Below are 213148 nucleotides of genomic sequence, written 5' to 3'. Positions count from 1 at the left end.
TTTTCCAGGGAGGGGGTGGTGCCAGCCCGGGGAAGCAATGCAATTCGGTTTCCCCCCACCCGGGGGGACCTCGTGCCAGGTGAACTTGGATTCCGTCTCGGAGAGGGACAGGGGACAGGGGCCGCCCCCTGCCATCCCCGGTCCCTCACGCGTCGGTCGGGCCATTCCCCCGAGGGGGAAGATGCCCTCCGAAGTCCCGGTGTCAAGGGGCAAGTACCTGAAATTCCAGATTTCCGTAGAGACGCCTGGCTGAAGAGTGACGCTATTTTCCCAACTCCCTTTCACCACTGAACCAGATTTCTCTGTATCCAGAGGCGAGGGGGAAAGGGGAAGTGGATGACAAACAAGAGAGACTGACACACTGGTGACTTCCTTCTTCTTCAGTATATGGTAGTTCACCTGCAAGAGTTAACAAACCATTACTACATTCTCACAACTTCGGAATTTTAGCTAGACTGTACGTTACTCTAAAACCTTAGGGTTACCTGACTGAGTGTATACATAAGCCTCTCTCTGTAATGACTCAACGCTGGATAGACACTAGCTGATTCTCTGGAGAATAATCAAAGAGTCTTTAAAGCTGAGGAAGGGACTGTGATATGGACTAGGAGCAGATACTGCTTGGCTTTAAAATGGTGATTTAGGAATCAACAGTTCTCCGTAGGAATGAAGGTATAACTGATGAGTAGAGTTGGTAAGCAAAAATATATATATATATTTCTATCTACATACAGGAACCTGCTTGTAGAACGATTAACTGCTGTCAAAGTTCCAGAGCCTTGAGATGATTGAACACAGAAGCCTCACTCAGAAGATTTCGCAACCACTAACTCTGAAATTACTGACACTGCAATAAAGTCTTTGGAACATCAAAAAAACAATTGACTCCAACACAGTATTAGTCAGAGACTATACACTCAGGGACTCCTCTCAAAATAATTACGTTGTCTTGAGTCAGATGCTGCAAGAGTTCTCAATTGGTGAAACACATGAAAGTCCAGCCGGTAAATCAAGAAACAATCTTACCGGGCTATTCTGCTGCAGCTCTGAACAGTGTGACTGGATTAGCGCTGTCTGCCCTGGAATGCGCTCTCTGAAGGAAAAAGTCAGTAAAGTCTCTAAGACAGCTGAGGTGAAACAGCGCTGTCAACACTGGAATGCGAGCGCCGACGTCACAGGAATGCGAGCGCTGTCATAGCTGAAATGCGCTCAAAGGGAAAACGCCGTCGGGTCCGCCTTACAGCTGACTGGAAATTTTGAGCGGCTACAAGGAAAAACGCTGCCTCCAAGAAAGTTAACAAAAACGGGGTGAATGAACACCAGAGGTATCGGAAATGACAGGCTGGCAAATACCGCAAGAAGCGGTTCCGAAAGTTCAAAGAGCACGGTGAGGCTACCGTCTCTCAGGGAATTACTGTTGAAGTGCGCAGCGGTTATCTCGCTCGCGCATCAAGTTCCCTGCTCAGCGCGTCATCAAGCAAGACTGGAACGCTGACCAGCAACGAAATCTGAAGCATAGGAAGTAGCTATCTCCATCTTGTGTCGGTATCTTGCCACTAGTTGCGTCCATCTGAACGTGTGACAAAGCAACCTTGTGATTGCAGGAACCAAATGATGAGGGGTTTTAATCGATGTTTGGTTAAAGTCTAGACCATTCCTGACAGTACCCCCCACCAAAACCCCTTCTTTAGGCTTCTGTGGGTAAGTCCTATGAAATTCTCTCACCAATCTAGGGGCATGAATGTTTGAACTGGGTTCCCAAGATCTTTCTTCTGGACCATAGCCTTTCCAATCTACCAAATAAAAGACCTGACCTCTTTTTATTTTAGAGTCTAGAATCCTTTTTACTTCAAATTCTTCCGCAGATTGAACTTGGATTGGGGCAGGCGGAAGGACCTTGCGCAAGTTAGGTGGATGTCTGCGTATTAATGAAACATGAAAAGTTGGGTGAATTTTAAAGGTTTTAGGCAAACCAACCTTGACACACACTGGATTTATCATTCGTACCACTGGATAAGGACCCACAAATTTTGGCTGAAATTTTCGATTACCTCTCAACCGCATATGGCGAGTAGAGATCCAAACTTGATCCCCTGGGGCAAAGACTGGTCCCTCTTTACGACTCTTATCAGCCTGCTTCTTGTAATCTACCTTTGATTTAATCAAATTCGCAGAAGCCAACTGATATGCGTGTTGCAATTTCTGAACTAAATCTCCAGCAGCTGGAACCTCAACTTCCACTTGACCCACCAACATGATGGGATGCCTGCCATAGTTTAAGAAGAAAGGGGAGAATCCGGTAGCAGAGTGTACTGAGTTATTGTACGCAAACTCTGCAGTAACAAGTAAGGACGGCCACTCCCCAGCTTGTTCCATCAAATAAATTCGGAGATATTGTTCAAGGTCTTGATTAACTCTCTCAGTCTGTCCATCCGTTTCCGAGTGGTAACTGGAGGACAAACGAGAGTCTATTCCTAACCCCTTCAAAAAGGATCTCCAGAACCGAGACACAAACTGTGGCCCTCGGTCTGAAATGACCACCCGGGGAATTCCATGCAGTTTTACAACGTGTTGAACAAATAGCGAAGCTAATTGAGTGGCATTTGGAAGGCCTTTCTAAGTTCTAACGCCAAGTAACTAAATCTCTTATTTATTGCAATTTATTGAGGTCATTTTTGTTTTGTCTTGTTGATGAAATATAAAAATAGTATGAATGTAAACAGCTGAATATAAGCTTTCCAACTATCCCGGGTTAACAATCAGTAGCACTTCATCATCTGCTATTTCTTCAATAGTATGCTATATATTTAGTGAGCCTATTAGTTTAGTCTTCAGAGCATAAAGTTAAAAATGCCAAGGACATACTTTCAATCCGTCTCCAAGCCAATACTTGATGCTCCTTTAATGTTGAAAATAGATGTATTTTCTTCTGTATCATGTGTATCTCTATATTTCCTTTGAGGGGAAGCTGATAGAATGATTAAATGAATCAATTGCATATAGGTGATGAATTGTTATTTATTGCTAAAACACATGGAAAAAACATTAATGGTTCTAAGTTCTAACACTAAGTATGAAAATCTCTTTTGTATTGTAATTTTTTTAAAGTCATATAAGTTTCTTCATGTTGATATTATATATTTATAACTTTCATATTCATATGCTGGACTTCCAGGCTTTTGTGCAAAACGGCCTGTTAGCTCAGATGGTTAGAGCGTGGTGCTAATAACGCCAAGGTCACAGGTTCGATCCCTGTACAGGCCAAGTTTAACTGTTTATAAAAAGATACATTTTTCTTGTGTCTAATTTTGACTGTTTATCAGCTTGGATCAAAAGCTACTTGAAGGATTGGATGAATACATTTGATATAGTTGTAGAATTAATTATCATTCTGAAAGCTCCTGGAATATCTATAATTGGTTCTAAGTTCTAACGCCAAGTAACTAAATCTCTTATTTATTGCAATTTATTGAGGTCATTTTTGTTTTGTCTTGTTGATGAAATATAAAGATAGTATGAATGTAAACAGCTGAATATAAGCTTTCCAACTATCCCGGGTTAACAATCAGTAGCACTTCATCATCTGCTATTTCTTCAATAGTATGCTATATATTTAGTGAGCCTATTAGTTTAGTCTTTAGAGCATAAAGTTAAAAATGCCAAGGACATACTTTCAATCAGTCTCCAAGCCAATACTTGATGCTCCTGTAATGTTGAAAATAGATGTATTTTCTTCTGTATCATGTGTATCTCTATATTTCCTTTGAGGGGAAGCTGATAGAATGATTAAATGAATCAATTGCATATAGGTGATGAATTGTTATTTATTGCTAAAACACATGGAAAAAACATTAATGGCTCTAAGTTCTAACACTAAGTATGAAAATCTCTTTTGTATTGTAATTTTTCTAAAGTCATATTAGTTTCTTCATGTTGATATTATATATTTATAACTTCATGGTAAACCTCTGAAATTAAGCTTTCCAAATCTCCCGGGTTAACTATCATTAGCACTTCTTCATATGCTGGACTTCCAGGGATTTGTGCAGACCGGCCTGTTAGCTCAGATGGTTAGAGCGTGGTGCTAATAACGCCAAGGTCACAGGTTCGATAACTGTACAGGCCAAGTTTAATTGTTTGAAAAAAGATTAATTTTTCTTGTGTCTCTTTTTTGACTGTTTATCACCTTGGATCAAACGATGCTTGAAGGATTGGATGAATACATTTGATATAGTTGTAGAATTAATTATTATTCTGAAAGCTCCTGCAATATCTATTAATGGTTCTAAGTTCTAACACCAAGTAACTAAATCTCTTATTTATTGCAATTTATTGAGGTCATTTTTGTTTTGTCTTGTTGATGAAATATAAAAATAGTATGAATGTAAACAGCTGAATATAAGCTTTCCAACTATCCCGGGTTAACAATCAGTAGCACTTCATCATCTGCTATTTCTTCAATAGTATGCTATATATTTAGTGAGCCTATTAGTTTAGTCTTCAGAGCATAAAGTTAAAAATGCCAAGGACATACTTTCAATCCGTCTCCAAGCCAATACTTGATGCTCCTTTAATGTTGAAAATAGATGTATTTTCTTCTGTATCATGTGTATCTCTATATTTCCTTTGAGGGGAAGCTGATAGAATGATTAAATGAATCAATTGCATATAGGTGATGAATTGTTATTTATCGCTAAAACACATGGAAAAAACATTAATGGTTCTAAGTTCTAACACTAAGTATGAAAATCTCTTTTGTATTGTAATTTTTTTAAAGTCATATAAGTTTCTTCATGTTGATATTATATATTTATAACTTTCATATTCATATGCTGGACTTCCAGGATTCTGTGCAAAACGGCCTGTTAGCTCAGATGGGTAGAGCGTGGTGCTAATAACGCCAAGGTCACAGGTTCGATCCCTGTACAGGCCAAGTTTAATTGTTTGTAAAAAGATACATTTTTCTTGTGTCTCATTTTTGACTGTTTATCACCTTGGATCAAAAGCTACTTGAAGGATTGGATGAATACATTTGATATAGTTGTAGAATTAATTATCATTCTGAAAGCTCCTGGAATATCTATAATTGGTTCTAAGTTCTAACGCCAAGTAACTAAATCTCTTATTTATTGCAATTTATTGAGGTCATTTTTGTTTTGTCTTGTTGATGAAATATAAAGATAGTATGAATGTAAACAGCTGAATATAAGCTTTCCAACTATCCCGGGTTAACAATCAGTAGCACTTCATCATCTGCTATTTCTTCAATAGTATGCTATATATTTAGTGAGCCTATTAGTTTAGTCTTTATGTCTTAAATATTTTATTGAGCATAGGCAAAGAAATGCACCTCAGAGACATCTGTAGGGGCCGTCACCTCTCCAGGGAGGCCTAGGTCAGCGACCCCGCTGACACCCCTCACGAGGCCAGCGGGTACATCATCTTGTTAACACAGCAAGCCGCCTACAACCCAGCTGGGCCGGCCGCGTCATAAGAGGTGCTACCACGGTGCAAGCTGATCAGTGCTAGTGCAACTCGAGAAACAAAGAACTGTAAACAACCCCCCTACCCTTCCCACCCCAGCCCTCCCCTCTCCTTGTCCATTTCCGGGATTAAACTATTGGTTGTGGTCTACTACGAACAGTCAGTCGGTGCTGCGCGCGCAGGGCCCGTGCGCTTACGGGCGTGAGTCTTGGGGTCCGGGAGAGGTGTTTCTGCCAGGCGTAGCAGGCGCAGGTAGCGTGGGCAGCTCACCTCCCGAAACTCCCCGGTAAGCAAGGTGAGGAATAGCCGCCAGAGTTCCGCAAAGTCCGCCCCCCTCTCGCTGCCGTCAGTGATAGTTTCTCCATTCCCAGGATCGCCCAGAGCCGGTGAAGCCACCCCAGTTGCTGCGGAGCCTGAATCGCCCTCCAGTGGGCCACAATGTTTTGGACCGCAGCCCCAAGCGCAAGTGCGATCAAGCGGCGTCGCCAGGATTTCAGAGGGTACATGAGTGCGTTTGGGAGGCCTAGTAGAATGTATGCTGGGAAGCGCGGCAGTTGTGTGTCTAGATGTGCATCTATAAGGTCCAGGATAGGGTCCCAATAGGGGCGCAGCGCCTCACAGCTCCACAGCAGGTGTTCCAATGTCCCTAGTTCCCCACACCCCCTCCAGCATCTGTCACTGATTCGGGCATCCCATTGATGTAGTCTCTCAGGGGTGTGGTACCAGTATGTGGCTACCTTAGTCAATGTCTCGGTAAGCCCGGTGTGGTGCGCCGAGTGTCTGGCTCTATGGTACACCCCCTCCCATTCTTTCCTAGTGAGCTGCCTCCCCAGGTCCCTTTCCCACCGGACTTGGCCCGCGTTGTACGTGTGTGCCTGAGTGAGAAGTAGCTGCTGATAAAGGTCTGAAATCAATTTCTTATCCGAGGTGCGCGTCAGCAGCCACCGTTCGTAGGGCGTGAGGTGCCGTTGGGCTCTGGGCTGGATCGAGGGGTGGAGCACCCAGTGGCGCACCTGCAGGTATTGCAAGCGTTCCGATTCGGCCACACCGTAATCTGCCTTGACCTGCTGGAACGGGAGGATCCCCTTGATATCGAACATGTGTCCCGCCGCTCTACAGGGCGTCGTCCGCCACGTCGTGAATGCTCCGGCGTCCAAGCCCGGCGAGAAGTCTGGATTCTCAAAGATGGGAGTCATAGGTGAGGGGAAGGTGGTCAGCCCCTTGGCCACGGCCACTCTGTCCCACACTCGCAGGGCGGTGCTGGTGATTTCAGAAGCGTACAGGTTAGGGGGACGGTGTCGGCGTGGTAGGAAGGGCACGCCCTGGAGGGTACGGCCGGCCACTGCCTGGTCCAGGAAGAGCCAGTGTTTACCGGACTCCAGCTGGAACCATTCCACGAAGGTGCGCAGCTGTGCTGCCTGGAAGTACAGGGTAAGGTCTGGCACGCCGACCCCCCGTTCGCTGGGGGTAGAGTGGCGAGAGTGTGCTTAAACCTAGGTCGCCGGCCGTTCCAAATGAACCGTGATAGTTCCGATTGGGTTTGTTGAAGCCAACCCGTCGGGGGGTTCAAGGGGAGCGTCTGAAACAGGTACAGGATCTGCGGCAGCAGTGTCATTTTGACTGCGGCAATTCTGCCTAGCCATGACAGCGTAAGTGGTTTCCAACGCCGGAGCTGCTCCCGGAGTTTGAGTGTGAGGGCCTCGTAATTGACTCGCGCAGTGCCCCTGACAGTAGGAGCCAGGCGAACGCCTAGGTACGGGACGGTTGCGTCCGACCATTGTATCTTGAATTCCGATTTAATCTCGGCCACCACGTCTGGGCTTAGGGAGATGTTCAGGGCCTCAGATTTGGCTTCGTTGATTTTAAAACCCGAGGCCAGGGCGAAGGTGTGGAGCTCCACAAAGAGAGCACGCAGGGATCGCATCGGGTCAGTAAGGGACAGCAAGACGTCGTCAGCGTACTGGCTGATCTTATGCGTGTCGGCTCCAAACTTGATACCAGAAATGAGAGCATGTTGCCGCACTCTCTGAGCCATCGGCTCCATATACAATGCGAATAGGAGCGGCGACAGAGGGCAGCCTTGGCGCGTGCCTCTGCCAATGTTGAACCTCGGGGAGGTGTGACCGTTCACCCTTACCGTGGCGTTGGGCCGGCGGTAGCAGTTGAAGATGCGATGGCGGAGTTTCTCCCCAAATCCGAAGTGACGGAGGGCCTGGTCGAGGTATGGCCAATGCACTCTGTCGAAGGCTTTCTCCGCATCGATGGTGAGGAGCATGCAGCCGGGTTTAGTGCGCGACCCGGCCTCAATTTGGTGCAGCACCCGCTTGGTGTTGTCGCTGGTCTGCCGTTGAGGGATAAAGCCCGCTTGGTCGGGGTCTATCAGCTGTTGCATATATGGTGCGATGCGGCTCGCTAGTATGCCAGTGTAGAGCTTCAAGTCTACGTTCAGTAGCGAGATGGGCCTGTAGGAACCGCAGGCCGCCGGATCACGGCCCGGTTTGGGAATAACAGAGATAGACGCCTCTAGCAGGTCCGGGTGTATGGCGCCAGGCATGTCAAATGTGTTAAACAGGTCGCGCAAGAGAGGGGCAAGCTGCTGGCAAAAGGTCTTGTAAAATGCCGCGGTATAGCCGTCGGGTCCCGGGGATTTCCCAACCTTGAGGCGGGCAATGGCCGAGATGACCTCTTCCAGGCCTATGGGCCGCTCCAGAAGGTCCGCTTGGGCTTGGGTGAGGGTGGGGAGCTCCGCGCCCTGCAAGTAGGCCGGGCCGGCATTGGGGTCCAGGTGATCCGCGTCGTAGAGCGCCGCATAAAAATTGCCGAAGGCCGCCGCAATCGCCGCGTCCTCTGTAATCTGGTCGCCATTGGCCGACAGGAGAGAGCGTACTTGTTGCCTCTGGGTTTGCGCCCGTAGCCTACTCGCCAGCAGCCTCCCGCAACGGTCGCCACCGGTATAATAGACGTGTTTGAGGCGCATAGCGGCGTATTCCGCCATGTCTTGATCCAAGGCCGCCAGCATTTTCCGTTCGGCGCACAATTGTCGCCATGCCCTGGCCGCCCCCGTGCGCTGGTGCATCTGTTCCAGTTCTGCCACCCGTTGGGTAAGCTCGGCACGCTTCAGCGCCCTTTCCTTGTTGTTGGCCGTGGCGATGGAGATGATTTCCCCGCGTAGGACCGCTTTGAGGGCCGCCCACTGGGTGGCCTTCGTGGTGTCATCATTGGCGTTGTGTTCCAGAAAATGGCCAATTGCGGCTGTGAGCCGGGTCTGGGTGTCAGGCAGCTGCAAGAGACCGTCTCGCAGCCTCCAGTGTCGTTGTGGAGCCGGCATGGCTCCCACACGAAGCGTCGCCACCACCGGGGAGTGGTCCGATAGCGCAGCTGGCAGTATCTCCACGCCCTCAACCTGTAACGCCAGTTGAGAGGAGCCCAGAAAATAGTCCAGTCTCGCATACGTCTTGTGTGCCGCCGAGAAATACGTATAGGCAGTGGTTAGGGGGTGTGTGTGTCGCCATAAATCGGTGAGGCCCAAGTCTGCTAAGTGTGCATGTCCCGCCGCTGTGAGCGCCCCTACCTGCCCGGATCTTTGGCCTGAGCGGTCCGCCGTGTTATGAAATACGATGTTGAGGTCCCCCCCCAGCAGCAAGTGAGTGTGCGTAGTGGATGTAGCGGTCTCTAGAGCTGTATGTAGGAACCTTTCCTGCCCCTCGTTCGGGCCGTAAACAGAGCCCACCAGCAAGGTGTGGCCCGCAATTTGGAAGCTATAGAGTAGAAGCAGCCCTTTAATTTCGGCCTCTTTCTGGAGGACCTTCCCCTCAAAGGATTTAGCCACTAGGATCGCCACCCCCGCAGACTTCTTCAGGGAGGAGGAGAAGAACTGCCATGGAAAAGCGCAGGATTTGAGTCTATGCTGGTCGCTGCGCACAAGGTGTGTTTCTTGAAGAAGGCAGATATCCGCCTTGGAGCGCTCGAGACAGGATAGTATCGCCCTGCATTTGTTCGGTCTGTTGAGACCCCGCACATTAAGCGTGAGCACTGTGAGGTGTCGTGGCATATCTGGGGTCGTAAGAAAGACGCCAAACCCACCCGGAGGCCGTGGCTGTGGGCCAGCGGGTCGTGGAAGACACTGTGTTGGGAGCCTCGTCAGTTCCTCCCGTGGCGTCCGAACCCCCTGGACAAGGAGAGCCCCCCCGCCCCTCCCCCCTCTCCCCCCAACTCCCCCCCAGCCCCGACTGCCCCCCCTGTCCCTGCTCAACCGGAGCAACTTCCCCGCCCGGATCCCCCCCACCCTCGGTGCAAACTCTTCCCGTCCAACTCCCCGTACCCGGATCCCCACCCAACCCTTCTCCCCAACTGGCAAAGAAATGTGGTCCAACATTGTCCCAGGTCCAGGCACGTGGCCGCTGGACCCGTGGTAAGGTAAGTCCGTAGAATGGGAGCAGTGGCGACGTCGCAAGCAGGTCGGCCCACTCGAAGTGCTCCGCCGCAGGTAAAGAGTCAGAGTCACCATCAGGGAAGGCCAAGGAGCGCTCTGCACGCGCCCCCGCCGCCGGACTAGATTAGCCCAAACCAACCATGTCTTGTGGAACTAGTGCGTCGCTCTCCCAGCGGTCAGCCACTGTTCGCAGGCGCTAGGCCCTGCGCCACTGTCTCCACCGCAGCCCTCTGCCCCTCCTCTATCTCTGTGGCCGCGGGGCGTCGCGGCCTGCGTCTGCGCCGCTGCTGCTGCCAGCGACCTGGGGCAGCCTCGTTAGTAGACTTGTCTCCCGGTGACCCGTCGTCGACCACCGGTTCATCCACGCCCAGCACTCGGCAGGCGTCCCGGAGGGTGCGCGGCTGATGGAGGACATTGCCAAGCCGAAACACCAGGCGGAAGGGGTGCCCCCAGCTGTAGGAAATGTTGCACTGTCTCAGTTCCGCCGTCACTGGCCGAAAGGTGCGCCGTTTCTCCAGGGTAAGTGCAGCCAGGTCCTGGTATAACGTCGGGGAATGGTCGCCAAAGGTGATTCTCTCCATGTGGCGTGCCTTGCTTAGGATCTCCTCTTTTGTCCTGAAGTCCTGCACGCACACCAGGATGTCCGGCGGGTGTGTCGCGTCGGCCCTCGGCGGACCCGTCCGGTGGGCCCTGTCAAGTCGCAGGGGGGCGTCCGCCTGACGGCCCAAGATGTGGTTGAAGAGACCCTGTGTAAACCGGAAGAGGTCCTCCGTGTCCGGGGACAATTTCACTCCTCGGATCCTGATGTTATGCCGCCGGGAGCGGTTCTCCAGATCCTCGGCGTGTGTCTGGAGGTCCACCTGTTGGTCGTGGATGCGGGCCAGCTCCTGTCTTAGGGCCTCTATCTCGGCGTTCCGTGTGTCGCTCTTCGTTTCCAGGTCTGCCACTCTCTCCCCTATGGCATCGGTGTCGCGGCGGACCTCTTTGATCTCGTCTTGGAGCTCCTTCTTTAGGGCGTGGATGTCTTCCCTCAGGCCAGAGAACAGGGACTCCAGAAAGGACCGCGTGACTGGAGCCTCGGGGTCCGCTCCCCCAGGGGGCGACGAGGCCACCGTCTTCTTGTCCGTGTCTCCCCGGGGGTTGGATCCCGCGGGGCCATTCCGCTTCCCCATGGCAGGGGGGGTGAAGAGATCCTTAATGGTACGGTCCTTCCTGGGCCTCCCGCCGGACATGTCGCCCCAGAGCCCCCAGCCGCGTCCGCCGGTACCTCCCTCTGCCGGCTGCAGATCGAGCCCTAGGCCTTCTGGGCGCCGCTCCGGGTTTGGGACAACCAGTGCTACGTAAGTGGCGCCTCCGCGTTCCTCCCAGTCTTCTGCCCCCCCGGGTGAGCAATGTGGCGTCGCAGGGCACGGCGGGGGCCGCGTGATGGGCGCAGGGACGCCGGGTCCGACGGCGAGGCGGGAAGCGCTGGCCAGGCCGGGCGGGAAGCCGCCTAAGATGGCGCCCGCGGCACACCGCGCTGCACTGCCCAGAGGGTGGGAGCGCAGCAGGTCCGCAGGGGCCTCCTCACATCAAGGGGGCCCGCTCGCCTCCGTGGGGGCCGCGGTTGGGAGCGCGCGGCTGTCGGTGCAGGTGTCCCCAGCGTCAGCGCCACCACGACTGGCAGGGCAAGAGTTCCAGTGCTTTCCCACCACGTGCGGGGGCCCCAGTGGTTCCTCTCCGTGCCCCTTGGGCCTACAGGCTACCACCTCCCCCGCCGAATGTCGAGGTGCGCAGGTTCAGCCAGGGATTGGGGCAGTGCTGCAGGCGGGGACCGGCGGCGGTGGGGGGCCACGCTGGCAGGCCCAGTGCATGCGGATCGTGGTCTCGGCCGTTCTGGGCCGCCGCCTCGGTGCCCCGCTAGTGGACTTGCCTGTGGGGGTGCCAGCCAGAGTCCGCTGTCTCCCGGTGGTCCCTCGTGAAAGGGAGGTCCGCTGGGCCGGGGGGGGTGGGGGGGCCTCGTCCACCGCCGCTCCTCACCTCCTTGGTCCGGGCTCCCACGCTCGACCCCAGGCCGGGTCTGCCGTTGTTCCCCACCAGCAAGGCGCTCCGTCGAGCCGCAGGTCAGCGCGGCGAGCCTGCAGAAGCCCCCGCCAGATGACTACGGGGGCCTCGCGCACAACAGCACGGGCCGGGCTCGCCGTCGCAGCCGCCGCCGGGCACAGGCACGCTCGGCTTGGCGTATAAGCCCTGCCTCCTGCGGCCTCGTTGTCCCGCTACGTTCCTCTCAGGCCCTCAGCGCCGCCAAGTCTCCGGGCCGGGTCCAGCCGGGGTTCCACGCCGGGAACCGGAAGCACAACCGTCCTGCACCCCCCCGCAGCAATGCCGGCCTCAGGCCCGCCGGGGAAGTGCTCGGTTCAGGGCGTTTGCTGAAAAAATGCTAAAGTTTAACGGCCGGCGGCGGGAGCTCCGACAGAGCACGTCTGCTCACTCCGCCATCTTAGCCACGCCCCCTTAGTTTAGTCTTTAGAGCATAAAGTTAAAAATGCCAAGGACATACTTTCAATCAGTCTCCAAGCCAATACTTGATGCTCCTGTAATGTTGAAAATAGATGTATTTTCTTCTGTATCATGTGTATCTCTATATTTCCTTTGAGGGGAAGCTGATAGAATGATTAAATGAATCAATTGCATATAGGTGATGAATTGTTATTTATTGCTAAAACACATGGAAAAAACATTAATGGTTCTAAGTTCTAACACTAAGTATGAAAATCTCTTTTGTATTGTAATTTTTCTAAAGTCATATTAGTTTCTTCATGTTGATAATTTATATTTATAACTTCATGGTACACCTCTGAACTTAAGCTTTCCAAATCTCCCGGGTTAACTATCATTAGCACTTCTTCATATGCTCGACTTCCAGGTATTTGTGCAAAATGGCCTGTTAGCTCAGATGGTTGTTATTTATTGCTAAAACACATGGAAGAAACATTAATGGTTCTAAGTTCTAACACTAAGTATGAAAATCTCTTTTGTATTGTAATTTTTTAAAGTCATATTAGTTTCTTCATGTTGATATTATATAAGTATAACTTCATGGTAAACCTCTGAAATTAAGCTTTCCAAATCTCCCGGGTTAACTATCATTAGCACTTCTTCATATGCTGGACTTCCAGGAATTTGTGCAAAACGGCCTGTTAGCTCAGATGGTTAGAGCGTGGTGCTAATAACGCCAAGGTCACAGGTTCGATCCCTGTACAGGCCAAGTTTAATTGTTTGTAAAAAGATTAATTTTTCTTGTGTCTCATTTTTGACTGTTTATCACCATGGATCAAAAGCTACTTGTAGGATTGGATGAATACATTTGATATAGTTGTAGAATTAATTATTATTCTGAAAGCTCCTGGAATATCTATAATTGGTTCTAAGTTCTAACGCCAAGTAACTAAATCTCTTATTTATTGCAATTTATTGAGGTAATTTTTGTTTTGTCTTGTTGATGAAATATAAAGATAGTATGAATGTAAACAGCTGAATATAAGCTTTCCAACTATCCCGGGTTAACAATCAGTAGCACTTCATCATCTGCTATTTCTTCAATAGTATGCTATATATTTAGTGAGCCTATTAGTTTAGTCTTTAGAGCATAAAGTTAAAAATGCCAGGGACATACTTTCAATCAGTCTCCAAGCCAATACTTGATGCTCCTTTAATGTTGAAAATAGATGTATTTTCTTCTGTATCATGTGTATCTCTATATTTCCTTTGAGGGGAAGCTGATAGAATGATTAGATGAATCAATTGCATATAGGTGATGAATTGTTATTTATTGCTAAAACACATGGAAAAAACATTAATGGCTCTAAGTTCTAACACTAAGTATGAAAATCTCTTTTGTATTGTAATTTTTCTAAAGACATATTAGTTTCTTCATGTTGATAATATATATTTATAACTTCATGGTAAACCTCCAAAATTAAGCTTTCCCAATCTCCCGGGTTAACTATCATTAGCACTTCTTCATATGCTGGACTTCCAGGAGCTTCTGCAAAATGGCCTGTTAGCTCAGATGGTTAGAGCGTGGTGCTAATAACGCCAAGGTCACAGGTTCGATCCCTGTAAAGGCCAAGTTTAATTGTTTGAAAAAAGATTAATTTTTCTTGTGTCTCATTTTTGACTGTTTATCACCTTGGATCAAACGCTGCTTGAAGGATTGGATGAATGCATTTGATATAGTTGTAGAATTAATTATTATTCTGAAAGCTCCTGGAATATCTATTAATGGTTCTAATTTCTAACGCCAAGTAACTAAATCTCTTATTTATTGAAATTTATTGAGGTCATTTTTGTTTTGTCTTGTTGATGAAATATAAAGATAGTATGAATGTAAACAGCTGAATATAAGCTTTCCAACTATCCCGGGTTAACAATCGGTAGCACTTCATCATCTGCTATTTCTTCAATAGTATGCTATGTATTTATTGAGCCTATTAGTTTAGTCTGTAGAGCATAAACTTAAAAATGCCAAGGACATACTTTCAATCAGTCTCCAAGCCAATACTTGATGCTCCTTTAATGTTGAAAATTGATGTATTTTCTTCTGTATAATGTGTATGTCTATATTTCCTTTGAGGGGAAGCTGATAGAATGTTTAGATGAATCAATTGCATATAGGTGATGAATTGTTATTTATTGCTAAAACACATTGAAAAAACATTAATGGTTCTAAGTTCTAACACTAAGTATGAAAATCTCTTTTGTATTGTAATTTTTCTAAAGTCATATTAGTTTCTTCATGTTGATAATTTATATTTATAACTTCATGGTACACCTCTGAAATTAAGCTTTCCAAATCTCCCGGGTTAACTATCATTAGCACTTCTTCATATGCTGGACTTCCAGGAATTTGTGCAAAATGGCCTGTTAGCTCAGATGGTTAGAGCGTGGTGCTAATAACGCCAAGGTCACAGGTTCGATCCCTGTACAGGCCAAGTTTAATTGTTTGAAAAAAGATTAATTTTTCTTGTGTCTCATTTTTGACTGTTTATCACCTTGGATCAAACGCTGCTTGAAGGATTGGATGAATGCATTTGATATAGTTGTAGAATTAATTATTATTCTGAAAGCTCCTGGAATATCTATTAATGGTTCTAAGTTCTAACGCCAAGTAACTAAATCTCTTATTTATTGCAATTTATTGAGGTCATTTTTGTTTTGTCTTGTTGATGAAATATAAAGATAGTATGAATGTAAACAGCTGAATATAAGCTTTCCAACTATCCCGGGTTAACAATCGGTAGCACTTCATCATCTGCTATTTCTTCAATAGTATGCTATATATTTATTGAGCCTATTAGTTTAGTCTTTAGAGCATAAAGTTAACAATGCCAAGAACATACTTTCAATCAGTCTCTAAGCCAATACTTGATGCTCCTTTAATGTTGAAAATAGATGTATTTTCTTCAGTATCATTTGTATGTCTATATTTCCTTCGAGGGGAAGCTGACACAATGATTAGATGAATCAATTGCATATAGGTGATGAATTGTTATTTATTGCTAAAACACATGGAAAAAACATTAATGGCTCTAAGTTCTAACACTAAGTATGAAAATCTCTTTTGTATTGTAATTTTTCTAAAGTCATATTAGTTTCTTCATGTTGATATTATATATTTATAACTTCATGGTAAACCTCCGAAATTAAGCTTTCCAAATCTCCCGGGTTAACTATCATTAGCACTTCTTCATATGCTGGACTTCCAGGAATATGTGCAGACCGGCCTGTTAGCTCAGATGGTTAGAGCGTGGTGCTAATAATGCCAAGGTCACAGGTTCGATCCCTGTACAGGCCAAGTTTAATAGTTTGAAAAAAGATTAATTTTTCTTGTGTCTCATTTTTGACTGTTTATCACCTTGGATCAAACGACGCTTGAAGGATTGGATGAATACATTTGATATAGTTGTAGAGTTAATTATTATTCTGAAAGCTCCTGGAATATCTATTAATGGTTCTAAGTTCTAACACCAAGTAACTAAATCTCTTATTTATTGCAATTTATTGAGGTCATTTTTGTTTTGTCTTGTTGATGAAATATAAAAATAGTATGAATGTAAACAGCTGAATATAAGCTTTCCAACTATCCCGGGTTAACAATCAGTAGCACTTCATCATCTGCTATTTCTTCAATAGTATGCTATATATTTAGTGAGCCTATTAGTTTAGTCTTCAGAGCATAAAGTTAAAAATGCCAAGGACATACTTTCAATCCGTCTCCAAGCCAATACTTGATGCTCCTTTAATGTTGAAAATTGATGTATTTTCTTGTGTATAATGTGTATGTCTATATTTCCTTTGAGGGGAAGCTGATAGAATGTTTAGATGAATCAATTGCATATAGGTGACGAATTGTTATTTATTGCTAAAACACATTGAAAAAACATTAATGGTTCTAAGTTCTAACACTAAGTATGAAAATCTCTTTTGTATTGTAATTTTTCTAAAGTCATATTAGTTTCTTCTTGTTGATAATTTATATTTATAACTTCATGGTACACCTCTGAAATTAAGCTTTCCAAATCTCCCGGGTTAACTATCATTAGCACTTCTTCATATGCTGGACTTCCAGGAATTTGTGCAAAATGGCCTGTTAGCTCAGATGGTTAGAGCGTGGTGCTAATAACGCCAAGGTCACAGGTTCGATCCCTGTACAGGCCAAGTTTAATTGTTTGAAAAAAGATTAATTTTTCTTGTGTCTCATTTTTGACTGTTTATCACCTTGGATCAAACGCTGCTTGAAGGATTGGATGAATGCATTTGATATAGTTGTAGAATTAATTATTATTCTGAAAGCTCCTGGAATATCTATTAATGGTTCTAAGTTCTAACGCCAAGTAACTAAATCTCTTATTTATTGCAATTTATTGAGGTCATTTTTGTTTTGTCTTGTTGATGAAATATAAAGATAGTATGAATGTAAACAGCTGAATATAAGCTTTCCAACTATCCCGGGTTAACAATCGGTAGCACTTCATCATCTGCTATTTCTTCAATAGTATGCTATATATTTATTGAGCCTATTAGTTTAGTCTTTAGAGCATAAAGTTAACAATGCCAAGAACATACTTTCAATCAGTCTCTAAGCCAATACTTGATGCTCCTTTAATGTTGAAAATAGATGTATTTTCTTCAGTATCATTTGTATGTCTATATTTCCTTCGAGGGGAAGCTGACACAATGATTAGATGAATCAATTGCATATAGGTGATGAATTGTTATTTATTGCTAAAACACATGGAAAAAACATTAATGGCTCTAAGTTCTAACACTAAGTATGAAAATCTCTTTTGTATTGTAATTTTTCTAAAGTCATATTAGTTTCTTCATGTTGATATTATATATTTATAACTTCATGGTAAACCTCCGAAATTAAGCTTTCCAAATCTCCCGGGTTAACTATCATTAGCACTTCTTCATATGCTGGACTTCCAGGAATATGTGCAGACCGGCCTGTTAGCTCAGATGGTTAGAGCGTGGTGCTAATAATGCCAAGGTCACAGGTTCGATCCCTGTACAGGCCAAGTTTAATAGTTTGAAAAAGATTAATTTTTCTTGTGTCTCATTTTTGACTGTTTATCACCTTGGATCAAACGACGCTTGAAGGATTGGATGAATACATTTGATATAGTTGTAGAGTTAATTATTATTCTGAAAGCTCCTGGAATATCTATTAATGGTTCTAAGTTCTAACACCAAGTAACTAAATCTCTTATTTATTGCAATTTATTGAGGTCATTTTTGTTTTGTCTTGTTGATGAAATATAAAAATAGTATGAATGTAAACAGCTGAATATAAGCTTTCCAACTATCCCGGGTTAACAATCAGTAGCACTTCATCATCTGCTATTTCTTCAATAGTATGCTATATATTTAGTGAGCCTATTAGTTTAGTCTTCAGAGCATAAAGTTAAAAATGCCAAGGACATACTTTCAATCCGTCACCAAGCCAATACTTGATGCTCTTTTAATGTTGAAAATAGATGTATTTTCTTCTGTATCATGTGTATCTCTATATTTCCTTTGAGGGGAAGCTGATAGAATGATTAAATGAATCAATTGCATATAGGTGATGAATTGTTATTTATTGCTAAAACACATGGAAAAAACATTAATGGTTCTAAGTTCTAACACTAAGTATGAAAATCTCTTTTGTATTGTAATTTTTTTAAAGTCATATAAGTTTCTTCATGTTGATATTATATATTTATAACTTCATGGTAAACCTCTGAAATTAAGCTTTCCAAATCTCCCGGGTTAACTATCATTAGCACTTCTTCATATGCTGGACTTCCAGTAATTTGTGCAAAATGGCCTGTTAGCTCAGATGGTTAGAGCGTGGTGCTAATAACGCCAAGGTCACAGGTTCGATCCCTGTACAGGCCAAGTTTAATTGTTTGTAAAAAGATAAATGTTTCTTGTGTCTCACTTTTGACTGTTTATCACCTTGGATCAAACGCTGCTTGAAGGATTGGATGAATACATTTGATATAGTTGTAGAATTAATTATTATTCTGAAAGCTCCTGAAATATCTATTAATGGTTCTAAGTTCTAACGCCAAGTAACTAAATCTCTTATTTATTGCAATTTATTGAGGTCATTTTTGTTTTGTCTTGTTGATGAAATATAAATATAGTATGAATGTAAACAGCTGAATATAAGCTTTCCAACTATCCCGGGTTAACAATCGGTAGCACTTCATCATCTGCTATTTCTTCAATAGTATGCTATATATTTATTGAGCCTGTTAGTTTAGTCTTTAGAGCATAAAGTTAACAATGCCAAGAACATACTTTCAATCAGTCTCTAAGCCAATACTTGATGCTCCTTTAATGTTGAAAATAGATGTATTTTCTTCAGTATCATTTGTATGTCTATATTTCCTTCGGGGGGGAAGCTGACACAATGATTAGATGAATCAATTGCATATAGGTGATGAATTGTTATTTATTGCTAAAACACATGGAAAAAACATTAATGGCTCTAAGTTCTAACACTAAGTATGAAAATCTCTTTTGTATTGTAATTTTTCTAAAGTCATATTAGTTTCTTCATGTTGATATTATATATTTATAACTTCATGGTAAACCTCCGAAATTAAGCTTTCCAAATCTCCCAGGTTAACTATCATTAGCACTTCTTCATATGCTGGACTTCCAGGAATTTGTGCAGACCGGCCTGTTAGCTCAGATGGTTAGAGCGTGGTGCTAATAACACCAAGGTCACATGTTCGATCCCTGTACAGGCCAAGTTTAATTGTTTGAAAAAAGATTAATTTTTCTTGTGTCTCATTTTTGACTGTTTATCAACTTGGATCAAACTATGCTTGAAGGATTGGATGAATACATTTGATATAGTTGTAGAATTAATTATTATTCTGAAAGCTCCTGGAATATCTATTAATGGTTCTAAGTTCTGACACCAAGTAACTAAATCTCTTATTTATTGCAATTTATTGAGGTCATTTTTGTTTTGTCTTGTTGATGAAATATAAAAATAGTATGAATGTAAACAGCTGAATATAAGCTTTCCAACTATCCCGGGTTAACAATCAGTAGCACTTCATCATCTGCTATTTCTTCAATAGTATGCTATATATTTATTGAGCCTATTAGTTTAGTCTTTAGAGCATAAAGTTAACAATGCCAAGAACATACTTTCAATCAGTCTCTAAGCCAATACTTGATGCTCCTTTAATGTTGAAAATAGATGTATTTTCTTCAGTATCATTTGTATGTCTATATTTCCTTCGGGGGGAAGCTGACACAATGATTAGATGAATCAATTGCATATAGGTGATGAATTGTTATTTATTGCTAAAACACATGGAAAAAACATTAATGGCTCTAAGTTCTAACACTAAGTATGAAAATCTCTTTTGTATTGTAATTTTTCTAAAGTCATATTAGTTTCTTCATGTTGATATTATATATTTATAACTTCATGGTAAACCTCCGAAATTAAGTTTTCCAAATCTCCCAGGTTAACTATCATTAGCGCTTCTTCATATGCTGGACTTCCAGGAATTTGTGCAGACCGGCCTGTTAGCTCAGATGGTTAGAGCGTGGTGCTAATAACGCCAAGGTCACAGGTTCGATCCCTGTACAGGCCAAGTTTAATTGTTTGAAAAAAGATTAATTTTTCTTGTGTCTCATTTTTGACTGTTTATCACCTTGGATCAAACGATGCTTGAAGGATTGGATGAATACATTTGATATAGTTGTAGAGTTAATTATTATTCTGAAAGCTCCTGGAATATCTATTAATGGTTCTAAGTTCTAACACCAAGTAACTAAATCTCTTATTTATTGCAATTTATTGAGGTCATTTTTGTTTTGTCTTGTTGATGAAATATAAAAATAGTATGAATGTAAACAGCTGAATATAAGCTTTCCAACTATCCCGGGTTAACAATCAGTAGCACTTCATCATCTGCTATTTCTTCAATAGTATGCTATATATTTATTGAGCCTATTAGTTTAGTCTTTAGAGCATAAAGTTAACAATGCCAAGAACATACTTTCAATCAGTCTCTAAGCCAATACTTGATGCTCCTTTAATGTTGAAAATAGATGTATTTTCTTCAGTATCATTTGTATGTCTATATTTCCTTCGGGGGGGAAGCTGACACAATGATTAGATGAATCAATTGCATATAGGTGATGAATTGTTATTTATTGCTAAAACACATGGAAAAAACATTAATGGCTCTAAGTTCTAACACTAAGTATGAAAATCTCTTTTGTATTGTAATTTTTCTAAAGTCATATTAGTTTCTTCATGTTGATATTATATATTTATAACTTCATGGTAAACCTCCAAAATTAAGCTTTCAAATCTCCCGGGTTAACTATCATTAGCACTTCTTCATATGCTGGACTTCCAGGGATTTGTGCAGACCGGCCTGTTAGCTCAGATGGTTAGAGCGTGGTGCTAATAACGCCAAGGTCACAGGTTCGATCCCTGTACAGGCCAAGTTTAATTGTTTGAAAAAAGATTAATTTTTCTTGTGTCTCTTTTTTGACTGTTTATCACCTTGGATCAAACGATGCTTGAAGGATTGGATGAATACATTTGATATAGTTGTAGAGTTAATTATTATTTTGAAAGCTCCTGGAATATCTATTAATGGTTCTAAGTTCTAACACCAAGTTACTAAATCTCTTATTTATTGCAATTTATTGAGGTCATTTTTGTTTTGTCTTGTTGATGAAATATAAAAATAGTATGAATGTAAACAGCTGAATATAAGCTTTCCAACTATCCCGGGTTAACAATCAGTAGCACTTCATCATCTGCTATTTCTTCAATAGTATGCTATATATTTAGTGAGCCTATTAGTTTAGTCTTCAGAGCATAAAGTTAAAAATGCCAAGGACATACTTTCAATCCGTCTCCAAGCCAATACTTGATGCTCCTTTAATGTTGAAAATAGATGTATTTTCTTTTGTATCATGTGTATCTCTATATTTCCTTTGAGGGGAAGCTGATAGAATGATTAAATGAATCAATTGCATATAGGTGATGAATTGTTATTTATTGCTAAAACACATGGAAAAAACATTAATGGTTCTAAGTTCTAAAACTAAGTATGAAAATATCTTTTGTATTGTATTTTTTTTAAAGTCATATAAGTTTCTTCATGTTGATATTATATATTTATAACTTCATGGTAAACCTCTGAAATTAAGCTTTCCAAATCTCCCGGGTTAACTATCATTAGCACTTCTTCATATGCTGGACTTCCAGTAATTTGTGCAAAATGGCCTGTTAGCTCAGATGGTTAGAGCGTGGTGCTAATAACGCCAAGGTCACAGGTTCGATCCCTGTACAGGCCAAGTTAAATTGTTTGAAAAAAGATTAATTTTTCTTGTGTCTCATTTTTGACTGTTTATCACCTTGGATCAAACGATGCTTGAAGGATTGGATGAATACATTTGATATAGTTGTAGAATTAATTATTATTCTGAAAGCTCCTGGAATATCTATTAATGGTTCTAAGTTCTAACACCAAGTAACTAAATCTCTTATTTATTGCAATTTATTGAGGTCATTTTTGTTTTGTCTTGTTGATGAAATATAAAAATAGTATGAATGTAAACAGCTGAATATAAGCTTTCCAACTATCCCGGGTTAACAATCAGTAGCACTTCATCATCTGCTATTTCTTCAATAGTATGCTATATATTTATTGAGCCTATTAGTTTAGTCTTTAGAGCATAAAGTTAACAATGCCAAGAACATACTTTCAATCAGTCTCTAAGCCAATACTTGATGCTTCTTTAATGTTGAAAATAGATGTATTTTCTTCAGTATCATTTGTATGTCTATATTTCCTTCGAGGGGAAGCTGACACAATGATTAGATGAATCAATTGCATATAGGTGATGAATTGTTATTTATTGCTAAAACACATGGAAAAAACATTAATGGCTCTAAGTTCTAACACTAAGTATGAAAATCTCTTTTGTATTGTAATTTTTCTAAAGTCATATTAGTTTCTTCATGTTGATATTATATATTTATAACTTCATGGTAAACCTCCGAAATTAAGCTTTCCAAATCTCCCGGGTTAACTATCATTAGCACTTCTTCATATGCTGGACTTCCAGGAATTTGTGCAGACCGGCCTGTTAGCTCAGATGGTTAGAGCGTGGTGCTAATAACGCCAAGGTCACAGGTTCGATCCCTGTACAGGCCAAGTTTAATTGTTTGAAAAAAGATTAATTTTTCTTGTGTCTCATTTTTGACTGTTTATCACCTTGGATCAAACGATGCTTGAAGGATTGGATGAATACATTTGATATAGTTGTAGAATTAATTATTATTCTGAAAGCTCCTGGAATATCTATTAATGGTTCTAAGTTCTAACACCAAGTAACTAAATCTCTTATTTATTGCAATTTATTGAGGTCATTTTTGTTTTGTCTTGTTGATGAAATATAAAGATAGTATGAATGTAAACAGCTGAATATAAGCTTTCCAACTATCCTGGGTTAACAATCGGTAGAACTTCATCATATGCTATTTCTTCAATAGTATGCTATGTATTTATTGAGCCTATTAGTTTAGTCTCTAGAGCATAAAGTTAAAAATGCCAAGTACATACTTTCAATCAGTCTCCAAGCCAATACTTGATGCTCCTTTAATGTTGAAAATAGATGTATTTTCTTCTGTATAATGTGTATGTCTATATTTCCTTTGAGGGGAAGCTGATAGAATGATTAGATGAATCAATTGCATATAGGTGATGAATTGTTATTTATTGCTAAAACACATGGAAAAAACATTAATGGTTCTAAGTTCTAACACTAAGTATGAAAATCTCTTTTGTATTGTAATTTTTCTAAAGTCATATTAGTTTCTTCATGTTGATAATTTATATTTATAACTTGATTGTACACCTCTGAAATTAAGCTTTCCAAATCTCCCGGGTTAACTATCATTAGCACTTCTCGATATGCTGGACTTCCAGGAGTTTGTGCAAAACGGCCTGTTAGCTCAGATGGTTAGAGCGTGGTGCTAATAACACCAAGGTCACAGGTTCGATCCCTGTACAGGCCAAGTTTAATTGTTTGTAAAAAAGATTAATTTTTCTTGCGTCTCATTTTTGACTGTTTATCACCTTGGATCAAATGCTGCTTGAAGGATTGGATGAATACATTTGATATAGTTGTAGAATTAATTATTATTCTGAAAGCTCCTGGAATATCTATTAATGGTTCTAAGTTCTAACGCCAAGTAACTAAATCTCTTATTTATTGCAATTTATTGAGGTCATTTTTGTTTTGTCTTGTTGATGAAATATAAAGATAGTATGAATGTAAACAGCTGAATATAAGCTTTCCAACTATCCCGGGTTAACAATCGGTAGCACTTCATCATCTGCTATTTCTTCAATAGTATGCTATATATTTATTGAGCCTATTAGTTTAGTCTTTAGAGCATAAAGTTAACAATGCCAAGAACATACTTTTAATCAGTCTCTAAGCCAATACTTGATGCTCCATTAATGTTGAAAATAGATGTATTTTCTTCAGTATCATTTGTATGTCTATATTTCCTTCGAGGGGAAGCTGACACAATGATTAGATGAATCAATTGCATATAGGTGATGAATTGTTATTTATTGCTAAAACACATGGAAAAAACATTAATGGCTCTAAGTTCTAACACTAAGTATGAAAATCTCTTTTGTATTGTAATTTTTCTAAAGTCATATTAGTTTCTTCATGTTGATATTATATATTTATAACTTCATGGTAAACCTCCGAAATTAAGCTTTCCAAATCTCCCAGGTTAAATATCATTAGCACTTCTTCATATGCTGGACTTCCAGGAATTTGTGCAGACCGGCCTGTTAGCTCAGATGGTTAGAGCGTGGTGCTAATAACGCCAAGGTCACAGGTTCGATCCCTGTACAGGCCAAGTTTAATTGTTTGAAAAAAGATTAATTTTTCTTGTGTCTCATTTTTGACTGTTTATCCCCTTGGATCAAACGATGCTTGAAGGATTGGATGAATACATTTGATATAATTGTAGAATTAATTATTATTCTGAAAGCTCCTGGAATATCTATTAATGGTTCTAAGTTCTAACGCCAAGTAACTAAATCTCTTATTTATTGCAATTTATTGAGGTCATTTTTGTTTTGTCTTGTTGATGAAATATAAAGATAGTATGAATGTAAACAGCTGAATATAAGCTTTCCAACTATCCCGGGTTAACAATCGGTAGCACTTCATCATCTGCTATTTCTTCAATAGTATGCTATATATTTATTGAGCCTATTAGTTTAGTCTTTAGAGCATAAAGTTAACAATGCCAAGAACATACTTTCAATCAGTCTCTAAGCCAATACTTGATGCTCCTTTAATGTTGAAAATAGATGTATTTTCTTCAGTATCATTTGTATGTCTATATTTCCTTCGAGGGGAAGCTGACACAATGATTAGATAAATCAATTGCATATAGGTGATGAATTGTTATTTATTGCTAAAACACATGGAAAAAACATTAATGGCTCTAAGTTCTAACACTAAGTATGAAAATCTCTTTTGTATTGTAATTTTTCTAAAGTCATATTAGTTTCTTCATGTTGATATTATATATTTATAACTTCATGGTAAACCTCCGAAATTAAGCTTTCCAAATCTCCCAGGTTAACTATCATTAGCACTTCTTCATATGCTGGACTTCCAGGAATTTGTGCAGACCGGATGTTAGCTCAGATGGTTAGAGCGTGGTGCTAATAACGCCAAGGTCACAGGTTCGATCCCTGGACAGGCCAAGTTTAATTGTTTGAAAAAAGATAAATTTTTCTTGTGTCTCATTTTTGACTGTTCATCACCTTGGATCAAACGATGCTTGAAGGATTGGATGAATACATTTGATATAGTTGTAGAATTAATTATTATTCTGAAAGCTCCTGGAATATCTATTAATGGTTCTAAGTTCTAACACCAAGTAACTAAATCTCTTATTTATTGCAATTTATTGAGGTCATTTTTGTTTTGTCTTGTTGATGAAATATAAAAATAGTATGAATGTAAACAGCTGAATATAAGCTTTCCAACTATCCCGGGTTAACAATCAGTAGCACTTCATCATCTGCTATTTCTTCAATAGTATGCTATATATTTAGTGAGCCTATTAGTTTAGTCTTCAGAGCATAAAGTTAAAAATGCCAAGGACATACTTTCAATCCGTCTCCAAGCCAATACTTGATGCTCCTTTAATGTTGGAAATAGATGTATTTTCTTCTGTATCATGTGTATCTCTATATTTTCTTTGAGGGGAAGCTGATAGAATGATTAAATGAATCAATTGCATATAGGTGATGAATTGTTATTTATTGCTAAAACACATGGAAAAAACATTAATGGTTCTAAGTTCTAACACTAAGTATGAAAATCTCTTTTGTATTGTAATTTTTTTAAAGTCATATAAGTTTCTTCATGTTGATATTATATATTTATAACTTTCATATTCATATGCTGGACTTCCAGGATTTTGTGCAAAACGGCCTGTTAGCTCAGATGGTTAGAGCGTGGTGCTAATAACGCCAAGGTCACAGGTTCGATCCCTGTACAGGCGAAGTTTAATTGTTTGTAAAAAGATACATTTTTCTTGTGTCTCATTTTTGACTGTTTATCACCTTGGATCAAAAGCTACTTGAAGGATTGGATGAATACATTTGATATAGTTGTAGAATTAATTATCATTCTGAAAGCTCCTGGAATATCTATAATTGATTCTAAGTTCTAACGCCAAGTAACTAAATCTCTTATTTATTGCAATTTATTGAGGTCATTTTTGTTTTGTCTTGTTGATGAAATATAAAGATAGTATGAATGTAAACAGCTGAATATAAGCTTTCCAACTATCCCGGGTTAACAATTAGTAGCACTTCATCATCTGCTATTTCTTCAATAGTATGCTATATATTTAGTGAGCCTATTAGTTTAGTCTTTAGAGCATAAAGTTAAAAATGCCAAGGACATACTTTCAATCAGTCTCCAAGCCAATACTTGATGCTCCTGTAATGTTGAAAATAGATGTATTTTCTTCTGTATCATGTGTATCTCTATATTTCCTTTGAGGGGAAGCTGATAGAATGATTAAATGAATCAATTGCATATAGGTGATGAATTGTTATTTATTGCTAAAACACATGGAAAAAACATTAATGGCTCTAAGTTCTAACACTAAGTATGAAAATCTCTTTTGTATTGTAATTTTTCTAAAGTCACATTAGTTTCTTCATGTTGATAATTTATATTTATAACTTCATGGTACACCTCTGAAATTAAGCTTTCCAAATCTCCCGGGTTAACTATCATTAGCACTTCTTCATATGCTCGACTTCCAGGTATTTGTGCAAAATGGCCTGTTAGCTCAGATGGTTGTTATTTATTGCTAAAACACATGGAAGAAACATTAATGGTTCTAAGTTCTAACACTAAGTATGAAAATCTCTTTTGTATTGTAATTTTTTAAAGTCATATTAGTTTCTTCATGTTGATATTATATAAGTATAACTTCATGGTAAACCTCTGAAATTAAGCTTTCCAAATCTCCCGGGTTAACTATCATTAGCACTTCTTCATATGCTGGACTTCCAGGAATTTGTGCAAAACGGCCTGTTAGCTCAGATGGTTAGAGTGTAGTGCTAATAACACCAAGGTCACAGGTTCGATCCCTGTACAGGCTAAGTTTAATTGTTTGTAAAAAGATTAATTTTTCTTGTGTCTCATTTTTGACTGTTTATCACCATGGATCAAAAGCTACTTGAAGGATTGTATGAATACATTTGATATAGTTGTAGAATTAATTATTATTCTGAAAGCTCCTGGATTATCTATAATTGGTTCTAAGTTCTAACGCCAAGTAACTAAATCTCTTATTTATTGCAATTTATTGAGGTCATTTTTGTTTTGTCTTGTTGATGAAATATAAAGATAGTATGAATGTAAACAGCTGAATATAAGCTTTCCAACTATCCCGGGTTAACAATCAGTAACACTTCATCATCTGCTATTTCTTCAATAGTATGCTATATATTTAGTGAGCCTATTAGTTTAGTCTTTAGAGCATAAAGTTAAAAATGCCAGGGACATACTTTCAATCAGTTTCCAAGCCAATACTTGATGCTCCTTTAATGGTGAAAATAGATGTATTTTCTTCTGTATCATGTGTATCTCTATATTTCCTTTGAGGGGAAGCTGATAGAATGATTAGATGAATCAATTGCATATAGGTGATGAATTGTTATTTATTGCTAAAACACATTGAAAAAACATTAATGGCTCTAAGTTCTAACACTAAGTATGAAAATCTCTTTTGTATTGTAATTTTTCTAAAGTCATATTAGTTTCTTCATGTTGATAATTTATATTTATAACTTCATGGTACACCTCTGAAATTAAGCTTTCCAAATCTCCCGGGTTAACTATCATTAGCACTTCTTCATATGCTCGACTTCCAGGTATTTGTGCAAAATGGCCTGTTAGCTCAGATGGTTGTTATTTATTGCTAAAACACATGGAAGAAACATTAATGGTTCTAAGTTCTAACACTAAGTATGAAAATCTCTTTTGTATTGTAATTTTTTAAAGTCATATTAGTTTCTTCATGTTGATATTATATAAGTATAACTTCATGGTAAACCTCTGAAATTAAGCTTTCTAAATCTCCCGGGTTAACTATCATTAGCACTTCTTCATATGCTGGACTTCCAGGAATTTGTGCAAAACGGCCTGTTAGCTCAGATGGTTAGAGTGTAGTGCTAATAACGCCAAGGTCACAGGTTTGATCCCTGTACAGGCCAAGTTTAATTGTTTGTAAAAAGATAAATTTTTCTTGTGTCTCATTTTTGACTGTTTATCACCATGGATCAAAAGCTACTTGAAGGATTGTATGAATACATTTGATATAGTTGTAGAATTAATTATTATTCTGAAAGCTCCTGGAATATCTATAATTGGTTCTAAGTTCTAACGCCAAGTAACTAAATCTCTTATTTATTGCAATTTATTGAGGTCATTTTTGTTTTGTCTTGTTGATGAAATATAAGGATAGTATGAATGTAAACAGCTGAATATAAGCTTTCCAACTATCCCGGGTTAACAATCAGTAACACTTCATCATCTGCTATTTCTTCAATAGTATGCTATATATTTAGTGAGCCTATTAGTTTAGTCTTTAGAGCATAAAGTTAAAAATGCCAGGGACATACTTTCAATCAGTTTCCAAGCCAATACTTGATGCTCCTTTAATGTTGAAAATAGATGTATTTTCTTCTGTATCATGTGTATCTCTATATTTCCTTTGAGGGGAAGCTGATAGAATGATTAGATGAATCAATTGCATATAGGTGATGAATTGTTATTTATTGCTAAAACACATGGAAAAAACATTAATGGCTCTAAGTTCTAACACTAAGTATGAAAATCTCTTTTGTATTGTAATTTTTCTAAAGTCATATTAGTTTCTTCATGTTGATAATATATATTTATAACTTCATGGTAAACCTCCGAAATTAAGCTTTCCAAATCTCCCGGGTTAACTATCATTAGCACTTCTTCATATGCTGGACTTCCAGGAACTTGTGCAAAATGGCCTGTTAGCTCAGATGGTTAGAGCGTGGTGCTAATAACGCCAAGGTCACAGGTTCGATCCCTGTAAAGGCCAAGTTTAATTGTTTGAAAAAAGAATAATTTTTCTTGTGTCTCATTTTTGACTGTTTATCACCTTGGATCAAACGCTGCTTGAAGGATTGGATGAATGCATTTGATATAGTTGTAGAATTAATTATTATTCTGAAAGCTTCTGGAATATCTATTAATGGTTCTAAGTTCTAACGCCAAGTAACTAAATCTCTTATTTATTGAAATTTATTGAGGTCATTTTTGTTTTGTCTTGTTGATGAAATATAAAGATAGTATGAATGTAAACAGCTGAATATAAGCTTTCCAACTATCCCGGGTTAACAATCGGTAGCACTTCATCATCTGCTATTTCTTCAGTAGTATGCTATATATTTATTGAGCCTATTAGATTAGTCTTTAGAGCATAAAGTTAACAATGCCAAGAACATACTTTCAATCAGTCTCTAAGCCAATACTTGATGCTCCTTTAATGTTGAAAATAGATGTATTTTCTTCAGTATCATTTTTATGTCTATATTTCCTTCGAGGGGAAGCTGCCACAATGATTAGATGAATCAATTGCATATAGGTGATGAATTGTTATTTATTGCTAAAACACATGGATAAAACATTAATGGCTCTAAGTTCTAACACTAAGTATGAAGATCTCTTTTGTATTGTAATTTTTCTAAAGTCATATTAGTTTCTTCATGTTGATATTATATATTTATAACTTCATGGTAAACCTCCGAAATTAAGCTTTCCAAATCTCCCGGGTTAACTATCATTAGCACTTCTTCATATGCTGGACTTCCAGTAATTTGTGCAAAATGGCCTGTTAGCTCAGATGGTTAGAGCGTGGTGCTAATAACGCCAAGGTCACAGGTTTGATCCCTGTACAGGCCAAGTTTAATTGTTTGAAAAAAGATTAATTTTTCTTGTGTCTCTTTTTTGACTGTTTATCACCTTGGATCAAACGATGCTTGAAGGATTGGATGAATACATTTGATATAGTTGTAGAATTAATTATTATTTTGAAAGCTCCTGGAATATCTATTAATGGTTCTAAGTTCTAACACCAAGTTACTAAATCTCTTATTTATTGCAATTTATTGAGGTCATTTTTGTTTTGTCTTGTTGATGAAATATAAAAATAGTATGAATGTAAACAGCTGAATATAAGCTTTCCAACTATCCCGGGTTAACAATCAGTAGCACTTCATCATCTGCTATTTCTTCAATAGTATGCTATATATTTAGTGAGCCTATTAGTTTAGTCTTCAGAGCATAAAGTTAAAAATGCCAAGGACATACTTTCAATCCGTCTCCAAGCCAATACTTGATGCTCCTTTAATGTTGAAAATAGATGTATTTTCTTTTGTATCATGTGTATCTCTATATTTCCTTTGAGGGGAAGCTGATAGAATGATTAAATGAATCAATTGCATATAGGTGATGAATTGTTATTTATTGCTAAAACACATGGAAAAAACATTAATGGTTCTAAGTTCTAAAACTAAGTATGAAAATATCTTTTGTATTGTAATTTTTTTAAAGTCATATAAGTTTCTTCATGTTGATATTATATATTTATAACTTCATGGTAAACCTCTGAAATTAAGCTTTCCAAATCTCCCGGGTTAACTATCATTAGCACTTCTTCATATGCTGGACTTCCAGTAATTTGTGCAAAATGGCCTGTTAGCTCAGATGGTTAGAGCGTGGTGCTAATAACGCCAAGGTCACAGGTTCGATCCCTGTACAGGCCAAGTTAAATTGTTTGAAAAAAGATTAATTTTTCTTGTGTCTCATTTTTGACTGTTTATCACCTTGGATCAAACGATGCTTGAAGGATTGGATGAATACATTTGATATAGTTGTAGAATTAATTATTATTCTGAAAGCTCCTGGAATATCTATTAATGGTTCTAAGTTCTAACACCAAGTAACTAAATCTCTTATTTATTGCAATTTATTGAGGTCATTTTTGTTTTGTCTTGTTGATGAAATATAAAAATAGTATGAATGTAAACAGCTGAATATAAGCTTTCCAACTATCCCGGGTTAACAATCAGTAGCACTTCATCATCTGCTATTTCTTCAATAGTATGCTATATATTTATTGAGCCTATTAGTTTAGTCTTTAGAGCATACAGTTAACAATGCCAAGAACATACTTTCAATCAGTCTCTAAGCCAATACTTGATGCTTCTTTAATGTTGAAAATAGATGTATTTTCTTCAGTATCATTTGTATGTCTATATTTCCTTCGAGGGGAAGCTGACACAATGATTAGATGAATCAATTGCATATAGGTGATGAATTGTTATTTATTGCTAAAACACATGGAAAAAACATTAATGGCTCTAAGTTCTAACACTAAGTATGAAAATCTCTTTTGTATTGTAATTTTTCTAAAGTCATATTAGTTTCTTCATGTTGATATTATATATTTATAACTTCATGGTAAACCTCCGAAATTAAGCTTTCCAAATCTCCCGGGTTAACTATCATTAGCACTTCTTCATATGCTGGACTTCCAGGAATTTGTGCAGACCGGCCTGTTAGCTCAGATGGTTAGAGCGTAGTGCTAATAACGCCAAGGTCACAGGTTCGATCCCTGTACAGGCCAAGTTTAATTGTTTGAAAAAAGATTAATTTTTCTTGTGTCTCATTTTTGACTGTTTATCACCTTGGATCAAACGATGCTTGAAGGATTGGATGAATACATTTGATATAGTTGTAGAATTAATTATTATTCTGAAAGCTCCTGGAATATCTATTAATGGTTCTAAGTTCTAACACCAAGTAACTAAATCTCTTATTTATTGCAATTTATTGAGGTCATTTTTGTTTTGTCTTGTTGATGAAATATAAAGATAGTATGAATGTAAACAGCTGAATATAAGCTTTCCAACTATCCTGGGTTAACAATCGGTAGAACTTCATCATATGCTATTTCTTCAATAGTATGCTATGTATTTATTGAGCCTATTAGTTTAGTCTCTAGAGCATAAAGTTAAAAATGCCAAGGACATACTTTCAATCAGTCTCCAAGCCAATACTTGATGCTCCTTTAATGTTGAAAATAGATGTATTTTCTTCTGTATAATGTGTATGTCTATATTTCCTTTGAGGGGAAGCTGATAGAATGATTAGATGAATCAATTGCATATAGGTGATGAATTGTTATTTATTGCTAAAACACATGGAAAAAACATTAATGGTTCTAAGTTCTAACACTAAGTATGAAAATCTCTTTTGTATTGTAATTTTTCTAAAGTCATATTAGTTTCTTCATGTTGATAATTTATATTTATAACTTGATTGTACACCTCTGAAATTAAGCTTTCCAAATCTCCCGGGTTAACTATCATTAGCACTTCTTCATATGCTGGACTTCCAGGAGTTTGTGCAAAACGGCCTGTTAGCTCAGATGGTTAGAGCGTGGTGCTAATAACGCCAAGGTCACAGGTTCGATCCCTGTACAGGCCAAGTTTAATTGTTTGAAAAAAGATTAATTTTTCTTGTGTCTCATTTTTGACTGTTTATCACCTTGGATCAAACGATGCTTGAAGGATTGGATGAATACATTTGATATAATTGTAGAATTAATTATTATTCTGAAAGCTCCTGGAATATCTATTAATGGTTCTAAGTTCTAACGCCAAGTAACTAAATCTCTTATTTATTGCAATTTATTGAGGTCATTTTTGTTTTGTCTTGTTGATGAAATATAAAGATAGTATAAATGTAAACAGCTGAATATAAGCTTTCCAACTATCCCGGGTTAACAATCGGTAGCACTTCATCATCTGCTATTTCTTCAATAGTATGCTATATATTTATTGAGCCTATTAGTTTAGTCTTTAGAGCATAAAGTTAACAATGCCAAGAACATACTTTCAATCAGTCTCTAAGCCAATACTTGATGCTCCTTTAATGTTGAAAATAGATGTATTTTCTTCAGTATCATTTGTATGTCTATATTTCCTTCGAGGGGAAGCTGACACAATGATTAGATAAATCAATTGCATATAGGTGATGAATTGTTATTTATTGCTAAAACACATGGAAAAAACATTAATGGCTCTAAGTTCTAACACTAAGTATGAAAATCTCTTTTGTATTGTAATTTTTCTAAAGTCATATTAGTTTCTTCATGTTGATATTATATATTTATAACTTCATGGTAAACCTCCGAAATTAAGCTTTCCAAATCGCCCAGGTTAACTATCATTAGCACTTCTTCATATGCTGGACTTCCAGGAATTTGCGCAGACAGGATGTTAGCTCAGATGGTTAGAGCGTGGTGCTAATAACGCCAAGGTCACAGGTTCGATCCCTGTACAGGCCAAGTTTAATTGTTTGAAAAAAGATTAATTTTTCTTGTGTCTCATTTTTGACTGTTTATCACCTTGGATCAAACGATGCTTGAAGGATTGGATGAATACATTTGATATAGTTGTAGAATTAATTATTATTCTGAAAGCTCCTGGAATATCTATTAATGGTTCTAAGTTCTAACACCAAGTAACTAAATCTCTTATTTATTGCAATTTATTGAGGTCATTTTTGTTTTGTCTTGTTGATGAAATATAAAAATAGTATGAATGTAAACAGCTGAATGTAAGCTTTCCAACTATCCCGGGTTAACAATCAGTAGCACTTCATCATCTGCTATTTCTTCAATAGTATGCTATATATTTATTGAGCCTATTAGTTTAGTCTTTAGAGCATAAAGTTAACAATGCCAAGAACATACTTTCAATCAGTCTCTAAGCCAATACTTGATGCTCCTTTAATGTTGAAAATAGATGTATTTTCTTCAGTATCATTTGTATGTCTATATTTCCTTCGAGGGGAAGCTGACACAATGATTAGATGAATCAATTGCATATAGGTGATGAATTGTTATTTATTGCTAAAACACATGGAAAAAACATTAATGGCTCTAAGTTCTAACACTAAGTATGAAAATCTCTTTTGTATTGTAATTTTTCTAAAGTCATATTAGTTTCTTCATGTTGATATTATATATTTATAACTTCATGGTAACCCTCCGAAATTAAGCTTTCCAAATCTCCCGGGTTAACTATCATTAGCACTTCTTCATATGCTGGACTTCCAGGAATTTGTGCAGACCGGCCTGTTAGCTCAGATGGTTAGAGCCTGGTGCTAATAACGCCAAGGTCACAGGTTCGATCCCTGTACAGGCCAAGTTTAATTGTTTGAAAAAAGATTAATTTTTCTTGTGTCTCATTTTTGACTGTTTATCACCTTGGATCAAACGATGCTTGAAGGATTGGATGAATACATTTGATATAGTTGTAGAATTAATTATTATTCTGAAAGCTCCTGGAATATCTATTAATGGTTCTAAGTTCTAACACCAAGTAACTAAATCTCTTATTTATTGCAATTTATTGAGGTCATTTTTGTTTTGTCTTGTTGATGAAATATAAAAATAGTATGAATGTAAACAGCTGAATATAAGCTTTCCAACTATCCCGGGTTAACAATCAGTAGCACTTCATCATCTGCTATTTCTTCAATAGTATGCTATATATTTAGTGAGCCTATTAGTTTAGTCTTCAGAGCATAAAGTTAAAAATGCCAAGGACATACTTTCAATCCGTCTCCAAGCCAATACTTGATGCTCCTTTAATGTTGAAAATAGATGTATTTTCTTCTGTATCATGTGTATCTCTATATTTTCTTTGAGGGGAAGCTGATAGAATGATTAAATGAATCAATTGCATATAGGTGTTGAATTGTTATTTATTGCTAAAACACATGGAAAAAACATTAATGGTTCTAAGTTCTAACACTAAGTATGAAAATCTCTTTTGTATTGTAATTTTTTTAAAGTCATATAAGTTTCTTCATGTTGATATTATATATTTATAACTTTCATATTCATATGCTGGACTTCCAGGATTTTGTGCAAAACGGCCTGTTAGCTCAGATGGTTAGAGCGTGGTGCTAATAACGCCAAGGTCACAGGTTCGATCCCTGTAGAGGCCAAGTTTAATTGTTTGTAAAAAGATACATTTTTCTTGTGTCTCATTTTTGACTGTTTATCACCTTGGATCAAAAGCTACTTGAAGGATTGGATGAATACATTTGATATAGTTGTAGAATTAATTATCATTCTGAAAGCTCCTGGAATATCTATAATTGATTCTAAGTTCTAACGCCAAGTAACTAAATCTCTTATTTATTGCAATTTATTGAGGTCATTTTTGTTTTGTCTTGTTGATGAAATATAAAGATAGTATGAATGTAAACAGCTGAATATAAGCTTTCCAACTATCCCGGGTTAACAATTAGTAGCACTTCATCATCTGCTATTTCTTCAATAGTATGCTATATATTTAGTGAGCCTATTAGTTTAGTCTTTAGAGCATAAAGTTAAAAATGCCAAGGACATACTTTCAATCAGTCTCCAAGCCAATACTTGATGCTCCTGTAATGTTGAAAATAGATGTATTTTCTTCTGTATCATGTGTATCTCTATATTTCCTTTGAGGGGAAGCTGATAGAATGATTAAATGAATCAATTGCATATAGGTGATGAATTGTTATTTATTGCTAAAACACATGGAAAAAACATTAATGGCTCTAAGTTTCAACACTAAGTATGAAAATCTCTTTTGTATTGTAATTTTTCTAAAGTCATATTAGTTTCTTCATGTTGATAATTTATATTTATAACTTCATGGTACACCTCTGAAATTAAGCTTTCCAAATCTCCCGGGTTAACTATCATTAGCACTTCTTCATATGCTCGACTTCCAGGTATTTGTGCAAAATGGCCTGTTAGCTCAGATGGTTGTTATTTATTGCTAAAACACATGGAAGAAACATTAATGGTTCTAAGTTCTAACACTAAGTATGAAAATCTCTTTTGTATTGTAATTTTTTAAAGTCATATTAGTTTCTTCATGTTGATATTATATAAGTATAACTTCATGGTAAACCTCTGAAATTAAGCTTTCCAAATCTCCCGGGTTAACTATCATTAGCACTTCTTCATATGCTGGACTTCCAGGAATTTGTGCAAAACGGCCTGTTAGCTCAGATGGTTAGAGTGTAGTGCTAATAACGCCAAGGTCACAGGTTCGATCCCTGTACAGGCCAAGTTTAATTGTTTGTAAAAAGATTAATTTTTCTTGTGTCTCATTTTTGACTGTTTATCACCATGGATCAAAAGCTACTTGAAGGATTGTATGAATACATTTGATATAGTTGTAGAATTAATTATTATTCTGAAAGCTCCTGGAATATCTATAATTGGTTCTAAGTTCTAACACCAAGTAACTAAATCTCTTATTTATTGCAATTTATTGAGGTCATTTTTGTTTTGTCTTGTTGATGAAATATAAAGATAGTATGAATGTAAACAGCTGAATATAAGCTTTCCAACTATCCCGGGTTAACAATCAGTAACACTTCATCATCTGCTATTTCTTCAATAGTATGCTATATATTTAGTGAGCCTATTAGTTTAGTCTTTAGAGCATAAAGTTAAAAATGCCAGGGACATACTTTCAATCAGTTTCCAAGCCAATACTTGATGCTCCTTTAATGTTGAAAATAGATGTATTTTCTTCTGTATCATGTGTATCTCTATATTTCCTTTGAGGGGAAGCTGATAGAATGATTAGATGAATCAATTGCATATAGGTGATGAATTGTTATTTATTGCTAAAACACATTGAAAAAACATTAATGGCTCTAAGTTCTAACACTAAGTATGAAAATCTCTTTTGTATTGTAATTTTTCTAAAGTCATATTAGTTTCTTCATGTTGATAATTTATATTTATAACTTCATGGTACACCTCTGAAATTAAGCTTTCCAAATCTCCCGGGTTAACTATCATTAGCACTTCTTCATATGCTCGACTTCCAGGTATTTGTGCAAAATGGCCTGTTAGCTCAGATGGTTGTTATTTATTGCTAAAACACATGGAAGAAACATTAATGGTTCTAAGTTCTAACACTAAGTATGAACATCTCTTTTGTATTGTAATTTTTTAAAGTCATATTAGTTTCTTCATGTTGATATTATATAAGTATAACTTCATGGTAAACCTCTGAAATTAAGCTTTCCAAATCTCCCGGGTTAACTATCATTAGCACTTCTTCATATGCTGGACTTCCAGGAATTTGTGCAAAACGGCCTGTTAGCTCAGATGGTTAGAGCGTAGTGCTAATAACGCCAAGGTCACAGGTTCGATCCCTGTACAGGCCAAGTTTAATTGTTTGTAAAAAGATTAATTTTTCTTGTGTCTCATTTTTGACTGTTTATCACCATGGATCAAAAGCTACTTGAAGGATTGTATGAATACATTTGATATAGTTGTAGAATTAATTATTATTCTGAAAGCTCCTGGAATATCTATAATTGGTTCTAAGTTCTAACGCCAAGTAACTAAATCTCTTATTTATTGCAATTTATTGAGGTCATTTTTGTTTTGTCTTGTTGATGAAATATAAGGATAGTATGAATGTAAACAGCTGAATATAAGCTTTCCAACTATCTCGGGTTAACAATCAGTAACACTTCATCATCTGCTATTTCTTCAATAGTATGCTATATATTTAGTGAGCCTATTAGTTTAGTCTTTAGAGCATAAAGTTAAAAATGCCAGGGATATACTTTCAATCAGTTTCCAAGCCAATACTTGATGCTCCTTTAATGTTGAAAATAGATGTATTTTCTTCTGTATCATGTGTATCTCTATATTTCCTTTGAGGGGAAGCTGATAGAATGATTAGATGAATCAATTGCATATAGGTGATGAATTGTTATTTATTGCTAAAACACATGGAAAAAACATTAATGGCTCTAAGTTCTAACACTAAGTATGAAAATCTCTTTTGTATTGTAATTTTTCTAAAGTCATATTAGTTTCTTCATGTTGATAATATATATTTATAACTTCATGGTAAACCTCCGAAATTAAGCTTTCCAAATCTCCCGGGTTAACTATCATTAGCACTTCTTCATATGCTGGACTTCCAGGAACTTGTGCAAAATGGCCTGTTAGCTCAGATGGTTAGAGCGTGGTGCTAATAACGCCAAGGTCACAGGTTCGATCCCTGTAAAGGCCAAGTTTAATTGTTTGAAAAAAGAATATTTTTTCTTGTGTCTCATTTTTGACTGTTTATCACCTTGGATCAAACGCTGCTTGAAGGATTGGATGAATGCATTTGATATAGTTGTAGAATTAATTATTATTCTGAAAGCTCCTGGAATATCTATTAATGTTTCTAAGTTCTAACGCCAAGTAACTAAATCTCTTATTTATTGAAATTTTTTGAGGTCATTTTTGTTTTGTCTTGTTGATGAAATATAAAGATAGTATGAATGTAAACAGCTGAATATAAGCTTTCCAACTATCCCGGGTTAACAATCGGTAGCACTTCATCATCTGCTATTTCTTCAATAGTATGCTATATATTTAGTGAGCCTATTAGTTTAGTCTTTAGAGCATAAAGTTAAAAATGCCAGGGACATACTTTCAATCAGTTTCCAAGCCAATACTTGATGCTCCTTTAATGTTGAAAATAGATGTATTTTCTTCTGTATCATGTGTATCTCTATATTTCCTTTGAGGGGAAGCTGATAGAATGATTAGATGAATCAATTGCATATAGGTGATGAATTGTTATTTATTGCTAAAACACATTGAAAAAACATTAATGGCTCTAAGTTCTAACACTAAGTATGAAAATCTCTTTTGTATTGTAATTTTTCTAAAGTCATATTAGTTTCTTCATGTTGATAATTTATATTTATAACTTCATGGTACACCTCTGAAATTAAGCTTTCCAAATCTCCCGGGTTAACTATCATTAGCACTTCTTCATATGCTCGACTTCCAGGTATTTGTGCAAAATGGCCTGTTAGCTCAGATGGTTGTTATTTATTGCTAAAACACATGGAAGAAACATTAATGGTTCTAAGTTCTAACACTAAGTATGAAAATCTCTTTTGTATTGTAATTTTTTAAAGTCATATTAGTTTCTTCATGTTGATATTATATAAGTATAACTTCATGGTAAACCTCTGAAATTAAGCTTTCCAAATCTCCCGGTTTGACTATCATTAGCACTTCTTCATATGCTGGACTTCCAGGAATTTGTGCAAAATGGCCTGTTAGCTCAGATGGTTAGAGCGTAGTGCTAATAACGCCAAGGTCACAGGTTCGATCCCTGTACAGGCCAAGTTTAATTGTTTGTAAAAAGATTAATTTTTCTTGTGTCTCATTTTTGACTGTTCATCACCATGGATCAAAAGCTACTTGAAGGATTGTATGAATACTTTTGATATAGTTGTAGAATTAATTATTATTCTGAAAGCTCCTGGAATATCTATAATTGGTTCTAAGTTCTAACGCCAAGTAACTAAATCTCTTATTTATTGCAATTTATTGAGGTCATTTTTGTTTTGTCTTGTTGATGAAATATAAGGATAGTATGAATGTAAACAGCTGAATATAAGCTTTCCAACTATCCCGGGTTAACAATCAGTAACACTTCATCATCTGCTATTTCTTCAATAGTATGCTATATATTTAGTGAGCCTATTAGTTTAGTCTTTAGAGCATAAAGTTAAAAATGCCAGGGATATACTTTCAATCAGTTTCCAAGCCAATACTTGATGCTCCTTTAATGTTGAAAATAGATGTATTTTCTTCTGTATCATGTGTATCTCTATATTTCCTTTGAGGGGAAGCTGATAGAATGATTAGATGAATCAATTGCATATAGGTGATGAATTGTTATTTATTGCTAAAACACATGGAAAAAACATTAATGGCTCTAAGTTCTAACACTAAGTATGAAAATCTCTTTTGTATTGTAATTTTTCTAAAGTCATATTAGTTTCTTCATGTTGATAATATATATTTATAACTTCATGGTAAACCTCCGAAATTAAGCTTTCCAAATCTCCCGGGTTAACTATCATTAGCACTTCTTCATATGCTGGACTTCCAGGAACTTGTGCAAAATGGCCTGTTAGCTCAGATGGTTAGAGCGTGGTGCTAATAACGCCAAGGTCACAGGTTCGATCCCTGTAAAGGCCAAGTTTAATTGTTTGAAAAAAGAATATTTTTTCTTGTGTCTCATTTTTGACTGTTTATCACCTTGGATCAAACGCTGCTTGAAGGATTGGATGAATGCATTTGATATAGTTGTAGAATTAATTATTATTCTGAAAGCTCCTGGAATATCTATTAATGGTTCTAAGTTCTAACGCCAAGTAACTAAATCTCTTATTTATTGAAATTTTTTGAGGTCATTTTTGTTTTGTATTGTTGATGAAATATAAAGATAGTATGAATGTAAACAGCTGAATATAAGCTTTCCAACTATCCCGGGTTAACAATCGGTAGCACTTCATCATCTGCTATTTCTTCAATAGTATGCTATATATTTATTGAGCCTATTAGTTTAGTCTTTAGAGCATAAAGTTAACAATGCCAAGAACATACTTTCAATCAGTCTCTAAGCCAATACTTGATGCTCCTTTAATGTTGAAAATAGATGTATTTTCTTCAGTATCATTTTTATGTCTATATTTCCTTCGAGGGGAAGCTGACACAATGATTAGATGAATCAATTGCATATAGGTGATGAATTGTTATTTTTTGCTAAAACACATGGATAAAACATTAATGGCTCTAAGTTCTAACACTAAGTATGAAAATCTCTTTTGTATTGTAATTTTTCTAAAGTCATATTAGTTTCTTCATGTTGATATTATATATTTATAACTTCATGGTAAACCTCAGAAATTAAGCTTTCCAAATCTCCCGGGTTAACTATCATTAGCACTTCTTCATATGCTGGACTTCCACGAATTTTTGCAGACCGGCCTGTTAGCTCAGATGGTTAGAGCGTGGTGCTAATAACGCCAAGGTCACAGGTTTGATCCCTGTACAGGCCAAGTTTAATTGTTTGAAAAAAGATTAATTTTTCTTGTGTCTCATTTTTGACTGTTTATCACCTTGGATCAAACGATGCTTGAAGGATTGGATGAATACATTTGATATAGTTGTAGAATTAATTATTATTCTGAAAGCTCCTGGAATATCTATTAATGGTTCTAAGTTCTAACACCAAGTAACTAAATCTCTTATTTATTGCAATTTATTGAGGTCATTTTTGTTTTGTCTTGTTGATGAAATATAAAAATAGTATGAATGTAAACAGCTGAATATAAGCTTTCCAACTATCCCGGGTTAACAATCAGTAGCACTTCATCATCTGCTATTTCTTCAATAGTATGCTATGTATTTATTGAGCCTATTAGTTTAGTCTGTAGAGCATAAAGTTAAAAATGCCAAGGACATACTTTCAATCAGTCTCCAAGCCAATACTTGATGCTCCTTTAATGTTGAAAATAGATGTATTTTCTTCTGTATAATGTGTATGTCTATATTTCCTTTGAGGGGAAGCTGATAGAATGTTTAGATGAATCAATTGCATATAGGTGATGAATTGTTATTTATTGCTAAAACACATGGAAAAAACATTAATGGTTCTAAGTTCTAACACTAAGTATGAAAATCTCTTTTGTATTGTAATTTTTCTAAAGTCATATTAGTTTCTTCATGTTGATAATTTATATTTATAACTTCATGGTACACCTCTGAAATTAAGCTTTCCAAATCTCCCGGGTTAACTATCATTAGCACTTCTTCATATGCTGGACTTCCAGGAATTTGTGCAAAATGGCCTGTTAGCTCAGATGGTTAGAGCGTGGTGCTAATAACGCCAAGGTCACAGGTCCGATCCCTGTACAGGCCAAGTTTAATTGTTTGTAAAAAGATAAATTTTTCTTGTGTCTCATTTTTGACTGTTTATCACCTTGGATCAAAAGCTACTTGAAGGATTGGATGAATACATTTGATATAGTTGTAGAATTAATTATCATTCTGAAAGCTCCTGGAATATCTATAATTGGTTCTAAGTTCTAACGCCAAGTAACTAAATCTCTTATTTATTGCAATTTATTGAGGTCATTTTTGTTTTGTCTTGTTGATGAAATATAAATATAGTATGAATGTAAACAGCTGAATATAAGCTTTCCAACTATCCCGGGTTAACAATCAGTAGCACTTCATCATCTGCTATTTCTTCAATAGTATGCTATATATTTAGTGAGCCTATTAGTTTAGTCTTTAGAGCATAAAGTTAAAAATGCCAAGGACATACTTTCAATCAGTCTCCAAGCCAATAAGTGATGCTCCTTTAATGTTGAAAATAGATGTATTTTCTTCTGTATAATGTGTATGTCTATATTTCCTTTGAGGGGAAGCTGATAGAATGATTAGATGAATCAATTGCATATAGGTGATGAATTGTTATTTATTGCTAAAACACATGGAAAAAACATTAATGGTTCTAAGTTCTAACACTAAGTATGAAAATCTATTTTGTATTGTAATTTTTCTAAAGTCATATTAGTTTCTTCATGTTGATAATTTATATTTATAACTTCATGGTACACCTCCGAAATTAAGCTTTCCAAATCTCCCGGGTTAACTGTCATTAGCACTTCTTCATATGCTGGACTTCCAGGAATTTGTGCAAAATGGCCTGTTAGCTCAGATGGTTAGAGCGTGGTGCTAATAACGCCAAGGTCACAGGTTCGATCCCTGTACAGGCCAAGTTTAATTGTTTGAAAAAAGATTAATTTTTCTTGTGTCTCATTTTTGACTGTTTATCACCTTGGATCAAACGCTGCTTGAAGGATTGAATGAATGCATTTGATATAGTTGTAGAATTAATTATTATTCTGAAAGCTCCTGGAATATCTATTAATGGTTCTAAGTTCTAACGCCAAGTAACTAAATCTCTTATTTATTGCAATTTATTGAGGTCATTTTTGTTTTGTCTTGTTGATGAAATATAAAGATAGTATGAATGTAAACAGCTGAATATAAGCTTTCCAACTATCCCGGGTTAACAATCGGTAGCACTTCATCATCTGCTATTTCTTCAATAGTATGCTATATATTTATTGAGCCTATTAGTTTAGTCTTTAGAGCATAAAGTTAACAATGCCAAGAACATACTTTCAATCAGTCTCTAAGCCAATACTTGATGCTCCTTTAATGTTGAAAATAGATGTATTTTCTTCAGTATCATTTGTATGTCTATATTTCCTTCGAGGGGAAGCTGACACAATGATTAGATGAATCAATTGCATATAGGTGATGAATTGTTATTTATTGCTAAAACACATGGAAAAAACATTATTGGCTCTAAGTTCTAACACTAAGTATGAAAATCTCTTTTGTATTGTAATTTTTCTAAAGTCATATTAGTTTCTTCATGTTGATATTATATATTTATAACGTCATGGTAAACCTCCGAAATTAAGCTTTCCAAATCTCCCGGGTTAACTATCATTAGCACTTCTTCATATGCTGGACTTCCAGGAATTTGTGCAGACCAGCCTGTTAGCTCAGATGGTTAGAGCGTGGTGCTAATAACGCCAAGGTCACAGGGTCGATCCCTGTACAGGCCAAGTTTAATTGTTTGAAAAAAGATTAATTTTTCTTGTGTCTCATTTTTGACTGTTTATCACCTTGGATCAAACGATGCTTGAAGGATTGGATGAATACATTTGATATAGTTGTAGAATTAATTATTATTCTGAAAGCTCCTGGAATATCTATTAATGGTTCTAAGTTCTAACACCAAGTAACTAAATCTCTTATTTATTGCAATTTATTGAGGTCATTTTTGTTTTGTCTTGTTGATGAAATATAAAGATAGTATGAATGTAAACAGCTGAATATAAGCTTTCCAACTATCCCGGGTTAACAATCGGTAGCACTTCATCATCTGCTATTTCTTCAATAGTATGCTATATATTTATTGAGCCTATTAGTTTAGTCTTTAGAGTATAAAGTTAACAATGCCAAGAACATACTTTCAATCAGTCTCTAAGCCAATACTTGATGCTCCTTTAATGTTGAAAATAGATGTATTTTCTTCAGTATCATTTTTATGTCTATATTTCCTTCGAGGGGAAGCTGACACAATGATTAGATGAATCAATTGCATATAGGTGATGAATTGTTATTTATTGCTAAAACACATGGATAAAACATTAATGGCTCTAAGTTCTAACACTAAGTATGAAAATCTCTTTTGTATTGTAATTTTTCTAAAGTCATATTAGTTTCTTCATGTTGATATTATATATTTATAACTTCATGGTAAACCTCAGAAATTAAGCTTTCCAAATCTCCCGGGTTAACTATCATTAGCACTTCTTCATATGCTGGACTTCCACGAATTTTTGCAGACCGGCCTGTTAGCTCAGATGGTTAGAGCGTGGTGCTAATAACGCCAAGGTCACAGGTTTGATCCCTGTACAGGCCAAGTTTAATTGTTTGAAAAAAGATTAATTTTTCTTGTGTCTCATTTTTGACTGTTTATCACCTTGGATCAAACGATGCTTGAAGGATTGGATGAATACATTTGATATAGTTGTAGAATTAATTATTATTCTGAAAGCTCCTGGAATATCTATTAATGGTTCTAAGTTCTAACACCAAGTAACTAAATCTCTTATTTATTGCAATTTATTGAGGTCATTTTTGTTTTGTCTTGTTGATGAAATATAAAAATAGTATGAATGTAAACAGCTGAATATAAGCTTTCCAACTATCCCGGGTTAACAATCAGTAGCACTTCATCATCTGCTATTTCTTCAATAGTATGCTATGTATTTATTGAGCCTATTAGTTTAGTCTGTAGAGCATAAAGTTAAAAATGCCAAGGACATACTTTCAATCAGTCTCCAAGCCAATACTTGATGCTCCTGTAATGTTGAAAATAGATGTATTTTCTTCTGTATAATGTGTATGTCTATATTTCCTTTGAGGGGAAGCTGATAGAATGTTTAGATGAATCAATTGCATATAGGTGATGAATTGTTATTTATTGCTAAAACACATGGAAAAAACATTAATGGTTCTAAGTTCTAACACTAAGTATGAAAATCTCTTTTGTATTGTAATTTTTCTAAAGTCATATTAGTTTCTTCATGTTGATAATTTATATTTATAACTTCATGGTACACCTCTGAAATTAAGCTTTCCAAATCTCCCGGGTTAACTATCATTAGCACTTCTTCATATGCTGGACTTCCAGGAATTTGTGCAAAATGGCCTGTTAGCTCAGATGGTTAGAGCGTGGTGCTAATAACGCCAAGGTCACAGGTCCGATCCCTGTACAGGCCAAGTTTAATTGTTTGTAAAAAGATACATTTTTCTTGTGTCTCATTTTTGACTGTTTATCACCTTGGATCAAAAGCTACTTGAAGGATTGGATGAATACATTTGATATAGTTGTAGAATTAATTATCATTCTGAAAGCTCCTGGAATATCTATAATTGGTTCTAAGTTCTAACGCCAAGTAACTAAATCTCTTATTTATTGCAATTTATTGAGGTCATTTTTGTTTTGTCTTGTTGATGAAATATAAAGATAGTATGAATGTAAACAGCTGAATATAAGCTTTCCAACTATCCCGGGTTAACAATCAGTAGCACTTCATCATCTGCTATTTCTTCAATAGTATGCTATATATTTAGTGAGCCTATTAGTTTAGTCTTTAGAGCATAAAGTTAAAAATGCCAAGGACATACTTTCAATCAGTCTCCAAGCCAATAAGTGATGCTCCTTTAATGTTGAAAATAGATGTATTTTCTTCTGTATAATGTGTATGTCTATATTTCCTTTGAGGGGAAGCTGATAGAATGATTAGATGAATCAATTGCATATAGGTGATGAATTGTTATTTATTGCTAAAACACATGGAAAAAACATTAATGGTTCTAAGTTCTAACACTAAGTATGAAAATCTATTTTGTATTGTAATTTTTCTAAAGTCATATTAGTTTCTTCATGTTGATAATTTATATTTATAACTTCATGGTACACCTCCGAAATTAAGCTTTCCAAATCTCCCGGGTTAACTGTCATTAGCACTTCTTCATATGCTGGACTTCCAGGAATTTGTGCAAAATGGCCTGTTAGCTCAGATGGTTAGAGCGTGGTGCTAATAACGCCAAGGTCACAGGTTCGATCCCTGTACAGGCCAAGTTTAATTGTTTGAAAAAAGATTAATTTTTCTTGTGTCTCATTTTTGACTGTTTATCACCTTGGATCAAACGCTGCTTGAAGGATTGGATGAATGCATTTGATATAGTTGTAGAATTAATTATTATTCTGAAAGCTCCTGGAATATCTATTAATGGTTCTAAGTTCTAACGCCAAGTAACTAAATCTCTTATTTATTGCAATTTATTGAGGTCATTTTTGTTTTGTCTTGTTGATGAAATATAAAGATAGTATGAATGTAAACAGCTGAATATAAGCTTTCCAACTATCCCGGGTTAACAATCGGTAGCACTTCATCATCTGCTATTTCTTCAATAGTATGCTATATATTCATTGAGCCTATTAGTTTAGTCTTTAGAGCATAAAGTTAACAATGCCAAGAACATACTTTCAATCAGTCTCTAAGCCAATACTTGATGCTCCTTTAATGTTGAAAATAGATGTATTTTCTTCAGTATCATTTTTATGTCTATATTTCCTTCGAGGGGAAGCTGACACAATGATTAGATGAATCAATTGCATATAGGTGATGAATTGTTATTTATTGCTAAAACACATGGATAAAACATTAATGGCTCTAAGTTCTAACACCAAGTATGAAAATCTCTTTTGTATTGTAATTTTTCTAAAGTCATATTAGTTTCTTCATGTTGATATTATATATTTATAACTTCATGGTAAACCTCAGAAATTAAGCTTTCCAAATCTCCCGGGTTAACTATCATTAGCACTTCTTCATATGCTGGACTTCCACGAATTTTTGCAGACCGGCCTGTTAGCTCAGATGGTTAGAGCGTGGTGCTAATAACGCCAAGGTCACAGGTTTGATCCCTGTACAGGCCAAGTTTAATTGTTTGAAAAAAGATTAATTTTTCTTGTGTCTCATTTTTGACTGTTTATCACCTTGGATCAAACGATGCTTGAAGGATTGGATGAATACATTTGATATAGTTGTAGAATTAATTATTATTCTGAAAGCTCCTGGAATATCTATTAATGGTTCTAAGTTCTAACACCAAGTAACTAAATCTCTTATTTATTGCAATTTATTGAGGTCATTTTTGTTTTGTCTTGTTGATGAAATATAAAAATAGTATGAATGTAAACAGCTGAATATAAGCTTTCCAACTATCCCGGGTTAACAATCAGTAGCACTTCATCATCTGCTATTTCTTCAATAGTATGCTATGTATTTATTGAGCCTATTAGTTTAGTCTGTAGAGCATAAAGTTAAAAATGCCAAGGACATACTTTCAATCAGTCTCCAAGCCAATACTTGATGCTCCTTTAATGTTGAAAATAGATGTATTTTCTTCTGTATAATGTGTATGTCTATATTTCCTTTGAGGGGAAGCTGATAGAATGTTTAGATGAATCAATTGCATATAGGTGATGAATTGTTATTTATTGCTAAAACACATGGAAAAAACATTAATGGTTCTAAGTTCTAACACTAAGTATGAAAATCTCTTTTGTATTGTAATTTTTCTAAAGTCATATTAGTTTCTTCATGTTGATAATTTATATTTATAACTTCATGGTACACCTCTGAAATTAAGCTTTCCAAATCTCCCGGGTTAACTATCATTAGCACTTCTTCATATGCTGGACTTCCAGGAATTTGTGCAAAATGGCCTGTTAGCTCAGATGGTTAGAGCGTGGTGCTAATAACGCCAAGGTCACAGGTCCGATCCCTGTACAGGCCAAGTTTAATTGTTTGTAAAAAGATACATTTTTCTTTTGTCTCATTTTTGACTGTTTATCACCTTGGATCAAAAGCTACTTGAAGGATTGGATGAATACATTTGATATAGTTGTAGAATTAATTATCATTCTGAAAGCTCCTGGAATATCTATAATTGGTTCTAAGTTCTAACGCCAAGTAACTAAATCTCTTATTTATTGCAATTTATTGAGGTCATTTTTGTTTTGTCTTGTTGATGAAATATAAAGATAGTATGAATGTAAACAGCTGAATATAAGCTTTCCAACTATCCCGGGTTAACAATCAGTAGCACTTCATCATCTGCTATTTCTTCAATAGTATGCTATATATTTAGTGAGCCTATTAGTTTAGTCTTTAGAGCATAAAGTTAAAAATGCCAAGGACATACTTTCAATCAGTCTCCAAGCCAATAAGTGATGCTCCTTTAATGTTGAAAATAGATGTATTTTCTTCTGTATAATGTGTATGTCTATATTTCCTTTGAGGGGAAGCTGATAGAATGATTAGATGAATCAATTGCATATAGGTGATGAATTGTTATTTATTGCTAAAACACATGGAAAAAACATTAATGGTTCTAAGTTCTAACACTAAGTATGAAAATCTATTTTGTATTGTAATTTTTCTAAAGTCATATTAGTTTCTTCATGTTGATAATTTATATTTATAACTTCATGGTACACCTCCGAAATTAAGCTTTCCAAATCTCCCGGGTTAACTGTCATTAGCACTTCTTCATATGCTGGACTTCCAGGAATTTGTGCAAAATGGCCTGTTAGCTCAGATGGTTAGAGCGTGGTGCTAATAACGCCAAGGTCACAGGTTTGATCCCTGTACAGGCCAAGTTTAATTGTTTGAAAAAAGATTAATTTTTCTTGTGTCTCATTTTTGACTGTTTATCACCTTGGATCAAACGCTGCTTGAAGGATTGGATGAATGCATTTGATATAGTTGTAGAATTAATTATTATTCTGAAAGCTCCTGGAATATCTATTAATGGTTCTAAGTTCTAACGCCAAGTAACTAAATCTCTTATTTATTGCAATTTATTGAGGTCATTTTTGTTTTGTCTTGTTGATGAAATATAAAGATAGTATGAATGTAAACAGCTGAATATAAGCTTTCCAACTATCCCGGGTTAACAATCGGTAGCACTTCATCATCTGCTATTTCTTCAATAGTATGCTATATATTTATTGAGCCTATTAGTTTAGTCTTTAGAGCATAAAGTTAACAATGCCAAGAACATACTTTCAATCAGTCTCTAAGCCAATACTTGATGCTCCTTTAATGTTGAAAATAGATGTATTTTCTTCAGTATCATTTGTATGTCTATATTTCCTTCGAGGGGAAGCTGACACAATGATTAGATGAATCAATTGCATATAGGTGATGAATTGTTATTTATTGCTAAAACACATGGAAAAAACATTATTGGCTCTAAGTTCTAACACTAAGTATGAAAATCTCTTTTGTATTGTAATTTTTCTAAAGTCATATTAGTTTCTTCATGTTGATATTATATATTTATAACGTCATGGTAAACCTCCGAAATTAAGCTTTCCAAATCTCCCGGGTTAACTATCATTAGCACTTCTTCATATGCTGGACTTCCAGGAATTTGTGCAGACCAGCCTGTTAGCTCAGATGGTTAGAGCGTGGTGCTAATAATGCCAAGGTCACAGGGTCGATCCCTGTACAGGCCAAGTTTAATTGTTTGAAAAAAGATTAATTTTTCTTGTGTCTCATTTTTGACTGTTTATCACCTTGGATCAAACGATGCTTGAAGGATTGGATGAATACATTTGATATAGTTGTAGAATTAATTATTATTCTGAAAGCTCCTGGAATATCTATTAATGGTTCTAAGTTCTAACACCAAGTAACTAAATCTCTTATTTATTGCAATTTATTGAGGTCATTTTTGTTTTGTCTTGTTGATGAAATATAAAGATAGTATGAATGTAAACAGCTGAATATAAGCTTTCCAACTATCCCGGGTTAACAATCAGTAACACTTCATCATCTGCTATTTCTTCAATAGTATGCTATATATTTAGTGAGCCTATTAGTTTAGTCTTTAGAGCATAATGTTAAAAATGCCAGGGACATACTTTCAATCAGTTTCCAAACCAATACTTGATGCTCCTTTAATGTTGAAAATAGATGTATTTTCTTCTGTATCATGTGTATCTCTATATTTCCTTTGAGGGGAAGCTGATAGAATGATTAGATGAATCAATTGCATATAGGTGATGAATTGTTATTTATTGCTAAAACACATTGAAAAAACATTAATGGCTCTAAGTTCTAACACTAAGTATGAAAATCTCTTTTGTATTGTAATTTTTCTAAAGTCATATTAGTTTCTTCATGTTGATAATTTATATTTATAACTTCATGGTACACCTCTGAAATTAAGCTTTCCAAATCTCCCGGGTTAATTATCATTAGCACTTCTTCATATGCTCGACTTCCAGGTATTTGTGCAAAATGGCCTGTTAGCTCAGATGGTTGTTATTTATTGCTAAAAACACATGGAAGAAACATTAATGGTTCTAAGTTCTAACACTAAGTATGAAAATCTCTTTTGTATTGTAATTTTTTAAAGTCATATTAGTTTCTTCATGTTGATATTATATAAGTATAACTTCATGGTAAACCTCTGAAATTAAGCTTTCCAAATCTCCCGGGTTAACTAACATTAGCACTTCTTCATATGCTGGACTTCCAGGAATTTGTGCAAAACGGCCTGTTAGCTCAGATGGTTAGAGCGTAGTGCTAATAACGCCAAGGTCACAGGTTCGATCCCTGTACAGGCCAAGTTTAATTGTTTGTAAAAAGATTAATTTTTCTTGTGTCTCATTTTTGACTGTTTATCACCATGGATCAAAAGCTACTTGAAGGATTGTATGAATACATTTGATATAGTTGTAGAATTAATTATTATTCTGAAAGCTCCTGGAATATCTATAATTGGTTCTAAGTTCTAACGCCAAGTAACTAAATCTCTTATTTATTGCAATTTATTGAGGTCATTTTTGTTTTGTCTTGTTGATGAAATATAAAAACAGTATGAATGTAAACAGCTGAATATAAGCTTTCCAACTATCCCGGGTTAACAATCAGTAGCACTTCATCATCTGCTATTTCTTCAATAGTATGCTATATATTTAGTGAGCCTATTAGTTTAGTCTTTAGAGCATAAAGGTAAAAATGCCAAGGACATACTTTCAATCCGTCTCCAAGCCAATACTTGATGCTCCTTTAATGTTGAAAATAGATGTATTTTCTTTTGTATCATGTGTATCTCTATATTTCCTTTGAGGGGAAGCTGATAGAATGATTAAATGAATCAATTGCATATAGGTGATGAATTGTTATTTATTGCTAAAACACATGGAAAAAACATTAATGGTTCTAAGTTCTAACACTAAGTATGAACATCTCTTTTGTATTGTAATTTTTTTAAAGTCATATAAGTTTCTTCATGTTGATATTATATATTTATAACTTCATGGTAAACCTCTGAAATTAAGCTTTCCAAATCTCCCGGGTTAACTATCATTAGCACTTCTTCATATGCTGGACTTCCAGTAATTTGTCCAAAATGGCCTGTTAGCTCAGATGGTTAGAGCATGGTGCTAATAACGCCAAGGTCACAGGTTCGATCCCTGTACAGGCCAAGTTTAATTGTTTGTAAAAAGATTAATTTTTCTTGTATCTCATTTTTGACTGTTTATCACCTTGGATCAAATGCTGCTTGAAGGATTGGATGAATACATTTGATATAGTTGTAGAATTCATTATTATTCTGAAAGCTCCTGGAATATCTATTAATGGTTCTAAGTTCTAATGCCAAGTAACTAAATCTCTTATTTATTGCAATTCATTGAGGTCATTTTTGTTTTGTCTTGTTGATGAAATATAAAGATAGTATGAATGTAAACAGCTGAATATAAGCTTTCCAACTATCCCGGGTTAACAATCAGTAACACTTCATCATCTGCTATTTCTTCAATAGTATGCTATATATTTAGTTAGCCTATTAGTTTAGTCTTTAGAGCATAAAGTTAAAAATGCCAGGGACATACTTTCAATCAGTTTCCAAGCCAATACTTGATGCTCCTTTAATGTTGAAAATAGATGTATTTTCTTCTGTATCATGTGTATCTCTATATTTCCTTTGAGGGGAAGCTGATAGAATGATTAGATGAATCAATTGCATATAGGTGATGAATTGTTATTTATTGCTAAAACACATTGAAAAAACATTAATGGCTCTAAGTTCTAACACTAAGTATGAAAATCTCTTTTGTATTGTAATTTTTCTAAAGTCATATTAGTTTCTTCATGTTGATAATTTATATTTATAACTTCATGGTACACCTCTGAAATTAAGCTTTCCAAATCTCCCGGGTTAACTATCATTAGCACTTCTTCATATGCTCGACTTCCAGGTATTTGTGCAAAATGGCCTGTTAGCTCAGATGGTTGTTATTTATTGCTAAAACACATGGAAGAAACATTAATGGTTCTAAGTTCTAACACTAAGTATGAAAATCTCTTTTGTATTGTAATTTTTTAAAGTCATATTAGTTTCTTCATGTTGATATTATATAAGTATAACTTCATGGTAAACCTCTGAAATTAAGCTTTCCAAATCTCCCGGGTTAACTATCATTAGCACTTCTTCATATGCTGGACTTCCAGGAATTTGTGCAAAACGGCCTGTTAGCTCAGATGGTTAGAGCGTAGTGCTAATAACGCCAAGGTCACAGGTTCGATCCCTGTACAGGCCAAGTTTAATTGTTTGTAAAAAGATTAATTTTTCTTGTGTCTCATTTTTGACTGTTTATCACCATGGATCAAAAGCTACTTGAGGGATTGTATGAATACATTTGATATAGTTGTAGAATTAATTATTATTCTGAAAGCTCCTGGAATATCTATAATTGGTTCTAAGTTCTAACGCCAAGTAACTAAATCTCTTATTTATTGCAATTTATTGAGGTCATTTTTGTTTTGTCTTGTTGATGAAATATAAAAATAGTATGAATGTAAACAGCTGAATATAAGCTTTCCAACTATCCCGGGTTAACAATCAGTAGCACTTCATCATCTGCTATTTCTTCAATAGTATGCTATGTATTTATTGAGCCTATTAGTTTAGTCTGTAGAGCATAAAGTTAAAAATGCCAGGGACATACTTTCAATCAGTTTCCAAGCCAATACTTGATGCTCCTTTAATGTTGAAAATAGATGTATTTTCTTCTGTATCATGTGTATCTCTATATTTCCTTTGAGGGGAAGCTGATAGAATGATTAAATGAATCAATTGCATATAGGTGATGAATTGTTATTTATTGCTAAAACACATGGAAAAAACATTAATGGCTCTAAGTTCTAACACTAAGTATGAAAATCTCTTTTGTATTGTAATTTTTCTAAAGTCATATTAGTTTCTTCATGTTGATAATATATATTTATAACTTCATGGTAAACCTCTGAAATTAAGCTTTCCAAATCTCCCGGGTTAACTATCATTAGCACTTCTTCATATGCTGGACTTCCAGGAACTTGTGCAAAATGACCTGTTAGCTCAGATGGTTAGAGCGTGGTGCTAATAACGCCAAGGTCACAGGTTCGATCCCTGAAAAATGCCAAGTTTAATTGTTTGAAAAAAGAATAATTTTTCTTGTGTCTCATTTTTGACTGTTTATCACCTTGGATCAAACGCTGCTTGAAGGATTGGATGAATGCATTTGATATAGTTGTAGAATTAATTATTATTCTGAAAGCTCCTGGAATATCTATTAATGGTTCTAAGTTCTAACGCCAAGTAACTAAATCTCTTATTTATTGAAATTTATTGAGGTCATTTTTGTTTTGTCTTGTTGATGAAATATAAAGATAGTATGAATGTAAACAGCTGAATATAAGCTTTCCAACTATCCCGGGTTAACAATCGGTAGCACTTCATCATCTGCTATTTCTTCAATAGTATGCTATATATTTATTGAGCCTATTAGTTTAGTCTTTAGAGCATAAAGTTAACAATGCCAAGAACATACTTTCAATCAGTCTCTAAGCCAATACTTGATGCTCCTTTAATGTTGAAAATAGATGTATTTTCTTCAGTATCATTTTTATGTCTATATTTCCTTCGAGGGGAAGCTGACACAATGATTAGATGAATCAATTGCATATAGGTGATGAATTGTTATTTATTGCTAAAACACATGGATAAAACATTAATGGCTCTAAGTTCTAACACTAAGTATGAAAATCTCTTTTGTATTGTAATTTTTCTAAAGTCATATTAGTTTCTTCATGTTGATATTATATATTTATAACTTCATGGTAAACCTCCGAAATTAAGCTTTCCAAATCTCCCGGGTTAACTATCATTAGCACTTCTTCATATGCTGGACTTCCACGAATTTTTGCAGACCGGCCTGTTAGCTCAGATGGTTAGAGCGTGGTGCTAATAACGCCAAGGTCACAGGTTTGATCCCTATACAGGCCAAGTTTAATTGTTTGAAAAAAGATTAATTTTTCTTGTGTCTCATTTTTGACTGTTTATCACCTTGGATCAAACGATGCTTGAAGGATTGGATGAATACATTTGATATAGTTGTAGAATTAATTATTATTCTGAAAGCTCCTGGAATATCTATTAATGGTTCTAAGTTCTAACACCAAGTAACTAAATCTCTTATTTATTGCAATTTATTGAGGTCATTTTTGTTTTGTCTTGTTGATGAAATATAAAAATAGTATGAATGTAAACAGCTGAATATAAGCTTTCCAACTATCCCGGGTTAACAATCAGTAGCACTTCATCATCTGCTATTTCTTCAATAGTATGCTATGTATTTATTGAGCCTATTAGTTTAGTCTGTAGAGCATAAAGTTAAAAATACCAAGGACATACTTTCAATCAGTCTCCAAGCCAATACTTGATGCTCCTTTAATGTTGAAAATAGATGTATTTTCTTCTGTATAATGTGTATGTCTATATTTCCTTTGAGGGGAAGCTGATAGAATGTTTAGATGAATCAATTGCATATAGGTGATGAATTGTTATTTATTGCTAAAACACATGGAAAAAACATTAATGGTTCTAAGTTCTAACACTAAGTATGAAAATCTCTTTTGTATTGTAATTTTTCTAAAGTCATATTAGTTTCTTCATGTTGATAATTTATATTTATAACTTCATGGTACACCTCTGAAATTAAGCTTTCCAAATCTCCCGGGTTAACTATCATTAGCACTTCTTCATATGCTGGACTTCCATGAATTTGTGCAAAATGGCCTGTTAGCTCAGATGGTTAGAGCGTGGTGCTAATAACGCCAAGGTCACAGGTCCGATCCCTGTACAGGCCAAGTTTAATTGTTTGTAAAAAGATACATTTTTCTTGTGTCTCATTTTTGACTGTTTATCACCTTGGATCAAAAGCTACTTGAAGGATTGGATGAATACATTTGATATAGTTGTAGAATTAATTATCATTCTGAAAGCTCCTGGAATATCTATAATTGGTTCTAAGTTCTAACGCCAAGTAACTAAATCTCTTATTTATTGCAATTTATTGAGGTCATTTTTGTTTTGTCTTGTTGATGAAATATAAAGATAGTATGAATGTAAACAGCTGAATATAAGCTTTCCAACTATCCCGGGTTAACAATCAGTAGCACTTCATCATCTGCTATTTCTTCAATAGTATGCTATATATTTAGTGAGCCTATTAGTTTAGTCTTTAGAGCATAAAGTTAAAAATGCCAAGGACATACTTTCAATCAGTCTCCAAGCCAATAAGTGATGCTCCTTTAATGTTGAAAATAGATGTATTTTCTTCTGTATAATGTGTATGTCTATATTTCCTTTGAGGGGAAGCTGATAGAATGATTAGATGAATCAATTGCATATAGGTGATGAATTGTTATTTATTGCTAAAACACATGGAAAAAACATTAATGGTTCTAAGTTCTAACACTAAGTATGAAAATCTATTTTGTATTGTAATTTTTCTAAAGTCATATTAGTTTCTTCATGTTGATAATTTATATTTATAACTTCATGGTACACCTCCGAAATTAAGCTTTCCATATCTCCCGGGTTAACTGTCATTAGCACTTCTTCATATGCTGGACTTCCAGGAATTTGTGCAAAATGGCCTGTTAGCTCAGATGGTTAGAGCGTGGTGCTAATAACGCCAAGGTCACAGGTTCGATCCCTGTACAGGCCAAGTTTAATTGTTTGAAAAAAGATTAATTTTTCTTGTGTCTCATTTTTGACTGTTTATCACCTTGGATCAAACGCTGCTTGAAGGATTGGATGAATGCATTTGATATAGTTGTAGAATTAATTATTATTCTGAAAGCTCCTGGAATATCTATTAATGGTTCTAAGTTCTAACGCCAAGTAACTAAATCTCTTATTTATTGCAACTTATTGAGGTCATTTTTGTTTTGTCTTGTTGATGAAATATAAAGATAGTATGAATGTAAACAGCTGAATATAAGCTTTCCAACTATCCCGGGTTAACAATCGGTAGCACTTCATCATCTGCTATTTCTTCAATAGTATGCTATATATTTATTGAGCCTATTAGTTTAGTCTTTAGAGCATAAAGTTAACAATGCCAAGAACATACTTTCAATCAGTCTCTAAGCCAATACTTGATGCTCCTTTAATGTTGAAAATAGATGTATTTTCTTTTGTATCATGTGTATCTCTATATTTCCTTTGAGGGGAAGCTGATAGAATGATTAAATGAATCAATTGCATATAGGTGATGAATTGTTATTTATTGGTGAAACACATGGAAAAAACATTAATGGTTCTAAGTTCTAACACTAAGTATGAAAATCTCTTTTGTATTGTAATTTTTTTAAAGTCATATTAGTTTCTTCATGTTGATAATATATATTTATAACGTCATGGTAAACCTCCGAAATTAAGCTTTCCAAATCTCCCGGGTTAACTATCATTAGCACTTCTTCATATGCTGGACTTCCAGGAATTTGTGCAGACCGGCCTGTTAGCTCAGATGGTTAGAGCCTGGTGCTAATAACTCCAAGGTCACAGGTTCGATCCCTGTACAGGCCAAGTTTAATTGTTTGTAAAAAGATTAATTTTTCTTGTATCTCATTTTTGACTGTTTATCACCTTGGATCAAATGCTGCTTGAAGGATTGGATGAATACATTTGATATAGTTGTAGAATTAATTATTATTCTGAAAGCTCCTGGAATATCTATTAATGGTTCTAAGTTCTAACGCCAAGTAACTAAATCTCTTATTTATTGCAATTCATTGAGGTCATTTTTGTTTTGTCTTGTTGATGAAATATAAAGATAGTATGAATGTAAACAGCTGAATATAAGCTTTCCAACTATCCCGGGTTAACAATCGGTAGAACTTCATCATCTGCTATTTCTTCAATAGTATGCTATATATTTATTGAGCCTATTAGTTTAGTCTTTAGAGCATAATGTTAAAAATGCCAAGGACATACTTTCAATCAGTCTCCAAGCCAATACTTGATGCTCCTTTAATGTTGAAAATAGATGTATTTTCTTCTGTATCATGTGTATGTCTATATTTCCTTTGAGGGGAAGCAGATAGAATGATTAGATGATTCAATTGCATATAGGTGATGAATTGTTATTTATTGCTAAAACACATGGAAAAATATTAATGGTTCTAAGTTCTAACACTAAGTATGAAAATGTCTTTTGTATTGTAATTTTTTTAAAGTCATATTAGTTTCTTCATGTTGATATTGTATATTTATAACTTCATGGTAAACCTCTGAAATTAAGATTTCCAAATCTCCCGGGTTAACTATCATTAGCACTTCTTCATATGCTGGACTTCCAGGATTATGTGCAAAACAGCCTGTTAGCTCAGATGGTTAGAGCGAGGTGCTAATAACGCCAAGGTCACAGGTTCGATCCCTGTACAGGCCAAGTTTAATTGTTTGTAAAAAGATACATTTTTCTTGTGTCTCATTTTTGACTGTTTATCACCTTGGATCAAAAGCTACTTGAAGGATTGGATGAATACATTTGATATAGTTGTAGAATTAATTATTATTCTGAAAGCTCCTGGAATATCTATAATTGGTTCTAAGTTCTAACGCCAAGTAACTAAATCTCTTATTTATTGCAATTTATTGAGGTCATTTTTGTTTTGTCTTGTTGATGAAATATAAAGATAGTATGAATGTAAACAGCTGAATATAAGCTTTCCAACTATCCCGGGTTAACAATCAGTAGCACTTCATCATCTGCTATTTCTTCAATAGTATGCTATATATTTAGTGAGCCTATTAGTTTAGTCTTTAGAGCATAAAGTTAAAAATGCCAAGGACATACTTTCAATCCGTCTCCAAGCCAATACTTGATGCTCCTTTAATGTTGAAAATAGATGTATTTTCATCTGTATCATGTGTATCTCTATATTTCCTTTGAGGGGAAGCTGATAGAATGATTAAATGAATCAATTGCATATAGGTGATGAATTGTTATTTATTGCTAAAACACATGGAAAAACATTAATGGTTCTAAGTTCTAACACTAAGTATGAAAATCTCTTTTGTATTGTAATTTTTTTAAAGTCATATAAGTTTCTTCATGTTGATATTATATATTTATAACTTCATGGTAAACCTCTGAAATTAAGCTTTCCAAATCTCCCGGGTTAACTATCATTAGCACTTCTTCATATGCTGGACTTCCAGTAATTTTTCCAAAATGGCCTGTTAGCTCAGATGGTTAGAGCATGGTGCTAATAACGCCAAGGTCACAGGTTCGATCCATGTACAGGCCAAGTTTAATTGTTTGTAAAAAGATTAATTTTTCTTGTGTCTCATTTTTGACTGTTTATCACCTTGGATCAAACGCTGCTTGAAGGATTGGATGAATACATTTGATATAGTTGTAGAATTAATTATTATTCTGAAAGCTCCTGGAATATCTATTAATGGTTCTAAGTTCTAACGCCAAGTAACTAAATCTCTTATTTATTGCAATTCATTGAGGTCATTTTTGTTTTGTCTTGTTGATGAAATATAAAGATAGTATGAATGTAAACAGCTGAATATAAGCGTTCCAACTATCCCGGGTTAACAATCGGTAGAACTTCATCATCTGCTATTTCTTCAATATTATGCTATATATTTATTGAGCCTATTAGTTTAGTCTTTAGAGCATAATGTTAAAAATGCCAAGGACATACTTTCAATCAGTCTCCAAGCCAATACTTGATGCTCCTTTAATGTTGAAAATAGATGTATTTTCTTCTGTATCATGTGTATGTCTATATTTCCTTTGAGGGGAAGCAGATAGAATGATTAGATGATTCAATTGCATATAGGTGATGAATTGTTATTTATTGCTGAAACCCATGGAAAAACATTAATGGTTCTAAGTTCTAACACTAAGTATGAAAATGTCTTTTGTATTGTAATTTTTTTAAAATCATATTAGTTTCTTCATGTTGATATTGTATATTTATAACTTCATGGTAAACCTCTGAAATTAAGCTTTCCAAATCTCCCGGGTTAACTATCATTAGCACTTCTTCATATGCTGGACTTCCAGGATTATGTGCAAAACGGCCTGTTAGCTCAGATCGTTAGAGCGAGGTGCTAATAACGCCAAGGTCACAGGTTCGATCCCTGTACAGGCCAAGTTTAATTGTTTGTAAAAAGATACATTTTTCTTGTGTCTCATTTTTGACTGTTTATCACCTTGGATCAAAAGCTACTTGAAGGATTCGATTAATACATTTGATATAGTTGTAGAATTAATTATTATTCTGAAAGCTCCTGGAATATCTATAATTGGTTCTAAGTTCTAACGCCAAGTAACTAAATCTCTTATTTATTGCAATTTATTGAGGTCATTTTTGTTTTGTGTTGTTGATGAAATATAAAGATAGTATGAATGTAAACAGCTGAATATAAGCTTTCCAACTATCCCGGGTTAACAATCAGTAGCACTTCATCATCTGCTATTTCTTCAATAGTATGCTATCTATTTAGTGAGCCTATTAGTTTAGTCTTTAGAGCATAAAGTTAAAAATGCCAGGGACATACTTTCAATCAGTCTCCAAGCCAATACTTGATGCTCCTTTAATGTTGAAAATAGATGTATTTTCTTCTGTATCATGTGTATCTCTATATTTCCTTTGAGGGGAAGCTGATAGAATGATTAAATGAATCAATTGCATATTGGTGATGAATTGTTATTTATTGCTAAAACACATAGAAAAAACATTAATGGTTTTAAGTTCTAACACTAAGTATGAAAATCTCTTTTGTATTGTAATTTTTTTAAAGTCATATTAGTTTCTTCATGTTGATATTATATATTTATAACTTCATGGTAAACCACTGAAATTAAGCTTTCCAAATCTCCCGGGTTAACTATCATTAGCACTTCTTCATATGCTGGACTTCCAGGAATTTGTGCAAAATGGCCTGTTAGCTCAGATGGTTAGAGCGTGGTACTAATAACGCCAAGGTCACAGGTTCGATCCCTGTACAGGCCTAGTTTAATTGTTTGAAAAAAGATTAATTTTTCTTGTGTCTCATTTTTGACTGTTTATCACCTTGGATCAAACGCTGCTTGAAGGATTGGATGAATGCATTTGATATAGTTGTAGAATTAATTATTATTCTGAAAGCTCCTGGAATATCTATTAATGGTTCTAAGTTCTAACGCCAAGTAACTAAATCTCTTATTTATTGCAATTTATTGAGGTCATTTTTGTTTTGTCTTGTTGATGAAATATAAAGATAGTATGAATGTAAACAGCTGAATATAAGCTTTCCAACTATCCCGGGTTAACAATCGGTAGCACTTCATCATCTGCTATTTCTTCAATATTATGCTATATATTTATTGAGCCTATTAGTTTAGTCTTTAGAGCATAAAGTTAACAATGCCAAGGACATACTTTCAATCAGTCTCTAAGCCAATACTTGATGCTCCTTTAATGTTGAAAATAGATGTATTTTCTTCAGTATCATTTGTATGTCTATATTTCCTTCGAGGGGAAGCTGACACAATGATTAGATGAATCAATTGCATATAGGTGATGAATTGGTATTTATTGCTAAAACACATGGAAGAAACATTAATGGTTCTAAGTTCTAACACTAAGTATGAAAATCTCTTTTGTATTGTAATTTTTTTAAGTCATATTAGTTTCTTCATGTTGATATTATATAAGTATAACTTCATGGTAAACCTCTGAAATTAAGCTTTCCAAATCTCCCGGGTTAACTATCATTAGCACTTCTTCATATGCTGGACTTCCAGGAATTTGTGCAAAACGGCCTGTTAGCTCAGATGGTTAGAGCGTGGTGCTAATAACGCCAAGGTCACAGGTTCGATCCCTGTACAGGCTAAGTTTAATTGTTTGTAAAAAGATTAATTTTTCTTGTGTCTCATTTTTGACTGTTTATCACCTTGGATCAAAAGCTACTTGAAGGATTGGATGAATACATTTGATATAGTTGTAGAATTAATTATTATTCTGAAAGCTCCTGGAATATCTATGATTGGTTCTAAGTTCTAAAGCCAAGTAACTAAATCTCTTATTTATTGCAATTTATTGAGGTCATTTTTGTTTTGTTTTGTTGATGAAATATAAAGATAGTATGAATGTAAACAGCTGAATATAAGCTTTCCAACTATCCCGGGTTAACAATCAGTAGCACTTCATCATCTGCTATTTCTTCAATAGTATGTTATATATTTAGTGAGCCTATTAGTTTAGTCCTTAGAGCATAAAGTTAAAAATGCCAGGGACATACTTTCAATCAGCCTCCAAGCCAATACTTGATGCTACTTTAATGTTGAAAATAGATGTATTTTCTTCTGTATCATGTGTATCTCTATATTTCCTTTGAGGGGAAGCTGATAGAATGATTAGATGAATCAATTGCATATAGGTGATGAATTGTTATTTATTGCTAAAACACATGGAAAAAACATTAATGGCTCTAAGTTCTAACACTAAGTATGAAAATCTCTTTTGTATTGTAATTTTTCTAAAGTCATATTAGTTTCTTCATGTTGATATTATATATTTATAACTTCATGGTAAACCTCCGAAATTAAGCTTTCCAAATCTCCCAGGTTAACTATCATTAGCACTTCTTCATATGCTGGACTTCCAGAAATTTGTGCAAAATGGCCTGTTAGCTCAGATGGTTAGAGCGTGGTGCTAATAACGCCAAGGTCACAGGTTCGATCCCTGTAAAGGCCAAGTTTAATTGTTTGAAAAAAGATTAATTTTTCTTGTGTCTCATTTTTGACTGTTTATCACCTTGGATCAAACGCTGCTTGAAGGATTGGATGAATGCATTTGATATAGTTGTAGAATTATTTATTATTATGAAAGCTCCTGGAATATCTATTAATGGTTCTAAGTTCTAACGCCAAGTAACTAAAACTCTTATTTATTGCAATTTATTGAGGTCATTTTTGTTTTGTCTTGTTGATGAAATATAAAGATAGTATGAATGTAAACAGCTGAATATAAGCTTTCCAACTATCCCGGGTTAACAATCGGTAGCACTTCATCATCTGCTATTTCTTCAATAGTATGCTATGTATTTATTGAGCCTATTAGTTTAGTCTGTAGAGCATAAAATTAAAAATGCCAAGGACATACTTTCAATCAGTCTCCAAGCCAATACTTGATGGTCCTTTAATGTTGAAAATAGATGTATTTTCTTCTGTATAATGTGTATGTCTATATTTCCTTTGAGGGGAAGCTGATAGAATGATTAGATGAATCAATTGCATATAGGTGATGAATTGTTATTTATTGCTAAAACACATGGAAAAAACATTAATGATTCTAAGTTCTAACACTAAGTATGAAAATCTCTTTTGTATTGTAATTTTTCTAAAGTCATATTAGTTTCTTCATGTTGATAATTTATATTTATAACTTCATGGTACACCTCTGAAATTAAGCTTTCCAAATCTCCCGGGTTAACTATCATTAGCACTTCTTCATATGCTGGACTTCCAGGAAGTTTTGCAAATCGGCCTGTTAGCTCAGATGGTTAGAGCGTGGTGCTAATAACGCCAAGGTCACAGGTTCGATCCCTGTACAGGCCAAGTTTAATTGTTTGAAAAAAGATTAATTTTTCTTGTGTCTCATTTTTGACTGTTTATCACCTTGGATCAAACGCTGCTTGAAGGATTGGATGAATGCATTTGATATAGTTGTAGAATTAATTATTATTCTGAAAGCTCCTGGAATATCTATTAATGGTTCTAAGTTCTAACGCCAAGTAACTAAATCTCTTATTTATTGCAATTTATTGAGGTCATTTTTGTTTTGTCTTGTTGATGAAATATAAATATAGTATGAATGTAAACAGCTGAATATAAGCTTTCCAACTATCCCGGGTTAACAATCGGTAGCACTTCATCATCTGCTATTTCTTCGATAGTATGCTATATATTTATTGAGCCTATTAGTTTAGTCTTTAGAGCATAAAGTTAACAATGCCAAGAACATACTTTCAATCAGTCTCTAAGCCAATACTTGATGCTCCTTTAATGTTGAAAATAGATGTATTTTCTTCAGTATCATTTGTATGTCTATATTTCCTTCGGGGGGAAGCTGACACAATGATTAGATGAATCAATTGCATATAGGTGATGAATTGTTATTTATTGCTAAAACACATGGAAAAAACATTGATGGCTCTAAGTTCTAACACTAAGTATGAAAATCTCTTTTGTATTGTAATTTTTCTAAAGTCATATTAGTTTCTTCATGTTGATATTATATATTTATAACTTCATGGTAAACCTCAGAAATTAAGCTTTCCAAATCTCCCGGGTTAACTATCATTAGCACTTCTTCATATGCTGGACTTCCAGGAATTTGAGCAGACCGGCCTGTTAGCTCAGATGGTTAGAGCGTGGTGCTAATAACGCCAAGGTCACATGTTCGATCCCTGTACAGGCAAAGTTTAATTGTTTGAAAAAAGATTAATTTTTCTTGTTTCTCATTTTTGACTGTTTATCACCTTGGATCAAATGCTGCTTGAAGGATTGGATGAATACATTTGATATAGTTGTAGAATTAATTATTATTCTGAAAGCTCCTGGAATATCTATTAATGGTTCTAAGTTCTAACGCCAAGTAACTAAATCTCTTATTTATTGCAATTTATTGAGGTCATTTTTGTTTTGTCTTGTTGATGAAATATAAAAATAGTATGAATGTAAACAGCTGAATATAAGCTTTCCAACTATCCCGGGTTAACAATCAGTAGCACTTCATCATCTGCTATTTCTTCAATAGTATGCTATATATTTAGTGAGCCTATTAGTTTAGTCTTCAGAGCATAAAGTTAAAAATGCCAAGGACATACTTTCAATCAGTCTCCAAGCCAATACTTGATGCTCCTTTAATGTTGAAAATAGATGTATTTTCTTCTGTATAATGTGTATGTCTATATTTCCTTTGAGGGGAAGCTGATAGAATGATTAGATGAATCAATTGCATATAGGTGATGAATTGTTATTTATTGCTAAAACACATGGAAAAAACATTAATGTTTCTAAGTTCTAACACTAAGTATGAAAATCTCTTTTGTATTGTAATTTTTCTAAAGTCATATTAGTTTCTTCATGTTGATAATTTATATTTATAACTTCATGGTACACCTCTGAAATTAAGCTTTCCAAATCTCCCGGGTTAACTATCATTAGCACTTCTTCATATGCTGGACTTCCAGGAATTTGTGCAAAACGGCCTGTTAGCTCAGATGGTTAGAGCGTGGTGCTAATAACGCCAAGGTCACAGGTTCGATCCCTGTACAGGCCAAGTTTAATTGTTTGAAAAAAGATTAATTTTTCTTGTGTCTCATTTTTGACTGTTTATCACCTTGGATCAAACGCTGCTTGAAGGATTGGATGAATGCATTTGATATAGTTGTAGAATTAATTATTATTCTGAAAGCTCCTGGAATATCTATTAATGGTTCTAAGTTCTAACGCCAAGTAACTAAATCTCTTATTTATTGCAATTTATTGAGGTAATTTTTGTTTTGTCTTGTTGATGAAATATAAAGATAGTATGAATGTAAACAGCTGAATATAAGCTTTCCAACTATCCCGGGTTAATAATCGGTAGCACTTCATCATCTGCTATTTCTTCAATAGTATGCTATATATTTATTGAGCCTATTAGTTTAGTCTTTAGAGCATAAAGTTAACAAAGCCAAGAACATACTTTCAATCAGTCTCTAAGCCAATACTTGATGCTCCTTTAATGTTGAAAATAGATGTATTTTCTTCAGTATCATTTGTATGTCTATATTTCCTTCGAGGGGAAGCTGACACAATGATTAGATGAATCAATTGCATATAGGTGATAAATTGTTATTTATTGCTAAAACACATGGAAAAAACATTAATGGCTCTAAGTTCTAACACTAAGTATGAAAATCTCTTTTGTATTGTAATTTTTCTAAAGTCATATTAGTTTCTTCATGTTGATATTATATATTTATAACTTCATGGTAAACCTCCGAAATTAAGCTTTCCAAATCTCCCGGGTTAACTATCATTAGCACTTCTTCATATGCTGGACTTCCAGGAATTTGTGCAAAACGGCCTGTTAGCTCAGATGGTTAGAGCGTGGTGCTAATAACGCCAAAGTCACAGGTTCGATCCCTGTACAGGCCAAGTTTAATTGTTTGAAAAAAGATTAATTTTTCTTGTGTCTCATTTTTGACTGTTTATCACCTTGGATCAAACGCTGCTTGAAGGATTGGATGAATGCATTTGATATAGTTGTAGAATTAATTATTATTCTGAAAGCTCCTGGAATATCTATTAATGGTTCTAAGTTCTAACGCCAAGTAACTAAATCTCTTATTTATTGCAATTTATTGAGGTCATTTTTGTTTTGTCTTGTTGATGAAATATAAAGATAGTATGAATGTAAACAGCTGAATATAAGCTTTCCAACTATCCCGGGTTAACAATCGGTAGCACTTCATCATCTGCTATTTCTTCAATAGTATGCTATATATTTATTGAGCCTATTAGTTTAGTCTTTAGAGCATAAAGTTAACAATGCCAAGAACACACTTTCAATCAGTCTCTAAGCCAATACTTGATGCTCCTTTAATGTTGAAAATAGATGTATTTTCTTCAGTATCATTTGTATGTCTATATTTCCTTCGAGGGGAAGCTGACACAATGATTAGATGAATCAATTGCATATAGGTGATGAATTGTTATTTATTGCTAAAAAACATGGAAAAAACACTAATGGCTCTAAGTTCTAACACTAAGTTTGAAAATCTCTTTTGTATGGTAATTTTTCTAAAGTCATATTAGTTTCTTCATGTTGATATTATATATTTATAACTTCATGGTAATCCTCCGAAATTAAGCTTTCCAAATCTCCCAGGTTAACTATCATTAGCACTTCTTCATATGCTGGACTTCCAGGAATTTGTGCAGACTGGCCTGTTAGCTCAGATGGTTAGAGCGTGGTGCTAATATCGCCAAGGTCACAGGTTCGATCCCTGTACAGGCCAAGTTTAATTGTTTGAAAAAAGATTAATTTTTCTTGTGTCTCATTTTTGACTGTTTATCACCTTGGATCAAACGATGCTTGAAGGATTGGATGAATACATTTGATATAGTTGTAGAATTAATTATTATTCTGAAAGCTCCTGGAATATCTATTAATGCTTCTAAGTTCTAACACCAAGTAACTAAATCTCTTATTTATTGCAATTTATTGAGGTAATTTTTGTTTTGTCTTGTTGATGAAATATAAAAATAGTATGAATGTAAACAGCTGAATATAAGCTTTCCAACTATCCCAGGTTAACAATCGGTAGCACTTCATCATCTGCTATTTCTTCAATAGTATGCTATATATTTATTGAGCATATTAGTTTAGTCTTTAGAGCATAAAGTTAACAATGCCAGAACATACTTTCAATCAGTCTCTAAGCCAATACTTGATGCTCCTTTAATGTTGAAAATAGATGTATTTTCTTCTGTATCATGTGTATCTCTATATTTCCTTTGAGGGGAAGCTGATAGAATGATTAGATGAATCAATTGCATATAGGTGATGAATTGTTATTTATTGCTAAAACACATGGAAAAAACATTAATGGATCTAAGTTCTAACACTAAGTATGAAAATCTCTTTTGTATTGTAATTTTTCTAAAGTCATATTAGTTTCTTCATGTTGATAATATATATTTATAACTTCATGGTAAACCTCCGAAATTAAGCTTTCCAAATCTCCCGGGTTAACTATCATTAGCACTTCTTCATATGCTGGACTTCCAGGAACTTGTGCAAAATGGCCTGTTAGCTCAGATGGTTTGAGCATGGTGCTAATAACGCCAAGGTCACAGGTTCGATCCCTGTAAAGGCCAAGTTTAATTGTTTGAAAAAAGATTAATTTTTCTTGTGTCTCATTTTTGACTGTTTATCACCTTGGATCAAACGCTGCTTGAAGGATTGGATGAATGCATTTGATATAGTTGTAGAATTAATTATTATTCTGAAAGCTCCTGGAATATCTATTAATGGTTCTAAGTTCTAACGCCAAGTAACTAAATCTCTTATTTATTGCAATTTATTGAGGTCATTTTTGTTTTGTCTTGTGGATGAAATATAAAGATAGTATGAATGTAAACAGCTGAATATAAGCTTTCCAACTATCCCGGGTTAACAATCGGTAGCACTTCATCATCTGCTATTTCTTCAATAGTATGCTATATATTTATTGAGCCTATTAGTTTAGTCTTTAGAGCATAAAGTTAACAATGCCAAGAACATACTTTCAATCAGTCTCTAAGCCAATACTTGATGCTCCTTTAATGTTGAAAATAGATGTATTTTCTTCAGTATCATTTGTATGTCTATATTTCCTTCGAGGGGAAGCTGACACAATGATTAGATGAATCAATTGCATATAGGTGATGAATTGTTATTTATTGCTAAAACACATGGAAAAAACATTAATGGCTCTAAGTTCTAACACTAAGTATGAAAATCTCTTTTGTATTGTAATTTTTCTAAAGTCATATTAGTTTCTTCATGTTGATATTATATATTTATAACTTCATGGTAAACCTCCGAAATTAAGCTTTCCAAATCTCCCAGGTTAACTATCATTAGCACTTCTTCATATGCTGGACTTCCAGGAATTTGTGCAGACCGGCCTGTTAGCTCAGATGGTTAGAGCGTTGTGCTAATAACGCCAAGGTCACAGGTTCGATCCCTGTACAGGCCAAGTTTAATTGTTTGAAAAAAGATTAATTTTTCTTGTGTCTCATTTTTGACTGTTTATCACCTTGGATCAAACGATGCTTGAAGGATTGGATGAATACATTTGATATAGTTGTAGAATTAATTATTATTCTGAAAGCTCCTGGAATATCTATTAATGGTTCTAAGTTCTAATACCAAGTAACTAAATCTCTTATTTATTGCAATTTATTGAGGTCATTTTTGTTTTGTCTTGTTGATGAAATATAAAAATAGTATGAATGTAAACAGCTGAATATAAGCTTTCCAACTATCCCGGGTTAACAATCAGTAGCACTTCATCATCTGCTATTTCTTCAATAGTATGCTATATATTTAGTGAGCCTATTAGTTTAGTCTTCAGAGCATAAAGTTAAAAATGCCAAGGACATACTTTCAATTTGTCTCCAAGCCAATACTTGATGCTCCTTTAATGTTGAAAATAGATGTATTTTCTTCTGTATCATGTGTATCTCTATATTTCCTTTGAGGGGAAGCTGATAGAATGATTAAATAAATCAATTGCATATAGGTGATGAATTGTTATTTATTGCTAAAACACAAGGAAAAAACATTAATAATCCTAAGTTCTAACACTAAGTTTGAAAATCTCTTTTGTATTGTAATTTTTTTAAAGTCATATAAGTTTCTTCATGTTGATATTATATATTTATAACTTCATGGTAAACCTCTGAAGTTAAGCTTTCCAAATCTCCCGGGTTAACTATCATTAGCACTTCTTCATATGCTGGACTTCCAGTAATTTGTGCAAAATGGCCTGTTAGCTCAGATGGTTAGAGCATGGTGCTAATAATGCCAAGGTCACAGGTTCGATCCCTGTACAGGCCAAGTTTAATTGCTTGTAAAAAGATAAATGTTTCTTGTGTCTCATTTTTGACTGTTTATCACCTTGGATCAAATGCTGCTTGAAGGATTGGATGAATACATTTGATATAGTTGTAGAATTAATTATTATTCTGAAAGCTCCTGAAATATCTATTAATGGTTCTAAGTTCTAACGCCAAGTAACTAAATCTCTTATTTATTGCAATTTATTGAGGTCATTTTTGTTTTGTCTTGTTGATGAAATATAAAGATAGTATGAATGTAAACAGCTGAATATAAGCTTTCCAACTATCCCGGGTTAACAATCGGTAGCACTTCATCATCTGCTATTTCTTCAATAGTATGCTATGTATTTATTGAGCCTATTAGTTTAGTCTGTAGAGCATAAAGTTAAAAATGCCAAGGACATACTTTCAATCAGTCTCCAAGCCAATACTTGATGCTCCTTTAATGTTGAAAATAGATGTATTTTCTTCTGTATAATGTGTATGTCTATATTTCCTTTGAGGGGAAGCTGATAGAATGTTTAGATGAATCAATTGCATATAGGTGATGAATTGTTATTTATTGCTAAAACACATGGAAAAAACATTAATGGTTCTAAGTTCTAACACTAAGTATGAAAATCTCTTTTGTATTGTAATTTTTCTAAAGTCATATTAGTTTCTTCATGTTGATAATTTATATTTATAACTTCATGGTACACCTCTGAAATGAAGCTTTCCAAATCTCCCGGGTTAACTATCATTAGCACTTCTTCATATGCTGGACTTCCAGTAATTTGTGCAAAATGGCCTGTTAGCTCAGATGGTTAGAGCGTGGTGCTAATAACGCCAAGGTCACAGGTCCGATCCCTGTACAGGCCAAGTTTAATTGTTTGTAAAAAGATACATTTTTCTTGTGTCTCATTTTTGACTGTTTATCACCTTGGATCAAAAGCTACTTGAAGGATTGGATAAATACATTTGATATAGTTGTAGAATTAATTATCATTCTGAAAGCTCCTGGAATATCTATAATTGGTTCTAAGTTCTAACGCCAAGTAACTAAATCTCTTATTTATTGCAATTTATTGAGGTCATTTTTGTTTTGTCTTGTTGATGAAATATAAAGATAGTATGAATGTAAACAGATGAATATAAGCTTTCCAACTATCCCGGGTTAACAATCAGTAGCACTTCATCATCTGCTATTTCTTCAATAGTATGCTATATATTTAGTGAGCCTATTAGTTTAGTCTTTAGAGCATAAAGTTAAAAATGCCAAGGACATACTTTCAATCAGTCTCCAACCCAATAAGTGATGCTCCTTTAATGTTGAAAATAGATGTATTTTTTTCAGTATCATTTGTATGTCTATATTTCCTTCGAGGGGAAGCTGACACAATGATTAGATGAATCAATTGCATATAGGTGATGAATTGTTATTTATTGCTAAAACACATGCAAAAAACATTAATGGCTCTAAGTTCTAACACTAAGTATGAAAATCTCTTTTGTATTGTAATTTTTCTAAAGTCATATTAGTTTCTTCATGTTGATATTATATATTTATAACTTCATGGTAAACCTCCGAAATTAAGATTTCCAAATCACCCGGGTTAACTATCATTAGCACTTCTTCATATGCTGGACTTCCAGGAATTTGTGCAGACCGGCCTGTTAGCTCAGATGGTTAGAGCGTGGTGCTAATAACGCCAAGGTCACAGCTTCGATCCCTGTACAGGCCAAGTTTAATTGTTTGAAAAAAGATTAATTTTTCTTGTGTCTCATTTTTGACTGTTTATCACCTTGGATCAAACGATGCTTGAAGGATTGGATGAATACATTTGATATAGTTGTAGAATTAATTATTATTCTGAAAGCTCCTGGAATATCTATTAATGGTTCTAAGTTCTAACACCAAGTAACTAAATCTCTTATCTATTGCAATTTATTGAGGTCATTTTTGTTTTGTCTTGTTGATGAAATATAAAAATAGTATGAATGTAAACAGCTGAATATAAGCTTTCCAACTATCCCGGGTTCACAATCAGTAGCACTTCATCATCTGCTATTTCTTCAATAGTATGCTATATATTTAGTGAGCCTATTAGTTTAGTCTTCAGAGCATAAAGTTAAAAATGCCAAGGACATACTTTCAATCCGTCTCCAAGCCAATACTTGATGCTCCTTTAATGTTGAAAATAGATGTATTTTCTTCTGTATCATGTGTATGTCTATATTTCCTTTGAGGGGAAGCTGATAGAATGATTAAATGAATCAATTGCATATAGGTGATGAATTGTTATTTATTGCTAAAACACATGGAAAAAACATTAATGGTTCTAAGTTCTAACACTAAGTATGAAAATCTCTTTTGTATTGTAATTTTTTTAAAGTCATATAAGTTTCTTCATGTTGATATTATATATTTATAACTTCATGGTAAACCTCTGAAGTTAAGCTTTCCAAATCTCCCGGGTTAACTATCATTAGCACTTCTTCATATGCTGGACTTCCAGTAATTTGTGCAAAATGGCCTGTTAGCTCAGATGGTTAGAGCGTGGTGCTAATAACGCCAAGGTCACAGGTTCGATCCCTGTACAGGCCAAGTTTAATTGTTTGTAAAAAGATAAATGATTCTTGTGTCTAATTTTTGACTGTTTATCACCTTGGATCAAATGCTGCTTGAAGGATTGGATGAATACATTTGATATAGTTGTAGAATTAATTATTATTCTGAAAGCTCCTGAAATATCTATTAATGGTTCTAAATTCTAACGCCAAGTAACTAAATCTCTTATTTATTGCAATTTATTGAGGTCATTTTTGTTTTGTCTTGTTGATGAAATATAAAGATAGTATGAATGTAAACAGCTGAATATAAGCTTTCCAACTATCCCGGGTTAACAATCGGTAGCACTTCATCATCTGCTATTTCTTCAATAGTATGCTATGTATTTATTGAGCCTATTAGTTTAGTCTGTAGAGCATAAAGTTAAAAATGCCAAGGACATACTTTCAATCAGTCTCCAAGCCAATACTTGATGCTCCTTTAATGTTGAAAATAGATGTATTTTCTTCTGTATAATGTGTATGTCTATATTTCCTTTGAGGGGAAGCTGATAGAATGTTTAGATGAATCAATTGCATATAGGTGATGAATTGTTATTTATTGCTAAAACACATGGAAAAACATTAATGGTTCTAAGTTCTAACACTAAGTATGAAAATCTCTTTTGTATTGTAATTTTTCTAAAGTCATATTAGTTTCTTCATGTTGATAATTTATATTTATAACTTCATGGTACACCTCTGAAATGAAGCTTTCCAAATCTCCCGGGTTAACTATCATTAGCACTTCTTCATTTGCTGGACTTCCAGGAATTTGTGCAAAATGGCCTGTTAGCTCAGATGGTTAGAGCGTGGTGCTTATAACGCCAAGGTCACAGGTCCGATCCCTGTACAGGCCAAGTTTAATTGTTTGTAAAAAGATACATTTTTCTTGTGTCTCATTTTTGACTGTTTATCACCTTGGATCAAAAGCTACTTGAAGGATTGGATAAATACATTTGATATAGTTGTAGAATTAATTATCATTCTGAAAGCTCCTGGAATATCTATAATTGGTTCTAAGTTCTAACGCCAAGTAACTAAATCTCTTATTTATTGCAATTTATTGAGGTCATTTTTGTTTTGTCTTGTTGATGAAATATAAAGATAGTATGAATGTAAACAGCTGAATATAAGCTTTTCAACTATCCCGGGTTAACAATCAGTAGCACTTCATCATCTGCTATTTCTTCAATAGTATGCTATATATTTAGTGAGCCTATTAGTTTAGTCTTTAGAGCATAAAGTTAAAAATGCCAAGGACATACTTTCAATCAGTCTCCAAGCCAATAAGTGATGCTCCTTTAATGTTGAAAATAGATGTATTTTCTTCTGTATAATGTGTATGTCTATATTTCCTTTGAGGGGAAGCTGATAGAATGATTAGATGAATCAATTGCATATAGGTGATGAATTGTTATTTATTGCTAAAACACATGGAAAAAACATTAATTGTTCTAAGTTCTAACACTAAGTATGAAAATCTCTTTTGTATTGTAATTTTTCTAAAGTCATATTAGTTTCTTCATGTTGATATTATATATTTATAACTTCATGGTAAACCTCCAAAATTAAGCTTTCCAAATCTCCCGGGTTAACTATCATTAGCACTTCTTCATATGCTGGACTTCCAGGAATTTGTGCAGACAGGCCTGTTAGCTCAGATGGTTAGAGCGTGGTGCTAATAACGCAAAGGTCACAGGTTCGATCCCTGTACAGGCCAAGTTTAATTGTTTGAAAAAAGATTAATTTTTCTTGTGTCTCATTTTTGACTGTTTATCACCTTGGATCAAACGATGCTTGAAGGATTGGATGAATACATTTGATATAGTTGTAGAATTAATTATTATTCTGAAAGCTCCTGGAATATCTATTAATGGTTCTAAGTTCTAACACCAAGTAACTAAATCTCTTATTTATTGCAATTTATTGAGGTCATTTTTGTTTTGTCTTGTTGATGAAATATAAAAATAGTATGAATGTAAACAGCTGAATATAAGCTTTCCAACTATCCCGGGTTAACAATCAGTAGCAGTTCATCATCTGCTATTTCTTCAATAGTATGCTATATATTTAGTGAGCCTATTAGTTTAGTCTTCAGAGCATAAAGTTAAAAATGCCAAGGACATACTTTCAATCCGTCTCCAAGCCAATACTTGATGCTCCTTTAATGTTGAAAATAGATGTATTTTCTTCTGTATCATGTGTATCTCTATATTTCCTTTGAGGGGAAGCTAATAGAATGATTAAATGAATCAATTGCATATAGGTGATGAATTGTTATTTATTGCTTAAACACATGGAAAAAACATTAATGGTTCTACGTTCTAACACTAAGTATGAAAATCTCTTTTGTATTGTAATTTTTCTAAAGTCATATTAGTTTCTTCATGTTGATAATTTATATTTATAACTTCATGGTACACCTCTGAAATGAAGCTTTCCAAATCTCCCGGGTTAACTATCATTAGCACTTCTTCATTTGCTGGACTTCCAGGAATTTGTGCAAAATGGCCTGTTAGCTCAGATGGTTAGAGCGTGGTGCTAATAACGCCAAGGTCACAGGTCCGATCCCTGTACAGGCCAAGTCTAATTGTTTGTAAAAAGATACATTTTTCTTGTGTCTCATTTTTGACTGTTTATCACCTTGGATCAAAAGCTACTTGAAGGATTGGATAAATACATTTGATATAGTTGTAGAATTAATTATCATTTTGAAAGCTCCTGGAATATCTATAATTAGTTCTAAGTTCTAACGCCAAGTAACTAAATCTCTTATTTATTGCAATTTATTGAGGTCATTTTTGTTTTGTCTTGTTGATGAAATATAAAGATAGTATGAATGTAAACAGCTGAATATAAGCTTTTCAACTATCCCGGGTTAACAATCAGTAGCACTTCATCATCTGCTATTTCTTCAATAGTATGCTATATATTTAGTGAGCCTATTAGTTTAGTCTTTAGAGCATAAAGTTAAAAATGCCAAGGACATACTTTCAATCAGTCTCCAAGCCAATAAGTGATGCTCCTTTAATGTTGAAAATAGATGTATTTTCTTCTGTATAATGTGTATGTCTATATTTCCTTTGAGGGGAAGCTGATAGAATGATTAGATGAATCAATTGCATATAGGTGATGAATTGTTATTTATTGCTAAAACACATGGAAAAAACATTAATGGTTCTAAGTTCTAACACTAAGTATGAAAATCTCTTTTGTATTGTAATTTTTCTAAAGTCATATTAGTTTCTTCATGTTGATATTATATATTTATAACTTCATGGTAAACCTCCGAAATTAAGCTTTCCAAATCTCCCGGGTTAACTATCATTAGCACTTCTTCATATGCTGGACTTCCAGGAATTTGTGCAGACCGGCCTGTTAGCTCAGATGGTTAGAGCGTGGTGCTAATAACGCAAAGGTCACAGGTTCGATCCCTGTACAGGCCAAGTTTAATTGTGTGAAAAAAGATTAATTTTTCTTGTGTCTCATTTTTGACTGTTTATCACCTTGGATCAAACGATGCTTGAAGGATTGGATGAATACATTTGATATAGTTGTAGAATTAATTATTATTCTGAAAGCTCCTGGAATATCTATTAATGGTTCTAAGTTCTAACACCAAGTAACTAAATCTCTTATTTATTGCAATTTATTGAGGTCATTTTTGTTTTGTCTTGTTGATGAAATATAAAAATAGTATGAATGTAAACAGCTGAATATAAGCTTTCCAACTATCCCGGGTTAACAATCAGTAGCAGTTCATCATCTGCTATTTCTTCAATAGTATGCTATATATTTAGTGAGCCTATTAGTTTAGTCTTCAGAGCATAAAGTTAAAAATGCCAAGGACATACTTTCAATCCGTCTCCAAGCCAATACTTGATGCTCCTTTAATGTTGAAAATAGATGTATTTTCTTCTGTATCATGTGTATCTCTATATTTCCTTTGAGGGGAAGCTAATAGAATGATTAAATGAATCAATTGCATATAGGTGATGAATTGTTATTTATTGCTTAAACACATGGAAAAAACATTAATGGTTCTAAGTTCTAACACTAAGTATGAAAATCTCTTTTGTATTGTAAATTTTTTAAAGTCATATAAGTTTCTTCATGTTGATATTATATATTTATAACTTCATGGTAAACCTCTGAAGTTAAGCTTTCCAAATCTCCCGGGTTAACTATCATTAGCACTTCTTCATATGCTGGACTTCCAGTAATTTGTGCAAAATGTCCTGTTAGCTCAGATGGTTAGAGCGTGGTGCTAATAACGCCAAGGTCACAGGTTCGATCCCTGTACAGGCCAAGTTTAATTGTTTGTAAAAAGATTAATGTTTCTTGTGTCTAATTTTTGACTGTTTATCACCTTGGATCAAATGCTGCTTGAAGGATTGGATGAATACATTTGATATAGTTGTAGAATTAATTATTATTCTGAAAGCTCCTGAAATATCTATTAATGGTTCTAAGTTCTAACGCCAAGTAACTAAATCTCTTATTTATTGCAATTTATTGAGGTCATTTTTGTTTTGTCTTGTTGATGAAATATAAAGATAGTATGAATGTAAACAGCTGAATATAAGCTTTCCAACTATCCCGGGTTAACAATCGGTAGCACTTCATCATCTGCTATTTCTTCAATAGTATGCTATGTATTTATTGAGCCTATTAGTTTAGTCTGTAGAGCATAAAGTTAAAAATGCCAAGGACATACTTTCAATCAGTCTCCAAGCCAATACTTGATGCTCCTTTAATGTTGAAAATAGATGTATTTTCTTCTGTATAATGTGTATGTCTATATTTCCTTTGAGGGGAAGCTGATAGAATGTTTAGATGAATCAAGTGCAAATAGGTGATGAATTGTTATTTATTGCTAAAACACATGGAAAAAACATTAATGGTTCTAAGTTCTAACACTAAGTATGAAAATCTCTTTTGTATTGTAATTTTTCTAAAGTCACATTAGTTTCTTCATGTTGATAATTTATATTTATAACTTCATGGTACACCTCTGAAATGAAGCTTTCCAAATCTCCCGGGTTAACTATCATTAGCACTTCTTCATATGCTGGACTTCCAGGAATTTGTGCAAAATGGCCTGTTAGCTCAGATGGTTAGAGCGCGGTGCTAATAACGCCAAGGTCACAGGTCCGATCCCTGTACAGGCCAAGTTTAATTGTTTGTAAAAAGATACATTTTTCTTGTGTCTCATTTTTGACTGTTTATCACCTTGGAACAAAAGCTACTTGAAGGATTGGATGAATACATTTGATATAGTTGTAGAATTAATTATCATTCTGAAAGCTCCTGGAATATCTGTAATTCGTTCTAAGTTCTAACGCCAAGTAACTAAATCTCTTATTTATTGCAATTTATTGAGGTCATTTTTGTTTTGTCTTGTTGATGAAATATAAAGATAGTATGAATGTAAACAGCTGAATATAAGCTTTCCAACTATCCCGGGTTAACAATCAGTAGCACTTCATCATCTGCTATTTCTTCAATAGTATGCTATATATTTAGTGAGCCTATTAGTTTAGTCTTTAGAGCATAAAGTTAAAAATGCCAAGGACATACTTTCAATCAGTCTCCAAGCCAATAAGTGATGCTCCTTTAATGTTGAAAATAGATGTATTTTCTTCTGTATAATGTGTATGTCTATATTTCCTTTGAGGGGAAGCTGATAGAATGATTAGATGAATCAATTGCATATAGGTGATGAATTGTTATTTATTGCTAAAACACATGGAAAAAACATTAATGGTTCTAAGTTCTAACACTAAGTATGAAAATCTCTTTTGTATTGTAATTTTTCTAAAGTCATATTAGTTTCTTCATGTTGATAATTTATATTTATAACTTCATGGTACACCTCCGAAATTAAGCTTTCCAAATCTCCCGGGTTAACTATCATTAGCACGTCTTCATATGCTGGACTTCCAGGAATTTGTGCAAAATGGCCTGTTAGCTCAGATGGTGCTAATAACGCCAAGGTCACAGGTTCTATCCCTGTACAGGCCAAGTTTAATTGTTTGAAAAAAGATTAATTTTTCTTGTGTCTCATTTTTTACTGTTTATCACCTTGGATCAAACGCTGCTTGAAGGATTGGATGAATGCATTTGATATAGTTGTAGAATTAATTATTATTCTGAAAGCTCCTGGAATATCTATTAATGGTTCTAAGTTCTAACGCCAAGTAACTAAATCTCTTATTTATTGCAATTTATTGAGGTCATTTTTGTTTTGTCTTGTTGATGAAATATAAAGATAGTATGAATGTAAACAGCTGAATATAAGCTTTCCAACAATCCCGGGTTAACAATCGGTAGCACTTCATCATCTGCTATTTCTTCAATAGTATGCTATATATTTAGTGAGCCTATTAGTTTAGTCTTTAGAGCATAAAGTTAACAATGCCAAGAACATACTTTCAATCAGTCTCTAAGCCAATACTTGATGCTCCTTTAATGTTGAAAATAGATGTATTTTCTTCTGTATCATTTGTATGTCTATATTTCCTTCGAGGGGAAGCTGACACAATGATTAGATGAATCAATTGCATATAGGTGATGAATTGTTATTTATTGCTAAAACACATGGAAAAAACATTAATGGCTCTAAGTTCTAACACTAAGTATGAAAATCTCTTTTGTATTGTAATTTTTCTAAAGTCATATTAGTTTCTTCATGTTGATATTATATATTTATAACTTCATGGTAAACCTCCGAAATTAAGCTTTCCAAATCTCCCGGGTTAACTATCATTAGCACTTCTTCATATGCTGGACTTCCAGTAATTTGTGCAAAATGGCCTGTTATCTCAGATGGTTAGAGCGTGGTGCTAATAACGCCAAGGCCACAGGTTCGATCCCTGTACAGGCCAAGTTTAATTGTTTGTAAAAAGATAAATTTTTCATGTGTCTCATTTTTGACTGTTTATCACCTTGGATCAAACGCTGCTTGAAGGATTGGATGAATACATTTGATATAGTTGTAGAATTAATTATTATTCTGAAAGCTCCTGAAATATCTATTAATGGCTCTAAGTTCTAACGCCAAGTAACTAAATCTCTTATTTATTGCAATTTATTGAGGTCATTTTTGTTTTGTCTTGTTGATGAAATATAAAGATAGTATGAATGTAAACAGCTGAATATAAGCTTTCCAACTATCCCGGGTTAACAATCGGTAGCACTTCATCATCTGCTATTTCTTCAATAGTATGCTATGTATTTATTGAGCCTATTAGTTTAGTCTGTAGAGCATAAAGTTAAAAATGCCAAGGACATACTTTCAATCAGTCTCCAAGCCAATACTTGATGCTCCTTTAATGTTGAAAATAGATGTATTTTCTTCTGTATAATGTGTATGTCTATATTTCCTTTGAGGGGAAGCTGATAGAATGATTAGATGAATCAATTGCATATAGGTGATGAATTGTTATTTATTGCTAAAACACATGGAAAAAACATTAATGGTTCTAAGTTCTAACACTAAGTATGAAAATCTCTTTTGTATTGTAATTTTTCTAAAGTCATATTAGTTTCTTCATGTTGATATTATATATTTATAACTTCATGGTACACCTCTGAAATTAAGCTTTCCAAATCTCCCGGGTTAACTATCATTAGCACTTCTTCATATGCTGGACTTCCAGGAATTCGTGCAAAAAGGCCTGTTAGCTCAGATGGTTAGAGCGTGGTGCTAATAACGCCAAGGTCACAGGTTCGATCCCTGTACAGGCCAAGTTTAATTGTTTGAAAAAAGATTAATTTTTCTTGTGTCTCATTTTTGACTGTTTATCACCTTGGATCAAACGCTGCTTGAAGGATTGAATGAATGCATTTGATATAGTTGTAGAATTAATTATTATTCTGAAAGCTCCTGGAATATCTATTAATGGTTCTAAGTTCTAACGCCAAGTAACTAAATCTCTTATTTATTGCAATTTATTGAGGTCATTTTTGTTTTGTCTTGTTGATGAAATATAAAGATAGTATGAATGTAAACAGCTGAATATAAGCTTTCCAACTATCCCGGGTTAACAATCGGTAGCACTTCATCATCTGCTATTTCTTCAATAGTATGCTATATATTTATTGAGCCTATTAGTTTAGTCTTTAGAGCATAAAGTTAACAATGCCAAGAACATACTTTCAATCAGTCTCTAAGCCAATACTTGATGCTCCTTTAATGTTGAAAATAGATGTATTTTCTTCAGTATCATTTGTATGTCTATATTTCCTTCGAGGGGAAGCTGACACAATGATTAGATGAATCAATTGCATATAGGTGATGAATTGTTATTTATTGCTAAAACACATGGAAAAAACATTAATGGCTCTAAGTTCTAACACTAAGTATGAAAATCTCTTTTGTATTGTAATTTTTCTAAAGTCATATTAGTTTCTTCATGTTGATATTATATATTTATAACTTCATGGTAAACCTCCGAAATTAAGCTTTCCAAATCTCCCAGGTTAACTATCATTAGCACTTCTTCATATGCTGGACTTCCAGGAATTTGTGCAGACCGGCCTGTTAGCTCAGATGGTTAGAGCGTTGTGCTAATAACGCCAAGGTCACAGGTTCGATCCCTGTACAGGCCAAGTTTAATTGTTTGAAAAAAGATTAATTTTTCTTGTGTCTCATTTTTGACTGTTTATCACCTTGGATCAAACGATGCTTGAAGGATTAGATGAATACATTTGATATAGTTGTAGAATTAATTATTATTCTGAAAGCTCCTGGAATATCTATTAATGGTTCTAAGTTCTAATACCAAGTAACTAAATCTCTTATTTATTGCAATTTATTGAGGTCATTTTTGTTTTGTCTTGTTGATGAAATATAAAAATAGTATGAATGTAAACAGCTGAATATAAGCTTTCCAACTATCCCGGGTTAACAATCAGTAGCACTTCATCATCTGCTATTTCTTCAATAGTATGCTATATATTTAGTGAGCCTATTAGTTTAGTCTTCAGAGCATAAAGTAAAAAATGCCAAGGACATACTTTCAATCCGTCTCCAAGCCAATACTTGATGCTCCTTTAATGTTGAAAATAGATGTATTTTCTTCTGTATCATGTGTATCTCTATATTTCCTTTGAGGGGAAGCTGATAGAATGATTAAATAAATCAATTGCATATAGGTGATGAATTGTTATTTATTGCTAAAACACATGGAAAAACATTAATAATCCTAAGTTCTAACACTAAGTATGAAAATCTCTTTTGTATTGTAATTTTTTTTAAGTCATATAAGTTTCTTCATGTTGATATTATATATTTATAACTTCATGGTAAACCTCTGAAGTTAAGCTTTCCAAATCTCCCGGGTTAACTATCATTAGCACTTCTTCATATGCTGGACTTCCAGCAATTTGTGCAAAATGGCCTGTTAGCTCAGATGGTTAGAGCGTGGTGCTAATAACGCCAAGGTCACAGGTTCGATCCCTGTACAGGCCAAGTTTAATTGCTTGTAAAAAGATAAATGTTTCTTGTGTCTCATTTTTGACTGTTTATCACCTTGGATCAAATGCTGCTTGAAGGATTGGATGAATACATTTGATATAGTTGTAGAATTGATTATTATTCTGAAAGCTCCTGAAATATCTATTAATGGTTCTAAGTTCTAACGCCAAGTAACTAAATCTCTTATTTATTGCAATTTATTGAGGTCATTTTTGTTTTGTCTTGTTGATGAAATATAAAGATAGTATGAATGTAAACAGCTGAATATAAGCTTTCCAACTATCCCGGGTTAACAATCGGTAGCACTTCATCATCTGCTATTTCTTCAATAGTATGCTATGTATTTATTGAGCCTATTAGTTTAGTCTGTAGAGCATAAAGTTAAAAATGCCAAGGACATACTTTCAATCAGTCTCCAAGCCAATACTTGATGCTCCTTTAATGTTGAAAATAGATGTATTTTCTTCTGTATAATGTGTATGTCTATATTTCCTTTGAGGGGAAGCTGATAGAATGTTTAGATGAATCAATTGCATATAGGTGATGAATTGTTATTTATTGCTAAAACACATGGAAAAAACATTAATGGTTCTAAGTTCTAACACTAAGTATGAAAATCTCTTTTGTATTGTAATTTTTCTAAAGTCATATTAGTTTCTTCATGTTGATAATTTATATTTATAACTTCATGGTACACCTCTGAAATGAAGCTTTCCAAATCTCCCGGGTTAACTATCATTAGCACTTCTTCATATGCTGGACTTCCAGTAATTTGTGCAAAATGGCCTGTTAGCTCAGATGGTTAGAGCGTGGTGCTAATAACGCCAAGGTCACAGGTCCGATCCCTGTACAGGCCAAGTTTAATTGTTTGTAAAAAGATACATTTTTCTTGTGTCTCATTTTTGACTGTTTATCACCTTGGATCAAAAGCTACTTGAAGGATTGGATAAATACATTTGATATAGTTGTAGAATTAATTATCATTCTGAAAGCTCCTGGAATATCTATAATTGGTTCTAAGTTCTAACGCCAAGTAACTAAATCTCTTATTTATTGCAATTTATTGAGGTCATTTTTGTTTTGTCTTGTTGATGAAATATAAAGATAGTATGAATGTAAACAGATGAATATAAGCTTTCCAACTATCCCGGGTTAACAATCAGTAGCACTTCATCATCTGCTATTTCTTCAATAGTATGCTATATATTTAGTGAGCCTATTAGTTTAGTCTTTAGAGCATAAAGTTAAAAATGCCAAGGACATACTTTCAATCAGTCTCCAACCCAATAAGTGATGCTCCTTTAATGTTGAAAATAGATGTATTTTTTTCAGTATCATTTGTATGTCTATATTTCCTTCGAGGGGAAGCTGACACAATGATTAGATGAATCAATTGCATATAGGTGATGAATTGTTATTTATTGCTAAAACACATGCAAAAAACATTAATGGCTCTAAGTTCTAACACTAAGTATGAAAATCTCTTTTGTATTGTAATTTTTCTAAAGTCATATTAGTTTCTTCATGTTGATATTATATATTTATAACTTCATGGTAAACCTCCGAAATTAAGATTTCCAAATCACCCGGGTTAACTATCATTAGCACTTCTTCATATGCTGGACTTCCAGGAATTTGTGCAGACCGGCCTGTTAGCTCAGATGGTTAGAGCGTGGTGCTAATAACGCCAAGGTCACAGCTTCGATCCCTGTACAGGCCAAGTTTAATTGTTTGAAAAAAGATTAATTTTTCTTGTGTCTCATTTTTGACTGTTTATCACCTTGGATCAAACGATGCTTGAAGGATTGGATGAATACATTTGATATAGTTGTAGAATTAATTATTATTCTGAAAGCTCCTGGAATATCTATTAATGGTTCTAAGTTCTAACACCAAGTAACTAAATCTCTTATCTATTGCAATTTATTGAGGTCATTTTTGTTTTGTCTTGTTGATGAAATATAAAAATAGTATGAATGTAAACAGCTGAATATAAGCTTTCCAACTATCCCGGGTTCACAATCAGTAGCACTTCATCATCTGCTATTTCTTCAATAGTATGCTATATATTTAGTGAGCCTATTAGTTTAGTCTTCAGAGCATAAAGTTAAAAATGCCAAGGACATACTTTCAATCCGTCTCCAAGCCAATACTTGATGCTCCTTTAATGTTGAAAATAGATGTATTTTCTTCTGTATCATGTGTATGTCTATATTTCCTTTGAGGGGAAGCTGATAGAATGATTAAATGAATCAATTGCATATAGGTGATGAATTGTTATTTATTGCTAAAACACATGGAAAAAACATTAATGGTTCTAAGTTCTAACACTAAGTATGAAAATCTCTTTTGTATTGTAATTTTTTTAAAGTCATATAAGTTTCTTCATGTTGATATTATATATTTATAACTTCATGGTAAACCTCTGAAGTTAAGCTTTCCAAATCTCCCGGGTTAACTATCATTAGCACTTCTTCATATGCTGGACTTCCAGTAATTTGTGCAAAATGGCCTGTTAGCTCAGATGGTTAGAGCGTGGTGCTAATAACGCCAAGGTCACAGGTTCGATCCCTGTACAGGCCAAGTTTAATTGTTTGTAAAAAGATAAATGATTCTTGTGTCTAATTTTTGACTGTTTATCACCTTGGATCAAATGCTGCTTGAAGGATTGGATGAATACATTTGATATAGTTGTAGAATTAATTATTATTCTGAAAGCTCCTGAAATATCTATTAATGGTTCTAAATTCTAACGCCAAGTAACTAAATCTCTTATTTATTGCAATTTATTGAGGTCATTTTTGTTTTGTCTTGTTGATGAAATATAAAGATAGTATGAATGTAAACAGCTGAATATAAGCTTTCCAACTATCCCGGGTTAACAATCGGTAGCACTTCATCATCTGCTATTTCTTCAATAGTATGCTATGTATTTATTGAGCCTATTAGTTTAGTCTGTAGAGCATAAAGTTAAAAATGCCAAGGACATACTTTCAATCAGTCTCCAAGCCAATACTTGATGCTCCTTTAATGTTGAAAATAGATGTATTTTCTTCTGTATAATGTGTATGTCTATATTTCCTTTGAGGGGAAGCTGATAGAATGTTTAGATGAATCAATTGCATATAGGTGATGAATTGTTATTTATTGCTAAAACACATGGAAAAACATTAATGGTTCTAAGTTCTAACACTAAGTATGAAAATCTCTTTTGTATTGTAATTTTTCTAAAGTCATATTAGTTTCTTCATGTTGATAATTTATATTTATAACTTCATGGTACACCTCTGAAATGAAGCTTTCCAAATCTCCCGGGTTAACTATCATTAGCACTTCTTCATTTGCTGGACTTCCAGGAATTTGTGCAAAATGGCCTGTTAGCTCAGATGGTTAGAGCGTGGTGCTTATAACGCCAAGGTCACAGGTCCGATCCCTGTACAGGCCAAGTTTAATTGTTTGTAAAAAGATACATTTTTCTTGTGTCTCATTTTTGACTGTTTATCACCTTGGATCAAAAGCTACTTGAAGGATTGGATAAATACATTTGATATAGTTGTAGAATTAATTATCATTCTGAAAGCTCCTGGAATATCTATAATTGGTTCTAAGTTCTAACGCCAAGTAACTAAATCTCTTATTTATTGCAATTTATTGAGGTCATTTTTGTTTTGTCTTGTTGATGAAATATAAAGATAGTATGAATGTAAACAGCTGAATATAAGCTTTTCAACTATCCCGGGTTAACAATCAGTAGCACTTCATCATCTGCTATTTCTTCAATAGTATGCTATATATTTAGTGAGCCTATTAGTTTAGTCTTTAGAGCATAAAGTTAAAAATGCCAAGGACATACTTTCAATCAGTCTCCAAGCCAATAAGTGATGCTCCTTTAATGTTGAAAATAGATGTATTTTCTTCTGTATAATGTGTATGTCTATATTTCCTTTGAGGGGAAGCTGATAGAATGATTAGATGAATCAATTGCATATAGGTGATGAATTGTTATTTATTGCTAAAACACATGGAAAAAACATTAATTGTTCTAAGTTCTAACACTAAGTATGAAAATCTCTTTTGTATTGTAATTTTTCTAAAGTCATATTAGTTTCTTCATGTTGATATTATATATTTATAACTTCATGGTAAACCTCCAAAATTAAGCTTTCCAAATCTCCCGGGTTAACTATCATTAGCACTTCTTCATATGCTGGACTTCCAGGAATTTGTGCAGACAGGCCTGTTAGCTCAGATGGTTAGAGCGTGGTGCTAATAACGCAAAGGTCACAGGTTCGATCCCTGTACAGGCCAAGTTTAATTGTTTGAAAAAAGATTAATTTTTCTTGTGTCTCATTTTTGACTGTTTATCACCTTGGATCAAACGATGCTTGAAGGATTGGATGAATACATTTGATATAGTTGTAGAATTAATTATTATTCTGAAAGCTCCTGGAATATCTATTAATGGTTCTAAGTTCTAACACCAAGTAACTAAATCTCTTATTTATTGCAATTTATTGAGGTCATTTTTGTTTTGTCTTGTTGATGAAATATAAAAATAGTATGAATGTAAACAGCTGAATATAAGCTTTCCAACTATCCCGGGTTAACAATCAGTAGCAGTTCATCATCTGCTATTTCTTCAATAGTATGCTATATATTTAGTGAGCCTATTAGTTTAGTCTTCAGAGCATAAAGTTAAAAATGCCAAGGACATACTTTCAATCCGTCTCCAAGCCAATACTTGATGCTCCTTTAATGTTGAAAATAGATGTATTTTCTTCTGTATCATGTGTATCTCTATATTTCCTTTGAGGGGAAGCTAATAGAATGATTAAATGAATCAATTGCATATAGGTGATGAATTGTTATTTATTGCTTAAACACATGGAAAAAACATTAATGGTTCTACGTTCTAACACTAAGTATGAAAATCTCTTTTGTATTGTAATTTTTCTAAAGTCATATTAGTTTCTTCATGTTGATAATTTATATTTATAACTTCATGGTACACCTCTGAAATGAAGCTTTCCAAATCTCCCGGGTTAACTATCATTAGCACTTCTTCATTTGCTGGACTTCCAGGAATTTGTGCAAAATGGCCTGTTAGCTCAGATGGTTAGAGCGTGGTGCTAATAACGCCAAGGTCACAGGTCCGATCCCTGTACAGGCCAAGTCTAATTGTTTGTAAAAAGATACATTTTTCTTGTGTCTCATTTTTGACTGTTTATCACCTTGGATCAAAAGCTACTTGAAGGATTGGATAAATACATTTGATATAGTTGTAGAATTAATTATCATTTTGAAAGCTCCTGGAATATCTATAATTAGTTCTAAGTTCTAACGCCAAGTAACTAAATCTCTTATTTATTGCAATTTATTGAGGTCATTTTTGTTTTGTCTTGTTGATGAAATATAAAGATAGTATGAATGTAAACAGCTGAATATAAGCTTTTCAACTATCCCGGGTTAACAATCAGTAGCACTTCATCATCTGCTATTTCTTCAATAGTATGCTATATATTTAGTGAGCCTATTAGTTTAGTCTTTAGAGCATAAAGTTAAAAATGCCAAGGACATACTTTCAATCAGTCTCCAAGCCAATAAGTGATGCTCCTTTAATGTTGAAAATAGATGTATTTTCTTCTGTATAATGTGTATGTCTATATTTCCTTTGAGGGGAAGCTGATAGAATGATTAGATGAATCAATTGCATATAGGTGATGAATTGTTATTTATTGCTAAAACACATGGAAAAAACATTAATGGTTCTAAGTTCTAACACTAAGTATGAAAATCTCTTTTGTATTGTAATTTTTCTAAAGTCATATTAGTTTCTTCATGTTGATATTATATATTTATAACTTCATGGTAAACCTCCGAAATTAAGCTTTCCAAATCTCCCGGGTTAACTATCATTAGCACTTCTTCATATGCTGGACTTCCAGGAATTTGTGCAGACCGGCCTGTTAGCTCAGATGGTTAGAGCGTGGTGCTAATAACGCAAAGGTCACAGGTTCGATCCCTGTACAGGCCAAGTTTAATTGTGTGAAAAAAGATTAATTTTTCTTGTGTCTCATTTTTGACTGTTTATCACCTTGGATCAAACGATGCTTGAAGGATTGGATGAATACATTTGATATAGTTGTAGAATTAATTATTATTCTGAAAGCTCCTGGAATATCTATTAATGGTTCTAAGTTCTAACACCAAGTAACTAAATCTCTTATTTATTGCAATTTATTGAGGTCATTTTTGTTTTGTCTTGTTGATGAAATATAAAAATAGTATGAATGTAAACAGCTGAATATAAGCTTTCCAACTATCCCGGGTTAACAATCAGTAGCAGTTCATCATCTGCTATTTCTTCAATAGTATGCTATATATTTAGTGAGCCTATTAGTTTAGTCTTCAGAGCATAAAGTTAAAAATGCCAAGGACATACTTTCAATCCGTCTCCAAGCCAATACTTGATGCTCCTTTAATGTTGAAAATAGATGTATTTTCTTCTGTATCATGTGTATCTCTATATTTCCTTTGAGGGGAAGCTAATAGAATGATTAAATGAATCAATTGCATATAGGTGATGAATTGTTATTTATTGCTTAAACACATGGAAAAAACATTAATGGTTCTAAGTTCTAACACTAAGTATGAAAATCTCTTTTGTATTGTAAATTTTTTAAAGTCATATAAGTTTCTTCATGTTGATATTATATATTTATAACTTCATGGTAAACCTCTGAAGTTAAGCTTTCCAAATCTCCCGGGTTAACTATCATTAGCACTTCTTCATATGCTGGACTTCCAGTAATTTGTGCAAAATGTCCTGTTAGCTCAGATGGTTAGAGCGTGGTGCTAATAACGCCAAGGTCACAGGTTCGATCCCTGTACAGGCCAAGTTTAATTGTTTGTAAAAAGATTAATGTTTCTTGTGTCTAATTTTTGACTGTTTATCACCTTGGATCAAATGCTGCTTGAAGGATTGGATGAATACATTTGATATAGTTGTAGAATTAATTATTATTCTGAAAGCTCCTGAAATATCTATTAATGGTTCTAAGTTCTAACGCCAAGTAACTAAATCTCTTATTTATTGCAATTTATTGAGGTCATTTTTGTTTTGTCTTGTTGATGAAATATAAAGATAGTATGAATGTAAACAGCTGAATATAAGCTTTCCAACTATCCCGGGTTAACAATCGGTAGCACTTCATCATCTGCTATTTCTTCAATAGTATGCTATGTATTTATTGAGCCTATTAGTTTAGTCTGTAGAGCATAAAGTTAAAAATGCCAAGGACATACTTTCAATCAGTCTCCAAGCCAATACTTGATGCTCCTTTAATGTTGAAAATAGATGTATTTTCTTCTGTATAATGTGTATGTCTATATTTCCTTTGAGGGGAAGCTGATAGAATGTTTAGATGAATCAAGTGCAAATAGGTGATGAATTGTTATTTATTGCTAAAACACATGGAAAAAACATTAATGGTTCTAAGTTCTAACACTAAGTATGAAAATCTCTTTTGTATTGTAATTTTTCTAAAGTCACATTAGTTTCTTCATGTTGATAATTTATATTTATAACTTCATGGTACACCTCTGAAATGAAGCTTTCCAAATCTCCCGGGTTAACTATCATTAGCACTTCTTCATATGCTGGACTTCCAGGAATTTGTGCAAAATGGCCTGTTAGCTCAGATGGTTAGAGCGCGGTGCTAATAACGCCAAGGTCACAGGTCCGATCCCTGTACAGGCCAAGTTTAATTGTTTGTAAAAAGATACATTTTTCTTGTGTCTCATTTTTGACTGTTTATCACCTTGGAACAAAAGCTACTTGAAGGATTGGATGAATACATTTGATATAGTTGTAGAATTAATTATCATTCTGAAAGCTCCTGGAATATCTGTAATTCGTTCTAAGTTCTAACGCCAAGTAACTAAATCTCTTATTTATTGCAATTTATTGAGGTCATTTTTGTTTTGTCTTGTTGATGAAATATAAAGATAGTATGAATGTAAACAGCTGAATATAAGCTTTCCAACTATCCCGGGTTAACAATCAGTAGCACTTCATCATCTGCTATTTCTTCAATAGTATGCTATATATTTAGTGAGCCTATTAGTTTAGTCTTTAGAGCATAAAGTTAAAAATGCCAAGGACATACTTTCAATCAGTCTCCAAGCCAATAAGTGATGCTCCTTTAATGTTGAAAATAGATGTATTTTCTTCTGTATAATGTGTATGTCTATATTTCCTTTGAGGGGAAGCTGATAGAATGATTAGATGAATCAATTGCATATAGGTGATGAATTGTTATTTATTGCTAAAACACATGGAAAAAACATTAATGGTTCTAAGTTCTAACACTAAGTATGAAAATCTCTTTTGTATTGTAATTTTTCTAAAGTCATATTAGTTTCTTCATGTTGATAATTTATATTTATAACTTCATGGTACACCTCCGAAATTAAGCTTTCCAAATCTCCCGGGTTAACTATCATTAGCACGTCTTCATATGCTGGACTTCCAGGAATTTGTGCAAAATGGCCTGTTAGCTCAGATGGTGCTAATAACGCCAAGGTCACAGGTTCTATCCCTGTACAGGCCAAGTTTAATTGTTTGAAAAAAGATTAATTTTTCTTGTGTCTCATTTTTTACTGTTTATCACCTTGGATCAAACGCTGCTTGAAGGATTGGATGAATGCATTTGATATAGTTGTAGAATTAATTATTATTCTGAAAGCTCCTGGAATATCTATTAATGGTTCTAAGTTCTAACGCCAAGTAACTAAATCTCTTATTTATTGCAATTTATTGAGGTCATTTTTGTTTTGTCTTGTTGATGAAATATAAAGATAGTATGAATGTAAACAGCTGAATATAAGCTTTCCAACAATCCCGGGTTAACAATCGGTAGCACTTCATCATCTGCTATTTCTTCAATAGTATGCTATATATTTAGTGAGCCTATTAGTTTAGTCTTTAGAGCATAAAGTTAACAATGCCAAGAACATACTTTCAATCAGTCTCTAAGCCAATACTTGATGCTCCTTTAATGTTGAAAATAGATGTATTTTCTTCTGTATCATTTGTATGTCTATATTTCCTTCGAGGGGAAGCTGACACAATGATTAGATGAATCAATTGCATATAGGTGATGAATTGTTATTTATTGCTAAAACACATGGAAAAAACATTAATGGCTCTAAGTTCTAACACTAAGTATGAAAATCTCTTTTGTATTGTAATTTTTCTAAAGTCATATTAGTTTCTTCATGTTGATATTATATATTTATAACTTCATGGTAAACCTCCGAAATTAAGCTTTCCAAATCTCCCGGGTTAACTATCATTAGCACTTCTTCATATGCTGGACTTCCAGTAATTTGTGCAAAATGGCCTGTTATCTCAGATGGTTAGAGCGTGGTGCTAATAACGCCAAGGCCACAGGTTCGATCCCTGTACAGGCCAAGTTTAATTGTTTGTAAAAAGATAAATTTTTCATGTGTCTCATTTTTGACTGTTTATCACCTTGGATCAAACGCTGCTTGAAGGATTGGATGAATACATTTGATATAGTTGTAGAATTAATTATTATTCTGAAAGCTCCTGAAATATCTATTAATGGCTCTAAGTTCTAACGCCAAGTAACTAAATCTCTTATTTATTGCAATTTATTGAGGTCATTTTTGTTTTGTCTTGTTGATGAAATATAAAGATAGTATGAATGTAAACAGCTGAATATAAGCTTTCCAACTATCCCGGGTTAACAATCGGTAGCACTTCATCATCTGCTATTTCTTCAATAGTATGCTATGTATTTATTGAGCCTATTAGTTTAGTCTGTAGAGCATAAAGTTAAAAATGCCAAGGACATACTTTCAATCAGTCTCCAAGCCAATACTTGATGCTCCTTTAATGTTGAAAATAGATGTATTTTCTTCTGTATAATGTGTATGTCTATATTTCCTTTGAGGGGAAGCTGATAGAATGATTAGATGAATCAATTGCATATAGGTGATGAATTGTTATTTATTGCTAAAACACATGGAAAAAACATTAATGGTTCTAAGTTCTAACACTAAGTATGAAAATCTCTTTTGTATTGTAATTTTTCTAAAGTCATATTAGTTTCTTCATGTTGATATTATATATTTATAACTTCATGGTACACCTCTGAAATTAAGCTTTCCAAATCTCCCGGGTTAACTATCATTAGCACTTCTTCATATGCTGGACTTCCAGGAATTCGTGCAAAAAGGCCTGTTAGCTCAGATGGTTAGAGCGTGGTGCTAATAACGCCAAGGTCACAGGTTCGATCCCTGTACAGGCCAAGTTTAATTGTTTGAAAAAAGATTAATTTTTCTTGTGTCTCATTTTTGACTGTTTATCACCTTGGATCAAACGCTGCTTGAAGGATTGAATGAATGCATTTGATATAGTTGTAGAATTAATTATTATTCTGAAAGCTCCTGGAATATCTATTAATGGTTCTAAGTTCTAACGCCAAGTAACTAAATCTCTTATTTATTGCAATTTATTGAGGTCATTTTTGTTTTGTCTTGTTGATGAAATATAAAGATAGTATGAATGTAAACAGCTGAATATAAGCTTTCCAACTATCCCGGGTTAACAATCGGTAGCACTTCATCATCTGCTATTTCTTCAATAGTATGCTATATATTTATTGAGCCTATTAGTTTAGTCTTTAGAGCATAAAGTTAACAATGCCAAGAACATACTTTCAATCAGTCTCTAAGCCAATACTTGATGCTCCTTTAATGTTGAAAATAGATGTATTTTCTTCAGTATCATTTGTATGTCTATATTTCCTTCGAGGGGAAGCTGACACAATGATTAGATGAATCAATTGCATATAGGTGATGAATTGTTATTTATTGCTAAAACACATGGAAAAAACATTAATGGCTCTAAGTTCTAACACTAAGTATGAAAATCTCTTTTGTATTGTAATTTTTCTAAAGTCATATTAGTTTCTTCATGTTGATATTATATATTTATAACTTCATGGTAAACCTCCGAAATTAAGCTTTCCAAATCTCCCAGGTTAACTATCATTAGCACTTCTTCATATGCTGGACTTCCAGGAATTTGTGCAGACCGGCCTGTTAGCTCAGATGGTTAGAGCGTTGTGCTAATAACGCCAAGGTCACAGGTTCGATCCCTGTACAGGCCAAGTTTAATTGTTTGAAAAAAGATTAATTTTTCTTGTGTCTCATTTTTGACTGTTTATCACCTTGGATCAAACGATGCTTGAAGGATTAGATGAATACATTTGATATAGTTGTAGAATTAATTATTATTCTGAAAGCTCCTGGAATATCTATTAATGGTTCTAAGTTCTAATACCAAGTAACTAAATCTCTTATTTATTGCAATTTATTGAGGTCATTTTTGTTTTGTCTTGTTGATGAAATATAAAAATAGTATGAATGTAAACAGCTGAATATAAGCTTTCCAACTATCCCGGGTTAACAATCAGTAGCACTTCATCATCTGCTATTTCTTCAATAGTATGCTATATATTTAGTGAGCCTATTAGTTTAGTCTTCAGAGCATAAAGTAAAAAATGCCAAGGACATACTTTCAATCCGTCTCCAAGCCAATACTTGATGCTCCTTTAATGTTGAAAATAGATGTATTTTCTTCTGTATCATGTGTATCTCTATATTTCCTTTGAGGGGAAGCTGATAGAATGATTAAATAAATCAATTGCATATAGGTGATGAATTGTTATTTATTGCTAAAACACATGGAAAAACATTAATAATCCTAAGTTCTAACACTAAGTATGAAAATCTCTTTTGTATTGTAATTTTTTTTAAGTCATATAAGTTTCTTCATGTTGATATTATATATTTATAACTTCATGGTAAACCTCTGAAGTTAAGCTTTCCAAATCTCCCGGGTTAACTATCATTAGCACTTCTTCATATGCTGGACTTCCAGCAATTTGTGCAAAATGGCCTGTTAGCTCAGATGGTTAGAGCGTGGTGCTAATAACGCCAAGGTCACAGGTTCGATCCCTGTACAGGCCAAGTTTAATTGCTTGTAAAAAGATAAATGTTTCTTGTGTCTCATTTTTGACTGTTTATCACCTTGGATCAAATGCTGCTTGAAGGATTGGATGAATACATTTGATATAGTTGTAGAATTGATTATTATTCTGAAAGCTCCTGAAATATCTATTAATGGTTCTAAGTTCTAACGCCAAGTAACTAAATCTCTTATTTATTGCAATTTATTGAGGTCATTTTTGTTTTGTCTTGTTGATGAAATATAAAGATAGTATGAATGTAAACAGCTGAATATAAGCTTTCCAACTATCCCGGGTTAACAATCGGTAGCACTTCATCATCTGCTATTTCTTCAATAGTATGCTATGTATTTATTGAGCCTATTAGTTTAGTCTGTAGAGCATAAAGTTAAAAATGCCAAGGACATACTTTCAATCAGTCTCCAAGCCAATACTTGATGCTCCTTTAATGTTGAAAATAGATGTATTTTCTTCTGTATAATGTGTATGTCTATATTTCCTTTGAGGGGAAGCTGATAGAATGTTTAGATGAATCAATTGCATATAGGTGATGAATTGTTATTTATTGCTAAAACACATGGAAAAAACATTAATGGTTCTAAGTTCTAACACTAAGTATGAAAATCTCTTTTGTATTGTAATTTTTCTAAAGTCATATTAGTTTCTTCATGTTGATAATTTATATTTATAACTTCATGGTACACCTCTGAAATGAAGCTTTCCAAATCTCCCGGGTTAACTATCATTAGCACTTCTTCATATGCTGGACTTCCAGGAATTTGTGCAAAATGGCCTGTTAGCTCAGATGGTTAGAGCGTGGTGCTAATAACGCCAAGGTCACAGGTCCGATCCCTGTACAGGCCAAGTTTAATTGTTTGTAAAAAGATACATTTTTCTTGTGTCTCATTTTTGACTGTTTATCACCTTGGATCAAAAGCTACTTGAAGGATTGGATGAATACATTTGATATAGTTGTAGAATTAATTATCATTCTGAAAGCTCCTGGAATATCTATAATTGGTTCTTAGTTCTAACGCCAAGTAACTAAATCTCTTATTTATTGCAATTTATTGAGGTCATTTTTGTTTTGTCTTGTTGATGAAATATAAAGGTAGTATGAATGTAAACAGCTGAATATAAGCTTTCCAACTATCCCGGGTTAACAATCAGTAGCACTTCATCATCTGCTATTTCTTCAATAGTATGCTATATATTTAGTGAGCCTATTAGTTTAGTCTTTAGAGCATAAAGTTAAAAATGCCAAGGACATACTTTCAATCAGTCTCCAAGCCAATAAGTGATGCTCCTTTAATGTTGAAAATAGATGTATTTTCTTCTGTATAATGTGTATGTCTATATTTCCTTCGAGGGGAAGCTGACACAATGATTAGATGAATCAATTGCATATAGGTGATGAATTGTTATTTATTGCTAAAACACATGGAAAAAACATTAATGGCTCTAAGTTCTAACACTAAGTATGAAAATCTCTTTTGTATTGTAATTTTTCTAAAGTCATATTAGTTTCTTCATGTTGATATTATATATTTATAACTTCATGGTAAACCTCCGAAATTAAGATTTCCAAATCTCCCGGGTTAACTATCATTAGCACTTCTTCATATGCTGGACTTCCAGGATTTTGTGCAGACCTGCCTGTTAGCTCAGATGGTTAGAGCATGGTGCTAATAACGCCAAGGTCACAGGTTCGATCCCTGTACAGGCCAAGTTTAATTGCTTGTAAAAAGATAAATGTTTCTTGTGTCTCATTTTTGACTGTTTATCACCTTGGATCAAATGCTGCTTGAAGGATTGGATGAATACATTTGATATAGTTGTAGAATTAATTATTATTCTGAAAGCTCCTGAAATATCTATTAATGGTTCTAAGTTCTAACGCCAAGTAACTAAATCTCTTATTTATTGCAATTTATTGAGGTCATTTTTGTTTTGTCTTGTTGATGAAATATAAAGATAGTATGAATGTAAACAGCTGAATATAAGCTTTCAAACTATCCCGGGTTAACAATCGGTAGCACTTCATCATCTGCTATTTCTTCAATAGTATGCTATGTATTTATTGAGCCTATTAGTTTAGTCTGTAGAGCATAAAGTTAAAAATGCCAAGGACATACTTTCAATCAGTCTCCAAGCCAATACTTGATGCTCCTTTAATGTTGAAAATAGATGTATTTTCTTCTGTATAATGTGTATGTCTATATTTCCTTTGAGGGGAAGCTGATAGAATGTTTAGATGAATCAATTGCATAAAGGTGATGAATTGTTATTTATTGCTAAAACACATGGAAAAAACATTAATGGTTCTAAGTTCTAACACTAAGTATGAAAATCTCTTTTGTATTGTAATTTTTCTAAAGTCATATTAGTTTCTTCATGTTGATAATTTATATTTATAACTTCATGGTACACCTCTGAAATGAAGCTTTCCAAATCTCCCGGGTTAACTATCATTAGCACTTCTTCATATGCTGGACTTCCAGGAATTTGTGCAAAATGGCCTGTTAGCTCAGATGGTTAGAGCGTGGTGCTAATAACGCCAAGGTCACAGGTCCGATCCCTGTACAGGCCAAGTTTAATTGTTTGTAAAAAGATACATTTTTCTTGTGTCTCATTTTTGACTGTTTATCACCTTGGATCAAAAGCTACTTGAAGGATTGGATGAATACATTTGATATAGTTGTAGAATTAATTATCATTCTGAAAGCTCCTAGAATATCTATAATTGGTTCTAAGTTCTAACGCCAAGTAACTAAATCTCTTATTTATTGCAATTTATTGAGGTCATTTTTGTTTTGTCTTGTTGATGAAATATAAAGGTAGTATGAATGTAAACAGCTGAATATAAGCTTTCCAACTATCCCGGGTTAACAATCAGTAGCACTTCATCATCTGCTATTTCTTCAATAGTATGCTATATATTTAGTGAACCTATTAGTTTAGTCTTTAGAGCATAAAGTTAAAAATGCCAAGGACATACTTTCAATCAGTCTCCAAGCCAATAAGTGATGCTCCTTTAATGTTGAAAATAGATGTATTTTCTTCTGTATAATGTGTATGTCTATATTTCCTTTGAGGGGAAGCTGATAGAATGATTAGATGAATCAATTGCATATAGGTGATGAATTGTTATTTATTGCTAAAACACATGGAAAAAACATTAATGGTTCTAAGTTCTAACACTAAGTATGAAAATCTCTTTTGTATTGTAATTTTTCTAAAGTCATATTAGTTTCTTCATGTTGATAATTTATATTTATAACTTCATGGTACACCTCTGAAATGAAGCTTTCCAAATCTCCCGGGTTAACTATCATTAGCACTTCTTCATATGCTGGACTTCCAGAAATTTGTGCAAAATGGCCTGTTAGCTCAGATGGTTAGAGCGTGGTGCTAATAACGCCAAGGTCACAGGTCCGATCCCTGTACAGGCCAAGTTTAATTGTTTGTAAAAAGATACATTTTTCTTGTGTCTCATTTTTGACTGTTTATCACCTTGGATCAAAAGCTACTTGAAGGATTGGATAAATACATTTGATATAGTTGTAGAATTAATTATCATTCTGAAAGCTCCTGGAATATCTATAATTGGTTCTAAGTTCTAACGCCAAGTAACTAAATCTCTTATTTATTGCAATTTATTGAGGTCATTTTTGTTTTGTCGTGTTGATGAAATATAAAGATAGTATGAATGTAAACAGATGAATATAAGCTTTCCAACTATCCCGGGTTAACAATCAGTAGCACTTCATCATCTGCTATTTCTTCAATAGTATGCTATATATTTAGTGAGCCTATTAGTTTAGTCTTAAGAGCATAAAGTTAAAAATGCCAAGGACATACTTTCAATCAGTCTCCAAGCCAATAAGTGATGCTGCTTTAATGTTGAAAATAGATGTATTTTCTTCAGTATCATTTGTATGTCTATATTTCCTTCGAGGGGAAGCTGACACAATGATTAGATGAATAAATTGCATATAGGTGATGAATTGTTATTTATTGCTAAAACACATGGAAAAAACATTAATGGCTCTAAGTTCTACCACTAAGTATGAAAATCTCTTTTGTATTGTAATTTTTCTAAAGTCATATTAGTTTCTTCATGTTGATATTATATATTTATAACTTCATGGTAAACCTCCGAAATTAAGCTTTCCAAATCTCCCGGGTTAACTATCATTAGCACTTCTTCATATGCTGGACTTCCAGGAATTTGTGCAGACCGGCCTGTTAGCTCAGATGGTTAGAGCATGGTGCTAATAACGCCAAGGTCACAGGTTCGATCCATGTACAGGCCAAGTTTAATTGTTTGAAAAAAGATTAATTTTTCTTGTGTCTCATTTTTGACTGTTTATCACCTTGGATCAAACGATGCTTGAAGGATTGGATGAATACATTTGATATAGTTGTAGAATTAATTATTATTCTGAAAGCTCCTGGAATATCTATTAATGGTTCTAAGTTCTAACGCCAAGTAACTAAATCTCTTATTTATTGCAATTTATTGAGGTAATTTTTGTTTTGTCTTGTTGATGAAATATAAAGATAGTATGAATGTAAACAGCTGAATATAAGCTTTCCAACTATCCCGGGTTAACAATCGGTAGCACTTCATCATCTGCTATTTCTTCAATAGTATGCTATGTATTTATTGAGCCTATTAGTTTAGTCTGTAGAGCATAAAGTTAAAAATGCCAAGGACATACTTTCAATCAGTCTCCAAGCCAATACTTGATGCTCCTTTAATGTTGAAAATAGATGTATTTTCTTCTGTATAATGTGTATGTCTATATTTCCTTTGAGGGGAAGCTGATAGAATGTTTAGATGAATCAATTGCATATAGGTGATGAATTGTTATTTATTGCTAAAACACATGGAAAAAACATTAATGGTTCTAGGTTCTAACACTAAGTATGAAAATCTCTTTTGTATTGTAATTTTTCTAAAGTCATATTAGTTTCTTCATGTTGATAATTTATATTTATAACTTCATGGTACACCTCTGAAATGAAGCTTTCCAAATCTCCCGGGTTAACTATCATTAGCACTTCTTCATATGCTGGACTTCCAGTAATTTGTGCAAAATGGCCTGTTAGCTCAGATGGTTAGAGCGTGGTGCTAATAACGCCAAGGTCACAGGTCCGATCCCTGTACAGGCCAAGTTTAATTGTTTGTAAAAAGATACATTTTTCTTGTGTCTCATTTTTGACTGTTTATCACCTTGGATCAAAAGCTACTTGAAGGATTGGATAAATACATTTGATATAGTTGTAGAATTAATTATCATTCTGAAAGCTCCTGGAATATCTATAATTGGTTCTAAGTTCTAACGCCAAGTAACTAAATCTCTTATTTATTGCAATTTATTGAGGTCATTTTTGTTTTGTCTTGTTGATGAAATATAAAGATAGTATGAATGAAACAGATGAATATAAGCTTTCCAACTATCCCGGGTTAACAATCAGTAGCACTTCATCATCTGCTATTTCTTCAATAGTATGCTATATATTTAGTGAGCCTATTAGTTTAGTCTTTAGAGCATAAAGTTAAAAATGCCAAGGACATACTTTCAATCAGTCTCCAACCCAATAAGTGATGCTCCTTTAATGTTGAAAATAGATGTATTTTTTTCAGTATCATTTGTATGTCTATATTTCCTTCGAGGGGAAGCTGACACAATGATTAGATGAATCAATTGCATATAGGTGATGAATTGTTATTTATTGCTAAAACACATGGAAAAAACATTAATGGCTCTAAGTTCTAACACTAAGTATGAAAATCTCTTTTGTATTGTAATTTTTCTAAAGTCATATTAGTTTCTTCATGTTGATATTATATATTTATAACTTCATGGTAAACCTCCGAAATTAAGATTTCCAAATCACCCGGGTTAACTATCATTGGCACTTCTTCATATGCTGGACTTCCAGGAATTTGTGCAGACCGGCCTGTTAGCTCAGATGGTTAGAGCGTGGTGCTAATAACGCCAAGGTCACAGCTTCGATCCCTGTACAGGCCAAGTTTAATTGTTTGAAAAAAGATTAATTTTTCTTGTGTCTCATTTTTGACTGTTTATCACCTTGGATCAAACGATGCTTGAAGGATTGGATGAATACATTTGATATAGTTGTAGAATTAATTATTATTCTGAAAGCTCCTGGAATATCTATTAATGGTTCTAAGTTCTAACACCAAGTAACTAAATCTCTTATCTATTGCAATTTATTGAGGTCATTTTTGTTTTGTCTTGTTGATGAAATATAAAAATAGTATGTATGTAAACAGCTGAATATAAGCTTTCCAACTATCCCGGGTTCACAATCAGTAGCACTTCATCATCTGCTATTTCTTCAATAGTATGCTATATATTTAGTGAGCCTATTAGTTTAGTCTTCAGAGCATAAAGTTAAAAATGCCAAGGACATACTTTCAATCCGTCTCCAAGCCAATACTTGATGCTCCTTTAATGTTGAAAATAGATGTATTTTCTTCTGTATCATGTGTATCTCTATATTTCCTTTGAGGGGAAGCTGATGGAATGATTAAATGAATCAATTGCATATAGGTGATGAATTGTTATTTATTGCTAAAACACATGGAAAAAACATTAATGGTTCTAAGTTCTAACACTAAGTATGAAAATCTCTTTTGTATTGTAATTTTTTTAAAGTCATATAAGTTTCTTCATGTTTATATTATATATTTATAACTTTCATATTCATATGCTGGACTTCCAGGATTTTGTGCAAAACGGCCTGTTAGCTCAGATGGTTAGAGCGTGGTGCTAATAACTCCAAGGTCACAGGTTCGATCCCTGTAAAGGCCAAGTTTAATTGTTTGAAAAAAGACTAATTTTTCTTGTGTCTCATTTTTGACTGTTTATCACCTTGGATCAAACGCTGCTTGAAGGATTGGATGAATGCATTTGATATAGTTGTAGAATTAATTAATATTCTGAAAGCTCCTGGAATATCTATTAATGGTTCTAAGTTCTAACGCCAAGTAACTAAATCTCTTATTTATTGAAATTTATTGAGGTCATTTTTGTTTTGTCTTGTTGATGAAATATAAAGATAGTATGAATGTAAACAGCTGAATATAAGCTTTCCAACTATCCCGGGTTAACAATCAGTAGCACTTCATCATCTGCTATTTCTTCAATAGTATGCTATATATTTATTAAGCCTATTAGTTTAGTCTTTAGAGCATAAAGTTAAAAATGCCAAGGACATACTTTCAATCAGTCTCCAAGCCAATACTTGATGCTCCTGTAATGTTGAAAATAGATGTATTTTCTTCTGTATCATGTGTATCTCTATATTTCCTTTGAGGGGAAGCTGATAGAATGATTAATTGAATCAATTGCATATAAGTGATGAATTGTTATTTATTGCTAAAACACATGGAAAAAACATTAATGGTTCTAAGTTCTAACACTAAGTATGAAAATCTCTTTTGTATTGTAATTTTTCTAAAGTCATATTAGTTTCTTCATGTTGATAATTTATATTTATAACTTCATGGTACACCTCTGAAATTAAGCTTTCCAAATCTCCCGGGTTAACTATCATTAGCACTTCTTCATATGCTCGACTTCCAGGTATTTGTGCAAAATGGCCTGTTAGCTCAGATGGTTGTTATTTATTGCTAAAACACATGGAAGAAACATTAATGGTTCTAAGTTCTAACACTAAGTATGAAAATCTCTTTTGTATTGTAATTTTTTAAAGTCATATTAGTTTCTTCATGTTGATATTATATAAGTATAACTTCATGGTAAACCTCTGAAATTAAGCTTTCCAAATCTCCCGGGTTAACTATCATTAGCACTTCTTCATATGCTGGACTTCCAGGACTCTGTGCAAAATGGCCTGTTAGCTCAGATGGTTAGAGCGTGGTGCTAATAACGCCAAGGTCACAGGTTCGATCCCTGCACAGGCCAAGTTTAATTGTTTGAAAAAAGATTAATTTTTCTTGTGTCTCATTTTTGACTGTGTATCACCTTGGATCAAACGCTGCTTGAAGGATTGGATGAATGCATTTGATATAGTTGTAGAATTAATTATTATTCTGAAAGCTCCTGGAATATCTATTAATGGTTCTAAGTTCTAACGCCAAGTAACTAAATCTCTTATTTATTGCAATTTATTGAGGTCATTTTTGTTTTGTCTTGTTGATGAAATATAAAGATAGTATGCAACGTAAACAGCTGAATATAAGCTTTCCAACTATCCCGGGTTAACAATCGGTAGCACTTCATCATCTGCTATTTCTTCAATAGTATGCTATATATTTATTGAGCCTATTAGTTTAGTCTTTAGAGCATAAAGTTAACAATGCCAAGAACATACTTTCAATCAGTCTCTAAGCCAATACTTGATGCTCCTTTAATGTTGAAAATAGATGTATTTTCTTCAGTATCATTTGTATGTCTATATTTCCTTCGAGGGGAAGCTGACACAATGATTAGATGAATCAATTGCATATAGGTGATGAATTGTTATTTATTGCTAAAACACATGGAAAAAACATTAATGGCTCTAAGTTCTAACACTAAGTATGAAAATCTCTTTTGTATTGTAATTTTTCTAAAGTCATATTAGTTTCTTCATGTTGATATTATATATTTATAACTTCATGGTAAACCTCCGAAATTAAGCTTTCCAAATCTCCCGGGTTAACTATCATTAGCACTTCTTCATATGCTGGACTTCCAGGAATTTGAGCAGACCGGCCTGTTAGCTCAGATGGTTAGAGCGTGGTGCTAATAACACCAAGGTCACATGTTCGATCCCTGTACAGGCCAAGTTTAATTGTTTGAAAAAAGATTAATTTTTCTTGTTTCTCATTTTTGACTGTTTATCACCTTGGATCAAATGCTGCTTGAAGGATTGGATGAATACATTTGATATAGTTGTAGAATTAATTATTATTCTGAAAGCTCCTGGAATATCTATTAATGGTTCTAAGTTCTAACGCCAAGTAACTAAATCTCTTATTTATTGCAATTTATTGAGGTCATTTCTGTTTTGTCTTGTTGATGAAATATAAAAATAGTATGAATGTAAACAGCTGAATATAAGCTTTCCAACTATCCCGGGTTAACAATCAGTAGCACTTCATCATCTGCTATTTCTTCAATAGTATGCTATATATTTAGTGAGCCTATTAGTTTAGTCTTCAGAGCATAAAGTTAAAAATGCCAAGGACATACTTTCAATCAGTCTCCAAGCCAATACTTGATGCTCCTTTAATGTTGAAAATAGATGTATTTTCTTCTGTATAATGTGTATGTCTATATTTCCTTTGAGGGGAAGCTGATAGAATGATTAGATGAATCAATTGCATATAGGTGATGAATTGTTATTTATTGCTAAAACACATGGAAAAAACATTAATGTTTCTAAGTTCTAACACTAAGTATGAAAATCTCTTTTGTATTGTAATTTTTCTAAAGTCATATTAGTTTCTTCATGTTGATAATTTATATTTATAACTTCATGGTACACCTCTGAAATTAAGCTTTCCAAATCTCCCGGGTTAACTATCATTAGCACTTCTTCATATGCTCGACTTCCAGGAATTTGTGCAAAACGGCCTGTTAGCTCAGATGGTTAGAGCGTGGTGCTAATAACGCCAAGGTTACAGGTTCGATCCCTGTACAGGCCAAGTTTAATTGTTTGAAAAAAGATTAATTTTTCTTGTGTCTCATTTTTGACTGTTTATCACCTTGGATCAAACGCTGCTTGAAGGATTGGATGAATGCATTTGATATAGTTGTAGAATTAATTATTATTCTGAAAGCTCCTGGAATATCTATTAATGGTTCTAAGTTCTAACGCCAAGTAACTAAATCTCTTATTTATTGCAATTTATTGAGGTAATTTTTGTTTTGTCTTGTTGATGAAATATAAAGATAGTATGAATGTAAACAGCTGAATATAAGCTTTCCAACTATCCCGGGTTAATAATCGGTAGCACTTCATCATCTGCTATTTCTTCAATAGTATGCTATATATTTATTGAGCCTATTAGTTTAGTCTTTAGAGCATAAAGTTAACAATGCCAAGAACATACTTTCAATCAGTCTCTAAGCCAATACTTGATGCTCCTTTAATGTTGAAAATAGATGTATTTTCTTCAGTATCATTTTTATGTCTATATTTCCTTCGAGGGGAAGCTGACACAATGATTAGATGAATCAATTGCATATAGGTGATGAATTGTTATTTATTGCTAAAACACATGGAAAAAACATTAATGGCTCTAAGTTCTAACACTAAGTATGAAAATCTCTTTTGTATTGTAATTTTTCTAAAGTCATATTAGTTTCTTCATGTTGATATTATATATTTATAACTTCATGGTAAACCTCCGAAATTAAGCTTTCCAAATCTCCCAGGTTAACTATCATTAGCACTTCTTCATATGCTGGACTTCCAGGAATTTGTGCAGACTGGCCTGTTAGCTCAGATGGTTAGAGTGTGGTGCTAATAACGCCAAGGTCACAGGTTCGATCCCTGTACAGGCCAAGTTTAATTGTTTGAAAAAAGATTAATTTTTCTTGTGTCTCATTTTTGACTGTTTATCACCTTGGATCAAACGATGCTTGAAGGATTGGATGAATACATTTGATATAGTTGTAGAATTAATTATTATTCTGAAAGCTCCTGGAATATCTATTAATGCTTCTAAGTTCTAACACCAAGTAACTAAATCTCTTATTTATTGCAATTTATTGAGGTCATTTTTGTTTTGTCTTGTTGATGAAATATAAAAATAGTATGAATGTAAACAGCTGAATATAAGCTTTCCAACTATCCCGGGTTAACAATCGGTAGCACTTCATCATCTGCTATTTCTTCAATAGTATGCTATATATTTATTGAGCATATTAGTTTAGTCTTTAGAGCATAAAGTTAACAATGCCAGAACATACTTTCAATCAGTCTCTAAGCCAATACTTGATGCTCCTTTAATGTTGAAAATAGATGTATTTTCTTCTGTATCATGTGTATCTCTATATTTCCTTTGAGGGGAAGCTGATAGAATGATTAGATGAATCAATTGCATATAGGTGATGAATTGTTATTTATTGCTAAAACACATGGAAAAAACATTAATGGATCTAAGTTCTAACACTAAGTATGAAAATCTCTTTTGTATTGTAATTTTTCTAAAGTCATATTAGTTTCTTCATGTTGATAATATATATTTATAACTTCATGGTAAACCTCCGAAATTAAGCTTTCCAAATCTCCCGGGTTAACTATCATTAGCACTTCTTCATATGCTGGACTTCCAGGAACTTGTGCAAAATGGCCTGTTAGCTCAGATGGTTAGAGCATGGTGCTAATAACGCCAAGGTCACAGGTTCGATCCCTGTAAAGGCCAAGTTTAATTGTTTGAAAAAAGATTAATTTTTCTTGTGTCTCATTTTTGACTGTTTATCACCTTGGATCAAACGCTGCTTGAAGGATTGGATGAATGCATTTGATATAGTTGTAGAATTAATTATTATTCTGAAAGCTCCTGGAATATCTATTAATGGTTCTAAGTTCTAACGCCAAGTAACTAAATCTCTTATTTATTGCAATTTATTGAGGTCATTTTTGTTTTGTCTTGTGGATGAAATATAAAGATAGTATGAATGTGAACAGCTGAATATAAGCTTTCCAACTATCCCGGGTTAACAATCGGTAGCACTTCATCATCTGCTATTTCTTCAATAGTATGCTATATATTTATTGAGCCTATTAGTTTAGTCTTTAGAGCATAAAGTTAACAATGCCAAGAACATACTTTCAATCAGTCTCTAAGCCAATACTTGATGCTCCTTTAATGTTGAAAATAGATGTATTTTCTTCAGTATCATTTGTATGTCTATATTTCCTTCGAGGGGAAGCTGACACAATGATTAGATGAATCAATTGCATATAGGTGATGAATTGTTATTTATTGCTAAAACACATGGAAAAAACATTAATGGCTCTAAGTTCTAACACTAAGTATGAAAATCTCTTTTGTATTGTAATTTTTCTAAAGTCATATTAGTTTCTTCATGTTGATATTATATATTTATAACTTCATGGTAAACCTCCGAAATTAAGCTTTCCAAATCTCCCAGGTTAACTATCATTAGCACTTCTTCATATGCTGGACTTCCAGGAATTTGTGCAGACCGGCCTGTTAGCTCAGATGGTTAGAGCGTTGTGCTAATAACGCCAAGGTCACAGGTTCGATCCCTGTACAGGCCAAGTTTAATTGTTTGAAAAAAGATTAATTTTTCTTGTGTCTCATTTTTGACTGTTTATCACCTTGGATCAAACGATGCTTGAAGGATTGGATGAATACATTTGATATAGTTGTAGAATTAATTATTATTCTGAAAGCTCCTGGAATATCTATTAATGGTTCTAAGTTCTAATACCAAGTAACTAAATCTCTTATTTATTGCAATTTATTGAGGTCATTTTTGTTTTGTCTTGTTGATGAAATATAAAAATAGTATGAATGTAAACAGCTGAATATAAGCTTTCCAACTATCCCGGGTTAACAATCAGTAGCACTTCATCATCTGCTATTTCTTCAATAGTATGCTATATATTTAGTGAGCCTATTAGTTTAGTCTTCAGAGCATAAAGTTAAAAATGCCAAGGACATACTTTCAATCCGTCTCCAAGCCAATACTTGATGCTCCTTTAATGTTGAAAATAGATGTATTTTCTTCTGTATCATGTGTATCTCTATATTTCCTTTGAGGGGAAGCTGATAGAATGATTAAATAAATCAATTGCATATAGGTGATGAATTGTTATTTATTGCTAAAACACATGGAAAAAACATTAATAATCCTAAGTTCTAACACTAAGTTTGAAAATCTCTTTTGTATTGTAATTTTTTTAAAGTCATATAAGTTTCTTCATGTTGATATTATATATTTATAACTTCATGGTAAACCTCTGAAGTTAAGCTTTCCAAATCTCCCGGGTTAACTATCATTAGCACTTCTTCATATGCTGGACTTCCAGTAATTTGTGCAAAATGGCCTGTTAGCTCAGATGGTTAGAGCATGGTGCTAATAATGCCAAGGTCACAGGTTCGATCCCTGTACAGGCCAAGTTTAATTGCTTGTAAAAAGATAAATGTTTCTTGTGTCTCATTTTTGACTGTTTATCACCTTGGATCAAATGCTGCTTGAAGGATTGGATGAATACATTTGATATAGTTGTAGAATTAATTATTATTCTGAAAGCTCCTGAAATATCTATTAATGGTTCTAAGTTCTAACGCCAAGTAACTAAATCTCTTATTTATTGCAATTTATTGAGGTCATTTTTGTTTTGTCTTGTTGATGAAATATAAAGATAGTATGAATGTAAACAGCTGAATATAAGCTTTCCAACTATCCCGGGTTAACAATCGGTAGCACTTCATCATCTGCTATTTCTTCAATAGTATGCTATATATTTATTGAGCCTATTAGTTTAGTCTTTAGAGCATAAAGTTAACAATGCCAAGAACACACTTTCAATCAGTCTCTAAGCCAATACTTGATGCTCCTTTAATGTTGAAAATAGATGTATTTTCTTCAGTATCATTTGTATGTCTATATTTCCTTCGAGGGGAAGCTGACACAATGATTAGATGAATCAATTGCATATAGGTGATGAATTGTTATTTATTGCTAAAAAACATGGAAAAAACACTAATGGCTCTAAGTTCTAACACTAAGTATGAAAATCTCTTTTGTATTGTAATTTTTCTAAAGTCATATTAGTTTCTTCATGTTGATATTATATATTTATAACTTCATGGTAAACCTCCGAAATTAAGCTTTCCAAATCTCCCAGGTTAACTATCATTAGCACTTCTTCATATGCTGGACTTCCAGGAATTTGTGCAGACTGGCCTGTTAGCTCAGATGGTTAGAGCGTGGTGCTAATAACGCCAAGGTCACAGGTTCGATCCCTGTACAGGCCAAGTTTAATTGTTTGAAAAAAGATTAATTTTTCTTGTGTCTCATTTTTGACTGTTTATCACCTTGGATCAAACGATGCTTGAAGGATTGGATGAATACATTTGATATAGTTGTAGAATTAATTATTATTCTGAAAGCTCCTGGAATATCTATTAATGCTTCTAAGTTCTAACACCAAGTAACTAAATCTCTTATTTATTGCAATTTATTGAGGTCATTTTTGTTTTGTCTTGTTGATGAAATATAAAAATAGTATGAATGTAAACAGCTGAATATAAGCTTTCCAACTATCCCGGGTTAACAATCGGTAGCACTTCATCATCTGCTATTTCTTCAATAGTATGCTATATATTTATTGAGCATATTAGTTTAGTCTTTAGAGCATAAAGTTAACAATGCCAGAACATACTTTCAATCAGTCTCTAAGCCAATACTTGATGCTCCTTTAATGTTGAAAATAGATGTATTTTCTTCTGTATCATGTGTATCTCTATATTTCCTTTGAGGGGAAGCTGATAGAATGATTAGATGAATCAATTGCATATAGGTGATGAATTGTTATTTATTGCTAAAACACATGGAAAAAACATTAATGGATCTAAGTTCTAACACTAAGTATGAAAATCTCTTTTGTATTGTAATTTTTCTAAAGTCATATTAGTTTCTTCATGTTGATAATATATATTTATAACTTCATGGTAAACCTCCGAAATTAAGCTTTCCAAATCTCCCGGGTTAACTATCATTAGCACTTCTTCATATGCTGGACTTCCAGGAACTTGTGCAAAATGGCCTGTTAGCTCAGATGGTTAGAGCATGGTGCTAATAACGCCAAGGTCACAGGTTCGATCCCTGTAAAGGCCAAGTTTAATTGTTTGAAAAAAGATTAATTTTTCTTGTGTCTCATTTTTGACTGTTTATCACCTTGGATCAAACGCTGCTTGAAGGATTGGATGAATGCATTTGATATAGTTGTAGAATTAATTATTATTCTGAAAGCTCCTGGAATATCTATTAATGGTTCTAAGTTCTAACGCCAAGTAACTAAATCTCTTATTTATTGCAATTTATTGAGGTCATTTTTGTTTTGTCTTGTGGATGAAATATAAAGATAGTATGAATGTAAACAGCTGAATATAAGCTTTCCAACTATCCCGGGTTAACAATCGGTAGCACTTCATCATCTGCTATTTCTTCAATAGTATGCTATATATTTATTGAGCCTATTAGTTTAGTCTTTAGAGCATAAAGTTAACAATGCCAAGAACATACTTTCAATCAGTCTCTAAGCCAATACTTGATGCTCCTTTAATGTTGAAAATAGATGTATTTTCTTCAGTATCATTTGTATGTCTATATTTCCTTCGAGGGGAAGCTGACACAATGATTAGATGAATCAATTGCATATAGGTGATTAATTGTTATTTATTGCTAAAACACATGGAAAAAACATTAATGGTTCTAAGTTCTAACACTAAGTATGAAAATCTCTTTTGTATTGTAAATTTTCTAAAGTCATATTAGTTTCTTCATGTTGATAATTTATATTTATAACTTCATGGTACACCTCTGAAATGAAGCTTTCCAAATCTCCCGGGTTAACTATCATTAGCACTTCTTCATATGCTGGACTTCCAGTAATTTGTGCAAAATGGCCTGTTAGCTCAGATGGTTAGAGCGTGGTGCTAATAACGCCAAGGTCACAGGTCCGATCCCTGTACAGGCCAAGTTTAATTGTTTGTAAAAAGATACATTTTTCTTGTGTCTCATTTTTGACTGTTTATCACCTTGGATCAAAAGCTACTTGAAGGATTGGATAAATACATTTGATATAGTTGTAGAATTAATTATCATTCTGAAAGCTCCTGGAATATCTATAATTGGTTCTAAGTTCTAACGCCAAGTAACTAAATCTCTTATTTATTGCAATTTATTGAGGTCATTTTTGTTTTGTCTTGTTGATGAAATATAAAGATAGTATGAATGAAACAGATGAATATAAGCTTTCCAACTATCCCGGGTTAACAAACAGTAGCACTTCATCATCTGCTATTTCTTCAATAGTATGCTATATATTTAGTGAGCCTATTAGTTTAGTCTTTAGAGCATAAAGTTAAAAATGCCAAGGACATACTTTCAATCAGTCTCCAACCCAATAAGTGATGCTCCTTTAATGTTGAAAATAGATGTATTTTTTTCAGTATCATTTGTATGTCTATATTTCCTTCGAGGGGAAGCTGACACAATGATTAGATGAATCAATTGCATATAGGTGATGAATTGTTATTTATTGCTAAAACACATGGAAAAAACATTAATGGCTCTAAGTTCTAACACTAAGTATGAAAATCTCTTTTGTATTGTAATTTTTCTAAAGTCATATTAGTTTCTTCATGTTGATATTATATATTTATAACTTCATGGTAAACCTCCGAAATTAAGATTTCCAAATCACCCGGGTTAACTATCATTGGCACTTCTTCATATGCTGGACTTCCAGGAATTTGTGCAGACCGGCCTGTTAGCTCAGATGGTTAGAGCGTGGTGCTAATAACGCCAAGGTCACAGCTTCGATCCCTGTACAGGCCAAGTTTAATTGTTTGAAAAAAGATTAATTTTTCTTGTGTCTCATTTTTGACTGTTTATCACCTTGGATCAAACGATGCTTGAAGGATTGGATGAATACATTTGATATAGTTGTAGAATTAATTATTATTCTGAAAGCTCCTGGAATATCTATTAATGGTTCTAAGTTCTAACACCAAGTAACTAAATCTCTTATCTATTGCAATTTATTGAGGTCATTTTTGTTTTGTCTTGTTGATGAAATATAAAAATAGTATGAATGTAAACAGCTGAATATAAGCTTTCCAACTATCCCGGGTTCACAATCAGTAGCACTTCATCATCTGCTATTTCTTCAATAGTATGCTATATATTTAGTGAGCCTATTAGTTTAGTCTTCAGAGCATAAAGTTAAAAATGCCAAGGACATACTTTCAATCCGTCTCCAAGCCAATACTTGATGCTCCTTTAATGTTGAAAATAGATGTATTTTCTTCTGTATCATGTGTATCTCTATATTTCCTTTGAGGGGAAGCTGATAGAATGATTAAATGAATCAATTGCATATAGGTGATGAATTGTTATTTATTGCTAAAACACATGGAAAAAACATTAATGGTTCTAAGTTCTAACACTAAGTATGAAAATCTCTTTTGTATTGTAATTTTTTTAAAGTCATATAAGTTTCTTCATGTTGATATTATATATTTATAACTTCATGGTAAACCTCTGAAGTTAAGCTTTCCAAATCTCCCGGGTTAACTATCATTAGCACTTCTTCATATGCTGGACTTCCAGTAATTTGTGCAAAATGGCCTGTTAGCTCAGATGGTTAGAGCGTGGTGCTAATAACGCCAAGGTCACAGGTTCGATCCCTGTACAGGCCAAGTTTAATTGTTTGTAAAAAGATAAATGTTTCTTGTGTCTCATTTTTGACTGTTTATCACCTTGGATCAAATGCTGCTTGAAGGATTGGATGAATACATTTGATATAGTTGTAGAATTAATTAATATTCTGAAAGCTCCTGGAATATCTATTAATGGTTCTAAGTTCTAACGCCAAGTAACTAAATCTCTTATTTATTGCAATTTATTGAGGTCATTTTTGTTTTGTCTTGTTGATGAAATATAAAGATAGTATGAATGTAAACAGCTGAATATAAGCTTTCCAACTATCCCGGGTTAACAATCGGTAGCACTTCATCATCTGCTATTTCTTCAATAGTATGCTATGTATTTATTGAGCCTATTAGTTTAGTCTGTAGAGCATAAAGTTAAAAATGCCAAGGACATACTTTCAATCAGTCTCCAAGCCAATACTTGATGCTCCTTTAATGTTGAAAATAGATGTATTTTCTTCTGTATAATGTGTATGTCTATATTTCCTTTGAGGGGAAGCTGATAGAATGTTTAGATGAATCAATTGCATATAGGTGATGAATTGTTATTTATTGCTAAAACACATGGAAAAAACATTAATGGTTCTAAGTTCTAACACTAAGTATGAAAATCTTTTTTGTATTGTAATTTTTCTAAAGTCATATTAGTTTCTTCATGTTGATAATTTATATTTATAACTTCATGGTACACCTCTGAAATGAAGCTTTCCAAATCTCCCGGGTTAACTATCATTAGCACTTCTTCATATGCTGGACTTCCAGTAATTTGTGCAAAATGGCCTGTTAGCTCAGATGGTTAGAGCGTGGTGCTAATAACGCCAAGGTCACAGGTCCGATCCCTGTACAGGCCAAGTTTAATTGTTTGTAAAAAGATACATTTTTCTTGTGTCTCATTTTTGACTGTTTATCACCTTGGATCAAAAGCTACTTGAAGGATTGGATAAATACATTTGATATAGTTGTAGAATTAATTATCATTCTGAAAGCTCCTGGAATATCTATAATTGGTTCTAAGTTCTAACGCCAAGTAACTAAATCTCTTATTTATTGCAATTTATTGAGGTCGTTTTTGTTTTGTCTTGTTGATGAAATATAAAGATAGTATGAATGAAACAGATGAATATAAGCTTTCCAACTATCCCGGGTTAACAATCAGTAGCACTTCATCATCTGCTATTTCTTCAATAGTATGCTATATATTTAGTGAGCCTATTAGTTTAGTCTTTAGAGCATAAAGTTAAAAATGCCAAGGACATACTTTCAATCAGTCTCCAACCCAATAAGTGATGCTCCTTTAATGTTGAAAATAGATGTATTTTTTTCAGTATCATTTGTATGTCTATATTTCCTTCGAGGGGAAGCTGACACAATGATTAGATGAATCAATTGCATATAGGTGATGAATTGTTATTTATTGCTAAAACACATGGAAAAAACATTAATGGCTCTAAGTTCTAACACTAAGTATGAAAATCTCTTTTGTATTGTAATTTTTCTAAAGTCATATTAGTTTCTTCATGTTGATATTATATATTTATAACTTCATGGTAAACCTCCGAAATTAAGCTTTTCCAAATCTCCCGGGTTAACTATCATTAGCACTTCTTCATATGCTGGACTTCCAGTAATTTGTGCAAAATGGCCTGTTATCTCAGATGGTTAGAGCGTGGTGCTAATAACGCCAAGGTCACAGGTTCGATCCCTGTACAGGCCAAGTTTAATTGTTTGTAAAAAGATAAATTTTTCATGTGTCTCATTTTTGACTGTTTATCACCTTGGATCAAACGCTGCTTGAAGGATTGGATGAATACATTTGATATAGTTGTAGAATTAATTATTATTCTGAAAGCTCCTGAAATATCTATTAATGGCTCTAAGTTCTAACGCCAAGTAACTAAATCTCTTATTTATTGCAATTTATTGAGGTCATTTTTGTTTTGTCTTGTTGATGAAATATAAAGATAGTATGAATGTAAACAGCTGAATATAAGCTTTCCAACTATCCCGGGTTAACAATCGGTAGCACTTCATCATCTGCTATTTCTTCAATAGTATGCTATGTATTTATTGAGCCTATTAGTTTAGTCTGTAGAGCATAAAGTTAAAAATGCCAAGGACATACTTTCAATCAGTCTCCAAGCCAATACTTGATGCTCCTTTAATGTTGAAAATAGATGTATTTTCTTCTGTATAATGTGTATGTCTATATTTCCTTTGAGGGGAAGCTGATAGAATGATTAGATGAATCAATTGCATATAGGTGATGAATTGTTATTTATTGCTAAAACACATGGAAAAAACATTAATGGTTCTAAGTTCTAACACTAAGTATGAAAATCTCTTTTGTATTGTAATTTTTCTAAAGTCATATTAGTTTCTTCATGTTGATAATTTATATTTATAACTTCATGGTACACCTCTGAAATTAAGCTTTCCAAATCTCCCGGGTTAACTATCATTAGCACTTCTTCATATGCTGGACTTCCAGGAATTTGTGCAAAAAGGCCTGTTAGCTCAGATGGTTAGAGCGTGGTGCTAATAACGCCAAGGTCACAGGTTCGATCCCTGTACAGGCCAAGTTTAATTGTTTGAAAAAAGATTAATTTTTCTTGTGTCTCATTTTTGACTGTTTATCACCTTGGATCAAACGCTGCTTGAAGGATTGAATGAATGCATTTGATATAGTTGTAGAATTAATTATTATTCTGAAAGCTCCTGGAATATCTATTAATGGTTCTAAGTTCTAACGCCAAGTAACTAAATCTCTTATTTATTGCAATTTATTGAGGTCATTTTTGTTTTGTCTTGTTGATGAAATATAAAGATAGTATGAATGTAAACAGCTGAATATAAGCTTTCCAACTATCCCGGGTTAACAATCGGTAGCACTTCATCATCTGCTATTTCTTCAATAGTATGCTATATATTTATTGAGCCTATTAGTTTAGTCTTTAGAGCATAAAGTTAACAATGCCAAGAACATACTTTCAATCAGTCTCTAAGCCAATACTTGATGCTCCTTTAATGTTGAAAATAGATGTATTTTCTTCAGTATCATTTGTATGTCTATATTTCCTTCGAGGGGAAGCTGACACAATGATTAGATGAATCAATTGCATATAGGTGATGAATTGTTATTTATTGCTAAAACGCATGGAAAAAACATTAATGGCTCTAAGTTCTAACACTAAGTATGAAAATCTCTTTTGTATTGTAATTTTTCTAAAGTCATATTAGTTTCTTCATGTTGATATTATATATTTATAACTTCATGGTAAACCTCCGAAATTAAGCTTTCCAAATCTCCCAGGTTAACTATCATTAGCACTTCTTCATATGCTGGACTTCCAGGAATTTGTGCAGACCGGCCTGTTAGCTCAGATGGTTAGAGCGTTGTGCTAATAACGCCAAGGTCACAGGTTCGATCCCTGTACAGGCCAAGTTTAATTGTTTGAAAAAAGATTAATTTTTCTTGTGTCTCATTTTTGACTGTTTATCACCTTGGATCAAACGATGCTTGACGGATTGGATGAATACATTTGATATAGTTGTAGAATTAATTATTATTCTGAAAGCTCCTGGAATATCTATTAATGGTTCTAAGTTCTAATACCAAGTAACTAAATCTCTTATTTATTGCAATTTATTGAGGTCATTTTTGTTTTGTCTTGTTGATGAAATATAAAAATAGTATGAATGTAAACAGCTGAATATAAGCTTTCCAACTATCCCGGGTTAACAATCAGTAGCACTTCATCATCTGCTATTTCTTCAATAGTATGCTATATATTTAGTGAGCCTATTAGTTTAGTCTTCAGAGCATAAAGTAAAAAATGCCAAGGACATACTTTCAATCCGTCTCCAAGCCAATACTTGATGCTCCTTTAATGTTGAAAATAGATGTATTTTCTTCTGTATCATGTGTATCTCTATATTTCCTTTGAGGGGAAGCTGATAGAATGATTAAATAAATCAATTGCATATAGGTGATGAATTGTTATTTATTGCTAAAACACATGGAAAAACATTAATAATCCTAAGTTCTAACACTAAGTATGAAAATCTCTTTTGTATTGTAATTTTTTTTAAGTCATATAAGTTTCTTCATGTTGATATTATATATTTATAACTTCATGGTAAACCTCTGAAGTTAAGCTTTCCAAATCTCCCGGGTTAACTATCATTAGCACTTCTTCATATGCTGGACTTCCAGCAATTTGTGCAAAATGGCCTGTTAGCTCAGATGGTTAGAGCGTGGTGCTAATAACGCCAAGGTCACAGGTTCGATCCCTGTACAGGCCAAGTTTAATTGCTTGTAAAAAGATAAATGTTTCTTGTGTCTCATTTTTGACTGTTTATCACCTTGGATCAAATGCTGCTTGAAGGATTGGATGAATACATTTGATATAGTTGTAGAATTATTATTATTCTGAAAGCTCCTGAAATATCTATTAATGGTTCTAAGTTCTAACGCCAAGTAACTAAATCTCTTATTTATTGCAATTTATTGAGGTCATTTTTGTTTTGTCTTGTTGATGAAATATAAAGATAGTATGAATGTAAACAGCTGAATATAAGCTTTCCAACTATCCCGGGTTAACAATCGGTAGCACTTCATCATCTGCTATTTCTTCAATAGTATGCTATGTATTTATTGAGCCTATTAGTTTAGTCTGTAGAGCATAAAGTTAAAAATGCCAAGGACATACTTTCAATCAGTCTCCAAGCCAATACTTGATGCTCCTTTAATGTTGAAAATAGATGTATTTTCTTCTGTATAATGTGTATGTCTATATTTCCTTTGAGGGGAAGCTGATAGAATGTTTAGATGAATCAATTGCATATAGGTGATGAATTGTTATTTATTGCTAAAACACATGGAAAAAACATTAATGGTTCTAAGTTCTAACACTAAGTATGAAAATCTCTTTTGTATTGTAATTTTTCTAAAGTCATATTAGTTTCTTCATGTTGATAATTTATATTTATAACTTCATGGTACACCTCTGAAATGAAGCTTTCCAAATCTCCCGGGTTAACTATCATTAGCACTTCTTCATATGCTGGACTTCCAGGAATTTGTGCAAAATGGCCTGTTAGCTCAGATGGTTAGAGCGTGGTGCTAATAACGCCAAGGTCACAGGTCCGATCCCTGTACAGGCCAAGTTTAATTGTTTGTAAAAAGATACATTTTTCTTGTGTCTCATTTTTGACTGTTTATCACCTTGGATCAAAAGCTACTTGAAGGATTGGATGAATACATTTGATATAGTTGTAGAATTAATTATCATTCTGAAAGCTCCTGGAATATCTATAATTGGTTCTAAGTTCTAACGCCAAGTAACTAAATCTCTTATTTATTGCAATTTATTGAGGTCATTTTTGTTTTGTCTTGTTGATGAAATATAAAGGTAGTATGAATGTAAACAGCTAAATATAAGCTTTCCAACTATCCCGGGTTAACAATCAGTAGCACTTCATCATCTGCTATTTCTTCAATAGTATGCTATATATTTAGTGAGCCTATTAGTTTAGTCTTTAGAGCATAAAGTTAAAAATGCCAAGGACATACTTTCAATCAGTCTCCAAGCCAATAAGTGATGCTCCTTTAATGTTGAAAATAGATGTATTTTCTTCTGTATAATGTGTATGTCTATATTTCCTTTGAGGGGAAGCTGATAGAATGATTAGATGAATCAATTGCATATAGGTGATGAATTGTTATTTATTGCTAAAACACATGGAAAAAACATTAATGGTTCTAAGTTCTAACACTAAGTATGAAAATCTCTTTTGTATTGTAATTTTTCTAAAGTCATATTAGTTTCTTCATGTTGATAATTTATATTTATAACTTCATGGTACACCTCTGAAATGAAGCTTTCCAAATCTCCCGGGTTAACTATCATTAGCACTTCTTCATATGCTGGACTTCCAGTAATTTGTGCAAAATGGCCTGTTAGCTCAGATGGTTAGAGCGTGGTGCTAATAACGCCAAGGTCACAGGTCCGATCCCTGTACAGGCCAAGTTTAATTGTTTGTAAAAAGATACATTTTTCTTGTGTCTCATTTTTGACTGTTTATCACCTTGGATCAAAAGCTACTTGAAGGATTGGATAAATACATTTGATATAGTTGTAGAATTAATTATCATTCTGAAAGCTCCTGGAATATCTATAATTGGTTCTAAGTTCTAACGCCAAGTAACTAAATCTCTTATTTATTGCAATTTATTGAGGTCATTTTTGTTTTGTCTTGTTGATGAAATATAAAGATAGTATGAATGTAAACAGATGAATATAAGCTTTCCAACTATCCCGGGTTAACAATCAGTAGCACTTCATCATCTGCTATTTCTTCAATAGTATGCTATATATTTAGTGAGCCTATTAGTTTAGTCTTAAGAGCATAAAGTTAAAAATGCCAAGGACATACTTTCAATCAGTCTCCAAGCCAATAAGTGATGCTCCTTTAATGTTGAAAATAGATGTATTTTCTTCAGTATCATTTGTATGTCTATATTTCCTTCGAGGGGAAGCTGACACAATGATTAGATGAATCAATTGCATATAGGTGATGAATTGTTATTTATTGCTAAAACACATGGAAAAAACATTAATGGCTCTAAGTTCTAACACTAAGTATGAAAATCTCTTTTGTATTGTAATTTTTCTAAAGTCATATTAGTTTCTTCATGTTGATATTATATATTTATAACTTCATGGTAAACCTCCGAAATTAAGATTTCCAAATCTCCCGGGTTAACTATCATTAGCACTTCTTCATATGCTGGACTTCCAGGAATTTGTGCAGACCGGCCTGTTAGCTCAGATGGTTAGAGCGTGGTGCTAATAACGCCAAGGTCACAGGTTCGATCCCTGTACAGGCCAAGTTTAATTGCTTGTAAAAAGATAAATGTTTCTTGTGTCTCATTTTTGACTGTTTATCACCTTGGATCAAATGCTGCTTGAAGGATTGGATGAATACATTTGATATAGTTGTAGAATTAATTATTATTCTGAAAGCTCCTGAAATATCTATTAATGGTTCTAAGTTCTAACGCCAAGTAACTAAATCTCTTATTTATTGCAATTTATTGAGGTCATTTTTGTTTTGTCTTGTTGATGAAATATAAAGATAGTATGAATGTAAACAGCTGAATATAAGCTTTCCAACTATCCCGGGTTAACAATCGGTAGCACTTCATCATCTGCTATTTCTTCAATAGTATGCTATGTATTTATTGAGCCTATTAGTTTAGTCTGTAGAGCATAAAGTTAAAAATGCCAAGGACATACTTTCAATCAGTCTCCAAGCCAATACTTGATGCTCCTTTAATGTTGAAAATAGATGTATTTTCTTCTGTATAATGTGTATGTCTATATTTCCTTTGAGGGGAAGCTGATAGAATGTTTAGATGAATCAATTGCATATAGGTGATGAATTGTTATTTATTGCTAAAACACATGGAAAAAACATTAATGGTTCTAAGTTCTAACACTAAGTATGAAAATCTCTTTTGTATTGTAATTTTTCTAAAGTCATATTAGTTTCTTCATGTTGATAATTTATATTTATAACTTCATGGTACACCTCTGAAATGAAGCTTTCCAAATCTCCCGGGTTAACTATCATTAGCACTTCTTCATATGCTGGACTTCCAGGAATTTGTGCAAAATGGCCTGTTAGCTCAGATGGTTAGTGCGTGGTGCTAATAACGCCAAGGTCACAGGTCCGATCCCTGTACAGGCCAAGTTTAATTGTTTGTAAAAAGATACATTTTTCTTGTGTCTCATTTTTGACTGTTTATCACCTTGGATCAAAAGCTACTTGAAGGATTGGATGAATACATTTGATATAGTTGTAGAATTAATTATCATTCTGAAAGCTCCTAGAATATCTATAATTGGTTCTAAGTTCTAACGCCAAGTAACTAAATCTCTTATTTATTGCAATTTATTGAGGTCATTTTTGTTTTGTCTTGTTGATGAAATATAAAGATAGTATGAATGTAAACAGCTGAATATAAGCTTTCCAACTATCCCGGGTTAACAATCGGTAGCACTTCATCATCTGCTATTTCTTCAATAGTATGCTATATATTTATTGAGCCTATTAGTTTAGTCTTTAGAGCATAAAGTTAACAATGCCAAGAACATACTTTCAATCAGTCTCTAAGCCAATACTTGATGCTCCTTTAATGTTGAAAATAGATGTATTTTCTTCAGTATCATTTGTAAGTCTATATTTCCTTCGAGGGGAAGCTGACACAATGATTAGATGAATCAATTGCATATAGGTGATGAATTGTTATTTATTGCTAAAACGCATGGAAAAAACATTAATGGCTCTAAGTTCTAACACTAAGTATGAAAATCTCTTTTGTATTGTAATTTTTCTAAAGTCATATTAGTTTCTTCATGTTGATATTATATATTTATAACTTCATGGTAAACCTCCGAAATTAAGCTTTCCAAATCTCCCAGGTTAACTATCATTAGCACTTCTTCATATGCTGGACTTCCAGGAATTTGTGCAGACCGGCCTGTTAGCTCAGATGGTTAGAGCGTTGTGCTAATAACGCCAAGGTCACAGGTTCGATCCCTGTACAGGCCAAGTTTAATTGTTTGAAAAAAGATTAATTTTTCTTGTGTCTCATTTTTGACTGTTTATCACCTTGGATCAAACGATGCTTGAAGGATTGGATGAATACATTTGATATAGTTGTAGAATTAATTATTATTCTGAAAGCTCCTGGAATATCTATTAATGGTTCTAAGTTCTAATACCAAGTAACTAAATCTCTTATTTATTGCAATTTATTGAGGTCATTTTTGTTTTGTCTGGTTGATGAAATATAAAAATAGTATGAATGTAAACAGCTGAATATAAGCTTTCCAACTATCCCGGGTTAACAATCAGTAGCACTTCATCATCTGCTATTTCTTCAATAGTATGCTATGTATTTATTGAGCCTATTAGTTTAGTCTGTAGAGCATAAAGTTAAAAATGCCAAGGACATACTTTCAATCAGTCTCCAAGCCAATACTTGATGCTCCTTTAATGTTGAAAATAGATGTATTTTCTTCTGTATAATGTGTATGTCTATATTTCCTTTGAGGGGAAGCTGATAGAATGTTTAGATGAATCAATTGCATATAGGTGATGAATTGTTATTTATTGCTAAAACACATGGAAAAAACATTAATGGTTCTAAGTTCTAACACTAAGTATGAAAATCTCTTTTGTATTGTAATTTTTCTAAAGTCATATTAGTTTCTTCATGTTGATAATTTATATTTATAACTTCATGGTACACCTCTGAAATGAAGCTTTCCAAATCTCCCGGGTTAACTATCATTAGCACTTCTTCATATGCTGGACTTCCAGGAATTTGTGCAAAATGGCCTGTTAGCTCAGATGGTTAGTGCGTGGTGCTAATAACGCCAAGGTCACAGGTCCGATCCCTGTACAGGCCAAGTTTAATTGTTTGTAAAAAGATACATTTTTCTTGTGTCTCATTTTTGACTGTTTATCACCTTGGATCAAAAGCTACTTGAAGGATTGGATGAATACATTTGATATAGTTGTAGAATTAATTATCATTCTGAAAGCTCCTAGAATATCTATAATTGGTTCTAAGTTCTAACGCCAAGTAACTAAATCTCTTATTTATTGCAATTTATTGAGGTCATTTTTGTTTTGTCTTGTTGATGAAATATAAAGATAGTATGAATGTAAACAGCTGAATATAAGCTTTCCAACTATCCCGGGTTAACAATCGGTAGCACTTCATCATCTGCTATTTCTTCAATAGTATGCTATATATTTATTGAGCCTATTAGTTTAGTCTTTAGAGCATAAAGTTAACAATGCCAAGAACATACTTTCAATCAGTCTCTAAGCCAATACTTGATGCTCCTTTAATGTTGAAAATAGATGTATTTTCTTCAGTATCATTTGTAAGTCTATATTTCCTTCGAGGGGAAGCTGACACAATGATTAGATGAATCAATTGCATATAGGTGATGAATTGTTATTTATTGCTAAAACGCATGGAAAAAACATTAATGGCTCTAAGTTCTAACACTAAGTATGAAAATCTCTTTTGTATTGTAATTTTTCTAAAGTCATATTAGTTTCTTCATGTTGATATTATATATTTATAACTTCATGGTAAACCTCCGAAATTAAGCTTTCCAAATCTCCCAGGTTAACTATCATTAGCACTTCTTCATATGCTGGACTTCCAGGAATTTGTGCAGACCGGCCTGTTAGCTCAGATGGTTAGAGCGTTGTGCTAATAACGCCAAGGTCACAGGTTCGATCCCTGTACAGGCCAAGTTTAATTGTTTGAAAAAAGATTAATTTTTCTTGTGTCTCATTTTTGACTGTTTATCACCTTGGATCAAACGATGCTTGAAGGATTGGATGAATACATTTGATATAGTTGTAGAATTAATTATTATTCTGAAAGCTCCTGGAATATCTATTAATGGTTCTAAGTTCTAATACCAAGTAACTAAATCTCTTATTTATTGCAATTTATTGAGGTCATTTTTGTTTTGTCTGGTTGATGAAATATAAAAATAGTATGAATGTAAACAGCTGAATATAAGCTTTCCAACTATCCCGGGTTAACAATCAGTAGCACTTCATCATCTGCTATTTCTTCAATAGTATGCTATATATTTAGTGAGCCTATTAGTTTAGTCTTCAGAGCATAAAGTAAAAAATGCCAAGGACATACTTTCAATCCGTCTCCAAGCCAATACTTGATGCTCCTTTAATGTTGAAAATAGATGTATTTTCTTCTGTATCATGTGTATCTCTATATTTCCTTTGAGGGGAAGCTGATAGAATGATTAAATAAATCAATTGCATATAGGTGATGAATTGTTATTTATTGCTAAAACACATGGAAAAACATTAATAATCCTAAGTTCTAACACTAAGTATGAAAATCTCTTTTGTATTGTAATTTTTTTTAAGTCATATAAGTTTCTTCATGTTGATATTATATATTTATAACTTCATGGTAAACCTCTGAAGTTAAGCTTTCCAAATCTCCCGGGTTAACTATCATTAGCACTTCTTCATATGCTGGACTTCCAGCAATTTGTGCAAAATGGCCTGTTAGCTCAGATGGTTAGAGCGTGGTGCTAATAACGCCAAGGTCACAGGTTCGATCCCTGTACAGGCCAAGTTTAATTGCTTGTAAAAAGATAAATGTTTCTTGTGTCTCATTTTTGACTGTTTATCACCTTGGATCAAATGCTGCTTGAAGGATTGGATGAATACATTTGATATAGTTGTAGAATTAATTATTATTCTGAAAGCTCCTGAAATATCTATTAATGGTTCTAAGTTCTAACGCCAAGTAACTAAATCTCTTATTTATTGCAATTTATTGAGGTCATTTTTGTTTTGTCTTGTTGATGAAATATAAAGATAGTATGAATGTAAACAGCTGAATATAAGCTTTCCAACTATCCCGGGTTAACAATCGGTAGCACTTCATCATCTGCTATTTCTTCAATAGTATGCTATGTATTTATTGAGCCTATTAGTTTAGTCTGTAGAGCATAAAGTTAAAAATGCCAAGGACATACTTTCAATCAGTCTCCAAGCCAATACTTGATGCTCCTTTAATGTTGAAAATAGATGTATTTTCTTCTGTATAATGTGTATGTCTATATTTCCTTTGAGGGGAAGCTGATAGAATGTTTAGATGAATCAATTGCATATAGGTGATGAATTGTTATTTATTGCTAAAACACATGGAAAAAACATTAATGGTTCTAAGTTCTAACACTAAGTATGAAAATCTCTTTTGTATTGTAATTTTTCTAAAGTCATATTAGTTTCTTCATGTTGATAATTTATATTTATAACTTCATGGTACACCTCTGAAATGAAGCTTTCCAAATCTCCCGGGTTAACTATCATTAGCACTTCTTCATATGCTGGACTTCCAGGAATTTGTGCAAAATGGCCTGTTAGCTCAGATGGTTAGAGCGTGGTGCTAATAACGCCAAGGTCACAGGTCCGATCCCTGTACAGGCCAAGTTTAATTGTTTGTAAAAAGATACATTTTTCTTGTGTCTCATTTTTGACTGTTTATCACCTTGGATCAAAAGCTACTTGAAGGATTGGATGAATACATTTGATATAGTTGTAGAATTAATTATCATTCTGAAAGCTCCTGGAATATCTATAATTGGTTCTAAGTTCTAACGCCAAGTAACTAAATCTCTTATTTATTGCAATTTATTGAGGTCATTTTTGTTTTGTCTTGTTGATGAAATATAAAGGTAGTATGAATGTAAACAGCTGAATATAAGCTTTCCAACTATCCCGGGTTAACAATCAGTAGCACTTCATCATCTGCTATTTCTTCAATAGTATGCTATATATTTAGTGAGCCTATTAGTTTAGTCTTTAGAGCATAAAGTTAAAAATGCCAAGGACATACTTTCAATCAGTCTCCAAGCCAATAAGTGATGCTCCTTTAATGTTGAAAATAGATGTATTTTCTTCTGTATAATGTGTATGTCTATATTTCCTTTGAGGGGAAGCTGATAGAATGATTAGATGAATCAATTGCATATAGGTGATGAATTGTTATTTATTGCTAAAACACATGGAAAAAACATTAATGGTTCTAAGTTCTAACACTAAGTATGAAAATCTCTTTTGTATTGTAATTTTTCTAAAGTCATATTAGTTTCTTCATGTTGATAATTTATATTTATAACTTCATGGTACACCTCTGAAATGAAGCTTTCCAAATCTCCCGGGTTAACTATCATTAGCACTTCTTCATATGCTGGACTTCCAGTAATTTGTGCAAAATGGCCTGTTAGCTCAGATGGTTAGAGCGTGGTGCTAATAACGCCAAGGTCACAGGTCCGATCCCTGTACAGGCCAAGTTTAATTGTTTGTAAAAAGATACATTTTTCTTGTGTCTCATTTTTGACTGTTTATCACCTTGGATCAAAAGCTACTTGAAGGATTGGATAAATACATTTGATATAGTTGTAGAATTAATTATCATTCTGAAAGCTCCTGGAATATCTATAATTGGTTCTAAGTTCTAACGCCAAGTAACTAAATCTCTTATTTATTGCAATTTATTGAGGTCATTTTTGTTTTGTCTTGTTGATGAAATATAAAGATAGTATGAATGTAAACAGATGAATATAAGCTTTCCAACTATCCCGGGTTAACAATCAGTAGCACTTCATCATCTGCTATTTCTTCAATAGTATGCTATATATTTAGTGAGCCTATTAGTTTAGTCTTAAGAGCATAAAGTTAAAAATGCCAAGGACATACTTTCAATCAGTCTCCAAGCCAATAAGTGATGCTCCTTTAATGTTGAAAATAGATGTATTTTCTTCAGTATCATTTGTATGTCTATATTTCCTTCGAGGGGAAGCTGACACAATGATTAGATGAATCAATTGCATATAGGTGATGAATTGTTATTTATTGCTAAAACACATGGAAAAAACATTAATGGCTCTAAGTTCTAACACTAAGTATGAAAATCTCTTTTGTATTGTAATTTTTCTAAAGTCATATTAGTTTCTTCATGTTGATATTATATATTTATAACTTCATGGTAAACCTCCGAAATTAAGATTTCCAAATCTCCCGGGTTAACTATCATTAGCACTTCTTCATATGCTGGACTTCCAGGAATTTATGCAGACCGGCCTGTTAGCTCAGATGGTTAGAGCGTGGTGCTAATAACGCCAAGGTCACAGGTTCGATCCCTGTACAGGCCAAGTTTAATTGCTTGTAAAAAGATAAATGTTTCTTGTGTCTCATTTTTGACTGTTTATCACCTTGGATCAAATGCTGCTTGAAGGATTGGATGAATACATTTGATATAGTTGTAGAATTAATTATTATTCTGAAAGCTCCTGAAATATCTATTAATGGTTCTAAGTTCTAACGCCAAGTAACTAAATCTCTTATTTATTGCAATTTATTGAGGTCATTTTTGTTTTGTCTTGTTGATGAAATATAAAGATAGTATGAATGTAAACAGCTGAATATAAGCTTTCCAACTATCCCGGGTTAACAATCGGTAGCACTTCATCATCTGCTATTTCTTCAATAGTATGCTATGTATTTATTGAGCCTATTAGTTTAGTCTGTAGAGCATAAAGTTAAAAATGCCAAGGACATACTTTCAATCAGTCTCCAAGCCAATACTTGATGCTCCTTTAATGTTGAAAATAGATGTATTTTCTTCTGTATAATGTGTATGTCTATATTTCCTTTGAGGGGAAGCTGATAGAATGTTTAGATGAATCAATTGCATATAGGTGATGAATTGTTATTTATTGCTAAAACACATGGAAAAAACATTAATGGTTCTAAGTTCTAACACTAAGTATGAAAATCTCTTTTGTATTGTAATTTTTCTAAAGTCATATTAGTTTCTTCATGTTGATAATTTATATTTATAACTTCATGGTACACCTCTGAAATGAAGCTTTCCAAATCTCCCGGGTTAACTATCATTAGCACTTCTTCATATGCTGGACTTCCAGGAATTTGTGCAAAATGGCCTGTTAGCTCAGATGGTTAGTGCGTGGTGCTAATAACGCCAAGGTCACAGGTCCGATCCCTGTACAGGCCAAGTTTAATTGTTTGTAAAAAGATACATTTTTCTTGTGTCTCATTTTTGACTGTTTATCACCTTGGATCAAAAGCTACTTGAAGGATTGGATGAATACATTTGATATAGTTGTAGAATTAATTATCATTCTGAAAGCTCCTAGAATATCTATAATTGGTTCTAAGTTCTAACGCCAAGTAACTAAATCTCTTATTTATTGCAATTTATTGAGGTCATTTTTGTTTTGTCTTGTTGATGAAATATAAAGGTAGTATGAATGTAAACAGCTGAATATAAGCTTTCCAACTATCCCGGGTTAACAATCAGTAGCACTTCATCATCTGCTATTTCTTCAATAGTATGCTATATATTTAGTGAGCCTATTAGTTTAGTCTTTAGAGCATAAAGTTAAAAATGCCAAGGACATACTTTCAATCAGTCTCCAAGCCAATAAGTGATGCTCCTTTAATGTTGAAAATAGATGTATTTTCTTCTGTATAATGTGTATGTCTATATTTCCTTTGAGGGGAAGCTGATAGAATGATTAGATGAATCAATTGCATATAGGTGATGAATTGTTATTTATTGCTAAAACACATGGAAAAAACATTAATGGTTCTAAGTTCTAACACTAAGTATGAAAATCTCTTTTGTATTGTAATTTTTCTAAAGTCATATTAGTTTCTTCATGTTGATAATTTATATTTATAACTTCATGGTACACCTCTGAAATGAAGCTTTCCAAATCTCCCGGGTTAACTATCATTAGCACTTCTTCATATGCTGGACTTCCAGTAATTTGTGCAAAATGGCCTGTTAGCTCAGATGGTTAGAGCGTGGTGCTAATAACGCCAAGGTCACAGGTCCGATCCCTGTACAGGCCAAGTTTAATTGTTTGTAAAAAGATACATTTTTCTTGTGTCTCATTTTTGACTGTTTATCACCTTGGATCAAAAGCTACTTGAAGGATTGGATAAATACATTTGATATAGTTGTAGAATTAATTATCATTCTGAAAGCTCCTGGAATATCTATAATTGGTTCTAAGTTCTAACGCCAAGTAACTAAATCTCTTATTTATTGCAATTTATTGAGGTCATTTTTGTTTTGTCGTGTTGATGAAATATAAAGATAGTATGAATGTAAACAGATGAATATAAGCTTTCCAACTATCCCGGGTTAACAATCAGTAGCACTTCATCATCTGCTATTTCTTCAATAGTATGCTATATATTTAGTGAGCCTATTAGTTTAGTCTTAAGAGCATAAAGTTAAAAATGCCAAGGACATACTTTCAATCAGTCTCCAAGCCAATAAGTGATGCTCCTTTAATGTTGAAAATAGATGTATTTTCTTCAGTATCATTTGTATGTCTATATTTCCTTCGAGGGGAAGCTGACACAATGATTAGATGAATCAATTGCATATAGGTGATGAATTGTTATTTATTGCTAAAACACATGGAAAAAAAACATTAATGGCTCTAAGTTCTAACACTAAGTATGGAAATCTCTTTTGTATTGTAATTTTTCTAAAGTCATATTAGTTTCTTCATGTTGATATTATATATTTATAACTTCATGGTAAACCTCCGAAATTAAGATTTCCAAATCTCCCGGGTTAACTATCATTAGCACTTCTTCATATGCTGGACTTCCAGGAATTTGTGCAGACCGGCCTGTTAGCTCAGATGGTTAGAGCGTGGTGCTAATAACGCCAAGGTCACAGGTTCGATCCCTGTACAGGCCAAGTTTAATTGTTTGAAAAAAGATTAATTTTTCTTGTGTCTCATTTTTGACTGTTTATCACCTTGGATCAAACGATGCTTGAAGGATTGGATGAATACATTTGATATAGTTGTAGAATTAATTATTATTCTGAAAGCTCCTGGAATATCTATTAATGGTTCTAAGTTCTAACACAAAGTAACTAAATCTCTTATCTATTGCAATTTATTGAGGTCATTTTTGTTTTGTCTTGTTGATGAAATATAAAAATAGTATGAATGTAAACAGCTGAATATAAGCTTTCCAACTATCCCGGGTTCACAATCAGTAGCACTTCATCATCTGCTATTTCTTCAATAGTATGCTATATATTTAGTGAGCCTATTAGTTTAGTCTTCAGAGCATAAAGTTAAAAATGCCAAGGACATACTTTCAATCCGTCTCCAAGCCAATACTTGATGCTCCTTTAATGTTGAAAATAGATGTATTTTCTTCTGTATCATGTGTATGTCTATATTTCCTTTGAGGGGAAGCTGATAGAATGATTAAATGAATCAATTGCATATAGGTGATGAATTGTTATTTATTGCTAAAACACATGGAAAAAACATTAATGGTTCTAAGTTCTAACACTAAGTATGAAAATCTCTTTTGTATTGTAATTTTTTTAAAGTCATATAAGTTTCTTCATGTTGATATTATATATTTATAACTTCATGGTAAACCTCCGAAGTTAAGCTTTCCAAATCTCCCGGGTTAACTATCATTAGCACTTTTTCATATGCTGGACTTCCAGTAATTTGTGCAAAATGGCCTGTTAGCTCAGATGGTTAGAGCGTGGTGCTAATAACGCCAAGGTCACAGGTTCGATCCCTGTACAGGCCAAGTTTAATTGTTTGTAAAAAGATAAATGTTTCTTGTGTCTCATTTTTGACTGTTTATCACCTTGGATCAAATGCTGCTTGAAGGATTGGATGAATACATTTGATATAGTTGTAGAATTAATTATTATTCTGAAAGCTCCTGAAATATCTATTAATGGTTCTAAATTCTAACGCCAAGTAACTAAATCTCTTATTTATTGCAATTTATTGAGGTCATTTTTGTTTTGTCTTGTTGATGAAATATAAAGATAGTATGAATGTAAACAGCTGAATATAAGCTTTCCAACTATCCCGGGTTAACAATCGGTAGCACTTCATCATCTGCTATTTCTTCAATAGTATGCTATGTATTTATTGAGCCTATTAGTTTAGTCTGTAGAGCATAAAGTTAAAAATGCCAAGGACATACTTTCAATCAGTCTCCAAGCCAATACTTGATGCTCCTTTAATGTTGAAAATAGATGTATTTTCTTCTGTATAATGTGTATGTCTATATTTCCTTTGAGGGGAAGCTGATAGAATGTTTAGATGAATCAATTGCATATAGGTGATGAATTGTTATTTATTGCTAAAACACATGGAAAAAACATTAATGGTTCTAAGTTCTAACACTAAGTATGAAAATCTCTTTTGTATTGTAATTTTTCTAAAGTCATATTAGTTTCTTCATGTTGATATTATATATTTATAACTTCATGGTAAACCTCCGAAGTTAAGCTTTCCAAATCTCCCGGGTTAACTATCATTAGCACTTTTTCATATGCTGGACTTCCAGTAATTTGTGCAAAATGGCCTGTTAGCTCAGATGGTTAGAGCGTGGTGCTAATAACGCCAAGGTCACAGGTTCGATCCCTGTACAGGCCAAGTTTAATTGTTTGTAAAAAGATAAATGTTTCTTGTGTCTCATTTTTGACTGTTTATCACCTTGGATCAAATGCTGCTTGAAGGATTGGATGAATACATTTGATATAGTTGTAGAATTAATTATTATTCTGAAAGCTCCTGAAATATCTATTAATGGTTCTAAATTCTAACGCCAAGTAACTAAATCTCTTATTTATTGCAATTTATTGAGGTCATTTTTGTTTTGTCTTGTTGATGAAATATAAAGATAGTATGAATGTAAACAGCTGAATATAAGCTTTCCAACTATCCCGGGTTAACAATCGGTAGCACTTCATCATCTGCTATTTCTTCAATAGTATGCTATGTATTTATTGAGCCTATTAGTTTAGTCTGTAGAGCATAAAGTTAAAAATGCCAAGGACATACTTTCAATCAGTCTCCAAGCCAATACTTGATGCTCCTTTAATGTTGAAAATAGATGTATTTTCTTCTGTATAATGTGTATGTCTATATTTCCTTTGAGGGGAAGCTGATAGAATGTTTAGATGAATCAATTGCATATAGGTGATGAATTGTTATTTATTGCTAAAACACATGGAAAAAACATTAATGGTTCTAAGTTCTAAAACTAAGTATGAAAATCTCTTTTGTATTGTAATTTTTCTAAAGTCATATTAGTTTCTTCATGTTGATAATTTATATTTATAACTTCATGGTACACCTCTGAAATGAAGCTTTCCAAATCTCCCGGGTTAACTATCATTAGCACTTCTTCATATGCTGGACTTCCAGGAATTTGTGCAAAATGGCCTGTTAGCTCAGATGGTTAGAGCGTGGTGCTAATAACGCCAAGGTCACAGGTCCGATCCCTGTACAGGCCAAGTTTAATTGTTTGTAAAAAGATACATTTTTCTTGTGTCTCATTTTTGACTGTTTATCACCTTGGATCAAAAGCTACTTGAAGGATTGGATAAATACATTTGATATAGTTGTAGAATTAATTATCATTCTGAAAGCTCCTGGAATATCTATAATTGGTTCTAAGTTCTAACGCCAAGTAACTAAATCTCTTATTTATTGCAATTTATTGAGGTCATTTTTGTTTTGTCTTGTTGATGAAATATAAAGATAGTATGAATGTAAACAGCTGAATATAAGCTTTCCAACTATCCCGGGTTAACAATCAGTAGCACTTCATCATCTGCTATTTCTTCAATAGTATGCTATATATTTAGTGAGCCTATTAGTTTAGTCTTTAGAGCATAAAGTTAAAAATGCCAAGGAAATACTTTCAATCAGTCTCCAAGCCAATAAGTGATGCTCCTTTAATGTTGAAAATAGATGTATTTTATTCAGTATCATTTGTATGTCTATATTTCCTTCGAGGGGAAGCTGACACAATGATTAGATGAATCAATTGCATATAGGTGATGAATTGTTATTTATTGCTAAAACACATGGAAAAAACATTAATGGCTCTAAGTTCTAACACTAAGTATGAAAATCTCTTTTGTATTGTAATTTTTCTAAAGTCATATTAGTTTCTTCATGTTGATATTATATATGTATAACTTCATGGTAAACCTCCGAAATTAAGCTTTCCAAATCTCCCGGGTTAACTATCATTAGCACTTCTTCATATGCTGGACTTCCAGGAATTTGTGCAGACCGGCCTGTTAGCTCAGATGGTTAGAGCGTGGTGCTAATAACGCCAAGGTCACAGGTTCGATCCCTGTACAGGCCAAGTTTAATTGTTTGAAAAAAGATTAATTTTTCTTGTGTCTCATTTTTGACTGTTTATCACCTTGGATCAAACGATGCTTGAAGGATTGGATGAATACATTTGATATAGTTGTAGAATTAATTATTATTCTGAAAGCTCCTGGAATATCTATTAATGGTTCTAAGTTCTAACACCAAGTAACTAAATCTCTTATTTATTGCAATTTATTGAGGTCATTTTTGTTTTGTCTTGTTGATGAAATATAAAAATAGTATGAATGTAAACAGCTGAATATAAGCTTTCCAACTATCCCGGGTTAACAATCAGTAGCACTTCATCATCTGCTATTTCTTCAATAGTATGCTATATATTTAGTGAGCCTATTAGTTTAGTCTTCAGAGCATAAAGTTAAAAATGCCAAGGACATACTTTCAATCCGTCTCCAAGCCAATACTTGATGCTCCTTTAATGTTGAAAATAGATGTATTTTCTTCTGTATCATGTGTTTCTCTATATTTCCTTTGAGGGGAAGCTGATAGAATGATTAAATGAATCAATTGCATATAGGTGATGAATTGTTATTTATTGCTAAAACACATGGAAAAAACATTAATGGTTCTAAGTTCTAACACTAAGTATGAAAATCTCTTTTGTATTGTAATTTTTTTAAAGTCATATAAGTTTCTTCATGTTGATATTATATATTTATAACTTCATGGTAAACCTCTGAAGTTAAGCTTTCCAAATCTCCCGGGTTAACTATCATTAGCACTTCTTCCTATGCTGGACTTCCAGTAACTTGTGCAAAATGGCCTGTTAGCTCAGATGGTTAGAGCGTGGTGCTAATAACGCCAAGGTCACAGGTTCGATCCCTGTACAGGCCAAGTTTAATTGTTTGTAAAAAGATAAATGTTTCTTGTGTCTCATTTTTGACTGTTTATCACCTTGGATCAAATGCTGCTTGAAGGATTGGATGAATACATTTGATATAGTTGTAGAATTAATTATTATTCTGAAAGCTCCTGAAATATCTATTAATGGTTCTAAGTTCTAACGCCAAGTAACTAAATCTCTTATTTATTGCAATTTATTGAGGTCATTTTTGTTTTGTCTTGTTGATGAAATATAAAGATAGTATGAATGTAAACAGCTGAATATAAGCTTTCCAACTATCCTGGGTTAACAATCGGTAGCACTTCATCATCTGCTATTTCTTCAATAGTATGCTATGTATTTATTGAGCCTATTAGTTTAGTCTGTAGAGCATAAAGTTAAAAATGCCAAGGACATACTTTCAATCAGTCTCCAAGCCAATACTTGATGCTCCTTTAATGTTGAAAATAGATGTATTTTCTTCTGTATAATGTGTATGTCTATATTTCCTTTGAGGGGAAGCTGATAGAATGTTTAGATGAATCAATTGCATATAGGTGATGAATTGTTATTTATTGCTAAAACACATGGAAAAAACATTAATGGTTCTAAGTTCTAACACTAAGTATGAAAATCTCTTTTGTATTGTAATTTTTCTAAAGTCATATTAGTTTCTTCATGTTGATAATTTATATTTATAACTTCATGGTACACCTCTGAAATGAAGCTTTCCAAATCTCCCGGGTTAACTATCATTAGCACTTCTTCATATGCTGGACTTCCAGGAATTTGTGCAAAATGGCCTGTTAGCTCAGATGGTTAGAGCGTGGTGCTAATAACGCCAAGGTCACAGGTCCGATCCCTGTACAGGCCAAGTTTAATTGTTTGTAAAAAGATAATTTCTTGTGTCTCATTTTTGACTGTTTATCACCTTGGATCAAAAGCTACTTGAAGGATTGGATGAATACATTTGATATAGTTGTAGAATTAATTATCATTCTGAAAGCTCCTGGAATATCTATAATTGGTTCTAAGTTCTAACGCCAAGTAACTAAATCTCTTATTTATTGCAATTTATTGAGGTCATTTTTGTTTTGTCTTGTTGATGAAATATAAAGATAGTATGAATGAAAACAGCTGAATATAAGCTTTCCAACTATCCCGGGTTAACAATCAGTAGCACTTCATCATCTGCTATTTCTTCAATAGTATGCTATATATTTAGTGAGCCTATTAGTTTAGTCTTTAGAGCATAAAGTTAAAAATGCCAAGGACATACTTTCAATCAGTCTCCAAGCCAATAAGTGATGCTCCTTTAATGTTGAAAATAGATGTATTTTCTTCAGTATCATTTGTATGTCTATATTTCCTTCGAGGGGAAGCTGACAAAATGATTAGATGAATCAATTGCATATAGGTGATGAATTGTTATTTATTGCTAAAACACATGGAAAAAGCATTAATGGCTCTAAGTTCTAACACTAAGTATGAAAATCTCTTTTGTATTGTAATTTTTCTAAAGTCATATTAGTTTCTTCATGTTGATATTATATATTTATAACTTCATGGTAAACCTCCGAAATTAAGCTTTCCAAATCTCCCGGGTTAACTATCATTAGCACTTCTTCATATGCTGGACTTCCAGGAATTTGTGCAGACCGGCCTGTTAGCTCAGATGGTTAGAGCGTGGTGCTAATAACGCCAAGGTCACAGGTTCGATCCCTGTACAGGCCAAGTTTAATTGTTTGAAAAAAGATTAATTTTTCTTGTGTCTCATTTTTGACTGTTTATCACCTTGGATCAAACGATGCTTGAAGGATTGGATGAATACATTTGATATAGTTGTAGAATTAATTATTATTCTGAAAGCTCCTGGAATATCTATTAATGGTTCTAAGTTCTAACACCAAGTAACTAAATCTCTTATTTATTGCAATTTATTGAGGTCATTTTTGTTTTGTCTTGTTGATGAAATATAAAAATAGTATGAATGTAAACAGCTGAATATAAGCTTTCCAACTATCCCGGGTTAACAATCAGTAGCACTTCATCATCTGCTATTTCTTCAATAGTATGCTATATATTTAGTGAGCCTATTAGTTTAGTCTTCAGAGCATAAAGTTAAAAATGCCAAGGACATACTTTCAATCCGTCTCCAAGCCAATACTTGATGCTCCTTTAATGTTGAAAATAGATGTATTTTCTTCTGTATCATGTGTATCTCTATATTTCCTTTGAGGGGAAGCTGATAGAATGATTAAATGAATCAATTGCATATAGGTGATGAATTGTTATTTATTGCTAAAACACATGGAAAAAACATTAATGGTTCTAAGTTCTAACACTAAGTATGAAAATCTCTTTTGTATTGTAATTTTTTTAAAGTCATATGAGTTTCTTCATGTTGATATTATATATTTATAACTTCATGGTAAACCTCTGAAGTTAAGCTTTCCAAATCTCCCGGGTTAACTATCATTAGCACTTCTTCATATGCTGGACTTCCAGTAACTTGTGCAAAATGGCCTGTTAGCTCAGATGGTTAGAGCGTGGTGCTAATAACGCCAAGGTCACAGGTTCGATCCCTGTACAGGCCAAGTTTAATTGTTTGTAAAAAGATAAATGTTTCTTGTGTCTCATTTTTGACTGTTTATCACCTTGGATCAAATGCTGCTTGAAGGATTGGATGAATACATTTGATATAGTTGTAGAATTAATTATTATTCTGAAAGCTCCTGAAATATCTATTAATGGTTCTAAGTTCTAACGCCAAGTAACTAAATCTCTTATTTATTGCAATTTATTGAGGTCATTTTTGTTTTGTCTTGTTGATGAAATATAAAGATAGTATGAATGTAAACAGCTGAATATAAGCTTTCCAACTATCCTGGGTTAACAATCGGTAGCACTTCATCATCTGCTATTTCTTCAATAGTATGCTATGTATTTATTGAGCCTATTAGTTTAGTCTGTAGAGCAAAAGTTAAAAATGCCAAGGACATACTTTCAATCAGTCTCCAAGCCAATACTTGATGCTCCTTTAATGTTGAAAATAGATGTATTTTCTTCTGTATGATGTGTATGTCTATATTTCCTTTGAGGGGAAGCTGATAGAATGTTTAGATGAATCAATTGCATATAGGTGATGAATTGTTATTTATTGCTAAAACACATGGAAAAAACATTAATGGTTCTAAGTTCTAACACTAAGTATGAAAATCTCTTTTGTATTGTAATTTTTCTAAAGTCATATTAGTTTCTTCATGTTGATAATTTATATTTATAACTTCATGGTACACCTCTGAAATGAAGCTTTCCAAATCTCCCGGGTTAACTATCATTAGCACTTCTTCATATGCTGGACTTCCAGGAATTTGTGCAAAATGGCCTGTTAGCTCAGATGGTTAGAGCGTGGTGCTAATAACGCCAAGGTCACAGGTCCGATCCCTGTACAGGCCAAGTTTAATTGTTTGTAAAAAGATAATTTCTTGTGTCTCATTTTTGACTGTTTATCACCTTGGATCAAAAGCTACTTGAAGGATTGGATGAATACATTTGATATAGTTGTAGAATTAATTATCATTCTGAAAGCTCCTGGAATATCTATAATTGGTTCTAAGTTCTAACGCCAAGTAACTAAATCTCTTATTTATTGCAATTTATTGAGGTCATTTTTGTTTTGTCTTGTTGATGAAATATAAAGATAGTATGAATGAAAACAGCTGAATATAAGCTTTCCAACTATCCCGGGTTAACAATCAGTAGCACTTCATCATCTGCTATTTCTTCAATAGTATGCTATATATTTAGTGAGCCTATTAGTTTAGTCTTTAGAGCATAAAGTTAAAAATGCCAAGGACATACTTTCAATCAGTCTCCAAGCCAATAAGTGATGCTCCTTTAATGTTGAAAATAGATGTATTTTCTTCTGTATAATGTGTATGTCTATATTTCCTTTGAGGGGAAGCTGATAGAATGATTAGATGAATCAATTGCATATAGGTGATGAATTGTTATTTATTGCTAAAACACATGGAAAAAACATTAATGGTTCTAAGTTCTAACACTAAGTATGAAAATCTCTTTTGTATTGTAATTTTTCTAAAGTCATATTAGTTTCTTCATGTTGATAATTTATATTTATAACTTCATGGTACACCTCCGAAATTAAGCTTTCCAAATCTCCCGGGTTAACTATCATTAGCACTTCTTCATATGCTGGACTTCCAGGAATTTGTGCAAAATGGCCTGTTAGCTCAGATGGTTAGAGCATGGTGCTAATAACGCCAAGGTCACAGGTTCGATACCTGTACAGGCCAAGTTTAATTGTTTGAAAAAAGATTAATTTTTCTTGTGTCTCATTTTTGACTGTTTATCACCTTGGATCAAACGCTGCTTGAAGGATTGGATGAATGCATTTGATATAGTTGTAGAATTAATTATTATTCAGAAAGCTCCTGGAATATCTATTAATGGTTCTAAGTTCTAACGCCAAGTAACTAAATCTCTTATTTATTGCAATTTATTGAGGTCATTTTTGTTTTGTCTTGTTGATGAAATATAAAGATAGTATGAATGTAAACAGCTGAATATAAGCTTTCCAACTATCCCGGGTTAACAATCGGTAGCACTTCATCATCTGCTATTTCTTCAATAGTATGCTATATATTTATTGAGCCTATTAGTTTAGTCTTTAGAGCATAAAGTTAACAATGCCAAGAACATACTTTCAATCAGTCTCTAAGCCAATACTTGATGCTCCTTTAATGTTGAAAATAGATGTATTTTCTTCAGTATCATTTGTATGTCTATATTTCCTTCGAGGGGAAGCTGACACAATGATTAGATGAATCAATTGCATATAGGTGATGAATTGTTATTTATTGCTAAAACACATGGAAAAAACATTAATGGCTCTAAGTTCTAACACTAAGTATGAAAATCTCTTTTGTATTGTAATTTTTCTAAAGTCATATTAGTTTCTTCATGTTGATATTATATATTTATAACTTCATGGTAAACCTCCGAAATTAAGCTTTCCAAATCTCCCGGGTTAACTATCATTAGCACTTCTTCATATGCTGGACTTCCAGGAATTTGTACAGACCGGCCTGTTAGCTCAGATGGTTAGAGCGTGGTGCTAATAACGCCAAGGTCACAGGTTCGATCCCTGTACAGGCCAAGTTTAATTGTTTGAAAAAAGATTAATTTTTCTTGTGTCTCATTTTTGACTGTTTATCACCTTGGATCAAACGATGCTTGAAGGATTGGATGAATACATTTGATATAGTTGTAGAATTAATTATTATTCTGAAAGCTCCTGGAATATCTATTAATGGTTCTAAGTTCTAACACCAAGTAACTAAATCTCTTATTTATTGCAATTTATTGAGGTCATTTTTGTTTTGTCTTGTTGATGAAATATAAAAATAGTATGAATGTAATCAGCTGAATATAAGCTTTCCAACTATCCCGGGTTAACAATCAGTAGCACTTCATCATCTGCTATTTCTTCAATAGTATGCTATATATTTAGTGAGCCTATTAGTTTAGTCTTCAGAGCATAAAGTTAAAAATGCCAAGGACATACTTTCAATCCGTCTCCAAGCCAATACTTGATGCTCCTTTAATGTTGAAAATAGATGTATTTTCTTCTGTATAATGTGTATGTCTATATTTCCTTTGAGGGGAAGCTGATAGAATGTTTAGATGAATCAATTGCATATAGGTGATGAATTGTTATTTATTGCTAAAACACATGGAAAAAACATTAATGGTTCTAAGTTCTAACACTAAGTATGAAAATCTCTTTTGTATTGTAATTTTTCTAAAGTCATATTAGTTTCTTCATGTTGATAATTTATATTTATAACTTCATGGTACACCTCTGAAATGAAGCTTTCCAAATCTCCCGGGTTAACTATCATTAGCACTTCTTCATATGCTGGACTTCCAGGAATTTGTGTAAAATGGCCTGTTAGCTCAGATGGTTAGAGCGTGGTGCTAATAACGCCAAGGTCACAGGTCCGATCCCTGTACAGGCCAAGTTTAATTGTTTGTAAAAAGATACATTTTTCTTGTGTCTCATTTTTGACTGTTTATCACCTTGGATCAAAAGCTACTTGAAGGATTGGATAAATACATTTGATATAGTTGTAGAATTAATTATCATTCTGAAAGCTCCTGGAATATCTATAATTGGTTCTAAGTTCTAACGCCAAGTAACTAAATCTCTTATTTATTGCAATTTATTGAGGTCATTTTTGTTTTGTCTTGTTGATGAAATATAAAGATAGTATGAATGTAAACAGCTGAATATAAGCTTTCCAACTATCCCGGGTTAACAATCAGTAGCACTTCATCATCTGCTATTTCTTCAATAGTATGCTATATATTTAGTGAGCCTATTAGTTTAGTCTTCAGAGCATAAAGTTAAAAATGCCAAGGACATACTTTCAATCCGTCTCCAAGCCAATACTTGATGCTCCTTTAATGTTGAAAATAGATGTATTTTCTTCTGTATCATGTGTATCTCTATATTTCCTTTGAGGGGAAGCTGATAGAATGATTAAATGAATCAATTGCATATAGGTGATGAATTGTTATTTATTGCTAAAACACATGGAAAAAACATTAATGGTTCTAAGTTCTAACACTAAGTATGAAAATCTCTTTTGTATTGTAATTTTTTTAAAGTCATATACGTTTCTTCATGTTGATATTATATATTTATAACTTCATGGTAAACCTCTGAAGTTAAGCTTTCCAAATCTCCCGGGTTAACTATCATTAGCACTTCTTCCTATGCTGGACTTCCAGTAACTTGTGCAAAATGGTCTGTTAGCTCAGATGGTTAGAGCGTGGTGCTAATAAAGCCAAGGTCACAGGTTCGATCCCTGTACAGGCCAAGTTTAATTGTTTGTAAAAAGATAAATGTTTCTTGTGTCTCATTTTTGACTGTTTATCACCTTGGATCAAATGCTGCTTGAAGGATTGGATGAATACATTTGATATAGTTGTAGAATTAATTATTATTCTGAAAGCTCCTGAAATATCTATTAATGGTTCTAAGTTCTAACGCCAAGTAACTAAATCTCTTATTTATTGCAATTTATTGAGGTCATTTTTGTTTTGTCTTGTTGATGAAATATAAAGATAGTATGAATGTAAACAGCTGAATATAAGCTTTCCAACTATCCTGGGTTAACAATCGGTAGCACTTCATCATCTGCTATTTCTTCAATAGTATGCTATGTATTTATTGAGCCTATTAGTTTAGTCTGTAGAGCATAAAGTTAAAAATGCCAAGGACATACTTTCAATCAGTCTCCAAGCCAATACTTGATGCTCCTTTAATGTTGAAAATAGATGTATTTTCTTCTGTATAATGTGTATGTCTATATTTCCTTTGAGGGGAAGCTGATAGAATGTTTAGATGAATCAATTGCATATAGGTGATGAATTGTTATTTATTGCTAAAACACATGGAAAAAACATTAATGGTTCTAAGTTCTAACACTAAGTATGAAAATCTCTTTTGTATTGTAATTTTTCTAAAGTCATATTAGTTTCTTCATGTTGATAATTTATATTTATAACTTCATGGTACACCTCTGAAATGAAGCTTTCCAAATCTCCCGGGTTAACTATCATTAGCACTTCTTCATATGCTGGACTTCCAGGAATTTGTGCAAAATGGCCTGTTAGCTCAGATGGTTAGAGCGTGGTGCTGATAACGCCAAGGTCACAGGTCCGATCCCTGTACAGGCCAAGTTTAATTGTTTGTAAAAAGATAATTTCTTGTGTCTCATTTTTGACTGTTTATCACCTTGGATCAAAAGCTACTTGAAGGATTGGATGAATACATTTGATATAGTTGTAGAATTAATTATCATTCTGAAAGCTCCTGGAATATCTATAATTGGTTCTAAGTTCTAACGCCAAGTAACTAAATCTCTTATTTATTGCAATTTATTGAGGTCATTTTTGTTTTGTCTTGTTGATGAAATATAAAGATAGTATGAATGAAAACAGCTGAATATAAGCTTTCCAACTATCCCGGGTTAACAATCAGTAGCACTTCATCATCTGCTATTTCTTCAATAGTATGCTATATATTTAGTGAGCCTATTAGTTTAGTCTTTAGAGCATAAAGTTAAAAATGCCAAGGACATACTTTCAATCAGTCTCCAAGCCAATAAGTGATGCTCCTTTAATGTTGAAAATAGATGTATTTTCTTCAGTATCATTTGTATGTCTATATTTCCTTCGAGGGGAAGCTGACACAATGATTAGATGAATCAATTGCATATAGGTGATGAATTGTTATTTATTGCTAAAACACATGGAAAAAACATTAATGGCTCTAAGTTCTAACACTAAGTATGAAAATCTCTTTTGTATTGTAATTTTTCTAAAGTCATATTAGTTTCTTCATGTTGATATTATATATTTATAACTTCATGGTAAACCTCCGAAATTAAGCTTTCCAAATCTCCCGGGTTAACTATCATTAGCACTTCTTCATATGCTGGACTTCCAGGAATTTGTGCAGACCGGCCTGTTAGCTCAGATGGTTAGAGCGTGGTGCTAATAACGCCAAGGTCACAGGTTCGATCCCTGTACAGGCCAAGTTTAATTGTTTGAAAAAAGATTAATTTTTCTTGTGTCTCATTTTTGACTGTTTATCACCTTGGATCAAACGATGCTTGAAGGATTGGATGAATACATTTGATATAGTTGTAGAATTAATTATTATTCTGAAAGCTCCTGGAATATCTATTAATGGTTCTAAGTTCTAACACCAAGTAACTAAATTTCTTATTTATTGCAATTTATTGAGGTCATTTTTGTTTTGTCTTGTTGATGAAATATAAAAATAGTATGAATGTAAACAGCTGAATATAAGCTTTCCAACTATCCCGGGTTAACAATCAGTAGCACTTCATCATCTGCTATTTCTTCAATAGTATGCTATATATTTAGTGAGCCTATTAGTTTAGTCTTCAGAGCATAAAGTTAAAAATGCCAAGGACATACTTTCAATCCGTCGCCAAGCCAATACTTGATGCTCCTTTAATGTTGAAAATAGATGTATTTTCTTCTGTATCATGTGTATCTCTATATTTCCTTTGAGGGGAAGCTGATAGAATGATTAAATGAATCAATTGCATATAGGTGATGAATTGTTATTTATTGCTAAAACACATGGAAAAAACATTAATGGTTCTAAGTTCTAACACTAAGTATGAAAATCTCTTTTGTATTGTAATTTTTTTAAAGTCATATACGTTTCTTCATGTTGATATTATATATTTATAACTTCATGGTAAACCTCTGAAGTTAAGCTTTCCAAATCTCCCGGGTTAACTATCATTAGCACTTCTTCCTATGCTGGACTTCCAGTAACTTGTGCAAAATGGCCTGTTAGCTCAGATGGTTAGAGCGTGGTGCTAATAACGCCAAGGTCACAGGTTCGATCCCTGTACAGGCCAAGTTTAATTGTTTGTAAAAAGATAAATGTTTCTTGTGTCTCATTTTTGACTGTTTATCACCTTGGATCAAATGCTGCTTGAAGGATTGGATGAATACATTTGATATAGTTGTAGAATTAATTATTATTCTGAAAGCTCCTGAAATATCTATTAATGGTTCTAAGTTCTAACGCCAAGTAACTAAATCTCTTATTTATTGCAATTTATTGAGGTCATTTTTGTTTTGTCTTGTTGATGAAATATAAAGATAGTATGAATGTAAACAGCTGAATATAAGCTTTCCAACTATCCTGGGTTAACAATCGGTAGCACTTCATCATCTGCTATTTCTTCAATAGTATGCTATGTATTTATTGAGCCTATTAGTTTAGTCTGTAGAGCATAAAGTTAAAAATGCCAAGGACATACTTTCAATCAGTCTCCAAGCCAATACTTGATGCTCCTTTAATGTTGAAAATAGATGTATTTTCTTCTGTATAATGTGTATGTCTATATTTGCTTTGAGGGGAAGCTGATAGAATGTTTAGATGAATCAATTGCATATAGGTGATGAATTGTTATTTATTGCTAAAACACATGGAAAAAACATTAATGGTTCTAAGTTCTAACACTAAGTATGAAAATCTCTTTTGTATTGTAATTTTTCTAAAGTAATATTAGTTTCTTCATGTTGATAATTTATATTTATAACTTCATGGTACACCTCTGAAATGAAGCTTTCCAAATCTCCCGGGTTAACTATCATTAGCACTTCTTCATATGCTGGACTTCCAGGAATTTGTGCAAAATGGCCTGTTAGCTCAGATGGTTAGAGCGTGGTGCTAATAACGCCAAGGTCACAGGTCCGATCCCTGTACAGGCCAAGTTTAATTGTTTGTAAAAAGATAATTTCTTGTGTCTCATTTTTGACTGTTTATCACCTTGGATCAAAAGCTACTTGAAGGATTGGATGAATACATTTGATATAGTTGTAGAATTAATTATCATTCTGAAAGCTCCTGGAATATCTATAATTGGTTCTAAGTTCTAACGCCAAGTAACTAAATCTCTTATTTATTGCAATTTATTGAGGTCATTTTTGTTTTGTCTTGTTGAAGAAATATAAAGATAGTATGAATGAAAACAGCTGAATATAAGCTTTCCAACTATCCCGGGTTAACAATCAGTAGCACTTCATCATCTGCTATTTCTTCAATAGTATGCTATATATTTAGTGAGCCTATTAGTTTAGTCTTTAGAGCATAAAGTTAAAAATGCCAAGGACATACTTTCAATCAGTCTCCAAGCCAATAAGTGATGCTCCTTTAATGTTGAAAATAGATGTATTTTCTTCAGTATCATTTGTATGTCTATATTTCCTTCGAGGGGAAGCTGACACAATGATTAGATGAATCAATTGCATATAGGTGATGAATTGTTATTTATTGCTAAAACACATGGAAAAAACATTAATGGCTCTAAGTTCTAACACTAAGTATGAAAATCTCTTTTGTATTGTAATTTTTCTAAAGTCATATTAGTTTCTTCATGTTGATATTATATATTTATAACTTCATGGTAAACCTCCGAAATTAAGCTTTCCAAATCTCCCGGGTTAACTATCATTAGCACTTCTTCATATGCTGGACTTCCAGGAATTTGTGCAGACCGGCCTGTTAGCTCAGATGGTTAGAGCGTGGTGCTAATAACGCCAAGGTCACAGGTTCGATCCCTGTACAGGCCAAGTTTAATTGTTTGAAAAAAGATTAATTTTTCTTGTGTCTCATTTTTGACTGTTTATCACCTTGGATCAAACGATGCTTGAAGGATTGGATGAATACATTTGATATAGTTGTAGAATTAATTATTATTCTGAAAGCTCCTGGAATATCTATTAATGGTTCTAAGTTCTAACACCAAGTAACTAAATTTCTTATTTATTGCAATTTATTGAGGTCATTTTTGTTTTGTCTTGTTGATGAAATATAAAAATAGTATGAATGTAAACAGCTGAATATAAGCTTTCCAACTATCCCGGGTTAACAATCAGTAGCACTTCATCATCTGCTATTTCTTCAATAGTATGCTATATATTTAGTGAGCCTATTAGTTTAGTCTTCAGAGCATAAAGTTAAAAATGCCAAGGACATACTTTCAATCCGTCGCCAAGCCAATACTTGATGCTCCTTTAATGTTGAAAATAGATGTATTTTCTTCTGTATCATGTGTATCTCTATATTTCCTTTGAGGGGAAGCTGATAGAATGATTAAATGAATCAATTGCATATAGGTGATGAATTGTTATTTATTGCTAAAACACATGGAAAAAACATTAATGGTTCTAAGTTCTAACACTAAGTATGAAAATCTCTTTTGTATTGTAATTTTTTTAAAGTCATATAAGTTTCTTCATGTTGATATTATATATTTATAACTTCATGGTAAACCTCTGAAGTTAAGCTTTCCAAATCTCCCGGGTTAACTATCATTAGCACTTCTTCATATGCTGGACTTCCAGTAACTTGTACAAAATGGCCTGTTAGCTCAGATGGTTAGAGCGTGGTGCTAATAACGCCAAGGTCACAGGTTCGATCCCTGTACAGGCCAAGTTTAATTGCTTGTAAAAAGATAAATGTTTCTTGTGTCTCATTTTTGACTGTTTATCACCTTGGATCAAATGCTGCTTGAAGGATTGGATGAATACATTTGATATAGTTGTAGAATTAATTATTATTCTGAAAGCTCCTGAAATATCTATTAATGGTTCTAAGTTCTAACGCCAAGTAACTAAATCTCTTATTTATTGCAATTTATTGAGGTCATTTTTGTTTTGTCTTGTTGATGAAATATAAAGATAGTATGAATGTAAACAGCTGAATATAAGCTTTCCAACTATCCTGGGTTAACAATCGGTAGCACTTCATCATCTGCTATTTCTTCAATAGTATGCTATGTATTTATTGAGCCTATTAGTTTAGTCTGTAGAGCAAAAGTTAAAAATGCCAAGGACATACTTTCAATCAGTCTCCAAGCCAATACTTGATGCTCCTTTAATGTTGAAAATAGATGTATTTTCTTCTGTATAATGTGTATGTCTATATTTCCTTTGAGGGGAAGCTGATAGAATGTTTAGATGAATCAATTGCATATAGGTGATGAATTGTTATTTATTGCTAAAACACATGGAAAAAACATTAATGGTTCTAAGTTCTAACACTAAGTATGAAAATCTCTTTTGTATTGTAATTTTTCTAAAGTCATATTAGTTTCTTCATGTGGATAATTTATATTTATAACTTCATGGTACACCTCTGAAATGAAGCTTTCCAAATCTCCCGGGTTAACTATCATTAGCACTTCTTCATATGCTGGACTTCCAGGAATTTGTGCAAAATGGCCTGTTAGCTCAGATGGTTAGAGCGTGGTGCTAATAACGCCAAGGTCACAGGTCCGATCCCTGTACAGGCCAAGTTTAATTGTTTGTAAAAAGATAATTTCTTGTGTCTCATTTTTGACTGTTTATCACCTTGGATCAAAAGCTACTTGAAGGATTGGATGAATACATTTGATATAGTTGTAGAATTAATTATCATTCTGAAAGCTCCTGGAATATCTATAATTGGTTCTAAGTTCTAACGCCAAGTAACTAAATCTCTTATTTATTGCAATTTATTGAGGTCATTTTTGTTTTGTCTTGTTGATGAAATATAAAGATAGTATGAATGAAAACAGCTGAATATAAGCTTTCCAACTATCCCGGGTTAACAATCAGTAGCACTTCATCATCTGCTATTTCTTCAATAGTATGCTATATATTTAGTGAGCCTATTAGTTTAGTCTTTAGAGCATAAAGTTAAAAATGCCAAGGACATACTTTCAATCAGTCTCCAAGCCAATAAGTGATGCTCCTTTAATGTTGAAAATAGATGTATTTTCTTCTGTATAATGTGTATGTCTATATTTCCTTTGAGGGGAAGCTGATAGAATGATTAGATGAATCAATTGCATATAGGTGATGAATTGTTATTTATTGCTAAAACACATGGAAAAAACATTAATGGTTCTAAGTTCTAACACTAAGTATGAAAATCTCTTTTGTATTGTAATTTTTCTAAAGTCATATTAGTTTCTTCATGTTGATAATTTATATTTATAACTTCATGGTACACCTCCGAAATTAAGCTTTCCAAATCTCCCGGGTTAACTATCATTAGCACTTCTTCATATGCTGGACTTCCAGGAATTTGTGCAAAATGGCCTGTTAGCTCAGATGGTTAGAGCATGGTGCTAATAACGCCAAGGTCACAGGTTCGATACCTGTACAGGCCAAGTTTAATTGTTTGAAAAAAGATTAATTTTTCTTGTGTCTCATTTTTGACTGTTTATCACCTTGGATCAAACGCTGCTTGAAGGATTGGATGAATGCATTTGATATAGTTGTAGAATTAATTATTATTCAGAAAGCTCCTGGAATATCTATTAATGGTTCTAAGTTCTAACGCCAAGTAACTAAATCTCTTATTTATTGCAATTTATTGCGGTCATTTTTGTTTTGTCTTGTTGATGAAATATAAAGATAGTATGAATGTAAACAGCTGAATATAAGCTTTCCAACTATCCCGGGTTAACAATCGGTAGCACTTCATCATCTGCTATTTCTTCAATAGTATGCTATATATTTATTGAGCCTATTAGTTTAGTCTTTAGAGCATAAAGTTAACAATGCCAAGAACATACTTTCAATCAGTCTCTAAGCCAATACTTGATGCTCCTTTAATGTTGAAAATAGATGTATTTTCTTCAGTATCATTTGTATGTCTATATTTCCTTCGAGGGGAAGCTGACACAATGATTAGATGAATCAATTGCATATAGGTGATGAATTGTTATTTATTGCTAAAACACATGGAAAAAACATTAATGGCTCTAAGTTCTAACACTAAGTATGAAAATCTCTTTTGTATTGTAATTTTTCTAAAGTCATATTAGTTTCTTCATGTTGATATTATATATTTATAACTTCATGGTAAACCTCCGAAATTAAGCTTTCCAAATCTCCCGGGTTAACTATCATTAGCACTTCTTCATATGCTGGACTTCCAGGAATTTGTACAGACCGGCCTGTTAGCTCAGATGGTTAGAGCGTGGTGCTAATAACGCCAAGGTCACAGGTTCGATCCCTGTACAGGCCAAGTTTAATTGTTTGAAAAAAGATTAATTTTTCTTGTGTCTCATTTTTGACTGTTTATCACCTTGGATCAAACGATGCTTGAAGGATTGGATGAATACATTTGATATAGTTGTAGAATTAATTATTATTCTGAAAGCTCCTGGAATATCTATTAATGGTTCTAAGTTCTAACACCAAGTAACTAAATCTCTTATTTATTGCAATTTATTGAGGTCATTTTTGTTTTGTCTTGTTGATGAAATATAAAAATAGTATGAATGTAATCAGCTGAATATAAGCTTTCCAACTATCCCGGGTTAACAATCAGTAGCACTTCATCATCTGCTATTTCTTCAATAGTATGCTATATATTTAGTGAGCCTATTAGTTTAGTCTTCAGAGCATAAAGTTAAAAATGCCAAGGACATACTTTCAATCCGTCTCCAAGCCAATACTTGATGCTCCTTTAATGTTGAAAATAGATGTATTTTCTTCTGTATCATGTGTATCTCTATATTTCCTTTGAGGGGAAGCTAATAGAATGATTAAATGAATCAATTGCATACAGGTGATGAATTGTTATTTATTGCTTAAACACATGGAAAAAACATTAATGGTTCTAAGTTCTAACACTAAGTATGAAAATCTCTTTTGTATTGTACATTTTTTAAAGTCATATAAGTTTCTTCATGTTGATATTATATATTTATAACTTCATGGTAAACCTCTGAAGTTAAGCTTTCCAAATCTCCCGGGTTAACTATCATTAGCACTTCTTCATATGCTGGACTTCCAGCAATTTGTGCAAAATGGCCTGTTAGCTCAGATGGTTAGAGCGTGGTGCTAATAACGCCAAGGTCACAGGTTTGATCCCTGTACAGGCCAAGTTTAATTGTTTGTAAAAAGATAAATGTTTCTTGTGTCTCATTTTTGACTGTTTATCACCTTGGATCAAATGCTGCTTGAAGGATTGGATGAATACATTTGATATAGTTGTAGAATTAATTATTATTCTGAAAGCTCCTGAAATATCTATTAATGGTTCTAAGTTCTAACGCCAAGTAACTAAATCTCTTATTTATTGCAATTTATTGAGGTCATTTTTGTTTTGTCTTGTTGATGAAATATAAAGATAGTATGAATGTAAACAGCTGAATATAAGCTTTCCAACTATCCCGGGTTAACAATCGGTAGCACTTCATCATCTGCTATTTCTTCAATAGTATGCTATGTATTTATTGAGCCTATTAGTTTAGTCTGTAGAGCATAAAGTTAAAAATGCCAAGGACATACTTTCAATCAGTCTCCAAGCCAATACTTGATGCTCCTTTAATGTTGAAAATAGATGTATTTTCTTCTGTATAATGTGTATGTCTATATTTCCTTTGAGGGGAAGCTGATAGAATGTTTAGATGAATCAATTGCATATAGGTGATGAATTGTTATTTATTGCTAAAACACATGGAAAAAACATGAATGGTTCTAAGTTCTAACACTAAGTATGAAAATCTCTTTTGTATTGTAATTTTTCTAAAGTCATATTAGTTTCTTCATGTTGATAATTTATATTTATAACTTCATGGTACACCTCTGAAATGAAGCTTTCCAAATCTCCCGGGTTAACTATCATTAGCACTTCTTCATATGCTGGACTTCCAGGAATTTGTGCAAAATGGCCTGTTAGCTCAGATGGTTAGAGCGTGGTGCTAATAACGCCAAGGTCACAGGTCCGATCCCTGTACAGGCCAAGTTTAATTGTTTGTAAAAAGATAAATTTTTCTTGTGTCTCATTTTTGACTGTTTATCACCTTGGAACAAAAGCTACTTGAAGGATTGGATGAATACATTTGATATAGTTGTAGAATTAATTATCATTCTGAAAGCTCCTGGAATATCTATAATTGGTTCTAAGTTCTAACGCCAAGTAACTAAATCTCTTATTTATTGCAATTTATTGAGGTCATTTTTGTTTTGTCTTGTTGATGAAATATAAAGATAGTATGAATGTAAACAGCTGAATATAAGCTTTCCAACTATCCCGGGTTAACAATCAGTAGCACTTCATCATCTGCTATTTCTTCAATAGTATGCTATATATTTAGTGAGCCTATTAGTTTAGTCTTTAGAGCATAAAGTTAAAAATGCCAAGGACATACTTTCAATCAGTCTCCAAGCCAATAAGTGATGCTCGTTGAATGTTGAAAATAGATGTATTATCTTCTGTATAATGTGTATGTCTATATTTCCTTTGAGGGGAAGCTGATAGAATGATTAGATGAATCAATTGCATATAGGTGATGAATTGTTATTTATTGCTAAAACACATGGAAAAAACATTAATGGTTCTAAGTTCTAACACTAAGTATGAAAATCTCTTTTGTATTGTAATTTTTCTAAAGTCATATTAGTTTCTTCATGTTGATATTATATATTTATAACTTCATGGTAAACCTCCGAAATTAAGCTTTCCAAATCTCCCGGGTTAACTATCATTAGCACTTCTTCATATGCTGGACTTCCAGGAATTTGTACAGACCGGCCTGTTAGCTCAGATGGTTAGAGCGTGGTGGTAATAACGCCAAGGTCACAGGTTCGATCCCTGTACAGGCCAAGTTTAATTGTTTGAAAAAAGATGAATTTTTCTTGTGTCTCATTTTTGACTGTTTATCACCTTGGATCAAACGATGCTTGAAGGATTGGATGAATACATTTGATATAGTTGTAGAATTAATTATTATTCTGAAAGCTCCTGGAATATCTATTAATTGTTCTACGTTCTAACACCAAGTAACTAAATCTCTTATTTATTGCAATTTATTGAGGTCATTTTTGTTTTGTCTTGTTGATGAAATATAAAAATAGTATGAATGTAAACAGCTGAATATAAGCTTTCCAACTATCCCGGGTTAACAATCAGTAGCACTTCATCATCTGCTATTTCTTCAATAGTATGCTATATATTTAGTGAGCCTATTAGTTTAGTCTTCAGAGCATAAAGTTAAAAATGCCAAGGACATACTTTCAATCCGTCTCCAAGCCAATACTTGATGCTCCTTTAATGTTGAAAATAGATGTATTTTCTTCTGTATCATGTGTATCTCTATATTTCCTTTGAGGGGAAGCTAATAGAATGATTAAATGAATCAATTGCATATAGGTGATGAATTGTTATTTATTGCTTAAACACATGGAAAAAACATTAATGGTTCTAAGTTCTAACACTAAGTATGAAAATCTCTTTTGTATTGTAAATTTTTTAAAGTCATATAAGTTTCTTCATGTTGATATTATATATTTATAACTTCATGGTAAACCTCTGAAGTTAAGCTTTCCAAATCTCCCGGGTTAACTATCATTAGCACTTCTTCATATGCTGGACTTCCAGCAATTTGTGCAAAATGGCCTGTTAGCTCAGATGGTTAGAGCGTGGTGCTAATAACGCCAAGGTCACAGGTTTGATCCCTGTACAGGCCAAGTTTAATTGTTTGTAAAAAGATAAATGTTTCTTGTGTCTCATTTTTGACTGTTTATCACCTTAGATCAAATGCTGCTTGAAGGATTGGATGAATACATTTGATATAGTTGTAGAATTAATTATTATTCTGAAAGCTCCTGAAATATCTATTAATGGTTCTAAGTTCTAACGCCAAGTAACTAAATCTCTTATTTATTGCAATTTATTGAGGTCATTTTTGTTTTGTCTTGTTGATGAAATATAAAGATAGTATGAATGTAAACAGCTGAATATAAGCTTTCCAACTATCCCGGGTTAACAATCGGTAGCACTTCATCATCTGCTATTTCTTCAATAGTATGCTATGTATTTATTGAGCCTATTAGTTTAGTCTGTAGAGCATAAAGTTAAAAATGCCAAGGACATACTTTCAATCAGTCTCCAAGCCAATACTTGATGCTCCTTTAATGTTGAAAATAGATGTATTTTCTTCTGTATAATGTGTATGTCTATATTTCCTTTGAGGGGAAGCTGATAGAATGTTTAGATGAATCAATTGCATATAGGTGATGAATTGTTATTTATTGCTAAAACACATGGAAAAAACATGAATGGTTCTAAGTTCTAACACTAAGTATGAAAATCTCTTTTGTATTGTAATTTTTCTAAAGTCATATTAGTTTCTTCATGTTGATAATTTATATTTATAACTTCATGGTACACCTCTGAAATGAAGCTTTCCAAATCTCCCGGGTTAACTATCATTAGCACTTCTTCATATGCTGGACTTCCAGGAATTTGTGCAAAATGGCCTGTTAGCTCAGATGGTTAGAGCGTGGTGCTAATAACGCCAAGGTCACAGGTCCGATCCCTGTACAGGCCAAGTTTAATTGTTTGTAAAAAGATAAATTTTTCTTGTGTCTCATTTTTGACTGTTTATCACCTTGGAACAAAAGCTACTTGAAGGATTGGATGAATACATTTGATATAGTTGTAGAATTAATTATCATTCTGAAAGCTCCTGGAATATCTATAATTGGTTCTAAGTTCTAACGCCAAGTAACTAAATCTCTTATTTATTGCAATTTATTGAGGTCATTTTTGTTTTGTCTTGTTGATGAAATATAAAGATAGTATGAATGTAAACAGCTGAATATAAGCTTTCCAACTATCCCGGGTTAACAATCAGTAGCACTTCATCATCTGCTATTTCTTCAATAGTATGCTATATATTTAGTGAGCCTATTAGTTTAGTCTTTAGAGCATAAAGTTAAAAATGCCAAGGACATACTTTCAATCAGTCTCCAAGCCAATAAGTGATGCTCCTTTAATGTTGAAAATAGATGTATTATCTTCTGTATAATGTGTATGTCTATATTTCCTTTGAGGGGAAGCTGATAGAATGATTAGATGAATCAATTGCATATAGGTGATGAATTGTTATTTATTGCTAAAACACATGGAAAAAACATTAATGGTTCTAAGTTCTAACACTAAGTATGAAAATCTCTTTTGTATTGTAATTTTTCTAAAGTCATATTAGTTTCTTCATGTTGATATTATATATTTATAACTTCATGGTAAACCTCCGAAATTAAGCTTTCCAAATCTCCCGGGTTAACTATCATTAGCACTTCTTCATATGCTGGACTTCCAGGAATTTGTACAGACCGGCCTGTTAGCTCAGATGGTTAGAGCGTGGTGGTAATAACGCCAAGGTCACAGGTTCGATCCCTGTACAGGCCAAGTTTAATTGTTTGAAAAAAGATTAATTTTTCTTGTGTCTCATTTTTGACTGTTTATCACCTTGGATCAAACGATGCTTGAAGGATTGGATGAATACATTTGATATAGTTGTAGAATTAATTATTATTCTGAAAGCTCCTGGAATATCTATTAATTGTTCTACGTTCTAACACCAAGTAACTAAATCTCTTATTTATTGCAATTTATTGAGGTCATTTTTGTTTTGTCTTGTTGATGAAATATAAAAATAGTATGAATGTAAACAGCTGAATATAAGCTTTCCAACTATCCCGGGTTAACAATCAGTAGCACTTCATCATCTGCTATTTCTTCAATAGTATGCTATATATTTAGTGAGCCTATTAGTTTAGTCTTCAGAGCATAAAGTTAAAAATGCCAAGGACATACTTTCAATCCGTCTCCAAGCCAATACTTGATGCTCCTTTAATGTTGAAAATAGATGTATTTTCTTCTGTATCATGTGTATCTCTATATTTCCTTTGAGGGGAAGCTAATAGAATGATTAAATGAATCAATTGCATATAGGTGATGAATTGTTATTTATTGCTTAAACACATGGAAAAAACATTAATGGTTCTAAGTTCTAACACTAAGTATGAAAATCTCTTTTGTATTGTAAATTTTTTAAAGTCATATAAGTTTCTTCATGTTGATATTATATATTTATAACTTCATGGTAAACCTCTGAAGTTAAGCTTTCCAAATCTCCCGGGTTAACTATCATTAGCACTTCTTCATATGCTGGACTTCCAGTAATTTGTGCAAAATGTCTGTTAGCTCAGATGGTTAGAGCATGGTGCTAATAACGCCAAGGTCACAGGTTCGATCCCTGTACAGGCCAAGTTTAATTGTTTGTAAAAAGATAAATGTTTCTTGTGTCTCATTTTTGACTGTTTATCACCTTGGATCAAATGCTGCTTGAAGGATTGGATGAATACATTTGATATAGTTGTAGAATTAATTATTATTCTGAAAGCTCCTGAAATATCTATTAATAGTTCTAAGTTCTAACGCCAAGTAACTAAATCTCTTATTTATTGCAATTTATTGAGGTCATTTTTGTTTTGTCTTGTTGATGAAATATAAAGATAGTATGAATGTAAACAGCTGAATATAAGCTTTCCAACTATCCCGGGTTAACAATCGGTAGCACTTCATCATCTGCTATTTCTTCAATAGTATGCTATGTATTTATTGAGCCTATTAGTTTAGTCCGTAGAGCATAAAGTTAAAAATGCCAAGGACATACTTTCAATCAGTCTCCAAGCCAATACTTGATGCTCCTTTAATGTTGAAAATAGATGTATTTTCTTCTGTATAATGTGTATGTCTATATTTCCTTTGAGGGGAAGCTGATAGAATGTTTAGATGAATCAATTGCATATAGGTGATGAATTGTTATTTATTGCTAAAACACATGGAAAAAACATTAATGGTTCTAAGTTCTAACACTAAGTATGAAAATCTCTTTTGTATTGTAATTTTTCTAAAGTCATATTAGTTTCTTCATGTTGATAATTTATATTTATAACTTCATGGTACACCTCTGAAATGAAGCTTTCCAAATCTCCCGGGTTAACTATCATTAGCACTTCTTCATATGCTGGACTTCCAGGAATTTGTGCAAAATGGCCTGTTAGCTCAGATGGTTAGAGCGCGGTGCTAATAATGCCAAGGTCACAGGTCCGATCCCTGTACAGGCCAAGTTTAATTGTTTGTAAAAAGATACATTTTTCTTGTGTCTCATTTTTGACTGTTTATCACCTTGGAACAAAAGCTACTTGAAGGATTGGATGAATACATTTGATATAGTTGTAGAATTAATTATCATTCTGAAAGCTCCTGGAATATCTATAATTGTTCTAAGTTCTAACGCCAAGTAACTAAATCTCTTATTTATTGCAATTTATTGAGGTCATTTTTGTTTTGTCTTGTTGATGAAATATAAAGATAGTATGAATGTAAACAGCTGAATATAAGCTTTCCAACTATCCCGGGTTAACAATCAGTAGCACTTCATCATCTGCTATTTCTTCAATAGTATGCTATATATTTAGTGAGCCTATTAGTTTAGTCTTTAGAGCATAAAGTTAAAAATGCCAAGGACATACTTTCAATCAGTCTCCAAGCCAATAAGTGATGCTCCTTTAATGTTGAAAATAGATGTATTTTCTTCTGTATAATGTGTATGTCTATATTTCCTTTGAGGGGAAGCTGATAGAATGATTAGATGAATCAATTGCATATAGGCGATGAATTGTTATTTATTGCTAAAACACATGGAAAAAACATTAATGGTTCTAAGTTCTAACACTAAGTATGAAAATCTCTTTTGTATTGTAATTTTTCTAAAGTCATATTAGTTTCTTCATGTTGATAATTTATATTTATAACTTCATGGTACACCTCCGAAATTAAGCTTTCCAAATCTCCCGGGTTAACTATCATTAGCACTTCTTCATATGCTGGACTTCCAGGAATTTGTGCAAAATGGCCTGTTAGCTCAGATGGTTAGAGCGTGGTGCTAATAACGCCAAGGTCACAGGTTCGATACCTGTACAGGCCAAGTTTAATTGTTTGAAAAAAGATTAATTTTTCTTGTGTCTCATTTTTGACTGTTTATCACCTTGGATCAAACGCTGCTTGAAGGATTGGATGAATGCATTTGATATAGTTGTAGAATTAATTATTATTCTGAAAGCTCCTGGAATATCTATTAATGGTTCTAAGTTCTAACGCCAAGTAACTAAATCTCTTATTTATTGCAATTTATTGAGGTCATTTTTGTTTTGTCTTGTTGATGAAATATAAAGATAGTATGAATGCAAACAGCTGAATATAAGCTTTCCAACAATCCCGGGTTAACAATCGGTAGCACTTCATCATCTGCTATTTCTTCAATATTATGCTATATATTTAGTGAGCCTATTAGTTTAGTCTTTAGAGCATAAAGTTAACAATGCCAAGAACATACTTTCAATCAGTCTCCAAGCCAATACTTGATGCTGCTTTAATGTTGAAAATAGATGTATTTTCTTCTGTATAATGTGTATGTCTATATTTCCTTTGAGGGGAAGCTGATAGAATGATTAGATGAATCAATTGCATATAGGTGATGAATTGTTATTTATTGCTAAAACACATGGAAAAAACATTAATGGTTCTAAGTTCTAACACTAAGTATGAAAATCTCTTTTGTATTGTAATTTTTCTAAAGTCATATTAGTTTCTTCATGTTGATAATTTATATTTATAACTTCATGGTACACCTCTGAAATTAAGCTTTCCAAATCTCCCGGGTTAACTATCATTAGCACTTCTTCATATGCTGGACTTCCAGGAATTTGTGCAAAAAGGCCTGTTAGCTCAGATGGTTAGAGCGTGGTGCTAATAACGCCAAGGTCACAGGTTCGATCCCTGTACAGGCCAAGTTTAATTGTTTGAAAAAAGATTAATTTTTCTTGTGTCTCATTTTTGACTGTTTATCACCTTGGATCAAACGCTGCTTGAAGGATTGGATGAATGCATTTGATATAGTTGTAGAATTAATTATTATTCTGAAAGCTCCTGGAATATCTATTAATGGTTCTAAGTTCTAACGCCAAGTAACTAAATCTCTTATTTATTGCAATTTATTGAGGTCATTTTTGTTTTGTCTTGTTGATGAAATATAAAGATAGTATGAATGTAAACAGCTGAATATAAGGTTTCCAACAATCCCGGGTTAACAATCGGTAGCACTTCATCATCTGCTATTTCTTCAATAGTATGCTATATATTTAGTGAGCCTATTAGTTTAGTCTTTAGAGCATAAAGTTAACAATGCCAAGAACATACTTTCAATCAGTCTCTAAGCCAATACTTGATGCTCCTTTAATGTTGAAAATAGATGTATTTTCTTCAGTATCATTTGTATGTCTATATTTCCTTCGAGGGGAAGCTGACACAATGATTAGATGAATCAATTGCATATAGGTGATGAATTGTTATTTATTGCTAAAACACATGGAAAAAACATTAATGGCTCTAAGTTTTTACACTAAGTATGAAAATCTCTTTTGTATTGTAATTTTTCTAAAGTCATATTAGTTTCTTCATGTTGATAATTTATATTTATAACTTCATGGTACACCTCTGAAATGAAGCTTTCCAAATCTCCCGGGTTAACTATCATTAGCACTTCTTCATATGCTGGACTTCCAGGAATTTGTGCAAAATGGCCTGTTAGCTCAGATGGTTAGAGCGTGGTGCTAATAACGCCAAGGTCACAGGTCCGATCCCTGTACAGGCCAAGTTTAATTGTTTGTAAAAAGATAATTTCTTGTGTCTCATTTTTGACTGTTTATCACCTTGGATCAAAAGCTACTTGAAGGATTGGATGAATACATTTGATATAGTTGTAGAATTAATTATCATTCTGAAAGCTCCTGGAATATCTATAATTGGTTCTAAGTTCTAACGCCAAGTAACTAAATCTCTTATTTATTGCAATTTATTGAGGTCATTTTTGTTTTGTCTTGTTGATGAAATATAAAGGTAGTATGAATGTAAACAGCTGAATATAAGCTTTCCAACTATCCCGGGTTAACAATCAGTAGCACTTCATCATCTGCTATTTCTTCAATAGTATGCTATATATTTAGTGAGCCTATTAGTTTAGTCTTTAGAGCATAAAGTTAAAAATGCCAAGGACATACTTTCAATCAGTCTCCAAGCCAATAAGTGATGCTCCTTTAATGTTGAAAATAGATGTATTTTCTTCTGTATAATGTGTATGTCTATATTTCCTTTGAGGGGAAGCTGATAGAATGATTAGATGAATCAATTGCATATAGGTGATGAATTGTTATTTATTGCTAAAACACATGGAAAAAACATTAATGGTTCTAAGTTCTAACACTAAGTATGAAAATCTCTTTTGTATTGTAATTTTTCTAAAGTCATATTAGTTTCTTCATGTTGATAATTTATATTTATAACTTCATGGTACACCTCTGAAATGAAGCTTTCCAAATCTCCCGGGTTAACTATCATTAGCACTTCTTCATATGCTGGACTTCCAGTAATTTGTGCAAAATGGCCTGTTAGCTCAGATGGTTAGAGCGTGGTGCTAATAACGCCAAGGTCACAGGTCCGATCCCTGTACAGGCCAAGTTTAATTGTTTGTAAAAAGATACATTTTTCTTGTGTCTCATTTTTGACTGTTTATCACCTTGGATCAAAAGCTACTTGAAGGATTGGATAAATACATTTGATATAGTTGTAGAATTAATTATCATTCTGAAAGCTCCTGGAATATCTATAATTGGTTCTAAGTTCTAACGCCAAGTAACTAAATCTCTTATTTATTGCAATTTATTGAGGTCATTTTTGTTTTGTCTTGTTGATGAAATATAAAGATAGTATGAATGTAAACAGATGAATATAAGCTTTCCAACTATCCCGGGTTAACAATCAGTAGCACTTCATCATCTGCTATTTCTTCAATAGTATGCTATATATTTAGTGAGCCTATTAGTTTAGTCTTAAGAGCATAAAGTTAAAAATGCCAAGGACATACTTTCAATCAGTCTCCAAGCCAATAAGTGATGCTCCTTTAATGTTGAAAATAGATGTATTTTCTTCAGTATCATTTGTATGTCTATATTTCCTTCGAGGGGAAGCTGACACAATGATTAGATGAATCAATTGCATATAGGTGATGAATTGTTATTTATTGCTAAAACACATGGAAAAAACATTAATGGCTCTAAGTTCTAACACTAAGTATGAAAATCTCTTTTGTATTGTAATTTTTCTAAAGTCATATTAGTTTCTTCATGTTGATATTATATATTTATAACTTCATGGTAAACCTCCGAAATTAAGATTTCCAAATCTCCCGGGTTAACTATCATTAGCACTTCTTCATATGCTGGACTTCCAGGAATTTATGCAGACCGGCCTGTTAGCTCAGATGGTTAGAGCGTGGTGCTAATAACGCCAAGGTCACAGGTTCGATCCCTGTACAGGCCAAGTTTAATTGCTTGTAAAAAGATAAATGTTTCTTGTGTCTCATTTTTGACTGTTTATCACCTTGGATCAAATGCTGCTTGAAGGATTGGATGAATACATTTGATATAGTTGTAGAATTAATTATTATTCTGAAAGCTCCTGAAATATCTATTAATGGTTCTAAGTTCTAACGCCAAGTAACTAAATCTCTTATTTATTGCAATTTATTGAGGTCATTTTTGTTTTGTCTTGTTGATGAAATATAAAGATAGTATGAATGTAAACAGCTGAATATAAGCTTTCCAACTATCCCGGGTTAACAATCGGTAGCACTTCATCATCTGCTATTTCTTCAATAGTATGCTATGTATTTATTGAGCCTATTAGTTTAGTCTGTAGAGCATAAAGTTAAAAATGCCAAGGACATACTTTCAATCAGTCTCCAAGCCAATACTTGATGCTCCTTTAATGTTGAAAATAGATGTATTTTCTTCTGTATAATGTGTATGTCTATATTTCCTTTGAGGGGAAGCTGATAGAATGTTTAGATGAATCAATTGCATATAGGTGATGAATTGTTATTTATTGCTAAAACACATGGAAAAAACATTAATGGTTCTAAGTTCTAACACTAAGTATGAAAATCTCTTTTGTATTGTAATTTTTCTAAAGTCATATTAGTTTCTTCATGTTGATAATTTATATTTATAACTTCATGGTACACCTCTGAAATGAAGCTTTCCAAATCTCCCGGGTTAACTATCATTAGCACTTCTTCATATGCTGGACTTCCAGGAATTTGTGCAAAATGGCCTGTTAGCTCAGATGGTTAGTGCGTGGTGCTAATAACGCCAAGGTCACAGGTCCGATCCCTGTACAGGCCAAGTTTAATTGTTTGTAAAAAGATACATTTTTCTTGTGTCTCATTTTTGACTGTTTATCACCTTGGATCAAAAGCTACTTGAAGGATTGGATGAATACATTTGATATAGTTGTAGAATTAATTATCATTCTGAAAGCTCCTAGAATATCTATAATTGGTTCTAAGTTCTAACGCCAAGTAACTAAATCTCTTATTTATTGCAATTTATTGAGGTCATTTTTGTTTTGTCTTGTTGATGAAATATAAAGGTAGTATGAATGTAAACAGCTGAATATAAGCTTTCCAACTATCCCGGGTTAACAATCAGTAGCACTTCATCATCTGCTATTTCTTCAATAGTATGCTATATATTTAGTGAGCCTATTAGTTTAGTCTTTAGAGCATAAACTTAAAAATGCCAAGGACATACTTTCAATCAGTCTCCAAGCCAATAAGTGATGCTCCTTTAATGTTGAAAATAGATGTATTTTCTTCTGTATAATGTGTATGTCTATATTTCCTTTGAGGGGAAGCTGATAGAATGATTAGATGAATCAATTGCATATAGGTGATGAATTGTTATTTATTGCTAAAACACATGGAAAAAACATTAATGGTTCTAAGTTCTAACACTAAGTATGAAAATCTCTTTTGTATTGTAATTTTTCTAAAGTCATATTAGTTTCTTCATGTTGATAATTTATATTTATAACTTCATGGTACACCTCTGAAATGAAGCTTTCCAAATCTCCCGGGTTAACTATCATTAGCACTTCTTCATATGCTGGACTTCCAGTAATTTGTGCAAAATGGCCTGTTAGCTCAGATGGTTAGAGCGTGGTGCTAATAACGCCAAGGTCACAGGTCCGATCCCTGTACAGGCCAAGTTTAATTGTTTGTAAAAAGATACATTTTTCTTGTGTCTCATTTTTGACTGTTTATCACCTTGGATCAAAAGCTACTTGAAGGATTGGATAAATACATTTGATATAGTTGTAGAATTAATTATCATTCTGAAAGCTCCTGGAATATCTATAATTGGTTCTAAGTTCTAACGCCAAGTAACTAAATCTCTTATTTATTGCAATTTATTGAGGTCATTTTTGTTTTGTCGTGTTGATGAAATATAAAGATAGTATGAATGTAAACAGATGAATATAAGCTTTCCAACTATCCCGGGTTAACAATCAGTAGCACTTCATCATCTGCTATTTCTTCAATAGTATGCTATATATTTAGTGAGCCTATTAGTTTAGTCTTAAGAGCATAAAGTTAAAAATGCCAAGGACATACTTTCAATCAGTCTCCAAGCCAATAAGTGATGCTCCTTTAATGTTGAAAATAGATGTATTTTCTTCAGTATCATTTGTATGTCTATATTTCCTTCGAGGGGAAGCTGACACAATGATTAGATGAATCAATTGCATATAGGTGATGAATTGTTATTTATTGCTAAAACACATGGAAAAAAAACATTAATGGCTCTAAGTTCTAACACTAAGTATGAAAATCTCTTTTGTATTGTAATTTTTCTAAAGTCATATTAGTTTCTTCATGTTGATATTATATATTTATAACTTCATGGTAAACCTCCGAAATTAAGATTTCCAAATCTCCCGGGTTAACTATCATTAGCACTTCTTCATATGCTGGACTTCCAGGAATTTGTGCAGACCGGCCTGTTAGCTCAGATGGTTAGAGCGTGGTGCTAATAACGCCAAGGTCACAGGTTCGATCCCTGTACAGGCCAAGTTTAATTGTTTGAAAAAAGATTAATTTTTCTTGTGTCTCATTTTTGACTGTTTATCACCTTGGATCAAACGATGCTTGAAGGATTGGATGAATACATTTGATATAGTTGTAGAATTAATTATTATTCTGAAAGCTCCTGGAATATCTATTAATGGTTCTAAGTTCTAACACAAAGTAACTAAATCTCTTATCTATTGCAATTTATTGAGGTCATTTTTGTTTTGTCTTGTTGATGAAATATAAAAATAGTATGAATGTAAACAGCTGAATATAAGCTTTCCAACTATCCCGGGTTCACAATCAGTAGCACTTCATCATCTGCTATTTCTTCAATAGTATGCTATATATTTAGTGAGCCTATTAGTTTAGTCTTCAGAGCATAAAGTTAAAAATGCCAAGGACATACTTTCAATCCGTCTCCAAGCCAATACTTGATGCTCCTTTAATGTTGAAAATAGATGTATTTTCTTCTGTATCATGTGTATGTCTATATTTCCTTTGAGGGGAAGCTGATAGAATGATTAAATGAATCAATTGCATATAGGTGATGAATTGTTATTTATTGCTAAAACACATGGAAAAAACATTAATGGTTCTAAGTTCTAACACTAAGTATGAAAATCTCTTTTGTATTGTAATTTTTTTAAAGTCATATAAGTTTCTTCATGTTGATATTATATATTTATAACTTCATGGTAAACCTCCGAAGTTAAGCTTTCCAAATCTCCCGGGTTAACTATCATTAGCACTTTTTCATATGCTGGACTTCCAGTAATTTGTGCAAAATGGCCTGTTAGCTCAGATGGTTAGAGCGTGGTGCTAATAACGCCAAGGTCACAGGTTCGATCCCTGTACAGGCCAAGTTTAATTGTTTGTAAAAAGATAAATGTTTCTTGTGTCTCATTTTTGACTGTTTATCACCTTGGATCAAATGCTGCTTGAAGGATTGGATGAATACATTTGATATAGTTGTAGAATTAATTATTATTCTGAAAGCTCCTGAAATATCTATTAATGGTTCTAAATTCTAACGCCAAGTAACTAAATCTCTTATTTATTGCAATTTATTGAGGTCATTTTTGTTTTGTCTTGTTGATGAAATATAAAGATAGTATGAATGTAAACAGCTGAATATAAGCTTTCCAACTATCCCGGGTTAACAATCGGTAGCACTTCATCATCTGCTATTTCTTCAATAGTATGCTATGTATTTATTGAGCCTATTAGTTTAGTCTGTAGAGCATAAAGTTAAAAATGCCAAGGACATACTTTCAATCAGTCTCCAAGCCAATACTTGATGCTCCTTTAATGTTGAAAATAGATGTATTTTCTTCTGTATAATGTGTATGTCTATATTTCCTTTGAGGGGAAGCTGATAGAATGTTTAGATGAATCAATTGCATATAGGTGATGAATTGTTATTTATTGCTAAAACACATGGAAAAAACATTAATGGTTCTAAGTTCTAACACTAAGTATGAAAATCTCTTTTGTATTGTAATTTTTCTAAAGTCATATTAGTTTCTTCATGTTGATAATTTATATTTATAACTTCATGGTACACCTCTGAAATGAAGCTTTCCAAATCTCCCGGGTTAACTATCATTAGCACTTCTTCATATGCTGGACTTCCAGGAATTTGTGCAAAATGGCCTGTTAGCTCAGATGGTTAGAGCGTGGTGCTAATAACGCCAAGGTCACAGGTCCGATCCCTGTACAGGCCAAGTTTAATTGTTTGTAAAAAGATACATTTTTCTTGTGTCTCATTTTTGACTGTTTATCACCTTGGATCAAAAGCTACTTGAAGGATTGGATAAATACATTTGATATAGTTGTAGAATTAATTATCATTCTGAAAGCTCCTGGAATATCTATAATTGGTTCTAAGTTCTAACGCCAAGTAACTAAATCTCTTATTTATTGCAATTTATTGAGGTCATTTTTGTTTTGTCTTGTTGATGAAATATAAAGATAGTATGAATGTAAACAGCTGAATATAAGCTTTCCAACTATCCCGGGTTAACAATCAGTAGCACTTCATCATCTGCTATTTCTTCAATAGTATGCTATATATTTAGTGAGCCTATTAGTTTAGTCTTTAGAGCATAAAGTTAAAAATGCCAAGGAAATACTTTCAATCAGTCTCCAAGCCAATAAGTGATGCTCCTTTAATGTTGAAAATAGATGTATTTTATTCAGTATCATTTGTATGTCTATATTTCCTTCGAGGGGAAGCTGACACAATGATTAGATGAATCAATTGCATATAGGTGATGAATTGTTATTTATTGCTAAAACACATGGAAAAAACATTAATGGCTCTAAGTTCTAACACTAAGTATGAAAATCTCTTTTGTATTGTAATTTTTCTAAAGTCATATTAGTTTCTTCATGTTGATATTATATATTTATAACTTCATGGTAAACCTCCGAAATTAAGCTTTCCAAATCTCCCGGGTTAACTATCATTAGCACTTCTTTATATGCTGGACTTCCAGGAATTTGTGCAGACCGGCCTGTTAGCTCGGATGGTTAGAGCGTGGTGCTAATAACGCCAAGGTCACAGGTTCGATCCCTGTACAGGCCAAGTTTATTTGTTTGAAAAAAGATTAATTTTTCTTGTGTCTCATTTTTGACTGTTTATCACCTTGGATCAAACGATGCTTGAAGGATTGGATGAATACATTTGATATAGTTGTAGAATTAATTATTATTCTGAAAGCTCCTGGAATATCTATTAATGGTTCTAAGTTCTAACACCAAGTAACTAAATCTCTTATTTATTGCAATTTATTGAGGTCATTTTTGTTTTGTCTTGTTGATGAAATATAAAAATAGTATGAATGTAAACAGCTGAATATAAGCTTTCCAACTATCCCGGGTTAACAATCAGTAGCACTTCATCATCTGCTATTTCTTCAATAGTATGCTATATATTTAGTGAGCCTATTAGTTTAGTCTTCAGAGCATAAAGTTAAAAATGCCAAGGACATACTTTCAATCCGTCTCCAAGCCAATACTTGATGCTCCTTTAATGTTGAAAATAGATGTATTTTCTTCTGTATCATGTGTTTCTCTATATTTCCTTTGAGGGGAAGCTGATAGAATGATTAAATGAATCAATTGCATATAGGTGATGAATTGTTATTTATTGCTAAAACACATGGAAAAAACATTAATGGTTCTAAGTTCTAACACTAAGTATGAAAATCTCTTTTGTATTGTAATTTTTTTAAAGTCATATAAGTTTCTTCCTGTTGATATTATATATTTATAACTTCATGGTAAACCTCTGAAGTTAAGCTTTCCAAATCTCCCGGGTTAACTATCATTAGCACTTCTTCCTATGCTGGACTTCCAGTAACTTGTGCAAAATGGCCTGTTAGCTCAGATGGTTAGAGCGTGGTGCTAATAACGCCAAGGTCACAGGTTCGATCCCTGTACAGGCCAAGTTTAATTGTTTGTAAAAAGATAAATGTTTCTTGTGTCTCATTTTTGACTGTTTATCACCTTGGATCAAATGCTGCTTGAAGGATTGGATGAATACATTTGATATAGTTGTAGAATTAATTATTATTCTGAAAGCTCCTGAAATATCTATTAATGGTTCTAAGTTCTAACGCCAAGTAACTAATTCTCTTATTTATTGCAATTTATTGAGGTCATTTTTGTTTTGTCTTGTTGATGAAATATAAAGATAGTATGAATGTAAACAGCTGAATATAAGCTTTCCAACTATCCTGGGTTAACAATCGGTAGCACTTCATCATCTGCTATTTCTTCAATAGTATGCTATGTATTTATTAAGCCTATTAGTTTAGTCTGTAGAGCATAAAGTTAAAAATGCCAAGGACATACTTTCAATCAGTCTCCAAGCCAATATTTGATGCTCCTTTAATGTTGAAAATAGATGTATTTTCTTCTGTATAATGTGTATGTCTATATTTCCTTTGAGGGGAAGCTGATAGAATGTTTAGATGAATCAATTGCATATAGGTGATGAATTGTTATTTATTGCTAAAACACATGGAAAAAACATTAATGGTTCTAAGTTCTAACACTAAGTATGAAAATCTCTTTTGTATTGTAATTTTTCTAAAGTCATATTAGTTTCTTCATGTTGATAATTTATATTTATAACTTCATGGTACACCTCTGAAATGAAGCTTTCCAAATCTCCCGGGTTAACTATCATTAGCACTTCTTCATATGCTGGACTTCCAGGAATTTGTGCAAAATGGCCTGTTAGCTCAGATGGTTAGAGCGTGGTGCTAATAACGCCAAGGTCACAGGTCCGATCCCTGTACAGGCCAAGTTTAATTGTTTGTAAAAAGATAATTTCTTGTGTCTCATTTTTGACTGTTTATCACCTTGGATCAAAAGCTACTTGAAGGATTGGATGAATACATTTGATATAGTTGTAGAATTAATTATCATTCTGAAAGCTCCTGGAATATCTATAATTGGTTCTAAGTTCTAACGCCAAGTAACTAAATCTCTTATTTATTGCAATTTATTGAGGTCATTTTTGTTTTGTCTTGTTGATGAAATATAAAGATAGTATGAATGAAAACAGCTGAATATAAGCTTTCCAACTATCCCGGGTTAACAATCAGTAGCACTTCATCATCTGCTATTTCTTCAATAGTATGCTATATATTTAGTGAGCCTATTAGTTTAGTCTTTAGAGCATAAAGTTAAAAATGCCAAGGACATACTTTCAATCAGTCTCCAAGCCAATAAGTGATGCTCCTTTAATGTTGAAAATAGATGTATTTTATTCAGTATCATTTGTATGTCTATATTTCCTTCGAGGGGAAGCTGACACAATGATTAGATGAATCAATTGCATATAGGTGATGAATTGTTATTTATTGCTAAAACACATGGAAAAAACATTAATGGCTCTAAGTTCTAACACTAAGTATGAAAATCTCTTTTGTATTGTAATTTTTCTAAAGTCATATTAGTTTCTTCATGTTGATATTATATATGTATAACTTCATGGTAAACCTCCGAAATTAAGCTTTCCAAATCTCCCGGGTTAACTATCATTAGCACTTCTTCATATGCTGGACTTCCAGGAATTTGTGCAGACCGGCCTGTTAGCTCAGATGGTTAGAGCGTGGTGCTAATAACGCCAAGGTCACAGGTTCGATCCCTGTACAGGCCAAGTTTAATTGTTTGAAAAAAGATTAATTTTTCTTGTGTCTCATTTTTGACTGTTTATCACCTTGGATCAAACGATGCTTGAAGGATTGGATGAATACATTTGATATAGTTGTAGAATTAATTATTATTCTGAAAGCTCCTGGAATATCTATTAATGGTTCTAAGTTCTAACACCAAGTAACTAAATCTCTTATTTATTGCAATTTATTGAGGTCATTTTTGTTTTGTCTTGTTGATGAAATATAAAAATAGTATGAATGTAAACAGCTGAATATAAGCTTTCCAACTATCCCGGGTTAACAATCAGTAGCACTTCATCATCTGCTATTTCTTCAATAGTATGCTATATATTTAGTGAGCCTATTAGTTTAGTCTTCAGAGCATAAAGTTAAAAATGCCAAGGACATACTTTCAATCCGTCTCCAAGCCAATACTTGATGCTCCTTTAATGTTGAAAATAGATGTATTTTCTTCTGTATCATGTGTTTCTCTATATTTCCTTTGAGGGGAAGCTGATAGAATGATTAAATGAATCAATTGCATATAGGTGATGAATTGTTATTTATTGCTAAAACACATGGAAAAAACATTAATGGTTCTAAGTTCTAACACTAAGTATGAAAATCTCTTTTGTATTGTAATTTTTTTAAAGTCATATAAGTTTCTTCATGTTGATATTATATATTTATAACTTCATGGTAAACCTCTGAAGTTAAGCTTTCCAAATCTCCCGGGTTAACTATCATTAGCACTTCTTCCTATGCTGGACTTCCAGTAACTTGTGCAAAATGGCCTGTTAGCTCAGATGGTTAGAGCGTGGTGCTAATAACGCCAAGGTCACAGGTTCGATCCCTGTACAGGCCAAGTTTAATTGTTTGTAAAAAGATAAATGTTTCTTGTGTCTCATTTTTGACTGTTTATCACCTTGGATCAAATGCTGCTTGAAGGATTGGATGAATACATTTGATATAGTTGTAGAATTAATTATTATTCTGAAAGCTCCTGAAATATCTATTAATGGTTCTAAGTTCTAACGCCAAGTAACTAAATCTCTTATTTATTGCAATTTATTGAGGTCATTTTTGTTTTGTCTTGTTGATGAAATATAAAGATAGTATGAATGTAAACAGCTGAATATAAGCTTTCCAACTATCCTGGGTTAACAATCGGTAGCACTTCATCATCTGCTATTTCTTCAATAGTATGCTATGTATTTATTGAGCCTATTAGTTTAGTCTGTAGAGCATAAAGTTAAAAATGCCAAGGACATACTTTCAATCAGTCTCCAAGCCAATACTTGATGCTCCTTTAATGTTGAAAATAGATGTATTTTCTTCTGTATAATGTGTATGTCTATATTTCCTTTGAGGGGAAGCTGATAGAATGTTTAGATGAATCAATTGCATATAGGTGATGAATTGTTATTTATTGCTAAAACACATGGAAAAAACATTAATGGTTCTAAGTTCTAACACTAAGTATGAAAATCTCTTTTGTATTGTAATTTTTCTAAAGTCATATTAGTTTCTTCATGTTGATAATTTATATTTATAACTTCATGGTACACCTCTGAAATGAAGCTTTCCAAATCTCCCGGGTTAACTATCATTAGCACTTCTTCATATGCTGGACTTCCAGGAATTTGTGCAAAATGGCCTGTTAGCTCAGATGGTTAGAGCGTGGTGCTAATAACGCCAAGGTCACAGGTCCGATCCCTGTACAGGCCAAGTTTAATTGTTTGTAAAAAGATAATTTCTTGTGTCTCATTTTTGACTGTTTATCACCTTGGATCAAAAGCTACTTGAAGGATTGGATGAATACATTTGATATAGTTGTAGAATTAATTATCATTCTGAAAGCTCCTGGAATATCTATAATTGGTTCTAAGTTCTAACGCCAAGTAACTAAATCTCTTATTTATTGCAATTTATTGAGGTCATTTTTGTTTTGTCTTGTTGATGAAATATAAAGATAGTATGAATGAAAACAGCTGAATATAAGCTTTCCAACTATCCCGGGTTAACAATCAGTAGCACTTCATCATCTGCTATTTCTTCAATAGTATGCTATATATTTAGTGAGCCTATTAGTTTAGTCTTTAGAGCATAAAGTTAAAAATGCCAAGGACATACTTTCAATCAGTCTCCAAGCCAATAAGTGATGCTCCTTTAATGTTGAAAATAGATGTATTTTCTTCAGTATCATTTGTATGTCTATATTTCCTTCGAGGGGAAGCTGACACAATGATTAGATGAATCAATTGCATATAGGTGATGAATTGTTATTTATTGCTAAAACACATGGAAAAAACATTAATGGCTCTAAGTTCTAACACTAAGTATGAAAATCTCTTTTGTATTGTAATTTTTCTAAAGTCATATTAGTTTCTTCATGTTGATATTATATATTTATAACTTCATGGTAAACCTCCGAAATTAAGCTTTCCAAATCTCCCGGGTTAACTATCATTAGCACTTCTTCATATGCTGGACTTCCAGGAATTTGTGCAGACCGGCCTGTTAGCTCAGATGGTTAGAGCGTGGTGCTAATAACGCCAAGGTCACAGGTTCGATCCCTGTACAGGCCAAGTTTAATTGTTTGAAAAAAGATTAATTTTTCTTGTGTCTCATTTTTGACTGTTTATCACCTTGGATCAAACGATGCTTGAAGGATTGGATGAATACATTTGATATAGTTGTAGAATTAATTATTATTCTGAAAGCTCCTGGAATATCTATTAATGGTTCTAAGTTCTAACACCAAGTAACTAAATCTCTTATTTATTGCAATTTATTGAGGTCATTTTTGTTTTGTCTTGTTGATGAAATATAAAAATAGTATGAATGTAAACAGCTGAATATAAGCTTTCCAACTATCCCGGGTTAACAATCAGTAGCACTTCATCATCTGCTATTTCTTCAATAGTATGCTATATATTTAGTGAGCCTATTAGTTTAGTCTTCAGAGCATAAAGTTAAAAATGCCAAGGACATACTTTCAATCCGTCTCCAAGCCAATACTTGATGCTCCTTTAATGTTGAAAATAGATGTATTTTCTTCTGTATCATGTGTATCTCTATATTTCCTTTGAGGGGAAGCTGATAGAATGATTAAATGAATCAATTGCATATAGGTGATGAATTGTTATTTATTGCTAAAACACATGGAAAAAACATTAATGGTTCTAAGTTCTAACACTAAGTATGAAAATCTCTTTTGTATTGTAATTTTTTTAAAGTCATATGAGTTTCTTCATGTTGATATTATATATTTATAACTTCATGGTAAACCTCTGAAGTTAAGCTTTCCAAATCTCCCGGGTTAACTATCATTAGCACTTCTTCATATGCTGGACTTCCAGTAACTTGTGCAAAATGGCCTGTTAGCTCAGATGGTTAGAGCGTGGTGCTAATAACGCCAAGGTCACAGGTTCGATCCCTGTACAGGCCAAGTTTAATTGTTTGTAAAAAGATAAATGTTTCTTGTGTCTCATTTTTGACTGTTTATCACCTTGGATCAAATGCTGCTTGAAGGATTGGATGAATACATTTGATATAGTTGTAGAATTAATTATTATTCTGAAAGCTCCTGAAATATCTATTAATGGTTCTAAGTTCTAACGCCAAGTAACTAAATCTCTTATTTATTGCAATTTATTGAGGTCATTTTTGTTTTGTCTTGTTGATGAAATATAAAGATAGTATGAATGTAAACAGCTGAATATAAGCTTTCCAACTATCCTGGGTTAACAATCGGTAGCACTTCATCATCTGCTATTTCTTCAATAGTATGCTATGTATTTATTGAGCCTATTAGTTTAGTCTGTAGAGCAAAAGTTAAAAATGCCAAGGACATACTTTCAATCAGTCTCCAAGCCAATACTTGATGCTCCTTTAATGTTGAAAATAGATGTATTTTCTTCTGTATGATGTGTATGTCTATATTTCCTTTGAGGGGAAGCTGATAGAATGTTTAGATGAATCAATTGCATATAGGTGATGAATTGTTATTTATTGCTAAAACACATGGAAAAAACATTAATGGTTCTAAGTTCTAACACTAAGTATGAAAATCTCTTTTGTATTGTAATTTTTCTAAAGTCATATTAGTTTCTTCATGTTGATAATTTATATTTATAACTTCATGGTACACCTCTGAAATGAAGCTTTCCAAATCTCCCGGGTTAACTATCATTAGCACTTCTTCATATGCTGGACTTCCAGGAATTTGTGCAAAATGGCCTGTTAGCTCAGATGGTTAGAGCGTGGTGCTAATAACGCCAAGGTCACAGGTCCGATCCCTGTACAGGCCAAGTTTAATTGTTTGTAAAAAGAAAATTTCTTGTGTCTCATTTTTGACTGTTTATCACCTGGGATCAAAAGCTACTTGAAGGATTGGATGAATACATTTGATATAGTTGTAGAATTAATTATCATTCTGAAAGCTCCTGGAATATCTATAATTGGTTCTAAGTTCTAACGCCAAGTAACTAAATCTCTTATTTATTGCAATTTATTGAGGTCATTTTTGTTTTGTCTTGTTGATGAAATATAAAGATAGTATGAATGAAAACAGCTGAATATAAGCTTTCCAACTATCCCGGGTTAACAATCAGTAGCACTTCATCATCTGCTATTTCTTCAATAGTATGCTATATATTTAGTGAGCCTATTAGTTTAGTCTTTAGAGCATAAAGTTAAAAATGCCAAGGACATACTTTCAATCAGTCTCCAAGCCAATAAGTGATGCTCCTTTAATGTTGAAAATAGATGTATTTTCTTCTGTATAATGTGTATGTCTATATTTCCTTTGAGGGGAAGCTGATAGAATGATTAGATGAATCAATTGCATATAGGTGATGAATTGTTATTTATTGCTAAAACACATGGAAAAAACATTAATGGTTCTAAGTTCTAACACTAAGTATGAAAATCTCTTTTGTATTGTAATTTTTCTAAAGTCATATTAGTTTCTTCATGTTGATAATTTATATTTATAACTTCATGGTACACCTCCGAAATTAAGCTTTCCAAATCTCCCGGGTTAACTATCATTAGCACTTCTTCATATGCTGGACTTCCAGGAATTTGTGCAAAATGGCCTGTTAGCTCAGATGGTTAGAGCATGGTGCTAATAACGCCAAGGTCACAGGTTCGATACCTGTACAGGCCAAGTTTAATTGTTTGAAAAAAGATTAATTTTTCTTGTGTCTCATTTTTGACTGTTTATCACCTTGGATCAAACGCTGCTTGAAGGATTGGATGAATGCATTTGATATAGTTGTAGAATTAATTATTATTCAGAAAGCTCCTGGAATATCTATTAATGGTTCTAAGTTCTAACGCCAAGTAACTAAATCTCTTATTTATTGCAATTTATTGAGGTCATTTTTGTTTTGTCTTGTTGATGAAATATAAAGATAGTATGAATGTAAACAGCTGAATATAAGCTTTCCAACTATCCCGGGTTAACAATCGGTAGCACTTCATCATCTGCTATTTCTTCAATAGTATGCTATATATTTATTGAGCCTATTAGTTTAGTCTTTAGAGCATAAAGTTAACAATGCCAAGAACATACTTTCAATCAGTCTCTAAGCCAATACTTGATGCTCCTTTAATGTTGAAAATAGATGTATTTTCTTCAGTATCATTTGTATGTCTATATTTCCTTCGAGGGGAAGCTGACACAATGATTAGATGAATCAATTGCATATAGGTGATGAATTGTTATTTATTGCTAAAACACATGGAAAAAACATTAATGGCTCTAAGTTCTAACACTAAGTATGAAAATCTCTTTTGTATTGTAATTTTTCTAAAGTCATATTAGTTTCTTCATGTTGATATTATATATTTATAACTTCATGGTAAACCTCCGAAATTAAGCTTTCCAAATCTCCCGGGTTAACTATCATTAGCACTTCTTCATATGCTGGACTTCCAGGAATTTGTACAGACCGGCCTGTTAGCTCAGATGGTTAGAGCGTGGTGCTAATAACGCCAAGGTCACAGGTTCGATCCCTGTACAGGCCAAGTTTAATTGTTTGAAAAAAGATTAATTTTTCTTGTGTCTCATTTTTGACTGTTTATCACCTTGGATCAAACGATGCTTGAAGGATTGGATGAATACATTTGATATAGTTGTAGAATTAATTATTATTCTGAAAGCTCCTGGAATATCTATTAATGGTTCTAAGTTCTAACACCAAGTAACTAAATCTCTTATTTATTGCAATTTATTGAGGTCATTTTTGTTTTGTCTTGTTGATGAAATATAAAAATAGTATGAATGTAATCAGCTGAATATAAGCTTTCCAACTATCCCGGGTTAACAATCAGTAGCACTTCATCATCTGCTATTTCTTCAATAGTATGCTATATATTTAGTGAGCCTATTAGTTTAGTCTTCAGAGCATAAAGTTAAAAATGCCAAGGACATACTTTCAATCCGTCTCCAAGCCAATACTTGATGCTCCTTTAATGTTGAAAATAGATGTATTTTCTTCTGTATAATGTGTATGTCTATATTTCCTTTGAGGGGAAGCTGATAGAATGTTTAGATGAATCAATTGCATATAGGTGATGAATTGTTATTTATTGCTAAAACACATGGAAAAAACATTAATGGTTCTAAGTTCTAACACTAAGTATGAAAATCTCTTTTGTATTGTAATTTTTCTAAAGTCATATTAGTTTCTTCATGTTGATAATTTATATTTATAACTTCATGGTACACCTCTGAAATGAAGCTTTCCAAATCTCCCGGGTTAAATATCATTAGCACTTCTTCATATGCTGGACTTCCAGGAATTTGTGTAAAATGGCCTGTTAGCTCAGATGGTTAGAGCGTGGTGCTAATAACGCCAAGGTCACAGGTCCGATCCCTGTACAGGCCAAGTTTAATTGTTTGTAAAAAGATACATTTTTCTTGTGTCTCATTTTTGACTGTTTATCACCTTGGATCAAAAGCTACTTGAAGGATTGGATAAATACATTTGATATAGTTGTAGAATTAATTATCATTCTGAAAGCTCCTGGAATATCTATAATTGGTTCTAAGTTCTAACGCCAAGTAACTAAATCTCTTATTTATTGCAATTTATTGAGGTCATTTTTGTTTTGTCTTGTTGATGAAATATAAAGATAGTATGAATGTAAACAGCTGAATATAAGCTTTCCAACTATCCCGGGTTAACAATCAGTAGCACTTCATCATCTGCTATTTCTTCAATAGTATGCTATATATTTAGTGAGCCTATTAGTTTAGTCTTCAGAGCATAAAGTTAAAAATGCCAAGGACATACTTTCAATCCGTCTCCAAGCCAATACTTGATGCTCCTTTAATGTTGAAAATAGATGTATTTTCTTCTGTATCATGTGTATCTCTATATTTCCTTTGAGGGGAAGCTGATAGAATGATTAAATGAATCAATTGCATATAGGTGATGAATTGTTATTTATTGCTAAAACACATGGAAAAAACATTAATGGTTCTAAGTTCTAACACTAAGTATGAAAATCTCTTTTGTATTGTAATTTTTTTAAAGTCATATACGTTTCTTCATGTTGATATTATATATTTATAACTTCATGGTAAACCTCTGAAGTTAAGCTTTCCAAATCTCCCGGGTTAACTATCATTAGCACTTCTTCCTATGCTGGACTTCCAGTAACTTGTGCAAAATGGCCTGTTAGCTCAGATGGTTAGAGCGTGGTGCTAATAACGCCAAGGTCACAGGTTCGATCCCTGTACAGGCCAAGTTTAATTGTTTGTAAAAAGATAAATGTTTCTTGTGTCTCATTTTTGACTGTTTATCACCTTGGATCAAATGCTGCTTGAAGGATTGGATGAATACATTTGATATAGTTGTAGAATTAATTATTATTCTGAAAGCTCCTGAAATATCTATTAATGGTTCTAAGTTCTAACGCCAAGTAACTAAATCTCTTATTTATTGCAATTTATTGAGGTCATTTTTGTTTTGTCTTGTTGATGAAATATAAAGATAGTATGAATGTAAACAGCTGAATATAAGCTTTCCAACTATCCTGGGTTAACAATCGGTAGCACTTCATCATCTGCTATTTCTTCAATAGTATGCTATGTATTTATTGAGCCTATTAGTTTAGTCTGTAGAGCATAAAGTTAAAAATGCCAAGGACATACTTTCAATCAGTCTCCAAGCCAATACTTGATGCTCCTTTAATGTTGAAAATAGATGTATTTTCTTCTGTATAATGTGTATGTCTATATTTCCTTTGAGGGGAAGCTGATAGAATGTTTAGATGAATCAATTGCATATAGGTGATGAATTGTTATTTATTGCTAAAACACATGGAAAAAACATTAATGGTTCTAAGTTCTAACACTAAGTATGAAAATCTCTTTTGTATTGTAATTTTTCTAAAGTCATATTAGTTTCTTCATGTTGATAATTTATATTTATAACTTCATGGTACACCTCTGAAATGAAGCTTTCCAAATCTCCCGGGTTAACTATCATTAGCACTTCTTCATATGCTGGACTTCCAGGAATTTGTGCAAAATGGCCTGTTAGCTCAGATGGTTAGAGCGTGGTGCTAATAACGCCAAGGTCACAGGTCCGATCCCTGTACAGGCCAAGTTTAATTGTTTGTAAAAAGATAATTTCTTGTGTCTCATTTTTGACTGTTTATCACCTTGGATCAAAAGCTACTTGAAGGATTGGATGAATACATTTGATATAGTTGTAGAATTAATTATCATTCTGAAAGCTCCTGGAATATCTATAATTGGTTCTAAGTTCTAACGCCAAGTAACTAAATCTCTTATTTATTGCAATTTATTGAGGTCATTTTTGTTTTGTCTTGTTGATGAAATATAAAGATAGTATGAATGAAAACAGCTGAATATAAGCTTTCCAACTATCCCGGGTTAACAATCAGTAGCACTTCATCATCTGCTATTTCTTCAATAGTATGCTATATATTTAGTGAGCCTATTAGTTTAGTCTTTAGAGCATAAAGTTAAAAATGCCAAGGACATACTTTCAATCAGTCTCCAAGCCAATAAGTGATGCTCCTTTAATGTTGAAAATAGATGTATTTTCTTCAGTATCATTTGTATGTCTATATTTCCTTCGAGGGGAAGCTGACACAATGATTAGATGAATCAATTGCATATAGGTGATGAATTGTTATTTATTGCTAAAACACATGGAAAAAACATTAATGGCTCTAAGTTCTAACACTAAGTATGAAAATCTCTTTTGTATTGTAATTTTTCTAAAGTCATATTAGTTTCTTCATGTTGATATTATATATTTATAACTTCATGGTAAACCTCCGAAATTAAGCTTTCCAAATCTCCCGGGTTAACTATCATTAGCACTTCTTCATATGCTGGACTTCCAGGAATTTGTGCAGACCGGCCTGTTAGCTCAGATGGTTAGAGCGTGGTGCTAATAACGCCAAGGTCACAGGTTCGATCCCTGTACAGGCCAAGTTTAATTGTTTGAAAAAAGATTAATTTTTCTTGTGTCTCATTTTTGACTGTTTATCACCTTGGATCAAACGATGCTTGAAGGATTGGATGAATACATTTGATATAGTTGTAGAATTAATTATTATTCTGAAAGCTCCTGGAATATCTATTAATGGTTCTAAGTTCTAACACCAAGTAACTAAATTTCTTATTTATTGCAATTTATTGAGGTCATTTTTGTTTTGTCTTGTTGATGAAATATAAAAATAGTATGAATGTAAACAGCTGAATATAAGCTTTCCAACTATCCCGGGTTAACAATCAGTAGCACTTCATCATCTGCTATTTCTTCAATAGTATGCTATATATTTAGTGAGCCTATTAGTTTAGTCTTCAGAGCATAAAGTTAAAAATGCCAAGGACATACTTTCAATCCGTCGCCAAGCCAATACTTGATGCTCCTTTAATGTTGAAAATAGATGTATTTTCTTCTGTATCATGTGTATCTCTATATTTCCTTTGAGGGGAAGCTGATAGAATGATTAAATGAATCAATTGCATATAGGTGATGAATTGTTATTTATTGCTAAAACACATGGAAAAAACATTAATGGTTCTAAGTTCTAACACTAAGTATGAAAATCTCTTTTGTATTGTAATTTTTTTAAAGTCATATAAGTTTCTTCATGTTGATATTATATATTTATAACTTCATGGTAAACCTCTGAAGTTAAGCTTTCCAAATCTCCCGGGTTAACTATCATTAGCACTTCTTCATATGCTGGACTTCCAGTAACTTGTACAAAATGGCCTGTTAGCTCAGATGGTTAGAGCGTGGTGCTAATAACGCCAAGGTCACAGGTTCGATCCCTGTACAGGCCAAGTTTAATTGCTTGTAAAAAGATAAATGTTTCTTGTGTCTCATTTTTGACTGTTTATCACCTCGGATCAAATGCTGCTTGAAGGATTGGATGAATACATTTGATATAGTTGTAGAATTAATTATTATTCTGAAAGCTCCTGAAATATCTATTAATGGTTCTAAGTTCTAACGCCAAGTAACTAAATCTCTTATTTATTGCAATTTATTGAGGTCATTTTTGTTTTGTCTTGTTGATGAAATATAAAGATAGTATGAATGTAAACAGCTGAATATAAGCTTTCCAACTATCCTGGGTTAACAATCGGTAGCACTTCATCATCTGCTATTTCTTCAATAGTATGCTATGTATTTATTGAGCCTATTAGTTTAGTCTGTAGAGCAAAAGTTAAAAATGCCAAGGACATACTTTCAATCAGTCTCCAAGCCAATACTTGATGCTCCTTTAATGTTGAAAATAGATGTATTTTCTTCTGTATAATGTGTATGTCTATATTTCCTTTGAGGGGAAGCTGATAGAATGTTTAGATGAATCAATTGCATATAGGTGATGAATTGTTATTTATTGCTAAAACACATGGAAAAAACGTTAATGGTTCTAAGTTCTAACACTAAGTATGAAAATCTCTTTTGTATTGTAATTTTTCTAAAGTCATATTAGTTTCTTCATGTGGATAATTTATATTTATAACTTCATGGTACACCTCTGAAATGAAGCTTTCCAAATCTCCCGGGTTAACTATCATTAGCACTTCTTCATATGCTGGACTTCCAGGAATTTGTGCAAAATGGCCTGTTAGCTCAGATGGTTAGAGCGTGGTGCTAATAACGCCAAGGTCACAGGTCCGATCCCTGTACAGGCCAAGTTTAATTGTTTGTAAAAAGATAATTTCTTGTGTCTCATTTTTGACTGTTTATCACCTTGGATCAAAAGCTACTTGAAGGATTGGATGAATACATTTGATATAGTTGTAGAATTAATTATCATTCTGAAAGCTCCTGGAATATCTATAATTGGTTCTAAGTTCTAACGCCAAGTAACTAAATCTCTTATTTATTGCAATTTATTGAGGTCATTTTTGTTTTGTCTTGTTGATGAAATATAAAGATAGTATGAATGAAAACAGCTGAATATAAGCTTTCCAACTATCCCGGGTTAACAATCAGTAGCACTTCATCATCTGCTATTTCTTCAATAGTATGCTATATATTTAGTGAGCCTATTAGTTTAGTCTTTAGAGCATAAAGTTAAAAATGCCAAGGACATACTTTCAATCAGTCTCCAAGCCAATAAGTGATGCTCCTTTAATGTTGAAAATAGATGTATTTTCTTCTGTATAATGTGTATGTCTATATTTCCTTTGAGGGGAAGCTGATAGAATGATTAGATGAATCAATTGCATATAGGTGATGAATTGTTATTTATTGCTAAAACACATGGAAAAAACATTAATGGTTCTAAGTTCTAACACTAAGTATGAAAATCTCTTTTGTATTGTAATTTTTCTAAAGTCATATTAGTTTCTTCATGTTGATAATTTATATTTATAACTTCATGGTACACCTCCGAAATTAAGCTTTCCAAATCTCCCGGGTTAACTATCATTAGCACTTCTTCATATGCTGGACTTCCAGGAATTTGTGCAAAATGGCCTGTTAGCTCAGATGGTTAGAGCATGGTGCTAATAACGCCAAGGTCACAGGTTCGATACCTGTACAGGTCAAGTTTAATTGTTTGAAAAAAGATTAATTTTTCTTGTGTCTCATTTTTGACTGTTTATCACCTTGGATCAAACGCTGCTTGAAGGATTGGATGAATGCATTTGATATAGTTGTAGAATTAATTATTATTCAGAAAGCTCCTGGAATATCTATTAATGGTTCTAAGTTCTAACGCCAAGTAACTAAATCTCTTATTTATTGCAATTTATTGCGGTCATTTTTGTTTTGTCTTGTTGATGAAATATAAAGATAGTATGAATGTAAACAGCTGAATATAAGCTTTCCAACTATCCCGGGTTAACAATCGGTAGCACTTCATCATCTGCTATTTCTTCAATAGTATGCTATATATTTATTGAGCCTATTAGTTTAGTCTTTAGAGCATAAAGTTAACAATGCCAAGAACATACTTTCAATCAGTCTCTAAGCCAATACTTGATGCTCCTTTAATGTTGAAAATAGATGTATTTTCTTCAGTATCATTTGTATGTCTATATTTCCTTCGAGGGGAAGCTGACACAATGATTAGATGAATCAATTGCATATAGGTGATGAATTGTTATTTATTGCTAAAACACATGGAAAAAACATTAATGGCTCTAAGTTCTAACACTAAGTATGAAAATCTCTTTTGTATTGTAATTTTTCTAAAGTCATATTAGTTTCTTCATGTTGATATTATATATTTATAACTTCATGGTAAACCTCCGAAATTAAGCTTTCCAAATCTCCCGTGTTAACTATCATTAGCACTTCTTCATATGCTGGACTTCCAGGAATTTGTACAGACCGGCCTGTTAGCTCAGATGGTTAGAGCGTGGTGCTAATAACGCCAAGGTCACAGGTTCGATCCCTGTACAGGCCAAGTTTAATTGTTTGAAAAAAGATTAATTTTTCTTGTGTCTCATTTTTGACTGTTTATCACCTTGGATCAAACGATGCTTGAAGGATTGGATGAATACATTTGATATAGTTGTAGAATTAATTATTATTCTGAAAGCTCCTGGAATATCTATTAATGGTTCTAAGTTCTAACACCAAGTAACTAAATCTCTTATTTATTGCAATTTATTGAGGTCATTTTTGTTTTGTCTTGTTGATGAAATATAAAAATAGTATGAATGTAATCAGCTGAATATAAGCTTTCCAACTATCCCGGGTTAACAATCAGTAGCACTTCATCATCTGCTATTTCTTCAATAGTATGCTATATATTTAGTGAGCCTATTAGTTTAGTCTTCAGAGCATAAAGTTAAAAATGCCAAGGACATACTTTCAATCCGTCTCCAAGCCAATACTTGATGCTCCTTTAATGTTGAAAATAGATGTATTTTCTTCTGTATCATGTGTATCTCTATATTTCCTTTGAGGGGAAGCTAATAGAATGATTAAATGAATCAATTGCATACAGGTGATGAATTGTTATTTATTGCTTAAACACATGGAAAAAACATTAATGGTTCTAAGTTCTAACACTAAGTATGAAAATCTCTTTTGTATTGTACATTTTTTAAAGTCATATAAGTTTCTTCATGTTGATATTATATATTTATAACTTCATGGTAAACCTCTGAAGTTAAGCTTTCCAAATCTCCCGGGTTAACTATCATTAGCACTTCTTCATATGCTGGACTTCCAGCAATTTGTGCAAAATGGCCTGTTAGCTCAGATGGTTAGAGCGTGGTGCTAATAACGCCAAGGTCACAGGTTTGATCCCTGTACAGGCCAAGTTTAATTGTTTGTAAAAAGATAAATGTTTCTTGTGTCTCATTTTTGACTGTTTATCACCTTGGATCAAATGCTGCTTGAAGGATTGGATGAATACATTTGATATAGTTGTAGAATTAATTATTATTCTGAAAGCTCCTGAAATATCTATTAATGGTTCTAAGTTCTAACGCCAAGTAACTAAATCTCTTATTTATTGCAATTTATTGAGGTCATTTTTGTTTTGTCTTGTTGATGAAATATAAAGATAGTATGAATGTAAACAGCTGAATATAAGCTTTCCAACTATCCCGGGTTAACAATCGGTAGCACTTCATCATCTGCTATTTCTTCAATAGTATGCTATGTATTTATTGAGCCTATTAGTTTAGTCTGTAGAGCATAAAGTTAAAAATGCCAAGGACATACTTTCAATCAGTCTCCAAGCCAATACTTGATGCTCCTTTAATGTTGAAAATAGATGTATTTTCTTCTGTATAATGTGTATGTCTATATTTCCTTTGAGGGGAAGCTGATAGAATGTTTAGATGAATCAATTGCATATAGGTGATGAATTGTTATTTATTGCTAAAACACATGGAAAAAACATGAATGGTTCTAAGTTCTAACACTAAGTATGAAAATCTCTTTTGTATTGTAATTTTTCTAAAGTCATATTAGTTTCTTCATGTTGATAATTTATATTTATAACTTCATGGTACACCTCTGAAATGAAGCTTTCCAAATCTCCCGGGTTAACTATCATTAGCACTTCTTCATATGCTGGACTTCCAGGAATTTGTGCAAAATGGCCTGTTAGCTCAGATGGTTAGAGCGTGGTGCTAATAACGCCAAGGTCACAGGTCCGATCCCTGTACAGGCCAAGTTTAATTGTTTGTAAAAAGATACATTTTTCTTGTGTCTCATTTTTGACTGTTTATCACCTTGGAACAAAAGCTACTTGAAGGATTGGATGAATACATTTGATATAGTTGTAGAATTAATTATCATTCTGAAAGCTCCTGGAATATCTATAATTGGTTCTAAGTTCTAACGCCAAGTAACTAAATCTCTTATTTATTGCAATTTATTGAGGTCATTTTTGTTTTGTCTTGTTGATGAAATATAAAGATAGTATGAATGTAAACAGCTGAATATAAGCTTTCCAACTATCCCGGGTTAACAATCAGTAGCACTTCATCATCTGCTATTTCTTCAATAGTATGCTATATATTTAGTGAGCCTATTAGTTTAGTCTTTAGAGCATAAAGTTAAAAATGCCAAGGACATACTTTCAATCAGTCTCCAAGCTAATAAGTGATGCTCCTTTAATGTTGAAAATAGATGTATTATCTTCTGTATAATGTGTATGTCTATATTTCCTTTGAGGGGAAGCTGATAGAATGATTAGATGAATCAATTGCATATAGGTGATGAATTGTTATTTATTGCTAAAACACATGGAAAAAACATTAATGGTTCTAAGTTCTAACACTAAGTATGAAAATCTCTTTTGTATTGTAATTTTTCTAAAGTCATATTAGTTTCTTCATGTTGATATTATATATTTATAACTTCATGGTAAACCTCCGAAATTAAGCTTTCCAAATCTCCCGGGTTAACTATCATTAGCACTTCTTCATATGCTGGACTTCCAGGAATTTGTACAGACCGGCCTGTTAGCTCAGATGGTTAGAGCGTGGTGGTAATAACGCCAAGGTCACAGGTTCGATCCCTGTACAGGCCAAGTTTAATTGTTTGAAAAAAGATTAATTTTTCTTGTGTCTCATTTTTGACTGTTTATCACCTTGGATCAAACGATGCTTGAAGGATTGGATGAATACATTTGATATAGTTGTAGAATTAATTATTATTCTGAAAGCTCCGGGAATATCTATTAATTGTTCTACGTTCTAACACCAAGTAACTAAATCTCTTATTTATTGCAATTTATTGAGGTCATTTTTGTTTTGTCTTGTTGATGAAATATAAAAATAGTATGAATGTAAACAGCTGAATATAAGCTTTCCAACTATCCCGGGTTAACAATCAGTAGCACTTCATCATCTGCTATTTCTTCAATAGTATGCTATATATTTAGTGAGCCTATTAGTTTAGTCTTCAGAGCATAAAGTTAAAAATGCCAAGGACATACTTTCAATCCGTCTCCAAGCCAATACTTGATGCTCCTTTAATGTTGAAAATAGATGTATTTTCTTCTGTATCATGTGTATCTCTATATTTCCTTTGAGGGGAAGCTAATAGAATGATTAAATGAATCAATTGCATATAGGTGATGAATTGTTATTTATTGCTTAAACACATGGAAAAAACATTAATGGTTCTAAGTTCTAACACTAAGTATGAAAATCTCTTTTGTATTGTAAATTTTTTAAAGTCATATAAGTTTCTTCATGTTGATATTATAGATTTATAACTTCATGGTAAACCTCTGAAGTTAAGCTTTCCAAATCTCCCGGGTTAACTATCATTAGCACTTCTTCATATGCTGGACTTCCAGTAATTTGTGCAAAATGTCTGTTAGCTCAGATGGTTAGAGCATGGTGCTAATAACGCCAAGGTCACAGGTTCGATCCCTGTACAGGCCAAGTTTAATTGTTTGTAAAAAGATAAATGTTTCTTGTGTCTCATTTTTGACTGTTTATCACCTTGGATCAAATGCTGCTTGAAGGATTGGATGAATACATTTGATATAGTTGTAGAATTAATTATTATTCTGAAAGCTCCTGAAATATCTATTAATAGTTCTAAGTTCTAACGCCAAGTAACTAAATCTCTTATTTATTGCAATTTATTGAGGTCATTTTTGTTTTGTCTTGTTGATGAAATATAAAGATAGTATGAATGTAAACAGCTGAATATAAGCTTTCCAACTATCCCGGGTTAACAATCGGTAGCACTTCATCATCTGCTATTTCTTCAATAGTATGCTATGTATTTATTGAGCCTATTAGTTTAGTCCGTAGAGCATAAAGTTAAAAATGCCAAGGACATACTTTCAATCAGTCTCCAAGCCAATACTTGATGCTCCTTTAATGTTGAAAATAGATGTATTTTCTTCTGTATAATGTGTATGTCTATATTTCCTTTGAGGGGAAGCTGATAGAATGTTTAGATGAATCAATTGCATATAGGTGATGAATTGTTATTTATTGCTAAAACACATGGAAAAAACATTAATGGTTCTAAGTTCTAACACTAAGTATGAAAATCTCTTTTGTATTGTAATTTTTCTAAAGTCATATTAGTTTCTTCATGTTGATAATTTATATTTATAACTTCATGGTCCACCTCTGAAATGAAGCTTTCCAAATCTCCCGGGTTAACTATCATTAGCACTTCTTCATATGCTGGACTTCCAGGAATTTGTGCAAAATGGCCTGTTAGCTCAGATGGTTAGAGCGCGGTGCTAATAACGCCAAGGTCACAGGTCCGATCCCTGTACAGGCCAAGTTTAATTGTTTGTAAAAAGATACATTTTTCTTGTGTCTCATTTTTGACTGTTTATCACCTTGGAACAAAAGCTACTTGAAGGATTGGATGAATACATTTGATATAGTTGTAGAATTAATTATCATTCTGAAAGCTCCTGGAATATCTATAATTGTTCTAAGTTCTAACGCCAAGTAACTAAATCTCTTATTTATTGCAATTTATTGAGGTCATTTTTGTTTTGTCTTGTTGATGAAATATAAAGATAGTATGAATGTAAACAGCTGAATATAAGCTTTCCAACTATCCCGGGTTAACAATCAGTAGCACTTCATCATCTGCTATTTCTTCAATAGTATGCTATATATTTAGTGAGCCTATTAGTTTAGTCTTTAGAGCATAAAGTTAAAAATGCCAAGGACATACTTTCAATCAGTCTCCAAGCCAATAAGTGATGCTCCTTTAATGTTGAAAATAGATGTATTTTCTTCTGTATAATGTGTATGTCTATATTTCCTTTGAGGGGAAGCTGATAGAATGATTAGATGAATCAATTGCATATAGGCGATGAATTGTTATTTATTGCTAAAACACATGGAAAAAACATTAATGGTTCTAAGTTCTAACACTAAGTATGAAAATCTCTTTTGTATTGTAATTTTTCTAAAGTCATATTAGTTTCTTCATGTTGATAATTTATATTTATAACTTCATGGTACACCTCCGAAATTAAGCTTTCCAAATCTCCCGGGTTAACTATCATTAGCACTTCTTCATATGCTGGACTTCCAGGAATTTGTGCAAAATGGCCTGTTAGCTCAGATGGTTAGAGCGTGGTGCTAATAACGCCAAGGTCACAGGTTCGATACCTGTACAGGCCAAGTTTAATTGTTTGAAAAAAGATTAATTTTTCTTGTGTCTCATTTTTGACTGTTTATCACCTTGGATCAAACGCTGCTTGAAGTATTGGATGAATGCATTTGATATAGTTGTAGAATTAATTATTATTCTGAAAGCTCCTGGAATATCTATTAATGGTTCTAAGTTCTAACGCCAAGTAACTAAATCTCTTATTTATTGCAATTTATTGAGGTCATTTTTGTTTTGTCTTGTTGATGAAATATAAAGATAGTATGAATGCAAACAGCTGAATATAAGCTTTCCAACAATCCCGGGTTAACAATCGGTAGCACTTCATCATCTGCTATTTCTTCAATAGTATGCTATATATTTAGTGAGCCTATTAGTTTAGTCTTTAGAGCATAAAGTTAACAATGCCAAGAACATACTTTCAATCAGTCTCCAAGCCAATACTTGATGCTGCTTTAATGTTGAAAATAGATGTATTTTCTTCTGTATAATGTGTATGTCTATATTTCCTTTGAGGGGAAGCTGATAGAATGATTAGATGAATCAATTGCATATAGGTGATGAATTGTTATTTATTGCTAAAACACATGGAAAAAACATTAATGGTTCTAAGTTCTAACACTAAGTATGAAAATCTCTTTTGTATTGTAATTTTTCTAAAGTCATATTAGTTTCTTCATGTTGATAATTTATATTTATAACTTCATGGTACACCTCTGAAATTAAGCTTTCCAAATCTCCCGGGTTAACTATCATTAGCACTTCTTCATATGCTGGACTTCCAGGAATTTGTGCAAAAAGGCCTGTTAGCTCAGATGGTTAGAGCGTGGTGCTAATAACGCCAAGGTCACAGGTTCGATCCCTGTACAGGCCAAGTTTAATTGTTTGAAAAAAGATTAATTTTTCTTGTGTCTCATTTTTGACTGTTTATCACCTTGGATCAAACGCTGCTTGAAGGATTGGATGAATGCATTTGATATAGTTGTAGAATTAATTATTATTCTGAAAGCTCCTGGAATATCTATTAATGGTTCTAAGTTCTAACGCCAAGTAACTAAATCTCTTATTTATTGCAATTTATTGAGGTCATTTTTGTTTTGTCTTGTTGATGAAATATAAAGATAGTATGAATGTAAACAGCTGAATATAAGGTTTCCAACAATCCCGGGTTAACAATCGGTAGCACTTCATCATCTGCTATTTCTTCAATAGTATGCTATATATTTAGTGAGCCTATTAGTTTAGTCTTTAGAGCATAAAGTTAACAATGCCAAGAACATACTTTCAATCAGTCTCTAAGCCAATACTTGATGCTCCTTTAATGTTGAAAATAGATGTATTTTCTTCAGTATCATTTGTATGTCTATATTTCCTTCGAGGGGAAGCTGACACAATGATTAGATGAATCAATTGCATATAGGTGATGAATTGTTATTTATTGCTAAAACACATGGAAAAAACATTAATGGCTCTAAGTTTTTACACTAAGTATGAAAATCTCTTTTGTATTGTAATTTTTCTAAAGTCATATTAGTTTCTTCATGTTGATATTATATATTTATAACTTCATGGTAAACCTCCGAAATGAAGCTTTCCAAATCTCCCGGGTTAACTATCATTAGCACTTCTTCATATGCTGGACTTCCAGTAATTTGTGCAAAATGGCCTGTTAGCTCAGATGGTTAGAGCGTGGTGCTAATAACGCAAAGGTCACAAGTTCGATCCCTGTACAGGCCAAGTTTAATTGTTTGTAAAAAGATAAATTTTTCATGTGTCTCATTTTTGACTGTTTATCACCTTGGATCAAACGCTGCTTGAAGGATTGGATGAATACATTTGATATAGTTGTAGAATTAATTATTATTCTGAAAGCTCCTGAAATATCTATTAATGGCTCTAAGTTCTAACGCCAAGTAACTAAATCTCTTATTTATTGCAATTTATTGAGGTCATTTTTGTTTTGTCTTGTTGATGAAATATAAAGATAGTATGAATGTAAACAGCTGAATATAAGCTTTCCAACTATCCTGGGTTAACAATCGGTAGCACTTCATCATCTGCTATTTCTTCAATAGTATGCTATGTATTTATTGAGCCTATTAGTTTAGTCTGTAGAGCATAAAGTTAAAAATGCCAAGGACATACTTTCAATCAGTCTCCAAGCCAATACTTGATGCTCCTTTAATGTTGAAAATAGATGTATTTTCTTCTGTATAATGTGTATGTCTATATTTCCTTTGAGGGGAAGCTGATAGAATGTTTAGATGAATCAATTGCATATAGGTGATGAATTGTTATTTATTGCTAAAACACAATGAAAAAACATTAATGGTTCTAAGTTCTAACACTAAGTATGAAAATCTCTTTTGTATTGTAATTTTTCTAAAGTCATATTAGTTTCTTCATGTTGATAATTTATATTTATAACTTCATGATACACCTCTGAAAAGAAGCTTTCCAAATCTCCCGGGTTAACTATCATTAGCACTTCTTCATATGCTGGACTTCCAGGAATTTGTGCAAAATGGCCTGTTAGCTCAGATGGTTAGAGCGTGGTGCTAATAACGCCAAGGTCACAGGTCCGATCCCTGTACAGGCCAAGTTTAATTGTTTGTAAAAAGATAATTTCTTGTGTCTCATTTTTGACTGTTTATCACCTTGGATCAAAAGCTACTTGAAGGATTGGATGAATACATTTGATATAGTTGTAGAATTAATTATGATTCTGAAAGCTCCTGGAATATCTATAATTGGTTCTAAGTTCTAACGCCAAGTAACTAAATCTCTTATTTATTGCAATTTATTGAGGTCATTTTTGTTTTGTCTTGTTGATGAAATATAAAGATAGTATGAATGAAAACAGCTGAATATAAGCTTTCCAACTATCCCGGGTTAACAATCAGTAGCACTTCATCATCTGCTATTTCTTCAATAGTATGCTATATATTTAGTGAGCCTATTAGTTTAGTCTTTAGAGCATAAAGTTAAAAATGCCAAGGACATACTTTCAATCAGTCTCCAAGCCAATAAGTGATGCTCCTTTAATGTTGAAAATAGATGTATTTTCTTCAGTATCATTTGTATGTCTATATTTCCTTCGAGGGGAAGCTGACACAATGATTAGATGAATCAATTGCATATAGGTGATGAATTGTTATTTATTGCTAAAACACATGGAAAAAACATTAATGGCTCTAAGTTCTAACACTAAGTATGAAAATCTCTTTTGTATTGTAATTTTTCTAAAGTCATATTAGTTTCTTCATGTTGATATTATATATTTATAACTTCATGGTAAACCTCCGAAATTAAGCTTTCCAAATCTCCTGGGTTAACTATCATTAGCACTTCTTCATATGCTGGACTTCCAGTAACTTGTGCAAAATGGCCTGTTAGCTCAGATGGTTAGAGCGTGGTGCTAATAACGCCAAGGTCACAGGTTCGATCCCTGTACAGGCCAAGTTTAATTGTTTGTAAAAAGATAAATGTTTCTTGTGTCTCATTTTTGACTGTTTATCACCTTGGATCAAATGCTGCTTGAAGGATTGGATGAATACATTTGATATAGTTGTAGAATTAATTATTATTCTGAAAGCTCCTGAAATATCTATTAATGGTTCTAAGTTCTAACGCCAAGTAACTAAATCTCTTATTTATTGCAATTTATTGAGGTCATTTTTGTTTTGTCTTGTTGATGAAATATAAAGATAGTATGAATGTAAACAGCTGAATATAAGCTTTCCAACTATCCTGGGTTAACAATCGGTAGCACTTCATCATCTGCTATTTCTTCAATAGTATGCTATGTATTTATTGAGCCTATTAGTTTAGTCTGTAGAGCATAAAGTTAAAAATGCCAAGGACATACTTTCAATCAGTCTCCAAGCCAATACTTGATGCTCCTTTAATGTTGAAAATAGATGTATTTTCTTCTGTATAATGTGTATGTCTATATTTCCTTTGAGGGGAAGCTGATAGAATGTTTAGATGAATCAATTGCATATAGGTGATGAATTGTTATTTATTGCTAAAACACATGGAAAAAACATTAATGGTTCTAAGTTCTAACACTAAGTATGAAAATCTCTTTTGTATTGTAATTTTTCTAAAGTCATATTAGTTTCTTCATGTTGATAATTTATATTTATAACTTCATGGTACACCTCTGAAATGAAGCTTTCCAAATCTCCCGGGTTAACTATCATTAGCACTTCTTCATATGCTGGACTTCCAGGAATTTGTGCAAAATGGCCTGTTAGCTCAGATGGTTAGAGCGTGGTGCTAATAACGCCAAGGTCACAGGTCCGATCCCTGTACAGGCCAAGTTTAATTGTTTGTAAAAAGATACATTTTTCTTGTGTCTCATTTTTGACTGTTTATCACCTTGGAACAAAAGCTACTTGAAGGATTGGATGAATACATTTGATATAGTTGTAGAATTAATTATCATTCTGAAAGCTCCTGGAATATCTATAATTGGTTCTAAGTTCTAACGCCAAGTAACTAAATCTCTTATTTATTGCAATTTATTGAGGTCATTTTTGTTTTGTCTTGTTGATGAAATATAAAGATAGTATGAATGTAAACAGCTGAATATAAGCTTTCCAACAATCCCGGGTTAACAATCGGTAGCACTTCATCATCTACTATTTCTTCAATAGTATGCTATATATTTAGTGAGCCTATTAGTTTAGTCTTTAGAGCATAAAGTTAACAATGCCAAGAACATACTTTCAATCAGTCTCTAAGCCAATACTTGATGCTCCTTTAATGTTGAAAATAGATGTATTTTCTTCTGTATCATTTGTATGTCTATATTTCCTTCGAGGGGAAGCTGACACAATGATTAGATGAATCAATTGCATATAGGTGATGAATTGTTATTTATTGCTAAAACACATGGAAAAAACATTAATGGCTCTAAGTTCTAACACTAAGTATGAAAATCTCTTTTGTATTGTAATTTTTCTAAAGTCATATTAGTTTCTTCATGTTGATATTATATATTTATAACTTCATGGTAAACCTCCGAAATTAAGCTTTCCAAATCTCCCGGGTTAACTATCATTAGCACTTCTTCATATGCTGGACTTCCAGTAATTTGTGCAAAATGGCCTGTTAGCTCAGATGGTTAGAGCGTGGTGCTAATAACGCCAAGGTCACAGGTTCGATCCCTGTACAGGCCAAGTTTAATTGTTTGTAAAAAGATAAATTTTTCATGTGTCTCATTTTTGACTGTTTATCACCTTGGATCAAACGCTGCTTGAAGGATTGGATGAATACATTTGATATAGTTGTAGAATTAATTATTATTCTGAAAGCTCCTGAAATATCTATTAATGGCTCTAAGTTCTAACGCCAAGTAACTAAATCTCTAATTTATTGCAATTTATTGAGGTCATTTTTGTTTTGTCTTGTTGATGAAATATAAAGATAGTATGAATGTAAACAGCTGAATATAAGCTTTCCAACTATCCCGGGTTAACAATCGGTAGCACTTCATCATCTGCTATTTCTTCAATAGTATGCTATGTATTTATTGAGCCTATTAGTTTAGTCTGTAGAGCATAAAGTTAAAAATGCCAAGGACATACTTTCAATCAGTCTCCAAGCCAATACTTGATGCTCCTTTAATGTTGAAAATAGATGTATTTTCTTCTGTATAATGTGTATGTCTATATTTCCTTTGAGGGGAAGCTGATAGAATGTTTAGATGAATCAATTGCATATAGGTGATGAATTGTTATTTATTGCTAAAACACATGGAAAAAACATGAATGGTTCTAAGTTCTAACACTAAGTATGAAAATCTCTTTTGTATTGTAATTTTTCTAAAGTCATATTAGTTTCTTCATGTTGATAATTTATATTTATAACTTCATGGTACACCTCTGAAATGAAGCTTTCCAAATCTCCCGGGTTAACTATCATTAGCACTTCTTCATATGCTGGACTTCCAGGAATTTGTGCAAAATGGCCTGTTAGCTCAGATGGTTAGAGCGTGGTGCTAATAACGCCAAGGTCACATGTCCGATCCCTGTACAGGCCAAGTTTAATTGTTTGTAAAAAGATACATTTTTCTTGTGTCTCATTTTTGACTGTTTATCACCTTGGAACAAAAGCTACTTGAAGGATTGGATGAATACATTTGATATAGTTGTAGAATTAATTATCATTCTGAAAGCTCCTGGAATATCTATAATTGGTTCTAAGTTCTAACGCCAAGTAACTAAATCTCTTATTTATTGCAATTTATTGAGGTCATTTTTGTTTTGTCTTGTTGATGAAATATAAAGATAGTATGAATGTAAACAGCTGAATATAAGCTTTCCAACAATCCCGGGTTAACAATCGGTAGCACTTCATCATCTACTATTTCTTCAATAGTATGCTATATATTTAGTGAGCCTATTAGTTTAGTCTTTAGAGCATAAAGTTAACAATGCCAAGAACATACTTTCAATCAGTCTCTAAGCCAATACTTGATGCTCCTTTAATGTTGAAAATAGATGTATTTTCTTCTGTATCATTTGTATGTCTATATTTCCTTCGAGGGGAAGCTGACACAATGATTAGATGAATCAATTGCATATAGGTGATGAATTGTTATTTATTGCTAAAACACATGGAAAAAACATTAATGGCTCTAAGTTCTAACACTAAGTATGAAAATCTCTTTTGTATTGTAATTTTTCTAAAGTCATATTAGTTTCTTCATGTTGATATTATATATTTATAACTTCATGGTAAACCTCCGAAATTAAGCTTTCCAAATCTCCCGGGTTAACTATCATTAGCACTTCTTCATATGCTGGACTTCCAGTAATTTGTGCAAAATGGCCTGTTAGCTCAGATGGTTAGAGCGTGGTGCTAATAACGCCAAGGTCACAGGTTCGATCCCTGTACAGGCCAAGTTTAATTGTTTGTAAAAAGATAAATTTTTCATGTGTCTCATTTTTGACTGTTTATCACCTTGGATCAAACGCTGCTTGAAGGATTGGATGAATACATTTGATATAGTTGTAGAATTAATTATTATTCTGAAAGCTCCTGAAATATCTATTAATGGCTCTAAGTTCTAACGCCAAGTAACTAAATCTCTAATTTATTGCAATTTATTGAGGTCATTTTTGTTTTGTCTTGTTGATGAAATATAAAGATAGTATGAATGTAAACAGCTGAATATAAGCTTTCCAACTATCCCGGGTTAACAATCGGTAGCACTTCATCATCTGCTATTTCTTCAATAGTATGCTATGTATTTATTGAGCCTATTAGTTTAGTCTGTAGAGCATAAAGTTAAAAATGCCAAGGACATACTTTCAATCAGTCTCCAAGCCAATACTTGATGCTGCTTTAATGTTGAAAATAGATGTATTTTCTTCTGTATAATGTGTATGTCTATATTTCCTTTGAGGGGAAGCTGATAGAATGATTAGATGAATCAATTGCATATAGGTGATGAATTGTTATTTATTGCTAAAACACATGGAAAAAACATTAATGGTTCTAAGTTCTAACACTAAGTATGAAAATCTCTTTTGTATTGTAATTTTTCTAAAGTCATATTAGTTTCTTCATGTTGATAATTTATATTTATAACTTCATGGTACACCTCTGAAATTAAGCTTTCCAAATCTCCCGGGTTAACTATCATTAGCACTTCTTCATATGCTGGACTTCCAGGAATTTGTGCAAAAAGGCCTGTTAGCTCAGATGGTTAGAGCGTGGTGCTAATAACGCCAAGGTCACAGGTTCGATCCCTGTACAGGCCCAGTTTAATTGTTTGAAAAAAGATTAATTTTTCTTGTGTCTCATTTTTGACTGTTTATCACCTTGGATCAAACGCTGCTTGAAGGATTGGATGAATGCATTTGATATAGTTGTAGAATTAATTATTATTCTGAAAGCTCCTGGAATATCTAATAATGGTTCTAAGTTCTAACGCCAAGTAACTAAATCTCTTATTTATTGCAATTTATTGAGGTCATTTTTGTTTTGTCTTGTTGATGAAATATAAAGATAGTATGAATGTAAACAGCTGAATATAAGCTTTCCAACAATCCCGGGTTAACAATCGGTAGCACTTCATCATCTGCTATTTCTTCAATAGTATGCTATATATTTAGTGAGCCTATTAGTTTAGTCTTTAGAGCATAAAGTTAACAATGCCAAGAACATACTTTCAATCAGTCTCTAAGCCAATACTTGATGCTCCTTTAATGTTGAAAATAGATGTATTTTCTTCAGTATCATTTGTATGTCTATATTTCCTTCGAGGGGAAGCTGACACAATGATTAGATGAATCAATTGCATATAGGTGATGAATTGTTATTTATTGCTAAAACACATGGAAAAAACATTAATGGCTCTAAGTTTTTACACTAAGTATGAAAATCTCTTTTGTATTGTAATTTTTCTAAAGTCATATTAGTTTCTTCATGTTGATATTATACATTTATAACTTCATGGTAAACCTCCGAAATTAAGCTTTCCAAATCTCCCGGGTTAACTATCATTAGCACTTCTTCATATGCTGGACTTCCAGTAATTTGTGCAAAATGGCCTGTTAGCTCAGATGGTTAGAGCGTGGTGCTAATAACGCCAAGGTCACAGGTTCGATCCCTGTACAGGCCAAGTTTAATTGTTTGTAAAAAGATAAATTTTTCATGTGTCTCATTTTTGACTGTTTATCACCTTGGATCAAACGCTGCTTGAAGGATTGGATGAATACATTTGATATAGTTGTAGAATTAATTATTATTCTGAAAGCTCCTGAAATATCTATTAATGGCTCTAAGTTCTAACGCCAAGTAACTAAATCTCTTATTTATTGCAATTTATTGAGGTCATTTTTGTTTTGTCTTGTTGATGAAATATAAAGATAGTATGAATGTAAACAGCTGAATATAAGCTTTCCAACTATCCCGGGTTAACAATCGGTAGCACTTCATCATCTGCTATTTCTTCAATAGTATGCTATGTATTTATTGAGCCTATTAGTTTAGTCTGTAGAGCATAAAGTTAAAAATGCCAAGGACATACTTTCAATCAGTCTCCAAGCCAATACTTGATGCTCCTTTAATGTTGAAAATAGATGTATTTTCTTCTGTATAATGTGTATGTCTATATTTCCTTTGAGGGGAAGCTGATAGAATGATTAGATGAATCAATTGCATATAGGTGATGAATTGTTATTTATTGCTAAAACACACGGAAAAAACATTAATGGTTCTAAGTTCTAACACTAAGTATGAAAATCTCTTTTGTATTGTAATTTTTCTAAAGTCATATTAGTTTCTTCATGTTGATAATTTATATTTATAACTTCATGGTACACCTCTGAAATTAAGCTTTCCAAATCTCCCGGGTTAACTATCATTAGCACTTCTTCATATGCTGGACTTCCAGGAATTTGTACAAAAAGGCCTGTTAGCTCAGGTGGTTAGAGCGTGGTGCTAATAACGCCAAGGTCACAGGTTCGATCCCTGTACAGGCCAAGTTTAATTGTTTGAAAAAAGATTAATTTTTCTTGTGTCTCATTTTTGACTGTTTATCACCTTGGATCAAACGCTGCTTGAAGGATTGGATGAATGCATTTGATATAGTTGTAGAATTAATTATTATTCTGAAAGCTCCTGGAATATCTATTAATGGTTCTAAGTTCTAACGCCAAGTAACTAAATCTCTTATTTATTGCAATTTATTGAGGTCATTTTTGTTTTGTCTTGTTGATGAAATATAAAGATAGTATGAATGTAAACAGCTGAATATAAGCTTTCCAACTATCCCGGGTTAACAATCGGTAGCACTTCATCATCTGCTATTTCTTCAATAGTATGATATATATTTATTGAGCCTATTAGTTTAGTCTTTAGAGCATAAAGTTAACAATGCCAAGAACATACTTTCAATCAGTCTCTAAGCCAATACTTGATGCTCCTTTAATGTTGAAAATAGATGTATTTTCTTCAGTATCATTTGTATGTCTATATTTCCTTCGAGGGGAAGCTGACACAATGATTAGATGAATCAATTGCATATAGGTGATGAATTGTTATTTATTGCTAAAACACATGGAAAAAACATTAATGGCTCTAAGTTCTAACACTAAGTATGAAAATCTCTTTTGTATTGTAATTTTTCTAAAGTCATATTAGTTTCTTCATGTTGATATTATATATTTATAACTTCATGGTAAACCTCCGAAATTAAGCTTTCCAAATCTCCCAGGTTAACTATCATTAGCACTTCTTCATATGCTGGACTTCCAGGAATTTGTGCAGACCGGCCTGTTAGCTCAGATGGTTAGAGCGTGGTGCTAATAACGCCAAGGTCACAGGTTCGATCCCTGTACAGGCCAAGTTTAATTGTTTGAAAAAAGATTAATTTTTCTTGTGTCTCATTTTTGACTGTTTATCACCTTGGATCAAACGATGCTTGAAGGATTGGATGAATACATTTGATATAGTTGTAGAATTAATTATTATTCTGAAAGCTCCTGGAATATCTATTAATGGTTCTAAGTTCTAACACCAAGTAACTAAATCTCTTATTTATTGCAATTTATTGAGGTCATTTTTGTTTTGTCTTGTTGATGAAATATAAAAATAGTATGAATGTAAACAGCTGAATATAAGCTTTCCAACTATCCCGGGTTAACAATCAGTAGCACTTCATCATCTGCTATTTCTTCAATAGTATGCTATATATTTAGTGAGCCTATTAGTTTAGTCTTCAGAGCATAAAGTTAAAAATGCCAAGGACATACTTTCAATCGGTCTCCAAGCCAATACTTGATACTCCTTTAATGTTGAAAATAGATGTATTTTCTTCTGTATCATGTGTATCTCTATATTTCCTTTGAGGGGAAGCTGATAGAATGATTAAATGAATCAATTGCATATAGGTGATGAATTGTTATTTATTGCTAAAACACATGGAAAAAACATTAATGGTTCTAAGTTCTAACACTAAGTATGAAAATCTCTTTTGTATTGTAATTTTTTTAAAGTCATATAAGTTTCTTCATGTTGATATTATATATTTATAACTTCATGGTAAACCTCTGAAGTTAAGCTTTCCAAATCTCCCGGGTTAACTATCATTAGCACTTCTTCATATGCTGGACTTCCAGTAATTTGTGCAAAATGGCCTGTTAGCTCAGATGGTTAGAGCGTGGTGCTAATAACGCCAAGGTCACAGGTTCGATCCCTGTACAGGCCAAGTTTAATTGTTTGTAAAAAGATAAATGTTTCTTGTGTCTCATTTTTGACTGTTTATCACCTTGCATCAAATGCTGCTTGAAGGATTGGATGAATACATTTTATATAGTTGTAGAATTAATTATTATTCTGAAAGCTCCTGAAATATCTATTAATGGTTCTAAGTTCTAACGCCAAGTAACTAAATCTCTTATTTATTGCAATTTATTGAGGTCATTTTTGTTTTGTCTTGTTGATGAAATATAAAGATAGTATGAATGTAAACAGCTGAATATAAGCTTTCCAACTATCCCGGGTTAACAATCGGTAGCACTTCATCATCTGCTATTTCTTCAATAGTATGCTATGTATTTATTGAGCCTATTAGTTTAGTCTGTAGAGCATAAAGTTAAAAATGCCAAGGACATACTTTCAATCAGTCTCCAAGCCAATACTTGATGCTCCTTTAATGTTGAAAATAGATGTATTTTCTTCTGTATAATGTGTATGTCTATATTTCCTTTGAGGGGAAGCTGATAGAATGTTTAGATGAATCAATTGCATATAGGTGATGAATTGTTATTTATTGCTAAAACACATGGAAAAAACATTAATGGTTCTAAGTTCTAACACTAAGTATGAAAATCTCTTTTGTATTGTAATTTTTCTAAAGTCATATTAGTTTCTTCATGTTGATAATTTATATTTATAACTTCATGGTACACCTCTGAAATGAAGCTTTCCAAATCTCTCGGGTTAACTATCATTAGCACTTCTTCATATGCTGGACTTCCAGGAATTTGTGCAAAATGGCCTGTTAGCTCAGATGGTTAGAGCGTGGTGCTAATAACGCCAAGGTCACAGGTCTGATCCCTGTACAGGCCAAGTTTAATTGTTTGTAAAAAGATACATTTTTCTTGTGTCTCATTTTTGACTGTTTATCACCTTGGATCAAAAGCTACTTGAAGGATTGGATAAATACATTTGATATAGTTGTAGAATTAATTATCATTCTGAAAGCTCCTGGAATATCTATAATTGGTTCTAAGTTCTAACGCCAAGTAACTAAATCTCTTATTTATTGCAATTTATTGAGGTCATTTTTGTTTTGTCTTGTTGATGAAATATAAAGATAGTATGAATGTAAACAGCTGAATATAAGCTTTCCAACTATCCCGGGTTAACAATCAGTAGCACTTCATCATCTGCTATTTCTTCAATAGTATGCTATATATTTAGTGAGCCTATTAGTTTAGTCTTTAGAGCATAAAGTTAAAAATGCCAAGGACATACTTTCAATCAGTCTCCAAGCCAATAAGTGATGCTCCTTTAATGTTGAAAATAGATGTATTTTCTTCTGTATAATGTGTATGTCTATATTTCCTTTGAGGGGAAGCTGATAGAATGATTAGATGATTCAATTGCATATAGGTGATGAATTGTTATTTATTGCTAAAACACATGGAAAAAACATTAATGGTTCTAAGTTCTAACACTAAGTATGAAAATCTCTTTTGTATTGTAATTTTTCTAAAGTCATATTAGTTTCTTCATGTTGATAATTTATATTTATAACTTCATGGTACACCTCCGAAATTAAGCTTTCCAAATCTCCCGGGTTAACTCTCATTAGCACTTCTTCATATGCTGGACTTCCAGAAATTTGTGCAAAATGGCCTGTTAGCTCAGATGGTTAGAGCGTGGTGATAATAACGCCAAGGTCACAGGTTCGATACCTGTACAGGCCAAGTTTAATTGTTTGAAAAAAGATTAATTTTTCTTGTGTCTCATTTTTGACTGTTTATCACCTTGGATCAAACGCTGCTTGAAGGATTGGATGAATGCATTTGATATAGTTGTAGAATTAATTATCATTCTGAAAGCTCCTGGAATATCTATAATTGGTTCTAAGTTCTAACGCCAAGTAACTAAATCTCTTATTTATTGCAATTTATTGAGGTCATTTTTGTTTTGTCTTGTTGATGAAATATAAAGATAGTATGAATGTAAACAGCTGAATATAAGCTTTCCAACTATCCCGGGTTAACAATCAGTAGCACTTCATCATCTGCTATTTCTTCAATAGTATGCTATATATTTAGTGAGCCTATTAGTTTAGTCTTTAGAGCATAAAGTTAAAAATGCCAAGGACATACTTTCAATCAGTCTCCAAGCCAATAAGTGATGCTCCTTTAATGTTGAAAATAGATGTATTTTCTTCTGTATAATGTGTATGTCTATATTTCCTTCGAGGGGAAGCTGACACAATGATTAGATGAATCAATTGCATATAGGTGATGAATTGTTATTTATTGCTAAAACACATGGAAAAAACATTAATGGCTCTAAGTTTTTACACTAAGTATGAAAATCTCTTTTGTATTGTAATTTTTCTAAAGTCATATTAGTTTCTTCATGTTGATATTATATATTTATAACTTCATGGTAAACCTCCGAAATTAAGCTTTCCAAATCTCCCGGGTTAACTATCATTAGCACTTCTTCATATGCTGGACTACCAGTAATTTGTGCAAAATGGCCTGTTAGCTCAGATGGTTAGAGCGTGGTGCTAATAACGCCAAGGTCACAGGTTCGATCCCTGTACAGGCCAAGTTTAATTGTTTGTAAAAAGATAAATTTTTCATGTGTCTCATTTTTGACTGTTTATCACCTTGGATCAAACGCTGCTTGAAGGATTGGATGAATACATTTGATATAGTTGTAGAATTAATTATTATTCTGAAAGCTCCTGAAATATCTATTAATGGCTCTAAGTTCTAACGCCAAGTAACTAAATCTCTTATTTATTGCAATTTATTGAGGTCATTTTTGTTTTGTCTTGTTGATGAAATATAAAGATAGTATGAATGTAAACAGCTGAATATAAGCTTTCCAACTATCCCGGGTTAACAATCGGTAGCACTTCATCATCTGCTATTTCTTCAATAGTATGCTATGTATTTATTTAGCCTATTAGTTTAGTCTGTAGAGCATAAAGTTAAAAATGCCAAGGATATACTTTCAATCAGTCTCCAAGCCAATACTTGATGCTCCTTTAATGTTGAAAATAGATGTATTTTCTTCTGTATAATGTGTATGTCTATATTTCCTTTGAGGGGAAGCTGATAGAATGTTTAGATAAATCAATTGCATATAGGTGATGAATTGTTATTTATTGCTAAAACACATGGAAAAAACATTAATGGTTCTAAGTTCTAACACTAAGTATGAAAATCTCTTTTGTATTGTAATTTTTCTAAAGTCATATTAGTTTCTTCATGTTGATAATTTATATTTATAACTTCATGGTACACCTCTGAAATTAAGCTTTCCAAATCTCCCGGGTTAACTATCATTAGCACTTCTTCATATGCTGGACTTCCAGGAATTTGTGCAAAAAGGCCTGTTAGCTCAGATGGTTAGAGCGTGGTGCTAATAACGCCAAGGTCACAGGTTCGATCCCTGTACAGGCCAAGTTTAATTGTTTGAAAAAAGATTAATTTTTCTTGTGTCTCATTTTTGACTGTTTATCACCTTGGATCAAACGCTGCTTGAAGGATTGGATGAATGCATTTGATATAGTTGTAGAATTAATTATTATTCTGAAAGCTCCTGGAATATCTATTAATGGTTCTAAGTTCTAACGCCAAGTAACTAAATCTCTTATTTATTGCAATTTATTGAGGTCATTTTTGTTTTGTCTTGTTGATGAAATATAAAGATAGTATGAATGTAAACAGCTGAATATAAGCTTTCCAACTATCCTGGGTTAACAATCGGTAGCACTTCATCATCTGCTATTTCTTCAATAGTATGCTATGTATTTATTGAGCCTATTAGTTTAGTCTGTAGAGCATAAAGTTAACAATGCCAAGAACATACTTTCAATCAGTCTCTAAGCCAATACTTGATGCTCCTTTAATGTTGAAAATAGATGTATTTTCTTCAGTATCATTTGTATGTCTATATTTCCTTCGAGGGGAAGCTGACACAATGATTAGATGAATCAATTGCATATAGGTGATGAATTGTTATTTATTGCTAAAACACATGGAAAAAACATTAATGGCTCTAAGTTTTTACACTAAGTATGAAAATCTCTTTTGTATTGTAATTTTTCTAAAGTCATATTAGTTTCTTCATGTTGATATTATATATTTATAACTTCATGGTAAACCTCCGAAATTAAGCTTTCCAAATCTCCCGGGTTAACTATCATTAGCACTTCTTCATATGCTGGACTTCCAGTAATTTGTGCAAAATGGCCTGTTAGCTCAGATGGTTAGAGCGTGGTGCTAATAACGCCAAGGTCACAGGTTCGATCCCTGTACAGGCCAAGTTTAATTGTTTGTAAAAAGATAAATTTTTCATGTGTCTCATTTTTGACTGTTTATCACCTTGGATCAAACACTGCTTGAAGGATTGGATGAATACATTTGATATAGTTGTAGAATTAATTATTATTCTGAAAGCTCCTGAAATATCTATTAATGGCTCTAAGTTCTAACGCCAAGTAACTAAATCTCTTATTTATTGCAATTTATTGAGGTCATTTTTGTTTTGTCTTGTTGATGAAATATAAAGATAGTATGAATGTAAACAGCTGAATATAAGCTTTCCAACTATCCCGGGTTAACAATCGGTAGCACTTCATCATCTGCTATTTCTTCAATAGTATGCTATGTATTTATTGAGCCTATTAGTTTAGTCTGTAGAGCATAAAGTTAAAAATGCCAAGGACATACTTTCAATCAGTCTCCAAGCCAATACTTGATGCTCCTTTAATGTTGAAAATAGATGTATTTTCTTCTGTATAATGTGTATGTCTATATTTCCTTTGAGGGGAAGCTGATAGAATGATTAGATGAATCAATTGCATATAGGTGATGAATTGTTATTTATTGCTAAAACACATGGAAAAAACATTAATGGTTCAAAGTTCTAACACTAAGTATGAAAATCTCTTTTGTATTGTAATTTTTCTAAAGTCATATTAGTTTCTTCATGTTGATAATTTATATTTATAACTTCATGGTACACCTCTGAAATTAAGCTTTCCATATCTCCCGGGTTAACTATCATTAGCACTTCTTCATATGCTGGACTTCCAGTAATTTGTGCAAAATGGCCTGTTAGCTCAGATGGTTAGAGCGTGGTGCTAATAACGCCAAGGTCACAGGTTCGATCCCTGTACAGGCCAAGTTTAATTGTTTGAAAAAAGATTAATTTTTCTTGTGTCTCATTTTTGACTGTTTATCACCTTGGATCAAACGCTGCTTGAAGGATTGGATGAATGCATTTGATATAGTTGTAGAATTAATTATTATTCTGAAAGCTCCTGGAATATCTATTAATGGTTCTAAGTTCTAACGCCAAGTAACTAAATCTCTTATTTATTGCAATTTATTGAGGTCATTTTTGTTTTGTCTTGTTGATGAAATATAAAGATAGTATGAATGTAAACAGCTGAATATAAGCTTTCCAACTATCCCGGGTTAACAATCGGTAGCACTTCATCATCTGCTATTTCTTCAATAGTATGATATATATTTATTGAGCCTATTAGTTTAGTCTTTAGAGCATAAAGTTAACAATGCCAAGAACATACTTTCAATCAGTCTCTAAGCCAATACTTGATGCTCCTTTAATGTTGAAAATAGATGTATTTTCTTCAGTATCATTTGTATGTCTATATTTCCTTCGAGGGGAAGCTGACACAATGATTAGATGAATCAATTGCATATAGTTGATGAATTGTTATTTATTGCTAAAACACATGGAAAAAACATTAATGGCTCTAAGTTCTAACACTAAGTATGAAAATCTCTTTTGTATTGTAATTTTTCTAAAGTCATATTAGTTTCTTCATGTTGATATTATATATTTATAACTTCATGGTAAACCTCCGAAATTAAGCTTTCCAAATCTCCCAGGTTAACTATCATTAGCACTTCTTCATATGCTGGACTTCCAGGAATTTGTGCAGACAGGCCTGTTAGCTCAGATGGTTAGAGCGTGGTGCTAATAACGCCAAGGTCACAGGTTCGATCCCTGTACAGGCCAAGTTTAATTGTTTGAAAAAAGATTAATTTTTCTTGTGTCTCATTTTTGACTGTTTATCACCTTGGATCAAACGATGCTTGAAGGATTGGATGAATACATTTGATATAGTTGTAGAATTAATTATTATTCTGAAAGCTCCTGGAATATCTATTAATGGTTCTAAGTTCTAACACCAAGTAACTAAATCTCTTATTTATTGCAATTTATTGAGGTCATTTTTGTTTTGTCTTGTTGATGAAATATAAAAATAGTATGAATGTAAACAGCTGAATATAAGCTTTCCAACTATCCCGGGTTAACAATCAGTAGCACTTCATCATCTGCTATTTCTTCAATAGTATGCTATATATTTAGTGAGCCTATTAGTTTAGTCTTCGGAGCATAAAGTTAAAAATGCCAAGGACATACTTTCAATCAGTCTCCAAGCCAATACTTGATGCTCCTTTAATGTTGAAAATAGATGTATTTTCTTCTGTATAATGTGTATGTCTATATTTCCTTTGAGGGGAAGCTGATAGAATGTTTAGATGAATCAATTGCATATAGGTGATGAATTGTTATTTATTGCTAAAACACATGGAAAAAACATTAATGGTTCTAAGTTCTAACACTAAGTATGACAATCTCTTTTGTATTGTAATTTTTCTAAAGTCATATTAGTTTCTTCATGTTGATAATTTATATTTATAACTTCATGGTACACCTCTGAAATGAAGCTTTCCAAATCTCCCGGGTTAACTATCATTAGCACTTCTTCATATGCTGGACTTCCAGGAATTTGTGCAAAATGGCCTGTTAGCTCAGATGGTTAGAGCGTGGTGCTAATAACGCCAAGGTCACAGGTCCGATCCCTGTACAGGCCAAGTTTAATTGTTTGTAAAAAGATACATTTTTCTTGTGTCTAATTTTTGACTGTTTATCACCTTGGATCAAAAGCTACTTGAAGGATTGGATAAATACATTTGATATAGTTGTAGAATTAATTATCATTCTGAAAGCTCCTGGAATATCTATAATTGGTTCTAAGTTCTAACGCCAAGTAACTAAATCTCTTATTTATTGCAATTTATTGAGGTCATTTTTGTTTTGTCTTGTTGATGAAATATAAAGATAGTATGAATGTAAACAGCTGAATATAAGCTTTCCAACTATCCCGGGTTAACAATCAGTAGCACTTCATCATCTGCTATTTCTTCAATAGTATGCTATATATTTAGTGAGCCTATTAGTTTAGTCTTTAGAGCATAAAGTTAAAAATGCCAAGGACATACTTTCAATCAGTCTCCAAGCGAATAAGTGATGCTCCTTTAATGTTGAAAATAGATGTATTTTCTTCTGTATAATGTGTATGTCTATATTTCCTTTGAGGGGAAGCTGATAGAATGATTAGATGAATCAATTGCATATAGGTGATGAATTGTTATTTATTGCTAAAACACATGGAAAAAACATTAATGGTTCTAAGTTCTAACACTAAGTATGAAAATCTCTTTTGTATTGTAATTTTTCTAAAGTCATATTAGTTTCTTCATGTTGATAATTTATATTTATAACTTCATGGTACACCTCCGAAATTAAGCTTTCCAAATCTCCCGGGTTAACTATCATTAGCACTTCTTCATATGCTGGACTTCCAGGAATTTGTGCAAAATGGCCTGTTAGCTCAGATGGTTAGAGCGTGGTGCTAATAACGCCAAGGTCACAGGTTCGATCCCTGTACAGGCCAAGTTTAATTGTTTGAAAAAAGATTAATTTTTCTTGGGTCTCATTTTTGACTGTTTATCACCTTGGATCAAACGATGCTTGAAGGATTAGATGAATACATTTGATATCGTTGTAGAATTAATTATTATTCTGAAAGCTCCTGGAATATCTATTAATGGTTCTAAGTTCTAACACCAAGTAACTAAATCTCTTATTTATTGCAATTTATTGAGGTCATTTTTGTTTTGTCTTGTTGATGAAATATAAAGATAGTATGAATGTAAACAGCTGAATATAAGCTTTCCAACTATCCCAGGTTAACAATCAGTAGCACTTCATCATCTGCTATTTCTTCAATAGTATGCTATATATTTAGTGAGCCTATTAGTTTAGTCTTCAGAGCATAAAGTTAAAAATGCCAAGGACATACTTTCAATCCGTCTCCAAGCCAATACTTGATGCTCCTTTAATGTTGAAAATAGATGTATTTTCTTCTGTATCATGTGTATCTCTATATTTCCTTTGAGGGGAAGCTAATAGAATGAATAAATGAATCAATTGTATATAGGTGATGAATTGTTATTTATTGCTTAAACACATGGAAAAAACATTAATGGTTCTACGTTCTAACACTAAGTATGAAAATCTCTTTTGTATTGTAAATTTTTTAAAGTCATATAAGTTTCTTCATGTTGATATTATATATTTATAACTTCATGGTAAACCTCTGAAGTTAAGCTTTCCAAATCTCCCGGGTTAACAATCGGTAGCACTTCATCATCTGCTATTTCTTCAATAGTATGCTATGTATTTATTGAGCCTATTAGTTTAGTCTGTAGAGCATAAAGTTATAAATGCCAAGGACATACTTTCAATCAGTCTCCAAGCCAATACTTGATGCTCCTTTAATGTTGAAAATAGATGTATTTTCTTCTGTATAATGTGTATGTCTATATTTCCTTTGAGGGGAAGCTGATAGAATGATTAGATGAATCAATTGCATATAGGTGATGAATTGTTATTTATTGCTAAAACACATGGAAAAAACATTAATGGTTCTAAGTTCTAACACTAAGTATAAAAATCTCTTTTGTATTGTAATTTTTCTAAAGTCATATTAGTTTCTTCATGTTGATATTATATATTTATAACTTCATGGTAAACCTCCGAAATTAAGCTTTCGAAATCTCCCGGGTTAACTATCATTAGCACTTCTTCATATGCTGGACTTCCAGGAATTTGTGCAGACCGGCCTGTTAGCTCAGATGGTTAGAGCGTGGTGCTAATAACGCCAAGGTCACAAGTTCGATCCCTGTACAGGCCAAGTTTAATTGTTTGAAAAAAGATTAATTTTTCTTGTGTCTCATTTTTGACTTTTTATCACCTTGGATCAATTGATGCTTGAAGGATTGGATAAATACATTTGATATAGTTGTAGAATTAATTATTATTCTGAAAGCTCCTGGAATATCTATTAATGGTTCTAAGTTCTAACACCAAGTAACTAAATCTCTTATTTATTGCAATTTATTGAGGTCATTTTTGTTTTGTCTTGTTGATGAAATATAAAAATAGTATGAATGTAAACAGCTGAATATAAGCTTTCCAACTATCCCGGGTTAACAATCAGTAGCACTTCATCATCTGCTATTTCTTCAATAGTATGCTATATATTTAGTGAGCCTATTAGTTTAGTCTTCAGAGCATAAAGTTAAAAATGCCAAGGACATACTTTCAATCCGTCTCCAAGCCAATACTTGATGCTCCTTTAATGTTGAAAATAGATGTATTTTCTTCTGTATCATGTGTATCTCTATATTTCCTTTGAGGGGAAGCTAATAGAATGATTAAATGAATCAATTGCATATAGGTGATGAATTGTTATTTATTGCTTAAACACATGGAAAAAACATTAATGGTTCTAAGTTCTAACACTAAGTATGAAAATCTCTTTTGTATTGTAAATTTTTTAAAGTCATATAAGTTTCTTCATGTTGATATTATATATTTATAACTTCATGGTAAACCTCTGAAGTTAAGCTTTCCAAATCTCCCGGGTTAACTATCATTAGCACTTCTTCATATGCTGGACTTCCAGTAATTTGTGCAAAATGGCCTGTTAGCTCAGATGGTTAGAGCGTGGTGCTAATAACGCCAAGGTCACAGGTTTGATCCCTGTACAGGCCAAGTTTAATTGTTTGTAAAAAGATAAATGTTTCTTGGGTCTCATTTTTGACTGTTTATCACCTTGGATCAAATGCTGCTTGAAGGATTGGATGAATACATTTGATATAGTTGTAGAATTAATTATTATTCTGAAAGCTCCTGAAATATCTATTAATGGTTCTAAGTTCTAACGCCAAGTAACTAAATCTCTTATTTATTGCAATTTATTGAGGTCATTTTTGTTTTGTCTTGTTGATGAAATATAAAGATAGTATGAATGTAAACAGCTGAATATAGGCTTTCCAACTATCCCGGGTTAACAATCGGTAGCACTTCATCATCTGCTATTTCTTCAATAGTATGCTATGTATTTATTGAGCCTATTAGTTTAGTCTGTAGAGCATAAAGTTAAAAATGCCAAGGACATACTTTCAATCAGTCTCCAAGCCAATACTTGATGCTCCTTTAATGTTGAAAATAGATGTATTTTCTTCTGTATAATGTGTATGTCTATATTTCCTTTGAGGGGAAGCTGATAGAATGTTTAGATGAATCAATTGCATATAGGTGATGAATTGTTATTTATTGCTAAAACACATGGAAAAAACATTAATGGTTCTAAGTTCTAACACTAAGTATGAAAATCTCTTTTGTATTGTAATTTTTCTAAAGTCATATTAGTTTCTTCATGTTGATAATTTATATTTATAACTTCATGGTACACCTCTGAAATGAAGCTTTCCAAATCTCCCGGGTTAACTATCATTAGCACTTCTTCATATGCTGGACTTCCAGGAATTTGTGCAAAATGGCCTGTTAGCTCAGATGGTTAGAGCGTGATGCTAATAACACCAAGGTCACAGGTCCGATCCCTGTACAGGCCAAGTTTAATTGTTTGTAAAAAGATACATTTTTCTTGTGTCTCATTTTTGACTGTTTATCACCTTGGAACAAAAGCTACTTGAAGGATTGGATGAATACATTTGATATAGTTGTAGAATTAATTATCATTCTGAAAGCTCCTTGAATATCTATAATTGGTTCTAAGTTCTAACGCCAAGTAACTAAATTTCTTATTTATTGCAATTTATTGAGGTCATTTTTGTTTTGTCTTGTTGATGAAATATAAAGATAGTATGAATGTAAACAGCTGAATATAAGCTTTCCAACTATCCCGGGTTAACAATCGGTAGCACTTCATCATCTGCTATTTCTTCAATAGTATGCTATGTATTTATTGAGCCTATTAGTTTAGTCTGTAGAGCATAAAGTTAAAAATGCCAAGGACATACTTTCAATCAGTCTCCAAGCCAATACTTGATGCTCCTTTAATGTTGAAAATAGATGTATTTTCTTCAGTATCATTTGTATGTCTATATTTCCTTCGAGGGGAAGCTGACACAATGATTAGATGAATCAATTGCATATAGGTGATGAATTGTTATTTATTGCTAAAACACATGGAAAAAACATTAATGGCTCTAAGTTCTAACACTAAGTATGAAAATCTCTTTTGTATTGTAATTTTTCTAAAGTCATATTAGTTTCTTCATGTTGATATTATATATTTATAACTTCATGGTAAACCTCCGAAATTAAGCTTTCCAAATCTCCCGGGTTAACTATCATTAGCACTTCTTCATATGCTGGACTTCCAGTAATTTGTGCAAAATGGCCTGTTAGCTCAGATGGTTAGAGCGTGGTGCTAATAACGCCAAGGTCACAGGTTCGATCCCTGTACAGGCCAAGTTTAATTGTTTGAAAAAAGATTAATTTTTCTTGTGTCTCATTTTTGACTGTTTATCACCTTGGATCAAACGGTGCTTGAAGGATTGGATGAATGCATTTGATATAGTTGTAGAATTAATTATTATTCTGAAAGCTCCTGGAATATCTATTAATGGTTCTAAGTTCTAACGCCGAGTAACTAAATCTCTTATTTATTGCAATTTATTGAGGTCATTTTTGTTTTGTCTTGTTGATGAAATATAAAGATAGTATGAATGTAAACAGCTGAATATAAGCTTTCCAACTATCCCGGGTTAACAATCGGTAGCACTTCATCATCTGCTATTTCTTCAATAGTATGCTATATATTTATTGAGCCTATTCGTTTAGTCTTTAGAGCATAAAGTTAACAATGCCAAGAACATACTTTCAATCAGTCTCTAAGCCAATACTTGATGCTCCTTTAATGTTGAAAATAGATGTATTTTCTTCAGTATCATTTGTATGTCTATATTTCCTTCGAGGGGAAGCTGACACAATGATTAGATGAATCAATTGCATATAGGTGATGAATTGTTATTTATTGCTAAAACACATGGAAAAAACATTAATGGCTCTAAGTTCTAACACTAAGTATGAAAATCTCTTTTGTATTGTAATTTTTCTAAAGTCATATTAGTTTCTTCATGTTGATATTATATATTTATAACTTCATGGTAAACCTCCGAAATTAAGCTTTCCAAATCTCCCAGGTTAACTATCATTAGCACTTCTTCATATGCTGGACTTCCAGGAATTTGTGAAGACCGGCCTGTTAGCTCAGATGGTTAGAGCGTGGTGCTAATAACGCCAAGGTCACAGGTTCGATCCCTGTACAGGCCAAGTTTAATTGTTTGAAAAAAGATTAATTTTTCTTGTGTCTCATTTTTGACTGTTTATCACCTTGGATCAAACGATGCTTGAAGGATTGGATGAATACATTTGATATAGTTGTAGAATTAATTATTATTCTGAAAGCTCCTGGAATATCTATTAATGGTTCTAAGTTCTAACACCAAGTAACTAAATCTCTTATTTATTGCAATTTATTGAGGTCATTTTTGTTTTGTCTTGTTGATGAAATATAAAAATAGTATGAATGTAAACAGCTGAATATAAGCTTTCCAACTATCCCGGGTTAACAATCAGTAGCACTTCATCATCTGCTATTTCTTCAATAGTATGCTATATATTTATTGAGCCTATTAGTTTAGTCTTTAGAGCATAAAGTTAACAATGCCAAGAACATACTTTCAATCAGTCTCTAAGCCAATACTTGATGCTCCTTTAATGTTGAAAATAGATGTATTTTCTTCAGTATCATTTGTATGTCTATATTTCCTTCGAGGGGAAGCTGACACAATGATTAGATGAATCAATTGCATATAGGTGATGAATTGTTATTTATTGCTAAAACTCATGGAAAAAACATTAATGGCTCTAAGTTCTAACACTAAGTATGAAAATCTCTTTTGTATTGTAATTTTTCTAAAGTCATATTAGTTTCTTCATGTTGATATTATATATTTATAACTTCATGGTAAACCTCTGAAATTAAGCTTTTCAAATCTCCCGGGTTAACTATCATTAGCACTTCTTCATATGCTGGACTTCCAGGAATTTGTGCAGACCGGCCTGTTAACTCAGATGGTTAGAGCGTGGTGCTAATAACACCAAGGTCACAGGTTCGATCCCTGTACAGGCCAAGTTTAATTGTTTGAAAAAAGATACATTTTTCTTGTGTCTCATTTTTGACTGTTTATCACCTTGGATCAAACGATGCTTGAAGGATTGGATGAATACATTTGATATAGTTGTAGAATTAATTATTATTCTGAAAGCTCCTGGAATATCTATTAATGGTTCTAAGTTCTAACACCAAGTAACTGAATCTCTTATTTATTGCAATTTATTGAGGTCATTTTTGTTTTGTCTTGTTGATGAAATATAAAAATAGTATGAATGTAAACAGCTGAATATAAGCTTTCCAACTATCCCGGGTTAACAATCAGTAGCACTTCATCATCTGCTATTTCTTCAATAGTATGCTATATATTTAGTGAGCCTATTAGTTTAGTCTTCAGAGCATAAAGTTAAAAATGCCAAGGACATACTTTCAATCCGTCTCCAAGCCAATACTTGATGCTCCTTTAATGTTGAAAATAGATGTATTTTCTTCTGTATCATGTGTATCTCTATATTTCCTTTGAGGGGAAGCTGATAGAATGATTAAATGAATCAATTGCATATAGGTGATGAATTGTTATTTATTGCTAAAACACATGGAAAAAACATTAATGGTTCTAAGTTCTAACACTAAGTATGAAAATCTCTTTTGTATTGTAATTTTTTTAAAGTCATATAAGTTTCTTCATGTTGATATTATATATTTATAACTTCATGGTAAACCTCTGAAGTTAAGCTTTCCAAATCTCCCGGGTTAACTATCATTAGCACTTATTCATATGCTGGACTTCCAGTAATTTGTGCAAAATGGCCTGTTAGCTCAGATGGTTAGAGCGTGGTGCTAATAATGCCAAGGTCACAGGTTCGATCCCTGTACAGGCCAAGTTTAATTGTTTGTAAAAAGATAAATGTTTCTTGTGTCTCATTTTTGACTGTTTATCACCTTGGATCAAATGCTGCTTGAAGGATTGGATGAATACATTTGATATAGTTGTAGAATTAATTATTATTCTGAAAGCTCCTGAAATATCTATTAATGGTTCTAAGTTCTAACGCCAAGTAACTAAATCTCTTATTTATTGCAATTTATTGAGGTCATTTTTGTTTTGTCTTGTTGATGAAATATAAAGATAGTATGAATGTAAACAGCTGAATATAAGCTTTCCAACTATCCCGGGTTAACAATCGGTAGCACTTCATCATCTGCTATTTCTTCAATAGTATGCTATGTATTTATTGAGCCTATTAGTTTAGTCTGTAGAGCATAATGTTAAAAATGCCAAGGACATACTTTCAATCAGTCTCCAAGCCAATACTTGATGCTCCTTTAATGTTGAAAATAGATGTATTTTCTTCTGTATAATGTGTATGTCTATATTTCCTTTGAGGGGAAGCTGATAGAATGTTTAGATGAATCAATTGCATATAGGTGATGAATTGTTATTTATTGCTAAAACACATGGAAAAAACATTAATGGTTCTAAGTTCTAACACTAAGTATGAAAATCTCTTTTGTATTGTAATTTTTCTAAAGTCATATTAGTTTCTTCATGTTGATAATTTATATTTATAACTTCATGGTACACCTCTGAAATGAAGCTTTCCAAATCTCCCGGGTTAACTATCATTAGCACTTCTTCATATGCTGGACTTCCAGGAATTTGTGCAAAATGGCCTGTTAGCGCAGATGGTTAGAGCGTGATGCTAATAACGCCAAGGTCACAGGTCCGATCCCTGTACAGGCCAAGTTTAATTGTTTGTAAAAAGATACATTTTTCTTGTGTCTCATTTTTGACTGTTTATCACCTTGGAACAAAAGCTACTTGAAGGATTGGATGAATACATTTGATATAGTTGTAGAATTAATTATCATTCTGAAAGCTCCTGGAATATCTATAATTGGTTCTAAGTTCTAACGCCAAGTAACTAAATTTCTTATTTATTGCAATTTATTGAGGTCATTTTTGTTTTGTCTTGTTGATGAAATATAAAGATAGTATGAATGTAAACAGCTGAATATAAGCTTTCCAACTATCCCGGGTTAACAATCGGTAGCACTTCATCATCTGCTATTTCTTCAATAGTATGCTATGTATTTATTGAGCCTATTAGTTTAGTCTGTAGAGCATAAAGTTAAAAATGCCAAGGACATACTTTCAATCAGTCTCCAAGCCAATACTTGATGCTCCTTTAATGTTGAAAATAGATGTATTTTCTTCAGTATCATTTGTATGTCTATATTTCCTTCGAGGGGAAGCTGACACAATGATTAGATGAATCAATTGCATATAGGTGATGAATTGTTATTTATTGCTAAAACACATGGAAAAAACATTAATGGCTCTAAGTTCTAACACTAAGTATGAAAATCTCTTTTGTATTGTAATTTTTCTAAAGTCATATTAGTTTCTTCATGTTGATATTATATATTTATAACTTCATGGTAAACCTCCGAAATTAAGCTTTCCAAATCTCCCGGGTTAACTATCATTAGCACTTCTTCATATGCTGGACTTCCAGTAATTTGTGCAAAATGGCCTGTTAGCTCAGATGGTTAGAGCGTGGTGCTAATAACGCCAAGGTCACAGGTTCGATCCCTGTACAGGCCAAGTTTAATTGTTTGAAAAAAGATTAATTTTTCTTGTGTCTCATTTTTGACTGTTTATCACCTTGGATCAAACGCTGCTTGAAGGATTGGATGAATGCATTTGATATAGTTGTAGAATTAATTATTATTCTGAAAGCTCCTGGAATATCTATTAATGGTTCTAAGTTCTAACGCCGAGTAACTAAATCTCTTATTTATTGCAATTTATTGAGGTCATTTTTGTTTTGTCTTGTTGATGAAATATAAAGATAGTATGAATGTAAACAGCTGAATATAAGCTTTCCAACTATCCCGGGTTAACAATCGGTAGCACTTCATCATCTGCTATTTCTTCAATAGTATGCTATATATTTATTGAGCCTATTCGTTTAGTCTTTAGAGCATAAAGTTAACAATGCCAAGAACATACTTTCAATCAGTCTCTAAGCCAATACTTGATGCTCCTTTAATGTTGAAAATAGATGTATTTTCTTCAGTATCATTTGTATGTCTATATTTCCTTCGAGGGGAAGCTGACACAATGATTAGATGAATCAATTGCATATAGGTGATGAATTGTTATTTATTGCTAAAACACATGGAAAAAACATTAATGGCTCTAAGTTCTAACACTAAGTATGAAAATCTCTTTTGTATTGTAATTTTTCTAAAGTCATATTAGTTTCTTCATGTTGATATTATATATTTATAACTTCATGGTAAACCTCCGAAATTAAGCTTTCCAAATCTCCCAGGTTAACTATCATTAGCACTTCTTCATATGCTGGACTTCCAGGAATTTGTGAAGACCGGCCTGTTAGCTCAGATGGTTAGAGCGTGGTGCTAATAACGCCAAGGTCACAGGTTTGATCCCTGTACAGGCCAAGTTTAATTGTTTGAAAAAAGATTAATTTTTCTTGTGTCTCATTTTTGACTGTTTATCACCTTGGATCAAACGATGCTTGAAGGATTGGATGAATACATTTGATATAGTTGTAGAATTAATTATTATTCTGAAAGCTCCTGGAATATCTATTAATGGTTCTAAGTTCTAACACCAAGTAACTAAATCTCTTATTTATTGCAATTTATTGAGGTCATTTTTGTTTTGTCTTGTTGATGAAATATAAAAATAGTATGAATGTAAACAGCTGAATATAAGCTTTCCAACTATCCCGGGTTAACAATCAGTAGCACTTCATCATCTGCTATTTCTTCAATAGTATGCTATATATTTATTGAGCCTATTAGTTTAGTCTTTAGAGCATAAAGTTAACAATGCCAAGAACATACTTTCAATCAGTCTCTAAGCCAATACTTGATGCTCCTTTAATGTTGAAAATAGATGTATTTTCTTCAGTATCATTTGTATGTCTATATTTCCTTCGAGGGGAAGCTGACACAATGATTAGATTAATCAATTGCATATAGGTGATGAATTGTTATTTATTGCTAAAACTCATGGAAAAAACATTAATGGCTCTAAGTTCTAACACTAAGTATGAAAATCTCTTTTGTATTGTAATTTTTCTAAAGTCATATTAGTTTCTTCATGTTGATATTATATATTTATAACTTCATGGTAAACCTCTGAAATTAAGCTTTTCAAATCTCCCGGGTTAACTATCATTAGCACTTCTTCATATGCTGGACTTCCAGGAATTTGTGCAGACCGGCCTGTTAACTCAGATGGTTAGAGCGTGGTGCTAATAACGCCAAGGTCACAGGTTCGATCCCTGTACAGGCCAAGTTTAATTGTTTGAAAAAAGATACATTTTTCTTGTGTCTCATTTTTGACTGTTTATCACCTTGGATCAAACGATGCTTGAAGGATTGGATGAATACATTTGATATAGTTGTAGAATTAATTATTATTCTGAAAGCTCCTGGAATATCTATTAATGGTTCTAAGTTCTAACACCAAGTAACTGAATCTCTTATTCATTGCAATTTATTGAGGTCATTTTTGTTTTGTCTTGTTGATGAAATATAAAAATAGTATGAATGTAAACAGCTGAATATAAGCTTTCCAACTATCCCGGGTTAACAATCAGTAGCACTTCATCATCTGCTATTTCTTCAATAGTATGCTATATATTTAGTGAGCCTATTAGTTTAGTCTTCAGAGCATAAAGTTAAAAATGCCAAGGACATACTTTCAATCCGTCTCCAAGCCAATACTTGATGCTCCTTTAATGTTGAAAATAGATGTATTTTCTTCTGTATCATGTGTATCTCTATATTTCCTTTGAGGGGAAGCTGATAGAATGATTAAATGAATCAATTGTATATAGGTGATGAATTGTTATTTATTGCTAAAACACATGGAAAAAACATTAATGGTTCTAAGTTCTAACACTAAGTATGAAAATCTCTTTTGTATTGTAATTTTTTTAAAGTCATATAAGTTTCTTCATGTTGATATTATATATTTATAACTTCATGGTAAACCTCTGAAGTTAAGCTTTCCAAATCTCCCGGGTTAACTATCATTAGCACTTATTCATAAGCTGGACTTCCAGTAATTTGTGCAAAATGGCCTGTTAGCTCAGATGTTAGAGCGTGGTGCTAATAATGCCAAGGTCACAGGTTCGATCCCTGTACAGGCCAAGTTTAATTGTTTGTAAAAAGATATATGTTTCTTGTGTCTCATTTTTGACTGTTTATCACCTTGGATCAAATGCTGCTTGAAGGATTGGATGAATACATTTGAAATAGTTGTAGAATTAATTATTATTCTGAAAGCTCCT

The 213148-nt window shown here is 33.3% G+C and overlaps 78 non-coding genes across 78 annotated transcripts; all 78 read left to right on the top strand.

Moving 5' to 3' along the window:
• Positions 1–3190: 3190 nt before the first annotated feature.
• On the top strand, positions 3191–3264 carry TRNAI-AAU (transfer RNA isoleucine (anticodon AAU)). Its single transcript has one exon. It is a non-coding gene; the product is annotated as a tRNA-Ile (tRNA).
• Positions 3265–13089: 9825 nt separating this feature from the next.
• TRNAI-AAU (transfer RNA isoleucine (anticodon AAU)) lies at positions 13090–13163 on the top strand. Its single transcript has one exon. It is a non-coding gene; the product is annotated as a tRNA-Ile (tRNA).
• A 1652-nt stretch (positions 13164–14815) lies between these two features.
• On the top strand, positions 14816–14889 carry TRNAI-AAU (transfer RNA isoleucine (anticodon AAU)). The gene has a single exon. It is a non-coding gene; the product is annotated as a tRNA-Ile (tRNA).
• Positions 14890–16541: 1652 nt separating this feature from the next.
• TRNAI-AAU (transfer RNA isoleucine (anticodon AAU)) lies at positions 16542–16615 on the top strand. Its single transcript has one exon. It is a non-coding gene; the product is annotated as a tRNA-Ile (tRNA).
• A 1651-nt stretch (positions 16616–18266) lies between these two features.
• On the top strand, positions 18267–18340 carry TRNAI-AAU (transfer RNA isoleucine (anticodon AAU)). The gene has a single exon. It is a non-coding gene; the product is annotated as a tRNA-Ile (tRNA).
• Positions 18341–19993: 1653 nt separating this feature from the next.
• On the top strand, positions 19994–20067 carry TRNAI-AAU (transfer RNA isoleucine (anticodon AAU)). The gene has a single exon. It is a non-coding gene; the product is annotated as a tRNA-Ile (tRNA).
• A 789-nt stretch (positions 20068–20856) lies between these two features.
• Positions 20857–20930, top strand: TRNAI-AAU (transfer RNA isoleucine (anticodon AAU)). The gene has a single exon. It is a non-coding gene; the product is annotated as a tRNA-Ile (tRNA).
• A 789-nt stretch (positions 20931–21719) lies between these two features.
• TRNAI-AAU (transfer RNA isoleucine (anticodon AAU)) lies at positions 21720–21793 on the top strand. The gene has a single exon. It is a non-coding gene; the product is annotated as a tRNA-Ile (tRNA).
• Positions 21794–22582: 789 nt separating this feature from the next.
• Positions 22583–22656, top strand: TRNAI-AAU (transfer RNA isoleucine (anticodon AAU)). The gene has a single exon. It is a non-coding gene; the product is annotated as a tRNA-Ile (tRNA).
• A 1653-nt stretch (positions 22657–24309) lies between these two features.
• TRNAI-AAU (transfer RNA isoleucine (anticodon AAU)) lies at positions 24310–24383 on the top strand. The gene has a single exon. It is a non-coding gene; the product is annotated as a tRNA-Ile (tRNA).
• Positions 24384–30799: 6416 nt separating this feature from the next.
• On the top strand, positions 30800–30873 carry TRNAI-AAU (transfer RNA isoleucine (anticodon AAU)). The gene has a single exon. It is a non-coding gene; the product is annotated as a tRNA-Ile (tRNA).
• Positions 30874–32525: 1652 nt separating this feature from the next.
• On the top strand, positions 32526–32599 carry TRNAI-AAU (transfer RNA isoleucine (anticodon AAU)). Its single transcript has one exon. It is a non-coding gene; the product is annotated as a tRNA-Ile (tRNA).
• A 10121-nt stretch (positions 32600–42720) lies between these two features.
• On the top strand, positions 42721–42794 carry TRNAI-AAU (transfer RNA isoleucine (anticodon AAU)). Its single transcript has one exon. It is a non-coding gene; the product is annotated as a tRNA-Ile (tRNA).
• A 3378-nt stretch (positions 42795–46172) lies between these two features.
• Positions 46173–46246, top strand: TRNAI-AAU (transfer RNA isoleucine (anticodon AAU)). The gene has a single exon. It is a non-coding gene; the product is annotated as a tRNA-Ile (tRNA).
• Positions 46247–51604: 5358 nt separating this feature from the next.
• On the top strand, positions 51605–51678 carry TRNAI-AAU (transfer RNA isoleucine (anticodon AAU)). The gene has a single exon. It is a non-coding gene; the product is annotated as a tRNA-Ile (tRNA).
• Positions 51679–56173: 4495 nt separating this feature from the next.
• On the top strand, positions 56174–56247 carry TRNAI-AAU (transfer RNA isoleucine (anticodon AAU)). Its single transcript has one exon. It is a non-coding gene; the product is annotated as a tRNA-Ile (tRNA).
• Positions 56248–63073: 6826 nt separating this feature from the next.
• Positions 63074–63147, top strand: TRNAI-AAU (transfer RNA isoleucine (anticodon AAU)). Its single transcript has one exon. It is a non-coding gene; the product is annotated as a tRNA-Ile (tRNA).
• A 1652-nt stretch (positions 63148–64799) lies between these two features.
• On the top strand, positions 64800–64873 carry TRNAI-AAU (transfer RNA isoleucine (anticodon AAU)). Its single transcript has one exon. It is a non-coding gene; the product is annotated as a tRNA-Ile (tRNA).
• Positions 64874–71702: 6829 nt separating this feature from the next.
• On the top strand, positions 71703–71776 carry TRNAI-AAU (transfer RNA isoleucine (anticodon AAU)). Its single transcript has one exon. It is a non-coding gene; the product is annotated as a tRNA-Ile (tRNA).
• Positions 71777–72564: 788 nt separating this feature from the next.
• TRNAI-UAU (transfer RNA isoleucine (anticodon UAU)) lies at positions 72565–72638 on the top strand. Its single transcript has one exon. It is a non-coding gene; the product is annotated as a tRNA-Ile (tRNA).
• Positions 72639–79457: 6819 nt separating this feature from the next.
• On the top strand, positions 79458–79531 carry TRNAI-AAU (transfer RNA isoleucine (anticodon AAU)). Its single transcript has one exon. It is a non-coding gene; the product is annotated as a tRNA-Ile (tRNA).
• A 1651-nt stretch (positions 79532–81182) lies between these two features.
• Positions 81183–81256, top strand: TRNAI-AAU (transfer RNA isoleucine (anticodon AAU)). Its single transcript has one exon. It is a non-coding gene; the product is annotated as a tRNA-Ile (tRNA).
• A 2515-nt stretch (positions 81257–83771) lies between these two features.
• On the top strand, positions 83772–83845 carry TRNAI-AAU (transfer RNA isoleucine (anticodon AAU)). The gene has a single exon. It is a non-coding gene; the product is annotated as a tRNA-Ile (tRNA).
• A 788-nt stretch (positions 83846–84633) lies between these two features.
• On the top strand, positions 84634–84707 carry TRNAI-UAU (transfer RNA isoleucine (anticodon UAU)). Its single transcript has one exon. It is a non-coding gene; the product is annotated as a tRNA-Ile (tRNA).
• Positions 84708–91526: 6819 nt separating this feature from the next.
• Positions 91527–91600, top strand: TRNAI-AAU (transfer RNA isoleucine (anticodon AAU)). The gene has a single exon. It is a non-coding gene; the product is annotated as a tRNA-Ile (tRNA).
• Positions 91601–93251: 1651 nt separating this feature from the next.
• On the top strand, positions 93252–93325 carry TRNAI-AAU (transfer RNA isoleucine (anticodon AAU)). The gene has a single exon. It is a non-coding gene; the product is annotated as a tRNA-Ile (tRNA).
• Positions 93326–107255: 13930 nt separating this feature from the next.
• Positions 107256–107329, top strand: TRNAI-AAU (transfer RNA isoleucine (anticodon AAU)). Its single transcript has one exon. It is a non-coding gene; the product is annotated as a tRNA-Ile (tRNA).
• A 3376-nt stretch (positions 107330–110705) lies between these two features.
• TRNAI-AAU (transfer RNA isoleucine (anticodon AAU)) lies at positions 110706–110779 on the top strand. Its single transcript has one exon. It is a non-coding gene; the product is annotated as a tRNA-Ile (tRNA).
• A 2515-nt stretch (positions 110780–113294) lies between these two features.
• On the top strand, positions 113295–113368 carry TRNAI-AAU (transfer RNA isoleucine (anticodon AAU)). Its single transcript has one exon. It is a non-coding gene; the product is annotated as a tRNA-Ile (tRNA).
• Positions 113369–115019: 1651 nt separating this feature from the next.
• Positions 115020–115093, top strand: TRNAI-AAU (transfer RNA isoleucine (anticodon AAU)). Its single transcript has one exon. It is a non-coding gene; the product is annotated as a tRNA-Ile (tRNA).
• Positions 115094–117607: 2514 nt separating this feature from the next.
• On the top strand, positions 117608–117681 carry TRNAI-AAU (transfer RNA isoleucine (anticodon AAU)). The gene has a single exon. It is a non-coding gene; the product is annotated as a tRNA-Ile (tRNA).
• Positions 117682–121921: 4240 nt separating this feature from the next.
• TRNAI-AAU (transfer RNA isoleucine (anticodon AAU)) lies at positions 121922–121995 on the top strand. The gene has a single exon. It is a non-coding gene; the product is annotated as a tRNA-Ile (tRNA).
• Positions 121996–124510: 2515 nt separating this feature from the next.
• On the top strand, positions 124511–124584 carry TRNAI-AAU (transfer RNA isoleucine (anticodon AAU)). Its single transcript has one exon. It is a non-coding gene; the product is annotated as a tRNA-Ile (tRNA).
• A 2517-nt stretch (positions 124585–127101) lies between these two features.
• On the top strand, positions 127102–127175 carry TRNAI-AAU (transfer RNA isoleucine (anticodon AAU)). Its single transcript has one exon. It is a non-coding gene; the product is annotated as a tRNA-Ile (tRNA).
• Positions 127176–127964: 789 nt separating this feature from the next.
• On the top strand, positions 127965–128038 carry TRNAI-AAU (transfer RNA isoleucine (anticodon AAU)). Its single transcript has one exon. It is a non-coding gene; the product is annotated as a tRNA-Ile (tRNA).
• Positions 128039–128827: 789 nt separating this feature from the next.
• Positions 128828–128901, top strand: TRNAI-AAU (transfer RNA isoleucine (anticodon AAU)). The gene has a single exon. It is a non-coding gene; the product is annotated as a tRNA-Ile (tRNA).
• A 1652-nt stretch (positions 128902–130553) lies between these two features.
• TRNAI-AAU (transfer RNA isoleucine (anticodon AAU)) lies at positions 130554–130627 on the top strand. Its single transcript has one exon. It is a non-coding gene; the product is annotated as a tRNA-Ile (tRNA).
• Positions 130628–131416: 789 nt separating this feature from the next.
• TRNAI-AAU (transfer RNA isoleucine (anticodon AAU)) lies at positions 131417–131490 on the top strand. The gene has a single exon. It is a non-coding gene; the product is annotated as a tRNA-Ile (tRNA).
• A 1649-nt stretch (positions 131491–133139) lies between these two features.
• Positions 133140–133213, top strand: TRNAI-AAU (transfer RNA isoleucine (anticodon AAU)). The gene has a single exon. It is a non-coding gene; the product is annotated as a tRNA-Ile (tRNA).
• Positions 133214–134002: 789 nt separating this feature from the next.
• On the top strand, positions 134003–134076 carry TRNAI-AAU (transfer RNA isoleucine (anticodon AAU)). The gene has a single exon. It is a non-coding gene; the product is annotated as a tRNA-Ile (tRNA).
• A 2511-nt stretch (positions 134077–136587) lies between these two features.
• Positions 136588–136661, top strand: TRNAI-AAU (transfer RNA isoleucine (anticodon AAU)). The gene has a single exon. It is a non-coding gene; the product is annotated as a tRNA-Ile (tRNA).
• A 2515-nt stretch (positions 136662–139176) lies between these two features.
• On the top strand, positions 139177–139250 carry TRNAI-GAU (transfer RNA isoleucine (anticodon GAU)). Its single transcript has one exon. It is a non-coding gene; the product is annotated as a tRNA-Ile (tRNA).
• A 786-nt stretch (positions 139251–140036) lies between these two features.
• TRNAI-AAU (transfer RNA isoleucine (anticodon AAU)) lies at positions 140037–140110 on the top strand. Its single transcript has one exon. It is a non-coding gene; the product is annotated as a tRNA-Ile (tRNA).
• Positions 140111–140899: 789 nt separating this feature from the next.
• Positions 140900–140973, top strand: TRNAI-AAU (transfer RNA isoleucine (anticodon AAU)). Its single transcript has one exon. It is a non-coding gene; the product is annotated as a tRNA-Ile (tRNA).
• Positions 140974–142622: 1649 nt separating this feature from the next.
• TRNAI-AAU (transfer RNA isoleucine (anticodon AAU)) lies at positions 142623–142696 on the top strand. Its single transcript has one exon. It is a non-coding gene; the product is annotated as a tRNA-Ile (tRNA).
• Positions 142697–143485: 789 nt separating this feature from the next.
• TRNAI-AAU (transfer RNA isoleucine (anticodon AAU)) lies at positions 143486–143559 on the top strand. The gene has a single exon. It is a non-coding gene; the product is annotated as a tRNA-Ile (tRNA).
• Positions 143560–146070: 2511 nt separating this feature from the next.
• Positions 146071–146144, top strand: TRNAI-AAU (transfer RNA isoleucine (anticodon AAU)). The gene has a single exon. It is a non-coding gene; the product is annotated as a tRNA-Ile (tRNA).
• Positions 146145–154698: 8554 nt separating this feature from the next.
• On the top strand, positions 154699–154772 carry TRNAI-AAU (transfer RNA isoleucine (anticodon AAU)). Its single transcript has one exon. It is a non-coding gene; the product is annotated as a tRNA-Ile (tRNA).
• Positions 154773–157284: 2512 nt separating this feature from the next.
• TRNAI-AAU (transfer RNA isoleucine (anticodon AAU)) lies at positions 157285–157358 on the top strand. The gene has a single exon. It is a non-coding gene; the product is annotated as a tRNA-Ile (tRNA).
• A 2517-nt stretch (positions 157359–159875) lies between these two features.
• On the top strand, positions 159876–159949 carry TRNAI-AAU (transfer RNA isoleucine (anticodon AAU)). The gene has a single exon. It is a non-coding gene; the product is annotated as a tRNA-Ile (tRNA).
• A 789-nt stretch (positions 159950–160738) lies between these two features.
• TRNAI-AAU (transfer RNA isoleucine (anticodon AAU)) lies at positions 160739–160812 on the top strand. The gene has a single exon. It is a non-coding gene; the product is annotated as a tRNA-Ile (tRNA).
• A 2515-nt stretch (positions 160813–163327) lies between these two features.
• TRNAI-AAU (transfer RNA isoleucine (anticodon AAU)) lies at positions 163328–163401 on the top strand. The gene has a single exon. It is a non-coding gene; the product is annotated as a tRNA-Ile (tRNA).
• A 1649-nt stretch (positions 163402–165050) lies between these two features.
• TRNAI-AAU (transfer RNA isoleucine (anticodon AAU)) lies at positions 165051–165124 on the top strand. The gene has a single exon. It is a non-coding gene; the product is annotated as a tRNA-Ile (tRNA).
• A 789-nt stretch (positions 165125–165913) lies between these two features.
• On the top strand, positions 165914–165987 carry TRNAI-AAU (transfer RNA isoleucine (anticodon AAU)). Its single transcript has one exon. It is a non-coding gene; the product is annotated as a tRNA-Ile (tRNA).
• Positions 165988–167636: 1649 nt separating this feature from the next.
• On the top strand, positions 167637–167710 carry TRNAI-AAU (transfer RNA isoleucine (anticodon AAU)). The gene has a single exon. It is a non-coding gene; the product is annotated as a tRNA-Ile (tRNA).
• A 789-nt stretch (positions 167711–168499) lies between these two features.
• Positions 168500–168573, top strand: TRNAI-AAU (transfer RNA isoleucine (anticodon AAU)). Its single transcript has one exon. It is a non-coding gene; the product is annotated as a tRNA-Ile (tRNA).
• A 2511-nt stretch (positions 168574–171084) lies between these two features.
• TRNAI-AAU (transfer RNA isoleucine (anticodon AAU)) lies at positions 171085–171158 on the top strand. The gene has a single exon. It is a non-coding gene; the product is annotated as a tRNA-Ile (tRNA).
• A 1652-nt stretch (positions 171159–172810) lies between these two features.
• TRNAI-AAU (transfer RNA isoleucine (anticodon AAU)) lies at positions 172811–172884 on the top strand. Its single transcript has one exon. It is a non-coding gene; the product is annotated as a tRNA-Ile (tRNA).
• A 1649-nt stretch (positions 172885–174533) lies between these two features.
• Positions 174534–174607, top strand: TRNAI-AAU (transfer RNA isoleucine (anticodon AAU)). Its single transcript has one exon. It is a non-coding gene; the product is annotated as a tRNA-Ile (tRNA).
• Positions 174608–175396: 789 nt separating this feature from the next.
• TRNAI-AAU (transfer RNA isoleucine (anticodon AAU)) lies at positions 175397–175470 on the top strand. The gene has a single exon. It is a non-coding gene; the product is annotated as a tRNA-Ile (tRNA).
• A 2511-nt stretch (positions 175471–177981) lies between these two features.
• TRNAI-AAU (transfer RNA isoleucine (anticodon AAU)) lies at positions 177982–178055 on the top strand. Its single transcript has one exon. It is a non-coding gene; the product is annotated as a tRNA-Ile (tRNA).
• Positions 178056–184020: 5965 nt separating this feature from the next.
• Positions 184021–184094, top strand: TRNAI-AAU (transfer RNA isoleucine (anticodon AAU)). The gene has a single exon. It is a non-coding gene; the product is annotated as a tRNA-Ile (tRNA).
• Positions 184095–186606: 2512 nt separating this feature from the next.
• Positions 186607–186680, top strand: TRNAI-AAU (transfer RNA isoleucine (anticodon AAU)). Its single transcript has one exon. It is a non-coding gene; the product is annotated as a tRNA-Ile (tRNA).
• A 1652-nt stretch (positions 186681–188332) lies between these two features.
• Positions 188333–188406, top strand: TRNAI-AAU (transfer RNA isoleucine (anticodon AAU)). Its single transcript has one exon. It is a non-coding gene; the product is annotated as a tRNA-Ile (tRNA).
• A 1652-nt stretch (positions 188407–190058) lies between these two features.
• TRNAI-AAU (transfer RNA isoleucine (anticodon AAU)) lies at positions 190059–190132 on the top strand. The gene has a single exon. It is a non-coding gene; the product is annotated as a tRNA-Ile (tRNA).
• Positions 190133–191784: 1652 nt separating this feature from the next.
• Positions 191785–191858, top strand: TRNAI-AAU (transfer RNA isoleucine (anticodon AAU)). The gene has a single exon. It is a non-coding gene; the product is annotated as a tRNA-Ile (tRNA).
• A 789-nt stretch (positions 191859–192647) lies between these two features.
• TRNAI-AAU (transfer RNA isoleucine (anticodon AAU)) lies at positions 192648–192721 on the top strand. The gene has a single exon. It is a non-coding gene; the product is annotated as a tRNA-Ile (tRNA).
• Positions 192722–193510: 789 nt separating this feature from the next.
• TRNAI-AAU (transfer RNA isoleucine (anticodon AAU)) lies at positions 193511–193584 on the top strand. The gene has a single exon. It is a non-coding gene; the product is annotated as a tRNA-Ile (tRNA).
• Positions 193585–194373: 789 nt separating this feature from the next.
• Positions 194374–194447, top strand: TRNAI-AAU (transfer RNA isoleucine (anticodon AAU)). The gene has a single exon. It is a non-coding gene; the product is annotated as a tRNA-Ile (tRNA).
• A 2515-nt stretch (positions 194448–196962) lies between these two features.
• On the top strand, positions 196963–197036 carry TRNAI-AAU (transfer RNA isoleucine (anticodon AAU)). Its single transcript has one exon. It is a non-coding gene; the product is annotated as a tRNA-Ile (tRNA).
• A 789-nt stretch (positions 197037–197825) lies between these two features.
• Positions 197826–197899, top strand: TRNAI-AAU (transfer RNA isoleucine (anticodon AAU)). Its single transcript has one exon. It is a non-coding gene; the product is annotated as a tRNA-Ile (tRNA).
• Positions 197900–198688: 789 nt separating this feature from the next.
• On the top strand, positions 198689–198762 carry TRNAI-AAU (transfer RNA isoleucine (anticodon AAU)). The gene has a single exon. It is a non-coding gene; the product is annotated as a tRNA-Ile (tRNA).
• Positions 198763–199551: 789 nt separating this feature from the next.
• Positions 199552–199625, top strand: TRNAI-AAU (transfer RNA isoleucine (anticodon AAU)). The gene has a single exon. It is a non-coding gene; the product is annotated as a tRNA-Ile (tRNA).
• A 789-nt stretch (positions 199626–200414) lies between these two features.
• TRNAI-AAU (transfer RNA isoleucine (anticodon AAU)) lies at positions 200415–200488 on the top strand. Its single transcript has one exon. It is a non-coding gene; the product is annotated as a tRNA-Ile (tRNA).
• Positions 200489–202140: 1652 nt separating this feature from the next.
• TRNAI-AAU (transfer RNA isoleucine (anticodon AAU)) lies at positions 202141–202214 on the top strand. Its single transcript has one exon. It is a non-coding gene; the product is annotated as a tRNA-Ile (tRNA).
• A 3817-nt stretch (positions 202215–206031) lies between these two features.
• On the top strand, positions 206032–206105 carry TRNAI-AAU (transfer RNA isoleucine (anticodon AAU)). The gene has a single exon. It is a non-coding gene; the product is annotated as a tRNA-Ile (tRNA).
• Positions 206106–206894: 789 nt separating this feature from the next.
• Positions 206895–206968, top strand: TRNAI-AAU (transfer RNA isoleucine (anticodon AAU)). The gene has a single exon. It is a non-coding gene; the product is annotated as a tRNA-Ile (tRNA).
• Positions 206969–210346: 3378 nt separating this feature from the next.
• Positions 210347–210420, top strand: TRNAI-AAU (transfer RNA isoleucine (anticodon AAU)). Its single transcript has one exon. It is a non-coding gene; the product is annotated as a tRNA-Ile (tRNA).
• Positions 210421–213148: the final 2728 nt, after the last annotated feature.

This window comes from Lissotriton vulgaris, chromosome 4_1, assembly GCF_964263255.1.
Source record: "Lissotriton vulgaris chromosome 4_1, aLisVul1.2, whole genome shotgun sequence".
NCBI lineage: Eukaryota > Metazoa > Chordata > Amphibia > Caudata > Salamandridae > Lissotriton > Lissotriton vulgaris.
The sequence above is the reverse complement of the archived record's forward strand: the minus strand, read 5'-3'. Positions and strand labels throughout refer to the sequence as shown.